Source organism: Erpetoichthys calabaricus, chromosome 10 (genome assembly GCF_900747795.2).
Source record: "Erpetoichthys calabaricus chromosome 10, fErpCal1.3, whole genome shotgun sequence".
NCBI lineage: Eukaryota > Metazoa > Chordata > Cladistia > Polypteriformes > Polypteridae > Erpetoichthys > Erpetoichthys calabaricus.
The window spans coordinates 47,842,828-48,131,185 of record NC_041403.2 but is presented as its reverse complement, the minus strand read 5'-3'; the positions used below and the strand labels follow the sequence as shown (position 1 = coordinate 48,131,185).

At 38.6% G+C, this 288,358-nt stretch overlaps 4 protein-coding genes across 6 annotated transcripts in view; 2 read left to right on the top strand and 2 right to left on the bottom strand.

Annotated features, from left to right (window-relative positions):
- si:ch211-267e7.3 (ADAMTS-like protein 2) overlaps window positions 1-21,771 on the top strand; it is a 59,708-nt gene extending 37,937 nt beyond the window's left edge. The window contains exons 10-18 of one of the 3 annotated variants that reach the window (XR_007936033.1): window positions 295-688; window positions 5,400-5,503; window positions 11,793-11,919; window positions 14,933-15,146; window positions 15,301-15,456; window positions 17,382-17,552; window positions 18,159-18,335; window positions 19,956-20,095; window positions 21,223-21,771. Coding sequence is in view for 2 of the 3 variants with exons in the window: in XM_028811140.2 (XP_028666973.2) it covers window positions 295-688; window positions 5,400-5,503; window positions 11,793-11,919; window positions 14,933-15,146; window positions 15,301-15,456; window positions 17,382-17,552; window positions 18,159-18,335; window positions 19,951-20,095; window positions 21,223-21,341 (1,607 nt within the window). In the remaining variant the exon portion in view is untranslated. Of the gene's footprint in view, window positions 1-294; window positions 689-5,399; window positions 5,504-11,792; window positions 11,920-14,932; window positions 15,147-15,300; window positions 15,457-17,381; window positions 17,622-18,158; window positions 18,336-19,950; window positions 20,096-21,222 lie in introns of those variants that run through there. The other 2 variants (XM_028811140.2, XM_028811142.2) reach the window with 2 other exon arrangements.
- A 10,397-nt stretch (window positions 21,772-32,168) lies between these two features.
- On the bottom strand, window positions 32,169-59,859 carry LOC114658980 (putative ferric-chelate reductase 1). The gene is made up of 14 exons (XM_028811139.2): window positions 59,738-59,859; window positions 57,718-57,815; window positions 53,351-53,525; window positions 51,858-52,067; window positions 49,561-49,659; window positions 49,329-49,470; window positions 45,401-45,514; window positions 44,968-45,083; window positions 40,385-40,471; window positions 37,569-37,660; window positions 36,704-36,762; window positions 34,211-34,354; window positions 34,103-34,125; window positions 32,169-33,151 (listed from the first exon to the last, which is right to left on the bottom strand). Exons 1-14 carry the CDS (start codon window positions 59,762-59,764, stop codon window positions 33,062-33,064), a joined length of 1,476 nt encoding a protein of 491 aa, XP_028666972.2. The 5' UTR covers window positions 59,765-59,859; the 3' UTR covers window positions 32,169-33,061.
- Window positions 59,860-134,289: 74,430 nt separating this feature from the next.
- LOC114658517 (putative ferric-chelate reductase 1) lies at window positions 134,290-185,477 on the top strand. Its single transcript, XM_051933204.1, has 5 exons — window positions 134,290-134,729; window positions 164,479-164,619; window positions 179,463-179,553; window positions 185,059-185,152; window positions 185,343-185,477. Exons 1-5 carry the CDS (start codon window positions 134,531-134,533, stop codon window positions 185,409-185,411), a joined length of 594 nt encoding a protein of 197 aa, XP_051789164.1. The 5' UTR covers window positions 134,290-134,530; the 3' UTR covers window positions 185,412-185,477.
- An 11,799-nt stretch (window positions 185,478-197,276) lies between these two features.
- On the bottom strand, window positions 197,277-257,557 carry LOC114658979 (putative ferric-chelate reductase 1). The gene is made up of 16 exons (XM_028811137.2): window positions 257,479-257,557; window positions 248,860-249,043; window positions 246,723-246,862; window positions 246,381-246,475; window positions 243,613-243,745; window positions 231,000-231,215; window positions 220,692-220,790; window positions 220,454-220,595; window positions 218,174-218,287; window positions 217,927-218,042; window positions 215,112-215,198; window positions 213,248-213,339; window positions 212,544-212,602; window positions 206,751-206,885; window positions 197,664-197,686; window positions 197,277-197,459 (listed from the first exon to the last, which is right to left on the bottom strand). The coding sequence occupies exons 2-16, from the start codon at window positions 249,041-249,043 to the stop codon at window positions 197,370-197,372; spliced, it is 1,725 nt and encodes a 574-aa protein (XP_028666970.1). The 5' UTR covers window positions 257,479-257,557; the 3' UTR covers window positions 197,277-197,369.
- Window positions 257,558-288,358: the final 30,801 nt, after the last annotated feature.

The window sequence follows — 288,358 nt, the reverse complement described above, 5'->3', positions numbered from 1 at the left end:
TCAACTAATAATATATTTACAAAGCGACTCTCAGACAGTTCATATTTTGAGATTGTGCAGTGGAATGTTTAGTCAAACTGGCACTGCAATGTAATTCACAATTTAATGAGCATTAAGTAAAAACACTAGTGAAAAAAATCAATCATTAATTCATTGCCAGATACATTAGCTAGCTGAATACAATAGGAGCTCAAACCTTATATACTGTATACATATTATATATTTTAATGTGAAGTGAAAAAAGCAGAACAAATATATCAGACATCAATGTTTTGTTTATACTTTTTGTTTCAGCATCAATGCCTGGCATGACAAATGCAAGTTTAGGTGATCAACACGAGACCAGACTATCTTTTAAGCATCTCTTTTTGGGTATCCTGTCTAAACCTGCTGGGATACACAGGTCTTGCAACAACAGGTCTTCTCATGATGCTGGTTGTTTCGAAAAAGCTAGTGCTGAGCCACATCCTATCCATCAAAACTCAAGTACTTTCCTTAAGAACAACTTGTCTCTGAAGATCTTTTCAGGAAGCCTCGATTCAGAGCTAAGAACAAGGCCTGAGGAAAGAGACCCATATGACTTGATATCTGAAATGGAGTACTCTGTGCTCAATTCCAGTACTTCTCATAATCTGCCCTTGCTCAATCTACACAGTTTTCAGCCAGTACAAGCTCCTGCCACAGAAAGGTATTGCAACCTGCTCCCTATTGTTTTATAAAATGTTGTATATTAGGCACTAAATAGTGATGGAGTGGAACAGAAACTGGGTATTTTTGTTTTTAAAACATTTCCAGTTTGTCTTTGACTATATTGTTTCTTCTATTGAACTACTGAAAAATGCATCTTCTCTTAAATCCTTGTGTCTGTTGCAGACTATAGTAAGGCAAAATTGCCATATTTTTTTTTTGCTTTCATTTGACGTACTGTTATCATTTTTTAAGTTTTCCAAGAACTAGATAGCTACTGGACCTTGCATCGTTAATCATGAGATATCTTAATGCAGATTCTAGGCACAAGAACATATTCTGTTCTTATACAAGAAAGACCATTATATAAATATTTATTCTCCCTACTCAGTATAATTTAATTGCAGCTCTCAATTTCTCAAATATGCTGTAGAGTTTTTCACATGAAAGTCTAGTAATGCCACAGAGAATTGTGGAGGAGAGAGAAATGTTTTTAGAAGGGTATAATTTTTCTGAAAAGTGTGCAGTGTGTGCATGTATGAGTGAGTAAAAAGAGAGAGAGATGAATTAGCATTTAAAGAGCAGAACTTACAACAACCACTTCTCATCTTAAATCAATTGGCCTTAATATTTGGTCACAATTGATCTCAGGAAGGATCCTGGCTTGGATCAGCTCAGCTCACGGAATTAGAGAAAGTAAGTGTAGTTGGTTTTGTCTGTGACCCAAATTAAGTGGAGTAAGGTGAAGCTGGTGGCATGAGTGTGCTGGCAAGGGACATGGCAGAAAAAAAGGTAAGTAGAGGTGCATGGAAAGAGCTGTGTAAGATCAGTCACTTTAGGCAGTAAGAGAGAGACACGGAATTTCACAAATGCATTAGGCTACCAGGTTCAGTAATATTAAAATGTCAGACAAATAATGCCATACAAATTCAAACAAAAAAATCTATAAACATTTTGCCATGTAGTACACCCACTAAAGGTCATATTAAAAAATATGTCAAATTCAATATCAAATACTCAACTCCAAAAACAAAAACACAAATAAAAATACATAAATTTCCAATTTTCTGTCCAGTGGGCAAACTGCTAAATCATATTGCAGATAAGCAGCCAGTGGGACTCATGATAATGATGACTATTCCAGAATACTATTCCAGATGTATAAGTCCATGTATGCTTTTAATCAATTCACAAAAAAAGAACCAAAGGGTCATGTAAATGCTGTACCCTTCAAACCTCAAAGCTGAACTGAAAGTTCAAGCTGCACATGTGCACGCATGAGCAAAGGTATGCCAAGAACAATGCGGAGTGAATGACCTGCTCAAGCAATCAAGAAATAGGCTAGTCACAAAGATAATTTTCATATACTCCCAAAAGACAAGTGGGGAAGTGCCCCACCATGCAAATGTGCAATTTTCCCTACTAATTTCTTTTCACTGCAACATACTATTTTTTTTGTTAATATTCTGTATATTCTGTAGAGTTTGGATATTTATCTAGCACATTTGAGGTTTCTACTTAAAATTGTATTTATTTTAGTTAAATATGCTACTTTTCTTCTGTGTACGGTATAGGGCACGTCCTGCACCCCAAACCCAGATCATAACTACAATAAAAAGACTCCAGTTCAAAAGATTCTATTTTTCCAGAAAATGTCTCCTAACACAGTGTTAATAAATCAGTTACACTCACAGTAAAAAAGAAGTAATCTTTCTTTGTGTTTCTCTGTCTTCTCCTACTCCTCTTCTACTAAAACATTACAATAATTTTGATGAGAACAAGCCAATCAGTAAAACAAGCTTGTCCATCTTATTCACCTAGAGAAACCCCAAAATAATATCAAGGCAAGATATGAAGGTGTTTAAAATCCTACTCTCCACACTCCACTTGGTTATTTATTCTATGTGTCTATGGCTTTGACGTGAAGAAAAAGCTTTGTTCTACACAACTCTCAATTCTGACTCAGCCACCTAAGGAGGAGAGGCCCATTTTATAATCAGACCTGGGGGTACCTCGAGCATGTCAGGGGTGTAGTGAGGAAGCACTTTCAAGTGAGACAGATCTATCAGATGACAAAGCAGCTTTCTCCCATTAACACCATCCCACATCTCCGAAAGAATTGCATGTTAAGCCTACATAGCCTATGCCGTCCTACAGGTGTTCAATCAGGACTTGACTTCTTGACTGGGGAAGGGTATCAGTGACTATCCTGACCAGGATGCCAGCACGTTTTATGGTGTCCGTTAAATTGGTATACATCATTTTAATAGTACTTATAAGCAGTTATTGAGTTCCTTATGTGCTTACAAATAAATTAATGCCAGGTAGTTTATTTAATTTCTACTAAAGTACCTGTGTGTGTGTGTGTGTGTGTGTGTGTGTGTGTGTGTGCATATATACACACACACACTGTGGAATTTATAGCAAAAAAACTTTGTGCCCTTCTTTTCACATCATGATTTTTGATTCAGTGTTTTGAACTACTCAGATAATATACAATAATCACATCTTCTGCAGCAGTGGTTCCCAAACTCAGTCCTGCAGACAACCTGTGGCTGCAGGTTTTTGTTCCAACCAGATTCATGATCAGTGTTAACAAATAATAATGGATCTCATTTAATTAGCTGTTTTTTTTCTCTTCTCTTATTCTGCATTCAGAAAAGCACAACATTGCGATTTTTACATTTATAAGACATTTAGAAGTCTGTTTTTTCTATAGCTTTAAATGCTTACTGCTCAAACAAGGTTCTTATGTTTAATTTTAGTTCTCCTGCTTGTTAAGATTCCCCACCCTTAATAGCTTATTTTAGTCTTAAACAGCTGCATTCACTGTTTTAATTGCTCCTTATTAGAAATAAGTTGCATATCACAAAGGTATCAGCAGTTCTCCATTTAACTTGTTTCCATTTACACCTGTGTATCCATCATGAACTGGTTTCAGAAATTATTTGAAAGGAAACAGAAGAGAAAAAATGAAGGACTGAAAATCGTTAATCCACTTCAGGTTACAAATCATTTGGATGATATCCCTGGAAAGGTAAACATATACGATATAAGAATGACCTGACATGGCAAAATTTACCCACAACCAGTTTTCATCGATGTCCACGTGTTTTTGTTGAAGGACTCTTTTTAAAGTAGCTGGCATCTGCTGTACTAATTCAATTTATATTTTTGAACTCATTAATCATGTCAGCACACAATCTGTTTGCTTGTATTGAACGTGCTCACTTCTTTGTCTTTCTCCACTTAAATAGTAAGAGAGTATATTCTTTAAACACATGAATGAATATACTGTTTTCCGAAGCCACTGTTTACTAAAGTCTAGTCACAATTTTAATTTGATGTAAAATGACAATCAACTGTCTTTATGCAAAAAATAAATGGTTATACGAATATAAGTTGTAGTAATGGGTAGCAAAGTAGTGTACAGTGATCCCTCGCTATATCGCGCTTCGCCTTTCGCGGCTTCACTCCATCGCGGATTTTATATGTAAGCATATTTAAATATATATCGCGGATTTTTCGCTGCTTCGCGGGTTTCTGCGGACAATAGGTCTTTTAATTTCTGGTACATGCTTCCTCAGTTGGTTTGCCCAGTTGATTTCATTGGCAGATGGCTGAGAAGCTATCCAGCTTACTTTCTCTCTTCCTCTCTCTCTCTCTCTCTTGCGCTGACGTAGGGGGGTGTGAGCAGGGGGGCTGTGTGCAGCTGCTTCCTGAAAGGACATGCTGCACGGAGCTTCGCATACTTAAAAGCTCAAAGGGCACGTATTGATTTTTTTTATCTGTCTCTCTATCTCTCTCTCTCTCTCTCTCTTCCTCTCTCTTCCTGCTCCTGACAGAGGGGGTGTGAGCTGCCGCCTTCAACAGCTTTGTACCGGCGGTGCTTCGCATACTTAAAAGCCAAAAAGCCCTATTGATTTTTTTTTTGACTGCTTGCTTTGCACTCCTTTGAAAAGGAAGATATGTTTGCATTCTTTTAATTGTGAGACAGAACTGTCATCTCTGTCTTGTCATGGAGCACAGTTTAAACTTTTGAAAAAGAGACAAATGTTTGTTTGCAGTGTTTGAATAACGTTCCTGACTCTCTACAACCTCCTGTGTTTCTGCGCAAATCTGTGACCCAAGCATGACATTCTAAAAATAACCATATAAACATATGGTTTCTACTTCGCGGATTTTCCTATTTCGCGGGTGGCTCTGGAACGCAACCCCCGCGATGGAGGAGGGATTACTGTAATGGTGACAGCTGCTGTCTCATAGCTCCAGACGTCTGGGTTCAAATTTGGATTCTGCCACTTCACGTATAGGATTTGTCTGCTCTACTCTTCTACTGTGTGGGTTTTTTTTCCTGGCATTCCAGTTTTACCCCCACTTTTTAAAGATTTGCATATTAGTGTAATCTGTGAATCTAAATTAACTTGATAAGAGTGAATATGGATATATGTGTGAATGTGCGTAGTGGGGTAGCAACCCATCCAGAATCAGTACTCGCCACATGCCTAGTGCCGATGGGAAAGGCACTAGCTTCATTTTTCATTGGACTAGAGAAACGTGTTAAAAAATGGATGAAGTTGTAGTAATATGTAAATAGCTTGACAGCAAGATACAGTACAAATACATGTGGTAGCTTTGCTAAATGCTAACATTTTGTTTTGTTTGCATCAATTCATCAGTTACCATCATCTCTCTTTTTTCTGTTCTTGCAGCAATGAGTTTGAAGTGGAATCCATTGACCATGACATCAGTCTGGCTGACATGTACAGATGGAAGGTATCTGCGTATGCACCCTGCAGTTCAACATGTACTACAGGTGCATCTAGATCCCACAATATACACCATGTTACACACAAATTTATATGTCCAGATTTTAATTAAAAAGGAAAGCTTGGGTTCAATGCTCAGTTTTTCAACCTGAAGAGCAAGCTGCTGAAGCTACCATTTATTTAGTCTTTGTTTTTTTGACACTGGAATACCATGGACTATTTACAACATATTATAAGTGATTCATAAAATAGTATTTTGTGCATTAATTGTGGTTGAAATTCAAGTGTCTTCAACTTAACTCCTATTTGAATTATTTTCTCCTATAATTTGTATGATAACCATGATTTTGCTTTTTCATTTTTGCTTCTACTTTACTGCCAGTTTGTCTAAATGAGATAGATTTTTTTTAAGTAGTACACTCAATCCTAGTCCTATTGAGTTTAGGTGATTCCTGCCTTGAAATGTTTGTTTAATTATGTTTTTCCTCATTCCTCAAAAAAATCTAACAGTTACGACATGTGTATTTTGGTGTTTCAACAAAATGAGCAGATATACTTTATATTTAGAAATGTTTTCAGTATTGTATTGTACTTTGTAACAGTACAAATAAAAATTTTGTATGAGTAGGAGCAACTAACTGTCATAATGTAATGCTACATATTTTCTGATAATTGCACATTTAAAATTCATTTATAAAAAAATAAAAAAATAAATAAAGCATTTTTACCTGTATGAGATAAAAATGCCAAAAGTCTAACCCATACACTGATAGCAACAGTAGAACAAAGAAAGTGGCACACTTAAGAGTTTTATCCATCCATCCATTTTCCAACCCGTGGCACAGTGGGTAGCGCTGCTGCCTCGCTGTTGGGAGACCTGGGGACCTGGGTTCGCTTCCCGGGCCCTCCCTGCGTGGAGTTTGCATGTTCTCCCCGTGTCTGCGTGGGTTTCCTCCGGGCGCTCCAGTTTCCTCCCACAGTCCAAAAACATGCAGGTTAGGTGGATTGGCGATTCTAAATTGGCTCTAGTGTGTGCTTGGTGTGTGGGTGTGTTTGTGTGTGTCCTGCGGTGGGTTGGCACCCTGCCCGGGATTGGTTCCTGCCTTGTGCCCTGTGTTGGCTGGGATTGGCTCCAGCAGACCCCCGTGACCCTGTGTTCGGATTCAGTGGGTTGGAAAATGGATGGATGGATGGATGTTTCTCTTTTATTTCCTTATTTACCCACTGCAGAGTTTTATTTTTTTCTCTTCTAATTCCAAACTTTGGAATGTACCTGTACTGCATTATATATAAAATGTTTTAAAACCAATTCTACTTTTCCTCTATTGTCTCTACTCTCAAAAGAATTTCCCAGTTCATCCCTTTTAGACTTTGTGGCATGTATATAAAATTTGCCCTAACAAAGGTAAACTTGACAGTTTTAGTCATTGCATCTGCACCCTTACAAAACACTAACAATTGTATTATATTATGATCACTTGACCCCAGCAGTTCAATCACCTCTACACTTTCTATCCTGGTTGTTAGAAAATACTAAATCTGTATAGGCATCCCCCGGTGTTGATTCTTTTAAATGCTGTGTTAAAAAACATGTGCTGAATATGCCCAAAAACTCCTGCTTTTGTACTCTACTATTTGCAATATTAAATGAGTAGCGATATCCAATATTAACTGAATCTGTGTGAAAAATTAATTGAACTCTTTCAGTTAATAAGTAGTTGAGCCACTTTTAGGTATAATGACTACAATCAATTACTTTCTATACTTCAATATCATTCTTTCACATCACTGTGGAGGAATCTTTAGCCAGCTCTCTTATGTAGAACTACTTTAATTCAGACATTTTTGATTAATTTAGATTATTTTTTTCAGACATTTTTGAGCATGAACAGCTTGTACCAGATCCTACCACAGCATATTTGTTAGATTTAGATCTGAATTTTACCAGGTCTCTCTAAAATAGGAGTGTCGAACTCTGGGCCTGGAGGGCTGCTGTGGCTGCAGGTTTTCATTCTAACCCTTTTCCTAATCAGTGACCAGTTTTCACTGCTAATTAACTTCTCTTCCCTTCATTTTAATAGCCCTGTTTTTAAAATATTCGCTGCTCTGAATTGATTTTTTTTCTTCATTGGGTGACAGTCAAACAGAAATGAGATATGAAACAATCCAACAGATGACCAGATAAATTGGGGCTTCAAACTCCAACCAATTTCTCTCCAACCAGTTTCTTAATGAGAAGCTGATTCTTGCTGTTAATTAAACCCATTATTTAATTCCATGGCTTGTTGCTGCTCTCATTCTGCCACAGCAGACATTTCCAAAACTGTTGATTTTCTGTTTTTTGTAAGAACACCGTTAAAATGTTTTGGTGGCCTGAGAGATCAACCTTATTGAGACCTTTACCTTTCTTTATTTTCAGATATTGTGTGATGGGGACAGGTGAGCTGGTCATGTGGCGGCTTGTTTTTTGTCTTACTATTATTTGGCTGCTAATTAAGGAAAAAGAAACAACAAAGGGGCCTGAATCAAGTTAATTAAAATTAAGGCAAAAGAAGTTAATTATCAGCAAAAACTGGTCACTAATGAAGAAGATGGTTAGAATGAAAACCTGCAGCCACTGCGGCTCTCCAGGGGCCTCATGCATAACGGCGTGCGTAGAACTCACACTATAACATGGCGTAAGCACAAAAGCGGGAATGTGCGTACGCACAGAAAAATCCAGATGCAGGAATCTGTACGTACGCAAATTTCCATGTTCTTCCGCTACATAAATTCCGATCAGCGTGAAAAGTAATGCACGTGCACACGCCTTCTGTCCCGCCCCAACTCCTCCCAGAATTACACCTCTTTGAATATGCAAATCAATATAAATAGCCCTTAAGCTCAGCCTTCTGTGAAAAGGCAATGGGAAAAGCACGGGGGAAAATGTAAGAATTTCAGCGAATACCAAATGGAGGCAAAGGAAAAATGTACTATTTGTTGGTTTGAACAGTGGTATAATCAACAAAATGAAGTTGATCAAGTGACAGAGTGTCGGAGAAACTCGAAAGCTCAAGTTCACAAAGTCGCACAGTGCCCGAAATAAAAAAGAAATCACATATCAAAGTCGCCGTGAAAAGGCAAGTCGTAGCCCACCGTCTGAGTGTCATATGAAAGCTTATTAGGGTACAGACAAAAAAAAATAGGCACACAGTGGGAAAAAAGCACGAAATGTCAACTTTAATCTCGAAATTTCCACTTTAATCACGTAGTTTATTTTGCCATTAAAGTAGAACATCATAAACTTCATCTTAAAATCGTTTCATTTACTAGTTTCTCAAATCCCATTGTAACTAAAGTAGCACATTAAATGCTTTGTTCTATATTTGATCTTCTATGTGCTCTGTGTGTGAATCACTACCTGCTTCTTAAACGGGCTTGCTTTTTCTCCGACAGGACACAGAATCCATTACATTCGTGATATTACAGATCTCTGAATAATTAAAATACTGAGATGTATGCGTGATATCTTTTTTATGATGATAGGAGTTAAAGCATGTTATTAAACATGGGAACACGGTGGCGCAGTGCTTGTTCAAGTCTCACGCAAGAGGTTTGCTGCGCCATGCGCGACCTTTGATGAAATAATTTATTGCAGCAGTACTGTCTCTTTCAAACGTATTAACCTCCAATTCCTGTCCTTACTTTTCTTTCTCCAAATACCCAATCACCACACAATCAGCTCTGTAATAGACGTGAAGCCATCTGTAAGCTTAGAACGGCGATTCTTCAAAACTTTTAAGGAACATTGAAATATCTTCGTAGTACATGTTTAATTATTCTATCCGTCTATCCTTCCAGTGTCGCGTCAGCACGAGCAAGAATACAACGCAATGCAGGAACAATCCATGAACTAGCTAGCGCTGCGGCACCGTGTCCACACATGTTTAATTATTAACAATACAGATTATTTAAATGAAGTTAGTTTTATCTGTATAATATAATCAACATATTTTGCTGCATTTCATCTTAAAAATGATATCATCATCATATGTAAATACGCGCTCTATACAGTGGCGCAGGTTGTGCAATATTATAACTGTATCCCAAGTTTACAGTGAGGTGATTGTACTTATAAGTCCAAACAGTTCTACAAGGAGCACTTGATGGACTGATTTAGTGCGTTTATAGTTCTTGGGATGAAACTTTTTCTAAACCGCGAAGTCCATACAGGAAATGTTTTGCCGTGGCTCAGGCAGCGTCTGCTTCATGCTGTATACCGATAATTCTCTTTCTGATCAGCTGCTGCTGTGATTCCCCACTCAGATACAGTGATATAAATACTCCGAGTGGTGCAGTGAGAGTAATATGAAAAAAGATGATCTGCTGTGGCAACCCTTAACGGGAGCAGCTGAAAGAGGAAGAAGATGCATTGTGAGTAACAACGCTAAAGCAGTTATGGTATTTGGAATACTATGGCTATTACCTGGACCATTATAGTGCTACAGGTTAATTACAATCAGATGCATTACACTAATAAACAATATGCAGTTAGTTTCAGTGTACTGTATTTATAAAGCTGCGTCAGGAATGTGGATCTAAGAAAGAAAGGTTGACCACACAGGAACAGTAGCACTGCTTTGATGCTGGGTGCCGCCAGTCTGCAAAACCGAGCGAAGAAATTGCGTATGCCAGGGCATGAGGTACTGTGGAAAAGTGCGTGGCTTTACGCCAAGTTTAGGTTTTATACATCGTGATTTGAGCGTGGAAACGTTCGTACGCAACATTTCTGTGCGTACGCACCGTTTATACATGAGGCCCCAGGACTGGAGATTGACAACCCTGCTCTAAAACATTAACTTTGCATGTTTTCGGCCCTTCTAATGTGAAGTTTCTTTTGTGTTTTGGGTCATTGTCTTGATGCATGACCCAAATACACTTCAATTTCGAGTCATAGACATATGATTAGAAATTGTCCTTAAGAACTTTGTGATACAAGGCAGAATTCATTCCTTTAATTATGGAATAAGTTTTATAAGTTTGAGACAGCAAAATATGCCCACATCACCACAATACCACCTCCTTGTTTGACTGTTGATATAACATATATACAGTGAAATACTGTAATTGTGTATGCTAAACAATATGGGACTCAGGTTGTCTAAAAATCCCACTTTTACCTCATTTTTTCTTACAACATTCCCCCAAAAGGCTTAATGAGAGATGAGCATTTATGTTCTTGGTTAGTAGTGGTTTCTTCTTTGTAATCTCCCGTGAAGTCAGTTTTGCCCAGTGTCTTGCAGTGTAGTAATGAAAACCGGACCTTTGCTGAGGATGAGTGAAATCTTCAGTTTTTTTGGATTTTTTTTTTTTGGATGATTTTACATTGAGACCTTGGAGTCTATTTTGATAGACTGAACACTCATAGGAAGATTTAATACAGGTCCAAGTGGTTGGAGAATATTGCTCTCATTGTAGTGTGCAGAACCTTAGAAATGGCTTTTTGGACCTTGCATACTGATCATGATCAACAAATATTTTCTGATCTCGTTGGGAATTTCCTTTATCATTAAATTTTTATTTTACTATTATACTGTATTGAGGATTACTTGTGTTCTGTGCTGTGTGTTGTATTTACCCCTTTTTTTGACACCCGCTGCACGCCCAGCCTACCTGGAAAGGGGTCTCTCTTGGACCTGCCTTTCCCAAGATTTCTTCCATTTTCCCTACTAGGGTTTCTTTTTGGGAATTTTTCCTTGTCTTAGAGAGTCAAGGCTTGGGGCTATTAAAAGGCAGGGCCTCTTGTGGCACTTCTTGTGTGATTTTGGGCGATACAAAAATAAATTGTTTTTTATGGTAAAAGTCAAAATATTTTAGGTGTATTTTGAGAAGTTGCAAAATCAAAACTAGTCATATTCAATCAACTGATTATCGCTTTAATTGAGTTGACTTAACTAGAGGCAATCCCTTTTTCACTCAACTGATTTGCTCTCTACTGTGATACCTTGGCATGCACAGCATCACCATGTGAATTCTGTACAGACAAGTAATGCATACCAAAGTTAGTTTTAGTGTTGGATAAGGTTAAAAAAAAAAAGAAGTTTTTTTGCTCAGGTCCCTTTATGTAACATTTCATTTTGGTCCATACAAAAAATTTCCAATTACAAAGGAAATCAGGAAGGGGGCAAATAATTTTTCACAACACTGTGTGTGTGTTCTATATATAGTATATTAGTGCATTAACATATATACACACAGTAGATGGTGTTTCAATTCATATATACATATTTACGCACAAATGCTACTGATAAGTATATATCTCAAATATATTGTTAAAACGCATCATTATTTTTACAGGAATTAGCAGCTCTTATGCCATGTGTATCCGCTATGATGGGGTGGAGGTGGATGAAACTTACTGTGATGCTGTGACACGCCCAGAACCAACACAAGAATTCTGCACAGGCAAAGAATGCCCACCAAGGTCTGTTTTGAACTGGTGTTCATTAAATAACTTTTAACTAAGGTTAACTACATCAGAGAATTATGTTAACATTTTGTATAATAAATGAGATGTGCATGCATATATATATATATATATATATATATATATATATATATATATATATATATAGTGTATAAAATCCATGAATATACATCAACAATAAACAATAGTTGTATAGTTTTGTATGCCTTATTAATTATACATTTTTAATAAATTATAAAATTAAAACTTATCATATTTTTGAAGATTTGTATTTGTATCAGTAATCTGACTACCATCATTCTCATTTTAGTATGCACAATAATAACCTCCATTGTGCACCCAAATGTATTATACTAGCTGTGTGTGGTCTTCAGGACAAAACACAACCACAAATTGAGCAGGACAGGCTGGAACCTGTCTCAGGCAAACGTATGGTAGCTTGCTGTGTGAACGTACAATGTGCATGTACCACAAAGCTCAGTTTGTCTGCTTGGGCTGAATGTGAAGTGAGGTGCATGCAAGTGCTGAAAAAATTTAAACTGCATACATGAGCCATCTAGTGGCTATGATTAAGCGTTAGTAGAGCGGACTGCTCTATACACAAACACACACACACACACACAGGTCTTTCGTTTATGTATGTTTAATGGGAACTGCAACTAGCTGGTAATTCTAAACAACAATTCCATACCTAACAATCTCCTAATTAAGCATTTTATTGGCATCATGAATGATTAACATTCAATAGAGCCTGATTTTAAGTACTATAAAACAATGAGCATCTTGTAAGATATCCTGAATATGAAGGTAAAGGAAGCCCACACCAGGATCCCCAGCAATAGACAATTTTGTCTCTCCTTCATTTAGTCTAAAAATAAACTTAAAATTTTAAACTTTCCAGTATTTTTAGCCCTTTTGGTTCAATTTATTTCAGTACTAGAGACCTGTGGTTGGTGATTATCCTCAGCCTTATGCTAGCCACTCAACCCAGTCAGATATTCACTCAGTAGTTACAGAATCAAGAACAGACAGTACCACTTGCTCCCAGGAAGAAAATAAATCCATAGAGCACAACAGAGCAATCATATAGTTTGCTACAGAGGTTGTAGACTATCCAGTGTTATTCTCAACATAAATTAAAAAATCACCTTCTCGGAAAAAGTGGTGCAGCACACCACAATGTCTTTCAAAGAATCAGACACTAGTGCTGAAAAACATTGAATCCTAAAGCAAAGTCATATGAGGGTGTTCTCGCATTCTGTTACAAAGTGGCTAGTGTGCCATGTATGCACGAGCATAAGTTGAAGTGTTAACAATGGTCATAAATAAATATTTTTCCACTACAAAAGTGCATATAAACTAAATGTTACCTTTAGTATTTAATCTGGATATGATTGTATTTCAGATTTAAACCAAAAATGCAGCCAAAGCATTTCTGCTCCCACACAATGTGGAAACTATTTTTGTTTATATTTCTTGAAAAAATGTTTATGTATGTATTTAACATAATACGTAACATTCTTAGCCCTGTTTAATCCAGTTCAGGGTTGTTAAATGTCACAGTCTATCCCAACATCACTGGGAATGAGGCAGGAAAACAGCCCTAGAAATTGCTCCAATCCAGCCCAGAGCCCACTCACATACAATACATTCATAATGGGTCAATTTAGAATTGCCAATTAACACACCTTCAGGATGAGTGAGATAAACCGATCATCTTGCTGTAAAATAAACACGATGTAATGAGTACGTTTCGAGACAGTATAGGTTGAAAACGGACTGATGTGATTACTTTCTAAACTGGCCATGTCTTGTAGACGGAATTCACTCCCTTGTTACAATACACTATTCCAGTATTATAAAATCTGCACATAACGGTATGTAATAATTATTTTCAATTAATATTTCCTGGCTGTGAGCCTCTAGAAATGAACAGACTAGAGTCAAATGCCTGCGTAGATGCTAGACCAAAAAAAAACTACTTTTTAACTCAACTGGGTGACAGGCTTTTTTGTTACCCTCAGTGTCATGGCACTAATAAAATGAAAACAAGAGACAGTGTTAATTTTGACAATTGCTAAGCCGGACTGAAACAAACTGAAATAAAACTAAATGTGGCCAAGAGGAGAGAGATTTCTTTGCTTCATTTAAGATGTGATGGTAATGTATGTTGCCTATCAAATTTAGTGATGAACAGATTTAATCTCTAAGGTACTTAAATTGCATTGAAACATGAATTGCAGGTGCACATTATATTGACTGGCATTTTTGATTTAAAGGGAGAAGGGAATACGCTTGTTTGAAAGCCTGCGAATAGGACATGTTCATATACTTTGTTTTTCTGATAAAGTTTCATTTACATGATAGTTAAGATATGACACTAACATCAAAGAGTAAGCAGGCATAGGTGTAAGCATACTGTTGCCTTCAACAGTGCCATTGATTCCCTATAGGAATTTAATAACCTAAAAATCCCAATATGTGCAGGAGTAATTTCTAAGAAGTTGGTTTAAAAGAAGATTAGCAACTGAAGTGTCTTCTCAATAGTAGTTTTATAACCATTACCTTATATTATGCCACTTTATAGAATACCTTTTTGGATCTAGTATACTCTGATTTCAAGTGCAAAATTTTTAAAGCTGCACCTCTATTTATGCTAAGAAATGCTATTTGACCTGCTTTAATTGCTAGTTTATAAATTGATATGAAGCCATATAAGCTTTTAGACAGTTGACTATAATGTTTCAGTGTGCAATGTAGTGAGAATTAATTTGACAACGGTGTAAAGTGAATTTTTGCTAATTTGTTTTCTGCATGATTTACTTGTATAATTGGAAACAGGAAACAAATTTAAGCTTGCTTTGATTAAGCACTTTTAGCTAACTATGTTCCAGCCAAGCTATTTAAAGTCTATAAATGGGATGCAAATAAAATGAATAAGGTCAGATAAATGTGGGTTACATATAGAGTAACAGGATGGAAAAGTACAGTGAAACTGTTGCTAATACAGATGGGAGACCAGCAGATGGAGTGAGTGTTCACGGACATGTGGAGAAGGCTATCAATTTAGAACTGTGCGATGCTGGAAGATGATGGCACCAGGATTTGACAGTTCGGTGTATGATGAGCTTTGTAGGAATGCAGAGTTACCAAGGCCCATCGAAAGGAAGATGTGCAGGAACAAGGGGTGTGGGCCACAGTGGGAAGTCTCAGAATGGTCAGAGGTAACTTCACATTGTCTCTTTTCTCCTTTTAGATCAATAAAGTAAACCATATGATTCAGATAAGTTTCTTTAACAATTATGTCAAGGACTAAAAATACATTTTGGGTGTGAAAATCTCCAACTGTGACTGTAGATACATTTTCCCTTTTTTTAGTGTTCTGCTCGTTGTGGGGGAAAGGGAGTGACCAGACGAGAAGTGCGCTGCTCCATGGAGGCTCATTTATGTGATCAGTCTTCTAAACCTGTGGGAGAGAAGGACTGTGATGGGCCACCTTGTGATAGACGATGGACGGTATCGGATTGGGGCCCGGTGCGTTGCCTTTTTTGTTTTTTGCAGCTTATTTTTTAAACTACTTTTTTCAAATTACATAGCAATTTCTCTTTTGGAAATTAATGAAAACTTTGTTCTTTCCCCTTATTAAATGTAATCTTTTTGATTTCAAAGCAGAAATGCCCCTATTCAAACTGTTTTTTTTTTTCATTTGTGTGTGTATACAAATATTATAGAATTTCTTGTCAACTGGAATTATCAATCTTGGCTCAACTTTTGTAGTTGATTACAAACAAATTCATAATTTGAAAAATATAAAATGTGTATGATAGGCTTCTCAGTGGCACAGAAAGTAAGATTGCCAGCACAGTATTTGGATATCAGCTTCTTTCTCCATTAGGGTATATTGTATGTGGAGTTTCCTTGATCTTACAATGTTTACATGGATTTCCTCTGGGAAGTTCACTTTTCTCTCCCAGACAAATCATACCTGTATGTAACTATAAACCATAACCTGGTGTGACCATTTATGTGAGTTTGTCAGGCATTGGACAAACATTTCCTTCTGCCTTGCATGCTGTGCTGTCAGGATAGGCATAAGCACCCTATACTGTCCTAAAGAGGTTCAGGGAGATAGGTAGTCTCTGATAGACTTCTTTCCTAAGCACCTTGAAAAACCAAAAATAATTTATATTATATAATCATAAGTAATGGTCTTTACAGTGTATTTAATGAAAACTGTAAAGACTTAGAGGCCTTTTTATTGATGGTGTAATAACACTTAAATACTTGAGCAGAAGAACAATGCATGTACTTGAATGCTCCGATTTGTAAGCATACACCTTCATATTCCTTAATTTCCAAATACTGCAGATCAGAATTTCCTTTTAGCAGCACTAATTTATATTTCCTCTTTTATTTTTTCATGGTATTTCCACACCTGCCCATAGTTGTAACACCCCTAGCATATCCATATTCTGCCTCTAGCTATACCTCCTGTGACACTCAATGACACCTTTAGGAGATAACGAACTTACCTATCTTGTCTTAGTCCAAAAACAACAGGAGTTCCTTAGCAGAGTCCTGCTCAGTTCCTTAACCTATCATGGGAAGGCGGCTCAGCTACCTTGTGGGGTGACATCATTTCAACAATTCTTACCTTTGGTCTTGTGCTTTTAGTCATTTCCTGAAACTTATGACTATAACTCTTTCTTTTTCACTGACTGGACTGGAAAATCATGGGCTTCTTTCTGTTGTACATTAAGTTTAATGTTTTTCAGCAGTAATCCATTACTTACTGTCTTAATCACCTCTGCCCTCTCCCATGAACAAAACCAAACCTTGCATATACAGTATTTACTGTTGGTCAGCTGATCCTATCTCATCTACAGAGTGCAAACCACTGTTTTACATAAATTTTCAAATTGCTAATTCTGAATGCAAATTTTGACAACGAGAATCCCAGTTTTGGCAATCTAGCACATGCTTTCAAGTAAAATAAGCATGTATTTCTAATCTAAAATATTTCACTCCGTGTGATTTGTTCACATGCCTTATCCATGCACTTTTTGATGTAGTGCAGATGTGAAGTAGGGGAGGGCACCCTCAATCTAGCATTCTGTTTCTAGGATCAAATGATTGAAGAAAGGTTAAATGCGACCCTATCTATTATCATCATTTAAACCTCCAGCATGTGCTAATACAAGAATAATATATTATAATATTCCAGGCTTTATGATGTGTTATGATTTCCAACAGATTTAAATAAAATGTAATAAAGATGTAAGAGGAAAAAAATCTTTATAGTTGATCAGAACAGAAAAATCATTCTTTTTACAGTTCACTTTATTTGTACTTTTACATGACTGAAAATGTTGATCAAATGTCTACATATAAATAGCATGATTGATTTTACTGTTTTGTTGTACAAAATAGTAAATTAACTTTCTGTACATTTTCTTTAGTGTTCAGGAATCTGTGGAGAAGGACAAATGACACGCTATGTAGCTTGCAAGAACAGCAATGGAAATATCATCTCTGATACTCAGTGTGATCCAGATCTCAAACCCCTGGCTGTATACCCCTGTGGTGATAAAAACTGCCCAGCCCACTGGGTGAAACAAGAGTGGGAGCAGGTTAAGTGTAATCTGGATTGTGGTCATATTTGTTGAGGAGATGATAGCAAACAATGGAATTGCTAGCAGGTGATTCTGTAATATCTTCCTTTTTGCAGGTCATTTTCAGGTAATGGTGAACAGATATATAGATGAAACTGTATCAGAGAAAAAAGGGCAAATATAACTATTAAATCTTTTAATTCTGGATTATCCTTCTTTAAACTTACTTTTATTGCACTAGAATGTCAGTTGATAAAAGCTGAAAATGTATTTACTAAGTATGACTTTCTCAAAGTACAGTACATAATATTTTAGATGCTTGTTACTCCTAAAATAAACATTTAATCTCTTTTTCTTCAGTGCTTAATTAATGAACACAAAGATTAGTGTTAGGATTGTATTTCACCATTTTGAATTTGTTAAACATTTGATTATAAAGCAGAGAGGCCTGTTTAGCTTATTACTGTAAGTAAGGGGTCAGCTTATATAAATAGTTGTCCTTACAGTGTTCAGTGCTCTGTTTGAACCTGTCAGGTACACATTATTTATTAGCTTTAGTTTTTTTTGTTGTCACTCTCTTCCTCTTCCGACATATGTTTTATATTATTCTTCTGTGTAATGCAGTGCAATGCCACTTGTGGTAGGGGTGTAAAGAGAAGGCTGGTCATCTGCGCTGGACTGGAGAATGGCGTCTACAAGGAGTTTCCAGATCAGAGTTGTAATTCAATATTGAAACCTGAAGAGGAAGCTGCCTGTTTTGAGAGACCATGCTCCAAATGGTTTACCACTTCCTGGTCCCAGGTAATTAATGGCTTTTGAACCACCTTCTGAAACTTACAAATTATTTCAAATCCAACCCTTTGCACTGACTAGCATATGTTACCACCACTAAAGTATAATTTCCACCAGAAATAGTTCACTTAAGTCAAACTCCTGTTTCATTAATTTGCATTTTTTTTCAAGAGAAACACTGACATGGCATTACAGATTAAAAAAAAATGGGTTTATCATTTTCTTCAAATGTTAACTAATCCATTATCAGGTCCAAAGACAAAGAAAACTACACTTAATAAGAACAAATATAAACAAGAAAATAAGTAGAATCCCTAATCAGATTACAACCTCTAAATAATAAATAAAATAAATAAAATAATAAAAATTGTTACTGGTATGAATAGATATGGCAAAGTAGGTGCATGTGAATGTGGCATGTAATGGAGTCTTGTCCTGTCCAGAATTGGTTCTTTCCGTGTCTGGTGAATTATAGGCAGTAAACCACATGCACATCATACATGCAAGATAACATAATGCAAATATGTGAAATTTATTTTCTAAGGATCATTTCTAGCCTAACACTGCAATGTACTTATCGTAACAAGCTTTGTGAAGGTTCAGAAAGAATGTCAATAAGGAAAAAAGGTTCAACCTAATAACCGAGTATAACAGGCTGATCCACTTCTCACCTTCACAATCTGTCCTAATGCACATAATTGTTAAAAGCTTTTGATCCATGTTAAAGAAAAATCCAGAACATACCTAACTTGTGACTCACTTGAAACTAGCCTCTGTTTTCTGAAACAAGGACAAACACAAAATCGGAAATATCAGATATTCACCAATATCATTTTAAGAAATAAACAAAAATCTAAATTTTTTATGGGTCTTGCAATGGACACTTGTCCTGTCAGTGGCTGTTCTCTGCCTTTTACTGAGTGCTGCCCACATAGGCTTATGGATGACTGATTTGAATCAAGTTGGTCTGAGAATGTTACGTGATTTTATGTTATTTTAAAATTAACTTACATCATTAAGTACTCCATGATTTTTCATAGACTTTAATTGAAAGCTTTTATGCTCATTTTGCATATAAATTTGGTTAATATTTTTAAGAAACCATTTTTAAACATATATTCTAATGTGTGACAGTGGCATAATAATAATAATAGCAATAATAATAATGATGATGATAGCAATAATAACCTAGTTTCATTTACTTACCTGTTGTTAAAACCTAGAAAGAAAAAAATGTTCGCTATTGTTGGGAAAAAAAGCTAATGAATTTCTATTACATTGGTCAATGTGAAACAAAAAATGTTTATTCATAGCATTTATTCAGGTTGGTAGGATTCTGTGTCAAACTTTTTATATTGAAGTGCATCCGATCTTAACCCTTGCCCCTCTGTTGGGGCATTATAACCTTAACAGCCATTTCTGTCTCAACAATTCCAAAAGTAAAAGAGAAGCTGAGCCAAAGTATGAATGCTGACCTCTTGATTTTGGTAGAATGCACATTTTCAAAAAACATTTATGATGTTTAGCACTGAAGCAAGAAAATGATGTGACTGAGAACAATTGCTTTGAACAAAAACACTGTTATATCTAGCAAATCAAAACTGTTTGTATCATTTAATCCAAGTGCAGCAAAACGTGTGGTACTGGAGTAAAAGTACGAGAAATAAAGTGCTACCAGGGTGAAGAAGTTGGTCATAGCTGTGACACATCAACCAAACCAGAGTCCCGACAGTCTTGTGAAATCCAACCTTGTCCAACAGAAATTCCAGGTATGTTATTTGATAGAACTTCAGAAAAACGAAACAAACTGTTAAATTATCCATGCAAAATGCTTATATTCTACTGACCTTACGGTAATACACTCTCATCATTTTAGTTGTGTAGTTTGTTTTTTGTGGGGAAGAAAGTATATAGGCTGTGTCAAAATGTTTTATATATAGAAAATATTTTTAGTTACGATCAATTAAGATTATTTTGTATAGTACCCTTTATTAAAGACTTGTGGAGCGCATTTATTCTGATTCAAATATACAGTGCAGTAACAGGGAAGTGGCGGTACAGTGTTTACATGCAATCATTTGCATATCTATTTACATAAACAACAATAGGATTTGCTAAATTTGGTTAAAATGTAAAACAAATCATGCTAAGACATGGATATTCCTTCATTCCTTGCCTTATGTTATGATCAGTATGTGACATTAATTTTTCCATATGTCAGTTATTCATGTTTTCTGTATTGTGCTGTTGTCTTTACATTGTGCATCTAGTGTAGGCACCAAAAGGAACAAAGCAACACACTGGGTTTAGCTGGCAAACCCACAAAACCTTTCATTGTCCTTTTTCTATAGTAATCCCATCCATCTCGTCCTGCTCTTTGTGCCACAAAAGACACCACCATATCTCAACATGAGTCCTTTGCTCCAGATTGTACCTCTCCTTGCTTGTCAGCCCTATCCTTTTTTTCTTTCCTTTTTTAAATTACTGTCACGCTCTCTGTTTTGCTCTGTCCGAATGTATGTGTCTCTTACAGTGGTAAGCTGCCTACTCAGGACTGAAGGGTGCATACCAGTCGGTATTTATCAACTAATGTGATATGTGGACACCAGACACATGGAAAGCCATGACCAGCTACCATATCACAAAAACATATATTTATATATGGATGAGCTTAATCCATTATTAATCTTATAACATTCTTTACTTAAATTTTAATCCAATTGCCTATTAGCATATCCATTACATGAGTTGTATTGCTTTTAAGTTTTAATACCACTCCTTATTACATTTTAACATACTTAATAGTATGTTAAACGGTGAAACCTTCAATTTTTAAATCCATGTTTTTCCATCAAGTTTCCTTTTAAAAAATAACAAGCTGTCTTTGTTTCTGTAGATGAGGCCTGCCAGGACAAGGCTTCTGCAAACTGTGCTCTGGTGCTGAAGGTGAAACTATGCACACATTGGTACTACAGGAAAGCCTGCTGCCAGTCGTGTAAAAACAAAAGTCCTTAAACCACAGTGTCAGAGAATGGAAACAGCATGGGCTGAAGGCTTGAAATTAAACATAAGGAACTTTCAGAATACCTGGACACTGAATGGACCCAGACATGTGAATCTGAGGTTGAACCACTGTGTGTTGCACAATTCATTTGTTACGCCACTAACAGAGGTCAACAAGTCTTATAGTTATTGCTGTGTGCTTCCAGGGGAGTACAAGAAGCCAACGGGAAAGCATCTGTTTGCTGAAATGTAAGGTTTGTATTAGCAGTGATTGTACAGATTATAATGCAACACTACTAAGTTTTGATAAATGTGCCAAATGTTTATTCAGATACTTTAAAAGGCTTCTCAATATATTTGCTTATCCCATGTGTACTAATTGTTTCCAATTATGTACTGTATGTGTTTGCCCTAGGTTCACACAGATATAAATGAAGGATGAATGAGCAAACAAGATTTGAAAACTATTTTGTACGTGTGTTAAAATGAGTTAGGTATTTGTTCTAATTAGTTTTGAAAATAATTGTAGTAGATTTCCCAGATTCGTTTGAAAACAAATTGCTGGTGTATTATAAATGAAATGTAGACTTATTACTATCTCATTTTATTGGGTGAGATCAATTCTCATGTTTAATAATAACATTGAACTGCTGTGAAATATATCTGACTCACACCCATATTAAGATTTTTTTATATATTAAAATAATTGCATTTTGTTTTCAAATAATTTATTGGGTTTCCAGTATTTTTACAAAGCTCCTGCCTTTAGACAGTGCTAACTTTGCATGTTGCAGGGTAATTTCTCTTTAACAGGAAGTGTTAGCTGCTATACCATCACCTGGCTCGCTCCGAGGAGGAACTTTTAATTGTAAAGATCACAGCGGGGGGAGCATCAGTGCCGAAAACGCTGAGTTACTGCTCCCACGCAAAAAGAGTTAGCAGTGTTACATTTGATTTATATATAAAAAAAAAAAAAATCCCAAGATTCAGAGAGAGATGTCTCTACGAGTCAACATTTTTTTTTTGTTTTTTGTTTAGCCAGTCAATAAATTGTGGAAGGCAAAGTTTATTAAATGTGCAGTTAAATCATTTTTGGTGCTATTTTTAATTTTACTATCACAAAAAAATAGAAACCCATATGTTTTCTTTAACAAATCAGCTTGAATATTATTATCCGTAAGTTTTTAGTGCACAGAATACTAAAAACATTCCCAAGTTCTATTTTAATAATAATATTTGCATACTGGTGTGATATTTCCACATTTATTACTGAAGGTGTGTTTACTTTTTTAAATACTGCAAATGACAGTACTCACCTTTTGAAGAAATAAATCCTATGACAAATCGCAAGAGTCTTCCTTTTGACAAAGCCTGTTGTATGCATTAAGTATGACTGTCTACAAGTATCCATGTGTTCTTTTATTCTGCTGCACTCTGGTAAATGAATTGTTGGACTGAATTATAAAGATTTTTTTGACTATTAACAATTTTTAATAAATATTTTCTAAAGAAATTTCTGCCTCTGTTTTTTAGTATCATGCAAGGGCATTCCTTTACCCTCGTTATTGATGTGACAAAAGTGGTGCAGCTTGCATAGCTGAGGACTCCAACACTTACAGTATTTTTGGGTAGGAAGGCAGTCACTTGGGTTAGCTCAGTTGAACCAGGACTTTTCTAGTTCCACAGAGGTTTATTTCCTTCAAGAATTCATTTAACTGGAATTTTTTTTCCTCTCCTCTGCTGTCAATTGGTTATATGTTTTGTTAGAATTTACAATAGCATTATATTGATAAAATTTTAGATATTAATATTGACCTCTATATTACCATTTATAAATAATGGCAGAATATACCTAAACGACTGGAGCGCAATGATTATATATATATATATATATATGGCATTCGTAGTCTGAATCACAATCTGATTGTATGGGTGGTTACCTACCAGGCAATGCTTGTGGTTGGTCAGCAAGTCGGCTAACATCTTCAACCATTCAATGATCTGCTTCTCACAACTGAAAGAGGGCACCGTGGCGGATGTTAGCCGACTTGCTGACCAACCACAAGCGTTACCTGGTAGGTAACCACCCATACAATCAGATTGTGATTCAGACTACAAATGCCATGAATGTAATTACCCCGATCTACATGCTGTCAAATGAACGAACCACACGCTGTGGCACAGCATTAGAGGCTTCGCCTCTAGCGCTGACATCCGAGGTTCGATTCCCCAAGAGGGGGGGGGGTGCAGTGAGTGTGTACGCCTGATGAGCCCAGAATTAGGTACTCTTTGCATTATTTGACAGAAACACTATTTCAACCATATTTATATATATGTTAATATAGTATATTAACCTGTGGAATGTACCTTTATTAATTAAACAATTAAGTTTTAGTTTAGAAATGAGCAACAGTGAACTGTTTGTGATCAGACTTAAAAATGACATCTCATTTGTTGATTAGAGTAACAGGGTAAAACCCTTCTCTGGGTAGTAATTGTACTGTATTTTTTTATAAAGTGTATAAAATAATGGTTGTTTAACTGACTGACTGCACTAAAAGAGCTGAGGTCTCATTTATAAAGCTGCGTTGATTCAAGTGTGAGCATATCCATCCATCCATCCATTATCCAAACCGCTATATCTTAACTACAGGGTCACGGGGGTTCTGCTGGAGCCAATGTGTGAGCATATGCTTATGCCAAAAAAGAGGAAAATGTGTATGCCAAAAAACATTTGATTTATAAAACCTGCTGTACACACATTTCCATGCAATTTTATGTAATAAATCACAATCATCTTGTAAATGTGCATATGTGAATGTGCTTCTAGCTCTACCAGGTTGCCACCATGAAACAACCATACATGGACTATGCTAATCAACTTGTACATATGCAGTCACAATGCTGCAGACTTTCATTGGTTAGTAAAGCTGCCTCCCACTGGATCGAAAACCGAGGTCCTGCCTCTCAGTGGTCATTAAAGATCCCTGGACATCTTTCAAAAAGACTAGGGTTTATCCCGATGTCCATCACGACCTCTTCCATTCTGGCCTCCTAATCATCCAGTTTCTAACTGGCTAAATATCTCTCACCTCTTCACTACCTAACAGCTCATGTGTGGTGAGCATTCTGGTGCCAAAATGGGTGCGGTCATATTATCCAGGTGATGCTCCACATTAGCATTGGTTGTAAAGCACTCTGAGTAGTGAGAAAAGTACAGTGTAGTGCACTGTAGTGCAGTTCAGCACAGTATAAAGAATTATTATTATATCACTAATCTTCTTCTTCCACAATCACTCAGTACCTTTTAATTCTGTGCACCAATGCTGATATTCATGGATTTCATGCCATAATTTATAAAGCAAAGCATAGGAAACTGACATCTTGTCATAGAAAAATTAGGTTTCAAATTTTTCACATTAATTTGGGTGGTCAAATTTTAGCTTTCTAAGTTATCAAGAAGACTTGTCAGCGAAACACAATTTAAGAAAATTATATATGTTTTAAAAATGTAAATCAAGCACAAGAAGAAATACTTCATGAATAAATCAAACTCCAACACTCCTGTACATAAGAAGTAGACGCCTGGCTAATTTCTTTTAAAGGGGTAAGCCATATACTGTTGTTTATTTCTGGTCACGCAGATGAAGGTGGAGGTGTATGCAGTGATACAAATTAACTTTTGCAGTCTCTGGACCAAAAATGATGATGATGATACTAATGATAAAGAACATGATGCTGGAGATCAACAAGAGAAGGAGAGTGAGGGCAGAGCCAAGAATCATATGGTGGAAGTTGAAAAAGGAAGACTGCAAGGTTGAGTGCAGGGAGGAGGTGAGGCAGGCACTGGGTGGCAGTGAAGAGTTACCAGACTGCTGGGAAACTACAGCAGAAGTAGTAAAAGTTCCTCTGGATAGAGGAAGGAGGAAAAAGGAAACCTGGTGGTGGAATGGGGAAGTACAGGGGAGTATACAGAGGAAGAGGTTAGTAAAGAGGAAGTGGGATAGTCAGAGAGATGAAGAAAGTAGACGAGTACAAGGAATTAAGGCGCAAGGTGAAGAGAGAGGTGGTGAAGGCTAATAAAAGTATGATGATCTGTATGCCCCTCCTCGAACCGCCACCTTACCGTGGTGGAGGGGTTTGCGTGTCCCAATGATCCTAGGAGCTCTGTTGTCCGGGGCTTTATGCCCTTGGTAGGGCCACCTAAGGCAAACTGGTCCTAGGTGAGGGATGAGACAAAGAGCGGTTATACAAACCTCCTATGACGAATAAAAAATTTGGACGCCGTTTTCCCTCGCCCGGACGCGGGTCACCGGGGCCCCCCTCTGGAGCCAGGCCTGGAGGTGGGGCTCGATGGCGAGCGCCTGGTGGCCGGGCTTGCACCCATGGGGCTCGGCCGGGCACAGCCCGAAGAGGCAATGTGGGTCCCCCTTACCATGGGCTCACCACCTATGGGAGGGGCCAAGGAGGTCGGGTGCAGTGTGAGTTGGGTGGTGGCCGAAGGCGGGGACCTTGGCGGTCCGATCCTCGGCTACAGAAGCTGGCTCTTGGGACGTGGAATGTCACCTCTCTGAAGGGGAAGGAGCCTGAGCTTGTGCGTGAGGTTGAGAGGTTCCGGCTAGATATAGTCAGGCTCACCTCGACGCACAGCTTGGACTCTGGAACCAATCTCCTTGAGAGGGGCTGGAGTCTCTACCACTCTGGAGTTGCCCCCAGTGAGAGGCGCCAAGCGGGTGTGGGTATACTTATTGCCCCCCGACTTGGAGCCTGTACATTGGGGTTTACCCCAGTAGACGAGAGGGTAGCCTCCCTCCGCCTTTGGGTGGGGGGACGGGTCCTAACTGTTGTTTGTGCGTATGCGCCGAACAGCAGTTCGGAGTACCCACCCTTTTTGGAGTCCCTGGAGGGGGTGCTAGAGGGCATACCATCTGGGGACTCCCTCGTACTGCTGGGAGACTTCAATGCTCACGTGGGCAATGACAGTGAGACCTGGAAGGGCGTGATTGGGAGGAATGGCCCCCCCGATCTGAACCCGAGTGGTGTTTTGTTATTGGACTTCTGTGCTCGTCACGGATTGTCCATAACGAACACCATGTTCAAGCATAGGGGTGTTCATATGTGCACTTGGCACCAGGACACCCTAGGCCTCAGTTCGATGATCGACTTTGTGGTCGTGTTGTCGGACTTGTGGCCACATGTCTTGGACACTCGGGTGAAGAGAGGGGCGGAGCTATCAACTGATCACCACCTGGTGGTGAGTTGGCTTCTATGCTGTGGGAGGATGCCGGTCAGGCCTGGTAGGCCCAAACGTGTTGTGAAGGTCTGCTGGGAACGTCTGGCAGAGCCCCCTGTCAGAAGTAGCTTCAACTCCCACCTCCGGCAGAACTTTGACCATGTCCCGAGGGAGGTGGGGGACATTGAGTCCGAATGGGCCATGTTCCGTGCCTCTATTGTTGAGTCGGCTGACCGGAGCTGTGGCCGTAAAGTGGTCGGTGCCTGTCGTGGCGGCAATCCCCGAACCCGTTGGTGGACACCGGCGGTGAGGGATGCCGTCAAGCTGAAGAAGGAGTCCTACGGGACCCTTTTGTCCTGTGAGACTCTGGAGGCAGCTAATAGGTACTGGCAGGCCAAGCGGAATGCAGCTTCGGTGGTTGCTGAGGCAAAAACTCGGGCATGGGAGGAGTTTGGGGAGGCCATGGAGAACGACTTTCGGACGGCTTCGAGGAGATTCTGGTCCAGCGTCTCAGGAGGGGGAAGCAGTGCAGTGTCAACACTGTATATGGTGGGGATGGTGCGCTGCTGACCTCGACTCGGGACGTTGTGGGTCGGTGGGGGGAGTACTTCGAAGACCTCCTCAATCCCAATAACATGCCTTCCAATGAGGAAGCAGAGCCTGGGGACACGGAGGTGGGCTCCCCCATCTCTGGGACTGAGGTCACCGAGGTGGTCCTTGGTGGCAGGGCCCCGGGGGTGGATGAGATATGCCCGAAGTTCCTCAAGGCTCTGGATGTTGTAGGGCTGTCTTGGTTGACACGTCTCTGCAACATTGCATGGACATCAGGGACAGTGCCTCTGGATTGGCAGACCAGGGTGGTGGTCCCCCTCTTTAAGAAGGGGGACCGGAGGGTGTGTTCCAACTACAGAGGGATCACACTCCTCAGCCTCCCTGGAAAAGTCTATTCAGGGGTTCTGGAGAGAAGGGTCCGTCGGATAGTCGAACCTCGGATTCAGGAGGAACAGTGTGGTTTTCGTCCTGGTCGCGGAACAGTGGACCAGCTCTACACCCTTAGCAGGGTCCTGGAGGGTGCATGGGAGTTTGCCCAACCAGTCTACATGTGTTTTGTGGACTTGGAAAAGGCGTTCGACTGTGTTCCTCGGGGAATCCTGTGGGGGGTGCTCCGGGAGTATGGAGTACCGGACCCCCTGATAAGGGCGGTTCGGTCCCTGTACAACCGGTGTCAGAGCTTGGTCCGCATTGCCGGCAGTAAGTCGAACCCGTTTCCAGTGAGAGTTGGACTCCGCCAGGGCTGCCCATTGTCACCGATTCTGTTCATAACTTTTATGGACAGAATTTCTAGGAGCAGCCAGGGTGTTGAGGGGGTCCAGTTTGGTGGACTCAGGATTGGGTCACTGCTTTTTGCAGATGATGTTGTCCTGTTTGCTTCATCAGGCCGTGATCTTCAGCTCTCTCTGGATCGGTTCACAGCTGAGTGTGAAGCGGCTGGGATGGGAATCAGCACCTCCAAATCCGAGACCATGGTCCTCAGCCGGAAAAGGGTGGAGTGCCCTCTTAGGGTTGGGAGCGAGATCCTGCCTCAAGTGGAGGAGTTCAAGTATCTTGGGGTCTTGTTCACGAGTGAGGGAAGAATGGAGCGTGAGATGGACAGGTGGATCGGTGCGGCGTCCGCAGTGATGTGGGCTCTGCATCGGTCTGTCATGGTGAAAAAGGAGCTGAGCCATAAGGCAAAGCTCTCAATTTACCGGTCGATCTATGTTCCTACCCTCACCTATGGTATGCTATGGGTAGTGACCGAAAGAACGAGATTGCAAATACAAGCGGCTGAAATGAGTTTCCTCCGCAGGGTGTCTGGGCTCTCCCTTAAAGATAGGGTGAGAAGCTCAGTCATCCGGGAGGGGCTCAGAGTAGAGCCGCAGCTCCTCCGCATCGAGAGGAGTCAGATGAGGTGGCTCGGGCATCTGACCAGGATGCCTCCTGGACGCCTCCCTGGTGAGGTGTTCCGGGCATGTCCAACCGGGAGGAGGCCCCGGGGAAGACCCAGGACACGCTGGAGGGACTATGTCTCCCGGCTGGCCTGGGAACGCCTCGGGATTCTCCCAGAAGAGCTAGAAGAAATGGCCGGGGAGAGGGAGGTCTGGGCATCTCTGCTCAAGCTGCTGCCCCCGCGATCCGACCTCGGATAAGCGGAAGAGGATGGATGGATGGATGGATGATCTGTATGAGAGGCTGGACACTAAGGGCTCATTTATACTTCATGCTCAGAATGCGTACGTACCCGCATCATGGTTGCCACGCATTCCCAGCGTTCATTTGACCTCTGACAAGGTCCTCAGAAATTAACGCTATGCGTGCGTGAGTTGCAGTACCAGCAAAAAGTCAGGGGGCGCAATATGATAAAAGTTGGAATGTGACTTCAGAGTCTCTGTTTACTATCTACATGTGACAGAAAGCCACTATGCGGATCCTACGGGATCGATGTGCGTGCTTCGATGTTTGATGAATGGTTCGATGTGGTGAAGCAAAATGCTGACATACAGATGCATTCGTGGTGCTTTTATATTCAAGCGTCGCATATTCCCGATCATAATGACACGATATATTTTAAAAGTCTCACATACCATCTTTTGAGCTGTCTTTTTTTTTTTTTTTTTTTTTTGCAACTTCACAACAGCCACATAATGTACAGCGCTGTATTTGAGCCACTGAGAAAAAAAAAATTAAGGACATGGTGAAAATGTGTATTTTGTGATTAAAGTGGGAATTTCGGCTTTAATCTCGAAATGTCCACTTTAACTTCGTAGTTTACTTTATCATTAAAGCAGACCGTCGTAAATGTCATCCTAGTTTTTAATCGCTGTGGCAAGCAGCAATAGATCACCACACAGAACACATTAAATGTATGATATTCCAACTCTCTGCAAATTTAGAATCTTTAGATTTATACTTGATATCACTTTCATGATGAAATGCATTAAAGTATGTATGTTACATTTTACAGATAAATCATTAATTTCATTTAAATAATGAATACTGTTAATAATTACACACATGGGGGTGACATGGTGGCGGAGCGGTAGCACGGCTGTCTTGCAGGGAGTCACATCGCTGGCATTCCCTGCCTGGAGTTTACATGTTTTCCTGCTGGGTTTCCACAATGTGCTCCGGTTTCCTTCCAAAAATATGCAGATTTGGTGCCGCTAAAATGACTCCAGTATATGTGAGTGCTTGTATTCACCTTGTAATGAGGTGATGCCCTGTCCAGGCATTGTTTCTGCCTCATGACCAATGCTTGCTGGAATGGACACTTCCCTGGATTGATGGATTTAATCATTTAACACCCTTTTCAGAGATATTGCGGTATGTGTCATCGGAATTTAATGGGTGTTCCAGGCAATTCACAACACAGAGAAGCCAAATCTGTTCTCGCTGTGATAATGTCTCGCACTGCCACTTGCTGGATTCCTCCAAATTTACATAAAGTATGCGCACAAGTATAAACAGTAAAACGCTTGCGTAGTAGGAGCGTCCACTGGAGCATGCGTTGCGCCATGTGAAGTATAAACCCGCCCTAAGGAGGGAGAAAAAGACCTGTACCGATTGACTGGACAGAGGGACCAATCTGGGAAAGATGTGCAGCAGGTTAGGGTGATAACGGATAAATATGGAAATGTACTCACAAGCGAGAAGAGTGTGTTGAGCAGATGGAAAAAGTACTTTGAGAGGCGATGAAGAGAATGTTGTATATGATTGTTCAATAATGCTTTTGTCGATTACTTTATGTTCAGGTATTGATTGCTATGGTCTGCGTCTTTTGGGACGTATGACATCCTGAGGGAAGGGTGTGGTTTAAAAAACACGCTGTATGGAGAGTTGGTTAAACAGGGTTCAAAATGAACAGCATTCAAAATGTTATTCTGAGTGTGTTGCTACTTCAACCTAAAGAACATTACAGAGAATGAGACAGAAGGTTGGATGATGTGGAGATAGTGAATCAGGAGTTACAATGGATTAGCAAGGCGAGAGTAAGGACGACTGTGAAAAGGATGAAGAATGGAAAGCCCACTGGTCCAGGTGACATACCTTTGGAAGCATGGAGGTGCTTAGGAGAGATGGCAGTGGAGTTTTTAACCAGATTGTTTAATGGAACCTTGGAAAGTGAGAGGATGCCCGAGGAGTGCAAAAGATGTGTACTGGTGATGATTTTTAGGAATAAAACGGATGTGCAAACCTGTAGTGACTACAGAGGGATAAAATTGATGAGCCACACCATGAAGTTATTGGAAAGAGTAGGCTAGGTTAAAAAGAGAGGTGATGATTAGCGAACAGCAGTATGGTTTCATGCCAGGAAACAGTACCACAGATGCAATGTTTGCTATGAGGGTATTGATGGAGAAGTATAGAGAAGGCCATAAGAAGTTGCATTGTGTCTTTGTGGACCTGGAGAAAGCATATGACAGGGTGCCTCGAGAGGACTTGTGATATTGTATGAGGAAGTCGGGAAAGTCAGAGAAGTATGTAAGAGAAGTACAGGATATGTACGAAGGAATTGTGACACTGGTGAGGTCTGCGGTAGGAATGACAGATGCATTCAAGGTGGAGGTGGGATTACATCAGGGATTGGCTCTGAGCCCTTTCCTATTTGCAATGGTGATGGACAGGTTGACAGACAAGATTAGACTGGAGACCCCGTGGACTATGATGTTTGCTGATGACTTTGTAATCTGTAGTGAGAGTAGGGAGCAGGTCGAGGAGACCCTGGAGATGTGGAGATATGCTTTAGAGAGGAGAGCAATGAAGCTTAGTAGGAACAAGACAGAATACATGTGTGTGAATGAGAGGGAAGTCAGAGGAGTGGTGAGGATGTAGGGAGTAGAATTGGTGAAGGTGGATGAGTTTAAATACCTGGGATGAACAGTACAGAGTAAAAGGGAGTGTGGAAGAGAGGTGAAGAAGAGAGTGCAGGCAGGGTGGAGAAGGGTGACAGGAGTGATTTGTGACAGACTGGTACCAGCAAGAGTGAAAGGGAAAGTCTACAAGATGGTAGGGAGACAAGCTATGTTATATGGGTTGGAGATGGTGGCACTCACCAAAAACCAGGAGACAGAGCTGCAGGTGGCAGAGTTAAACATGTTAATATTTGTATTAGGTGTGACGAAGATGGACAGTACAATAAGTACAATAGAAGGTCAGCTCATGTTGGACGGTTTAGAAGCAAAGTCAGAGGTGAGATTGCGTTGGTTTGGACATTTGCAAAGGAGAGATGCTGAACATATTGGAAAAAATATGCTAAGGATAGAGCTGCCAGGTCCATGCAGGTAGAGGGTGTAACAGAGCGTGATGCAGAGGACAGGAGGATATGGAGAAAGGTGATCTGCTGTGGCAACCCCTAACAGGACCAGCCAAAAGAAAAGTAAGAAGATTGGACCAAAAAAATTCAATGACTGCACTGTGGATGTTCTGGTCTAACAAACAGCAGTTCATTTACTTCTGTGTAAATATGAAATAGAAGAGAAACTACACATTTCTGCCAGTATTTCCCACATAATGTAAATAAATAAGAAACAAGCTTAAACTGCCAGATAATAGATTGCAGAACTAAATAAAGAACGTATCTCATTTACTTTATTTACAAAATAATTAGACACTTGGCAATATAATGGCTAAACCAATAACCTGCAGCCACCAAGCTTCTCCAGGAACAACACATGATCTGCACCATCATTTACACCAAATGACTTTTGCATTACATTTTCTGAATATAAAACATTACACTTTCTTAATAGTACTGTTGTTTCTTTGATATTTTCATTCATTCATTTTATACAATTTTTATTACAGTTCCAGTAGATGTAATTCAGTATCAGTTGCATAACATTTAAAAAAAAATTTACTATTGAGATTTCACATATAATTTCTTTTGGCCTATCAACTCATTTTATCCTTTATTCTGTAAAATATTCCATCCATCCATCCATCCATCCATTATCCAACCTGCTCTATCCTAACAACAGGGTCGCGGGGGTCTGCTGGAGCCAATCCCAGCCAACATAGGGCGTAAGGCAGGAAACAAACGCCGGGCAGCTTTCCACACCTTTTAGTTTTTATGGCATCCTATATAAACCACAAACAGGAGATCAATGCAACTTTGTGGCTATTAATGATAGTGTTTGACAATGCTACACATAAAATATTAAAGATCCTCCATCCACATGAAGCAGAGCAAGTCAGGGGCAGATCATGCTGATTAGCTATCATATACTGTACATATACACAGTAGACAGTATCAGAGCTAAGGTAAGTGAGCCTATTATGAATATTTACAGCATGTATATACAATATTAAACATTGTTATATATACTGTTTACATACTGTATATCGTTTTAAACACACACTTTAAAAATAAATCATTTCTATAGTCATATTGTTCAGTGAACAAGCAGTAAAAGAAAAACAGTTTCTTATTCAGGTTCCAGGCTCCACTGTGCAGTTCATCTTACGTTTGGCCAATTCCAGTCAAAAGAGCAATCATAAAGCACAAATTTCCAATAATGTAAATAATAAGTATTAGTGGCTCCAGTCGGTCCTAAAAGAGAAATTCATTCTAATTAGACAAATGCACTGTTAGAGCACAGCAATAGTAGTAGTAGTATTGTCATTTGAACAGAGTACAGTGAAATTACTTAGAAATCTGACCAACATGCAACATATTAGCACTCTCCAGTGACATGATAAACAAGAATGTATTAATATACAGTGATATTCTCCAGTAATAAATAAAATGTTAAAAATCAGTTATATTTTTTCAACTGTAATGTGTAAAACTGTCAAGAGTTTTTGGTTTTCATTGAATAATTCTGATTTAAAACTCTGTTAATAATAAAATACAATGGCAAATGGTAGCCCAGAGGTTGGTGCTGCTGTCTTACTGCTCCACGGTCCTGAATTTCAGTTCTGATCTGCTTGTTGGCTATGTGGAGTTCATATGTCCTCCTCATGTCTGTGTAGTCTTTTCTCTGGGTACTCTGGTTTTCCTCACACTTCCCAATTGTTAACTGGCAACTCTCACACAATCTTGTACAGATGAATGTGGTTGTGGGAGTAAGCGTACGCTCCCTTGGACTGGCACTATGTCTGGGGTTGATTCTTGCCTTGCATTTTACGCCTCCGGAATTGGATCTAGACTACTAAGACACTACAGTTGTCTGCTGGCATGTCATTAATATTAACTGCCATAAGAATGAAGAATGTTAACTTGCAAATAAAAGGTCCAGCCATCTATTTATGGAGTTTGCTTACTGCATTGAATCATTACTTAGAGCCAGAGCCAACCCTGGCAGCATTGGAACAATTTGGGGGTCCTCCCACTCAGATCCACATTTTTCTGAGATGTGGGAGCAAACATTTGTGAACAAGAACATGAAAAAAAAAAGAACAAAATAATGGTCTGATTAGGAATTGAAACCAGGACCCTGGCTAGGCAAGACAGCACCACTATTATACCAAACCAAAATGGTGATAAGAAAAAAATAATTACCTTGGAAACATTTTCATAAATGGCTGAAAGAAAAAGGAAAAATTTTAATTGATTTTTAAAATTGAAGCTGGACAACATTTCTTGTTCAATTAAAATGTTCATCTTTACCTTTTCTCTTTAGGAACTTTTTGACGTCTAAAATGATGATGATTAAACATTCCCATCCAAAAAATCCGCCCATGACTTTAACTGTCCACTGAGCAGAAGTGCTAGATGAACTGAGCAACTGCAGCCCAAGAAAAATGGTGGCCACTGTAATGGTAAAAAAACAAACAAATGTGAAGGTGTATTCTTTAATCTGCATAGAAAGTCTTAAAACAAGTGCTGTTAGAAAAATGTGAAATTAACATATACATAATTGCGTTATATTTTTATTGATGTTCACAGATTCTTTAAAGTGTAATAATAAATTAAGTAGCCTTGTATATACAACCAATAAAGACCCAATATAATTTAAATACTGTACATATACAATGTTTTGCATAATACATTGACAAAAGTACACAGGACAAATGCATGAAGGAACATGTAAACAGTGACAAATGTGCTCAGCAATGTTTAAACATTTAAAGTAATGGAAAACCCATTTTTCTTGATTTCATAGAAAATCAACTTACAAAATTCAGTTGTGATATATAGACCTGTGATTGTCATTTTAACATTGAAGGATATATATATATATATATATATATATATATATATATATATATATATATATATATATATATATAATTTATTTTATTATATTATATTAAAATAAAAAAAAACATTCCATACATGCTAGTCAAGTTTAACAAAACTGGTTTGAAACAAATCGACCTCCACCCATGAGAAAGAGAGCTAGGTCAGCAGAGTAGCACTGTAATAATTGTAAAAATATACAAATAAATAAATAAAGATAGATAGAATAGAAAAAGAGGGGAGAGAGTACACTTCAATTTAAATGCTTATTCTAAAATATTATTTATCGGATCCTGCCAGGTTTTGAAAAAGTTTTGTACAGATCCTCTAAGTGAGAATTTAGATTTTTTCCAATTTCAAATAGTATATAACATCAGTTATCCACTGACTTAAAAGAGGAGAGTTAGGATTCTTCCAGTTCAGCAAGATAAGTCTACGTAGCAATAGTGAAGTAAAGGCGATCACAATTTGTTTGTCCTCCACTTTAAGGCCGTCTGTGAGCCCACCAAACACAGCTGTTAGTGGATTAGGAAGGATTGTGACACCCAGGCTGTCTGATAGGCATTTAATTTGGTGCAGTCCCAAAACATGTGACCCAGTGAGGCTGGAACTTGATTGCAACATTTGCAGGTTGGATTTTGCCCGGGAAATACTTTGGACAATTTTAAATGAGAGAGATGTGTTTGATAGATAATTTTAAGTTGAATAATTGTATGCTTTGCGCATATGGAGCTACAGTGAATTCTGTGCATTGCTGCCTTCCACTCCTTTTCTGATCAATATTTCTTCCGGTTTAGAGTTAGGTGGGAGGTGAGGGAAATTTGGTTGGTTTTGTTTAACACAGTTTCTAATTTGAAGGTAGTGAAAGAAATGTGTTGCTGGAAAGTTAAAGTTGGAGTGTAATTGTTCGTAGGATGCAAAAACCTTGTCTATGTACAGATCTCTAAGTGATTTAATCCTGGATGTTTTCCAGACGTTAAAAACTGCATGCGTTTTAGAGGGTGGAAAAAGGTGGTTATCGTGCAGAATACTGCAGGATTTTATTTCTATTGCGGACGAAGCCTGTGTCTGCTCACCTCTTTGTGTCAATGTCCAGGTTTTTATAGCTTGCATATTCGCCGCCCAGTAATAAAATTAAAAGTTAGGTAGAGCCATGCCACCTTCTGTCTTAGGTCTTTGTAGGGTCGCCCTTTGGATACGTGGATGTTTTGAATTCCAAATAAATTAGGTTATGGTTGAATCTAATTTCTTAAAAAAATGATTTATTGATGCATATTGGAATGTTTTGAAATAGAAAAAGAAGCTTAGGAAACAACATTTAAAGTGAGAAATTAAACATATAATGCAAGCTCTAACACCATACCTAAACAGAAAGAAAATAAAACCGTTTAAACATTTCTGTTTTTTATATCACTACATTGTGTTCAGCCCCTTGAAAAAAAGTCTTAAAGCAGCTCTCATTCATACCTACTATGCTAATAACTATTAGAGTCAGCAATTTTACTGGACATATCTCAAGTTGGACACCTCTAGCTCTGGAGAGGAAGTACTTTGATGTTAAGCTAATAACATTTTAACATGCAGGATAACCATTTAGTCATTTTCCTAAGTGCCCAGAAAATTAAAATCCCACACCTTTTTCCAGTGCAACTATCTGATATGAAAAAAGCAACCAGCTAGCTGTGGCACTAGAAAGAGATTTTAGTATACAAAGATGAATCGTGAATACTTGACAGAAAAGGCAAGGTGATACCTTGAATGTGAGTGTTTTTTTCTGAATGCTTTTGTCCTGTGCACTTTAGTTGTGCCACCATTTTTCATAGGTAATTATTCTCTTCTTCCTATGGTTTTCAATGGTCGTTGCTCTATTTACATACTACAAAATACTGTACAGTAATAACAGGCATACTGATAACCCACCTGCAAGCACTTTCATTATCACAGCATTCACTGCATGCAGATAATTAAAGATGGGCCTCCTATCGGACAAATAAAAATTTAGTTAGGTATAACTTTAACTATACATTTAAGACACTAACAATACCAGGATTGCTATTATTTATGAATAAAACATTCCTATTTCCATTCCTAATGTCTTATCTGTACTACATGGCCTACAAAAGGCACTAGGTGAGGACACCTGCAAAGTTGAGAGAGAGATGGCGTGAGTAGAAGTTTGTTATTGCTCTCTGAGGACACTATGAGACACGTCACTCAGCAGTATCACTCTGACTAACAGAAGGTGAGGCTTGATTGGAAACACCTCCTGGTCCTTAGAGGAAGAAAATGTATGGGCCTGTGTTGTCTGTCCAGGAGAGCTGGAGGCAAGTCCTTTAGAATTATCAGAAGGCTGTGAGCAAGGACACCAGCAGTCAGGAAGGAGACCTCTAATCTGGTGTCCCAGAAAAAAATGATTTTAGAGCTTTGCTAGAAGTGATTCCAGGCCACCTCATAGTCAAAGGATAAATGAGTGCAGAGTCAGAAGGAGAATGGGTGAACACTCAGCTGGCTGGAGGAAGAGAGGGCAAGGTTTGGAGAGAATAAGAAAGAGAAGAAGACACAATATGTGAAAAAGAGAGTGTTAGGATATGGCAGTGCAGTGGCAGCTCAGCAGATGGTTGAATTGGTTCAATAGCTATTAAGGCAAGCCTAAAGAGTATGCATTTTCTATTTTGTTAGATTTTTTACTTTGTGTTTTCCCTCTGATCATCCCTTCCTTAAAGAGACTTAGTACTTTAAGGATAACATACACATGCAGTGTGTGATTGAGACAAGGTCCACTAACCTCTCATCGGTGGGAGCACAGCGGAAGATCGCTCCAAAAGGCTGGATCAAAGCAAGACCCATCACAATACACCCGAGCACTGGATGAGCACCCTATAAGTGAAAATGATGTATAACAGTAAAGTGAGAACCAGATATTTCAAATATGGAGAGTCACAAAGACAAAAATGAGACTGTGGCTCTGTCCTAAAAAACAGCCTTCTTGGTTTCCATATTTATTGTATGCTAATACATGGCTGACCAGAAAGTGGAATCAAGAAAAATTCAACCCATAGTTTCACACATTAAAAATTAGGCAACCTGTTTTGTCAAGTAAGAAAATATTTCTTGTTTTAGATATACAGTGGAACCTCAGGTCACGAACATCTCGGCCCATGTACAAATCGGGTTACGACCAAAAAGTCTGCCAGACTTTTGCATCTGTTCACGACCACACACTCAGGTGACGAACAAGCTAGTTTCCCTTCCAGTCTGTACGCGACGATGATTTCCGCACGTGTTCAGTCTCTCCCTGTGCATTACCTGTGCAGTGAGCGCAAGAGAGCGAGCGAGCGAGCGAGAGAGAGAGAGGGCTGGCCACGTAAGGCCGAGAAGGCAGATAAAGAATGCACCGGGCTTGTTTTTAAAGAGACTGATTCGAGCATTGTTTTAACCTCGTTGTATTTAATGAAGACTTTTTTCTAGTATCTATCTATCTATCTATCTATCTATTGGATTTTAGCCTCCACTTCACTTCTGTTTACAGCGATCGGTTCATATCATGCATTGTTGCAATGTTACTTTTCTCTGTTCAAGGTTTTCTCAGTGTTATTCAATGTTTTTACATTTAGTTTACTATTACGCTGTGCATTCTATTGTGAAATTAACTATTTTTGTGCTTAAAAATCTTAACAAAAATATATTTACATACAGTTCATAAGGTCTGGAACGGATTAATTGTATTTACATACAATCCTATAGGGGAAATTACTTCAGATCACGACCAAATCGGGTTACGACCAGAGTTTTGGAATGAATTACGGTCATGACCCAAGGTTCCACTGTGATCCCTCGCTATATCGCGCTTCACCTTTCGCGGCTTCACTCTATCGCGGATTTTATATGTAAGCATATTTAAATATATATCGCGGATTTTTTGCTGGTTCGCGGATTTCTGCGGACAATGGGTCTTTTAATTTCTGGTACATGCTTCCTCAGTTGGTTTGCCCAGTTGATTTCATACAAGGGACGCTATTGGCAGATGGCTGAGAAGCTACCCAACTTACTTTTCTTTCTCTCTCTCTTGCGCTGACTATCTGTGATCCTGATGTAGGGGGTGTGAGCAGGGGGGCTGTTCGCACACCTAGACGATACGGACGCTCGTCTAAAAATGCTGAAAGATTATCTTCACTTTGCTACCTTCTGTGTGCAGCTTTTAAGTATGCTGCATGGTGCTTCGCATACTTAAAAGCTCAAAGGGCACGTATTGATTTTTGACTTTGTTTCTCTCTGTCTCTCTCTCTGTCTCTCTCTCTCTCCCTGCTCCTGACGGAGGGGGTGTGAGCTGCCGCCTTCAACAGCTTTGTGCCGGCGGTGCTTCACATACTTAAAAACAAACAGCCCTATTGATTTGTTTGCTTTCCTCTCTGTTTCCTTTGAAGAGGAAGATATGTTTGCATTCTTTTAATTGTGAGACAGAACTGTCATCTCTGTCTTGTCATGGAGCACAGTTTAAACTTTTGAAAAAGAGACAAATGTTTGTTTGCAGTGTTTGAATAACGTTCCTGTCTCTCTACAACCTCCTGTGTTTCTGCACAAATCTGTGACCCAAGCATGACAATATAAAAATAACCATATAAACATATCGGTTTCTACTTCACGGATTTTCTTATTTTGCGGGTGGCTCTGGAATGCAACCCCCGCGATGGAGGAGGGATTAGTATCTATCTATCTATCTATCTATCTATCTATCTATCTATCTATCTATCTATCTACTGTACTGTATATATATTGGTTTATGAGAGTTTTGTGTTTTGAAAGGTTTATTTTCAAGCTTTGTTTTTTTTTTATAAGAAACTGAATTTTATTTATTTGTTAGAGAAAGATTTACATTTTTTGTTTCAATTTTAAGTGTGTCAAATTGGCATTTTAGAAAAATCCATTAGACTTATAAAGGGTTTGTAGGTGATGTGGCCAGGTTTCTACTGATCTCCTCCCTTACATGGATGACAAAGATTCATTACTAAATTACAGTACAGCGCAGGAGCTCCTTTATCCGAGATGCAGATTTGATCAGTGAACAAATGTAGTTAAATAGTCTTGATTTTTGACATTCTGGTTTTGAGTCTGGCTGTTTTGACTCTGGTGAAGTAATTAGATTTTGGTTAAAGACTCTTTGCAATTCTTGTCTGAATATGTTTATGGTCAAACTCCTCTGGCTTGAAAATCAATTCACAACCTTTAGAAAAGATGACTTTCTGTTTTTGATTTTATTTTCAGTTTTTGGGAAAGATTTTTGTTTTTAATTTAATTCCTGTAAGAAACCTCCACCTTCTGGCTAACCATTTCAAACATCACGGGGGTTGCTCTAAAACACTCTATGCCAAAAGAATACCTGGGCAGTCGATTTGAGAAAAAGAAAGACATTGAGTGTCCAAGCTGCAAAGCTGCTGGCCCACTTTGTGTTTTTGTAACTACCACAAATATTTCATTGCTTTGGAAGCAGTAAAATTCTATTTCATTGTGTATGTCTTAGAAGGATAACACGATAATTACATGCCATTTTTGCTTCTTATCAAGTGTAAGAATTCCTTTTTAGAAAACAAAAAGCATACTTACTCCACTCCAGGATTGAGCTGACACAAATGCAAGTATAAATGCAATAATTGTTGAAGATATAGTCATTATCATTAAGAAGATGTGAACCTGAAAGAGATAAGTTGTAGTTAGACTAAAGAATTAACTGATGCCAAAGTGCTTCAATAAGAAATACACTTCCAGTTTTGCTTCCTTTTAAATGGATAGTTCATTCATTAAACTTTCTTTCCGTACACTCAGGCAACCCATAATTTTCAGAGTGATGAAATCTATCACTTACATCGTCATGTGAAGTTTTGGCTGAGATGTCAGTCCATCACAGGTTGATGGACATAAATGTACACTAATTTAAAACCTCACCAATATTATAGTCACCTACTAGCCTTGTACTCACATTTTTGGGATGTAAGAGATAACTAGGTTACTCCTACAAAACCCAAATGAAATAACAGTGCAAGTATCCCGAGATCCTGGCTATATTGCTTACCATGACCTAGTCATTCTGGCTCCCTAATCATCCCCTGTCTCTAATTTGCCTTCTTTCACCTCTTCACCACCTAACAGCTAATGCAGGGGTGTCAAACTCCAGGCCTGGAAGGCCGCAGTGGCTGCAGGTTTTCATTCTGACCCTTTTCCTAATCAGTGACCCGCTTCCACTGCTAATTAACTCATTTTCCCTTCATTTTAATAGCCCTGTTTTTAAGGATTCAGTCCTCTGAATTGATTCGTTTCTTCATGAAATGACAGCCAAACAGAAATGAGACATGAAATGAGCCAACAGATGAGCAGCTAACCTGGGATTTCAAACTCCAACCAATTTCACTCCAACCAATCTCTTAATGAGAAGCTGATTCTTGCTGTTAATTAAGCCCATTATTTAATTCCGTGGCCTGTTGCTGCTCTCATTCTGCCACAGCAGACATTTCCAAAAATGTTGACTTTCTGTTCGTCAAAATGTTTTGGTGACCTGAGAGATCAGCCTTACCGAGACCTTCACTTTTCTTTACTTTCAGATATTGTGTGATGGGTACAGGTGAGCTGGTCATGTGGTGGCTCGTTTTGTGTCTCATTATCGTTTGGCTGCTAATTAAAAAAAGAGACAACTAAGGGGCCTGATTCAAGTTAATTAAAACTAAAGCAAAAGAAGTTAATTATCAGCAAAAACTGGTCACTAATGAAGAAGATGGTTAGAATGAAAACCTGCAGCCACTGCGGCCCTCCAGGCCTAGCGTTTGACACCCGTGAGATAATGTGTAGTGAGCGTATCGGCTCAAAATGACTGCCATCGCTTCATCTAGGTGGATTTTGCTCATTAGCTGTGGTTGAAATGGCTCCCTACTCACTATGTAAAGTGTCTGGAGTAGTAAAAAAAAGTGCTATATAAATGTAATCAAAAAATCAAAAAAAATTAAAACATCATTTGGTTGCAATTAGTTCAGAATGCAGCAACAAAAATCTTACCTAGAAAAAGATAATCTAAGCACGTCTCACCAGCCTTAACATCGTTAACTTGGTTACCCGTGTCTTTATATACCATTGGTAGTATTTTAATGTCTATTCTAAAGCTTTAAACCAGGCATGTCAAAGTCACTACTATTGGTGGGCCGCTTCGACTGCCATACGTGCGTCAGCGGGTTGCACTGTAACAAATACTATTATACTATTATACAAAGTTACTGTAGCTTTCTTTCCAATACTGAAAACTTAAAAAAAATGTAACACTTAAAGTTTAAAGAAAAGCAATTTATTTCCATACAATCTCCGTACAACAGCATACAATTAGAGTCTTAGCCTCTTAGCTAGGTCCTTATATTATTATATTATATTCATTATACTATATTAATTGCTTATCTATCTATCTATCTATCTATCTATCTATCTATCTATCTATCTATCTATCTATCTATCTATCTATCTATCTATCTATCTATCTATCTATCTATCTATCTATCTATCTATCTATCTAGGAGCCTTACAGTGTGAGATTTATTTCTTTTGTCCTGACACTTGGCATCTCTTGTTAGTAACCAGTTCATCAATATCAGGCTTGAAATCTTGTGCAGCTGCAACTTTTATGAGGGATGAAAGGTGCTCGACGGTAAGTCTTGAGTGATGTGGGGTTCTGGTAGCTTTCATTAAAAAACAATTGCTCACAAAGGTAAGTGCTTCCGAACATGGACAGTACTCTCGATGCCAACTTACGAATCTGCACATACGAGGGGGGCAGGTAAGCATACATGCCTGGCACACCAACTTCGTTGTATTTTGCCTTCAGAATAGAATCTGACTGCGCTTCAGTCAATTCCATTTGGATATTCTCAGGCGCATTCTCAACGTTGTAAGAGAACAGCGCAATGTCATGTTCGTCTGAACTGAAATCACGAAAATGCTCACTGAATTCATTGCTCAGTAATTCAAGTTGGAAAACAAATCCTCCAAAAATCTAATTTTACTTTACTAAGTTTACTTCAAAGTTTATATTGTAAAATAAGCCGATATGCAAAAAGCCCCCTGACTTACACAAATTTTACAAACTCAAAATCACAAAAATTTGTTAATATACAACTCACCAACTTCTCGCGTGTAGTCTGCACTAACTGTTAGTTACAATACTAGCATAAAATTACATAAAACTAGAGCAAAAAAAATGTGAAAATATGCAAGCTATTACTACTTGTGATGGTCAGTTCTGCCCAGTGGCCAGTCTCAACAGCCCAGCCAGTAGTGTAGCACAGGCGGCTCTAAGTTCGTGGCAGCACTGGGCAGAGAAAGAATCAGTGGCCCCTTCGCCCACCAATGTCAATATGGTGTCTTATGCACGGCGGATGGCCACGTCCGTTGCGAACACTGCATTGCCGCCTCGTGCTCATGACACGCTTCTATATACGCGTGTCCGTAACTTGAAAACCAAGTGGCAGCCCATGATATTCTCATTACTGCAGAACGTTATAATACTACATATAGCTTACTGCTCCAACTCTAGCGACATTAGTAAATACAGCGTACAAAGTAACAAGAAACGCAATGTTTTTCGGACATATTGCTGTCAGCTGTGTCGTTATTTTCTCTTTCTGTTTTATATTCAATATATATTGGCGTGGCGGACCCTGGGATTTGACGGCCCTGTGCAGGTGCACAGTTTGCACATGCCTAAGGCCACCCCTGCTGCAGCCTAGCACTTCAGTTGCAACGTCGCGGCTCATTAACTTTGGTCAAGGCTCGTGGCTATACTAGCAGATGACGTTTCCAGTACCATAATGCCAATGGAAAACATGCTTTTGTCAGAAGGCAGAAGTAAGAAAAGTCAATAAGTAATGCCGAAGAGGCAGAATGATTCAATCACAAACGACAGTAATCATTTTGTACAAATTTAATGCTAACTAGGATCTGTCATGCGGGCCGCACAGATTTCTGTTGCGGGTCGCGCCAGGGGGCCGCGTGTTTGACATGCCTGCTTTAAACAATCTTGCTTCTTCCTATATTTTGGAGTACCTGTCCCCCTAAATTCCAAGTTGTAACCTTAGATATTCTAGTAATTATCTGGTTATTATCCCAAGAGCTATGCATAAAGGAAGTGGTGAGGTGATATTTTGATGTTATGCACCAAAACCAGGAATAATTTATCAATAGAGATAACACTGTGGAACATTTTTAATATCTCCAAAAAAAAACCCTCTTTTGTCTTTTTCATAGCTACATTTTAGTTGAACCCCTATTAAACTGTACATGCACAGAATTATTATATCCTTCAATGAATTTCCAATTAATCTCTACTTTGCTTTCTTATACATATTTTCTGTGGCAGCATCTTGTACCACAAACACTATCTGATCAAAGTCCTGTGGATCCATCTGAGAAGGTTGAATGAAAGTGGAGATCTAACTTTCCATAAGACTCACTGTGTCAAATACTTTAATGAAGACTAAAATCAAATAGGAATGCCTAGAGTGAACTGGGTGGGTCTTTTAGCCTTGGGACCCCTACAGAATTAGTTTTTTCTCCAGTTTATCTGTCCTCCGTGGCCATCTGACCTTACCATTGGACTCATCTTAAGAGAAATGATTCTATGTATAAAGAGTCTACCTCTCTATTATTTATGTATCTATTTTATGTAAATGTGTATTGATTTATTTTTGTATGTTATTTACAGTATTCATTATTCTTATCTCATATTAATTTTTCTTTTTCTCTCTTTGACATCTTGTAAAGCACTTTGAGCTACATCCGGTATATGAAAACGTGCTATAAAAATGAATGTTGTTGCTGGTGGTGACTCTAAACTGGCTCTGATGTAAGTGTGCCTTGCGATGAAATGAAATAACTATGTCCAACTCAAAAAAACAGTTGCTTGGAATGGATGAACAAATTCAAACATACACACAACATCACTCATGGTACTCACAAGGCAACCTTGCATTAACTATCATTTTATGTATATCTACAAATCCAAGCAAAAATTAAAAACTGAAATCTGTTATCAATTAGAGAATGTTAACAGCCTTATCACAAAAAGTTGCTGACTTTTAGATGAGAGGGGTATTTGTTCATACTTGATCCTACATCAACAGCAAAACCCACTCAACACACAAAATTTTCCTGAATACCTGAAACCAGATGTCTTTTCCACCAATCTTTTTTCCTTTGCCAACATGTTTGAAGTATCTGGCGATTATCATTCCAATGCTTCCTGTTGTCATCCAAGCGATCAGCATAAGAGCACCTGTCAGGAAGAAATACTTCAAGTCAGTGTCTTAAGGTAAGAGTTTAATTGGTCCATTTAAGAACAGGAGAGGTATTGTCACCCCCAAAACACACTCAGCAAAACTAAGGCGGTTGTAGCCAGGTGGTGAGATTTGAAATATCATTTCCACAAGTTTAAAGATCACCTCTGTCAGGATCTTAGTAAATCTGTACTCCTGTGGTATAACTATAAAGCTGTTATTGCCCTGTGTGAGTAAACCTTTGTTAAATGGGGTTTAATATGCAATGTTTTCTTTAAAAAATGAATAAAAAAAAATTCCTTTAGTAAACATTTACCATGTGCTTTAATTAGAGGATCTTGAATCACACTTCCACTTGCCACCTGGAAACCAAGGAGATCAATTTTGCTGGGGCTAATAATGGGAATTGAGGGGTGAAATTGCATATTACCTGCCAAGTGAATTAAATGAAACAGAACAGAATGTTAGCAACAGATATGTACACATATAGCAAGGTTATTTAACAAATACAACCACACATACAACATTTTACCACTCAGAGCGTTATCAGGTGCAGGTTAAGAAGAAACACAAATTACTGGTCACCTGTAGTAAAACACTGCCTTACTGGATTTGCTTAAACGCCCCATCTAGTTACAACTAAGCATGTGCTCATCTGCTCAAGCAGAAGTTGGTCAGGAAGAGCTTCCACATCATGCTTCAACCTTATGGAGTATAAATATTAAGAAAGGTACTTCTGTATCTAGATTTTGATCTGTTAATCAGCTATTTTTTCCTTATGCTAAAATGTGCATGCATAAAAAAAAACACAAAAAATGCAGGATTCTCATTTCACTGTAAAAAAAAAAAAATCAAGCAAAATTAACAATTTATATTAAAATCAGCAGAACGCACTAGCCAAATTTTCATAAGCATGAACAATTACAAAAATGTGTACACTGCATTCAGATAGGTAGATAGAACTATTTGTCCCAGTTGGAAAATTTGGCTTTTTACAAAAGCTCTTTGAAGTAAACAAATAAATACACACTTTGTTATGAACAATTATCAGAATGAACGTAAACAACAACATTAAAAACACTTTCTGACTTTCTGAAATTGCTGTTTAGCCCAGTTGAGTTTCTTGACACACTTCTGCTGAATAATTCATTAGATGAATGTCCTAAGTGTCAGTATGTCAGAGAGAGGATGTGCAGCTTTGTTCATAATGGCACTCAGTTTTGTTTTAATTCTCTACCTCCAGTGTGTCCAAAGTGCATCCCATAACTGAGTTTTCTCTTTTAAACATACTAGGTTTTATTTACAAAAAAAAAAAAAACAATTTCATCATCATCATAAGCTTCATTGGCCTAACATTTTAAAAACTGGTTGTAATACAATCACAGTACAGAAAGCAAGTACAACATTGAGTAGCTGTATCTGCATCAGCATCTCTTAGGCCAGCAGTTCTCAAACTCAGTGCTGGGGTCCTCATGTGGCTGCAGGTTTCACAGTCAGTGAGGCATTTTATCTCTAACTGATCTCATTTCATTATGAGGTCTTTTTGGTTCTCTTTTTCTCTCACAGCAGGGTGATTTTTACATTTACAGTATAAGACATTTAGAAATATTTGAAATTCTGCTATAGCTATAAATACATAACTCTTTTTTGTTGTTTTCTGTGTACTTTGCGTCCTTTCTTGTATTTTAGTAATTAACAACAATAAGCAGTGCAGACACTCGGGCAAAGAACACTGAATGCTGAAAGGCTGAAGCTGACCTGCTAATGTGCTTATTATTAAATAACAGGTTAAATAATCAGAGTGCCTGGAAAGGCTGAATGAAAGTCATGATGATGAGGAAATCTTAAAAACCAAGAAGAAAAAAAAACCTCACTAAATTATCACCATGTAACATCCATGCTTGGTACTTTCTAATAATTTACAAAACTCCTTTCTACTTTAATCCACACTACCCCAGCACTTTAAACTGAAAAGGGAGATTCTTGAAAATGCTCTCTAGAGCTGCATACTTCTGAAAATGCTAGCCCGGTGTTATAATGTGAACGAGTGAAAATACAGACTTTTTAAAAGACAGCTGCTAATTGTGCTCTGATTTTTTTGTGCTTTTGGAGGAAAAGATTCTTTGGTCAGATGAGACAAAAATTGAACTCTTTGGGCAGAACTTCAAAAATTATGTTTGATGAAGAAGCATGGTTGTGACAGCATCACCTTATGGTAGTGCTTATCAGTGGCATGGAGAGAAAGACTGTTCAGAACTGAGGGAAGGATAAATGCAGCCAAATACAGAGAGGTCCTTGAAGAAAATCTGAATATACAGTATGTGACCCCAGATTGGGGGTGACGGTCCATCTTACAGTATGACAATGACCTGAACCACACAGCCAAGACAATGCAGGTGTGGCTACAGGACAAGTCTCTGAATGCCCTTCAGTGGCCAGTCAAAGCCCAGACTTAAACACCAGAGAAGATGTGTAGAAATACAGTATCTGAAGATGGCAGTTTAAAGGACACTCCCCATACAACATAACAGAAGTTGAGAGAATCTGCCAGGAAGAATGGGATAAACTGAACACTTATATGACAGAGGTTTTAGTTTTTGATTTTAATAAATTTGAATACCTTTCTGAAAAAAAAAGGCAAATGTTTTCATTAAATCTACAACACAATAAAGTGTGCAGAAAGTGAGGGGGTAACAGGAAATGCAGCATTATCAAAGCAAGTGTAAAAATTTTCAGAGAGGAAGCAAATATTAGTGACAATCATTTGTGCAACCTAAAGCTATTAAAACTTCTCAGAGGATTCCGGGTCATGTAGTGTGATGTGTAACATGTGGTTCTGCTTACACTCTACAATGTGAATTTCCCATTGGGATTAATAAAGTATCTATCTATCTATCTATCTATCTATCTATCTATCTATCTATCTATCTATCTATCTATCTATCTATCTATCTATCTATCTATCTATCTATCTATCTATCTATCTATCTATCTATCTATCTATCTATCTATCTATCTATCAATGCACTAGGAAGGCCTCCTCTGGAATACGGCTTGCAGTTTAGTTCTCCATAGATGAAAAAGTGCTAAAGAAAGTGCAAAGTAATGGTACTAGACTCATTATTTCAGGAAGTAAGAGTACAATATGTGAGGAATGACCAAAGGAATGGACTGATTCAGTTTAAATAAACGGAGGTTAAGAGGGGACATGATTAATGTGGTTCCCTTGTGTCGTGATGTTTCTCTTTTAGTTCTCTGGTCTTGCCTCTTAGGCTGGCCGGTGGCTCTAAATAGGACATGTATGAAAGAGCGTAAGTGCTTGCATGAGTGTATACTGTGATGGATTGTGTTCTGACTCAGCAGGAAAAACAGATAACTAATTTCTTGAGTGAACAGGGAAATGTGAGCAAAAGGTAAAAAACAAAAATAAAAATAAACCGAAGCAACAGAAGCACAGATGTGAGGCAAAATTCACAGTCAAACAACATGCAATAAGTCAAAAAAACAGGCAAGACGTGAAATAAGCACACGAGAAGTCAGAAATGTAAAAAAGGATTTTATCCACAATTGCAGGTTAAGGTCCTTGCTCAAGGGCCCAACGGAGTACAGTATCTTCTGGTATTTACAGGATTCAACCTTCGAATTGCCAGCGCAGATCCCTAGCCTCAGAACCACCAGTCCACCCTAATCTGATTAAGCAGGTTTGAAATTGTGAAGGGACTGCATAAAGCATGATGGCACAGTAATCAGTGCTGCTGACCTATGGATTAAGCATCTGTGATTAAATGCCATGTCCTGTTATTGTTGGTGTGGAGTCTACACGTCCTCCCCATGTCTGCATTGGTTTTCCTCCAACATCCCCAAAGATGTACATGTGAGATTAGTTGGCGATTCTAAATTGGCCAACAAGGGAGCTGGTTTACAGCTGAACTGTAGATACTGTGCATGGAGTAACTGACTAAGCAACATATTAGAAAATAACAGATTATGGACTACCTTAGGGACTCTGAAATCTCACGTCAACACTATGTTGAACCCAGCAGGTAAATGAGCAGAGGAGCAATTCTGGGAAAAAATGAATCATTTGAAATATTTCTGTAGAACCTGGAATCCAGAGACAATGAGACCGTCCACCGAGTGCACTTTCCCCAATATACTGTAAAAATCTCAATGTATTTATAAAAGAACCTACAATTCTTTTCAACCTAATAGTTACATACTTATTTGAGTATATAAAAAAGTACCATTTGAAGTAGGCCCATTCGCCAAAAATATGAAATAGGTGTTAGTTGATGATCTCTGCTGTGTTGATATGGCATTTTTTGTAATAAAAGAACACTTCATGACTCCTCCACTGTAGGATGCTGCGATAGTAGACACATTCACCTAAAAATTAAATACACTACATTTAAGACATGCCACACAGAAATTATTTGCATTATAAAATATGACATGGCTGGCAAGAAACACACTTACCGAACTTAGGGGTGACGATAGTGATTGTCCAATAGAATAAACATGCTGAACATTAACAGCTCCATTGTTAAGAGCACATGAGTATATATCATCACTTCCCTGAGAAGAAATAGGGGGATGTCAAATTCAATGTTATTCACATGCAATTAAACTTTTTGGTTCCACCAACAAGCTTTTGTATGGCACCACATATGCAACCTGTCATTATGCAGCATGCAGCCTAGTGGCGATGATGTCAGAATGCAAACCACACAGCTGCTGGATAATAACCAAAGCAGACTCTCTGTGTGACCCTGACCTGCCTCAGTTCCAACTGTAAAACAACATGTATATAGCAGCACTTTCATTATGATACATGGTTGGGGCAAAATGATAACACCTACGCTAAGCATTAATGCAATGTAACTGCTTACAGTTAACAAAAGCAGTGCCGTTCTTACTGGGTGCTCTTTTTGCAACATGAGTTCTGTAAATTGCTTTGACTACTTTAGAAAAAACAAGACATTGCAGCAAATGACCCTTTTTATGTTTTCATTCTTTATGTTGGAAAAAGAACATTTTATGTTTTATGTATGCACACCCACACCACTTGAAAACTGAATGTCGTGGACCAAAGGAGTGGAGGAGCAACCCAGAATATCCTTAATTCCTATCCTAGTTGGGATGAATGAGTAATGGAATGACTGGGAGGGACTGGATACGATTAACAATTATTCTGCCAACATGAGCGGTTAAATGATTCCTCTTGCTTGCTCCCAACATTGACTCTTACAGGGTTACCTGGGAATTGTAGTATGGAAGAGTGACACGGTTGGGTTCCTTGGTGCCTCCAGGAGGCACTGAAGGAGGAGAACCTTTCTGCTTCATGCAGAAGTGCTTTTAGCATGCAATACCATGGCACCTGAAGTACTCTCATGTCCCACAAAATGGAGCCACTCTGCCTCATCCACAAGGGTTGGAGTCAGGAGGTAGAGGACAACACTTGCAATGGTGGAGTGGAAGAAGATGGGAGAGTGGTGATTGGCTTAGTTGTAGGAATTCTTTAAATGGTCTTTTGCCTACTACTCAAGAGTGTTTTCTGTCTGGCCATTCTATCATTGAAGGAGTGCTGCTGAGATGGTCATCATTTTGACAGGTTTTCCCATTTCAGCAGAGGACTTTTGAAGCTCTGTTAAGCTGACCAATGGGTTCTTGGTTGCCTCCCTGGGAAAGACCCTTCTTGCCTAGTTACTCAGTTTGGCCGGACAGCCAAAACTAAGACGATCATGGTGATTCTTAACATTATTTCCATTTCACAATTATTGAGGCCACTATGCTCTTGGGAACACTCAAAGCTTTAGAGGTGGGTTTATACTCTTGCTCTGATCTATGCCTCACCACAGTTTTATTGCAGACGTCTATTGAGAGCTTCTTGCACTTCATGGCTTGCTTTTAGTCCTGATATGCAATGTGAATTGTGGGATTTTATAGAAAAGCACACACCTGTGTGTAAATGATATCCACTCAATTCACTTTGCCACAGGTGGACTTCAATTGAGTTCTTGATACATCTCAAAGATAATTAAAGCAAACAGGATGCACCAGACCACAATATGGAGGGCCACAGCAAGGGGTCTGAATATTACATAAATGAGAGATTTCAGTTTTTGATTTTTAATAAAATTTGAAAACCTTCCTGAAAACAAGTTTTCACTTTATTGAGTGTACCTGTATATGATGGGTACATTTTCCCAATAAAGTGTGCAGAAAATTTAGGGGTCTGAATTTGCTCCAAATGCAATGTGCACATGTATATGACGTCCCATCAGTTTTATTGTGAGCAGCAAATCCTGAGCATCAACCCAAAGGAGTTGTCTTTCAATTAGACATAGGCACTTGATTGTCAGCATTTTACCTGTAAGGAGAAAGGCTGAAGAGTGTGTGAGTGCTCCACGCCAGTGTTGTCACTGCTTTCTGTACATATTTTTGCAGGGGTTCAGTCTTTGCCATTCTTATTATTCTTTTCACCTTGAAATCTCTCCCAGCTTCCAGCTATCATGATACTAATCTCCACCTGGACTTTCTTTGGCTGATGAGCAACTTGTTACTCTTAAGTAAAAAGTAGATGCTGTCAGATTTTCTCTTTATTTTTTTTGTGGAAGCTTACCAAAAGTAGGGAAAAATGAAACCTTGAAAAGCAGCAAATAAATCTTTGCACATCAGATTATGCCTACCTAGCTACTTTGGCTCATTATAAACTGAAAACCTGTATTAAATGTGGATTAACACATAATCAGACACTTTAAGAATATTCTTACCATTTTTTGGTCATCTGAGAAGCCAACGGCCACATAGCCATTAGTCTGACCATAAATTTCAAACTGGATGCCATCCTGGGTTGCAGCAGATGACATGAAGTTACAGCTGGAGGAGGTACTAGGGTCACAGCTGGCTGGGCTGCTGAAACAGGTTTTTGTTACACCACATCCACTGCTAGAAATGTTGAAGGAATTTTTGGTAAAAGAACCCTAAAAAAAGGCACAACATACATAATAATTTTAAATTTATAATAATAATGTGGTTATATTTCATATTCACAATGATTTATTTGAAGAAAAACCATCTAGTATTTTTCACTGCATGTTACTTTAGGTTTTTACAGTGAATGGCAGCAGTCCCATCATACAACTATAATATAAAAACCATCCATCCACCACATTTAATCACATGTGAACCTGGATGGAGATGCAGCAATGAAACAGGGAGATTAGGGGTCATATTAATGGAGACACCAAGCCTGTATGTGGTCATCAACCAACCTCCTCACACATGTCATTGAGATGTGGGAGGAAACTTGAGAAAAACCCACACATACGCGGGGTGGAGTGGGAAAATGCAGATAGCACACAAACAGTGGTCGGACTCAGGGTTTAACCCAGGATGCTGGATCTATGAAGAAGCAGTGCTGGCCACTGCAACAACATGCCACTCCATCCCTAAATACATTCCTAAACATAAAATTAAAAGTGATTTGTTTTAGTACCCAACAGTACTCAAAATTGATGAGCACATTTTGTGCTTTTTGCTAATGTAGTTTTAATTTACAAATTCTTTAACTCTAAACATTTTTTTGTCCTTGAGAAAACAGTATAGCTAGACTCTATAAGCGGGCTGTACATAGACTGAAGGCCCCTCCATTTTGTATGCCCAGATGTTCTGGTCATGGTTACAAAGAAGCATGAAAAAAAACAGCTGTTTCATCTGCAGCTTCAGAGGCAGGTATATATCCCTGCCCATTCTGTGAAGTGGCTTGACCACTTGACCCAATTCCACATTTCTCTTCAAGAGCCCCTCTTCACTCCTGCATCTTTTAGCACACCAATGAGGAATGTATGACATGTCATGGCAGGGAAGGTAGTAGCAATAATAATAATAATAATAATAATAATAGTATCTTTTTAGGTAGTGATATTTATCCCGAGAGCCTCTAACATTGCAGTCAGCATCCTCTTTTTTGGCCACTCTTTCCAGGGTGTCCAAAGTCAGTAGTATTCTTTATCAGTTCCAGACATCAAAAAAGAAAAAGAAAAAAACAGTGGCTGAGCTAGGAATTGAACTCAGGAATCTGGAGTTATAAAGTAACTACACCATGCTGCTTCTATATGAAAGGTGTCCGGAGAAAAACCTTTTAAAATTAAATAGCTCTGTTTGTGAAAGTCTTTATATAAAAAAGACAACGAGGATAACTTAAAATATTCAAATATATAGTAAATGAACATGGAAGAAGCAATTACCACTCTTTCTTGCTCACCTGCTGGGTAGTAGTGGATGTAGTGGATGTGGTGGTAGTAGTGGATGTAGTGGATGTGGTGGTAACAGTTGGAGCAGCCGTGTTACTAGAAGGATTATTACTGACAACGTTGGCTTTCACTGTAGCGCTTTTCACATTTGTCCAAAAAGTTTTTTTTGAAGAAACTACAGTTGCCCTAAAGAAAGAAAAAATTAAATGTTAGTTCCGTTTTTCTTTGAATTGTTCATTATTTGAAGAAGGCACACCAGCATGGTGACCAACTTATTTTTAGAATGAGCTTCAACTGCATTCACTGTCAGAACTTGGAGTCATAAAGTGAAGACTAGGCAACTGAGAAAAAGCTGGATTAGAGGAATTCATTTTAGACCATCTAATATTAGACTTTGAGTATTGCTTAGTTCCTGTTTTTTTCATGGTGTTAAATCAAAGTCCTTCAACATAAATAAATATTATCAAAATAGCTTGGTCTTTCTGTGGTGTAACAGGGTTGGGAGGTTGCATGTGGCAGTCCTTGGCACTAAGAAATTTGCCAGGGAAGCCCAAAAATTTGGGAGTTTTTTTATTTATTATGTACCAGATGAATTATTGGGCAAAACTGAAGGAGAAAGACCACAGTAATAAACACATGTGAACAAACGCAAGAATCAAAAAAACAGGTCATCAAAACAATTGTTGTCCAGGCCAAAATGTTAAACAAAAATCAATGTCAAAATTGAGAGTGAAAAGAAGAAAAAAAAACATTTCTAGAAAGAATTTTGTAGCAATGTCATATAAGGATAAGTTGTCACTCTCAAACTTTTAACCAGTTGTATCAGAAAACATGACCTCAGAGACCATGTCTCTGGCAACTGGAAACAGAATCCTAATAATGGGCCCAAAAAACTAGCCACAGTCAATATGAAACCGAAATGTCTTTCAATACACCACAGAATGCTTTCCATAACTTAAAATTAGCAGTGAATCTCAAACCGACTTCAAACATGGATTCCTCATATTTTTGAGGTAGGCACTGAACCTCCATGGAAAACATGACCAAAAGTCCAAAGAAAATTTAATAACAAATATATTATTAGCAACAATGTTCAAAAGCACTTTATATTTAACAAAAATATTCAAACTAAAGTACTGAGGCAGATCTCTCTTTCAATGAAGATTGATACAGGCATCACACTTAGCACTTTGCTGCTGTAAAAATCATGTCAAAACCTATATATAATTGAACCCTCAAGAAGTTGGTAAAGGTAAAGAGGAAGAAGACTGCAGTTGTGTTTTGCTGTCTTTCATTTTTTGTCATTTTTATAAGTTTACCCACTCCCTTGTCTGATTTTGGTTTTGTATTTGTGTCTTTACACCTCTACAAGCTGCTCTAGTCATTTACAGCTCAGGTGTTGCATTTATTTCATGGGCAATTCCCAGAGGGTCTTATTTAAGACACTTGCTGTGTTAGTCACTCTTAGTAATAGTGTTCTTTGGCTCACTTTGTGCTCCCGGGTGCTAAGTTTGTGATTCTTTTTGGATCTTTCCCTGGAAATTAAACTGCTTTTGGTCTCTGAAACATAACATTTTATAGGGGGGGGGGACTTTGTAAGTCTCTTTAGATAAATAAAGTCAGCTAGCATAAAAGTAACTTTTACCTCATTCTGTCTTGGCTACACATGGATTGTAAAAAATGCTAGAGTTAAAGACAGGGGTCTCTCAACCTTTTTTTCCCCTGAGAGCTACTTAACAAAATGCAAAATGGCTGAGAGCTACTTATGTTTTCTAACATTTATTCTCATAGCTTATTTCAACCCAAACAAACTGAATATGCTTATTTTGCCTGAACATTTACAAAATGTTGATGTCCACAACTGACATTTTGCATTAAAACATCACATAAAATATTTAGTTTACCTGCAAGTGCATTTTGTATGTCTGTATGCATTTTCTAATGTATCTCACACTATTGAATTAAAACATGAATGCTGTCAAAACAAAACAATGCAACTACAAATACACAGATATTACTTATTCATTTGTCATTTTGTTACATGTCACAAGAGTATTCGCATGTCCAGTTGCATGTGTGATGTGTTTTTTAGTTAGTGAGATGACTGGCACTGCATGGAGTCAACAAGAGAGGTGTATGGTGGAGTGTAGCCACTTAGGTTCACTCTTATGGAGTCATTTATAATGTCATCTGTCAGTCTTGTTCTGAACTTTGATTTCATGACATTCATGTCAGAAAAGGCCAGACTCACAGAGGTATGGAGACCCAAACAAAGCAGACATTTTCAGAGCTGCTTGTGAAGATTCTTACAGTTATATGGCTCTACTAAGCTCCAGAAATGCTGAGAATGCTGTTGAGACTTTAACTGCACATTATTTTGAAGGTTTACTACTATAATAATATATAAATCCAATATCTGTCCGGTCTGTATGTCTGTCCGCTTTTCACAAGAGAACTACTTAATGGATTTTGATCAGGTTTTTTTTCTATAATTTGCTTGAGACATTCCGGTTGATTTTGCGACTTCTCTCATTTTGTTATGTATCATAGTTCGCTTGCGATAACCAATTTATTTGCGCGAATCCGAGAAAGACGTAGAGGGCTGAGGGGAGAGGCCTTCCTCACTCACTCAGTCGCCAGCTTCGGGCATTTTCCTTAACTCCGCTTAGCTAGTGAACGAGAGAACAATTGAACTCAACTTTGTTTGATATTTAAAAATAAAGTGTTACCTTAGGTCTTGATGAGTTTGAGTCCGGATATTCTCTAAAGTGTATGCCATATTGAAAAGATATATTGCAATTCAGATTGTGGATCTTGATATGATTTTTTGGAAAGATCACCCATCCCTAATTTGACTAGTCAAGTTTTCAGAGTTATGTAGGATTCATTAACCCTTTGGCGAGCTACTTGGAATGGGATTGCAAGCTACCTACCAGTAGCACGCGAGCGACATGTTGGAGACCCCTGGTTTATATGCTATGGCTTAATATTTCATACTGTTATTTAGCCAAGACAGTTGATCACCAGACTCCCTGACTTGGGATATAGTGCCACTTTGCAACTGGATTTTGAACCTCTTAATTGGCACACACCAACATATTTACAGTACATGACAGCATCATTTCCCCAACACAGGCACCCTACAGGTTTGTGTGCGGAGCCTACTGTTGAATGATACAAATAAAATAAAAGAGATTTGTCCTCTGACATAGTGCTGCCTGGATAACAATTTATTCCTTGATGCCAGTAAAACCAAGGATTTACTTGAGGACTTCAGGAATCACAGGGCAGATTACTCTCCCATGTAACTTGCAAAGGGTGCGTGAGGAGGGACATCAGCTTACATTTATTGGAGACATCACAATAACCTGAAGAGGACCACAACACATCTCAACCATGGTTAAAAAGGCTCACCAACGCATTTTCTTCCTTAGATGTCTGAGGAAAACTTGGCTGTCTCCATCTATACTGATCAACTTCTACAGGTGCACAGCGGACCCTGTCCTCACTGACTGTATTACAACTGCTCAGTTCAGGGTCACAAAGCACTGCAGATGGTAATACAGTCAGTCCAGAATATTGCTGGCACAGTCGATCATAGCACATAAATCAAATTTTATTTGTCACATACAATTAATTATGCACCACAATGCTTAGTTTCAGAAGCACAAGAAAATATAAAAATAAGAAATAACCTCCTCCCTAAACACACAAAAGAACTTCTGGTTTGGATAACACAAGAACTGCTCATGTCAATAACGCTCAGAGTGTTGTAATGAAGGAAATCATATCTGTTGCTGAGGTTATTAAACATTAATCAGGATGATGCAACTTATCTCCCTTGGCGAGTACTGTGGAAGAAATCAGCAATCAATATTTCGATGCCTGAATTACACATTTTTAGTTTTAATTATAATGGGGCTCACTTTTTTCCCATTATTCAATAACATAAATCTTTAGTCCCTCTACTACCTCTTACACTCCATCTCATTGTAATTCAATGAAACACCATCCAGCATTAAAATAGCACTGAAATACACACTGTGTACATATATAAATTGTATAAAACACACACCTGCCTTAGAAAGGCCAACTGAATCATTAAAGACCCCAGCCATCTTGAACAGTCCATTTTCTCCCTTCTTCACTGTGGCAAACAGCATATTACCATTTGCTCTCACACTAGTAGATTTGGAGACACTTTTAGTCCTCAAATCATAACACTCTTACTAACAAAAAAGGGCATACTGAATGGGCGATTCTAATGCTGTACTGTACACTCAAGAAAGAAAACCTACTACATATACATTCATTTTATTTACCATAAAACACTTTCACCCTTTACCATAAGAAAATGAACAGGAAAAAATAACCCAACCTGAATTCAATATCTCCCAAAGAGTTAGATGAAGATGAAACCCAGGTAAATGAAAGTGAACTCTTTGATGAAGAAGATGTATGAGTAACAGCAGAGTTCTGCAAAAAAAAAAGGATGAAATCAGTACCTATTAAAAATACCAGTGTAAATATCTTTATTTATATTAGTTTGCTAGTTCATTTGGAAATGTCAAATAAAAAGAGAAAATCAAGTCTCTCAAAGCAAGTAGAGAAAATAGCCAATAATCAATAATCACTGGGATTTGTTGCCTTATTGTTTTATGGGGAGTTCTTCCCATGTCCATGAGGGTTTTCCTTTACTATGCTTGTTTTGTTTGTTTATCTGTGTGTTGGATTAATTAGCAATTCTAACTTGAACCCTATGATTGTCTGGCATCCTGTCCATGGCTGATTCCTGCCTTGCACCCTTTATTACCTGGATAGGCAGCAGCATATAAATTGGATTAGGCTGTTTTGACATTGTTACCTTATTATAACAGTTTGTATTTTTATTATTTTACATATATTATAAATAAAAATACTTAACTTGTGAAATAAACAAGCTTATTATTTGATGTTAGATACAATATCAAACAAAAGAATACAATTTACTTATTTTAGTCCCTGATTCCAGGTGCCAGAACCTGACCTGGAAGAATCAGGAGCAAAGCATGAAGAGAGCGGTTAATTGTGTGGTTACAACCATGCACTCACATTTACACATTTAGAGATGTCAGTCAAGTTCACATGGCTTTCGAATGTATAAGCTAAACCAGACCACCCACATAAAAATGGGGAGAATGCACTTACTCCGCACAAATAGCACTAGGCTAGGTTTTCAACATGGTACAATGGAGAACAGAGGAGAAAGCACAGCCCACATTGGTAGCTGGTCCCTTTAGTTCTAAATTTACAGTGGCATGAGGCCTACAAACTGAAGGAGCCCCTGAGCTATTTAAAGGATGGGTTAGCTGAGTTATTTTCTTTATAGCTGAACTGCCTCCCTCTGTGCCTGTCACAGGTTGTTCCCTTTCCTAGACTCCTACTGATAACCTTGCACTGCCCAGGCCTCAAATGCCTCTATATTATAAATGTGATAGTAAGTGGATTTGATGTATAGAGAAATTATAGTTCTTGAAAAGCAGAATTTTGATTAAAATAATTAAAAATATTACAGTTAATCTATATACTGTCTACACTGTAAACTACTCATAAAATGACACTAGTCAGTAGGTAAATTCAGCTCTGAAGATGTGTTTCCAGATAATCTCCAAGTTGCTTTCTTCTTGTGTCCTGTCCATTAGTGGCCAGTTTTATTTATTTATTTTTGACTCAAAATGAGGACTGAAATGAAGTTCCCCTTCCCTTTTGAATAATGTTTAAAAGCTCACTAATCTCACTCAATCCAAGGGCAGGTGCTGTGCTTAGGGTTGAAGTCAACAAGCCACTTTTAAACTGCAATGTATTTGAAAAGCAGTTCAAAATTATGAGTATTACCACACAATGTTTTTGCCTGCCATAATAGTAGGCACTGGAAAAGCATCAAAAAAAAAAAAGATTGCACCGCACAAAGATTGCTGCAACACGAATTTTAGGAATTTTCCAAAAGATGAATAATCCAACATAATCAAGAGTCACAGTTTGAAATCACTGACAAAATAGGGAGTGCAAATGGGACACGGGCAAATCTAAAGATAAATCCTTAGCAAAAGTAAAGCAAGAACAAACAATTCTGCATGTTAAATATTTGCTTTATTCAACTACTTATGCATTTATGTTCTGGAAACCTTGGTTCTCAAAGCCACTTTAGGGGATTTGATTGCTGTATTTACAGTATGAGTATGGGACCTTTAAGTATAAAATGTTTACAACCATTTTACTTGGGGCCCACATGGATATTTTTAAAATGTCAAGTTAATGTCTGTGCCATGGCCAAAATGTATTGAATTCCATCCTCCACTCCCAACACCCTCTCCCTCTCACAAAGCAGTCTCTGCCAAGATAAATTAGTAGCAACTTACTGGCACCCCATTGCATCCCAGTCCCATATAAACACTGTTGCTTGGTATGTTAAAACTGCCCACTGCATTTCCACCTCCAACTTGCTGCGCCTTAACAAGAAACCCAGTATATGAGTTTCTGAAAGAGTCACTGAAAAAGAAAAACAAAATGTTAACCCATTAGATTACCCATATAAGAAAGCAGGTGCACAGCACTTTCTGGTTCATCCAAATCTTGTTTTTCTGCATGTGGCTGTGTGCAGAACTACACAGGAGACGACCCTCAAGAGAAGTCAGTTCATCAATGTCAGAACCTACAGAGAATGCAGTTTGTTGTGCTTTTGTGAAACGTTGGCTAACAACTAGCATCCCAGATGTAACGTGGAGCCCACCAGGTTTAGCACAGTTAGAGCGGACAGAGACACAAATACCTGCGGATAAGCGGAAAAGGAGGAGGATTCGCTCTCTATGTGAATACAAAGATGGTGCAACTCTGGGACATGTAAAGTGAAAATCTCCACTTGCTGCAGGGAATCGAAATGTTGTTGGCATAAGTTTGCGTCCCTATTACTTGCCCAGAGAGTTTGGACACGTCATTGTTGTTATTGTATACATCCCTCCTCGAGCGGACATGGAGATAGCAGGTGACATCATCCATTCTGATGTTACTAAACAGCAAACGCAGTACTCCGAGGTGCTTGTGCTAATCGCTGGAGACTTTAACCATGTGACGCTGGACAAAACATTACCTGCCTTCTCCCAGTATGTGGATTGTAACACCCGGGGAAATAGGACTATTGATCTACTGTATGCAAACGTTAAAGACGCATACACTGCCTGCGCTTGGGAAAGCAGATCATAACCTGGTTCTGCTTCTGCCTCACTACAAACCCAGACTGAGGGAGCTACCTACAACCACACGCTCATTCAGGAAGTGGTCCCCTGAGACAGTACAGGTTCTGTGAGACTGCTTTGTAACTACGGACTGAAATATCCTGCAGGGATCATATAGTGAGAACATTAAAGAGGTTGTTGACTGCACTACTGACTACATCAACTTCTGTATGGACATTGTAGTTCCAGTAAGAACAGTACGCTGCTATGCTAACAACAAGCCATGGATTACAAGTGACATCAAGGGCCTTTTGAACCAGAAGAAAATGGTTTTTAAAGGTGGTGATCAGCATGAGCTCTAGCGCGTGCAGAAGGAACTCCGAGTCCAGCTCAGGGTGGCGAAGGACCAGTACAGGAGAAAGCTGGAGCAGAAGTTGCAGAATAACAGCATGAAGGAAGTGTGGGATGGGATGAAGATCATCACTGGCTGCAGCTCGAAGTGCGGTGCCACCATCAAGAGAGACGTGGAGACAGCAAACCAGATGAACAACTTCTTTAACAGGTTTGACCACCCTAACCCACTCTCACTTCGGAGTACTGCACCCTCCACCCATCCTTCTGCTGATGCCAGCATAGGAGAGAGTTTCCCCCCACCCATAATTACAGCAGTCCAGGTAAGCAGAGAGCTGAGGAGACTTCGTGCCAGCAAAGCAGTGGGTCCAGATGGAGTATTGCCACGACTACTGAAGACCTGTGCATTGGAGCTGGGGAGTCCTCTACAGCACATCTTCAACCTGAGCCTGGAACAGGGAAGAGTCCTGAGGCTTTGGAAAACATCTTGCATCACCCCAGTCCCAAAGGTATCACATCCTAGTGTGCTGAATGACTTCTGGCTAGGGAATCCATTCCCGGACATTTTTCATTCCTGCATTCCCAGGAATGAAACTGCTGTAATTCCCGGGAAAGCGGGAACAGCCAACTCGCATATATATCGTGTAAAAGTGTAAAAATTGATCAAGAAATAACAGTGTTATAGTTGAAAATAATTAAGTGGCACGGTTTTTTGGCCCACGGTGTAGTGTGTTGCCGATTAATTCAGTCAACAACAGACCAGCAGCAGTCAGTATCCCGGCTGACTGAGTACAGTGGACTGGGAGGAGACTGCACTGTGCAGCTCACGAATGGCGGGACGGGGCAGAGTTCATTGACGTCTGTGCTGTTGACAGCTTTGAACAGCAGCTTGAAATTGCAATGCGTCAGTCTGTTGCATCCGCATTATCTGTGCTAAGAAACTTGCCATCACAGAATGATGACAAGAAACTGGATGCATCAGTAAACGCTGAAATGGCGGTGTTTCAGAGCAACGGCAAGCGCGGGCATTGTTTAGAACAAGTGTATCAGTATCTGATGACTGTGCCGCCTACTTCAGTGGATGCAGAGCGTGCTTTCTCAGTGGCTGGCATACTCTGTACGAAGGTGTGGTCTCGCTTGGACGACCGCACGCTCGACACGTTGTGCTTTCTACGCTCTTATTACCGCAACTAACTAGATACATGTACTTATATGACAGCATGAACTGCTTGTAGTTAAGGTTAGTCTTTTATTGGTGTCAACATATTGCAGTAGTTTTATTAAAAATAAGTGTCGCTCATTATAAAACTGTTCACATGTGAGATGCCCGTGCACTGTGTCATTCCCGGGAGCCCGGGCTTCCCGGGATTGACATGCAGGATTCCCAAATTCCCGGGAATGGATAAACTCATCCAGGAATGGATTCCCAACTTCCGGCCTGTCGCTCTGATGTCACATGTGATGAAGACCATGGAGCGGATGCTGCTTCACCACCTGAGGCCACAAGTCCGCCACGTCCTCAACCCTCTGCAGTTCACATACCAGGAGAAGGTGGGAGCGGAGGATGCCATCATCTACATGCTACACCGATCCCTCTCCCACTTGGACAGAGGCAGTGGTGCAGTAAGAATTATGTTTCTGGACTTCTCTAGGGCCTTCAACATCATCCAACCTCTGCTCCTTAGGGACATGCTGACAGAGATGGGAGTAGATTCATACCTGGTCATATGGATTGTGGACTATCTTACAGACAGACCTCAGTATGTGCATCTTGGGAACTGCAGGTCTGACATTGTGGTCAGCAACACAGGAGCGCCGCAGGGGACTGTACTTTCTCCGGTCCTGTTCAGCCTATATACATCGGACTTCCAATATAACTCGGAGTCCTGCCATGTGCAAAAGTTCGTTGACGACACTGCTATAGTGGGCTGCATCAGGAGTGGGCAGGAGGAGGAGTATAGGGACCTAATCAAGGACTTTGTTAAATAGTGCGACTCAAACACCTACACCTGAACACCAGCAAAACCAAGGAGCTGGTGGTGGATTTTAGGAGACACAGGCCCCTCATGGACCCTGTGATCATCAGAGGTGACTGTGTGCAGAGGGTGTAGACCTATAAATACCTGGGAGTGCAGCTGGATGATAAATTGGACTGGACTGCCAATACTGATGCTTTGTGCAAGAGAGGACAGAGCCGACTATACTTCCTTAGAAGGCTGGCATCCTTCAACATCTGCAATAAGATGCTGCAAATGTTCTACCAGACGGTTGTGGCGAGTGCCCTCTTCTACGCAGTGGTGTGCTGGGGAGGCAGCATAAAGAAGAAGGGCGCCTCACAGCTGGACAAACTGGTGAGGAAGGCAGGCTCTATTGTAGGCATGGAGCTGGACAGTTTGACATCTGTGGAAGAGCGATGGGCGCTCAGCAGGCTCCTGTCAATCATGGAGACTCCACTGCATCCACTAAACAGTGTCATCTCCAGACAGAGGAGCAGCTTCAGCGACAGACTGCTGTCAATGTCCTGCTCCACTGACAGACTGAGGAGATCGTCCCTCCCCCACACTATGCGACTCTTCAATTCAAATGTTAACATTATACAAAGTTATTGTCTGTTATACCTGCATTTTTTATCACTCTTTAATTTAATATTGTTTCCTTATCAGTATGCTGCTTCTGGAGTATGTGAATTTCCCCTTGGGAATAATAAAGTATCTATTTATCTATCTATCATTTTGTACTCTCACAGTAAGCCAATTGCAAATTAAAGTTGCAAATTAAACTACTTAGGGAAAACAAACATATACATGGGGAGAATGTAAGTCACTGGAGAGACAAGTAAGATCTCAGTGATGTAAAGCAGCAGTGCTAGCCACAGCAGGACCCTGCCCCGACAGCAACCCATGAGTTATTATTTCTGTTATTCAATTACCAGAAGGCCTTATCCAGAGGAAGAAAGAAATTGTATATTTTTCCTTTCTGTCAAGAATTAACAGATGCCATTCAAGTAAAATCAGTTCGTCTTTTAGCATTAACTGTAAATATAAAAAAATAATATTAAATGATTAAATGAAAGGCTTTTAGAATGGATAGGCTCCCAAAAATCACACTCTTAATAATATATCATTTGATACTAGCCAACTGCAGGATTACCAAGAGTGAATTATATAGAATTGTTTGTAAGCTAGATGTTCAGGGAGGGACATACATCATGTAAATTTATTCCATACAAATTAAAGCAGCAAATACCTCCTAACCACTTAGTACAGTCTGTTCTGGGCTCATACAGTGACAAGAACAAATACACACCATTCGGAATTACCTGATTTACTGAATCAACTGGTCATAAAATGTGATCTGATCTTCATCTAAGTCACAAAAATAGACCAACACAATGTGCTAACACTAATATCACACAAACAATTAATCTTTCATGTCTTTATTAAACATACCCATAAAAGAAATAACCGAATCCTTGCATTTAATAACTAGTCAAACCTCCCTTGGCAACAATAACTTCTTAACAAGCATTTCCAGTAGCTGTTGATCAGAATTCCGGACCATTCTTCCTTACAGAAGTGCTTCAGCTTAGCCATATTCTTAGGATATCTGGTGTAAATGGCTCAGGGTCACTGGGTCCTGTCTTGCTATATCACCCAGCGTCTGAGTTTCAGTCACCCTGATATTATCCTGTAGGATACCTGGATAAACTTAGGAATTCATTTAACCCTCAATGATGGTAAACTGTCCTGGCCCAAAAATCACCCCTAAATCAGGGCCAAAACAGACCCAAATCATGATGCTCCCTCCACCATATGTTGTCATTAGTATAATGTGTTCATGTTGGTATGTTTGGGTCTTTTTTATAGTTCAAAGTAGCTCTAAATCACACCTCCACTCTTGTTTCATTGATTGAACTCCAGGTTTGTGAACTCCTTTCTCCAATTAGCTTTTGTTGAAGTCAACAGCCTAGGGGTTCATATACTTTTTAAAAATTACAATGCGAATGTTTGAATGATTTATTCAATATGTACAAGAACAATACAACAATATGTATGATATTAGCTAAACCAGACTGTGTTTGTTCATTATTGTAATACAGTATATGAAAAATCAGACCAAATTTTAAGATAAATTTATACATAAATGCAGTTATACCCAAAGGGTCATATACTTTATCTTGCTACTGTAGGTGCACATTTGGGAAAATTTGGGAAAGACATCCTTGTGTTGTTAGGGCAGAAAATGAGTAAGACTGTGAAATGCAGGATGAAGTATTACGTTTTCTCTTCCCAAACTGAAGACCATATGCTGCACCAAAATAATTTTCTTTTAGATAGGCAAGGCTCTATAAAGCCTCCCATAAACCTTCATGTATAATAAATCCAGCAACATTCTTTTGGCTTAAGGGTGATATTTTTATATTTTATTAGTATTTTTACTTTCTTGTATACAAAGTATAGGGAAAGTATTGGAATCACCCAAAAATTCAATTTCGAGGTTTTGATGAATTGACGTTTCAGACCTCCCAGAGTCTGAAAATACCATTTTTGGAATTATGTCTGTATGTGTATGTACATGTGCATGTGTGTGGGTGTGTGCGTGGGTGTGTGCATGTAAACACAATAACTTGAGTATGTTTTCACTTAGGTCAACCAAATTCTGCATACAAGTATTAGGTACAAAACATGGATTTCTAACCAATTTTGAGCTATTTCCACTAACCGGAAGTGGTACATTTTTATTCATGCAGATGCAGTTTTCGATTTATTCAACTTTACTTTTATGCTAATTGTTCAATATATTATTCATTTGATTTGACTTGTTATTGATGGATTTTGATGTACATAATATAAAAATATAATCATTGTCTTGCGGTTTACTCCTCAAATATCCATCCCCATATCTGAGTATATGAGAAAGTCTAGGGGGAGCACTCCCGATTTTTATGGTTAGGATTCTGGCCCGTTTTCTATGGGTATATTTGAAGGTATCATATATTTATATTTTTTTTTTGTGCCAGAATCCCAATACCTTTATATGGTTGCTCTGGTGACATCACATCCTTCAATGGTAAATGAAACCACATTGCTAAATCGCAGAATATGCCGGTGCCCATAATAAAACAAAATGGCAGTATGAAATAATGACAAAAATGTATAACTCTGCTCAAGAGGCTAACATCAGAAGTAGAAATCCTAAAGTTCATTTTATCCATACAATATGCCGAAAAGTCACAAGATACTAATGAAAAAAAATGTTCAGGTCTAGGATTTGACACTTAAAAAAATACTCCACTCAAAAAATATGTCACTTGTCCTGTGTAGTTTGTAGTGATGTTTTTATGCAAAATGGGGAGAAAGAAGTTTGACATAACAGAAATCAAAAGTGACCAATGCTATACAACAACAAAAAATGTAAAAAAATGTCTATTGGGGTGGGGGGAGAGGACCCTCAAGTTACTTATGCCACATAATCCACATGTCAGAAAACTTAGACTCAGGAGAGTGACACTTTCACTTGAATACCCACCTATTCCTGTCATTCATTGGATAAGAGCACTGTCTTCAATTCAAAAGGTCACTCCCCTGAGTTTTTTCTGTGTGCACTAATCATTGAGAAAGTGTCTATGTAACAATATTTTAACAAAACCATTCATTTTGCATGTTTTGAGTAAGCAAGTGGATAACAGACATATGAACTATGCAACAAAAGCAACGTGACATTATTTTTCCATGGATGTTTCCTTTTGTACAGCACTGGTCACTACTGACGTCTGTTATGTCAAACTTCTCTCTCTCCATTCTGCATGAAAACATGAGATTACAATTTTGGGGAAAGTAACATATAAAAAATATATTTTGGTGGAGAATTCCTTTAACCTAGAGTTGCATTTTATTCTTCTTCAGTTGGAAACAACGCCTACCTGGTCTCATAACTCTGTCTTGGGTGCCAGGGCTACCTATACAGATAATCTAATTACATAAGCCCACTAAGTCTATTTGGTATATGTCCAAAGCAGATATGATGGACTGAACTACATCTAAAAGGATATTTAACGCTGATGATTTGTAATCCTGCTTTCTGATTAATAGCAATCCTGCTACTCCCGTTAATGTGCTTACTACTATTTTTAACATAAACAAGACATTGATAAACTAAGCATTTAAAGTAGCTTGTTACCTTGCTGGTTAGCTTACCTGTGATTTGATCTCCAGGGCTGTAGGCAGATTTACCTACTGTGAGAGAATAAGGTGGAGATGAAGACTGGGGGTTGGCATTATGTGAAGGGAGCATGCTGGAACATACTGATGAAGGTGCTCCACTGGAATATCCCAGGATGGTCACCACCAAGTTTTCAAAAATAAATAGAAAGACGAAAAAGCACTGTTTCTGCATCTAATGAGAGAAAAATATTGATGACACACACATACACAAAAGAAGCCAACTTTAAACAACATCAGAAAAGAAATTTAAACCTAAAGTGGTGAACCATAAATCACTAGGTCACTAATTTAGTCTTAATCACTAACTAAAGATCTTACCCTGAGCCATTTACCTGCCACTGCTACAAGTTGAGGAATAAATTAACTATAATGGTGTGATTCGAAAGTGGCTTTAGATCAAACTGATTGCTACAGGAGTAAAATGTAAGCAAACTCATTAGTTGGCACTAAAAATGTGCGTGTGGATTTAAAGTTGAAGTAAAGAGAGCTGTTTTTGGCTGTATTTTGTAGAAGTGGCTGGCTGCAGAGCTCTGCTGAGCAGGCAATTGAATTGCATGTTTATTTCACATAATTTACACAGCAAAAACACCAAGATGAGTCTGGTTGTAGTCTGCAGTATTACACAACACTGTCACTACCTAAGAGATAGTCTTACTACGCAACACACCTACTAGACAGTTGTCATTATTCATGAATAAGAACCATCCCACACCCCTAACTTTAACTTTATGAGAACTCAGCACAAGGTACACCTTACAATGGGCATGTTCAGAAAGGTGCAAATGACGGGGGTATCATGTAACATCACTCACACAATGCAAACGCTGATAAATGTCGTAGGGTATGTGCAATCTGATTGGCTCCTCAATGGAGTGAAACTCTAGAGGTCTCCAGCTACTCTGTTTTTGTGCTCCAACATGTCTGACTTGTGCTTACGCACTTTCTAGCTGGAAGACATGTGTGGGAGTAGTCTTGTGGGATATGGTGTGGTTACATAATCAATGTGTGCCTTTTTTTTTAATTTCAAAACTACATTCTAAATATATTTACATGCACCATTATATCAGGATGTACCAGAAGGTTGTTAAATAGAATTTATTTTTAATGTATTTTTTGTCACACATATGGACTCATTATTAGGGTGGAGCTCAGACTAAAATCCCCACACCCAACCACCTTACTGCTCCACCACTGGCCAGACTATTTGAAAAGTAACTTTAGGAATTAATGTAATTTGACAAAAGATTTAACAGCAGAAATTTAAGGCATTTTAAACATTCTGAACATGCAACTGCTTGTTAATATTCATCCCACAAAAGGCAATAAATCATCCCATGTCAATCATTTGACAGAGGTGAGATTTTTGTCTTCTGTTTCTTTATCACTATGAAAGTTTCACTACAGATCATAGATTGTGACATACTGTACCTGGGACTATTACATGCTCCCACTTTACCTCTTTACACAAATAAAGGATGTTTCAAATCTGAAATAAGGTAAATCAATTCATTTTCATTTTTACAAATATTTATTTTATATGCATCACATACTGTACGTCACACTGTCAGTACCTCAAAGTGAGTTAAAGGCAGGACTGAACCACCAACCATGAGATTTAACAAGGAGTGCTTAAATGCTTGGTCACGTGGTTTAGATGGCACACCTGGCAGGCATGTAAAAAAATAAAAGTAATGAGCACACATACACATCTTTCATGAGTGATTCAGCAGTAATTTAGATTGAGAAAAAAGAACCAGATCTTGGTGTTTAAAGCTAAAAAAAAGTGCCTCAGAGACACTAAACAATTAAAATGCAAAAATCCAGGCACAGGTGGAAAAGGCTGCTTTACATTTGCAACATGCTGAATTGCAAAAGAGGCTGGCAATTCCAAAAAAGTTCAGAAGGGCTGATAATCTTTCTATTGTTCCAAGACTGCTTTAAAGTGAGGCATAATAGCCAGCTTGACATCACATGTTAATTCAAGTGGCCATTTTCATTGCATTACGGTGACACACCCTGTCGCATTATGATGGTGCAATTATATGGCATCCCTGGAACTATGGAAAATTGTCAGAGAAAATAACAGCTTTAATGGCGATTTCTAGTCTATATCCTAAAATGTCTTGCTGAAGGTATTCACAGAGGTATGCTGGAACTAACCAGGTGGTGAAATTATAGGGATGGTCTAAATACTCCTTTGAAAAATTTACAATGTATAACCATGGAACCAGACTTTTCCCAGTTCTGCCTGGTTCATGGTGGAATTAGGCATGTTGCATAAACTCTAATTCATACTATTGTTTTACTATGGTGTTATACAGAGCAGTTCCATCTGTGGCTGGGTGTTTGACATCCGGACAAACAGAACCCAGTCAGTGAAGGCTGGCAAAGATATCTACTCCATATTGTTCATCTCCATTGGTGTTATGCCAGGCTGCTGCCTCAGCCCACTGCTGTACAGTCTATTCACCTATGACTATGTAGCAAAGAATGAGGGCAACAGCATCATCAGGTTCATGGACAACACCACTGTGATGGACCTCATCAGTGCCAATGACTAGGCCGCTTACAGAAGGGAGGGAAAAGACGTGAATGTATAATACCAGACCAATATCCTCTCCCTGAATATAACAATAAAGAAGACTGTTGTTGACTTCAGAAAGAACAAAGGCTCCACTCCACATCAACGCTCCCCCACCCAGACAGTTAGCAGCTTCGAGTTCCAGGATGTCCAGATCACCACCTGCCTTTCATGGTCAGTAAACACCACCTGCACAGTCAAAAAGGCTCAGCAAAGGCTCTTTTTACTAAGGAGTCTAAAGAGCTTAGGGGTGGGAACCAAAACACTAATGAACTTTTACCTCTGGTCTATTGAAGGTATCCTGACTAGATGCATCAAGGTGTGGTTTGGTAACCAGACTTGTCAGGACTCTAAACTTGATAACAGCCATCCAGCTCACCCCCAACCCATTTTCACTTCTCCTTTCTATGAAGTGCTAATGGAGCTTCACCACTTGCTCCACCCACTTCAGGGACAGCTTCTTCTCCAAGGCCACAAAAATCACTAAAGTCTCATCTGTAATTTCAAAACTAGTCTAATCTCAATATTTATAAATTGTCTTAATTTATTAATTTACAGATTGGAGGCACTTAACTGCTGCTCTGAATTATTTCATGTTCACATACAACTTAAGAGCCTGTCACAATATCAAATATAAGAGAGTAAGAGTATAAAAAGGTATGAGTAAGGAGGACATCTGAGTCCATGACAATGCAAGTAAATAAAAGAGCCAAGGGAAACAAAGACGACAGGAGGAGTCTCATTCACAGGGTGAAACTGGCAGAAAGATCAAAAGGATGGGAACTTGGGTAGACGGACAGGTCAAACTTCTAGTAGGCTAAGGCCCCAAAATGTGAGGTTGTAAGAAAACACTGTGCCTGTTTCCTTTATTGTCATTATTTGCTGTCAGCTGAATTGCTGCTGATGCTTTCATGACAGTCTCTACCCCTTGAGATCCTAAGCAGGTTTTTTTTTTTTTTTAAATGGAAGGATAATTAGATAAATGTGCTAGATTAGCCTGTCTTTTTATAATGAACAGGATTTGTTTTTGTTATATTTTGGTGCACTTCCTCCATAACACTTACCTACTTTAATTAAACTCTTTACAAACATGCTTTTTGTCAGTGCTCATTTAGCAGTTGCAGTCATTTGGTATTATATTCAGAAGCACTTAAGTATATTGCCAAAACTCCTTTTAAGACAAAAGGAAGTGTGTGATCTAGAACTGTGAACACATCCTATAGGACAGAAGGCAAAAAAGGGCATCCCAGTCAGAAAATATACACGATTGCTAGGACAGATAATTTACAGAAACCAATGCTACCTGAATTAACCAGGCTGTGATATTGAGCTGACCTCTTACCTCATTTGAAAATATCAACTAAAAACATTATAACCAGCTCAGCCGGAAAAGGCATTTTCTTTGGTGTGTTGCATTGGGAGCAGTGTGATCCATGATTTAATGCAAAACAAAAAAAAAAAAAAAAGAGCTAATCCTTATTAATTTTTGTGCAGGCCAAGTAATGAATCAACAGCCACATCACATTGTCTCCCAAAACACCAACTGGAAATCAATTTGAGCGCAAAACTTGGGGAAAGTGAGGAGACATAAGTGGAATCTCTAAAAATGCTCTTAGCATGCGAGTACAATATAACATTTAGAAAGGGTTGTTTCCCACCTATGGTCTTAGTTGTTATAAATTAAGTTCAGCAAAGTCCTGAAACTGAACTGAAAATCGCCATAGGGAAGCTCTTGCATAAAGGGGCTATTTTTTATCCCACATCCTCTAACATTTCTAAACCTACAGTTAACCTACTACCCTTAAACACCGTTGTTCTAAAATTACTATCTGAATATCTCACAACAAATCCTTGAGATATTTGAGCCTGCTTGCTATGCTAATGTTATTATGGAGACGACCTTAATTAGAGCTGTTCATGAGCAAGACCAAGTTTCAGCACTGGCAACGTCTCAATTCTCATATTTTATCTAAGTGCGCCTTCTGTCACATTTGATCATATCATTTGCTACAATTGAATGTGCATACCAGCCGTTTCATGCCAACCTGAGCTGCCCAAATTGTAAAATGTTAATATTGCCCATGGCGTGTACAAGGCTACTTTTGATTCTTTCCACATATTTTCACCACCGCCTTTGGAGCCAACTCTTGTAATGGAGAACCCCTGAAGCCAGACTGCAGCCTTGTTCTTGTTACTGGTGTTTAGGCAGAAGTGACCTTGAAGGTTTGCTTCTATCACTGCACTCCAGCTCAAAACTTAGCAGACAGTGTGGGTGCCGGGGGCACTCTAATCTCTTGGCATTGTGGCTTTGGGTCTGCCCCATAAACCCAATAGGTGGTTTAATGGGGAAACCTGAAGCTAAAGTCCCAAGAAGTTAGAGGATATAACTTGTGTGCAGGAGCGCTAGGAACAGGGAAAGAGGCCAGAGGTACAGAATGAAAAGAAAGGAGAGGGGTAAGGCTTTTGTGTATTGTTAATGACAAAGCAGCATGCATTGTGTCACACATTAATGGGAAGGCATGAATTACAAAGATCTTACAAAATATTACACCCTTTTCCAGCAGCATCTAATTAATTTGAAAGCTGAGCTACTTGTTTGTTAAGCATTGAACATCTTATGGCCTACACACATAAAACAGTGCTTGTGTGGATTTGTCCCATAATGTGCTCTTAGATCTTTAAGCACTGATCTGTGTACCTTGTTGATGGGAAACACAGAGTGTTGAGGAACCCCATATTTATAACAAGTAAATTAAAATGAGTTGAGATAAATTATGTATGGCTTACAACTTAAATATTAATTGTGGAAATTCTGAAAATCCATCCTGCCATCCATTTTATTAATTCCTCATATCCTGAGCAGTGTCACTGGAAAGGTGATACCATGTACCAGCAATCATCAGATAAAGGCAGGAATAATACATGGATTCATTTTTGAAAATTAATTCAACCCATTTTTAACTTTATCAGCTTATTCTATATTATTACTTGATTTTTTTTCTTTACTGTTTCATTGCAAAGAATTATGTCTCTGCAACAAATGTTTTTCAAAATAAATAGAAGTACAACATTTTATTATATTAACCTACCACTTCCACATATTTTATATATATTATATATATACAAACCAAATGCAAAGAGGAGACAAACAGATATAAGATAACATTCTGTGCACAAAAGGTTACAAAATAGCTTATTAAACCTGTGCTGCTCCAAATTTGACCAAAAGCAAGCATTTTATACATTCAAATTTCATGAAAAAAGCCATAAAGAGTATGCCCAACGCAGCAAAGGAAGAATACAGAAAAAGTCTTGCATGGGATCAAATATCTACAACAGGGCTTAGAAAGCCATTTCAGGCTGATCTAGTGGCAACACTCGCCCCAGCTAGGCAATGTAGTGTGAGTGGAAACCTAAAGAGAGAAGTGGAAAACATGAGAAAGAAGTCAGAAAACTCCTGCTTTACATGAGATGTTCAGGAAAGCAGTCTGGGATTGCAACTAGCTAGGTCTTCAGGCTGGTTTTACATCAGCTAAATCAGGAAACTCCACACAGATGTATCGCTAGCAGTGAATTTGGGGATAACAAATGCTACAGTTCAAGGCACGAATACCTCTAGATCCTCCATTAACAGAATTTCTTGGAAAGACGCAGTGGATGGCAGAGTAATGTGTTCAAGAACACAAATTCCTAGTTTAGATGTTACAGAAGCACTTTGGCTAGTTCCAATTTCAATTTTCAGATATGGGTGGCACAATGGTGTAGTATTAGTGCTGCTGTCTAGCAATAAGGAGCCCAAGGTCCATGCTCCAGATCCTCCCTGCGTGGAGTTTGTGTGTTCTTGTGTGTGCATGAGGTTCCTCTGGGTGCTCTGATTACCTTTCACATGACAAAGACAATGTGCATTCATCCCATCATGGACTGGCACCGTATCCACGGATTATTCCTGCCTTGTACCCTATGCTGGCTGGTGTAGGCTCAGGCTTTCCAATGACTCTGCTCAGTATGAAGCAGGTTTAGAAACTGGATGAATGGCTTTCAGATATAATAATTTCAAACTCATCAAATCCAATTCAGGGTCAAGGGAGCTTTGAGCCTACACTTGTGCCTACAAAACAAACACGCCCACATGGGACCAATTGAGAATCACCAGTTAACTTAACATGTCTATAGGGTGTTGTTGGAGAACTGGATGCAAAGAAAAATGTCCAAACTCCATTTAAATCTATGTCTGGGCTTGGGATTCAGACCAAGAATGCAGGATACATGAGACAGATACACTTTTGACTTTGCCACCATGCCTCTCTAAACTGATGTCTGTAATTCAGTTTAAAATCAGTGGAAATTAACTTTTGACACCTTTGGACTATTCAGGTAGACATATCTGTAATTACAATTATACTAATCATAATCTGATTATATATACACTGTATAATTATATTTAAACTACTTGGAATATAGGTGTCTTTGTAATTTTTGGCATTTAATGCAGACACTCCAATGTTAAATACACTATACCATTTTCAATTCTGGTTTACTGAAATCCGGGGGTTGGCGATTATCCGTTCAGCACTATCCGCAAGGCAGAATCTTGGATAGTGTCACAATGTAAGGCGGAGCCCACTTTCCCAGCCTAACACACAAACACCTTTAGGAAAATGGGAGGAAACTTGCTGTCCACAGAAGAAAATTTTGAAAACTCTGCACTGCCAACGCCCACGACTCAGCGCAGTGAAACCCTGAGCCGTAATGCCATAACAGGACTTATCACAGTGCTGTACCGTACTAAAACTGAACATACAGAATATCATAACATTGAATGTATAGTCGGAGGTAAGTATCTTGAACACAGGAACCTTTAATTGAATGCCGCACATACAAAAAACATACACGCTACCCCCTTCCTTTACGATAAAACTACTATCGTAAATATCACTACATGACATACAGTATACTCAAATCGTAATATCAAACAGCTTCAATTTGACTATCATCTAGTCCCAATATTGTTATTCACACCTCTATTTCAAAACCACAGAATCGATGGGACAATCCCTCACGTGGAATGTAACTACTACATTATTAGTCAAGTAAGGGCAGTGAATGGTTAAAGATGACTTGCCATAGAAACGTATCGAATCAGGGTTGAGTAAAAGTTTAGCAGCAGAAAGCTCAGCAATTCCACGTAAAACTGTCCTCTCGATATCACATTACTTTTCAATAGATTAGTCGCAGAATGCGAATGAAAATACGACAAACACATCTGCTTTTTCTCTGAAAAACAACGAAACGCATCGTCATCTCTGTTTTTGTTGTTCAGGACATGCGAATCACGTGATAAAGCCACTGAGACGCGCCAGGTGTCGCAGCCGCAGCGCTCCTTCTAAACGTAAAGCCACACCACTGCACTTTATAACAAGAATAAATGATGGGTAAGCAATAAAGCTACCTTCAAGATTTAAAAAGACTAAAAGGGTACTCTCGAAATCCGTAAGACTGAGCAGAAGAAATATTTGTACATCATAAGCAAGCAACGAAAAACAATGAAAGAGAAATAAAAAGGATTTTCATTTCAACATGTTTGAAATTATATCACGTGTAATGAGAATAAAATAGATTATAACAGTATAGCTCTACTCGGTATTACTGTTTTTGTCATAACAATATCTCGAGTGAAAGAGGACCGCTCACCTTTCTCATACGTCGTTCCAGAGCCACACCTGCTAATGTTCTGAGGCAGCCTTCCGCTACTCAACACTTCTCACTTATATCGGACACAGTGGGGTAGGATAGGGTGGAGCCTGTGCGGAGGTGAAGTCACCCGCAAAGCGACTGGATTCGAATTCGAATGAAACTTAAAGATTAAATATTAGAAAGAGTTATAGAGATGAATGACTCATTTAGACTCCAAAGCCCAATGAAACATCCTCTGTGTGATTTTGGGGTACTGTATATCAAAACAATACAAATACGTTAACAGTACAATACATTAATGAAAAAGATTGATTGTTATAGGATTAACGGGGTACCTTCTGTCAGGACACCGGTCTATTTCGCGACACACCTACTCGTTCGGTATAGAGCGACCAATCAGCCTCTTTAAGATCTCACAGAGAACCGTAGTAATTGATACAACTCCACATGGACGGACTTTGCATAAAAAAACTTGGACGCCGAAGAATAAAGCCTGCCGCACCACCGTGCCCACTATTTGCAATTGACAATTTTGAGTCGCGAATGCGCCTAACTTGTAAGTCTGGGCGATACCAAAGGAAGGACCCCGACAAAAAAAGCACACCAGTAAAGTGACAATGTGCGACCTGAACACGACAACAACCAGACTGGTATTCAAAAGCAGTGCCCTGAAGCAGCGAGGAAGATATAATTATACAATTACCAAAAATAACTCATCCAAACAAATACCTTTTCTTGTAAATTTTCTACTGTTAAATACTACTGACAATAAATAACTTATTTAACTCAATAATAAGAGAGTCAATAACATCATTCTAGACACAGTCCTCATGCAAGAATGTGGATGGACTTTGGAAAGAAATCCCCAACCCCGCCCGGATCTCTTTAAACTAGTCTCCAGGCTATGGTACGGTATTCCTGATGCCATCACCAAATAACTGAAAATAATAAGTTGTAATTAATATACAGTTCAAATAGTGAAGAAACTATCCTTGAAAACTTTACAGATGACTCAACTATCCATCCGTCCATCCATCCATCCATTTTCCAACCCGCTATTTCCTAACACTGAGTCACGGAGGTCTGCCGGAGCAGATCCCAGCCAACACTGGGTGCAAGTCAGGAACAAATCCCGGACAGGGTGCTAACCCACCGCAGGACACACCAAGCACACACACTATGGACAATTGAGGATCGCCATGCTAACCTGCTTGTCTTTGGACTGTGGGAGGAAACCGGAGCACCCGGAGGAAACCCACGCAGACACGGGGAGAACATGCAAATTCCACGCAGGGAGGACCCGGGAAGCGACCGGGGGGGAGGGAGGACCGGGTCTCCTTACTGCGAGGCAGCAGCGGTACCCACGGTCCCGCCACATGGCTCAACTAATAATTATTCAATAATAACTACAATAATAATTCTATAATAACCAATGATTTTACAAAATAAGAATAATGTTTAAATAGGTTTGTAGAAATGTTGTACGTTTAAAATCATTAAAATATATATTTCTCTTCTGGTTCATCCTGCTTCCACTCCAAAACCGGTCCCGCCCACACGCAGCCGACAGGCATTTCTTGATTCCTATTCGTCCTTTTCCATGTCATGCACTACACTGGCCTAATGAGCGCAATACATCCAACAAGTACTCGAAGTCCTGCCACAATGGTAAAGTAGCTTTACCACCTTTGCGGGAGCCACCTGTGTCTTTACAACAGTTTCTTGCACAGCAAACAGCAGAAGCTAAACATTATCGTGAACACATTCGAGAATACAACTCTTCTCTAGCGTTTGCTTCCATGGGTGCACAGATAACTCAACCTCCTGGCCACGGACCATACTGTTTTAAAATACACGGGCAAATTTATCACCAAATCTCTCCACTATACGCTAACACTTCTACCTCTCCAGATTATGGGCAGTTGTATGTTTTTGACACAGCGCAAGCTGGTTAAGTACGCTTACAAAATAAAGCAAACTCTGCATGCAGCGAAAATGTACTTCTCCAGCTAGATTCCATGCTCAGAACAATCAACCCCTTCGGTAAATCATATAAACACATGCATGAAATCGCTCAGTCCAATCAAACAGCATCTGTACGAACGGTTTTCAAGGAAAACCCTAGGCAGGATTTACGACGATACAATGCCCCGACATGTCACACATGTTGCAGCAATTTTCGTCGGAGAAGATGGCGAAACGCCTGCCGAAAGGGACATTTGCATCTATCCCATAGGCAACTCCTGTAAACAGATTTCCACGCTCAATATGAATTGCGATCCTATGGTTTACCCACTTTTATTCCCTTACGGAGACATTGGCTGAAACAAAGATTTATATGTTCCCAATAAATGAACCGCCAAGCGAATAAGCCTTACTCAATGCCAGTTTTACGCGTATAGATTAGCAATGAGGAATACATTTAGTATTTTGCGCTCCAGCGGCAAACTATTCCAACAGTACGTCGAAGATGCATATGTTAAAACAGAGGGCGCGCATCTCAACGATCTCAGATTACATCAACAAGATCTGCGCGTGGATCTATCAGACGCACTGCAAGCAAACGCTGAAAATAACGTACGTGTAGGCAAAATGATCATATTACCGTCCACATTTCCAGGAAGTCCAAGATACATGCAACAAAACTATCAGGGTGCCATGGCCATAGTACGTAAATTCGGAAAGCCTGATTTATTTATCACTTTTACATGTAATCCTACTTGGCCGGAAATTCTATATGCACACTGCGTCTTTCAAGAAGTATTTATTTCATCTTGATTACTGAATTCCTTTCTCACCGTTTTCCGTTCTTATTCTTACACCGCCGTATGCTACGGCGGGCGTCAGCTAGTAGACAATTAAAACATCAGAAAGATACAATGAGAAACATAGCAAATAAGTAAGTTTCAACAATATTACTGCATTGTCATTTTTTAAAGGAGTTATTTTAGTATGTGTTTTCTTGGAAGGACACAATGAGACCGCCACTCAAACAGTGGTTGGCCCAGGATTCGAGACTAGATCCCTGGAGAGGTTGAGACAGTTGTGCTAACCACTGTGCCACCACACTGCTCCATCTATTGATTGTCAGTTAATATTTTTCCACGTGAATGTAGAAACAGTACGACCTTTTAAGGGTGCATGTTAATGTATCCAGTTATATCGATCAGTCTATTTTATACAGCATCCATATCATAATATATAATACAAATACAAGTTAATGTGCTTAAAGAGTACATGTTTGTATTTTCAATACAGATAAAAATCCTGAAATAAGTCATTTTGATGATAATTTGACCAGTCTGAGTTCAACAAGACTGAAACCGAATTTTATGTATTTTATCAGAACAATTTAAATTCATATTCAGAAGTAAATTGGCAATTATCATTTCATTAGTAACAATTTCATAAAACATCTTATATCTATACATAGCACAACATTCAGGTGATTTTGAGTATCTAGTTAACTATGTAAAAAATTAAATATTATTTATTTCAAAGAAAAATAGCATATCTTTGTGTATTACATTTTTGTGAAAAATGTTTAAAAATAACGGTGATGACTTAATGAAATTTGATGTGTTAGAGGACACTAACATATAATTTTAAATAAAGTTTTACAACTTCACGTACTGTACATAAAAAATGAGCCCAAACAGGTTTATGGTGCCTGACATAGCACTCACAGTCACATGCTGAGGCGCCGCGACAGGACAGGTAAGGCAGATTGTCTGAGGCCCGGAACAGGGAGGAGGCTCCTGGGGGCGGCCATTTACATAGCTATTCATTGCAACAAGAAATTTACGGGAATTCCCCTTGAAGCACACCATCGAAGCACCATGGGGGCGCCCACTCTTCTTTAAGAGGGCGTCAATATTTCTTAATCTCACTCAATAATTAACATTTTAGCAACGTTAAATGTAATCCGAGCCTATTTCATACACTATGAAGAATATTTGCATATATGTAAACAAAAATTAGGTTGACCCGTTGGGTTAGATAATTAAGCAATTTCTGAATGGCCTTCAGTCTCTTCAGACCCCACTGGAGTCAATCCGCGGCTAAAATCAGCAGCACCAATTCAGGCACAGGGTGAATGGGTAACAGCTAGACTGGGGTCCTTGTAGTCAAGTAATCATAATAGTCCTTTGGCAGTTCGGACTAACACGGTTGCCTCTGATGAGACAAGCTGACATCTTTAAAGCTGTTTAAATTTCACTTGAGATTTGCGATGTGCCAGGTGAGGGTTGCTGCGCGAGCTCCAACTTCAATAGCGCGCAGTGTTCAAAGATCTTTGCACTTGGAGAACACGGCGGCTGCATTTGCTGTGAGGCTAAAGCCCACAAACGGCGATTCTGAGTTACAGTAATACCTTTAAAGCCAATTTTAAGGTGCGTTCGCATATGCCATAGCCATAGTCTGTCTGTTCGCATGAAATGTTACTCCCCGTTGACCAATATTTTTGAAATGTGCCACAAAGGCATTTGTCGAGACAGTTCAATTTTCCTTCAACTATCTCGGACAGATTGCGTTTCACGAGGTTTTAAAATGTCAAAGTTTCCCATTGAAAAACATTGGGACATTTGCTTCGTTTCTCATCTTAAAATGGAGAAATGCTCTGTGGTACTTCAACTAGGAATTCGTTTTTTTGTTTCAATTTAACCTTGAGAACGGTCGCTTGATCGTGTACTGTATATTTGGTGTATTTTTCCTGTTTTACTCGTGGGCCCAATGCAAGTGAGTCAAACTCCGGGCAGGGTGCGAGCGAGCAAAGACCCGACACAGCGGCGCCTTCTCTTGCTGCTTTAGATAAGTTAACTCATAAAATAATAAATCTCTGCAAATAAATGGAAGGTGAAAACAATTATGTATGCGTATACAAGACTGAATTGCTGGAACAATATTACCTGCAGATTATAATTGTAAGGAACTGACGTTATCAACCAGCAGCTAAATGGTGTTTGAATTATTTGATAATACGGGAAAGGCGCTGCTGCCGTAACTGATAAACAGAACACTGGTGTAGAAATGGCTGGGGCGGGTCAGGGACACCAGTGGATCTTTCAGTCACAGCTATCGCAGCAAACCACTGATCTTCTTGCCCACAATGTGACCCGTTATACAATAAATCAATTCCTTTCTAAACTCTTATTTACATAATTTTAACGAATTAATTGTGTGTTAATATTAATAACTAGATGGGGAACTTATTTAAGTTCTTTTTCCTTTCATGGGGTAATATTTTTACAAGTTGGTCATTTTGCATTAATAAATATTTTCATTCCTAATTATTGGATACTGTACCTGCTCCTGAAGGTTTTCTTCTGGTACAGATGAGACCACGCTCCGACTGATGTTTAAAGAGTATTTATTTGCTCTCTCTCTCTCTCTCTTTACCGCTCTCAAACACCGTGAAAAACTAAAATACAATAAAACTAGTAAATTAAACAATTAATGAATTACACAGGTGTCAGGATAACTAATTAAACATACCGTGTGCGCCTTCTGACCAGAAATTCAGGAGTCTTTATTACAGTCTCTCTGATACTTCACTTCTTCATATCTTATCTTATTAAAACTAAACAGCTCAGCGTCCATTAAGCGTGTCACTATGTGCATTTCCGCTCCACCTCCGACCTTATCATGAAACCACTGCGCCCTTCCGTTCAGACCAACTTTGCAAACTTATGTACAAATACAGTACATTGATTATAATATAAATAAAATTACAATTAGAAAGGCAATTATTATCAACAATAAGATTGTACCACGACTATATGATATACAATATAATTTACAAAATATATTTTACAAATTCAAACACTAAATTTACATATATATTATACACACATATATTTTGCGACAGCTACAGATACTATTCCAATGGGTCAACTTTCCAAAAAAAAAAAAAACCCACCACACAGACAGCCACCACATTCGGGCACTTCAATCGATGCATCACTTGAATTGCAATCTGCTGTGTATGAAATCTTCTAAGCCACCAGGAGCTTCTCTGTGCTCCGCTTTTTACTCCTGTGTGAAGTGCTGGTTTTTTTGTTGTTTTTTTTAATAGTGAGTCAGAACGTTAATGCCGACTAGGCCTACTACGCCACCTAATGATAACGTGTCGATAATGTGTTTTTATTTCTTCTTTACACCAGGCACTTTCAATTTCCATACAATGAATTATACAATCCCATCTGCAATCTTGGAAAAATATTAAAATATAAAAGACTGGCAGAAATGTCCAACAAAGTTTGAGGCCTAAGCTACAACCTACTGTTGTCCCCACTTCTTCAACACTGACACCAGGTCCACCAATTAATGAAGAGAAGATCTGATCTGCACTTCTGGACTATCTGTTGCCAACATTTACAGCACTGATTTGGGTCTCTCTGACCATAAAGCATTTTATTTTTCACTGTTTCACTGCCTTTCCCTCCTCTTACCTGTAAACGACAAATTTCTTACAAAAACCTTAAAAATATCTGTCCCTCTATCCTTTCTGGATCCATTTCTGATCTTTTACTGTTCTCACCTATTCCATCAACACTAGATAGTCTTGTTGACCACTATAACTCAGCCCTTCATTCAGCATTAGATAAAACAGCTCCTTTAAAACATAAGGAGGTTTCCTTTAAACGTTCAGCTCCTTGGTATAACTATAGAATTGCGATCTATGAAAGCAGCTGGCCGAAAGAATGTCACATAAGACTGGCCTCACCGTGCACATCCAGGCTTTCTCTGACCACCAAAGAGCTTACAGAGAGGCACTAAGTTCTGCCAAGAACACCCATTACGGCAGAATAATAGAAAGTGGCCACGATAACCTAAGGGTTTTGTTCTCTGTAGTTAATAAACTACTCGAACCCACATCTGGCCCAACTACCTCTTCTACTGAAGTCTGTGAGGAATTCCTCCACTTTTTCCATAACAAAATTAACGATCTAAATAATTCAACTAACATAAATACATCATCTGCTTATATCTCTCCCTGTTTTCCCACTCCATCCAGCTCCTTCTCTAAGTTCTCACCAGTCACATCTGCGTTTGTTAATAACCTGCTTTGTAAGATGAGGCCGACTACTTGTGTACTGGACCCCGTCCCCAGCACACTACTTAAATCCTGCCTTCATGCCATAATCCCAACTGTTACAACAATAATAAACTCATCCCTTGACACTGGCTCTGTGCCGCTCACTTTTAAAATTGCTTCTGTAACCCCAATGTTAAAAAAGTCTGGTCTTGATGCTGACAATCTTAACAATTTCCGGCCTATTTCCCACTTACCTTTCCTGTCAAAAGTTCTTGAGCGTGTTGTAGCTTCCCAACTCACCAATTACCTAACCTCTAATAATTTGATGGAACCCTTTCAGTCTGGTTTGAAGGCGCGGCACAGCTGTGAAACTGCTCTGCTACGGGTAACCAATGATTTGCTTATGGCAGCAGATTCTGGACAAACCAACATATTAATTCTATTAGACCTCAGTGCAGTATTTGACACTGTCAGACATGAAATCCTACTGTCTAGAATGGAGAACATGCTGGGTATCTCTGGCACTGCCCTCCAGTGGTTCAAGTCCTATCTGACTGATAGGCAAGAGTTTGTTAGTCTTGGCAACAGCAGATCCAGCTCAGCACCAGTCACACAAGGAGTTCCTCAGGGCTCTGTCCTCGGTCCTCTGCTTTTCTGTATTTATATGCTTCCCCTTGGCCATATTATACGTACCTATGGACGGGGTTATCATTTTTATGCAGATGATACTCAACTCTACTTCAATGTTAAAAGTGGAACTTCATCAGAGCTTTCTCAGCTCACAACCTGCCTCAGTGAAATTAAAACCTGGATGGAGCAGAACTCTTTAAAATTAAATTGCAATAAAACTGAACTCCTGCAAATTGGAACTAAAATGCAACTTAATAAATGAGCTCCTTCCCAGTCCATCTTGGCAGTGATCTCATCAGACCTGCCTCTACTGTAAAAAATCTTGGTGTCATTTTTGATTCCTCCCTCTCTTATTCTGCCCACATAAATCACATTAAGAAACTATCTTACTTTCACCTCCGTAACATATCACGTGTTCGCTCCTTCCTCTCCTTCTCTAATGCTGAGAAATTTGTCCATGCTTTTATCACATCCCGCATCAATTATTGTAATTCCCTACTGGCAGGTGCCCCTTCTAATCTTATATCACAGCTCCAGCTTATTCAAAACTCAGCTGCAAGAGTCCTTACTCGAACCAGCAGCAGCAAGCACATCACACCTATCCTGCTCCGTCTTCACTGGCTCCCTGTGTCTTACAGAATCGAATATAAAATCCTACTAATAACCTACAAAGCCTTAAATAACCTCGCACCAAACTACATCAGTGACCTTCTCCATCACTATATGCCTGCCCGCCCACTAAGGTCCTCTGATTCTGGCAATCTTGTTGTGCCCCTCACTAATCTACACTATATGGGTGACAGGGCCTTCAGCTGTATAGCGCCCAGACTCTGGAATGACCTACCGAAATTAATCAGGTCAGCTGACTCCATGAATTCTTTTAAAAAACAACTCAAAACTCATCTGTTCAGGAAGGCTTTTAGCTCTGCTTGACTTTATTACCCTTCTCTCAGTTTACTTCTCTGTCAAGATGCTCATGTAAACTGTGTGTGTGTGCTAGACCATCAATTATGTTGTCTGTTTTTTTTTTCAGAATTCACTGTCTTAATCTTCTTTATTTATGTATCTGGTTTGTACAATGCTATATACTGTATACGCTGCCGTTCTTTACTATATTCTGTAAGTGCCTTGAGCATGGGAAAGGCGCAATATAAATAAAATGTATTATTATTATTTATTATTATTATTAATTGGAAAGAGCCCACCATAGCAAAGGAACCCTCCATCACCATCCGTGGTCAGGTTCCTACTTCACAAGGCACTTAGCTTAAGGTAAAAACTGCCAGGCAGGTTTCTCTCCCATTGCCTTCCAGCTAGGTTGCACTTCAATCCTCTCCTCCACCTTTTGCCTTGGCGTAGCACAAAGACTTCAAGCCTCTTGGATTTCCAATACACCAGGGTCCAACCCTTTACTGTTCACCTTGCCAGCCAGAGTTCTTTTCTCAATTAAAAAAAAACTCCTCATTTAAGTCCCTAAGATTGTCTAGTTTTCAATTAAAAGATAAAAATCATAAGAATTAACATTATTGTAAAATGAAAGCTGTAAACAGTATTATAAAACAAAATCTCAAACACACCAGCGCCATGTTTCTGCTGTATGCATCCCACTCATACAGCCTTGTCTTCTTAATCTCTTCTTGTTCTCCTGCTCCACTGTTATTTATTGCCCTCACGTAACTTCATCCCAGAGAAATCAAAAATCAAACCATTCATTAACCAATTAAACAAAAATGCCACTTAAAGGAAAAAAACACATGCAATATAATAACACATTATGTATAAAAGAAAAACAAAATCTAATTTAAGACAAATAAAACAAACGTGAATATTCTTTTTACAAAGTGAATAATTCAAATAATAATTGATTAAACGTGGCTCATTCTCAATTTAAACTTTAAAGCTTTTTCAAACTGGTGACGCGTATTTAATGCAGTCTACTAAACACATGGAATTGCATTCTGTTATCACTATACTTTTAATATTCATTGTTCCATAACTGTTCAATCGACAAAAATGTAACAACTGAATCTTGGATGAACTAAATAAAAAATGTGAAATAATCTGAATTTCATATCAACTAACCTTAGATGCCGAACGCACCTGAATATTACACCTTTTTTAAATTTGTTATGTACACTTTATTTTCAAAATGAAATTTGTATTCATTTATATTATATTATATTATTACCACATGCATCATACATTCATTTGTATTTTATTTAAATTTTCATTTATTTAGATTTGTAAAATTTACTTTATTATATAATTTATGTATTTATTGCAGTATTTTATTGGATCTGTTTTTCACAAAAATAAAATAAAGGATTTGTAGTTATTAAATCCACCCAGTTGATCTTATCAATTTAGACTTTGCACTATCCAGATAGCAGACTATTGTGGACCAAATGTGGCTGACTTTAGGCACATAAGGTTCAGTTATGGTAATGGAAAATGTATTGTGGCCTAGAAATGGCCAAGATGTAACCAGCCACAATTAATGATTTTCATGGTATGGATTGTGGGCCAAAAATGGCCCAGATGCAATCAGTTGCATTTCAAGTATGGTTGGAATTACAGTTATGGGCCAGTTATGGCTCAGCTATAACCAGCTACATTTAGGAGTGTTCATGCCATTATAATGAACCAATTGTGGCCCATATGCAACCAAGGACATGTACAGTAATATATTTTTGGCAATTTCATTATGGGTAAAATGAGGCCCTGAATCAACAGTATGTAATGGTTGAATGCATTTAGATTCTGGGCCAAAAACTGCCCAGATTCAATTAACCACAAGTCCAGTATGCCTGGCATTTCAGTTTTGTCCAAATAAGGCCTACAGTAACTGTAACCAGAAATATTCAGGGTTTTCATGATATTTGAATTTTGTGCCTGTTGTGATTGAAATGAAATAAACCATAAAGTAAAGTAATTATGAGTGCTTTAATCATATAAAAATATTATCAGTCAGATCCTATAATCTATTGGTCAGTAAGCTTTATCAGTAAAGAAGTGGAAGCAATTATTAAGAAAAAAATTGAGAAACACTTGCCAGGAAGAAGTGCTTTAGTAAACAGTCAACATTAGGTTTCAACTTGGGGCATTGTGTTTCACTAATATGCTGGAAATCAATGAGGAAGTGACAAAAGTAGATGATCAAAGAGGTGGATATGATGTCATACACATTGATTTTCGGGAAGGTTTTTGATAAGGGTCCACATAAGACATGTGATCAAATTACAAGAAGCAGTAATTGGAGACACACTGTGAAGACAGGTGCAAAACTCTGCTCAAACACAGAAAAAACAAAGATGTATGCGGAAAGGACCTTTTTAAAAATTTGGTGATTTTAGAAGTAATGTCCCTCAGAGATAAGTACTGGTGTTACTTGTCTTTTTAGTGTACATAAATGATGTTGATAGGGATATAAATAGTAAGGTGGTGATGTTTGTAGATGATAGTAATCTAGATGGAATGGCAGATAATGAAGAATCAGCTGAGTCATTAAAGAGGGACCTGGACACAATATAGAGGTTTTGGTAGATTTGTGGCAAATTAAATTTAATACGAGTAAATAAAGGAAGTAAAAATGTTAAAGTTGAATACACAGTGGAAGATTTGAAACGTGAAAGTAAATTTAACGAGAAGACCCTAAGATTTATAGTAGACTCTTTACTTTCCACATAAAGACAGTGCAGGGAAGTGATTTAGAAGGATACACTATATAGTATGTTAGGTTACATAGCACATTGTGTAGAGTACAATTTAAGAGCAGCATAACACAGTGTGTAAAGTACAATTCAAGAGCGGTTACGATTAAGCTTATAACACATTGATAAGGACTCACCTGGAACACTGTGGGCAGTTTTGGTCTCCATATTACACAAAAAACATAGTGGTGCTCGAGAAGGTCCAGAGATAAGTAACTAGTGATTCAAATTAGCCATCTTTACAATAAACAAGTGAAATATCCATCCATCCATCCATCCATTATCCAACCTGCTATATCCCAACACAGGGTCACGGGGGTCTGCTGGAGCCAATCCCAGCCAACACAGGGCGCAAGGCAGGAAACAAACCCTGGGCTGGTGCCAGCTCACCGCAGCAAGTGAAATATACATTTCTCTAAATTTTACATTTTTACCATGTCATCTCACATTAAATTCTGTATACGCAATTTAAAAGAAGGAACTACAAAAATGTAAACAAGCAACATGGAGAACAAGCGATTAGTCATTGCCGTAGCCTGTGCTTTCCTGTGGTATGACAAATATGAACCATAAAACTGACAACTGTATGTGCTCTGAAGTTTGACGAGCATGTTCTACTGTTGCATAGTCACAAACACTTGCTTTTCTTGTTTTTTTTTTTTTGAGTCTCCATTGTTAATTTAGTTTTATGGGCATTGCAGGCATTGTAATTCTGGTTGAGTGCTCATTGGCTGTAAACTTTCAGCTCACTCCTACGTTTGACTCATTATGATAAAGTCAGCAGGAGAGTTGTAGCAGGGGGGTGTTACACTACATAAATGATGATAAAGGGGGCACACTGCAACTGTTTTCAGCTCTCTGGAATTTTTTTTTAGATTATACAAATGAAGTGTGGAGTCGTGGTGTAGTGGTAGCATTGCTTCCTTACAACAAGGAGACTGGGGTTCACATCCCAGTTGCTCCTTGAGTATAGGTTGCATGTTCTCACTGTGTCCTCTTGGGTGTGCTACAGGCTACTTCCACAGTCCAGGTTCGGTGAATTGGTGTTGCTAAATTGGCCCTAGTGACTGTTTGTGTGTAAGTGTGTTCACCTTATGATGGGCTGGTGTCCTACCCATGCGTTGTTCCTGCCTTGCACCCAATGATTTTAGGGATATACTCAAGCTTCCCTGTAATCCTACCCTGGATAAACAGGCTAAGAAAATGGTCTGGCTGAATAGATATACAAATAAGGACTACAACTGAAAAACATATAAAAAACCTTAATGTGACACTGGCCTAAAGGCTAAATTGTCCCAATATCTTATCCAGATACTTTTTAAAAGTTGAGGAAGGCTTTCGCATCCACAGTGTGAGACTTTAGTTCATTTCATATCCCTACAACCCTTTGTATTCTTAAGTCTGAATTTGTCTTCAGTCTTAAATGTGCAGGCCCTTAATTGTCATCAGCATCCTTGAGTATGTGATTCATTATTTAATTGAAAAAATTAGGATGGGTTAATTTTATCAGTGCCTGAGAGAATTTTTGAAAACCTATAACAGACCCAGGCCTAATGTAGCCTTCTCTGATTTCCTTAGTTTCCAAGAATATAGCAAGCCCTTGGCTGTCTTCCTCTGCACAGACACACGTAATACTCTGTCTTTTTTGCAGTCGGGTGTCCAGAAGTTTGCTTCAGTATGTTGTACTGTACAATATGAGCATAACATTCTTAATCTACATTCAATAGTTTTTACAATATAAAATTCTACAGTATATATATTATGCATTGCTTCTAAACATTAGATAGACAAGAGTGGAATGGTAGTGTAGAGGTAAGTGCTACTGCCTCATGAAACTACATCCTATTTTTGAATTTCCCACCCATTGCTTGTGTAGGGTTTGCATATTTTGACCATGTCTTTGTGAGTTTTTCTCCTGGAAAATTGGCTAGCTGTCTAAATTGGCCAAGTGTGAGTGTGAGGGTGTATATGTGAATGGGCCTTGTCTAGAGCTGGTTTCTGTCTTGTACCTGCTATGGCAAAGTTTGGCTTTCTGTGACCCTGAAGTGCATTAATCAGAGGTTAGAATGGGATGTGATGTTTTGTTATTATTTAGGCAATGATCATGTTACAAATGTAAACTCCTAGATTCTTTTCAGTGGTTGCTTCCTTTACATTGTAACTCATCTTGTATTTATAAATAATGTTTTTTGTATGCGTGTGGTATGTTGCAGCACACTACATAAACTAATTTTTTTCTAGAGTTTTCCTATTTTCAAGATTGTGAATTACTTTTTGCTACACACAATTGGAACAAACCCTGAACAGAACATTACTCAACACAATGATCACAGACACCTGCACCTAACAGGTTGAATTTTTACTGCATGAGGAAACCAGCTCACATCTGACACACCCTAGCAGAAAACTGAATCAGGATCCAAGTGTGGTGTGATAACAGCCCATCACATTTCTCTTTGGTTTCAGCACACAAAAATATTTCTATTTTAAATGAAGCCAGCAATATATGTGATATACTGTAAACAGAATAAATAATGTGAGTAAAATCAACCAAAATACAAACTGTAAACCTCAAAAATGCTCTGGTGTGTTGTTGTCATCAGATTCAGAGATCTGAAGTTTATATGTCATAAGAATAAGGATAGAAATGTAATTTCTTTTGGGATACTAAATGAGTCTCAAAACTATATATAGGATGAGTATCCTATGGAGTAGATTTCAAAAAACAATTGAATGGCAGATTTATATGGGATAGGCCAAGTGACATTCTGGGCATTTACTAGGCGGGATCTTCATGCTGACTCTGAATCTGATAGGAGAGAGGGATCAGGGCACACAAGTTTTTTGTAAGTCTTAGAAGTGTGGCACAGAAAGACCACTGAGGACAAAAATCCAGTTATCTATGTATTCTATAAGTACTAAATACTTCCTGTAATTAAGATATCTGGACACATTACATTAGTAATTCATTGTCTTTAGCTCATACGCAGTAAATCTATTAGAAGACCAGGAAGACCCTGACTGTAAGCTGAGTCATGCTGAATAAAAGGTTAATTGTTAGAAATGTGTTAAACACTTTGCACATTGGAACAATAAACTGATTTCCTTTATATGCATCCTGATCTTATTCACATGGAAGGCTGTATTTGTACAGTGTGAAAACAATAATTCAATATCTTCTTAGCACTGTTTCTACTTTATAATAATCATCATTTTTACTTTACTGTAAAATTACTCCTTTCATGTGCTTTAACATCAACAATGCTGTTCACATGATTACTTTCCCGAACAGTCAAGCAACTGCAAAATCTGCTTCTGGTAAGACACCACATTTCCCATACTCCCCTTTTTAAAATTAAGGCCTATTTGGTAATATAGTCATTAAGCCAGGAGGGAGGGCTTTCTAGCCTAAATGAAAATGGAACCTCAGAGGAAGCCTATGGTAGTGATTGAGAATCAGCCATTCCATTTCCAGCCACTGTTTGGGGCTTCCATGTCATCAGGCATATGTGCCCCACAATGAATCTGACTTGGAATTGTGACTTTTTTTTAGAATTTTGCATTTACATGTACTACTTAATTGGCTGAAATATTTATACAAGGCATCTTATGACTTTTGGTTTTCCAATTGGACCACATGCAGGTTAAGTGATTTGCTCACAGTCACACAGTGTCTGTAGTGGGAGTTGAACCCACAACCACAGAGCCCAAAGTCTTTACCACTACACCACAACATCTAGAACTATCTTGCAGAAGAAATGGAGCTGGTCCAAGCTGCTTAGAAATTTGCAAAGGATTTGACCAAAATGGTCTCATCTTACTAATATGGCAAAGATATTTCCTAGTTAATATATAAAGTTGAATACACAGGAAAGTTACAAACATTCAATAAATGCTGATGGAAGTCACGTATAAAGTGCTCTGAATTTAGCTTTTTTACTTAACTCTGTATTTTAGGGAGTCCACATACATTTTACTTACCAGTAATTGTAAAAAAAACTGTGCTTGCCTGACAACAGTTTTATCCCCCATTAACAAGAGAGTCTCTGAACTCTTCCTAACAATTGCTGTTTCTTTAGAGGCCAGCTGATAGATTTGGGGGTGAAGATACAGGCTGAAGGTGTAGAAACTGTCACTTCACAAGTTTTTTTTATTATTGTTTTAAATTAATTTAAATAAATTATTTAATTTTTTTATGTTCGGCAGTATACATTGAAAACATCTGTTCGGGAAAGCTTACTGGAAAGGTGTGGCTCATGCAAATATACTGTATCTATATAAAAAAAATCATATAGATGTTTTGTTTGTTTGTATATACAAAAACTGCTGAACTGATTTTCACAAAATTTTGCAAGTGCCTTGTCAAAGGTCCAATTTAAATTATAGGTTTTCATATTGTAGGAAAGGTGTTATAATGGGAGAGGGAACAACTCAAAAACCAGCATCAACATGGGGACTACAATTCCCATCAGGCAGCAAGAGTACTCTACAGCTGATGGAGAACATCATCATCTGCACCAATAAAGTTTTGTACCAGCAAAAAGAGTATAACATTTCATTGTCTCACTGGATTACAGCACTTTGTCTAGATTTCGTCTTTTTGTCTCATCATGGGTTGATTTTTGCCATTATGAATTTCTTAAAGAAAGTTTTCCTCATTTATTTATACCAGCACAGCCAGTTACTTTGGGTAGTTTTCTATAAAAACCAAAGTGGCAAAATGAATTGTGGGATAATAATATGACACAGAAATAATGAACCAGAAAATCAAGCTGAGGACATGACTGAAAAATATTTCCTCAGCAAAACATTTAGCTTAGGTCCTCCCTGTTTAAAAACATAACAGCTAAATTTCCTTATTTCCCAAATTTAGCTTCCATGTCATCATGTACAATACAATTTAGAATTTTGCCCATCAAACAAAAATTGGAGATTTATGAACATTTGTGTTTCTGTATTTGGTGCTAATGATGAGATTTTGTTTAACATTGTTATTTGTTGATTGTATTACATGACAAAGTAATATGCTTGATAGATCTTCATTATGGCTTTGTCCCTTATGATTAAATGTCATCTGACTAATCCCATACAAAGATTCAGTGGAATTCCAGTTGACATTTTATAATCTCTGGTTATAGTAGCTAACATTGTGAAAAACAATATTTTTCCATCATTTCCTCACGTTTGGGAAAACAGGTTCCTTGGCCACCCTCCAGTGCCACTGCCACCTCTCTGATCTTCCATGGCTCCTTCCATATAACTCCAATGATCTTTTTTCTGCTGTACCAATCCAAATCACCCTGTGGATCATTTTATTGTTTCCCCTTAGTTGTTTTGACTAGTGGAATCTTGATCTTTTAATCATGGATTGATGGACTGGTGAAGAGACTCCTTGCTGTCACAGGCCCCTGGGCATACACCCAGAACTCCCTGATGGTAGATTCACTCCTGGCTGGGATTTGCTTTATTAATTCATTTCCTAATTTAAAATACTTTGATCAAGTCCCCTCTTGATCTCTGTTTACTTAAACTGAAAAGGTTCAGTTTATTCTGTCTCTTCTTATAGCATGTACCTCTTACCCTCCAGAATTGGCCTAATCTCTCTCCTCTGGGATTTCCCTAGTACTGTTGTGTATTTTTTGTAAAATGGAGACCAAAACTATACACAGTTCTCCAGGTGGGGCCGCACAGGGGAGTTGTATAATTTAAGCGTACCGGCCTTTCTAACATCTTAACTTTCATGGTCGCTTTTATACACTGTCTGGTTGTAGATAGTGATGAGCCCATTATAAGTCCGAAGTTTTTTTCATAAGAACTACTTTTAAGTTTCAGACCTCCTATTGTGCATTTAAATAAAACATTTTTACTTCCTACTTTATGTCTACTTGCATTAAATTTCATCTGCCACAAATATGGTTAAGTCTGTATGCTACCCTAATTCCTCTCTAACAATTTAGTTGATTCTACATTATCTGCCCTCCCACCAAGTTTGGTATCATCTGCAAACTTAACCAGCTAGCTGATTACATTCTTGCCCAGATCACTTATCTATATTACTAAACGACAGTTTAATTTATGCATGGCGGACGCACCGAGGCGCATGCACACAGCGACTCGCCGCCCCAGAGTCAAACCCAGCGGCTTCCCAGAGTCAATAGGTGGCGCCAAAACAACACAACCTGTAAACTAAATTTGCTCTAATCCACTGTGCCAGCAGTCAGTGTGGCATATTTGGATCACATGACGGTAATTCAGTATTAAAAGTAAGTTCAATTATGATTCCTACCAGTAAACGACGTCTACCTAACGACACAGCCACAGAACAACAAAGACGAGACCGTATAGATAAAAACAATAAACGGAGGCTCCTACAACACGCTTCAGACACACCAGAAGCAAAGACGTCACGACTCCACAAACAGAAAGTGATTGCCATTCTTGGATTTGTGATTCTTTCGAGAATCGTGGGCTTGCTAGTGTGTATTAATAAGAGCAGCAGCCCCAGCACTGACCCCTGAGGGACACCACTTTTAACATCAAAAAACTCCCTACACCATAACCCTTTAATTTCTGTTTTTAAGACAATTTGTACCCCTCTACAGACCATGCCCTGAACTCCCACTTCTTTTAGTTTATATAACATGCTAACCATGTTGCATTAGATGGTTGTGTGGTTAAAGTAGTGTTCAAACTTTGTTGTGAAATAAAGGAAATATATAGCATAACACTTGAATTAGTAACTATTTTATGATGAATTCTGGTTACAGTTTTGCTTGTTTAGTCTCTATAATTTAGGGAACTCTGTTAAATTTAGGTGGACATTCACTGACCCCACAGTAAAACAATCTTGACGATGTCTGAGAATTCTTTTGTATGACCTCTAAAACGCACCCTTGCTTCTCGAATGACAGACTATCTATCTGAACCTTTGTTAAAAGTTCCTAATGGGCACAACATGTTGAGACTTATAAATAGAAACAAAGAAATATCCATTATGACAGGTGAACAATAACAGGCAGCAACAAGTGTCACACTGGCAATAATACATCAGAGCTCCAGGATTGAGTTTGATGAACCACTATCACTGCTACAGGGTCCTTAGATTCATGACTTCTCAAGGCAAATGTATAATGTAATTTTTATAAGAAAATAAAGGAATTCATTTGAAAAAAATCCCAGATTGTGCTGAATGGGGTAGTTTCTGCATGACTATGCTCTATCTGTGTTCAAATGGCCTTCCTTTAATAGCCCAAAGAGCCATCCTGCTCACAAAACGTTGGCTTAGAGAACAGATGAATGAATGGATTAGTTGAATTTCAGCAAAATAAAGAAGCTGCTTCCTGAAAGGAGAGTAGCTTGTATACAGTACATGTTAAAAAACAATGTACCCTTGTTGGTAAGGTGTGGGCTCTTTTTTTTTTTTTTTGTCAAAGACGTCATAAGAAGCAGTAGAATTTGCTTATTTTGTGTACTTTAACATACTTTACACAAGAATTTCACTGACGTCAGTAAGGCCACTCCTCCATGATTTTGCACATTCCTCAAAGGTGTTGGGACATGTCAGTTTCTCGCTTATTGCTTTCTATAACATAAACTTGTCCTGCTTGATTGTTGAAAGACAATGGAAGTCATCTTAGAAACCAATTATTAATAGTGACATATATTTAGAAACAAACTTTATGCCTTGAAGAAACTGACTCATGCACTGTGTCTTGTAATGTACTATAACAATTACACTATACACTCTAAATGGTTCCAAACACTAAGCTAAAATAATGAGGAAGAACTTAGACTTTACATTTAGCTATTGAGTGTAGCATGCTGGAATATTGTGTAGTAGTGCTGCCTCACAGCTTGAAAAAATGCAGTTTTATTTGTGGCCCGCTAGCTATCTGAGTGGGGTTTCTTCAGGTATTCAGCTTGTTACCCCAGATCTCAATGATGTTTGTTTTAGGTTAACAAATGTGTCCTGAGATGGATTAGCACCACATCTTAGTTAGTTCCTACATTGGACCTAATGCTGTGAGGAAAGGCTTTTTCCAGTCTCCTATTACTTTGAACCACATTAAAATGGTTAGATGATTTAAAACAGAAATGAGCAACTTCAGATCTCAATGATGTTTGTTTTAGGTTAACAAATGTGTCCTGAGATGGATTAGCACCACATCTTAGTTAGTTCCTACATTGGACCTAATGCTGTGAGGAAAGGCTTTTTCCAGTCTCCTATTACTTTGAACCACATTAAAATGGTTAGATGATGGAAAACAGAAATGAGCAACTTCATTCTGTGGTCATGTTTAACAAGAAAACAAATTAAAAGGGCATACTGTATATCCAAGATTGAAATAACCAAATTAAATATATCCCAGCATTTCTGTTAACGGCTCTCACAACATAACAAAATGTCATTGCCTAAAGAAAACTCTGGAGCTTCATAAAGTCTTAGAGTATGTGACCACTAGAAAATCAGGAGACACAAGAGTGATAAGGTAGTAAACTGAAGAGTTTGGGTGCTGTAAAAACTTAACAGTTACTAAATGCTTGAGGAGTCCTACCACACCAAGGGCCTCGTGTATAAACGGTGCATACACAAAGAAAATGTTGTGTACAGGAATGTCTTAACACATGGGCCTGCTGGGCAGTTGCACTGGGACCCCTCGAGCATAGGGGGCCACGTTTTTTCTGTTGCCTATTTATGTTTCTGTTTTGCTATCAAAACAGGGGACCCAGTGCTCTATTTTGCGCAGGGGTCCATGATGCTATTATAACAGCCCTGGTTGCGTATGTCTGTTTTCACACACACTTTGAGATGTATAAAAACTAAACTTGGCATAAAGCTACACACATTTTTAATGTAGCACCTCACCTTGTGTACAGTAGCAGTGCTACTGTTTCTGTGTTGTCTCCCTTTTTTCAGATTTGCACAATGATGTGGAATTTATCAAATACATCAAAATTATAATAATAATATACTAATAATAAATTACTTATATATTATTTGCAAATTTAAAACACTTGATTGTAATCATTCTCTTAACAATGTAATGGTGCACACAATGGCCAAACTATTCCAAATATCATAGCTGTTTCAGCTTTGTTACTGTCAGTGCACCAAACGCTTCAGATCTTCCATGCACGGATGCTGAGGCTCAGAAACAGTTTCATCCTAAGAGCAATAAACGCACTCGAACAGTCCATCAAGTGCTTCCTGTAGAGCTGTTTGTACTTATAATTACAATTACCTCACTGTATGCTACAGCCGTAATATTGCACAACTTGAGCCATTTTATGAACCATTTGCACTATCTACACTATATGTACCTGTAGTATATTGTACTTATGCTTTCACATTGCATATTTTTCTTTTTTTTTTTATTGTATTATTATTGTTGTTATTTTATCATTTTATAGAAAAATAAGTTTATGGAGGATTTGCATTTTGAATCTCATTGTACCATATAATTAAAATAAAGGAATTCAATTCAATTCAATTCAATAAAAGAGTGTGTATATTTGCAGATGGTGATGGCTGGCTTCTAAGTCGATTTAGATTTCTAAGATCTGTCCTCTTGGAGCTGTGTGCTGTTAGAATACTAGGATGTATACTTCATATTATTTTTATGATGAAATACATTAAAGTATGCATATTACATTTTACAGATAAATTGTTCACTTCATTTAAATAATGTATTCTGTTAATAATTAAACATGTGGGGGCACGGTAGCACAGCAGTAGCAATGAGCTGGCACCCGTCCTGGGATTGTTCCTCCCTCACGCTGTATGCTTGCTGGGACTGGTGCGACCTTGGATGGATAAATTCGATGGAATAATTAAACATGTATTACAAAGCATTTGCAATGTTCCTTAAAAGTTTTGAAGAATCGTCATTCTAATCTTACATCTGGTGTTACATTTACTACAGAGCATATATTGTGCCGATTTGTTATGTGGAGAAAGAAAATGGAAGGACAGGGATTGGGGATTGACAGACACAGTACTGCTGCAATAAATTATTTCATCCAGGGTTGTGCACATCCCAGCAAGCATCTTGCAGGAGGCAGGAACAATCCCTGGAGGGGGGACGCAAGAACAACCCTGGATGGGGTGCCAGGTCATAGTTATTGCTGCGCCACCGTGCCGACATGTTTAATACATGCTTTAATGCATTTCATCATGAAAATGATATCAAGTAAACATCTTAGCATTCTAGAATGTTCAGAGAGCTGTAATATCATGAATGTAATTCTGTACGGCGATCAATGCCTGCGCGCTCCTATCGGCATAAGAGAAAGCCCGTTTAAGAAGCATGTAGTGAGTCACACACATAGAACAGATAGAATACTAAGCATGTAACATGTTACTTTAGTTACAATGGGATTTGAGAAACTCTAGTAAATTAAACATCAAATTTAAGATGAAGTTTATGATGGTCTACTTTAATCACAAAATAAACTATGATATTAAAGTTGATATTTCCACCTTTTTCTCTTTACTGTGTCCCTATTATTTTTTCTTATCTCTGTGCCCTAATACACTTCCGTATGACACTCAGACAGTGGGCTACGACTTGCCTTTTCACGTCGACTTTGATATCTGACCACTTCTTTTTTTATTTCGGGCACTGTGCAAGTTTCTGAACTTGAACTTTTGAGTGTCATTCCATCAATTTCTTTTTGTTGCTCATACCACTGCCTAAGCCACTAAAAAAGTTTTTCACTGAGTAGGACTTCCACTTCACATTTGGTAAAATTCTTCTTTTTTCCTCATGCTTTTGCCATTGCCTTTTAACAAAACACCAAACTGATCAAGCTATTTATATTGATTTACGTATTTGAATGTGTGCAATTCTAGGAGGAGTTGGGGTGTGGCTGTAGGCGCGTGCACATGCATTAAATGTCACATTCAGTGGGGTTTATAAAGGTGAAGTGCGTGGGACTTGGTGTACGCACAGTTTTATGCATCTGGATTTTTTTTGAGTGTATGCACATTTCCGTTTTTATCCGTATGCCATGTTTTAGTGTGAATTTTACGCATGGTGATATACATGAGGCCCCAAGGGTTTGAGTTGGTAATATGATAATAGTGTCAAATACTGTACCTGTCCATCTTTCATTTACACTAATGAAATTCCCAGTTAGGCTGTATTCCATGACTAGAACTGTTTTTTATCTTGAAATGGACCTATCTATTAGGACCTTCATTTGTTTTTGACTGATCCCACTACATCAGAAATCACAGTCAACTGAAAACAGAACAGTTAGCAGCAAACATCGATTTCATCTAATTCTACTGGTGGGCGAACGTTAATATTTTACTTTAAAGGAAATGTCTCTTATCAGTTAGGCTGTATACTACCAATGAAACTGCAAAAATTCACACATGTTCTTGGTCTTACTCTCCCTTCAGTGTGTGTTTAAGGGATTTCAAACTAGTTAATGGGCAGGAAATGGAGAATACAACTACTTGAGAATTCACATCCTAGGACTAAGCTGTAGTCTCACTGAGTAAAGTTTGTATAAATTCAATTACTCTTTTCCATATATGTTAATAAAAGAAATTCAGAAAGTGAATAAACTGCTAAAAGTTTACCAAGAGATTATAATAGTAGAAAGGTTGCTATAATTCAAAAACTGTAGAGGCTCTAGAAAACAAGATAATCCAGAATTTTTTTGTTTATTTATTTATTGTGCCATTCAGTGTTACAACATCTCATACCATTAGGGTGTGTTTACATGTGCATGTGGGCACCTGATCTCATGGTGGCTGCCTTTTAAAAAAAGAGATGTGGTTCATTTAGTGTCTGCATTTTGTTTCCTCAAAGAAAAACATCCACTGGCACATGGAAGCTAGCTATGTGAAAAACTGAATTTATTTTTGAGTCTTTTTTTGTTGGTTTGACCACTAGCCTGCTTAAAGACTTAAAATTAATTTAACACCTTTCTTGAATGGCCCCTTGAAATACTCTTGCCCCGTTAAAATAAATAATTCTGCGATGCAATCGTTTGCATAAGCACAACACCAATCACTGCAGACAAGTGCTGCGCGAACAAAATGTTTTAGTACAAAATGCCAAATACTAAGGACAGAAAGCCATCTCTGGAAAGGACAAATGAGAAATTCCACACTGGTGTAAGGATCATTAATATTCATTGATTGATCCACGTGAATTACTTAACTTGGTATCTCTGCTATCATTCATGATAAACATTTAATAATTAAAATCTATTTATACTACTGTAAAGCACTTTGAGCTACATTATTTGCATGCAAATGTGCTATATAAATAAATATTGTTGTTGTTCAGGTTAGGTTCCTGCACTATGCAGCATTCTGATTATTTTTTCTGTCTCAACTCTTATACTGAAGCTATGAAGTCCACTAAGCCCACATAATGAGCTTATGTATACACATCTGAGCACCACACTAAGAACTGCACAAAAAAGCAATCAGGAGCAGGAGTGACTAAGTTAACTCAACTTTTTTAGAGTTGGCAAAGGAGAATGGATATTGAAATTTCTGAAGAAGCTTCCCAGTCAGGAGTAAGTGGAGACTCTTTACACTATTTAATAAAGAAGTGGTGTGAATGCTGTACTCTCCTTTCTAAATATTCAATCAAATGTGGGGAGCTGATAAAAATATCAGTGTTATTAGGTGACATGACAGGAACAAACTCTTTAACAAAATATTCATCCATTTTCTAACTCACATAATCACTTCAGAGTCATTGGTCACTAGTTTCTATCCCAGCAGGCGGAAGCCACTGCTAGACAAGACAACAGTCCAGTACGTGACATGTTCATACAGCTACAGTGGCTAGTGAAACTGACACATACGTTTTTGGGATGTTGGAATAAAAAGCTGGAGTACCTGGAAAAAACCTCACCCAGACATGGAAAGAACATTTACCTGTATAACATATTATTTAAAAAAGTCTAAGGAACGTATATAAACATACAAATGAATTGAATATATACCACCCATCTGTGCTGTCGTTTAGGGTCTAAACTATCCTAATTAATGGTTGTAATTCAATGTAAAGTAAGCTCTCAGAAAGTTGAGATAAAATAAGAAAAGTGTCCAGCTAAGCAAAGAAAAACAAACTTCTGTTCATGTAGAATACAAAAATCCCTGAGGTCTAACGTTCTTTGGGAAAAAATCAGTTTAACTGACCAAAAGCCATAATTATTGTCACTCTTCACAACACTTTGGTTGAATCCCAGTCAATTTTACTGAATCAGTCCGCAATCTAGGAGTTATCTTTGACTCTAGCATGTCAGTTAAAGCGCATATTACAAAGTTGTCCAAAACATGTTTCTTCCATCTTAAAAATGTTAGGAAATTAAGGCGCTTTTTAAATAAACAGGATTCTGAGAAATTAATTCATGCATTTATCTCTAGTAGGATTGACTAATTTAATATTTTTTGCTGCTGGAATATGTGAATTTCCCCCTGGGATTAATAAAGTATCTATCTATCTATCTATCTATCTATCTATCTATCTATCTATCTATCTATCTATCTATCTATCTATCTATCTATCTATCTATCTATCTATCTATCTATCTATCTATCTATCTATCTATCTATCTATCTATCTATCTATCTATCTATCTATCTATCTATCTATCTATCTACTGCAATGCGGTGTTCACTGGATGTTCAAACTGTTCTTTATACAGCCTCCAGTTAATCCAAAATGCGGCTGCAAGAATTATTACAAGAACAAGAAAATACGAACACATAACTCCAGTTCTTAAATCCTTACACTGGCTCCCGGTTAAGTTTAGGGCCAATTTCAAAATCCTTCTTTTAACATATAAAGCATTAAATGGTCGAGGTCCGGCTTACTTGTCTGAACTTATCATGACTTACAAACCTGAGCGCACATTAAGATCTCAAGATACCGGTCTGCTTATGATTCCAAGGATTAGTAGAATAACAGTGGGAGGTCGTGCTTTTAGTTACATGGCCCCAAAACTGTGGAATGGTCTGCCTGCTACTATAAGAGATGCTCCTTCGGTCTCAGCTTTTAAATCCCGGCTGAAGACTCAATACTTCAGTTTAGCATATCCTGACTAGAGCTGCTGATTAACTGTACAGACTGCATCTCTGTTGTTAGTCATTAGCACTTAAACATAAGTAACATGACAGTTATAATTGTATACTAACCCTCACTTATTCTGTTTTTCTTCTCGGTACTCAAATGTGGCACTTGGTGCCACGGCCCACCTGCCAAGTTGTTTTGCCTGCCTAAGCATAAGTCATCCCAGATGGAGGATCGCAGGAATCGTGGGAAAGAGAGGTCCTTTCATTGGATTGGCTGGCCCAGCACAGTTTCAGCCATGGAATGGCCAAATGGGGGAGGCAGCTTGAAGGATGAGGTCTCCAGGACTCTACACAAATCCAAATCTTATTATGGGATATATCATCTAATGTTAAATTCTACTCTGTACTTCTAAAATTTATATTTTTTTATTTCTTACTATATTGAGGAATTGTTCTGTTCTGTGTACTGCATTGTATTGTATAGACCCCCTTCTTTTGAAACTCACTGCACGCCCAACCTACCTGTAAAGGGGTCTCTCTTTGAACTGCCTTTCCCAAGGTTTCTTCCATTTTTTCCCTACAAGGTTTTTTTTGGGAGTTTTTCCTTGTCTTCTTAGAGAGTCAAGGCTGGGGGGCTGTCAAGAGGCAGGGCCTGTTAAAGCCCATTGCGGCACTTCCTGTGTGATTTTGGGCTATACAAAAATAAACTGTATTGTATTGTATTTGGTTGTATGTGATTTGCCTGATGGCCTGACACAGGATCTGAAGTCCATTTTCTCCTATCCAATTTGAGGTCCTGTTCCAAGGCCAGGAGTGGTATATTTCTCATGTGTTTAATTCAGTGCTGTAGGAATTTGTTGATTATTAATCAATAAGATGCTCGCCCAGAAGAACATCATAATAAAATGGGATTTAAAAAAGAAAATTTTGTTTGGTTAATTATCAGCTTTGACTTTAGCAATACCGGTACATAATCCAATAGTTCGGCAAGGCTCCTACTTTATTTACTTTACCTTTATCTGTTGTAGGTGGGGGTCTGACCTTTACGCTTACAGTACATCAAGGTAACTGAAGCACTCTCAATTTAAGAAACAAAATAATAATACAATTTATTGATAAACGGAAGGATTATGGAAGTATGATAAATGCATATATACTATATATTGACATAGAAGACTGGACACAGACACACTAGACAGACAAACATTTAACATATAGGCTGACTGTTTGCTGGTATTTAGAGTTCTACTTTATTTTGGGGCAGATAAATTGTTTACAATACCAATGAATGATTTCTGATGTTCTCTGAAGTTGTTTCTTTGTTGTTGTCCCTGGGCTCAAGAGAAAGGTTCTTCATGTGTTGGAGTGCACTCTTTCTCTTTGCTCTATGATATGTCAGAGCTGTGCTGCCACTTCCTGAGCTTACTTTCTGCCGTCTTTTGCCACTTCATAGAGAAAATGCATTTCTCATTTTGGCCCAAGAGTTTAGATGCTAAAATTCCCTTCTTGAAGTAATGGCTTCTTAGACTTGTCTGACTATTAACAGACAGCCTTGGCTTATCAGACTGGGCCTCAGCTTCAGGTTCATAAAGAGAAGAGGATTTCATCATTTCAGCTCCTCATGGAGAGGGTGGCTTATAATTGCTTAGGTTTCATAGACCAGGTTTCAGAAGGTCATTGTGTATGCAGTATTTCCCGATCCCTGAGAGAATCCCAGAGTGGGTTCCCTGATGAGAATGCATGTGGACAGGGAATATCCTAGAAAGCTTCTTTAAGATGGTGCAGAGAGTTTTAAGAGGAGTTTGAACCTTCTCCTGATTGGATTAGAGCCACTTCCAGGTTGAAAAATTAGTGTTTTCAAATATGCAATTCTTCTGTCCAGCTTAGTTGTCAACCCTTGAATTATAGGTCTTTGTCCTTGACTGAGTCCATTGCATGCCTTCTGGCTCAAAATGTCTGCAGTTGGGCCTCTGGAGAGATGTCAGTGCAACTCTGATTTACACCTTTATTATCAGACAAAGTCCAGGCAGATTCTGGTACAAGCTGGAGTTCAGTCAGTTAATTAGGAATGCAAGTGGTGGAAGGCACAGCTGTATGCCTGCATCCCTGTTAAATCTGCTTTCTTAACAGGCCTGGGATGCCATGAAAGACTAGCAGAATGGGTAATGCCCACTTTGTCTTACATATCCCCCCTGTTTGGAAGTTGAAATCCATTGACGCATGTCATGCTTCGAAACACAAATTGTCATTAGGCATTGCACCATTAGTGTCCACAAGGCAGATGTCAGATATCGAACACCTGTTATGCCAAGAACATTAAATCTAACTTTGTTGGTTTCTAAGCCAGTATACCACAATTGATGTAGTACATGACAGCGTTCAACCACTCATTGTGCACTGCTGGGTTCATGGATTTCCCTAACTATTCCCAGCCATTTCGTGCATTCATCTCTACATCAGTCACTTCAGTGGTGTCTGGTATTCAAGAATGAGTGTGTGGGAAAATGTAACAATTTATAGCTTCACTAGAGTCTTGATTTGTAGAGGCCTGAAGTCCCTAAGATCTCTACCTATAAAGTGACACTAGAAAGGTTCCACACCCAACAGACTAGCATTCAGCTTGTCTTCTCTATTACCCATTAACGAGAACTCCTTCTGTCCCTTTCTTTGGCATTAGGAATTTTACTTGGAGTGTTCTGTAATTGAGTGTTAACTCAGGGTACCTGGACCTTCAGTGTTTCATGCCTCAACAAAGGTGACCCAAGGAAAGGCTACGGTCTTTGAAAGCATCCAATACTTCATGGTGTCCTGCTAAGTCCTCACAGTGTGCTAGGTTTCTTATGGAACTTGGATCAGAATGGGCTGTCTGGCAGCACACTGGCATTAGCCCAATTATGTATGTCAAGTGCTTCCCGTGTCTTCTGCTGTGATGAGTTGCCTAGCAATTTAGTAACAATTTTCTCAGCTATAACTTCATGACCTCACATCCACTTCTCAGCTTGGCACTGTATCTTGTATAGTACGCATTCTTATGCACCATGTAGCCATTAGTTTGTTTCCTCTGCCTGGCCTGGGGATTGTGGAAAGAAGAGAATGTATGGCAGGTTCTTACAACTAATGTGTCTCCAACTCTTTGGCAGTAAATGGTGGCTTTTGATCAAACTTACTGTCTCAAGAAGGCCTCCCCTGCTCACATCTGGGTTCACTCACATTGCCCTTGTGGTTGTAGCTTTGTCCTTTGGGCAGGAGGGCACTCAGTCCACACATGAAATTACAGGTTACTGTAAAGAGATTTATTTCCTGTGGAAGGATTCACAACTACAAATGAATTATTAAATCTTTGTCATTACAGGTTTTTTTAGACCATTATCAGGGTCTAACTTCTTAATCTGCTTACATTGGCTTCACTGCCTGTGCTTCAGCTCATTAGCTTCTAGTCAATGTGATTACCTCTATATCCTGCATTTTGGTCCTGGGGTAGTGACTAGGATATCTAAATGATAGCTGTGGACTGGCCTCAGTGCCTGAAGGGACTCAACACTCCTAAAGACTATCTTCTTTGTGACACCTTCCCTATTTCACTTCACACCACAATAAATGCTAAAATTCGACCATTTTGCTTCAGGCCCTACATAGATGAATGGATTAACTTTGTTTCCTCATGCCTGGAGGACCAGTAGAACATATAGTTGAGTTTATAATGTTCTGGATCCTCAATCTTTATTCTGTTTAAGCATCAATGTGTGACCAACGTATGCATTTAAGGCTTTAGCCAAACTGGCAGTTTATGCCTCTTAGTTGCAGATGGGCAAAGAAACATTTGTTTATTTAGACCACTTGGAGAGATGTTTTTGACATTAAAGATCCGTTTCAAAACAGCTAAATTATATATCAAACAGCTAAAATATAACTCGGAGTCCTGCCACGTGCAAAAGTTTGCTGACGACACTGCTGTCGTGGGCTGCATCAGGAGTGGGCAGGAGGAGGAGTATAGAAACCTCATCAAGGACTTTGTTAAATGGTGCGACTTAAACCACCTACAACTGAACACCAGCAAAACCAAGGAACTGGTGGTGGATTTTAGGAGACCCAGGCCCCTCATGGACCCCATGATCATCAGAGGTGACTGTGTGCAGAGGGTGCAGACCTATAAATACCTGGGAGTGCAGCTGGACGATAAATTGGACTGGACTGCCAATACTGATTCTCTGTGCAAGAAAGGACAGAGCCGCCTGTAATTCCTTAGAAGACTGGCATTCTTCAACATCTGCAGTAAGATGCTGCAGATGTTCTATCAGATGGTGGTGGCGAGTGCCCTCTTCTACGCAGTGGTGTGCTGGGGAGGCAGCATTAAGAAGAAGGATGCCTCACGCCTGGACAAACTGGTGAGGAAGGCAGGCTCTATTGTTGGCATAGAGCTGGACGGTTTGACATCCGTAGCAGAGCAACGGGCACTCAGCAGGCTCCTATCAATTATGGAGAATCCACTACATCCACTAAACAGTGTCATCTCCAGACAGAGGAGCAGTTTCAGCGACAGACTGCTGTCACTGTCCTGCTCCACTGACAGACTGAGAAGATCATTCCTCCCCTAAACTATGCGACTCTTCAATTCCACCAGAGGGGGTAAACGTTGAACATTATTCAAGTTATTGTCTGTTTTTTACCTGCATTTTTTATTACTCTTTAATTTAATATTTTTTGCTGCTGGAGTATGTGAATTTCCCCCTGGGATTAATAAAGTATCTATCTATCTATCTATCTGTCTGTCTATCTATCTATCTATCTATCTATCTATCTATCTATCTATCTATCTATCTATCTATCTATCTATCTATCTATCTATCTATCTATCTATCTATCTAAATTAAATCCACTGTGATTCAGTGTTCTATAAAAATAATATGTGAAAACATTCAACATTTTTATAGAAACTGTGTATTATATTTTTATTTAATACCATACACAAACACTACAAAACAGTGAGGAGTGCATTAGTGAATTATTTAGCTAATAAAAATACACTAGTTTGTTAATTACCTCTTCAGGTTTTTTAAACATATTTCTTTAATTTGAAGTTTTCAATCATTATCTATGACAGAAAGTGTCACCACAAAGTGCTTTCTCAAACAATACAAGTACAAGATAACAACTTAGAGTATAATGCAAGGAAATTAATATAAAGAGCAATTTACAGCAGAACAACAATTACACATACAAAAGAATGTTAGTAGAAAATGAAGAAATTAATTGCAGGCTAAAAATTGAGGGTAGAAGGAGAAAGGGGCGGCAGAAGTTAAGATGCTTGGGCAGCATTTGTGAGTCCACGAATATGACCAAACAACAACTTAAAGAAGAAGTAGCTGACATAGCTACTAAAGTGTACTAAAGTCCATAAGATCACGAAGAGATGGACTTGACTAAATGATTGAAGAGAAAGACAGAGAGAAAGCATGAATTTAAGTTGTTGAGCAAGAGGAACAACTTCACACATGGTTGTGACAAAGTGATAATAATGACTGAGTGAGTTGTTTATTTGAAACGGATGCCTTGAGGGCTTCTAAAAGCTGATTGGATAACATTTTGAGACACCTTAGCCTTTAGCAATGCAAACAAGCTTGAAGGGCTGAATGGTCTTCTGTTGTTTGTAAAAAATATTATATTGTGAAACAGCACCTTTTGGAACTTACTTTTGGGAGGGAAGGGGAAGACAGTAACTTATTACTTTTGTATTTTTCCTGCTGTTCTAATTTGCTTAGATGTAATTGATTTAAACTGGTGGTAAATGTAAAATTCAAAAAATCTCACATTTTTCATCTAATTATAGAAAATGATTCATTGACTGCGGTGGACTGGCGCCCTGCCCGGGGTTTGTTTCCTGCCTTGTGCCCTGTGTTGGCGGGGATTGGCTCCAGCAGACCCCCGTGACCCTGTAGTTAGGATATAGCGGGTTGGATAATGGATGGATGGATGATTCATTGAAGGCAAAAACAAATCATTCTGATCAACAAAATCCATGTTTTTTTACCATTTTATTGAATTTATTAAAAGCAAGTAACATTCCATACAAGCAAGTCAAACTTGGCAAAACTAAATTCAAATCAACCCCCACCCATGAGAAAGAGAGCTAGGCCAAGAGCCTGAGTAAAACTTTAAGAGTAGGGGAAAAAAGGGAAGGAAATCCTTTTCCCAAATTTAAACGCTTGTTCTAAAATGTTATTATTAATTAGATCCTTCCATATTTTAAAAAAGTTTTGAACAGATCCTCTAAGTGAGACTTTTATTTTTTTCCACTGTCAAATAGTATATAACATCAGTTACCCACTGACATAGAACAGGAGTGTTAGGATTCTTGTACAAGTCTACGTGCCAATAGTGAAGTAAAGGCAATTACAGTTTGTTTGTCCTTCTCCACTTTAAGTCCATCTGGAGGTACTCCAAACACAGCTGTTAATGGGTTAGGAGGGATTGTGACACCCAGGCTGTCTGAAAGTCATTTAATGATTTTGGTCCAGAATGATGTTAATTTGGTGCATGCCCCCCAAAAAATCCATGTTTTAAGCAGAAACATTAAAAATCTCAAGAGAAAAAAGTGCTCTCACATCTCTCCTTCAAGAGTAACAGATTGTGTTTTTTAGCAGGAGAGCCACTTAAAAAGTAACGATTAGTCTTGGCTGGCTTGGTCATATTTTTCAGTCTACTGTATGTGAAATGCCCTGTGGTCTTCACCTGTTTTTGAGTATAGGAGCTGAAGGTCATTGGAAAAATAAGGGAGGCAGACACTAAAGGTGCAACATGAAAACCGTACATGTGTTGCGCAAAAGTCAACATTACTTAAAATTAGTCCAATAAGGTGCATTTGATGATAAATACTTAATTAAATAGGTGCACCTGTGAATAATAAAGTGTTTATTAGACACACAAAGTAATTCCTCAAACACACATTTATACATATTTTAAAGAAAAATGATACATCCACTTAAAGGCCTCTTAAAGACCTCAAGCTGGCATTTCAGAAAATCATTCTTTCTCTTCTTACCTATCCCTGGAAAAAAACTGGACTAACATTCTATTCAGTCAAAGAGTCGTCCTGTTGCAGCTCAAGTCTCTGTCCATGGCTTAGCCATGAGCCCACTTCCAGATTGTTTTGTCCCCTCTAACTTCCAGACTAAGTAAGTATCCAGTGTTTAGCCCAGGCTGAAAGACCACCTGACCACAGCCTAAAGCCTCTCTGCCTGACAAGGCTGAAGTTAATTATTTATTTACAGCTAATTACAGCTAATTATTTGCTGCTTATTTACGCCTAGCTGCCCATCTGTTTGTAGCAAACTACCTATTCACACAATTTATACAAACCAGTTACTTCTCAAGACATAATGTTCTACAAGTTATACTTTCATTTTCATCATTAAAATAGGCCTTGGCTGGGTACAAATGGGATACATCATGTTGGGCCACCATAATGTTTACAGTATTGAGACAATACAGATTACTTTGCTAAACTGTGTGTTGAGTTTTGCCTTCCCACCCCAGGTACATAAGACAAATTATCTGGCAAATGTAGCGCACTTCCATATCTAATGAATAGAATTAACTATGAAATTCAATGGACCCTTTAAATTGGTTAAATCATGTTGGATCCCCTTACTTTTCATGGTTTTGTGACAAGACAGATTTCTGTTCAAGCACCAAACCTGGAATGTATCTAATCTACTTCAGCTATGTTATTTGTACACCAGTAGCTGACCTCCTGCAGTTCACAGCATGTTCTTCTGCCCCAGCGTACCCTCCACAGGCACCCTTTACAAGCTAGTCACCTCCACTGCGGCGCTACACCCTAAAAACCTAGCTGCCACCATTAAAATGGAGAATTGAGTATCATGTCCCTAGAAGAAGAACTGATAATAAATTTAAAGCAAAAAAAAAAAGATTACTGGAGGTATGACAAGCTGAATTAACATTTACAGATATTTCAAAACGTGTTTTCTGATATATGGAGATGCATTTAAGATGTCTTAAATGAATTACAGATATCTGAAAATGAGAATATACTGTATATCTAGGTATTTAAAAATATCTAAAAGCATTAACCAGTAAGAATTTCTACATTAATGATCTTATCAGTGACTGAAAAATAGACATTTTTACATTGTGTGAAACATGGCTCAGTAGTGATGGTGTGGCAATGTTAATTGAAGCAGCACCTTCAAATTACAAATTTGTTCATTGTTGTAATTTGTGAAGGTAAAAAAGGCAGCAGTCAAGCAAGTATTTTCTCAAGCCAATTAAACTATAAAGCTACCAGTTTTGGCACTTTCGTGTCTTTCATGTATCTTGCTAGAGTTATTCAAGGAGTGTCACAGTCTCTTATATTGAACATTTCCAGGCCCCCAAAACATAATATGTCATTAACTGAAGAATTCTCAGACTTAGTATCTACAATAATAACTAAATATGATAGGTTTGTAATTGTGGGTGTTTTTCTGCAGTGGTGTTCTGCATAACTACCACCTGATCAAAGTCCTGTGAAGCCCACGATGTTTGAATATTTGAGTGAAAGTAGATAACCCAGAAAGCCATGAGACCCACCCACTGTGTCGAGCCCTCTAAGATGAAGATTTAAAAAATAATGAAGAATGACTTAAGAACGTGCTTGGTGTGTGGGTGTGTTTGTGTGTGTCCTGCGGTGGGTTGGCACCCTGCCTGGGATTGGTTCCTACCTTGTGCCCTGTGTTGGCTGGGATTGGCTCCAGCAGACCCCCGTGACCCTGTGTTCAGATTCAGCGGGTTAGAAAATGGATGGATGGATGGACTTAACAACATTTATGTTAGGCAGAATGCTAGCCAGTTTTTTTTTCCTGTGCACCCTGGCCAACTGACCATATCAACATCTCATCATTGGAGACTTTAAAAAATTATTCAATGTTTAAGGGCTCTGTTTCCATTACTATCAATCTTAAGTAAGTGTGGATTATTTACTTTTTGTATTTGGGTATTATTATTCTTATCTAATTTGTTTGTCTTTGAATATAACTACATTTTGATCCACATCATTTGTATGAAAATGTTGCAGCAGAAATTAATCTTGTTGATGTTGTAAAATACATTTTACATATCTTGAATGCAACTGATATCTTAAAATAAGTTCCTGTGCCTCTTAAGATAACTCACATATATTTCGAGATTCTTACAATAAGTCTGTCATCATTATATGACATTAAAAATGTAATACAAGACATCAAACTTATTTCCTGTAAAATTGCCAATGTTTTCAATGGGACTTCCTTTCTATTTTAAGATGTCTTGAAATGTAATCAAGATATCATAAAATACATTTAAGTTATCTTCTGTAAAAGTAAGCAGACTGAGACGACATTAAGTGTTGGGGAATCCATCCCCGTATAGTATCGTTTTAGGGTCAGTACAAACAGCCTAGCTGCGTACATATAAGCACAGACAACATTCTGGTGGCAAGATGGCATATTTGTAGAGGAAGGGATGGCAAAAGGGTGGCACGGTGGCACAGTGGGTAGCACTGCTGCCTCGCAGTTGGGTGATCTGGGGACCTGGGTTCGCTTCCCGGGTCCTCCCTGTGTGGAGTTTGCATGTTCTCCCCGTGTCTGCATGGGTTTCCTCCGGGCGCTCCGGTTTCCTCCCACAGTCCAAAGACATGCAGGTTAGGTGGATTGGCGATTCTAAATTGGCGCCAGTGTGTGGGTGTGTTTGTGTGTGTCCTGCGGTGGGTTGGCACCCTGCCTGGGATTGGTTCCTGCCTTGTGCCCTGTGTTGGCTGGGATTGGCTCCAGCAGACCCCCGTGACCCTGTGTTTGGATTCAGCGGGTTGGAAAATGGATGGATGGATGGATGGATGGGATGGCAAAAAGGATGTCGGGAACAACGGGGAGTCCTGGGAGAAGGGTGATGTCATCAGGGAGGGGCGACATGTGACTATGTGATGGAGGTAAAATCACAGTACCGGGCTCTTTTTCAGTTTGTTCTTCCTGTGAGAGAGCAGAGAGATAGCTTAGTACACAATGGCTTCTTCCCCTGTCTTGCAGGTTCATGCGACACATCTGGTCCTTTGGCTGCCCCCTACTCGCACGTGTGTGACATTTCATACTGACTTACATTTCAGAAATCTAAAATACATTTTTAGATATCTCAAATTAATTCCAGGACATCTTTAAATCGATCTCTTTTACATTTTAGATATCGTAAAATGAATTCATACATTTTCCCTGTCTACAATGCAATTCTAGGTACTTCAGATATGTTTCTAGATACTTCAATGTAGCATCCCATCCATTTAAAGATACTTAAAACTTGAGTCAAGGTATCTCAAAATAACTTCATTTTGAGACAACTAAGACATCTGATAAAAACAGACCAACTGAACTGTAATAACATGCATACTGTATATCCAATATAGTGCTATATCTGTATTATATCTGAATTAAATAATGTTCTTGTTTTATTAATGATATTTTTTCTGGTGCTCATGCTCTGCTATTTCAGTGTAATTTCTAAAAGACGCAGTTTTTTCGCCGAATCAGGTCAACAGAAGACGCTTTTACAAATCAACCTACTGAATTAAACTCCTAATGTTACCTTCCAGTGTCTCGGTTGGGCTCGAGCCTAAAAACCTGACATGGAAAACGTACTTTCTGCAAAAAAAGGCGTTGTATATGCTCAAGGATGCTGCAAAATTTAAAACAAAATGAAATAGCACCATTTGTAATTTCATTTTCCACACACATAAAAGCTGTTTGTTAAAACTGCAAAAGTAAAATGTAATCACCCTTTTGATAATATTCTCTTTTGTCTTTTAATTTTCTATACCAGTCCTCGTGTGCCCGTGTCATAATTAAAATGAAAAATGCCATCCCGACTTTAGATTTGATTTTTCTTCATAACAATCATAGTGACTGCGAAAATGAAAGTTCAATATTTCGTTCACATTTTCATTTCCATTGGGTTTGCAGTCCATATGTGACAAAATATAAGCAAAGACTCAAAACGGGTAAATCAATCGCTATGTCCCCGTTTGGATATTCATTTGCTGCGAGAGCGGCAATGACCCTACAAAAAAGTACTGGCGCCACCTGCTGCTCATTAAATGTTCATTTCGCACTTTACATTTTCAAGTTCTCAACATGCAAATATAGTTTAATTAGTGCGTTTCGGTGGGCGGGGCTAAGACTCAAACACGTCTTACACGTTTCTAGAAAGTACTGACATCTTCCAATAAGTTGGAAAGTGGTGTGCAAGAAACTTCATTTAAATGTCAAAACGATTAAATCATCACAGTCATATTTCTTGATGGAATCATCCGTTGTTTTGGTGATTTGATGGTTTAGTAAAACGAGCAGAACGTGGAACGTGTTTAAAGTTTTGTTATAAACATGCCTTTGCAATGAGGGAAACTTACAGACTTATGATTGAGGAGCTACAGACATTTAAAGAACAAGAATAAGATTCCAATCTTTTTGTGGAGCCTGAATTAATGTTATACTTGAAAAAGTGACCTAGGTTAATTTTATTGCACAGAATTAACTAACAGGCATGTTCATCACGATTAAGGTAACGTAGAAACATTTTAGATAAGATAATATGAAACAATGATATAAAAATCTTCTTCTTCCTCTTTCGGCTACTCCCGTTAGGGGTTGCCACAGCGGATCATATTGTCCGCATATTGATTTGGCAAAATTTTACACCAGATGCCCTTCTTGACGTTATCCTCCCCATTTATCCGGGCTTGTGACCTGCACGAAGAAACACACTGGTTTGTGCATCTCCTGTGGCTGGGTTAATGATATAAAAACAATACAATTCAAAAATATTTTTGCCCCTATTCAAACATATTTTGGAATGCTATGTTTAATACTTTCTGTAAGGGCTGGGAAATTGATCCCGGTTTGTTTCAATTATACTCTTTATGCTTATAAACATATGAAATTAAATGATAGATAAATACCGTTTACTACTTATTTCGTACTCATATGGTATACAGTATTAGTGAATCACTAGCGTATCAACTTATTTTGAAAAGTAATTAAATTAGAGTTAAAAAGTAAAAAAAGTCAAAAGGTAAGGATAAAAAAACCAAAACGACAGTATCACCTTATTTTAAAATGTTATAAAAATAAAGAATCCCGTCGTCGATAAGACTAAAACGCCGTACACTACAGGGGAATGGAATATAACTACTGCATAATTAGATCTGGATCAGCCTATATATGAGGAGGTGGTTAAAATTGTACACGGGTTCAATTTATAATATGTTACAAAAATAATAAAAACACAAACCGCACTGTTTCCATGTCAGTCTAAATAAGTATAAATGACGACGTAATAAAGGCTGATATTTTTTTTGTCATGTTAAATATTGTACGTAAATGGCACATTAATTACTTCACAAATACAATTATGCGTGAGTTTCGGATTTTGCGAGGCATATTTTCATTTCGGAGTTGAAATGATCGAAATCACGTGAGTTAAACACTCGAAGTGAGAAGTCGATTAATTGAAGTGGCTACAGCTACGAAGGACAAAGAATTGTGGGAAACAGAGGTTCAAAACATTATGGTTAATCATCAAGAAATCACACCTGGAACCTGTACGTGTCGTTAACCCTGCCGATTGACCCGCGCTAATTAAACTCTTTTTTGCCTGATGAAAACTGGAAATGAAAACTCAGTGAGCAGCGGGAGGCTGCCGTGCTTATATGCGTTTGCCATTTCATTTTTGCAGCTTCACTACAGGCTCAATATGAATATTCAAACAGATTTTGTGATTGATTTATCCATTTTAAGGTTTTGTTTAAAAGTTGTCACCTATGTACTGCAAACCCATGCAGATCTAAAGTGGGGGTTGCATTTTCATTTTCATTATGACACACTAAGACGGGTATGGAAAACGGAAAGACAAAAGGATGTTTTATTTTTATTTTTTACAGATTTCATAAATGACTCTTATGCATATGAAAATGAAATTACAAATTATGTTATTTCGTTTAATTTTTAATTTTTGCAGCATCCTTGTGTATAGACTTTGAAAATTAAATGGCAAAAGAGAGACTGCGTTTTCATTTGATAGTTTAAATTTGCATTTCCTTTTTGCAGAAAATACCTCCCATCATCATTGCCCTCTGGTTGTTTGTAAATGTTATTGCTCAATGTTATTTTTAAAACCAAATTGTGCATAAATCACATCACTGCATAGATTTTAAAAACATCAGCTTGAATTTAAGCAGATTCTCCATGTTGTTTAAGAAATACTGTACTGAATGTAAGGATTAATTCACACATGCATCAGATACCATATTTTTTACTCTGCCACTTCCACTATAATGGATGAGTCACATGAGTTTATCACAATAGCAGTGGGTTACAAGGCACACTCATACCTGCTCATAAAATCCTGAAGTCCTTGAGATGAGGGATGATCCTGAATACTTAAAGCCTGTACATTGGGAGAGTACACAGTCGTCAAAGTGACCAGAAGAGACTTTGAATCCAGCCATCTGAAGCAATGAGGCAACTGCACTAAAAACTAGTCTACTAAATAACTGCCTTTCTTTCCCCAAATACAATTTCTTTTGTCTGAATGCAGGAAGCCAGAAAGTGTCCTGATATCAATGGGTTAGAACAAACCATCAACAAGAGGCCAGTCGACCACCTACAGGCACAGTGGTGTAACCACTGGTTACAGCTTAATCTGAAAGGGCCTTATAATATTGAACAGGTACAAATAATGGTAAATATCAGTGATAAACATGCTGATTTTTTCAGCTATTGAGTAACAGCAGCCCTTTTCCAGGCATGAATTGAAACTTGAATGGCAATGGTAAATGATGTCCTTTTTCCAATTGCATTTACTAATCTTAATGAACATTCAGAGTGTGCTCAAAACAAAGAAATTATTCATAGCTAATAAAAATGGACTCTGTGGCATTACCTTCAGAAAACATTAACTGGATCATACACGTCCCAGTTTAGCCTAATTTGGCATGTATGAAAAGTGGAGAAAATGCAGGAAGAGGACTGTACTTCTTTGTTAAACCCTACACCAAAGTCACCAACAAGAAAAGCAACAAAAGTCAAATGCAAAATAAATCAACTGACAATACTTTCATCATATAGTTGTGGCCGTTCAATGGAATGCAATAGGATGCAATAAAATTGCGAAAAGTAGTATAAAGAAAACATATTAGAAAGTAACAATCACATAAGACAAATTGGATACAAGTGATTTCTAAGATGAATGCAAAATAAGTGACATGTGCCATAAAGGAAAACGATACTATTCTAAAGTAGAGCTTGTTCTTTTTGATCACAGCAGAGCGTTGCTGTTTCCTAAGGGACACAGCAGTGTTTTCAAAAGTGAGACAAACAAAAGTGGGATGACACCATGTAGAGGATAAGCCAGCCTCACTGTACTCTCTTTTAAAACACATGGACTCCACCTGTAAATTCATAATGAATGGACTTATGAACTTAAACACTATAGGCACAAAAGTTTGTGGACACCTGACCATCACACCTTCAATAACATCTTGGACACTCCATTCCAAAACAATGGGCATTAATATGGAGTTGTCCTCCCCTTTGTGACTGTAAGAGTCTCCACTCTTCTGGGAAGGCTTTCCACAAGACTTTGGTGCCTGTCTGTGGGAATTTGTGTCCAGTCTGCCAAAAGAACCTTTGTGAAGTCAGGTACTGATGTTGGACAAGAAGACCTGGCTTGCAATCTACATTCCTGTTCATCTAAAGTTTGTTCAATAGGTCTGCGGTCAAGGCTCTGTGCAGACCACTTCAGTTCCCTCATATCTGTATGGACCTGGCTTTGTGCAGAGAGGCACAGTCATATTGGAATAGAAAAGGGTCTTCATCAAATTGTTTTCACAAAGATGGAAGCACACAGTTGTCTAAAATGTCTATGTATGGTGCAGTATTAACAGCCCTTGACCATTACAACTGCTCCAACAAACTTTACAGTAGATACTATGCAATCTAGAAGGTAGCATTCTGCTAGCATCCATCAGACTGCCAATTGGTGAAGCATGGTTCATTACTCCAGTGAGCCAGTGTGTGCTTAACACCACTGCAGCTGATAAATGGTTTTGCACACAGTGATCTTAGGCTTGTGTGTAGTTTTTGGCCAATGAAACTCAATTCATGAAGCTCCTGACACTCAATTCTTGTGCTGATAGATAGATAGATAGATAGATAGATAGATAGATAGATAGATAGATAGATAGATAGATAGATAGATAGATAGATAGATAGATAGATAGATAGATAGATACTTTATTATTATTATTTACTTTATTATTATTATTATTTATTTATTATTTGGAGGCAGTTTGTAACTCTGTTGTGAGCGATATAGCAGATGATAAAACATTTTACCTACTATGTGGCAACTTCACTTTGTGAGTCTGAATGATCTACCACTTCATGGATGAGCTTTTGTTGCTCAAAGATGCTTCCAATTCACAAATAATAGCACTTACAGATGACTGGCACAGATTTGGCAGAACAAAATTTCACATGCTGACTAGTGGTAACAGTGGCATCCTATGACAGTGCCACATTTAAGGTCTCTGAGCTCCTCTGTATGACCCATCCTACTGGAATGTTTGTCAATGGAGATTGCATGGCTAAGTGTTTGGTTTTATGCACCTGTTAACAAAGCGTCTGGCTAAAATACATTAACTCAATAATTTGGTGGTCTGTCCATTTTCTTTTGGCCAAACAGTTTGTAATTTGTATTATTCCCACAATCCTTAAATGAAGGAAATGCAGTGCATTATAAACTAAAAATTTTCACATTCCTTTGGATTGGGTATTTATTTCTTGAATATAGAGGAAATAACTCACATATAATAAAGTACAAACATAATGAAATAAGGAACAAAATACAATAATTGTGTTAAAAACAGTAGTGATAATGGTCTCCCAGGTATCCCAGCAGGGCATACACCCTCCGCCCTAAGATCTGGAAACCTATCTGGAGCCTATCCCAGCTAGCACAGGGTGCAAGGTAGGAACAAACCCAGAACAGGGTGCCAGCATATCGCAAGGTAAACACACACACACCCACACCAAACACACAATAGGGCCAAATTAGCATCATACATTCACCTAACCTGCATGCCTTTGGACAGTGGAAGCAAACTGGAGCACCTGGAAGAAACCCATACAGAAAAGGGAGAGAACCTGGGTCACAAACCCTGGTCTCCTTACTGCAAGGCAGCAGCACTACGACTCGCCACCATGCTGCTCTCATAAACAATTGCAATACAAAAAATATTTCTGTGAGAGAAAAGCTAACTGTAACCTTAGAACACAACGTTTAAATCTAAAAACAATAGCAGGGGTCTACAATTCCAATCCTGCAGCACTACTGTGGCTTCAGGCTTTCATTTTAACCCTTTTCTTAATTAGTGACATGTTTTTGCTGCTAATTTACTTCTTCCCTTCATTTTAATTGACATGTTTTTTAAGATTCATTCTTCTGAATTGCTTCAATTTTTTCCTTAAATGGCACCCAAACAGAAATGAGATGTGATGTAGACCAACTGATGACTAGCTAAGTCAGAACATCAAACTCCAACCAATTTCGCCCCAACCTGTTTCTTAATTAGAAGCCAATTTGTGTTAATTAAACCCTTTATTTAATTCTATGCCTTGCTGGTGGTCTCATTCTGTCACAGTAGACATTTCCAAAACTGCTGATTTTAATTTTCTAAAAACACGTCAAAATAGTTTGTGTACCTGAGCAGATCAACATAATCGCTACCTTCATCTTTCCTTATTTTCAGATACTGTATGATGGACACAGGTTGCTGGTCATTTGTTTGCTCATTTTGTATCTCATTATTAAGGCAAAATATTTCATTAGCAGCAAAAACTGGCCACTAATTAAGAAAAGGGTTAGAATAAAAATATGCAAGACTGGAGTTGGAGACCACTGATCTTCAATATATTAACTTTTTAATGACTTGGGGGTCAGCAGTAACCCCTCTGCCACATTATCCCTCAGCACCTTGAACTGACTCAAGGCCAGGGTCTATATCAGCTGTTCATCAGAAGGTGAATACACACTAGGACCAATTTAGCATCAACTGTCTATCTACCTAACCTGTCTTTGGACTATTGGAAGAATTGGGAAAACCTGGAAGAAATTCCACTTACATATGGGGAGAACATGCCAGCTTCACACAAGGAATACCTGGAGTCAATTATTATCATTCAAAATAGTAATGCATTCAAAAAAATTAATACTTTAAAGAATACACATCAATTATGGCACACATTTCCATTCAATCAAACAGTTTTAACATATACAGAGAGCTTGTACATTATCATAAATATACAATTGTTGACAGAACAAAACTCAAAGATATCCACTATTTTTTTCTGGCTTTTATTGATCAAAAAAAAAAAAAAAACCACACACACACACACAATAACAACAACAAAAAACAAGTTGTCGTCAATGTAACTTATTGAGATTATTCTAAAGCTACCCAAAGGTATTGGTATAATTATTAATCAAATGGTAATTTATACAGCATTAGCACAAATAGGTGTAAAAATGGAAGGTCATTCCACTTTCTATCGATAATCTGAACAACAAAATGATAATACTGTATATACGAGGGGGGGCGGCACGGTGGCACAGTGGTAGCGCTGCTGCCTCGCAGTTGGGAGACCCGGGTTCGCTTCCCGGGCCCTCCCTGAGTGGAGTTTGCATGTTCTCCCTGTGTCTGCATGGGTTTCCTCCGGGTGCTCCAGTTTCCTCCCACAGTCCAAAGACATGCAGGTTAGGTGGATTGGTGATTCTAAATTGGCCCTAGTGTGTGCTTGGTGTGTGGGTGTGTTTGTGTGTGTCCTGCGGTGGGTTGGCACCCTGCCCGGGATTGGTCCCTACCTTGTGCCCTGTGTTGGCTGGGATTGGCTCCAGCAGACCCCCGTGACCCTGTGTTCGGATTCAGCGGGTTGGAAAATGGATGGATGGATATACAATGGGGACCCAAAAATACAGAGAATTTTTTTCTGGAGGCTGCAGGGGCATTAGTTCCAACGATTGCCACTAGGTACTGTACTAGACTGCCCTCTGCATCATTTGGCCAAGTGGCGTCCAGGAAGTGATCAAGCGATTGTGTGATGCAGTGCGGAGAAAACAACCCGAATTGTGGCGATCAGGCTTCTGCATCACAACAACGCTCGATGCCCACACAGCATTAAGTGTGAGGTGGTTTCTACCAAAAAACGGGATGACAATGGTTCCTTCCCTACTCCCTGGACCTTGTACCCTGTGATTTTTTTCTTAATTCCAAGAATGAAGAGGGGCCTTAAAGGAAAGTGTTTTCAGGATGTAGAGAAGGACAAGAAGCAAATGACTGAGGCATTCAAGGCTATCACTTTGCAAGAGTTTCAGAACAATTTTGAACAATGGAAAAAATGGTGGGACAAGTGTATTGCATCTCAGGGAGAGTATTTTGAGGGTGATTACATTTTGGAAATTTTCTGAGAAATACACAATTTTTTTTAATTTGTATATATATATATATATATATATATATATATATATATATATATATATATATATATATATATATATACATATATACACATACATATAAATGGAAGCTTCCTATCTTGTACGTATGTGAAGATAGAAAGTCCTAAAATTTATTATCATGCGCTTCAGAGCCTTCAGAATTTGTCCATTTATTTTACTTCCTGTACAGCCTTAACATTAGTAACTTTCCTGTATGGATGGCAAACAAAAAGATGCATATATGTGCAGCAAATTTTACAGTGTATCAAAAAATGCATCATAAATCAACTTCCACGACAATAAACAACCCACGGCATTCAGGAAAAAATCAAATTATAAAATTAAAAGTCTTTAGATAGATAGATAGATAGATAGATAGATAGATAGATAGATAGATAGATAGATAGATAGATAGATAGATAGATAGATAGATAGATAGATACTTTATTAATCCCAAGGGGAAATTCACATTCAAAGTTCTTTAACTTAGTTTCCAATTTTTTAAAGGGGTGGGGATCCCTTGAAATACAATGCAACAAAAGGGTGGATCTTTAGATAGATAGATAGATAGACAGATAGATAGATAGATAGATAGATAGATAGATAGATAGATAGATAGATAGATAGATAGATAGATAGATAGATAGATAGATAGATAGATACTTTATTAATCCCAATGGGAAATTCACATTCTTCAGCAGCAGCATACTGATACAATAAATAATATTAAATTAAAGAATGATAATAATACAGGTGAAAAAAACAGACAATAACTATGTATAATGTTAAATATTAACGTTTACTCCCCCTGGTGGAATTAAAGAGTCGCATAGTTTGGGGGAGGAACGATCTCCTCAATCTGTCTGTGGAGCAGGACAGTGACAGCAGTCTGTTGCTGAAGCTGCTCTTCTGTCTGGAGATGATACTGTTTAGTGGATGCAGTGGATTCTCCATAATTGATAGGAGCCTGCTGAGCGCCCTTCGCTCTGCCACAGATGTTAAACTGTCCAGCTCCATGCCAACAATAGAGCCTGCCTTCCTCACCAGTTTGTCCAGGCGTGAGGCGTCTTTCCTCTTAATGCTGCCTCCCCAGCACACCACTGCGTAGAAGAGGGCGCTCGCCACAACTGTTTGATAGAACATCTGCAGCATCTTATTGCAGATGTTGAAGGAAGCCAGCCTTCTAAGGAAGTATAACCGGCTTTGTCCTTTCTTGCACAGCGCATCAGTATTGGCAGTCCAGTCTAATTTATCATCCAGCTGCACTCCCAGATATTTATAGATCTGCACCATCTGCACACAGTCACCTTTGATGATCACTGGGTCTATGAGGGGTCTGGGCCTCCTAAAATCCACCACCAGCTCCTTGGTTTTGCTGGTGTTCAGGTGTAGGTGGTTTGAGTCGCACCATTTAACAAAGTCATTGATTAGGTCCCTATACTCCTCCTCCAGCCCATTCCTGATACAGCCCACGATAGCAGTGTCATCAGCGAACTTTTGCACATGGCAGGACTCTGAGTTGTATTGGAAGTCCGATGTATATAGGCTGAACAGGACCGGAGAAAGTACAGTCCCTTGTGGCGCTCCTGTGTTGCTGACCACAATGTCAGACGTGCAGTTCCCAAGACGCACATACTGAGGTCTGTCTTTAAGATAGTCCACGATCCATGCCACTAGGTATGAATCTAATCCCATCTCTGTCAGCTTGTCCCTAAGGAGCAGAGGTTGGATTGTGTTGAAGGCGCTAGAGAAGTCTAGAAACATAATTCTTACAGCACCACTGCCTCTGTCCAAGTGAGAGAGGGATCGGTGTAGCATATAGATGATGGCATCTTCCGCTCCCACCTTCTCCTGATATGCAAACTGCAGAGGGTCAAGGGCGTGTTGAACCTGTGGCCTAAGGTGGTGAAGCAGCAGCCTCTCCATGGTCTTCATCACATGTGATGTCAGAGCAACAGGCCGAAAGTCATTCAGCTCACTAGGACGTGATACCTTTGGGACTGGGGTGATACAAGATGTTTTCCAAAGCCTCGGGACTCTCCCCTGTTCCAGGCTCAGGTTGAAGATGCGCTGTAGAGGACCCCCCAGCTCCGATGCACAGACCTTCAGCACTCGTGGCGATACTCCATCTGGACCCGCTGCTTTGCTGGCACGAAGTCTCCTCAGCTCTCTGCTCACTTGCGCTGTTGTAATTATGGGTGGGGATGTCTTTCCTATGCTGGTATCAGCAGAAGGATGTGTGGAGGGTGCAGTACTCCGAGGTGAGAGTGAGAGTGGGTTAGGGTGGTCAAACCTGTTAAAAAAGTTGTTCATTTGGTTTGCTCTCTTCACGTCTCTCTCAATGGTAGTACCCCGCTTCGAGCTGCAGCCAGTGATGATCTTCATCCCATCCCACACTTCCTTCATGCTGTTATTCTGCAACTTCTGCTCCAGCTTTCTCCTGTACTGCTCCTTCCTTTATGAGAATCTTTAAGTGAAAACAACTTAATTCAACAGTGTTTACGTGAAGATGGGAATAACAGGTTTTGAGTATTGAAAAAGTATTAATTTTGAATAAGGTTAATTTAAAGCAGGTGAATAAAGACAAAAATCCTCAACACTGTAAGTTTTTGTTAAAAGAAAATAAATGAATGGTTTTGTTTCAAAATGATTTAATCGTGTTATGAGACATTTACAGAATTATGTTAATATAGTTTTTTATAATAATGTCATATAATATGATTATTTTAAGTTTTAAAAACTTAAATTAGATAAATAAAATGTATATCCTTATTTGTTTTTTTTTTGAGTGATTGATCCCCGTGTTATATCACTGCCACTGAAAATGCTTAATGTAAACTTTAATAAAGCTGAGAGAATGAAATTCTTGGGGTGCGAGGATATGATTTTTGAAAGTACAGTATGAAAGGTCACAACGTCTAGTCACTTGACTCATGGTGATAGTTAAGGAATTAATTGGTTTAATAATTAAGAAGCTTATTTAACATTATTTGAATAACATTTTTTAAACAACGTTATGAAATGAGCTCCATCATTAAACAGTACATTTTTCTAAATGACTCCACAAATACTTTAACATATCCTGGTTTTTATGTTTAACTCTTTCAACTGACACCGTGCTAGATGTCTACTGCTTGTCTCACCCTTTCCTTATTTTCTGCAGTTCATTTTTAACAGTCCTCGGTGCAGTAACAAACACGTGCTTCACACTACCAGTATGGACTTTTATTTAACTGCTTTAAAATAGTAAGATGAGTAGGAATTCTGCCTTGCTGAGGCACATTAAACTTAAAAGATTTAGATTCATATGCCGTAACGGCGTACATACGATTTACCACAGCAATATACATGTACAGTACTTCCACTTAATTTCCTCGCACCTGTTATTTTTATTTCGATATATGAGTACAGCGCCACGGTCCCTTCACAACCCCAGCTCTTCCATGCCAGTCCCTCCTCGCTTCCCCTTTCTTATACGTCTCTTTGCTGCCAGTTATTTGATTGTTTAATAGGTTACGTGAGAAAAGGTGCTGCAGAAACTAAATTTCTCTATGATATTTCAGCAAGTGACATATACCATTAATGTGCCTTTAATGACCTCTTGGGCACAGCCATCAGCACTGTGTCTGTTTGTGGAGAGAGTGTCGACCTTGTTAATAGGTTTACTTACCTTGGCAGTGACATTCATGTCTCTGGTGACTCTTTCTATGAAGTCAGTGGACGGATTGGGAGAGCATGGGGGGTCATGAGGTCGTTGGAAAGGGGGGTGTGGCGCTTCTGATATCTATGCAAAAGGACGAAGGTCCAAGTCTTTAGAGTCCTGGTGCTTCCTGTCTTGCTATATGGTTGTGAGACATGGACGCTATCCAGTGACCTGAGAAGAAGACTGAACTCCTTTGGTACTGTGTCTCCAGAAAATCCTTGGGTACCGTTGGTTTTACTTTGTGTCAAATGAGCGGTTGCTTATGGAGTCCCGAATGAGGCACATTACCTGCATTGTGAGGGAGCGACAGTTACGGCACTACGGCCATGTGGCACATTTCCCCGAGGGTGATCCAGCTCGTAAGATCCTCATTGCTGGGGACCCGAGTGGCTGGACCAGACCAAGGGGTCGCCCACGTAACACCTGGCTGCGGCAGATAAAGGGTTATTTCTGGAGGGTGGGACTGGACTGCGTGTCTGCCTGGGGGGTTGCCAACCGGGATCCCGAGCTGTTCGACATGTAATGGGTGCGGCAACGCACTGTACCAGTGCATGCTCCCCAACTTGACTTGAATTGACATATACCACTCGACACAGACTTTGCCTGGAATGAAGTCGGATAATTTTGCTACAAAATCTTGTGGAAGCCCATCACAGACATGCCCCGTTGCAACCCATAAGTTAAGAAATATTGGGCTAATGGAATCGGGAGGTTAGCAAGAATTAGTGGAAAATAAAAACCTAAATTCAACAACACGTCAGAAAATGCCTCAGACACAGCAGTGAAATGTTTTTTGGTAACCGCTCCCCTTTCTAAGAGATTTACCGGTTCAAATGTGTACATCTTTTTTTATTTGAGTCTTATATACTGCCTTATTAATTTATTCAAGCTTTGTAAAGTATAGCGCCACTTATTATAGTGCACTACTTTCATTTCTTCAAATGGGAGTCATGCTGTTTCAAGGCAGTATTATGCGCATGTGCCTTGTTTGTTTTTTTTAAGTTTGCGTATTTATGTTAGACCCCCTTGTTACTTCAGGTTTGCGCATAGCATCATCGAACCTTATTTCTTTTGGCGTTATAGTCAGTCACATCTTCGCATACTGTAATGTAGTTTGATCCCGTTAAGCGCTTTGCCGAAGCCGCTGGCCGAAACATCAACCTCGTTTAATGACATCCATCTTTTCCGATGTGTTTCCATACCTTGCGAGTTTCAACGCCGGGTGGGCTTTTTCTTGCTAGCCAAACGAAGATTCAGTCGGATAGCAACAGTCAAATACACAAACCTGGACAACCAGGAAGTGCATAACGCTGACCTCATATACCTTCCACCCAGTCATGTCATGCACCACCCACTTCCAGTTGACATAATCTAACAACAGCGTAGTAACGGTCAACAGAAAGGTCCCAAAAGATCAGTGCCCTTGTTAAAAACAGGATCACGCTGTGGAAGAACACATTACATGCTTAATGTTATTAGAAACGCGTTGAAACAAACAAACAAAAAATAATACTTAATCACTGGATTCATTGGCATCCAAAACTCGTAAAACTGTATTACAAAGGAATATCTGCAAAATGTTAAACACAAAAGCCAAATCATGACAAATATATTATGCATTCCACACTATTAAGTGTCTATTAGGTAATGACTCTCCTTTAAAGATAAAGAACAGAATTCTTTAGTTATCCAAACCACTAATCATTTCTGAGAAATACTCTGATTTAACAGTGAACTTTTAAAAATGTATATTCATGAATATTCTGAACCTGGCTTAAATTTGTAATGTTTATATTAAACAAGACCCAAAATATTTAACCAATTGAAGAATCGTTCAAGTATTATGAATAAAAAAATCATTCTATTCATTTCTATTGAATTAGCTGGATTCAAAGGAAGATATGAAATGTGGAAGACTACTATAAACCAAAACCAAATGTATCTCTTAAGTGTACTTACCCAGCATGTTCTATTCAACTGCCTGGCAGTGTAATAAAAAAATTTAAATTCTGAGTATAAAACAATGTATAGAGGAAAATGAGACTATAAATGTAAACAAATAAATTTAATAGACCCTGAAGCAATGAATGTTACACTGAAACTGAAACAGTTAAGTTCTTCACTAACCAAAACATCTCATATAGTTCAGTACTGTTTTTTTGTGAAAAGGCTGGATCATGAATTACTTTCAACCCAGTATGCATTGTGTTACTTTTTCTTCAAAGGCACTATATAAGCCTTCAATGTTCCTTTGTGATTGGTGGAGAAGAAATTTTCTTACACAAATACCTTTCCATATCAACCTTGTGTTACATGTTCACTCCAAAATAGTTACCCCTGGGAACCTCAACAGTAATAAGCTTCATGCATCGGGGGCTACAGCTTAGTCTTTCACACTCCCCTAGCCTTCACCCAGTTTTCCACTACTGTAAGGACTTCACACAAGTGCTCTCCTGTATTTCTGCAGGACCTGGATTAGGTGGAAAAACTTACCTTGGGCTCATACCCCTCTGTGATTGCTACTGTCAATGAACAGAAGGTTGTTTTAGTGAAAAAAATATTAAACTTTATTTAAGGTAATCTACATGTGTTTTTTGTAGAAACATCAGATATATTAAATACTAAGAGTTAATTAATGAAAACATAAAATATAAACAACTTAAATCAGTGTCCACACAGCAAGCTTTATATCAGGTAGTTTGCCTTCAGCACTTGCATAGCTCACAGCCTTTTATTCTTACGCCAGCTAAGATGCTCAAAGCCCTTGTGAAGCTACTGTGAATGGCAAGCTTCACTCCACTATGTCAGGGTTGTTTCCTGATAACATGATGTTCTCAGTCTTTTCTCCTTCAGCCAGCTGAGATTCTCTAGAGATGCTATTGCAGGTGGGAACACTGACAATGATGTCAAAGAAAATGCTTCCAAGCCTTATGTTTTATTTGTATTATTTTTGTACATTTTTATTTATTTTGTTTGAAGAAAGTAACATTGCTTACAATCAAGTCGAGCTTATACAACAAATGACTTCATAGTCAAACTAGAAAATAGGAAAAAAAAATCACAAAGTTTAAAAAGAAATCAGCATAAAAAAAAACTAACAAAACAGAATTCAACCCCCACCTGAGACAAAGAGAGGAGAGCCAAGAGCATGGGCAAAAATAATTAGGAAATAAAAAAAATGTCCTTTTCTTCTGATATGAGTGGTTATTCAAAAATTTTATTAATTAAATCTTCCCTTTCAATCACCCACTGACTTATAAAAGGTGATTTTTCCAGTTAAGTAAGATTTGTCTACATACTAGTGGTGTAGGCCATTACAATCAATTTGTTCTTCTCCACTTTAAGCCCATCTGGAAGTATACCAAACACAACTGTTAGTGTGTTGGGAGTGATTGTGACACCAGTCTGTCTGATAAGCATTTCAAGAGTTTTGTCCAAAAAAAAAGTTAATTAGATGCACTTCCAAAACATGTGGCACAGTGACGTGGGAGCTAGGATGCAATGCTCACAGGTTGGATCTTGCCCTGGATACATTTTGGCCAATTTTAAACAAGATGCATGTGATTGATAAAAGATTATTGAATGTTTTACACATATAGAGTGTGACAGATAGGGGGCGCTGTCGTCCCCTTGAACCCTCAGACCACACGTCAGACACCAGGTAAAAAGTCCATCCATCCATCCATCCATTTTCCAACCCGCTGAATCCGAACACAGGGTCACGGGGGTCAGCTGGAGCCAATCCCAGCCAACACAGGGCACAAGGCAGGGAACCAATCCCGGGCAGGGTGCCAACCCACCGCAGGGTAAAAAGTCCAAATATTTAAATTTATTATTATAGTAATGTGAGCAAAGCACCCTCCACTCCACAATACTCCAATAATAACAAATACACTAATCAATAAACAAATCCTCCACTCCCAGCAGCTCAGTCACCCTTCCTTCCAAATTGGCTCAACTTGCTAGGGTTTCCCAGAGTCCTTTATAGTCCTTGACCTGGAAGTGCTTCTTTCTCTCAGTCCACGTGATTTCATAACACTTCCGGATCAGGTGAAAACTCCTTCTTTTCTTCATCCTGGAAGTACTTCGTTAATTCCATTCCCGTGACTAGAAAGTACTTCTGGGCTATAATAAAAATCCTCGTGCCTTCCTGCAGCGTCCCCTGGAGGCCCCCATGGTATCCAGCAGGGCTGTGATGTAAAACTCCACTGTCCATGATGCCCTGCTGGAACTCAGGGCACCTCCATGTTGCAAGAAGAGCTCCACCTGGCGGCATGGGGGTATTGGCCAGGATGAACTGCCGGCCATATACCACAAGAGATAGAGTGTATTCTATTAATGGCTGCCTTCCACCACCATATTAATCGAAAGATCCTTTTCCCACTGTACCCAAGGAAGTTTGAAAGGAAGAGACTTTAAAATGTTTTTATATATTGTTGAGAAGCTGTCTGAATCTTCAAGACGTAGCAGTATTTCTTCTGGAATAGAAAAGAGTGGGAGGTATGGAAAATTGGGTAGGTTTCTTTTAGCAAAATTTCTGATTTAAAAGTAATGAAAATATTGTTTTGCTGGGAAGTTAAATTTGAAGTGTAATTGTTCATAAACTGCAAAAACATTACCTATATATGGTTCACTAAGTGTCTTAATCTTGAACATTTTCAAAAGAATAAATACTGTGTAGTTGTGAGAAGGTTGAAAAAGGTAATTATTGTGTAGAGGGGCAACAGATAAAAGCTCCTCTGCTTTGAAGTGCATCTTCCATATTCTGAGTGATTGGTGGATGGTTGGATTTTTGTTGGCAATAATTAGTATATACCGGGCACAAAGCAGGAAATATAAAGAAGTACAGCAAGCCCTCTCTTTTGCAGAGCACCCTGATGAGATACTCAATCACTTTTTCTATGCCTTCTTATAAAATTTTTTATGAGTATAAAGCTTGTACACTATATAGTCATGGTACTACATATGTATTTGCTTCTGTATTTGGATAACTCCCAATCAGCCCACTTTTGCGTTTGCATAACTGTTTAATATACAATATGAGTACTGACTCATGCTTAAAAGCACTTGCCCAGCCCAAACATGATAGACTCCTGTTAAATACACAATTCATATAAGATTAGTTGTTTCTTAGGAACTATGCATTCTTGTTTACATATTTTATTCCCTTAAAAGCTACATCTTGTCAAATTCATCCTGTATTCCTATATTAAGCCAATACAAATTTAAATACAGCGGGGCTTATTTATTTTCTTCATCTACCTTCAGAGAATGTCCCATGTAAAGGTCAGAGTTTTCCTAAATTTGCTCACATTGGCCTACTCTCCCCAAGTCTTCAAATTGTTTACTATAACATGTTTGAGGCTATCTTCACCAACCAGAACATCACAATCAACTATGGAGATCGTCCTGCTAACATTGAGCAATAAACCTGTGCTTTTAACTTAATGGATTTCTTTTACAATTATTTTTTTACCAAATGCCTGTCGTTATGATGGCACAGACTAACTTTCAATCTCAGTTTTTTAACTATTGAGGTTTTGAATATGGTCCATTCAGGTTCTATGTCCCTGAGGTTAGAATTGTACTCATCCTGAACAGATTAGTATGCTTGTCATTCTCAAGACGTTGTTTAGGTCTCCTGGATCTGCATGACTGATACTTCTAGCCATGTGAAACATTTCACCACCAATTGGTGATCATTTGGCAGCTCAGTACTACTGATTGTCTAGGTGTCCAAAACTTACTACTTCTGATTAGATGACACTACTTCAGTGCTGAATGTTGATTTGAAGTTATTGAAAGAATGATTCAGAATGCATCAACAAGGAAAAGAAAAGGTGAAGATTATTTCCATGAATAAATGAAAAGGAGGTAAGGGACACAATGTTTTTTGCTGTATAGCCTTAATTGGGTGCGTTAATGAAAAGGAAAAAGCAGTTTACATATGCTGGGAGGGAAAGGAGACATCAAAGCCAGGGTGGAGAAAAAGTCTAAAAGACAAGGGTGGATACAAAAAGCTGACAAAGGAGAAGACGAAGAAAGTGATTTAAAGATTAGCTGGTCAATAAGTCATGGAGAAAGAAGCAATCTAAGGCAACAACACTTTCATTTAAAGATGCAGATATTAGTCTTTGTTTTTGCCTTTCGTCCACAATACCCTAGTGTTTTTAACTCAAAGATTTTTGAAAATGCCCTCTAGACCCATATGTTTCTGAAAATGCCTGCTCAGCTTTGCAGTATGGATAATAATAATAATAATAATAATAATAATAATAATAATAATAATAATAATTACTTTTATATAGCACTTTTCCTTTGACAGAGGAGAATCACTTCAGTCACCACCAATGTGTAGCACTCACCTGGATGATGCAATTGCAGCCATTATTGCACAGGTATTCTCACCACACATTAGCTGTTAGGGGGTAAAAAGGAGAGGGAGATAGCCATTTACAGACAGGGGATGATTAGAGGGGCAGATTGGATGAGGCTGTGATGGGCATTTTAGCCAGGACATCAGAAAAAACCCTACACTTTTTTGAAAGATGCCTGGGGATCTTTAATGACCACAGAGAGCCAGGACCTCGTTTTTACATGTTATCCGACGGATGGCACCATATTTACAGCACATTGTCCCTGTTACTGCACTGGGGCATTGGGATCCACACATAGATCACAGGTTAAGTGTCTCCTGCTGGCCTCACCAACACCTCTTCCAGCAGCAACCCTAGCTTTTGCTAGACGGTCTCCCGCCCAAGTGCTGGCTGTGCCTGAACATGCTTAGCTTCAGGTGGATGACCTGTTCTGAAGCACAGGTGTTATGGCTGCTGATATGGATGGGTGAAAGCAAAGAATTTTGAAAATGCAGACTTTAATCACACTCTGATTGGCTAGTGCTTCTTTCATGGTCTTTCCCTGATTGGATCTTGCTCATTTCAATGTCTCAATCCCTGATTGCTTCACAGAATAAAACTATATTCCAACATATCAGATACAGAGGAGTTACTTTCCATGGCACTTGTTGTATTGCTCACCTGTATTCATCTAAATTGCATTTTGCACAGGTTGAATTCTACGCACATGTGCAAAGGTTTTGAGATAAAACCTGTGGCACTTCCTTCCTTCAGTTTCCACTAGTGTGTTCTTGTCCAGTGTAGGTGGATGGTTATGTTTTCAGTCTTTTTAGTGTGAGCGGAGATACTGTACAGTCATAATTTATGTGAAAATGCTACTGTGGACAGAGTTCATTTTTGTTTAAAAGCAACATTTTTAAATGAAAACATACTAGTGTGCACATAGACTACAGCTGAGAATTAGCTCTGCTTCTCCTGTTTTTCTTTGAAAAAAGTATTAAAATTCATATGGTAGAACTCAAACAGAGAGATCAATTTGGCTATAATGAAGGAATGTGAAATATTCTACAGTAGGCACTTTAACGGCTTTGACCTTAATGGCTCAAGTGTGCTGTCTGAAACGGTCAGGAAACTGTCTCTCTATTTCACCTGTGAACTTCAGATAGATGGAAACTTAGTACAAGAAATTCAGAAAAAGAATATTTTTTTGTAAAACTTAAAATCATAATGAGATATCCCCCTAAAGTCCTCTCTACAAACTTACACTATGTGGTACCAAACCATGATTTGATGAAAAGACTTTGGTGACTTGCTGATCCTTACAATTAATGTTGCTGGGATGTATGTGCATCACATTGTGTCAACAGGGCCACAAAATGGCAGCAACCATGGAAAACGAAATGGTGACATGGAAATAAACAAGATATAACTATAATGAAAAGTAACATAACTTAAATCAAAATGTATGATATAAACAATGGAAAACAGATTCATTGATAATCCAGATGTTTGAAAAATATACAGTATATGAATGGAGATTAGGAAGAATGTATTCACTGTGCAAAAAAATTAATATAGTGTGACAAATCATAACATAGCCATGGTTCAGACAGATTCCAGATGTTCTTTGCATTAGGTAATATTAATTAGTTAATTTTAAAACACTATCTGAAATAACTATTAAAATGGAAGTTTTAGTTTTGTTGATGTTTCAAGATGCTGTGACTTCAGCATACACTGTTACAGAGGAGCCTTTTAATTTCATTATGGGTTTAAAGTGATGCAGTACATAAATATTTTTGGATATTAATTTACTATCCAGGGCTTATTTTTAATTTGACTTCAATGTTTTATTATTCATATTCTTGTTTTTGCTCCTATTATCTAAACTAATAACTATATGGAAGAATGTGATTTTTTTATGTGATAAATTTAGAATGTTCCCTTTTACTTGCCAAACAAGTAGTACTAGACCATAAATTCCATGTAGAAACAATAAAATGTCTTCTGTGTTTACAGGTGCTAAATAAGCCTTTCCAGACATGTCTGAACTGACAATTGACTAAGCAGACAGTGTGGGTTAAATTAATCCACAAGATTACCAGGTCACTCCCCACAAATGGCTCACTGTGTGGTCTTCACGAGTCACTTAACTTGTCTGTGTGGCCGTGGTAAAAAAATAAGGGGATGACTGAACTATACTTTTAAATTGTAAGGTGCCTTTGTGATAGTGTTCACTATAGAAAGGCATTAGACTTATTGTAACTAAAATGTATGCAGGACATTAAGGTTCATATGGAGGCAACTACAGTACATGGGTCCCAGCAGTGTCATAATGGCTTCCCCTCAGTGCTTTAAGTAGTCCAGTACTTCTGCATTTTGCTGTTTGGAATACTGGGAGTATTTCCATGTGTGCTGACAGTGTCTGAAGTACTCACCAGTATGCAGTACTGGCACTTCTCACAACCTCTTGGTACTATAACACCACATGTGTTAACTGGCTCATATCTCCTGGCAATTGTAGCAAGGCATAATATTTATCTTTGGTTAGCTGAAGAAACTGAAATACCTTGAGTACTGCCTCTTCTGGTTTTCCACTTCAGCCACTGCTGCCCCTGAACTGCATTTACTAAAAGAAAGAAAGAATAATTAGTTGAGTTGTTCAGAAAGAACTGGATTGCATTAAATCAGAGAAATGGCAACAGAATGTAGAATAGTATACCATATGGTCATAAGAAATTCAGTCAACATATGTGTATGAATTATGGTATGTCCTTGTCATGAATTTTGTCACATTTAGCACACAACTGAGGCAGGTGATAACTAGTTTTCACTCAGATGATAGATTATAATACAGATTATGATTATGCACAAATTATAATAATGCATATGTTGTTATTGTGGTTCTTTTCTTGGTAGTTTCAAAATGCACACTTTTATTCTTACAACCTTTGTAATAAAAATAATAATAATGATGATGGTTTTGAATTTTAATTACAAATCTGTCATACATAGGCCCACATCTAAAAGTGCTTACAGAAAACAAAAGTTAAGAAAAGGAAACAGTGAAATTAATTGCATTAAACACAAACAATAAAGACGTGTAAAATGTTTTTGATGAGGCTGACTTCTGTAATGAAGCACTCAGAATGAAGAGTTTCTTCATTGTTAGGGGATACTGTGAGAGCTGATTTTTACTGATAAATATAATTTTCACTATTAGATGATATATTGATTATATTGAATGACTTCTGTTATTTATAATAACTTTTTTTTATCATCATTCCATTATGCTATGATATTTTTAAATGTACTATGCGAGTCTTTGTGTCACCTGACATTGGTTTTATTGCCCTGTTGCTTGAACTGCCTTATGCTAAGATAGATTTACTTGAATCAGTTGCTTAAAGCAAATGATAATTGCTTATTGTTGATTTTCACTATTTGGTTATATATTGATTATACTGAATGACTTCTGACCTTGTTAACTTTAACCTTTTGCCTTCATAGCTCTTAGGAAGCCTTTTAATTAAAGCCTGCTGATCTGTGACTCAGTAACGCTGCTACTTTAGCACAAGGACAAGTATTGTTAAGAAAACCAAGATAATCTTAGTGTAGAAGAATCTTGACAAAATGAAACTAATCACATCCTTCTGTATTTGACAAGTGTATTTAAGAAGTGTAACCAACATCTGTAAGTTAGTCATCTCCTTTCATGTACTAGCAACTCCACGTACATGTCAGTAAAGGTATTCTTCAGCATCCTGAACTGGCTTTGTGGATTTGACTTGGGCAATAGCCTTCTCATATTGTGGACAGGACCCTCAATCAAGCCAGAATCAGACCTCATAACATCCACTCGAAGAGGAACCCCATTAATGAAATCCATATCTCATCCGTTCTCCCATTTAATCATAACATTCTTATGATTAACAAAGAAAGCTTCAAACAAAGCTTCAAGCTTCAAAGCTTCAAAGAAAGCATCAAACAAAGCTTCCCAATTTTGCAGACTGATCCCTCCACAGGAGCCATTTTTTGATAACCATCCCTTGATTTCCTTTTGTTGACCACCTAACCTCCGCAAATTGCTCATTCACAGCTCACTTCACAGAGGAGAGCCACATTCCTCTCCAGGCACTTTGAGCTATAACAGGAGTCACTGTATCACATGCAAATATGTCACCAATAATACCCTTGTAACTGGTCCCTCTGGTAAATTTAATATTAAACAATGGGCCTATTGCTGGTTTAAAAATTGTGTTTACTGCAATTCTTGTAGAAAGTGTTCAACAAGCTACATTGGTGAAACAGGAAGAAGGCTAGCAGACCATTTTAGGGAGCACTTTTGGGCCTTTAAATTAAAGACCTTACAAAGCAAATTGCAGAACACATCACTTCCCTTGATCAAAGCCACACTGATCTCACTATTTGTGTTCTTTCACAGGGCTTCAAACACACTTTTCAAAGAAAATGGCTGTCTAACTTTTTAATCTCTTCATTCATCTTCTCATTTACTCTCACCTTTTCTCCTTTCACCTACCCTGGCTTTGTTCCTTCTTCCTCCTTCTATATATCCTGCCTGCTTTTTCCTTTTCAGTTGTACACCAGATGAAGGCTATGCAGGTAAAAAGTTGCATCTTTAACCAGAATGGAAATAACCTTTAACATTCTTTTCCTTTACGTGAATAATTTATAAAAAAAACAAAAAACAAAACAAAACACGAAAGACCTTATTAAAAACATATGTTTAGGACTTATTTTATAAGATGACAAAGCCTAAAAACATTTACATTCATGTGATGAAGGACAGTGCAACCAAAGTAATGATGCTCCATGGAATGCAGTTTGCTCCTGGGCGCATGAAGTCAACCACAGACTTTGGTCTATAGGTGGGCAACAAGATGTGGAGAACCTACAAAAAAATAAAGTTTCTTGTTAATGAAGGAAGCAGATGAATAAGAAATTGCTTACAATGAAAATTAGGGACTACATTGTTCCACAGTAGTAGGATTTGCAGACCCTGTTAGCTAAAGCTTTAAACATTTTTGGGCTAATTTTTCTTTTCCTCCTGTTAGATGAAGAAACAACTCTTCTGCACATGTTTGCTCATTCATGGCTTCCTCCCACTGTTTGTCACTGGATATCCAATTGGCTTTGTGGGAAACGCCTGTGGTAGCATGATGCCAATCCACAACGCTTCAGCCCAAAGCTTATCTGCCCCCTATGCTGTCACAGCGAGCCAAGCTAATTTCAACCAAGGCAATCAAATTACAGGTAAATAACAATGCCACCTTTAGAAAAAGTTTAATGTAAAGTCAGTTTTTTTATTTGTTTCATAAGAAAAACAAAGTACTGTATTAATGCATTTGTGTTAACCTTCTGCAATGTACACTGTTAACATTTGTTGCTAATTCAGATGTCCTTCTGAATTATTTATGTTTATACTAAAAAAAGGCATGAGAACTGGCTATTGTATTTTAAACTAAACTGTTCAAGAATTAAAAAGAAGATGCTAGTCTGTACATTAATACTATCTTTCAATCATAAAAGTAAAATATAATTTAATTTTTTAATATATTTTCCTAAAGAGGCAATATCTCAATAAAAGTCAATGACTCTCCCATATACATACTGTAACTGAAGATGTATATGCGAATAAGACCTGCTAAAAAGAAAAAACAGGGCAAGTGTCTCAGTTTTAAGATTTATAGATCTAAAAGGAAACTTCTCTGTGGTTCAAGTCCTAACTGTGTATCTGCTAACCTGACATTAGTACAGTGTCATGGTGGTGCATCCTATCTCACTGGACCTTGATTCTCACTGATAACTGAATATGTTTAAGGTCACTGAAGAGCTTAAGTTAGATGGTAGTATGGACTCTACCCATAGCATTTACAGTTTCTCAGGATTTAACCCAAGTTGCAATTTTTTTTTGTTTGTATCATCTTTACTATTTTGTCTGACTTGGAAGCTCCAGAGCTGCATTGAGAAAAACAAATTCCACTTGTCCTTTTCACAAAATCAGCACTTAATGAGATTTAATGTAAGATCTTCTTTGGAGCTTTGACAGATCTTTTAGTTGATTGCTCTAGTGGTTCATGGGTTGAGTATGAATAAGATTTGCCTATCCTGGCTGCGTTGGAGGAGCCAGCCCATCACAGAACCCCCTGTTGCACATACTGTTACAAAGGGCCAAAATGGACTGACCAACTAACCTAACATTTGGAGATGTGGAAGAAAAACACATGTAGACACGAGGAGAATGTGTAAACTCCACACAAACAATAACCAAATGAGGAAATTAAACTTGATCCTTGAGGAAGCATGTTACACATTGTGGTAGTATGAACATTCTATGAAAAATACCTGAAGCTAATTTGCTGTGCACTTTTTTAGTGGTGAAAATGACAAGCTTTAAAAAAGATCAAGGAACGCACAATCACTTACAGTACATATGTTTACCTGCGTAAGTGCTGTTGTAGCGCCATCTACTGGAATACCATAGATAAGCAGAGTGTACATAATGGGATGGATCTGCAACAGAGGCAGCAAGCAAAACTAAGCTTAGATAATTTTTGTGATTTTAGCAAATGACTCATCACTTTACATAATTAGAAGGTTTGGAAGATCACCTCTCAATTTGAGAAGATTAAAATTAGTACATTAGAAAAAATGAAAAGTTATTAGTGCACAGCCCTGCCACAGAAAAAGAGTGTTTTGTCTACAGGAGATTGTGCAATGTGTAAAGAAGTCAGTATGAAGTCATACTCATTCATAATACAGATTAACATTGTAATTTTACATTATTTCATAATAAAGAGATAAATTATCTCATAATTTGTTTGCTTTAATCTTTCAGGAAAATAAGTAACTTAGGAATGTCAAAATCACTACATTTTTAAATATTAACTACATCTTACCATCCTACTATATAAACACATAAACAATAGTATCAAAGTATTCAGATCTCTTCATATCCTACACACTTTATTGTAAGATTTAATTTTAAATGGATAAATGTGCCATTTTGCCTTTTACTCATCATCTACTGTATATGCAATAGCCCATAATGACAAAGGGAAAACCTAAAATCCAAAACTGAAATCTCTTATTCATATAAGTACTCGGACCCTTAATTGAGTACTTTGTAGGAACCTTTTTGGCAGCAATTACAGCCTCGAGTCTTCTTGGGGTAAGTCTCTACAAGCTTTGCACCCCTGAATTTTGTCAGCTTATTCTACTCTTCCTGGCAGATCCCCTCAAGCTCAATTATATTTAATGGGTAGCATTTGAAAACTGCCATCTTCAGGTCTCTTCATAGATGTTCTATGGGATTTAAGTCCAGGCTTTGGCTAGGCCACTTAAGGATAGACAGAGACTCCATCTTGTCTAATTCTATGAGATTCTTGATAAGTTTCAGTCGGGTTTCAGAACAAATCACAGTACAGAAATTGCACTCGTTAAAGTAGTAAATGACTTGCGGGTAAATGCAGACAGAGGCCATTTATCTGTTCTCATCCTCTTAGATCTGAGTGCCGCATTTGATACCATTGATCACAATATTCATAGAAATCGCCTTAGTCAATGGGTGGGCTTCTCTGGCAGTGTCTTAAATTGGTTTGAATCCTACCTGGCAGATAGAAAATTCTTTGTTAGTTGTGGTAATTATACTTCAAAGACTCATGGTATTCTATATGGTGTTCCACAAGGCTCTATCCTGGGTCTGCTGCTCTTTTTGATTTACATGTTTCCATTAGGTCAGATTATCTCAAGGCATAATGTGAGCTACCACAGCTATGCTGATGACACACAACTGTATTTATCAATAGCGCCTGATGACCCTGACTCTCTTGATTCACTGATACAATGTCTCACTTGTGTTACCGAATGGATGAGTAGTAATTTTCTCAAACTAAATAAAGAGAAAACAGAAATTTTAGTGATTGGCAATAATGGATATAATGAGGTTATTAGAAATAAACTTGATGCATTAGGATTAAAAGTCAAGACGGAGGTAAAGAATTTGCGGTAACTATTGACTCTGACCTGAATTTTAAATCACTTATTAATCAGATTACTAGGACAGCATTTTTTCACTTAAGAAATATAGCAAAAGTTAGACCTCTTATAACATTGAAAGATGCTGAAAAATTAGTTCACGCTTTTGTTTTCAGTCGGCTAGATTACTGTAACGCTCTCCTCTTAGGACTACCCAAAAAAGACATCAATCGATTGCAACCAGTGCAGAATGCAGCTGCCTGAATCTTAACTCGGAAACAAAAATCAGAGCACATCACCCCAGTTTTGATGTCACTACACTGGTTATGTGTCATTTAGAATTGACTTTAAAATACTGCTTATGGTTTACAAAGCCTTAAATAATCTCACTCCATCTTATCCATATTACTAACCGAGAATGCTAAACCGGATGGACGCAGGGACATCCGGCCATGGGCCGTAGCCGCAAAAAGACGTACTGCGCAGGCGCCCCAAGAAATGAGGCTCCGCGAGAGGCGGACGCGACCACAGAAAAAAGGAGTGAGCACAGAAAAAAGGAGTCAAAGAAATGAGGCGCCACTACCACAGAAAAAAGGAGTCAGCACAGAAAAAAGGAGTCAAACGCAGGCGCCGCACAGCGCCGCACGAAACCCATTGCACACAAAACTAGCACACAAAAAAAAAGAAGCCGCTCGCGCCCACCTGCAAGCCACCCCCCCCCCCCCCTACAGGCACCGGACGGGACACACAAAAAGAGGACGATTCAACAAGCCCCTGGCACACAAAAAAAAAGAACCCAAAACCACCCCACCCACCCTACAAGCAACGGACGGGACACACACAAAGAGGAGGATTTAACAAGCCCCTGGCACACAAAAAGAAAGAAGACGCTCGCGCACCACCAATAATCCCCCCCCCCCCCCCCCAACCCAACCCCCCCGGCTCAGACGCCGAAAAAGCACACGGCGCCGCACGAATCCCATTGCACACAAAACAGGACCCACACGAACATGAAGATTTAACAAGCTCCTAACGCAACAAAAAAAAGAAGCCGTGACCGCCACGCCAGGCCCATTAGAGACGAGACATGGCACACGAAACGTTCACAACAACGACGAATCAGACCCACAAACACACTAACATCAATAAGAAGTGACACCCAAAGCCCCATTTCTAAAGGAACCGTCCATATTAAACATACGTCATCTCAACACCTTCACACTAGGCAGCATAGGTGGATCTCCTTACAATAAAGCACTATTAACCGTTCAACTGCAGAAAAGGCTCCATATTAACAGTGAGTGCGATCCTCCTTATTACGTATCCATATTTCGCATGCTGAGGAACAAACAAGTCATGAATACACGCTCACGGGTACAAAACGATTTGGCTCGGATAACGGGACCAAACACACGAACCCGCATGAAACAACAAAATACACGGCGGCGCATCTGCATTACATCCTACAATAGTGCATTTGATTTTGCATCTACCGGAGTAAATATCATGTCACCAAAAGGCAATGACCCATACTGCTTTCGCTTATGTGGACAAATATTACATCGCATTGGAACAGTGCACCCTGAAACAAATCAAGAACGCAAATATGCACAAATCACGTCGGCACCTACAAAGCGATTCTGAAACCGCGGAAGAAAAAATGTCTTGGCTCCAAAAACACATGTCACTCCTTATTCCAAATACCGGTCCCAATCACAGAAACATCGGTATCCACTATGACAATTCACAGTAACAATGCACGTGACATCCGTCTTGCCACACTATTAATTATAGATGACTGTACAATGGCATCCAGTCACTTACTCAACATCATTGATAAACTTCTACAAACGTTGATGAATAAGAATATTCCCTTTGCGGGAAAGGTACTTTTATTAGGAGGAGATTTTAGACAGTGCTTAACTATTACTCCACTTACAATGCGCTCAGCTATTGTTCAGTCCACCTTAAAATACGCGGACAATTGGCATTGCGTTGATGAATAATAATATTCCCTTTGGAGTAAAGGTACTTTTATTAGGAGTAGATTTTAGACAGTGCTTACCTATTGCTCCACATACCATGCACTCAGCTATTATTCAGTCCACCTTAAAATACGCGACGACATCATATAAACAACACGAGACCGAACTACAATACATATACAGGCGCGAGACCTGATTGGAGATAATACGAAGAAACGAACAGTCCGCATATTAACAGTGAGTTCGATCCTACTTATTACTTATCCATATTCCTCACGATAAAGATCAAACAAGTCATCAATTCACGATCACGGATACAAAACTAGACGGCTCGAGTAACGGGAACACAAACACGAACCCGCATCAAACAAAAAAATTCACCTCGGCGCGCTTCTAAAACCGCGGAACAAAAAATGTTACGCGAACAATTGGCTTTGCTTTATAAAGATACACTTGGTACAAAACATGCGATTTCCAGATCCCGAATATAACAATTGGTTATTACAACTAGAACATTGTACACTCACCAATACAGATGGACTTCACCCAGATATTATTACAATTCCTCAACCCTTCATCTGCAACGACTTACTTACGGAGATATTTGGAACAGCGGTCTAATTAGACCAAATGCCCCTTTTAACACAACGCACTATATTATGTCCAAAAAATATTAATGTTGATCACATTAATAACCAGGTCATTTCATTACTTTCTGGAGAGGCACGGCTCTTTCTAAGCTCTGACAAAGTTGACTCTGATGACGACAATGAACATCTGAATTTCCCCTTAGAATATTTGAACACTATTAACCCAGCCGGATTACCACAACACAGTCTTAGCCTTAAAAACGGAACAATAATCATGCTATTAAGAAACCTTAACACTAAACAGGGTTTATGCAATGGCACACGTTTAGTCGTCAACACCATGACACACAATGTTATTCAAGCAACAGTTCTTACAGGATCACATTCTAACAATACTGTTCTCATTCCTAGAATTGACCTTATGAGTTCTGACCTAGAATTACCTTTTACATTGAAACGCCGACAGTTCCCCATTAAACCTGCATTTGCCATGACCATCAACAAATCACAAGGAAGACTCATTCAAAGACAGGACACCATCTTTACTACTAATGTTGTGTACAAAGAAATATTCCAATAAACCATTACTCTGTGCCAAACACTGTATTTTTGGCTTTCTATATGCATAATCCACACCTGCACACTATTCTATATCTAATTCATACATCTCACTCTTTGTCATGCCCCAACGCCAGGGGTTGGCGAGCGAAGCGAGCAGGGGGCGGAGCCCCCTAGTATTTCAGAATGTCTTACACCTTACACTCCAAATCATCTTCAAATGAGTGTCTGCTTAGAATTCCAAGAGCTAAACTTAAAAGAAGTGGAGAGGCGGCCTTCTGCTGTTATGCACCTAAAATCTGGAATAGCTTGCCAATAGGAATTTGCCAGGCTAATACAGTGGAGCACTTTAAAATACTCCAGAAAACACATTACTTTAACATGGCTTTCTCATAGCTTCATCTTAGTTTAATCCTGATGCTCTGCATATTCAATTAATTATCATTATTATTCATGGTGGCTCCAAAATCCATGCTAACCCCTACTTTCTCTTCTGTTCTTGTTCTGGTTTTTTGCAGTGGTGATCTGCGCCACCACCACCTAATCAAAGCACCATGATGTCCCTACATTGATGGATTAAAGGCCAGAAGTCCACATGACCATCATCATCAAATTCTTCCATGAGAACCCTGAATACAATGAGGACTGATTGAGGTCATTTATGTTAGGTAGAATGCCTAGAGGGGACTGGGTGGTCTCGTGGCCTGGAACCCCTGCAGATTTTATTTTTTTCTCCAGCCGTCCGGAGTTTTTTTTTGTTTTTTCTGTCCTCCCTGGCCATCAGACCTTCCTTTTATTCTGTGTTAATTAGTGTTCCCTAATTTTAATCATTTATTTTGTCTTTTTTCTCTTTCTTCACCATGTAAAGCACTTTGAGCCACATTGTTTGTATGAAAATGTGCCATATAAATAAATGTTGTTGTTGTTGATATTTTTTTTTTTGGAAAATTTAGCTCAGTCCAAAAAACAAATTATGCATCTATTTATAGTTTTTCATTCCGGTTTAAGCTACAAGGAAGTACATTCAGTTTGCTTTTAGCTTAGCTTCTATCAGATTACAGAGACTTCAGTTTTGATCAGATTCTGTTGTGGCACCAATTCTCCCTGATTCTGGTCAGACCTGTCTTAGGCCCTTCAGCATGAGAGTTTCTGGTTTTTCATCCTTCTTCACCTTTAAGTGATCCTAATTCAGAATTTGCCTCAAGCTGGTTAAAGTCAAACCCTCCTTTCTGTCTGAGGTGACAGACTGCTCAATGTTCAAGTAACCTTACATGTCAAATCTCTTATCCTTGGTCCTATTCTGTTTCTGCCTTATGTATTTATCACCTTTTTAGTGCTTGATGTCATCCTAGGGAGTGCCCTGACTAACGTATGCTGCTAATTTCCAGTTCTTTGTTTCTACCAGTTTGGTAACCTCTCATAGTTTTAAACAGGCCAGACCATTGTCCTTTCAAAGATAAAAATCAGGTGATCCATCTGTACTAATAAAAGGCAAAGCCCTCACTGACTCACTGACTCACTCATCACTAATTCTCCAACTTCCCGTGTAGGTAGAAGGCTGAAATTTGGCAGGCTCATTCCTTACAGCTTACTTACAAAAGTTAAGCAGGTTTCATTTCGAAATTCTATGCATAATGGTCATAACGGTCGACAACGTCCGCCATGTTAAACTTTCTTATTTATGGCCCCACCTTCACGAAATTTGGTAGGTGGCTTCCCTGCGCTAACCGAAACCAATGTACACACTTATTTCGGTGGTATGACGCCACTGTCGGCCGCCATATTGAACTTTCCAACGGTCTTTTTTACTTATGGGCCCATCTTCAAGAAATTTGGTACGCTAACTGAATCCTACTTACGTACATATATACGTGAATACCTTACAAAGCCTTCTTCAAAATGTTTGCCCCAATCTATGAAATCTCCACGAAAACGACATGTCATTGTTGAGGGAGAGAGCTATCCTGACACCAAGAAATGACATGACTACGACTATAAACCACATTTTACTTCAAGAACTACCTTCACAACCGAAAACATATCAGTCTGTGGATTCAGTTGTAGAAGTGGAAGACGCGGTGCACTATCCGGTAGACTTTCTCCACACTCTGAATCCTCCAGGCACTCCTGAGCATAATCTAAGTTTGAAGGTTGGGGCACCAATAATGTTACTGAGAAACTTACAGCCACCGAAACTTTGTAACGGCACGAGACTTCAGGTCACATGTCTGTAAAAGAACCTAATTGAGGCAACTATTTTTACTGGCGGTGGCTCAGGGGAGAGCGTTTTTATTCCTCGCAACCCTGTTATACCCTCTGATCTGATTCAAACGCCTCCAATTCCCAGTAAGGCTCTGCTTCGCAATGACAATTAATAAGTCTCAGGGACAGACCCTACAAAAGGTTGCCATTGATTTGTGGCAAGATTACTTTTCACATGGCCAACTATACCTTGCATGCTCAAGAGTAAGCTCAGCGCACAGCTTGGTCATATTACAACCGGAGGGCTGAACTGACAACGTGGTATAGAAAGAGATCCTTAACAAATAATTATTGGTATTTTTTTCCTCAGTTTAAAAAGGTTTACTTTTCTTCTTAATAAAAATTTTAAAGCAGTACTTCGCCGCGGCGAAGAGCGGGTATTTTGCTAGTTATAGAATAAAAGCAAAGGAGAGGCTATTTAAATGTAGAAAATTACAGCTTGTTCTTCAGTACTATGTAAGGGCTCTAAAAACTGGATGCATTAGGATTAAAAGTCAAATCGGAGGTAAAAAGCTTAGGGGTAACCGTTGATTGTAATCTGAATTTTAAATCGCATATTAATAAGATCACTAGGACAGCATTTTTTCACCTAAGGAACATAGCAAAAGTTAGACCTCTTATATCATCGAAAGATGCAGAGAAATTAGTTCATGCGTTTGTCTTTAGTCGGCTAGATTACTGTAATGCACTCCTCTCAGGACTACCCAAAAAAGACATCAATCGTTTGCAACTAGTGCAGAATGCAGCTGCTAGAATCCTTACCAGGAAAAGAAAATCCGAACACATTTCTCCAGTTTTGATGTCACTACACTGGTTACCTGTGTCATTCAGAATTGACTTTAAAATTCTGCTTATGGTTTATAAAGCTTTAAATAATCTCGCCCCGTCTTATATATCGGAATGTCTGACACCTTATATTCCAAATCGCAACCTCAGATCCTCAACTGAGTGTCTCCTTAGAATTCCAAGAGCAAAACTTAAAAGAAGTGGTGAGGCGGCCTTCTGCTGTTATGCACCTAAAATCTGGAATAGCCTGCCAGTAGGAATTCGCCAGGCTAATACAGTGGAGCACTTTAAAAAACTACTGAAAACACATTACTTTAACATGGCCTTCTCATAACTTCACTGTAATTTAATCCTGACACTCTGTATATTCAATTCATTATAATAACTATTCATTCAAAATTTGTACTAACCACTACTCTCTCTTCTGTTTCCTTTTCCGGTGTCCTATTGGTGGTGGCTTGTGCCACCACCATCTACCCAAAGCACCATGATGTTCCAACAATGATGGATGGATTAAAAGCCAGAAGTCTGTATAACCATCAGCATCAAGTGACTCCGTGAGAACCCTAACTACAAAGAGGACTATTTCATTTATGTTAGGTAGAATGCCCAAAGGGGACTGGGCGGTCTCGTGGCCTGGAACCCCTACAGATTTTATTTTTTTCTCCAGCCTTCTGGAGTTTTTTTTTGTTTTTTCTGTCCACCCTGGCCATCGGACCTTACTCCTTTTTATGTTAACTAAGGTTGTCTTATTTTAATTTCTTATTTGTCTTTTATTCTTCTTTTCTTCATTATGTAAAGCACTTTGAGCTACTTTTTGTATGAAAATGTGCTATATAAATAAATGTTGTTGTTGTTGTTGTAAAAATGGACAGGTTGGTGTCTCATCAGCATGTCTATGGTAAATCACACTATAGTGCACATATTATGTTTCACAAAACAAGTATCTCCTTGAATATTTACAATCTGGCCTCACTAGAACCTTAAATATTTCAACAAAGTTGCTCTTATAACAGTTTTTTTAAGTGCACTCTAAAACATGAATAATTCAAACTGAAAGATCATTTAATTCAGAGTGTTAATCCTATTCACCTGTTCTTCTTTTTTGAACTTAGGCACTCACTTCCTGAATGTTGAAGGACATGAGTGGAAATCTTTTGCCACTATTTTGTCTAGTGCCTGTACCTATAAAATAAAGGCACCAAAGTGGTTCTTCTGAGCAGTACCATATGGGGACCATTTTTGGATCCAAAACAACCATCTATTTCAGGGGTCGCCAACTCCAGTCCTGGAGGACCACTGTGGCTGCAGTTTTTCATTCTAACCCTTTTCTTAGTGACCTGTTTTTGCTGCTTATTAACTTCTTTTAAATTCATTTTAATTGACTTGCTCTTGAAGACTCAGACCCCTTAATTGTTTCTTTTTCCTTAATTAGCAGCCAAACAATAATAAGATACAAAATGAACCAAAACAGGACCAGCAAACTGTGGCCATCATACAATATCTGAGAATAAGGAAAGGTGAAGGTCTCAGGAATGTTGATCTGCTCAGGTCCACAAAACATTTGAACAGTGCTCTTAAAAAGGAGAAAACCAACAATTTCAGAAATGTCTGCTGTTGCACCATGAGAGCAGCAACAAGCCATGGAATTAAAGAACGGGTTTAATTAACGAGAATCAGTGCCTAACTAAGCAACTAGTTGGAGTGAAATTGGTTGGAGTTTGAGGCCCTGACTTAGTTGGTCTTCTGTTGGCTCACTCACTTCACGTTTCATTTCTGTTTGGGTGCCATTTAAGGAAAGAAATGAAGCAATTCAGAGGAACGGTGAAGAAATTCAGGGGAACAAATCTTTAAACAAGTCAACTAAAATTAATTCAAAAGAAGTTAAGTAGCAGCAAAAACAGGTCAGTAATTAAGAAAAGTGTTAGAATGAAAACCTACAGTCACCGTGGTCCTCCAGGACTGGAGTTGGCAATCCCTGATCTATATGAAGGCTCCAGAAAGAATCTTTATTTATTTAGATCCATAACAGGTTTCAAAAAATATCATGAATATATGATAATAGATACCAATGGGTTCATAATTTTAGATGGACTTAATAGCACAGGCTAAATTGAGGTTTTCTTGATCTGTTGTATCCTGCTAGGTAGCCTGCTATACATTAAAGATTTCTGTTTCACATATTAGAAAGCTTTTTAAAACCCAAAGAGCCACTTTCATATGCAAAGAACCCTTCCCAGAATGTAATAGTTCTTTATCAAAAAATGGTTCTACAAGGGACCACACAGCCGAATAAACTGCCATTGCAAAACCATTATTATTAAGAGTTAGCTGTGGACCATCAGGGGGTGTACCAGCCACCCTACCCAACACAGACAGACGTGAGACGCAAGTTCTATCCAGCACACACCTTTATTTTAAGTGGGGGAGCACTTTCCCTTTGCTCCCCACTACAGAGCACAGTACATAAGCACAAGCAATACCACAGTCCTTTCATCTCTCTCTCCGTCTGCCGCCTATACTCCTCTCCCAGCAAGCTTCGTCTTCCTCCTCCCGACTCTGGCTCCTCGAATGGAGTGAGGCGGCCCCTTTTATAGGGCAGTGCTCCAGGTGCTCTCAGATCCTTTTCCGGCAGAACTTCCAGGTGTGGTGGAGGTTCTGCAACCCAGGGCTCAGAAACTGTCCAGGAGCCCCCTGGTGGAGGCCACGGGCCCCAGCAGGGTTGAGCTTCTAAGCTCCAAACCTGTGGACCCGCTGTGAGCCAGGGGATTTTCCCTCTTGTTTTCTGGGGGAGGTATTGTCCTGAATATGCCTTCTCCCCCTGTCCTTCCATCAGAGGGGCGTCTCAGCTGGGCAAGGGCCACAGCCATCCGCCACATAGCCTAGTTCCTTTTTTCCAACTGTATTTCTCCTAAGGTTCCTGGATGCCATTGGCAACTTTTCATGACACACTTAGTTTCTGCTTCCATATGTGCTACAACAGAGAGGTGAAAGTATGGTCAGTGATTGGATTAACTCCATGTCATCACGCAGATGACAAAAATTGAATTCAATGTATTGTTGTTCATAAGAAAAAATTCAAAACTTTTTTTAACTATTTGAATCCATTTTTTTTGTGGAATCCTTGCTTTTTGTGTGAAATCTAGCCAAGTGTGCTAGACTAGGGAACAAAGTGCAATGGCTTATGGACATTTGGTCTGATGACAGTGTTTATTTGACATGATCTATAACAAGAAAGTCTGTGGTTGAATGTACAAGATGGTGGAAACAGGTGTTGCATGTGGTGAAGATGGTGACCAGAAACAATAATCAAAACAAAAGAATGAATAGGCGTAAGCAGAACAAGTACCATCCCGGTACTTTCCTCTGTATGATTGGAAATAATATAATATAATCAACGGATAAAGAATGTCCCCAACTTCCAATGGAAAAATGCCTAGAATTAGAATATCGACTCTATTCACATTCCAGGAATTAGCAGAAAAGTGTTTGTTTTCAATACTAATTAAAATAAGACCCTGGTAGTGATTTGATATTAAAGTGGTTAGAGGTGCAGCACCACAGCTGCAGTTGCATGGGCTCAGATTCCTGCCCAGTCTTTCTCGGTCTGGAGTCATGAAATTCTCCTTATCTGTGTGTGGGATTTTCTCATTAATGCTTCAGTGTTCATTCCACATTCCAAAGATAGGCAAGTTTTGTTACCAGGTACTTTTAAACTGGCACAGTAAGAGTGAATGTGGATGTGTGAGAGAGTTTTTTTCCTGCCGTGGACTGACGCTCCACCAAGGGATTGTTCTGGCTTTTTGCTTAAGGGCCCTTTTGATTTTTGTAATTACAAATAATCTATGTGGAAATCATTTTTAATCCTTCCATGGTCTGCACAATGGCCCTCATTTCTGTTCAAATAACAACAAGCTACATGAACATTGAGAGAATTTGTCATCAAAAAAGATCCTAATAAGACATTGCCCTTCATTAACTGTTTAATAAAACTTTTTACCTAGATTTTATCACTTCTAGTTTTGCATTCAAGGGAGTGGCTTTTAGTTTTTTGTGGGCTTTTTTTATCTATTTCATGATCTTTTTTTGAGTTGTGATGCCAAGATAATGTGAAAGGACATGTAAACTAAATATGTGACAAGGTGAGGAACTACAGCCGATGATCACACAAACACTCCTTGCTGCAGCCTGTAGAACTGTTCTGCCATCTGCTGTGAGGACAGTTGCTGAATTCAGCAGCATCAGCTATGCAAAAAACTAAGATTGGGATTGTGTTTCTGAACTCACTATCAGCTCTGAGGATGACTGAGACTGGGAGTGTGCATCACCGACATTAGTCCGCCCCAAACATCAAGCCCTGCCCCATTCAGTGGGCTGTAGTGAAGTGCATATGGAATGACTACTAGGTGTTACTGCCTGCAGTGTGCATTTGAAAATTATCCCAGATCCTTTCTTAAAGTGGGGAAGCATTTTGTATATTTGCATAGCACCACTGTTTTCTGGTTTAATACTGAAGTAATGTATTAGAGTAAAAGTGGCCACTTGCATTTGAAAATACAGGGAAGCAGAAGTGAAAGAAGATAGAAAATGTTATACTCAAGTAAAGCAGAAATATTCTCAAAATATACCCAAGTACAACAATGTACTTTATTGCTACAGAACATCGGAATTCCTTCTGGTGTTATTATCATTCCAAATGGGCATTTTCAACCATTTCGATTCATATTTTTCCTTTTGAAAATTCAGTGTTTGTGAATTCACATAACTTTTACTGATTAGCGAGGATGTAACTGAAAATTCTGAAAGTTTGGTGAGATTTTGGTTGAAATGGAAGATGTTTGAACTAGACCAAGTGCAACAGCAAATACTTAATAGTAAAATGTAGTATTATAAAATCTGTCTAGTTCATTATTTTATTAATTGATATTTCATTGTATACTATTAAAAACCTTGGTGTTAAGCCTGAGCATGATTTTGGCATGGAACGCTATGTAAATAGAGTTCCCCCCAACGCGTCAGGCTCAGGTGACCTGCACTTCACAACTAATACTCTTAGGACAGTATTCTGCTGCCATCTAATGGATAAAATAAAATTTGTATGCATTTTGCCACTGTAAGGTAACCTAGCAATATTCATGGTAGGGTGAAGCCTTCCATCAAAACACTGTAAAGCCAGTTTTAGAAAAAATTAAACTGAACAGTTAGTTAAATCGTCTGATAGATAGATAGATAGATAGATAGATAGATAGATAGATAGATAGATAGATAGATAGATAGATAGATAGATAGATAGATAGATAGATAGATAGATAGTGATTACAATGTGAATTGATTATCGAACATTCCATGTTGAAACTGATGCATATTGCACTGTACAACCGAACTGTCATGCCTGGAGAATTTGATCGCCTGAAGGTTCACTGTGGCGCAAGTAGGTATGTAGCTAAAAGGCAAAATGATTACAAAGAAGTAGAAGGACAAGAAAGACATTAGCCCCCTAAGCACTGTTCAGATAGCAGCAACTGTCATTTGTGTCAGGGGAAATGAAGAACTCAATAACCCTGCTCTTTGGTAGCCTACAATAACACAAGGGGTGTGTCCGTTGTGGAGTTCAGGCACTGAAATTCTACCCTTTCATGAGGAACAACAAAAAAAATTATAAGAAAAGTGCAGAATGAAACACACTACTACTGTCCCAGATGCAAAATCAGGTGGTTTGTTGATCACTGTCTCAAAATATATCTGTTTCATTGTGAAAAAGTGTCTACAAAAGGCACTTTAACCTCTGAAATTCTGTTTATATTGATAGACAAGTTAATACTGAAAATACCTAAACTGTTAGCTTTGATTCATACTTACATCCTGCAGATCTTACCTATTCAACATTCACTCAGCACAGATAAGCTCAAATACAAAGCAACAATACAGTATCTCAACACTGGTTGAGGCTGTAACCTCAATTTCGATACCTTACCAGGGGTTAGAAACCCTGTGATCTACATAAGGCATCCCTGCCTGGATTTGCTTACGTGTCAATCCATCTTCAAATGTCTTCCTCTGAAATGTTTGCACCTCAGAATACCCTAGGAAAGTCCAGGAACTGCTGCTGCTCCTGTCAAGGTTTTTGAAACCTAATGGCTACCTTGATTAGCCTAGGGCTAATCTCTACCCCTGACAGTACATAACCTAAATGGACACTGTTTGGTTCTTTAACAATCATTGGTCATTGCTAAATGTCCATAAACAACAGGACAACTTCAGAAAAGCTATATTTCAATCATTACTTATGTTTATTTGAAGGACAAACCAGGTGCAAAGGTTACATATGAAAACATATAACCTGAACGATTCAGCTCAGGGGCACACAGCAAGCTTTGGATCAGGTGGCTGGAGCTTTAGTTGTTGCAGTTTTTGTTTTCATAAACCAGGTGTAGTGCCTGGGAGTGGAGGTGCGGTCTGTAGATGCAAAGTCTGACCAAGTTGTCTTCTCTTCTTTTTGCCAGTTGTTTCTCTCTCTGTCTCTCTTCCACCTTTTTCTTTTAAAATTCTTTGAATTTATACTGTCATGCTGGCTTCCTTATGCAAAATAATGCATCAGTCAAAAAACTGGGACAACTAATATGTTCCCATGGCCTGGTTGATTATTAATTAAGTTATTTTTGAAACATGTCCATTTTAGAGTCCCAAGCCTTCATTTCACATATTCTTACAAGCATACACACATGGTTACTTTATCAAAACTTAAACATATACATTCTATTAAACAATGACACTCTTTAAAAATGTATACTTATTTTGCAAGAATTCCTGTCTATGTGTACTTTCTATACACCCCAGAATTTAACAACAACAACAACAACATTTATTTATATAGCACATTTTCATACAAAAAGTAGCTCAAAGTGCTTTACATAATGAAGAAAAGAAAAATAAAAGACAAAATAAGAAATTAAAATAAGGCAACATTAGTTGACATAGAAAAGGAGTAAGGTCCGATGGCCACAGTGGACAGAAAAAACAAAAAAAAAACCTCCAGAAAGCTGGAGAAAAAAAAAAAATCTGCAGGGATTCCAGGCCACAAGACCGTCCATTCCCCTCTGGGCATTCTACCTAACATAAATGAAATAGTCCTCTTTGTAGTTAGGGTTCTCACGGAGTCACTTGATGCTGATGGTCATACAGACTTCTGGCTTTTAATCCATCCATCATTTTTGGAACATCATGGTACTTAGAGTAGCGCCACCACCAAAAGGACACCGGAAAAGGAAACAGAAGAGAGAGTAGGGATTAGTACAGATTTTAGAGCCACCATGAATAGTTATTATAATGAATTGGATATACAGAGTATCAGGATTTAAATTACAGTGAAGTTATGAGAAGGCCATGTTAAAGTAATGTGTTTTCAGCAGTTTTTTAAAATGCTCCACTGTATTAGCCTGGCGAATTCCTATTGGCAGGCTATTCCAGATTTTAGGTGCATAACAGCAGAAGGCCGCCTCACCACTTCTTTTAAGTTTTGCTCTTGGAATTCTAAGCAGACACTCATTTGAGGATCTAAGGTTACGATTTGGAATATAAGGTGTCAGACATTCCGATATATAAGATGAAGCAAGATTATTTAAGGCTTTATAAACCATAAGCAAAATTTTAAAGTCAATCCTGAATGACACAGGTAACCAGTGTAGTGACATCAAAACTGGAGAGATGTGCTCGGATTTTCTTTTCCTGGTTAGGATTCTAGCAGCTGCATTCTGCACTAGTTGCAAACGATTTATGTCTTTTTTGGGTAGTCCTGAGAGGAGTGCGTTACAGTAATCTAGTCGACTGAATTCAAACGCGTGAACTAATTTCTCCGCATCTTTCAATGATATAAGAGGTCTAACTTTTGCTATGTTTCTTAAGTGAAAAAATGCTGTCCTAGTGATCTGATTAATATGCGATTTAAAATTTAGATTACAGTCAACAGTTACCCCTAAGCTTTTTACCTCCATTTTAACTTTTAATCCTAATGCTTTCACTTTATTTCTAATAGCCTCAGTGTATCCATTATTGCCAATTACTAAGATTTCAGTTTTCTCTTTATTTAACTTGAGAAAGTTACTATTCATCCATTCTGAAATACAAGTCAGACATTGTGTTAGTGAATCAAGAGATTCGGGGTCATCAGGCGCTATTCATAAATACAGCTGTGTGTCATCAGCATAGCTGTGGTAGCTCACGTTGTGCCCTGAGATAATCTGACCTAATGGAAGCATGTAGATTGAGAAGAGCAGCAGACCCAGGATAGAGCCTTGTGGAACACCATATAGGATATCATGTGTCTTTGAGTTGTAATTACCACAACTAACAAATACTTTTCTCCCTGCTAGGTAGGATTCAAACCAATTTAAGATACTGCCAGAGAGGCCCACCCACTGTCTAAGGTGATTCTTAAGAATATTATGATCAATGGTGTCAAATGCGGCACTCAGATCTAAGAGGATGAGAACAGATAAATGGCCTCTGTCTGCATTTACCCGCAAATCATTTACTACTTTAATGAGTGCAGTTTCTGTGCTGTGATTTGTTCTAAAACCTGACTGAAATTTATCAAGAATAGCATGTTTATTAAGGTACTCATTTAACTGCATAATGACTGCCTTCCCAAATTTGGAAATCTAACTCATGAAAATTAAAGATGTAATGAGGTCTTTTATACCTGCCTGCCATTTCAGTTACAGAACATTTCCCACATGAGCTCTGAGCCCACATGTTAAGAATTATTATCTAAATAATTCTAAAATAAAAACACACTGAAATTAAATACACAAATGAAATATTATGAGTCATATTTAACATGCTGCAAAAGCACAGTTTCCCAACAGCATTACAATATCACCTGAAGTACATGTTCTAAACACCCCGGAACAACCAGGACAGATACACACTCAAGTAATGATCAATAGGACTTGAAAGAACCATCTATTAGCTCATTCCTGACAGGGACCCAGACTAACTCCTGGTACACTACAAAATAATAATATGTTAAATTCCATCCATTTTCCAAACTGCTTTCTCCAGTTCAGGGTTGCAGGGGATAGAGTGACTGGAGCCCATCCCTTCTGCATCAAGTGTAAAGCAGGAAATGACAACAATGTTAAATTACACCAATCCATTGCAAGGCACACTAACACCTGCAGCAGATCAATGAGAGGTGAGAGGAAAGCTAGAAGGTCTCAAGAAAGGCCAGAGAGACATGAGAAGAGCAGGCAAACTCCATGCAGATTTAAACTGTCCTACTGGAGGTGTGAGGCAGCAGCACTAACTGTTGAGCAACTTAATAATATTACACTTTCAGATTTTCTCAAATTTTTATAAAAAAGATAATCAACTTTAACTTTATACAGTAGTTACAAAGATGCCATAGTACATTTTAAAATGTCATATGTCAAACTCTGTACAGTACATAAGCATTTGTTTTGCTATAATTTACTTTTATGGAACAAATTAAAACCATTAGTGTTAATGAAGGGGAAAACTATTTCAATTGCAAAAAAAAAGGAAAACTGCTTAAAGACACAACATTTCAGCTTCTGTTATACCTCATGGAGGTTGTACCTGAAAATGGCTGAAACATCACATCTCTAACCTTCTTATTTTTTTTTTATCAGTGTAGGATTCATTTTTAGTTAGTTTTTCTGTGTTCCAATTACATCGGATAACAGCCCCATTGGTGTACAGTTTTAATAATGTGAAGTGACTTCAACTCCATTAATTTTATATTTGTCTTAATTATGAGTTGATCTTAAAAAAGACAGCAGTCAGGTCAGTTAATTTTTTTATGATGATCTTCAATGCCTACAGTCTCAGAATGATGTAAAATGTCAGTCAGTCATCATCCAACCCGCTATATCCTAACACAGGGTCACGGGGGTCTGCTGGAGCCAATCCCAGCCAGCCCACCGCAGGGCACACACACACACCCACACACCAAGAACACACTAGGGACAATATAGGATTGCCAATGCACCTACCCTGCATGTCTTTGGACTGTGGGAGGAAACCCACACAGACACGGGGAGAACATGAAAACTCCACGCAGGGAGGACCGGGGAAGCAAACCCAGGTCTTCTTACTGCAAGGCAGCAACACTATCACTACGCCACCATGCCGCCCGATGTAAAATGTTTACAGCTAAAATACAAATCAACGGTTTTACAAGTCACATAATGCACACACAAAAAGATAGAGACTAGGATAAAAATACAGTAGAATAGAGCAATTTCCAAATGATTAACAAGCATTTTGATAGAATACTGTTATATCCATTAAAATGATCTTTGTCTTGTTCACAAAAGAGGAGAGGAAAACAAAAAAATCCAGTCAGCAGCATCCCTGAAGAAGATGAAATGCTAGGGAGTCCACAGTTACGTACTGACTGTCACACTGACATAATTCAGTATCACACAAAGTTCAAGAGGGCGAGACCAACTGGCCACACACATCGTCCTGGACAGTCTAGAGCTGAGGCCTGTGCTGGGTTGTCTAATACAAAAATTAAATCCTTTCATCCTTGGATCGTAAGGCTCCTAGTATCGTTGGTGTCTTGCTCATGAGAAGGACTAACAGCTTGATAGTGGAGCAGTGGCAGCAAGTGCCACAGCAGGATAGCAAGTAGAGAAACAGAAAAGTAACCATATACAAAGTGACCCAAGACATCTTGTCCTGTAATTGGCCACAAAATAAATGAGAGTTGGAACTGTGAAATTTACCTCTACTAAAAAAAAAAAACAAAGGTTTATAAGTCTAAAGTCACGTTTCAATACACCTAACATGATTCAGCACAAACGTGACATTTTGCATATTTTGTATTGAAACATAACCTACAATTGAACTGCATACTGCCTGGGTTGGAGATCATTAAAATGTCACTAGTATTTTGTAATCCACTCTTAGTTGATAAGTTTCCTGTTTCACACCAATGACTTCAAGAAAATATAATTATAAAGTAAACTGATCAGAAAGTAAAAAAACTGATGTTTCTTGCGCAGTTTAAATAAATAGTAAGCTTGTACAGTGTCTTGTGAAAGTATTCATCCCCCCTTGGTATTTGTCCTGTTTTGTCGCATTACAATCTGGAATTAAAATTGATTTTTATGGGGGTTAGCAGCATTTGCTTTACACAACATGCATACCACTTTGAAGGTACATAATATTTTTATTGTCACACAAACACTAATTAAGACAAAAAGAAAGAAATCATGAGTGTGCATAGGTTTTCACCCCCTCAAAATTAATACTTTGTAGAGCCACCTTTTGCTGCAATTACAGTTGCAAGTCCCTCGGAGCAGGAATGTCAAACTTCAGGCCTGGAGGGCCGCAGTGGCTGCAGGTTTTCATTCTGACCCTTTTCCTAATCAGTGACCAGTTTCCACTGCTAATTAACTCCTTTTCCCTTTATTTTAATAGCCCTGTTTTTAAGGATTCAGTCCTCTGAATTGATTCGTTTCTTCATGAAATGGCAGCTAAACAGAAATGAGACATGCAATGAGCCAACAGATGAGCAGCTAAACTGGGATTTCAAACTCCAACCAATTTCACTCCAACCAATCTATTAATGAGAAGCTGATTCTTGCTGTTAATTAAGCCCATTATTTAATTTTTGTGGCCTGTTGCTGCTCTCATTCTACCACAGCAGACATTTCCAAAACTGTTGATTTTCTGCTCGTCAAAATGTTTTGGTGACCTGAGAGATCAGCCTTACAGAGACCTTCACTTTTCTTTATTTTCAGATATTGTGTAACGGGCAGGTGAGCTGGTCATGTGGCGGCTCATTTTGTGTCTTATTGTTTGGCTGCTAATTAAAAAAAAAAAGACAACTAAGGGGCCTGAGTCAAGTTAATTAAAACTAAAGCAAAAGAAGTTAATTATCAGCAAAAACTGGTCACTAATGAAGAAGATGGTTAGAATGAAAACCCGCAGCCACTGCAGCCCTCCAGGATTGGAGTTAGACACCCATGCCTTGAAGAATGTCTCTATTAGTTTAACACATCTTGCCACTGGGATTTTCGTCCATTCCTCAAGGGAAAACTGTTGTAACTAATTCAAGTTTGATGGTTTAAGTTGGAGTGCAACAATCTTTAAGTCATGCTACACATTCTCAGTTGGATTGAGGTCTTGGCTTTGACTAAGCCATTCTAAGATATTTAAATGTTTCCCTTTTAACCACTCCAATGTAGCTTTAGCAGTATGTTTAGTGTCATTGTCCGGTGGAAGGCGAACCTTCATCCCAGTCTCAAATCTGTGGCAGACTTTCACAGGTTTTCCTCAAAAACTGCCCTGTACTTAGTGCCATCCATCTTTCCTTTAATCCTGACCAATTTTCCTGTCCCTGTCAATGGAAAACACCTCTACAGCATGATGCTACTGGTCTCTGGGTTATGAGAAGTGCTGTGTTTGCCCCACATAAGGTATTTACCGTGATGCTCAAAAAGTTCATTTGTAGCCTCACCTGACCAGAGAACCTTCTTACATGTTCTTGGAGGGTTCACCGTATGCTGTTGGTCAAACTTCAGACATGTTTTCATATTTTTTCTTTAAGCAATGGCTTTTTTTATGGCCCCACTTCCATAAATGTCTAATCTATGGAGTGTGCAGCTTAAAGTGGTACTATGGATAGATACTCCCATCTCCGCTGTGGATCTTTTCAGCTCCTTAAATGTTATCCTTGGTGTCTTTGTTGAATGCCCACCTTGTCAGTCTGTGGGTTTTGGTGGGTGGTCCAACCTTGATCTATACTTCTCCACAACTTTGTCTCTGACCTGTTTGAAATGCTACTTGGTCTTGATTTTGCTTGATCTGCACACAGATGGACCCCAATCAACAAATTATGTGACTTCTGAGGTTTTTCAGTTTTTACTTGTTTGAGGTATTTTAATTCTAGATTGTAATCTGACAAAACATGACATACACTAAGCAGAATGAATATTTTTGTAGGGCGCTGGAGATGACATCACCCTCTCATCTAACCAGTTGGTAATTTCCATCCTGTAGCCTAAGGTGAGGCAGACCGTGATTGACATGCCCTCATATTTTTGATGCCAAACTATAAGTAGCAGATTGACGTTACAAAAAACGTGCTTTCTCTTTTTTTGTACCTGAGAAGAAATACCTATGACTACATTAAGCAACTCTTTGCCGAAATGGAATTTAATTTAACATGATTATGTAATACAGGCAAAATATAAAAATGAAGTGGTGACAGCCTAGAGCTATGCTGATTAACAAGCTGGAGTTACGCAAATTAATATAGGGTGTCTAAGTGACTAGTGTAGTTACTGCACAGCTCCAGCACCTGCATTCAACTTGTAAAGTTGTGTGATTTGTTTGGTTATTCCATTTTAAATACTTATTTGTTATGGTTGATTGGTAACACTTAACTCAGCCTAAGTTTCAGTATGGCCTTCAAAAAATGGGCATGCTGTCCTTGACTGCATCCTGCTTTGCATCTAATGTTGCTGAATCAGGTTCTCACAACCTCATGGCAGTAAAAGTAGCTTCACAAATGTACTGATGCTTTCATTTTGTTTGCACAGGAATGCATTAATAGTCACATTGGATAAAGCCTTATATTTTAATGGACCCTTTCATTTTAGAAGGGTGACTCTTCATGCCTTCGAAGCCGCTTAATGATGCATTGGACCCCTCAAATATTTACAACCCTTGCTTGAACTGCACTAAGAAGTTAAAATTCAAAATGATTCTTGTTACATTATTCAGTTTTACATGTCCTACTACAACTACTATTAACTACACACTTGACTATCCCTATTCTGACCCCATTTATTCCATTACCAGGACTCATGGAGCCAATACTGGCAGCATGAACTACAAGACAGAAGGCAATCCTGAACACTGCATTAGTGCAGTACAGTATTCTATTACTCTCACCCAGATCAGGATAATTTAACCTAACATTTACATATTTGGGATATGGAGAAAGGTGAACTACTCAGAGAAAACCACAAAGGCAGTCATCTGGCTGTGAGGCAGAAGCACTAACCACTGAACCACCAACACTTAGTGTACACAATCAGCACATACATGCCTCATTTCAATGAATTCTTATATTTTTCAATATTATATTTTTTACTAATTAAAATTATTTTTCATAACAGTAAGAGTAAAAACAGGTAATATATAGACTGCTTAAACAACAGTTATATACAGTATATTATATATAAATACAATGTTAATACCTTTAAATATTTTGTTTTCCTATAATAAGAGATAATTTTACAGTAATAAACAATTAATTTTGTTTTTTTTAATTACTTTACATAATGTTAATAAGAATTGTTTATTAAAAACAAATAAAATCAACAAAAGTACTTCAGATGGGATTCAGGCCAGGATGCCACTAACTTGTTACCATACATGCTTTTCTGCTAACACAGTAAACTGGGACTAAGATTTTCTCTTTCTAACTGTTAGATTTTAAACTGTGGTTGTCTCGGATTCCTTCATAATTAAATTAACTTTTCAGTAATAGAACATTTCTGGACCCTTGGGCTATGAGACTGAAAGAACTAATGAAAACTGTTTTTTATTAAGTTGTCCACAAAGAATTAAGTATTTCATGTCAGTTAGTCAGTATGTCAATCTGGGACACTTGTAACTAACCGGGGGTGCTCCAGCTCCCCAAACACCCAACACAAGCAGGCACGGACTCAGGTGTAAAAGGCTAAATAGTCTTTATTCATGGAAAGCTGCTTTTTTATCAAGCATTTCACACCACAACCACAGTCATACACAATAAGCACAATTACTGTATCAGCACAATAAAGCACTCTTTTCTTCCTTCTTTCTCTACCAGTAAGCCCATGATTCTCGAAAGAATCGCAAATCCAAGAATGGCAATCACTTTCTGTTCCCAAACACATTTGTACGAAAGCGGTTTCTTTGTGTGGGCGCCTTCGTTCATTGTGTTTATCCATACGGGTTCGTTTAATGACATCCTTGCTTGTGATGTTTCTGAAGCGCGTTGTAGGCGCCTCCATGTATTGTTTTAATCCATGTGGTCTCGTCTTTGTTGTTCTGTGGCTGTGTCGTTAGGTAGAAGTCGTGTACTGTTAGGAATCATAATCCAGCTCGAACGTAAACATCAACTATGTATTGTTGAGTTAGCTTTCCTGTATTGATTAATGGATTAAACTCGTGTCTTACTGAGAGTCTGTAGGAAAAATATTCTTTCATTGATACACGTGATCTTTTCTGTGCTTGATTTTTTTTATACCTTGGCGGTCCGATCCTCGGCTACAGAAGCTGGCTCTTGGGACATGGAATTTCACCTCTCTGAAGGGGAAGGAGCCTGAGCTTGTGCGCGAGGTTGAGAAGTTCCAGCAAGATATAGTCGGGCTCACCTCGACACACAGCTTGGACTCTGGAACCAATCTCCTTGAGAGGGGCTGGACTCTGTACCACTCTGGAGTTGCCCGCGGTGAGAGGCGCCGAGCTGGTGTGGGCATACTTATTGCCCCCCGACTTGGAGCCTGTACATTGGGGTTTACCCCGGTGGACGAGAGGGTAGCCTCCCTCCGCCTTCGGGTGGGGGGACGGGTCCTAACTGTTGTTTGTGTGTATGCACCAAACAGCAGTTCAGAGTACCCACCCTTTTTGGAGTCCCTGGAGGGGGTGCTAGAGGGCATACCTTCTGGGGACTCCCTCGTACTGCTGGGAGACTTCAATGCTCACGTGGGCAATGACAGTGAGACCTTGAAGGGCGTGATTGGGAGAAATGGCCCCCCCGATCTGAACCAGAGTGGTGTTTTGTTATTGGACTTCTGTGCTCGTCACGGATTGTCCATAACAAACACCATGTTCAAGCATAGGGGTGTTCATATGTGCACTTGGCACCAGGACAGCCTAGGCCTCAGTTCGATGATCGACTTTGTGGTTGTGTCGTCGGACTTGCGGCCGCATGTCTTGGACACTCAGGTGAAGAGAGGGGCGGAGCTGTCAACTGATCACCACCTGGTGGTGAGTTGGCTCCGATGGTGGGGGAGGATGCCGGTCAGGCCTGGTAGGCCCAAACGTGTTGTGAGGGTCTGCTGGGAACGTCTGGCAGAGCCCCCGTCAGAAGTAGCTTCAACTCCCACCTCCGGCAGAACTTTGACCATGTCCCGAGGGAGGTGGGGGACATTGAGTCCGAATGGGCCATGTTCCGTGCCTCTATTGTTGAGGCGGCTGACCGGAGCTGTGGCCATAAGGTAGTCGGTGCCTGTCGTGGCGGCAGTCCCCAAACCCGTTGGTGGACACCGGCGGTGAGGGATGCCGTCAAGCTGAAGAAGGAGTCCTACCGGTCCCTTTTGTCCTGTGGGACTCTGGAGGCAGCTGATAGGTACCGGCAGGCCAAGCGGAATGTGGCTTCGGTGGTTGCTGAGGCAAAAACTCGGGCGTGGGAGGAGTTTGGGGAGGCCATGGAGAACAACTTTCGGACGGCTTCGAGGAGAGGGGGAAGCAGTGCAGTGTCAACACTGTGTACAGTGGGGATGGTGCGCTGCTGACCTCGACTCGGGACGTCGTGGGTTGGTGGGGGGAGTACTTCGAAGACCTCCTCAATCCCACTAACATGCCTTCCAATGAGGAAGCAGAGCCTGGGGACTTGGAGGTGGGTTCCCCCATCTCTGGGACTGAGGTCACCGAGGTGGTCAAAAAACTCCTTGGTGGCAGGGCCCCGGGGGTGGATGAGATACGCCTGGATTTCCTCAAGGCTCTGGATGTTGTAGGGCTGTCTTGGTTGACACGTCTCTGCAACATCGCATGGACATCAGGGACAGTGCCTCTGGATTGGCAGACCGGGGTGGTGGTCCAACTCTTTAAGAAGGGCACCGGAGGGTGTGTTCCAACTACAGAGGAATCACACTCCTCAGCCTCCCTGGAAAAGTCTATTCGGGGGTTTCGGAGAGGTGTGTCCGTTTGACTGTCGAACCTCGGATTCAGGAGGAACAGTGTGGTTTTCGTCCTGGTCGTGGAACAGTGGACCAGCTCTACACCCTTAGCAGGGTCCTGGAGGGTACATGGGAGTTTGCCCAACCAGTCTACATGTGTTTTGTGGACTTGGAAAAGGCGTTCGACCGTGTCCCTCGGGGAATCCTGTGGGGGGTACTCTGAGAGTATGGGGTACCGGACACCTTGATAAGAGCTGTTCGGTCCCTGTACGATCGGTGTCAGAGCTTGGTCCGCATTGCTGGCACAAAGTAGAACCCTTTTCCAGTGAGAGTTGGACTCCGCCAGGGCTGCTTTTTGTCACCGATTCTGTTCATAACTTTTATGGACAGAATTTCTAGGCGCAGCCAGGGTGTTGAGGGGGGCCTTCTTGGTGGACTCAGGATTGGGTCACTGCTTTTTGCAGATGATGTTGTCCTGTTTGCTTCATCAGGCCGTGATCTTCAGCTCTCTCTGGATCGGTTCACAGCTGAGTGTGAAGCGGCTGGGATGGGAATCAGCACCTCCAAATCCGAGACCATGGTCCTCAGCCGGAAAAGGGTGGAGTGCCCTCTCAGGGTTGGGAGCGAGATCCTGCCCCAAGTGGAGGAGTTCAAGTATCTCAGGGTCTTGTTCACGAGTGAGGGAAGAATGGAGTGTGAGTTCGACAGGCGGATCGGTGCGGAGTCTGCAGTGATGCGGGCTCTGCATCGGTCTGTCATGGTGAAAAAGGAGCTGAGCCGTAAGGCAAAGCTCTCAATTTACCAGTTGATCTATGTTCCTACCCTCACCTATGGTCATGAGCTATGGGTAGTGACCGAAAGAACGAGATCGCGAATACAAGCGGCTGAAATGAGTTTTCTCCGCAGGGTGTCTGGGCTCTCCTTTAAAGATAGGATGAGAAGCTCAGTCATCCGGGTGGGGCTCAGAGTAGAGCCGCTGCTCCTCCGCATCGAGAGGAGTCAGATGAGGTGGCTCGGGCATCTGATCAGGATGCCTCCTGGACGCCTCCCTGGTGAGGTGTTCTGGGCACGTCCAACCGGGAGGAGGCCCCGGGGAAGACCCAGGACACGCTGGAGGGACTATGTCTCCTGGCTGGCCTGGGAATGCCTCGGGATTCTCCCGGAAGAGCTAGAAGAAGGGGCCGGGGAGAGGGAGGTCTGGGCATCTCTGCTCAAGCTGCTGCCCCCCGCGACCCGACCTCGGATAAGCGGAAGAGGATGGATGAATGTTATTCAAAAGCTTCCGTAAATATTCAGGATATTCATCCAAAGGAGGCAGCTTAACCTGACCTTTTTGACAACAACGTGTAAACTCATCAGTTGTACTGGCAGTTTTTTCTTCAAGGAAGTTAAGTGAATGACAATGACTGCAAATGACACTCATTAATCCCAATGAATTTTCATGAACAGTAGACTCATTATAGAATGCGTTCTCAGCTACCTGACGGAATTGTTCAGTGTCTGTCCGTCGTTCCTGTCTTTGGCTTTTTCTTTGTTGGAATACTGAACGTCTTAAACCTTTTAAACGACTTTGTAGCCTTTCTGCAGTTTATTTTTGGATCCGTGCCTCTCTTGCATCTGGTGTTGCAGAAGCGCGTTGTAGGCGCCTTCGTTCATTGTTTTTATCCATACGGGCTCGGTTTTGTATTTGTAATCGTTGAGCTCTTTGTTTTTGGAGCCGTGACTCCTTTGCTTGTGCTGTTTCAGAGGCGCGTTGTAGGCGCCTTCATTCATTGCTTTTATCCATACGGGCTCGGTTTTGTATTTGTAATCGTTGAGCTCTTTGTTTTTGGAGCCATGACTCCTTTGCTTGTGCTGTTTCAGAGGCGCGTTGTAGGCGCCTTCGTTCATTGTTTTTATTCTTTCGGGCTCGTTTTTGTATTTCCGTTAGTTGAGCTGTTTCTTTTTGGAGCCGTGACTTCTTTGCTTCTGGTGTTTGTGAAGCGCGTTGTAGGAGCCTCCGTTGATTGTTTTTATCCATGCGGTCTCATTTTTATTTCTCTGTGGCTGTGTCGTTAGGTACAACTCTTACTTTTAATACTGAATTTCTGTTATGGCACAGTGGATTAGAGCAGGTTTAGTTCACAGGTTGTGTTGTTTGGGCGCCACCTACTGACTCTGGGAAGCCGCTGGGTTTGACTCTGAGGAGCAGTGCGCATGCGGTGCGTCCACCGTCCGTGCATAAATTTAAACTGTGGTTTAGTAATATAGATCACTGCCTCCTCCACTTATCCTCTCAAGCTTTGTCCACCTTCCACCCAACTCTGGTTGGTGTGAGGCAGGCAGCTCTGTTTATCTAGTCCCCGGGGGTGCTTCTGGTGATATGACATTGCAGCTCTGAAGCATTTCTGGGTGAGGTTGGAGCCCCATGGAATAGGGACTCCCAAATCCTGCAGCTCCCCCTGGTGGCTCCCATGGGGCCCAACATGACTTCCCCCCATGGACTACAATACCCAGCATGCCTTGTGGGCACCCATGTGGGGATCAGAGCCTGAGCTCGCTACCATCTAGCATCCTGGGGGAGACAAAGCTCTGTATAAGCTTTCTTTCCCTGTCCTTCCATCGCAAGGGCGTATATAAAGTGAGATTTCCGAGACTCTGACAACCCCCCAGATACGCAGTGCACTAAAACTCTGTTAATGCACGCAGGCCTTGGTCATCCGCTGCCAGCGCAACTGCAAGCTTCCAGGCTCACCATGTAACGTATATGTACATACATACATACACTCATACAAACACACACTGAACAAATTCTTAGTAAGTCTAAACCAATAATAGGTAAGGTCTATTTTTACTCTGAAGCCAGCTTCAATTCTTTGTGGCATGGATTCCACAAGATGCTGGAAACATTCTTTTGAGATGTTGGTCTATGTTGACATAATACAATTTCTGCACAATTGTCAGCTCAACATTTATTCTGTGAGTTTCTCATTCTACCACATTGTAAAGGTGTTCCATTGTATTAAAATCTGGAGACTGGAAAAGGCACCAAAAACACTAAATGCATTGTCATGTTCATTAAACCAATCGGAGATGTCTTTACCTTTGTAACATGGTGCATTATTATGCTGAAAGTTGCTGTTATAAAATAGGTAAATTATGGCCAAGAAAGGATTCACATGGTCAGCAACAATACTCAAAGAGGCTGTGGCATTCAAGTGGTGATTGATTATTATTAATTGACCCAAAGTGTGCCATTACACCAGCACCCACCTGGATTGTTGACACAAGGAATATTGGGTGTATGGATTCATGCTGTTTGTGCCAAATTCTGCCCCTGCTATTTCTGTGTGTCTGCAGAAATTGATATTCATTAGACAAGGCTACATTGTTCCAGTCTTCATCTGTCCAATTTTGGTGAGCCTGTGACCACTACACCCTCAGCTTTCTGTCCTTGGCTGATTAAAGTGGTTATTCCCAGAATAGACTGTCTTCCAGGCATCCCTGAACTGGACTAAGCGGGTTTCAGAATGCAATTTTATATATATGTATTTAAACCATCTAAATACCCCCTGTATTCATTCCTTCCTTGGGTCTAATACTGTAAGAATTTGCTACAACCCTCAGTGACCTTAAATTGGATGAAATGTGTCAGATGGCAGATGGACTAAAGTGCCCAATTAAGAGTCTTCATGATCACCAACTAACAACTGGGTTTCTTCCCTTTTTTATTCTTCTCATTTCCACATATATTTCCCCCTTTGAAAGAATTAGAAGTTCTCAAAATTTATTTTCTTTGAAAGTATTGATGGGTTCTTTCTTATGCAAGCTTCAAACTGACATTACTGAAAGTCTGTGCTATTGTGCCTGTAATATATTTTATTATGTTTCATTGTACTAAAAGTACTTTTGACTTTTTTCTAAATGTTTCCCGAAGTGACTCTTCAAGCAATATCTGGAATTTTTGAAGGATTCCTGCTTGAGGCCTGTCAAATTAATGGAAACACCATTGTTGGAACTTTCACCTTACAAAACTCAACAATCAGTCAGACTCTGCAATGCAGTGGAGCAGTAAGTTGTGTCTTTTATCCTATAGCCCTCAAAACCCAACTAGAATTTTATTTTATAACTTTACGCCCATGTGTACTCATCACAAAATGTCACACAGAGAAACTTTTGTGTACAAGGAACTCTGCCAAGAACAATACATTATGATTCATTGAATACAAAGGAAATTTAGAACCCAGTAATGGCATAAAGGAATTTAAAAGAGCAGTCCTGGGAACTCTTTTGCACATTTATAGCTTTCAACAACTGCCTGAAGCTGAAAGTATGTTTAACATTTCATTAAAAGTCATATTTAATTGCTTCTGTTGTTTTACTTGTTCTACTTTAAGTCTCTGCCATCTGTTAGAAAGCAAATCTGCGCACATTTTTGTGTTTTACAGTGAGGGTAGATTATTAAAAATCATTCTATTTACAGTCAGGAAGATTAAATAATATGCATGTCCTAAATGTTTTTCAAAGGAATGTTCATTTATAATAAAGAATGACACAATACAGAACACTAAATATGATTGAAACACAGAGTTTTTTTTACTTACTCTAGGCAGAGCCAAGGCTAGTCATAATTGCTTTCAAAACTCTGTGACCTCTATTACTGTTTCCTGCTGTTAAGGTGGATGTTGAAAAATGCTTTCAGGTGGTATATAAATATGCCAATGACAAATAAGAATGAACAAGTGACTTAAGGTGGAACTGGTTGGGAATCTATATATATAATTCACTTAGCCGATATGCAGGACATAGCCACGCCCGCCAACTCACAGAGAACTGCCCACCAACTCTAACACCATGGGATACGACGTCAACTCACAGAGCCACGCCCACCAACTCTAAGAGCATGGTATGAGAACGCCTGCCTGCCCGCCTGCCTGCCTGCCTGACTGACTGACTGACTGACTGACTGTTACCAGCATTCACCACAATGTACGGGAGTGTAAAACCATAGCAGCTGCAAACTCACAAACTGTCCTTATTCCCCAGGCCAAGTCCACCCTGTCTCTCAAGACAATCACACTGCCGGAAGACAACCATGGGATACGTGCTCATGTGCCCGGATGCAACAACTCACCAAACACTGCCTCAGTCGCTTTCGTCTCTGCTACAGTCCACATGCACCTCTGAGCTACGTTGACTTTTCATTATTCCTTTCGGTTATTGCAAACTGTTTTACACGCTGCATACAGTGATTCGCATCCGCGACAAACATGTTTCTTCTTAGAGAGAGAGCGACACACACAGGAGTGCGAGAGAGAGAGAGAGACACACACACACACACACACAAGAGAGACACACACACACAGGTGCGCAAGAGAGAGAGACACACACACACACACACACAAGCGTGGGAGAGAGACCCCCCCACACACACACAGGCGCGCGAGAGAGACCCACACACACAGAGGCGCGCAAAAGAGAGGGTTCTGGATGCATACGGCAGAGAAGGCAGTTAAAGAATGCACCGGGCTTGATTTTGTTTTCACTTCTGTTTACAGCGATCAGTTCGTAGCGTGCATTGTTGCAATGTTACTTTTCTTGGTGGTTTATTAAATTACGGATTTTTAAAATGTTTATTTTTTTCCCTGTGCTTAGAACTCATTAAAAAAGTGTTTTTACCGAGCGGTTGGTAGCACTATGGCTCAAACTCTTGCAGTGTTAAGTTTTCTCTGTTGTTCAAGGTTTTCTCAATGTTATTCAATGTTCTTACATTTAGTTTACTATTACGCTGTGCATTCTATGGTATGATCTTCTATCTATATATATAATTCACTAAGGCAGCCGACCATGACAGGCAAGACGCAAGACAGAGCCAGTTTTCGGTCACGGACAATTGTATGTTGCTCTCTCCAGAGTTCCATCTTTTCATTCATTCACAGTCGTATCCTCAAACCCACCCCATTTGGATAACTGTGTCTTTCAGGAAGTATTCACCCATCAATAAATAATTATGCGGCGTATGCTACGCCACGGGTTGGCTAGTAAGGAATATTACACTTGCAATAAAGAATAAGCCACTTACTATTTATCCACAATAGGGGAGACTCTATGGCACAAGTCCTGCCTGAGGATAAGTTCAGTTACACTATGGTCCTATTGTCGTGGCGAAAAATCGTCACCACAAGGCTTTTTACCTGAAATAAAGGCTATTAGGAGACTCGAGAAACAGAGTTATAGCTTTATTGCAATAAAATAAGCATAATAATAACAAAAATAACAAGGACTCAACCCAATACGGCCAAATTGAGCTGAGCCTCGAACAGTTCAAAATCCAAAACTTATATATCATTTTCTTATCACTTTGTCATTGCTCAATTAACTCATTCTGCACCTGGCTTTACTGTCCATTGTTTTCTCTAGGTTTCTGTTCTGCTTATTTTGATTGGTCTAAGGCTGGGCAGATGGCTTCCTCTTACCATCTTTGGGCTTTTCTTATGTCATTTCCTATCTTCTCCGACCTCGCTCAGATGAGCTCTTTTACTCATCTTCTCTGACTCCCCTCTACTCCTGTCCGGCCTCCCCTTGAGTTCCCATGGGAACCCTTATTATCTCCTTACTTTTCACCGCTGGCCCCCTCCTGGTATTTCTACTTTTCTATTTTGTTCTTATTTTCTCTAACTGGCCAAGGCCTTAATTCCATATATGGGTTTACTTTAAGCTTTCCAAACTTTTTTACAATGGTGGCCTGAAGCTTAAGCTTTAATTAAAATTGAACTATGGCACATACCTTTATTTTATCATCTGCTTGGCATGCTTGGTTTGCCTTAATTTCTATGCTAAAGTTAACTTCTAATATATTCTACTATATTTATTGCTAATGCCTGACTTTACTAATATTTCTTTCATATATTGTATCAGTGTGACCTTGCTTACAGCAAAAGCTTTTTGTTGCTTTTCTGCTGATTCATCAATCCAGCTGGTTTCTTTACGTGCCTTCCAGAGCCATCTTTTCTCTGTGGTATCATTTTTTTAGCTTCCTATCTTTGGACACAGGTGTTCTCAATCTTCTTTTCTTTATCTGTTCTTGTAAGCTGTAAGCTTAAAAAATAATGCAAAATGACTGATTTTTAGTTAACTATTTACTTGACCTATCTTATCTTCTTAACATTCTAATTTATGTTTAATCTAATGTTTTAGAAGCTTTTAATTACTTTTTATGGCTATTTATGTTAATTTGCTATTTTCATGTTAATATAAAACATTTTCCTTCTACACTATCAGTCAAAAAAACATTCCCATGATTCCAAACTATAAGGTCTTTACAAAAAAAAACACTTTTAGGATGTTTAGATTTGAGAAAGTAGTAAACCAAGAGATCATCTGCATCTTTCTCAATGCATGTTGTACCTTCTGCCCAGGAACACCAGCTTTGGCAAGAAAATTCTGAAATTGTTTCTAGAACCTTAAGGAGTGGGATGGTAACTATGATACACCTGTGATGGTAGGAAGTGCTAGTAAGCTCCAATAGACCATCTGTAAGCCCACAGTGAGAAAGAAATGGGTTAAGCAGTTGGAAATTCAGTGTGTAAGGTACCTGTGGAATGGCATACAGCATGTTGTCTGTAAATGAACAGGAAGGAGATATTCTGGAAAATGTGGATGGTCTACTGGGCACTGCCTGACTTTATACATGCTGTAGAATTCTTTGGTGCTTGACAATAACCGTTAACCACAAAAAGAAAAAAAAAACCCTCCAAAATTGCTTTGACCTGAAGCTTATTTCATAAAACACAGTTTAAAGTATACTATCTCATCCTCACGCAAAAAAATATTCTGAACAATCTTTATTTTCTTGATTTGGACATTAGCTTGTCTGGGTTTAGTTTCTTCTAGTTTCATGATCCAATAAATTTTGTGCTTCCAAGAAAATAGTCCAGTATGGGAAAATTAAACCCAGTTGTCATTTTTTAATTCAGAAAACTCAACTTGAAATACATATTGTATTTTTGTTATGAAGAAATGTACATAGAAGGTGTAAAAATATGAAAAGACATCCTTCAGCAGTATATCAAAAGTCAAAGTTAAAAAACCTAAATCCGACAGACACAGAAGGACTCCATCTTGCGAATCAACATATTGAGCTGACTGATGGCAGCAGGGCAGAGGTGAAGGGGTTAAAAAGTAGTTTGACTTGAAGAGCAACATATCAGTTCATAGCCGCTAGCTATTGAACTCATCTTGCAATTGTAAATGAGTGTAAAATGCCTACTGTAAAAAATAAATGGGGGAAATCCAGTTGCTTGTTGCAAGCCGTTTATAAAGGTCAGGCCACTTTACGTCACTATTAGCAAAGACACAAATAGCTCAAAATATTTCTTAGTTTGGTAAAACCCCGGATTAGGAAACTTGTTCCAATACAACTGGAACTCCCATTTTTCAAAAGAATTTAAGGCAGTACTTCATACACCTGAGAAAAAGACTGCTACCTTATCAAAATTAGTATTCAGTTTAGAGGCAAGGAAGCGGAAAGAGGCAAGAATAATTTTAAATCTCAAAAAACTAGTAACAGACTCCGAGTAGAGAGAGGAAAAGAAAAAATCTACACCAGTGTTGTGCATGAACTAGCTCAAAAGAACGCATTCATTGAACAAGCTCATTTTTCCAAGAACGGTGAACTTAACGTAATGTATTTGCAAGTGAAGAACTTGAACGTGAACTAGCTCAGTTTTAGGTGACATTCTGGATCTGGTTTAGGTTCACATTAAACATTTTGCCTTACCCAGTAATGCAGGGGTGGAGCCATAGCCGAATACTGTATTTGGATAAGTATTTTTACGAATACTTATTTCATACGAATTTTTTGCCATTTACTTGTATTTGGAAAATATAATGTAAAATCAAATTGGCACTGTCTGCGTCACCTGCTTGTGCCTAAGCTGGACCCCCGCTGACACAAGCATGTGGTGAAGCTCCGCTTTCGCTTTTAGGAAACCGTCGTACTTTGCGAGGCCACTTTATTTTTTCCCTGTTGGCAGAGGTGTGTAGAGTAGCCAGAAATTGTACTCAAGTAAGAGTAGCGTTACTTCAAAATAATATTACTCAGTAGAAGTAAAAAGTAGTCATCCAAAAATTACTCAAGTAAGAGCAAAAAAGTATTTGGTGAAAAGACTACTCAAGTACTGAGTAACTGTTTGAACATAATAAATGATTTATTTTTTTTTAGAAATGCTGTAATAAAACAGACAAAAATATAAAATAATGTGCAAATTCTGCTATTTCGAAATAAAAAAAATAAAAAATGAGTAAAAATAAATAACATCTTTACAAAATAAAGATGCACAAATAACACAAAGTTACATTTCTCAGTTTTTCACAACAAAGCTTTTGAAGCCAATACCTACAGTAGGTAACATGTATGTTTGAACAGTGCAAACTACTTACAGTGACAAGATATGCTGTACACTGACAATATAATACTGCATATTCACTTTGTGGTGTAGCGGGTCCACAGCTTCAAAAAAAAAAAAAAGAGGCCAATTTCAAATCCATAAAGCCGTGTCACTCTCCGTAGGCACAATTACACGACCGCAGGGAGATAATGAGGTAGTTGGAGCGAGTCACACCTGCACGTGCGGGTGCGATCGTTCTCAATTGCTTCATTGGCTTTCTGCGGCGTGTGATTAAGGCCCACAGAGATGGGAGTGTATATTTATGGGTTGGCACAAAAAATGAAGGGGGAATCAAAGAAAAGGAGAAAAGAAAAGAGTCTGTAGGGGACCGGCATCGTCACACACTTGCCCTCCAAATAGCACAGCTGACAGAAAATAACATTAGAACAAGGCAGCTTGTGCACGTACAAGAAGTCTCACTTCACCATGGCTGTCTGTGTTTGTGCATGTGTGGTTAAAACGTGTTTGTTCTTCACTCAGTGAAGTGATGGTTAAGCATCAGCAGGAGTTGGCTCTCAAGGTTCTTGCAGTGAAGCTGTGACCATTTAACAGTGAACAGAAGCCTCACATGAGTAAAAGTCTTTCAGAGGGTGCAGACGCAGGAAGTTTGTGTGTGGTCATGTGATTGCATGGCTACATCTGATTGGTGAAATGGAGTCGTGATTATTGTTGCTACGTCTGATTGGTGAAACAGTCATGCAGTAGATCCACTGGTGACTTCTCTCTGGCAAAAATATAGCGTATCTGATGTGTAAATGGAAAAAAGTAGCGAGTTGAGTGTTGCCCAATATAGCGGAGTAAGAGTAGCATTTCTTCTTCACAAATGTACTCAAGTAAAAGTAAAAAAGTATGGTGCAGTAAAACTACTCTTAGAAGTACAATTTTTTTTAAAAGTTACTCAAGTAAATGTAACAGAATAAATGTAACTCGTTACTACCCACCTCTGTCCGTTGGACATGTAATATGTGATGCAAATTTTGACCAGCAGTGTAATAGGTTAGTTCACCTACATGCTGGTTCCACAGTCACCATTTGTGTCACACGGTTGGAAATAGAACGGTAATTTATATGTATACTTGCATCTATTTAATTTCTTTTTTGATCGGGAGGATATTAGCATATATGGTTATATGTGTTTGTTGCTGGATATAACTCAATAAAGTGTATTTAAATAAAAAGTCTTCATAATTATTGTATTTTATTCAAGAACACTGTAATAGCCTAATATAAGGCATGCAAAATTGAAAAAAGTAAACTCATGGGCAGGGCCGGATTTATATGAAAAGAGGCCCTAGGCTATTCCACTTATGAGGCCCTTTCACCTTCCATTTTTAAGTTTGTAAATTACATGAGAGATAATAAAATTTTGCTAACAATTTGAATGTAGGCCCCTCTTGATCTTGAGGCCCTAGGCTGAAGCCTAGTTAGCCTATAGGAAAATCCGGCCCTGCTCATGGGTCATTTATTCTCACTCCTTAAAAAATGCAAAATGAACTGAACATGAACTAGTTCAAAATTGAAATGGTGAACTATGAACGTGAATGTATTCATTTTAATCTGTGTGAACTGAACTTTGAGCTAGTTTGCAGACTCCTGCCCTGGAGTCAAGAAAAGCCCCTCATAAATGACTTGAAGAGAATTCAGTTGTGGGCAGCTATAAAACAATTTAAGTTTAATGTCAATAAATGTAAAGTTTTACACATTAAGTATAAAAAAATTACCTACAAAAGTACACCTTATGAAAATGACTCGTGAATCCTAGTAAGTTCTTCATGGATGACTACACTTCTGTCAAAATCTGTATGTGTTCTTTACAGACTTGAAGATGCTGAATCCAAATGTGACAACAGAATTGCTTTATCACATCTAGTTTTTTGAGAAGTGAAGTCCGCACATATAATTGTCATATAAAATAAAAAGCTGAGGTCTGTCTGACTCCATATGTGAAATGTCCTAGTGGAATCTCTCCTCATGTTCAAACCATTCAGACAACAACTTCTTTTCTTCTGAAAAACAAAAAGACATCCTTCTAAATTTCTAAATTTAAATTCCTGCCTATTTTGAAGGAATAAGAAGAGAGAGAAAAAGATACTGATTTAGAGTAAAAAAAATGTTTTGCAAATTCTTGAGTTTGTGTCAATTTTTCCTCAACTAATGTTACTAATGAGGAAGACTGCCATTTTTCAGCTGAAAATATACTTCAGGCACAAAAAGTACTTATGACTGTGACACCCCGTGTAGATAGATAGATAGATAGATAGATAGATAGATAGATAGATAGATAGATAGATAGATAGATAGATAGATAGATAGATACTTTATTAATCCCAATGGGAAATTCACATTCTTCAGCAGCAGCAAACTGATACAATAAATAATATTAAATTAAAGAATGATAATAATACAGGTGAAAAAACAGACAATAACTATGTATAATGTTAAATATTAACATTTACCCCCCCCTGGTGGAATTAAAGAGTCGCATAGTTTGGGGGAGGAACGATCTCCTCAATCTGTCTGTGGAGCAGGACAGTGACAGCAGTCTGTCACTGAAGCTGCTCTTCTGTCTGGAGATGACATTATTTAGTGGATGCAGTGGATTCTCCATAATTGATAGGAGCCTGCTGAGCGCCCTTCGCTCTGCCACAGATGTTAAACTGTCCAGCTCCATGCCAACAATAGAGCCTGCCTTCCTCACCAGTTTGTCCAGGCGTGAGGCGTCTTTCCTCTTAATGCTGCCTCCCCAGCACACCACTGCGTAGAAGAGGGCGCTCGCCACAACTGTTTGATAGAACATCTGCAGCATCTTATTGCAGATGTTGAAGGAAGTCAGCCTTCTAAGGAAGTATAACCGGCTTTGTCCTTTCTTGCACAGCACATCAGTATTGGCAGTCCAGTCTAATTTATCATCCAGCTGCACTCCCAGATATTTATAGGTCTGCACCATCTGCACACAGTCACCTTTGATGATCACTGGGTCTATGAGGGGTCTGGGCCTCCTAAAATCCACCACCAGCTCCTTGGTTTTGCTGGTATTCAGGTGTAGGTGGTTTGAGTCGGACCATTTAACAAAGTCATTGATTAGGTCCCTATACTCCTTCTCCAGCCCATTCCTGATACAGCCCACGATAGCAGTGTCATCAGCGAACTTTTGCACATGGCAGGACTCCGAGTTGTATTGGAAGTCCGATGTATATAGGCTGAACAGGACCGGAGAAAGTACAGTCCCTTGTGGCGCTCCTGTGTTGCTGACCACAATGTCAGACGTGCAGTTCCCAAGACGCACATACTGAGGTCTGTCTTTAAGATAGTCCACGATCCATGCCACTAGGTATGAATCTAATCCTATCTCTGTCAGCTTGTCCCTAAGGAGCAGAGGTTGGATTGTGTTGAAGGCGCTAGAGAAGTCTAGAAACATAATTCTTACAGCACCACTGCCTCTGTCCAAGTGAGAGAGGGATCGATGTAGCATATAGATGATGGCATCTTCCGCTCCCACCTTCTCCTGATATGCAAACTGCAGAGGGTCAAGGGCGTGTTGAACCTGTGGCCTAAGGTGGTGAAGCAGCAGCCTCTCCATGGTCTTCATCACATGTGATGTCAGAGCAACAGGCCGAAAGTCATTCAGCTCACTAGGACGTGATACCTTTGGGACTGGGGTGATACAAGATGTTTTCCAAAGCCTCGGGACTCTCCCCTGTTCCAGGCTCAGGTTGAAGTTGCGCTGTAGAGGACCCCCCAGCTCCGATGCAAAGACCTTCAGCAGTCGTGGCGATACTCCATCTGGACCCGCTGCTTTGCTGGCACGAAGTCTCCTCAGCTCTCTGCTCACTTGCGCTGTTGTAATTATGGGTGGGGATGTCTTTCCTATGCTGGTATCAGCAGAAAAATGTGTGGAGGGTGCAGTACTCCGAGGTGAGAGTGAGAGTGAGTTAGGGTGGTCAAACCTGTTAAAAAAGTTGTTCATTTGGTTTGCTCTCTTCACGTCTCTCTCAATGGTGGCACCCCGCTTCGAGCTGCAGCCAGTGATGATCTTCATCCCATCCCACACTTCCTTCATGCTGTTATTCTGCAACTTCTGCTCCAGCTTTCTCCTGTACTGCTCCTTCGCCGCCCTGAGTTGGACTCGGAGTTCCTTCTGCACGCGCTTGAGCTCATGCTGATCACCGTCTTTAAAAGCCCTTTTCTTCTGATTCAAAAGGCCCTTGATGTCACTTGTAATCCATGGCTTGTTGTTAGCATAGCAGCGTACTGTTCTTACTGGAACTACAATGTCCATACAGAAGTTGATGTAGTCAGTAGTGCAGTCAACAACTTCCTCAATGTTCTCACTATGAGATCCCTGCAGGATATCCCAGTCTGTAGTTCCAAAACATTCTCTCAGAGTATTCTCAGCCTCCGGAGTCCACTTCCTGAATGATCGTGTGGTTACAGGTAGGACTCTAACTTTTGGTTTATAGTGAGGCTGAAGCAGAACCAGGTTATGATCTGCTTTCCCAAGCGCAGGCAGCGGGGTGGCGCTGTATGCGTCTTTAACGTTTGCATAAAGTAAATCAATAGTCTTATTTCCCCGGGTGTTACAGTGCACATACTGGGAGAAGGCAGGTAATGTTTTGTCCAGCGTCACATGGTTAAAGTCTCCAGCGATTAGCACAAGCGCCTCAGGGTGCTGCGTTTGTAACTTAGCAACAGCGGAATGGATGATGTCACTCGCTGATTCCTCGTCTGCCCGAGGAGGAATGTATACAATAATAACAATGACATGTCCAAACTCTCTGGGCAAATAGTAGGGACGTAAACTTACGGCCAACAGTTCGATATCCCTGCAGCAAGTGGAGATTTTGACGTTAACATGTCCAGAGTGACACCACTGTGTATTAACATAGAGAGCGAGTCCTCCTCCTTTGTGCTTCCCACAGGTACTTGCATCTCTGTCCGCTCTAACTGTGCTAAACCCGGGTAGCTCCACGTTGGCATCTGGGATGGTGTTATTTAGCCAGGTTTCGCAAAAACACAACAAACTGCATTCTCTGTAGGTCCTTACATTTTTCACCAGCGCAGCCAGTTCGTCGATCTTATTTGAGATTGAGTTTACATTCCCCAGAATCACAGAAGGCACCGAAGGCTTGAAACGCCACTTTCTCGTATAGTGGGAATTAGGAACACCAGCCTACACTCTAGGTGTCTAGTATGTGGGACTAAGCGTGACCAGGATGATAGTGTAAGACAGGGAGACAGGGACACAAAATGGGTTGGGTTTTTGAAAAATAAAGTGAGGTTTTATTTACAGGTGCATTTAACAAAAACCATGTCCTGCGGAATTTATATATTAATACACAGTCCAATACCGCAAAAGACACACAAAAACAGTAAGTAAATGAAGCTCAAAAATAGTGACTACAGTATATACAAAAAAAAAAAACTGCACCAATAACCATAACCCAAATAAATACCTCCACCAAAATTACTCCAGAGATATTTATACAAGAACAAATATTTACAAAAACAAGGCACAAGCCGTAATACTTGGTAAATTCAAAAACTATTCTACCGAGTACCTTTCTCCAAGAAGATCTAGTCAGAAAGGAACCAACCTCTAGGTGCCACGAGTCCCTTTTATATTCGGCGCCCTTGTGCCGACCAATTAAGCTGTCTTACGTCATCTCTCTACTACCACGCGATGACGAGAACACGTCTGCGAGAAGTGGCGTCTCCTGCCCTGCAAAAATACTATAATAGTTAAAGCAGGCGGAGTGCGCGCGCATAGCTGTGCCGGCTTTTGAGAAGCAAACTGCGCTTCTGCCTAAAGTTAACGAAAGCATTTAAAATTTCACGTCCTTCCCCCGAGCTACTGCCCAGACAACTATGGACATGGGGTCCCTTTTCTAAACCGCGGTAAACTAATACTACGACGCTTCACACTTTTTTAATCCTTTAGTGTTATGGGACCGTGGGAGGCACACGCAGGACTGGAGGACTGACAATGCCATCCCGGCCGGTTAATGGCAAGGCTGTCTCTCCATTCTACACGAGACCTACCGCGACACTCTCCAAAAGGCGCTAATAAGGCATTCTATAAAAAAGGAAAAAGGCAAGTTTCCTTTCTTTATACTTAAACTTTTTATTACCAACAAATGCCTCTCAACACTGCAGCAGACACTTGACCAATTTTATTTAACTACAGGTAATGCCAGTAAGGCACATTACCACAATGACATAAAACAAATACAACCTATTAAAAAATTATTTTAAAACGAGTGCAGCTGGATGATAAATCAGACTGGACTGCCAATACTGATGCTCTGTGTAAGAAAGGACAGAGCCGGTTATACTTCCTTAGAAGGCTGGCGTCCTTCAAGATGCTGCAGATGTTCTATCAGACGGTTGTGGCGAGCACCCTCTTCTACGCGGTGGTGTGCAGGGGAGGCAGCATTAAGAAGAAAGACGCCTCACGTCTGGATAAACTGGTGAGGAAGGCAGGCTCTATTGTTGGCATGGAGCTAGTCAGTTTGACATCTGTGGCAGAGCGACGGGCACTCAGCAGGCTCCTATCAATTATGGAAAATCCACTGCATCCACTAAACAGTGTCATCTCCAGACAGAAGAGCAGCTTCAGCGACAGCAAAGCGACAGACTGCTGTCACTGTCCTGCTCCACTGATAGACTGAGAAGATCGTTCCTCCCCCAAACTATGCTACTCTTCAATTCCACCTGGGGGGGGGGGGGGGGGGGGGGTAAACATTAACATTATACAAAGATATTGTCTGTTTTTTACCTGCATTATTATCAATCTTTAATTTAATAGTTTTTTGTATCAGTAAGGTGCTGCTGGAGTATGTGAATTTCCCCTTGGGATTAATAAAGTATCTATCTATCTAATTTTAAATCTCTTTTTAAAAATTGCATTTTTTTACTAAATCCGAGATCTTCCATAAATGGATTGTGGAAAAGAAATTCCAACTTCAGAAATCGAATCAGCACACCTTTAAATGGACACAAAGAGAAGACATAATAGTAGTGTCTAAAAAGATGTGGGTAACTAAATAAAGTGCATGCTAACTTCCATTATGCATGTCTTTAAACATGCTGTAAAGGACATGGCTTTTGAACAATAAAATGCAACACAAATATTACAGTTGTGATGGACAGACTCCGGTCGCCACCCCCAGGCCGCTAGGAGGAGCCCTCCGGACCACATGATGGTGCCCCGAGTTCCAGCAGGGCCTCATGGACTTTGTAGTTTCTATACACAGCCCTGCTGGATACCTTGGGGACCACCAGGAGTCGCTGTAGGGGGGCTAGTGGGCTCTTGTGTGCCCTATAACCCAGGAGTGTGTCAGTATCACGTGTCCGGAAGAAACGACGTACTCCCGGGGTGAAGAAGAGAACTGTTTACCCTGACCCGGAAGGAAAACGGACTTGAGGGTTTTGCCAGGAACCATTTCCGGGTCAGGGGATATAAAAGGACTGTGGGAAGCCCAGTACACTGAACTGAGCTGGGAGGTAGGAGGACGAAGTGTCTGGGCGAGGAGGATTGTAGTATTGAGAGATTTTGTGATTTATATGAGTGGAGTGGAGGGTGCTTGGTGCACAGTATAATAGAGAAATAAATAATAATTATACTTTTACCTCGTGTTCAGAGTGGTACCTGAGGGTGTTAGAAGTGGCTCCACGCCTCTACTGTTACACAGTGTATATATACAGTCTATATTATTTTTATCACTCGCTGTATACACACACACTTAAAGTAGATATTTGTGTTTAGAACAACTTATCCAGGCGGCACGGTGGCGCAGTGGGTAGCGCTGCTGCCTCGCAGTTGGGAGACCTGGGGACCCGGGTTCGCTTCCCGGGTCCTCCCTGCGTGGAGTTTGTATGTTCTCCCCGTGTCTGCGTGGGTTTCCTCCGGGCGCTCCGGTTTCCTCCCACAGTCCAAAGACATGCAGGTTAGGTGGATTGGCGATTCTAAATTGGCCCTAGTGTGTGCTTGGTGTGTGGGTGTGTTTGTGTGTGTCCTGCGGTGGGTTGGCACCCTGCCCAGGATTGGTTCCTGCCTTGTGCCCTGTGTTGGCTGGGATTGGCTCCGGCAGACCCCCGTGACCCTGTGTTCGGATTCAGCGGGTTGGAAAATGGATGGATGGATGGACAACTTATCCAGTAGTACAGCTAGCACTGGTAACTCTGGCACTCTCAAATGTCAGCTTGACACTATTTGAGACATGTTATGCAAACAGGAACTGACAAGTTACTTTTGACTCCATGGCATTTAATTAGCAAGGATATTCTTAATAGACATGGGCATATTGTACTCTACAGATTTCAGGACATTTAATTTAGCATTACACCTGTCATCTTAACCTGAAAGAATTTTGATGAGGCAGATACATGAAAAGGTGGCTAATTGTAAAACATTTCACTTACCTGGAGCTATAGTATGTGTAATTTAAAACTGAAGTGATGGATATAGTACACCTAGATGCCGTAATTGTGAATATAAATAAAAGATCCATTTATGGGGCAACTGAAATAAAGAGAGTAAAACCAAGTATCTGAATAGAGCAATATGAGGAGCAAAAGAAAATCCACCACAGTTAAGTAAAGGTGATACTCTTTTCGCATTGGTAAATACAATTGTACTGGAGCATTATTTCCTAGCACCCTACCCATGTAAACAGACACAATGAACTTCTTGTCATTCACAACAAACACACCATACAATAGCAAAGTCATACATGAATGGAAGTAAAAGCTAAAATCTATGACTACAATCTATGGATATACACAGGATTGCCTTTCCATACTGTATGTAACACTGAATTCAGAAATGGACCTTCCAAGTACACTATTACAAACCTGCCCTCACAAAAAGAGTCTAAAACCCAGGACAGAAAAATAGGGACAGATTTATACCAGGAAATGAACATAACAAAGTTAAAGAATTCCAATGTTTTCTGCCTTACTAGCGATAGAAATCAAACAAGTACAATGCCTCTAAACAGCATTCACCCCCTTGGAAGTTTTCATAGCTTATTGTTATACATCATGCATCACAGTGTCAGACCATAGAATCTTCTGTGGTAAAGCTACCCAAAAATGAAAAGGAAATTTGAAGAACTCTTCACTCTGTTTAAATATCCAGAATGCAACATGTATTTTGTTCTGTTTATAAAGAGAACTACCAACCGAGACTAAAATGCACTTTAGATAGCAGCAAATACTTTTGTTAGTATCTTTAAGCACTTAAGAATGAATTAATAATGATTTTGCATTTTTTAAACTTAAATATTAGGAAGACAAATAAATCATCCAAAAACACTGAATGATAAATGACCTGCCTCTGTAAAAAAAAGGTGTGTGTGTAGACAAGAACTGGAGGGAAACATATCTTTTGTCTTAAGAATTAATTTTTTGTAAAAGTGATATGTATTTTGTAATGTACAATAAGTACATACTTTTGTCTTTCCGAATTCAGCTATTAGTCACACATTTGATATTCTAAAGTCACAGGTCAAGGCTATATGGACAGCTCCAAATACACCCAATTTAGGAAACGTTGAGTTCAGGTATGAAGAATCATGGCTCATGTATTGAGGCAACCTATACATTTTCTAATGGAAAACACACTACTCTGTTTAAAGAAGACAAAACAAAATCTAATACATTTTTCGATCCATTACAGATACCACAACTAGATACACTCAGTGCAGAGGAATTGGATAAACCTCTGACACTCTCAGAATTACTAGATGCTATACTCACACTTCAGAGTAGGAAAGCAGCAGGCCCTGATAGCTACCCTGTCGAATTTTATAAAAATATTCAATTAAGTTAGCCCCCCCCTTTTATTAGTAACATTTATAGAAGCCAGAGACAATAAAATTTTACCACAAATTTTTTGCCAAGCATTAATTACCATCTTTCCTAAGACAAATAAGGACTTATTACAATGTGCATCATACAGACCAATCTCACTTCTGAATAATGATAGTAAGATACTTTCCAAAGTTCTAGCTAGAAGGTTTGCAAAAATGCTTACTTCAGTAATATAATGTGGTGATATGGGTCCACAGCTCTCCCAGCAAAGGCCAGTTTGTTTTTAAATAGATAATCACCGTGCTCGCGGCTTAGCGAGGGGGCGTGGTGGCTGTAGTGGGTCTCAGGGCGATCTGCGGTGTGGGCGTTTCTCACCTAAGTGCACAGGTGAGGGACTGCCCACAATCGTGATTGTTCCTGAGACTGCTAATGTGCTGCAGCTGCCATGTCCTCTCGGCATTTATAGAAGCGCGAGTCGGCTAGGAAGAGAGAAAGAAATGGATGAACAAGAAAGAAAAAAAGAAGGCAAGAGAAAGAACGAAGGTTGCAGGAAGCAATGGAGAAAGACAGAGAAAGACGGTGCAGAAGAGTGAGCGAGCGAGTGCAGGCAGGCTCACATTGCAGCTGAACAGGGTGCTTGGGTGTTTGGTCGACACCTGAGGAGCAGAAGTAGTGGTCGCTCCCGCTGAGTTTTTTTATGAAGGACGGGAGTGACCGGAAGGCGAAAAACTCTCAGCGGAAGGCAGCGGGAGTCGGGACTTGGGACGTGGATTCCCCAGCGTGTGAGCCCTGGTCGTTGGGGGATCCCAAGTCACTGTTTGGAGGAGCTTGCCAGAGCCAGGGATCGGTAAGGCAAAACTGAACAGCCAAAGTAGGCAGAGCAGGTCAGCTGCAGCTAGGGTGACTCCTCTGTTGCGGGACCTATTTGGGTGAAACAGGGGAGCCACCAGCAGTAGTAGAAGGATGCATCGGATTTTAAAAAGACAGCTTCCTGCACAACGTCTTAACCTCTGCCTTTAAAGGATTGTTTTTTCTATTTATTGATTTTAAGCTCCACATTTTTTAAGGATTATTTATTTGATGACTTTTGAATGCACTACTGCACTATTTATTTGAACACTTTGTTGTTGTTTTGATTTACTTTGAATAAAAGCACTTTTGCACATTTGAATCATCCCCTTGCTCTAATGTTGTTGCCTCACTGTTTAGCTCATCGGTGACATTACCGATGGTGTTGGGTTCAAGGGCTCCTTAACAGTGGATGGGAGCACGGAGCTGAACCCGCATCGTCACATATCACTGGACCAAACCGGATTTATTAAAGACAGACACTTAGCTTCCAATCATTGACACCTGTTTAATGTAATATTTTCACCCATAATGTCTAACACCTTGGAGATCTTATTATCTCTGGATGCAGAAAAAGCTTTCAATATGGTTGAATGTGACTACCTATTCACCACATTGCACAAATTTGAGTTTGGCCCAAACATATGTGCATGGATCAAACTACTGTATACTAGTGCAGAAGCTTAAGTTTTTATTAACAACATTATTTCAGATTACTTCAAACTAGAATGCGGTACTACACAAGGATGTCCCCTGTCACCACTGATATTTGCAATTGCCATTGAGCCATTGGCTGCTTACTTTCGAAATGCTTCAGAGATAAAGGGGATTATCAGAGTAGGACTTGAACAGAAAATATCACTATATGCAGATGATATGTACTATATATATCAGATCCACAAAATAATGTGCTCTGTGGTCCTAATAGCACTAACAGAATTTCAAAGATATCTCGTCTCAAAATTAATTTGAATAAAAGTGTGCTTTTGCGAGTGAACTCTCAAGCACACAACATTAGATTGGACATGTTCCCTTTTATCATCGCAGACCATTTTAAATATCTAGGGGTAAACATCACAAGTAAACACAAAGCCTTACTCTTATTCTTACTCAACATTTCAGAAAAGGAATGGAAGGCAGGCACGCACAGAGTTAATTCTAGCTCCATATTTGCAAAGCATACAATTATTCAACTTAAAATCTTTTATTGAGCACATTTATCTCATCTAAAATTGTACAAAATGTTTCCAGGGCAAGATCCATCCTGCGAACATTATAATCGAGCTCTAGCCTCACTGGGTCACGTTTTGGGCATGCACCAAATTAACATCATTCTGGGCCAAAATTTTTAAATGCCTATCAGACAGCCTTGGTGTCACAATCGCTCTTAATCCATTAACAGCTGTGTTTGGCGTACTCCCAGATGGGCTTATAGTGGAGAATGACAAACAAACTGTAATTGCCTTTACTTCACTATTGGCATGTAGACTTATCTTGCTGAACTGGAAGAATCTTTGCCCCCCTCTTTTATGTCAGTGGGAAACTGATGTTATATACTATTTGAATTTGGAAAAATCTAATTCTCACTTAAAGGATCTGTTCAAAACATTTTTAAAACCTGGCAAAATCTAATCAATAACATTTTAGAATAAGCTTTTATATTGGGGAAATGATTCTCCTCCTTTTTTTCTACTCTTAAAAGTTTTACTCTGTCTGTTGGCCTTCCTCTTTTTCTTTTGGGTGGAGGTTGAATTAAATTTAGTTTTGTTAACTTTGACTTATTTTTATGGAATGTTGCTTGCTTTTAATAAATTCAATAAAAAAATAGACTTGATCCGGGAAGACAGACATTTTTGATTAGTAATCAATGTGAGGTTTCAGTATGAGGGTATTACATTTAGTGTATCATATAATTATATATACAGTACTAGCTGAATAAGTGTTTTGCTTTAAAACCCATGATGAGACACTGGTGAGTATTACCTCTGTGACTTTGAGAATTTGGCCAAATAGGACAATCCACCCAAAGTATCACACTCACTGTGGTTATATCAAAATGTAAGTTTACTGTATACTCTGTATAAATTAAATTTGAAGTCAAAGATTTTTCTTCACAAAGATTGCATATATTAATTTTCTATATGAAATTGTATGCTAAAGTGAATCTTTATTTTATACATTTTGTCTGCTCTAGCACTTTACAATGGGGCTGAATGATATATGGGTCCACAGTTTAACAAATGCTTAAACTTAACCATTGTGGCAGACGGCCAGCAGCTCATCCTGGCCAGGACGCCCTTGAGATGAAAGGATGGGGAAGGCAGCTTTTCCAGGACACTGCTTCCCCCAAAACGCTAGATGGCAGCTCCCCTGGAGTGTAACAGTGCCCCGGATTCCCGCAGGGCATCCTGGGACTTGGAGTGTGGTTTCTCAGCCCTGTTGGGTGCTGTGGGTGCTGCTAGGAGGAGCTGTGTCAGGACTGGAGTAGCCATGCCTCATCCATAGCCCGGAAGTACTCCTAAGTCACGAGGACGGGAGCCCTGAAGTACTTCCGGGTTGAAGGAAAAAGCCAGTTCTCCATCTGACCCGGAAGTGCGAGCAAGTCATGTGGGCGGAAGGACAGAAGCACTTCCAGGTCAAGGACTATACTGTGGGAGACCCAGCAAGCGAGCTGGAGTTGAGAGGTAGTAGGACAGAGCTTGCTGGGAGGTGTGGAGGAGACATTAGGAATTAATATGACTTTACTGTTGTGCTTAGTGTGGCTGTGGTGCTTTGAATGCACTATTACAGAAGAAGAAAAAAGATTAAAAGTCTTCTTAGTGCTTTAAGCCTGTGTCCAGAACGTCTGTCTTTCGGGGAAAATGGTGGGCCATAGTGCCACAAGGCGTCCATTCTATTACACCATATACGTCCGTTTTTCAATGCAAGAATGCCTCTCTATTATAAAAGAAAATCTTGAGACAAGACAAGACAAGACTATTTCCATGAGATTTTTTCAAGTCCCGCTCTTCTCTCAACCATTTATGGTTAATGGCCCAAGCCCACGGTCCTCTCACTTCTCATTCTTGTGAATGCTTTTTTCAGACACAGTTCCTGCGCTCTCAGCTCTTATAATTTTTTATGTTTTCCTCACTTTAAGTTCCCAATAAAAGAAGACTTATTATGTCCAAATCTTAATGAAGAATTTCATCCTGAAGGGTTATCAACAGAAGAAATGAGTACACGGGCAATCCTAGCACAGAGAAACCATGAAGTCAAACGAATTATAGCAAAAATTATCGATCAGTTAAACAGCAAATTGGTTAAATGTGTATCAATAGACTATGCTTAAACAGTTGGTGGTGATTATGCAGAAGATGAAAACATCAACTTACAATATCCCATAGAATATCTACAACTGTTAACACCGTCCGGTCTTCCACTGGCCAAATTACTATTGTAAGAAGGATGTATTGTAATGTTATTGAGTAATGTATGTATGAATGATGGGCTATGCAATAGGACAAGATTAGTTGTATTCAAAATTGGTTGAACAATTCTGACATGTAAAATTTTAACAGGTGACAAGAAAGGTAATGTAGTACATCTTCTGCGGAAAACATTAGACACCAAAGGAGATCTTGATATGTCAATTTATTAAAACATTCACAGTTTCCTGTTAGAACAGCTTTTGCTATAATTAACAAATCACAGGGATAAATGTTCAAAAAAGTTGGTTTATTTATTAGAGAGAAAGAAACGATATTTACTCATGGGCAGTCATATGCTGCATTGTCACGATGTAACTCCAAACACCAGAATCAAAATTCAAAGTGATATTGACGATAAGTTAATTCCAAATATTATTTTTACTGAAGTTTTACAGTAAAGTATAAGTTTAAAAAGTAATTGCGTGTTAATTTCAAAGCCAAACAGAAAGAAAACGTATAACACAATGAATACCTCTAACGCAACATGAAACATAATTTTCTTTCAATTCATTATGTTTTACTATTTTTTACTATGGTTAATTACTCGCTGTAATGTAAAATAATTAGGTCTATTATGCATATGTAACAATTCCCTTGAAAATAACAATCTGTTTAAATTGCACATCTGCTTCCCCATACACAAGCAGCAGAGCCGCGAAGTGGCTAGCGCATAGCGCCTGCACGGGGCTTGGCGAGCGAAGCGAGCAAGGGGAAAGAGCCCCCTAGTTATTGGATATTAATGTGTCCCAAGATTGCACAAATACAGCAAAACAGTTTATCCCTGTCACTTTAGAAAAGAATAAAAAGTAAACAAACAATTTTTGCTGTTTAGCCATTTTAAAAGAAAATTGGCTCTGTAACTCACTGATTGTCGTTGATACGTATGTTAAAAACTGCACCCTATACGAGGTAAATATGATGTGTTTCTCTTTTCAGGGTCACTTTTGTTCAGAACTTCACTGTTTTTTGGGTGAATGTTAAAAGTTCTGTTTTGCCGAGTGTTTTTTCCAAGGCTTCAACAACGGTGCCAGTAAGTAACTGCAAATTACATAAATGCTTTAACTAATATGGCAGCCAACCAACTGTTTCAACTGTTGCAATGACAACATAATTATGGCTTACTTCTAATTTACTTCTTTTAAATAATGCCTGTACTGCCTTAGAACCCATTGGCTCAATTATTAAATGGAATGTACAAAACTCTTTTTTTTGCCTTTCAGAATACTGTGCTATTACTGTCAGTTCTCACAGCTGCCATCACCCAAGTATTTCATTTTGAATCACATTAAAAAGCAACACATGAATTCTATCAGACCAAGATGAAATAATGCAGTGTATGGTAATTCTGAATATACAGGTATCTATTGTAATAAAATTGATAAAAAAGGTGTAATATATCAAATACCCAAAAAAAACACTGCTTTTGCTAAACTGAGTCATGGAGTGGAGTTTTCATTAAAGCAGGTGCTCAGAGTGGTCATGTTTGACTACTAATCTCTATAACAGTCTTCTGGAAAAGTGGAAAGCAGCCTGTTACATAACAAACATTTCAGAAGTTTTACAGTCTTTTATTCACAGATTTGCTTTTTACTGTGGGTTTTCCAGCTTTTCAGGGCCCTATATAATCTTATCCCGACTGCTTATGTAAAGGCTTTTTGTTTTGTTTTTTTTCCACCCCTATTTACATTAAATACAACACCATTTATTGGCCTATGCCTTTCAAATATACTTCAGTCAGTTCAAGTGAGTTAAAGGCACATAAAAAAAGTCAACAACAAAAGCTTGTTAGAGAAGCAGCTTAAGCTGATGTTGCTTTACATGACTACTATGTAGTGAATTCGTCAGACTTACTGACATCACTCGCTGACCTTGTCACCAGGCTATTTCAATTTAAATAACTGAACATTGCTGGGCATAGTGACTGAGTGCTGACCTTTCAGCACGGTTGTGCTCGACTCTCTTTGTGACAGCCACTGCCTGATGGCTCTGGTATTGTACGAGAGGTTAAAAGGTACGACACGTTCTGCCGCAATTTCAGCCATTTTTTTTTCCCCATTCTATCATGGTATGTAAAAAGATGAGTTATCAGACAGAAAAGCTTCTCTTCTGCTTGTGAGGTCCAAAATATCTGCGCTCCTTATTCAACTTTGCTGCATTATATGAATTGTACTTCTAGATTAGCATTCACAGGCTGTCAGCTCTCAAGCACGTAAGTTCACCCCTACGACTAAAGACAATATCAAAGATTTTTCTGGAGCAAGTCATACTAGTTGGCATCAGTGACTTGGTATGTTACATTATGTGGCTGGCTTCATGGGAGCACACCACTGACTGCTTCTGACTCTCTAAGATTGTGTAAATGAAGGCAACAACTAAAAAAATCTGGAAACTGGCAGTGGACGCTGTCACTTCAGCATACAGTTCTCTAAGTTTGGAGTTGCTAAAGTGGCAATTTGTCCTTCACAAACAACTACATTTTAAAACAAGAATTTGCTCTTTGTAACATTAGGTGCAGTATTTATTCTGTTGTATTTGAGATGACACATCTATACAAGAACTGTAAGGAAAATAATGACTATGTAATTTGATAAGTATTTAAAGTTGCTACGTATACTTCACACAGTGTGATGAAACAAACACAGACACACAGAAGAGCACATACATAACAAAGATGGAAGGCTTGTAATGTTTTTGAATTATATATTGATCTACATCAGGGGTGGGCAAAGTCAATCCTGAAGGGCTGCAGTGGCTGCAAGTATCTGATCCAACCCAGTTGCTTAATTGGAAAACAATCCTTGCCAATAATTAAATTTCATGTCTTGTTTGTGCTTTAACTCTGCCATGTCAGGTCATTATCATATCTTAGATTTTTATTTCCTTTCTAAAGATATCATCCAACTGATCTGAAGTCTGAAGCAGATGAATAATTCTCAGTCCTTCACTTTTTTCTCTTCACTTTCCTTCCAAGTATTTAATTAAACTCAATAGAGCATGATAAATACACAAAGGTGTAAACGGAAACAAGCTAAATGGAGAAATGCGGTTTTCTTTTGTCATTTGCATCTGATTGCTTATAAGGAGCAATTAAAAACCAAGACTACAGCTGTTTAAGACTGAAATAAGCAATAAGGGTTCAAAATCTTAATAAGTGAGACAACGAAAATTGGATTGGAACAAGCACCTGCAGCCACTGTGGCCCTCCATGAATGACTTTGCCCACCCCTGATCTACATTGTCCTAGGTGAGGCCCCACATGTTTACCCAGAACAAATACCAAGGATGCAGAAAAAAAACACTTTACAAAAACGTACAGTTTGAAAACATTACTGCAAAACTAAACTAAATATTCAGAATATGTCTGAGGTTCTTGAAATGAGGACAATTTGCAGATAATCAGTGAAAAAACAAGTCAATGCTACAAGAAAACTAACATGCTTATTTATAGGTCACCATCTCTTATTTATTTTTTAAATATTGTACTCCAATCAAATTCTATTGCAGATGTCGCAGATTCAATTTTTTGAAATCCTTAATTAAAAGCCAAATCTAGCCACAAATGAAACATTATACTGGGGTTCTCAACCTGGAGTTTCAGTGTGGTACATGAATGTGCAGAAATTAAAAAAACAGAAATCCTGATACATTTCCAAGGCAAAAGGTTTTGATTATTAACAGTTTTATCTGTTTATGGAATTGGTTCAGAAAAAAAAACATATCAAGTTCATGCTTGTGTCTGAGAGTGAGACGATGTGACCAATCAGCTATCAATTGCAGCCGTTTTAACTTGCAGTGTTGCATATTTAACTGATGGAGGTGAAACAATGGCCAGATTAGTCGCCTTTTAATATAGAACCGTGCACATAGTACTGAGGCATCAATTCTCTGATGGAAATGAACATGGCTGAAGCTGTGTGTCCAATCACCCACCCATTTTATAACCAGGATATAAAATTCAGGATCCCTGGGAGCGGGTGCCAATCCTAGCAGCACAAGGCGCAAGGCAGGCATGGTTGGATGGAGCGCCACACTTGAATGTGTCCACCTACAACAGTGATGGCATCAGCTTCTCCATATGTTCATTCCAAGATAAAATGTATTAAGTGTCTCAAAACATCTAGATTTCAGAAGCATTATTATGGCTCAGCTCATAAATTTTTGAAGCACAATTTAATGTTAATGGAATCGCATAATCACAGAGGCACTAAGTTAGTGGGGCTACTAAAACAAAATTCCTAATTACTGAACTGAAATCTGCAAATACTACATTTGTGTTGTTTGTAGGGCTTTTGAAATCAAACTAATGTTTATTACAATAACCACTAAAATGTGCCAAATGGGGTGCAACCACAAACGACACATATCTGGATGTTACTGGAGTGAATTAATTAGTGTTGTCCAATTCAGTGGCACATTCTGGATTAGTACACAGGAATAAATAATAGAAAGCATGATCCATCATGTAAGGCAGCTTAAAAACTACAGAACAAAGGATCTTTTACAAGAATTCTAAAATAATAATTCACAAGTTTAATTTATTAATACATATCTTATTCACCAAGGTAGCCTTCAAGTTATGATATATCTACAAAAATGAGGGAAAGATTTTGAGAATTAAAGCATTAGCAGTTTAGGACATTTGAAATTTGTATTAATTTCACATGTCTATTAAATATTACTCTCTCTGAGCTAATGTCTTCTTCACACACTGATGCAGTCTCACAACAGCAGAAGTCATAAACCCGACAAAGTGACCGTCTAATAAACTTGATTTGAAAAGTGTCTGTAAAAGTATGAAAATATACTTAGTTTTTTTGGTATTCAATAATTCACATGGCAATGACATAATACTGTGATTTTTTAGTACAGCACATGTATTGGTTTTAAGCAGTGCTTATTTCTTATTTAATAGACAGAAACTGTAGGTGCATAAATTTAGTAGGAGCACTTGCTAAGTTAAATCAGATAGACGTTTTTGATCATATAATCTATAAAGCTCAATGTGGGGTGTATATGTAGATGTTATTTATACAATTCCACACCCTTGGTCCAATCAACAAAATTTTCCACACATATCCCCCTTTGTCAGAAACAGACTACTTTAGAACCCAAAATGTTGATCCTGGCGGTACCTGGGAGCAAAGGGGTTTTAAGAACAGTCCCTGTCCCTAGATTTTGAGCCTTGAAATTAATTGTAACTTGCCTTCGGGAATGTTCACTTTTAGAAATATAGTTTTTAGAAGTTAGATAGTTCTTAAAAACCCTACACCGAAACCCCTTAATGCCAAAAATATCCCCCTTCCTTGCCACACAAAAATTCAAACTATGATAAGTATGGGAATTTTAAGCATTCCAGCTTTAATTCCATATATAATATTCATTAATATATTAGGTCGACAGAAGAAAATTGGAAACACACACATACACAGAAACACTGTTTAAAATCTCTAATACCTTGTTAAAATGCCCAAAAATGAATAATTTGGGTCCAATACAAAAATATCACCTTTATTTTTACCTAACAAGAATTCAGTACTTGACAACTGAAGACCAATAAAAATGGTGGTACTTTGAAACATTTCAATTTCTAGGGATGCTGAGAACCTTTGAATTCCTTCATTTCATATTGCGGAATTCTTACATATCACACATAGTATCTAGCATTGTAAAGTTTGTTTTCCTGAAGTCATTGAAAAAAGTTTTCTGGCCTGGGGCAGATCAGTCGTTACTTTTTAGATCATCCCTTTTATTCTGTTATTGATTTCCGAAGATTTTACTGAGATGATGATGTTAATGATACAGATGGGAGAGAGTTAGCTGTGTGTTACCATATTTTTCCATCATTTTTTTAACTAATGCTACCTTAGAAAAAGCAGAAGCAATTCAAGTATATGAAGACACCAGTTTAAGAATAAAAGGGGACATGAGAGAGGAGAAATTACAATGTTCCATTAGCAACAATCATTGACCTCTCAATTTGAAATTAACTTAAACAAAAGCCTGCAGCTAACATGACCCTCCAGAAGCCAAGACCACTGCTAAAAATGACAAGTGAGTGTTTAATTCCTGGTTCAAGCCCGGTTACTGCCAGAAGGGATCCTACTCCATCAGGCCCTTGACCTGAAAATTTCTCCAGGGGCTCTGTACAACGGCTGACCCTGCACCCTGACCTCTAAAGATCATATAAAAAGACAATTTCTCCTTGGGGATTAATACAATATAACACATAAAAAAAGGCAGAAAGTGGCAAAACCACTCTCTTAATAGGGAATATTAGCAACTATGTGAGATGTGCAAAATGTATTTCCTATGTAACATGATTAAGGATTAAACCAATTTTGCTGTCTTTCAGCAACAGTTTGAATGTTCTTCAAAAAATGACTACAGACCAGTAGCACTTACTTCGCACATCATGAAGACCTTTGAGAGACTGGTCCTGGACTATATGCATATTCATTCAGTTTCTGAAAATGATTAAGACTACTCAAGGAAGATTAACCCTATCCTAACAATCAACCAAATACTGTAAAGGATTAACTCTTCACATGGACCTACATGACTGGCCCACTTTTACATATCTGCATTATCCCAAGAAATGGAAAGACCCATCATGCCCTTAAATATACTGTACCCGTTAAGGCACCAGTCTTCAAAATGTTACTGACGTTTCTTCATAAACCATTAATGGGCATTATTCTCTAAACAAATTACCCTATTAATATGAGTAGATAACATTCAGCTCACACTTTATCTTGCTTTCATTACTCTGTTTTTGTCATCTATAGCAGGGGTAGGCAACGTCGGTCCTGGAGTGCCACAGTATGTGCAGGTTTTTGTTCCAACCCAGTTCCTTAACGAGAACTCAATTATTGCTGATGAAGCACATATTGCTTAAGTGACATTTTAATGCTTCATTTTAGATTTCAATCTTAAACTGCTGCATTCAGTGTTTTAATTGCTCCTTATTAGCAATAAGATGTAAAACAGGGGTAGGCAATGTCGGTCCTGGTGAGCCGCAGTGGCTACAGGTTTTCATTCAACCCAATTGCTTAATTAGAAACCAATCATTGCCAATCTCAGACCTTATTTAATTTTATGGCTTGTTAGTCTGTGCAATGTAAGGCTTTTATATCGTAGATTTTTTTCCTTTCCAAGGATATCATCCAAATGATTTGAAGCCTAAAACAGATCATTTTCAGTCTGTCACATTTTTCTATTAAGTGTTTTATTAAATCAAACCGTGCATGATGAACACACACAGATGTAATTGGAAAAAAGCTAGCTGGAGAACTGCTGACTGCTTTGTCTTTTACATCTTATTGCTAATAAGGAGCAATTAAAACACTGAATGCAGCAGTTTAAAATTGAAATAAGCAATTAAGGTTGGAGAACCTTAACAAGCGAGACCACTAAAATGAAGCATTAAAATGTCACTTAAGCAATATGTGCTTCATCAGCAATAATTGAGTTCTCGTTAAGGAACTGGGTTGGAACAAAAACCTGCACATACTGTGGCACTCCAGGACCGACGTTGCCTACCCCTGATCTATAGCATCTCCCCTTGAACTTTTTAACACACAAATCCAAACAACAAGCTCTGAATTACTAAGAAGCCAAACGGTCTCTGAAGAAGAAAAAGTGAACATTCAAATCTGGTGACAAAGAGGCTCTGAAGGATGTATAGCATATACTAAAGAAAAAGCTGAGTGAAGGAAAGGATTCTTACAAAGCAAAAACAGAAAACAAACTCTCTTAGAATAACATGAAGGATGTCTGGAATGGACTGGGAATAATTACTGGACTTAAGTAATCCAGGGCTCAGGTGCTAGAAGGGAAAGTGGACAAAGCTAACACTCTGAAACAATTTTAATAGATTTTCCCTCCCGCTGCCACCTTCTTTTAATGACTAGTCTCCCCACACCATCCCAACTACATCAACAACTCCTACCACGTCAACTGGAATGGCCAGTGACAAGCCCATCTCTGACCATCAGTGTGGTGTATCCATAACTGAAGACCAAATAAGTAGACACATGTGGAAGCTACACACAAGAAAAGCTGTGGGACCAGATGGAGTCACTCCTTGAGTTCTTAAGGCCTATGCTGACCAACTTTGTGGTGTCCTCTGTCACCTGTTCAGTTTGTTCCTAAGGCTTCAGAAACTGCCACTGCTCTGGAAAACATCCTGCATTGTTCCTGTTCCAAAGAAGACAGGTTTCTCTTCACCTAATGAGTACAGACCAGTGACACTTATGTCTCATATCATGAAGACCTTTGAGAGACTGGTCATGGACTATACAAGTCCTCTTGTGGTAGACCACCTAGACCCACTGCAGTTTGCCTATCGGATAAAGATTGGAATGGAAGATGCAATAATATCTACTCCACAATGCTTATTTTCACCTGGACAAAGCTGGCAGCACTGTGAGGATTGTGTTTTTGGATTTCTCCTGTGCCTTCAATACCATCCAGCTATCCCTGTTAAGGGGTAAACTCGGAGATATGCAGGTGGATGAGCCTGTGGTGCTGTGGATAATGGACTATCTGTAAGGCAGACCACAGTTTGTGAGACTCAAGGACTCAGAGAGAACAGTCAGCATCTTAACATCAACAAGACCAAAGAACCTCTATGTCTGGTCGCTATTCAAGGAATGAATGTAGAGGTTGTCCACATCTACAAGTACTTGGAGGTCTACATTAATGAGAGGTTGGACTGGTTTCAGAACACAGAGCTATATCAGAAAGGGTACAAAAGACACTTTTTCCTTAGGGGACTATGTTCCTTTAATGTGGGAAGTGACATCCTTCACCTCTCCTACAAGTCTGTGATGGCCAGTGTGATTTTTTATGCTGTGGTGTGCTGGGCTGGTAACATCACTTCAAGAAAGGCCCACCAAATCAACAAGTTAATTGAGTGCTGTGTAGCAGTTAAGGCTTTTGTCCACCTCTTGAACCCTCAGGTACCACTCTGAACACGAGGTAAAAGTATAACTAATATTTTTATTATTATTATACAGTGCACCAAGCACCCTTTCCACCACACTATTCATAAATCAATAAACTATTCAATAAACCAATCCTCCTCGCCCAGACACTTTGCCACCCTACCTCCCAGCTCAGCTCAGTGTTCTGGGCTTCCCACAATCCTTTTATACACCCTGACCCGGAAATGGTTCCTGGCCAAACCCACAAGTCCGTTTTCCTTCCGGGTCAGGGCAAACAGTCCTTTTCTTCACCCTGGGAGCACGTCGTTTCTTCCGTACACGTGATGCTGATGCACTCCCGGGTTATAGGGCATACAAGAGCCCACTAGCCCCCCTACAGCGACTCCTGGTGGCCCCCAAGGTATCCAGCAGGGCTGTGTCACAACACTACAAAGTCCATGAGGCCCTGCTGGAACTCGGGGCACGAATATGCTGTCCGGAGGGCTCCTCCTAGCAGCCTGGGGGTGGAGACCGGAGTCCATAGCCGGTCGTCCATCACAGCTGTTATATCATAAAATTATTTCTCTTCAATTTGCATGAAAACATGACAATAAAAATTCTTCTCGGCAACCATTACAAGTTCATGAGGTATGTAACATAAAAACAATATATCACTTTTAGGTGGAGTATTCCTTATATTCCTTTAAATAAATAGATTTTTCACTGTGAACACTGCTGAATTATGAAAACAATTTAATTTGAATTGATGATTTCTTAATATTAGCAAAGTTGATGAGATAAAAATCGGAGAAAAGAATGAATCACATACTCAAATATACCTGTGGAAATTAAGAGGAAGTGCATTCAAGAGAGAGTCCAGTAAGCACTTTCTCACAGAAAATGTTTGTGGGACACCAGAACAAAGTACAGAATCATGATATTGAAGCAGAGACCTTGACATCTTTTAAATAATATCTTGGCATGGTAACAGGAAGCCTGATGGACTGAATGGAGTTATTTGTTTCAGCTGCCTGTGTTATAATATACAGTCAGGTCCATAACTATTTGGACAGTGACAATTATCATTATTGCGGTGCTGTACACCACTACATTGGATTCGAAACAAAGCAATCATTACATGATTGAAGTGTAAACCATCAGCTTTAATTCAAGAGGTTTGCCGAAAATATTGTACAATCCATTAAGGAATGACAGACATTTTTATACATGGTGCCCCTTTTTTCAGGGGCTCAAAAGTATTTGGACATTTGACTGACACGCTATTCTATAACCACTGAGTTAATGGATGTTTGAAATGTTTTCTTTTAGAAGAAACATCAGCATCCCTTCTCCAACATCTAGAATAGGACATTGATAATCAGATACAGATACATTGTGGCAGGCGGTCGGGGTCCATGCCCAGCCAGGACACCCCTGCACACTATATCCAGGGGCAGCAGCCTTAGACAGTGCAATACCTCCCCCTGGACACTAGATGGCCACCCCCCTAGGTTGGAGCAATGCCTCAGTTTCCCATAGGGCTCCAAGGGAATTGGAGTTGGGTGCGGCCCTTTTGGGTCCCGCAGGCACCGCCAGGGGGTGCTGTGTTTGGGACTCCTGAGCCTGTGTGGGCAGCCTATCCATCACACCCGGAACTCTGATCAAGCACCTGGAGCACTTTCAGGTGAACTATAAAAGGAGCCAGCGACCACCACTCAGCGGCCAGAGGAGGACAAGGTTGCTTGGGAGGAGTGGTGATGCCAGAGAGGTGTGCTTAGTGCTTGTGCTTATTTGGACTGTGGGGTTCACGGGGAAGATGTGCCCACAGGTGAAGAAAAAGTATTTTTGTGTGGTTTTACACGTGCCTCAGTTGAAGTCTGTGCCGGGTCGGGCGCAATATAGCGCCTTATATCACAATGGCATAGTCAGCAGGATTCCAGTGCATCTTTTTGGGCCAGGATCTGCATATTTTTGTGTGGTGACCCAGCACAGCAGAGCGCAGCATTGCGAGGCACGTGGCCGACAACAGTGTGGAGAGCGCACACCCGAGGCCACAGTGCAAGGCATGTGCCTGCACAAGCCACAGGAGGACCACCAACAGACCCCGAAAGACGCTGCACTGCAGAGACTGCCAGGAGATGGTGCTTTGTTGCCTGTCTCGTTTACCTTATCGGGACCACCCGGAGGTGGAGGACTATTTGAATCCCTCACCATGGTGGTCCCCGCAAGTATTCCTACTGCAGATTTTCTCTTCGTGTCCCCACAGGGGGGATTATCCTTGCCAATTGTGAACATTTTGGACATCATGACAGGGCTTGGGGTGTCTGGAAACCACCCCTTGGTGGTACTGGTACTGTAATGTTACAGCCAGCATTCCCACAACCCCCCCCCCCCCCCCCCCGGCTGCTGTTCACAGTTGTGTTTGTCTGTTTTGCTTATTTTTGTATTATTTGTATTGTTTCTTTGTGTTTTGTGGGTGGCTCCCCAAGGGGCAGGGCCACCTGCCAATCACCACCAGGAATGGCCCTCCAACCTATTTAAGGGAGGGTCTCCCCAGTTCCTAGTGGTTCTTGTGCCTTTAAGCCTTGCTTTGTGATTTCCTGGATTTTTGACCCTGTGCCCTGTTTTTCAACTACATCTTTAGTTTTCATAATGGTACTGTGATTATTGAATTTTTGATCCTCTGCTCCGTTTTATGAGCACGATTTTTGGATTCTGTATTGGAACTTTGTTCACTGTGGATTACTTTACCTATTCAGGCAGTTCCTTCCACTCTACAGAGTTTTATGTATTGCGGAACATTTTAAAAATAAACCTTTTATTTTTATAAAAAATTGTTTTTGGTCCTTTGGGTTGTTAGCTGGGGTTTTTGAGTGTTAAGTGGGCAGCTTTTGAAAGTGTTTTTGTACGTGTGCTTTCTGGACTTTCTAGGTTCACAACACATAAAATTAAGTGTCTTACTCTGTTCACTCTGGGAAGATGCAAACCCATCTGCATCATCACTGATGATGATCACTTCACCGATTCCCTATTTTCAATGTCATAGTCAAGTTAAGCACAAACTTAAGTAGATCTATTGGATTAACTTTGTTAGGATAAACTAATAATACAAACTACAGTCTAACATGGGGCTTATTGTTGTCATAGCTGCTGAGACGTTGATAACAAATCTGGTAATGATTTTCAAGAAAACTTAAGTTGGATGGTCTTCTATCATGCAGTGTGGATTAAAATATTGTGATCTTGGCTCCTTTAATAACAATAAAGCCAATTGACACTAATATCCCCAAATCACAAATTTCAGGAAGGCAATAAATATCTTTTACATTACTTTAACTTGGCATGATAGCCACAAATCTACAGTACATCTAGGTGTATTTAGATTTTCATTTTTTGGATTTTCAATTAAAAAAATTTTTTAAAATCGGTTGCCAGTTCAAAGAACATGCTATTTTAGTAATCAATTGTTTATTAGTATACGAGATGCCAGATTCCCATTAAACAATTAGACAACAGTCTAAAGGTTACAGAGAGACAAGGTGAAATGTTTCCTTAACCGTCTTCAAATTACCTCAAGTCAACAACAGCTGCCCACAAATTAATAGTTCTGCAAATGGAATAATTAATGGATTATGGCTATAAAAGGCTACAGCAAAAACAAATGAACTTGAATATTTATAAGGAACTTCACTCTCTCTGGGGACTTCTGTTACCACAACTAAGGTAGCAGAATTTCTTTTTTTTATTATTTTAACTTCAAACAGAAATAATGGAGAACTTCAAAGTATGGCCTTGTGGAGCACATAGAGACAAGCCTATTTCATAAGACTGCATGTCTAAAGAGAAACACTTTATACTTCAAGGAGCTATAGAAGATTTAAGTGGCTTAAATTCAGACACATCACAACCTCCATCATGACAGTTTTATTTTTGCACCCATTTTGGTTAAAATACAATGCTGCTAAAGTGGTTTTATTGTGTAGGATAAATAATTCATTTTAGATCTATACCTTAATCCATCTCAGAGTAAGTTAGATTTGTGTTACATCACTCAACTCAATTTTCATGTATTAAAAATACATCATAAAAAGAAATTAAGATTTATTTACAGTTCATAAAATCATCATAAAACAAGTAGACTTTTAAAAAATGATTAGGAAGCCATGAAGATAGATAGATAGATAGATAGATAGATAGATAGATAGATAGATAGATAGATAGATAGATATACTTTATTAATCCCAAGGGGAAATTCACAAATTCACAATGAAGATAATTGCACTAATATTAAATGAGTAAACATACATTATAATAAATCTTTCATTAAGTTTGCCCAATTCCAACCAGCAGAGCAATTAAAAACATCAAGTTCCCAGCAATATAAATGATCAGTATTACTGGCTCCACTAGCATCTATATACCATAAAAAAAAAAAAAAAAAAAAGAATATGGTTAGATTCACATGTTACAATAAAAGCAATGGAGCAAAACTAAACAAAGCTACTTTTCATATTCTAGTATACACATACAGTACAGTTAAGAAACATCTATGCTTAGGCACTTCAGATTTCAATATTTCAATACATTATTAAAAGTAGAAAATAGTAGTAGAATTACCTGTGATACATTTGCATAAATTTCTGCAAACCAAAAGAATAAAAAAGGCACAGTTATTACTTTAACCTTCCACATACAATGAGTTCAGGAATCTCTAAAATTAAGATTATTATTAAAAACAAAATAAAAAATGTTCAGAGTTTTAACAGTGTAGTAACATTAAAATTATATTTCACAAAAATAGAGCATAAAACACTGATGGAAAATTGGACCACTCATTTTGCCTGTTACAGTTCAGGCACAATTTATATGCCCAATGGGCTTTGCACAATATTTTAACGACAATCAAAATCTTTATTAACCAGAAATAAAAAAAACATTACTGATACATAAAAGTGACAACTATTTGAGTGAACAGCGAGCTGATGTTATTTTACGCAAATGTTACATTTATGGACATAGTAATCTATTGGTAAAATAGAAAAACTGAAAAGTATGTACATTGGTAATTGCAAAAACAGGAGACGGACAACAAACTGAATACTGTAGTGTCAGCCAAATCTCAAATTAAGGTGCACAAAATGACAATCTGTGACATTTTGAAATCAGACTCCTTGATTTTTCTTCTTAAGGGGTTCTAGGTGTTTGTCGTCTTTATTTAATCTTGGGAACAAATAAAGTATTATCTATCTATCATTGAACTGAATAAGAAATTTGGATAGATATGCAGTGCCATTATTGGTTAACAAAGATCTAGTCCTCATGTGTCTCATCATACTTTACATAAAAAAAGAATATTTGACTAGAGCAGCCAGCTCAGCCCAAACATGCTAAACTCTGCTCAGCTAACTCTTACAAACATAAGTTGAGATTTTAACAACCCCAAAATACCATCTACTACACTGCATAATAACTTTTTCCAAAGACCTATTCTCTTTGTGAATACTTACATAGCATTGATGTAAAATATAGTCCTAATCAATTTGACTATCTGTGCCCCTGTGTTCTTGTTTTTGTGGCAGTAGGCAACAGCCATACTAAAATGCCCTTCATAATTGTAAACCCAGATCATTTCTTAATCTTTGTTTGCTTAAACTTAAAAAGATTAAACTCCTTCAGTCTTTCTTCATAGCTTATACCCTGTAGACCTTGAACCTGTCTGATAGTTTGTCTCATGACTACTTCTGACATTGTCTTACTGGAAAATGGTTGCCAAAAATACACGTGATACTCCAGATAAGATCTCCCAAAGGTGTTGGACATTACAGCTTTTTAGCATAACCTGCCCTAATATGAACTGTACACAGAATGCTACTGAATCTCAGAATCCTGTTAGCCTTCTTAATTGTATTTTACACTGTCTGTTCGTAGACAGCAAAAAGTCTACACCTCGCTCACACAGTATCAATCCCATTCATTGTGTAATCAGATCAAACACTTTTACTCCCTGTGTGTAAAACTTTACAATAATTGATATGAAAATGTCCACTGCCACATATCTAACTTTGTATTCTGTTCATATCCACCTTTAACAATGCTAAGGATTCTAGTGCCTCTTCAAAGCCCTTCATTATCAAAATTAAAGCAGTCATACCTAGAAACTATCATAAAAGAGACTCTTCCTCAGCACTGATCCCAGAGGAAATCCATTTATATAATTAAATCAGAAAAAGTTCCACACACAAAAGCCTGTTCATTGGTTTTTAACTTTACACATATCCTCAATGTGCCCTCAATTACTACTTTTTACTCTACACTACAACTTCTCATGTGGTTCCTTATTCAAAGCACTTTAAAAAACCAAGATAAAAATGCATTAATGGTTTGTTCATACATGAAAAAAATATATAAAAAGCAAATGAGGAGCTTCCTTGGGCACACCTCAGCAAATCTTATCTTGATACAGTAATGTGATTTTGGCCATTATAATTACAACAGTACTTCTAACCTTCAAATCATTTAGTACTACAAAATTATTCCCTGAAGTTACTGTGAAATTTATGATAAACTTCAATGGGAAGTCAAGCAAAACAACACCTTTTATTGGGTAACTGAATAGATTACAACATGCAAGCTGTCGAGGAAGCTCAGGCCTGTTCTTCAGGCAGGTTGTAATCTGATGATGATTACATTACATAATCATTTTACAAGGGCGGCATGGTGGCGCAGTGGTAGTGCTGCTGCTTCGCAGTTAGGAGACCTGGGTTCGCTTCCTGGGTCCTCCCTGTGTGGAGTTTGCATTTTCTCCCCGTGTCCTCCAGGTACTCCGGTTTCCTCCTACAGTCCAAAGACATGCAGGTTAGGTGCATTGGTGATCCTAAATTGTCCCTAGCAAGGTTATTATAGTTAACGAAAACTAAAATCAAAACTGAAACTATTATTAAAAAAACATTTTCGTAAACTGAAATAAAATAATTAACAAACCCGAAATGAAAAACTAAAACTAAACGAAACTATTAAAGTAGCTGGAAAGACTAACTGAAATAAAATAATAATTTACTAAAATATTTTTAGTTTTCGTTTTTGAATGAATATTCTTGCCGTTAGTCTTTAACCCTTGTAAGTTTTAACTCTAAAACAGAAAGTTATCCACCACGAGCTGCCCGCATATATTCATCCAGTGAACGGCGGCTGGTGACGGAGAGTGGCTGTTCACACAGCATTTGCGGTGACAGAGCAAGCTGAGTGCGGGTGTGTAAAGCATGAGAAATAGAAAGTGATTTGCGTGCCGCCTTTATTTGTGCTTGTTGTATATCAAGATGTAATTCAAACGGCTGAAATCAGAATGTGCTGGTCAACAAAACGTTTACCATATGGACAGAAAAATTATGAGTGAGTAACATTATAGTTTATTTCTCAGGTGTCTGCTTTTTGTTAACAGCAATTCAGCTGCCACTTTGCACAGGAAAAATCGTTTTTACTTTCTCATATACGAAGTATAGTAATCATGAAAAAATTCGACCTCGATATTTTGATGAATCTTGACATTATAGACTAACCAGTGTCCAACAATACTGTTTTTTGGAATTGTGTGTGTACGCGCGCGCGCGTGTATGCGTGTGTCTGTCTGTGTGTATAAACACGATAACTCAAAAACGCAACTAGATAGATGAAATTCGGCATGTGGTTGTTACACCACAATTATAGATCTGTATTAACTTTTGGGCCAAATCCACCACCCGGAAGTGGTACTTCACCTGAACACAGACTCTGCAGCTGTATAAATAAAAAAAAATCGAGTATGATTTTTTCAACTTTACTTTTATAATAATTGTTTAATATATGATTAGATTTGTTGTTGATGGTTCCTTAATGTACATAATATAAAAATATAATCATTGTCTTGCAGTTTACATCTCAAATATCCATCCCCATATCTGAGTATACACAAAAGTCGAGGGGAGAGCACTCCCGGTTTTTGAAAATAAAACAGCACTGATCGAGAGACTGACTAGGTCATCATACAAGATCAGCATATTGTTGCTGACCAATCACTTTTGCTTTAAAAACATTGTTTAACAACGAAGCGATACAAACAAAGGTAAAGAGTCTGACAAGTGATGAAAAATTAAACATATTAATGGTTTTTGTATTTATTCCATATTTATTAAATTTATCTTTTTTAGTTCATATTCACAACTCAAAATACCTGATATTGTGAATGTAATCCATTAGCATAATTATATTTTAAAATATTTGTCTTCCTTTTTTCAATGTTTTTCTCTCTCAAAATAGATAGATAAATATCATATTCTTTTTGTTCTTAACATCAGCCTTATCATACATATTGCATACCAGGGATTTATCCTGCCTTCAATCCAAACCTGCTGCGGTAGGCTCCAGATTTCCTGCAATCCTACTCTGGATAAACAGGTTTAGATAATGTATATGTTGTTCTTAATCTCAGACGCTGTCTCTGTTGTTTTATGCCTGTCCGTACTCCTATTACCTGCTCTTACTCTGCTCATTATGGGTTTACTGTCCTTTATGGTGGTCTATTCAAGACTCACTGCACCTAACCTTGACACTACATGCTTGTTGTTCTTTGTTTCCCTTAATACAGCTAGGTGGGGTCTGCACACTCATTCAAGTCTAAGAGCCCTGTTCTTCCTAAGCCCCTGTGATTTTCATGAGAAAATATTTTAAAAATTATAAAATTGTGTAAAATTGTTCATATTCAGTATCTAGTTTTGATTATGCTTGTTTTTATCAGACAAAAACAAAACCAGATAGTAAACCAGGCAGTGTAGTAAGCTTCCACTAGCATTAAACTCATATCCAAATCTGTTAAGTGTACAGTTCTGTCTGATTATGACACAAAACTAACTCCGTAGGTGCTCTATGCCATAATTACTAAAACTAAAACTGAAACTAATATATATAAAAATAAAATAGAAATGTCTTTGTGAAATAAAAACTAAACTAAAACTAAAAATACACGACGAAGGAAAACTAAAACTAAACTGAATTTCCAAGTAAGGTCAGAAAAAATATAGAAATAAAAACTAATATAAAAAGGCAAAACTATAATAACCTTGGTCCCTAGTGTGTGCTTGGTGTATGGGTGTGTGTGTGTGTGTATGTGCCCTGCGGTGGGCTGGCGCCCTGCCCGGGGTTTGTTTCCTGCCTTGCGCTCTGTGTTGGCTGGGATTGGCTCCAGCAGACCCCCGTGATCATGTAGTTAGGATATAGCGGGTTGGATAATGGATGGATGGATCATTTTACAAAGATAATCAAGATTATACAATACAAGCATAGAAATGTTAAAATAACATAGAATATAAAACAATGTAGAACATGTATCATAACACTTTTTTTTTGTTTTAAAAGTGAACTGATGACTAAAGACTGTTAGATTTAAATACAAATAGGATAATGTTGAGCAAAAAGATGTGTTTTGAGGTTGGACTTAAGGATAAAGGAGTTCAGTCAGAGAGCTGCTGTAGAAGATTGTTCCAAAGTGTGGGGGCAGCTACACTGAAAGATCTTTCTCCCACATTAAACAGACATGAGAGAGAAATAGAAATAGACCAGAGCTTGAGGATCTGAGTACCTGTACAGGTTTGTAAGGACAGAAAATTTCAGAAATATTAGAAGGAACAAGGCCAATTAGATCTTTAAAAGTAATGACAAGTAGTTTACATTTTATACCAGGACGCCAGTGTAACTGAAATACTGTAAAACAGTTGTGATATATGCAGATTCCTTGTGTGAGTAAGTAATCTGGCAGCAAAATTTTGTATACAGTATATTGCAGTTTATTAAGAGATCTGGCAGCCAGACCTAAACAGTGAATTAAAGTGATCTATACAAGAAGTAATGAAAGCATGAACAAGGATTTTTGCATCACAAAAATATTTTTAAATAGCTCATTTACAATAAAGAAAGACTCTTCTAGAAGATGACTCTGCATCACTGACTCCTGTGTGTAGCAATCACTCTTAATCACTAAGAGTTTTGTGGATGGACAGGTTTCTTTACAAATGACTAAACAGGTGCACACATTATCTAGGATATAAACACAAATGCAATAAGCCTTTGATAAGCTAAAAATATATGCCATCTAAATCAAGGACAGACACTGCATGCAACCCACATGAAGTATGTGTTTAGTTTCTGTTAGTTTTATTTCGGACAGGCCGAGATTAATGCAGATGCATGATCCGCATACAATGAAAAAACAAGTGAATGCAGGGCGATGTGGACCAAAAAACAAACTTTGATGTGCATGTCAAATATTCAGCCTGCCATTATACAACTTTTGTACACAAGTTGTATTTTGTATATATTAAATATTTGGTCTACTGCACACCACTTTGGTGCAAATGTTTATTTGTAAAAATTTGCAACATAAATAAAAATGGCTTGCCTACAATAAAAGACTTTGAAACAGAAAACTCTAATCAGTCTGGGACATGTACTCGCATGTCATCAGGCTCATTAGTTCTAATTTAGGTAACTGGACTTTAATTATAATGAATATAAAAAATCATCATCAGGATAGTTAGCTTGAGGGGCTTGAGTGTGAGGGCCACACAGATACTGTATATAGAGGATTCACAAAGAATTCAGACCCCTTCATATTTTTCACATTTGGTTCAGCTGCAGCCATCTGCTAAAATCATTTAAATTTTACTATTCTCCCCCACATGAAGCAAATTAATACCCCCGAATGACAAAGCAAAAACAGAATTTTCAAAGATTTTGCAAATTGCTTAAAAATAAACTGAAATATCACATTGACACAAATATTTAGACTTTTTACTCAGTGCTTTGTTGAAGCACCTTTGGCAGTGACTATAGCCTGGAGTTTTCTTGAGTCTGTCAGGTTGGATTGAGACCATCAGTGGTTCAAGTCCAGGCTCCTGCAGTGCAACTCAAGGATATTCCCTTCTCATGACTGTAATTTTGGTTTCATCAGACCAGAAAATCTTTTTTCTTACAGTCTGAGAGTCCCTTAGGTGCCTGTCCAAATGGGCTTCCACATGTATTTTTACTGAAGAGAAGCTTTTCTCTAGCCAATCTATCAAAGCCCAGAGCAGTGGACTGTTTCAGTGACCATTGTTCTTATGGAGGTTTCTCCCATCTTCACCAAGGTTTTCTAGAGCAGCATTTCTCAACCACTGGGTTGTGACTCACTATTGGATCGCAGGCTACTGCAGGTGGGTTGTTTGTTGCTATTGTTTAGAATGGCAGTGGGTTGTGTTGGGTCACTGCTCTGATGATTGTGCTCTAGTCACAAATGAGAACCCCCTTGACCCCACTATGATGATATTGTGCTTGAGTCACTAAATTGGGACTTTGATGATTGTGCTCAATTCAACAAGTGGAAAATGCCCTGTCCCACAATCAGCCCCTCTCTCCTTTACGCTCTGACGATCATGCTCAATTCACCAAGGGACAAAAAAGCAGTCAGATGATGCAGCTTGACATTTATATGGGAAGAGTGGGTTGCAACACCAAAAAAGGTTGAGAAACATTACTCTAGAGCCCAATGGACACTGGGCTCTTGTTCACCTCTTTTACAAAGGCCTTTTTCCCATGAATTCTAGGAAGAGTCGTGGTTGTTCCAAACTTCTTCTATTTAAGAATTTAAGGCAACTGTGTTCTTGAGAACCTTCAACACTGCAGGAATTTTTTGTAACCTTCCCAAGATCTAGGCCTCAACACAGTCCTGTCTATAAACTCTGTGCGTAATTTCTTTGAACTTATGCTTCGAATTTTGCTCAGCTATAGGACCTTACATTGACAGCTGTGTGCCTTTCCTTAATCATGTGTAATCAATTGAATTGACCCCAGAGAGACTTCAAAAAAGGTGTAGAAACATTTCAATGATGATTAATAAAATGGCATACATCAACACCACATTTGAAGAGTCATAGCAATGGGTCTGAATATTTGTGTCAAGATGATATTTCAGTTTATCTTGCTTAATAAATTTGCAAACATTTCCAAAATCCTGCTTTTGCATAAATAAATGCACACATGAAATCTATAAACAATGCCATCTCAAATGTAATTAACAGGTTACATTTAATATATACTGGGTTCTCCTTAGTTTTGGAACAGGAAGGGATAAAATTATTTTTTTGTTGGAGAGTTGTTCAGCAAAATAAATGGTGAAAGCTTCTGGTGTAAAAATCACTGTTATAATTAAATCATAATGGAAGCTCTGTAAAGTTCCAGTTTTTAAAATATAGCGAAACACTTTAGATACCTTTTACTTATGCCAGGACTGATGAACTTGAAATACTTTATCCAAGCTTATCTAGGTAAATCACAAAAGTTTAAATCATCTCTATACTGCATTTAGACAAACACCACTGAAAATTTATTCTTCTAATGTATGTCTGCACAATAGTCTGGCAAGGACAGTGCAAATGTCTCCTGTGTATGAGCATCATTAAAGATGTGGGCTGTCTGGTAAAGCTGTTGGCTTTAATCTTCACACATTAAGTGAACTAGCTTTCAGCTCAATGGAAATTTACAGAGTCACACCTGTGGAAGCTACAGGATGGAGCTGTATGTTCAGATGATAATGGATTCAAGACCTTCATGAACATGTGGTTGGCTACTTTTGAAGTTTTACTGAATGGTGTTGGACTGCTGCACTAACTCCCAAGATCCCTTCAAATTTTAGGGTGCTATGCTTTGATCTTGAAGATGTATTTTGCCTATTAAACTGTGTGTTCTGGTGCTTTAAAGCCCAAGTCTGTTTTATGGTCTCTCACACTCGTGACCTAAATTTGGACCCTGAGGTGGTTCGTTGTGTGGTGGATACAGCAACGCACTTTATCAGTTCTTACTCCCAACTTCCTCATCCTCAGCTCAGTTGTAAATCAGCTTAATCCACGAGGACTTGCAGTGTGAGAAGAAATTAGAGTACCAAGAGGAGGACTGGAAAAAGGGAGAATGGGTAAACTCCAAAAAGATGGTGTTCAGGATCTGATTCAAACCATTCTTCTAGAGTGGTGATAATCTTTAGATGCTAATCTGAATTAACAGTGAAAGACTAAAAATGGAAGGAGAAACAATAAGTTGGAATTAATAATGCTAGCCATGATCATTGAGGCAACACAAGTCTTCTGCATTGTGAGCAGGTATAAGGCTTCTAATAGGTGATGAGATTTGCTTTATAATTCGAGAGAGAAGGAAGTAGGAGATTTCAATGCAATATGATAAACCACACAAAAAGTTTACACATGGCTGTACTCAATTTTGAATTATAAATTAAAAACTCATTATAATAACCAGTTTAACCTGAACTTAAAATTAAACATGCTTTTAGAGTATAAGTATTAATTGCTTAGGTAGATAGATGGAACTTGATTTGTCCCAAGGAGGAAATTTGGCTTTTTACAGAAACTCTTTAAATAGATAAATACATTAAAAATTATACACAAACACTATGGTCTGAACACACAGAATGACTAAAAAGCAGAATAATTCAAAAGAAAGAAAACTTCTGACTTGGCTGTTACAGTGAGGCATTATATAGATGTATTGCTGTTACTATACAGTAAAGGAGCCCCCAGTAGCATTTGACACTTCTAAAATTTACGTGCAGTAAATTAAAACAGCAACTAAATAGATAACTTTAAATAAATAAAATAAACCATGCTATTAATGAAAAATTACAGCTCTCACCTCTCCTCTGCATAAATGCTTTAACATCTAGGATAATAAATATGAGAAATTCCCATCCAACAAATCCTCCCATGACTTTACGCATCCACGTATTGGTACTGTCAAGCAACTCAAGGCCAAGAAATATTGCAGCCACTGTAATAAAAAGACAGCTCTTCACTGATAATACACACTCAGTTGTTGAGAACATTTGTACACTTATATACTGTTACTCATACACATCATATGCAGCACTGTGAAAAAGTATTTGCCTCCTTCCGGACTTCCACTTTTGATGCAAATTTGACACAAGGTTATTCAGGTCTGGGCGGCACGGTGGCGCAGTGGGTAGTGCTGCTGCCTCGCAGTTGGGAGATCTGGGGACCTGGGTTTGATTCCCGGGTCCTCCCTGCGTGGAGTTTGCATGTTCTCCCCGTGTCTGCGTGGGTTTCCTCTGGGCACTCCGGTTTCCTCCCACATTCCAAAGACATGCAGGTTAGGTGGATTGGCGATTCTAAATTGGCCTTGGTGTGTGGGTGTGTTTGTGTGTGTCCTGCGGTGGGTTGGCACCCTGCCCGGGATTGGTCCCTGCCTTGTGCCCTGTGTTGGCTGGGATTGGCTCCAGCAGACCCCCGTGACCCTGTGTTCGGATTCAGCGGGTTGGCAAATGGATGGATTATTCAGGTCTTCAACTATACTGTAGTAAAAGAAACATTAATTTAAAGAATCATCATTTATTGCGAATAATTGCAGACAGACAGGTACTTCAAAGAGGCACTATACTGTATGGCACTCACTGGTGTCTCCCACTTATAGCTAGTGTCACTCAGGCACATGAGGAACATAGCACCTCTATGTGAAGGTGGACAACCCAATCTTTATTAAACATTTATGGTAGAAGTACACTCTAAAAAAATAAAAGGTATAAGGTTCTTCAGAGCAATGCCATAAGGGAACCATTTTTGGTTGCCAAAAGACCCATCCACAAGGTTACAGAAAAAGACTATTAATTCAGATCCATAACGGGCTCCATACAGTAAATAATCATGAATAGATAACAGATGTGATAGACCAATGGGTCATGATTTTAAAAGGACTCTTATTGCAAACAACAACACAGACTTAGTCTAGGTTTTCTTAATCTGTTAATCTAGGGAAAGAAGGGCAAGGGAGTTTAGGACAGGCCAGGTTTAGAACTGTACATGGTGGAACTTACAAAAGTGCAAAAATAAAAATGCATAGTAATATAAATTCTATCACCAACATTTAAATGTAAAAGTAAAAGGAGTAACACATTAAAAATAGCTTGCCTTAATGTTAGAAGTATCAAAAATATAACGAGAGTTGGAGCTGTATGTAACAGAGCATAAGTATGATACCATAGCAGTAATGGAAAAAACAATGATGGGGAGGAGTATGACAGAGGGATACACATTTTTAGGAAGGATAGACAGAACAGAAAAGGGGGTGGGGTTGATTTTATGTCAAACGGAATTCAAACGCATGTCCTCTTCAGTTGGACAATGAGCCCCATCTTAGTGAGGACATGTGGCTTCGCTTGGAAAGCATTAGGAAAAGAGATCTTATTTTAGAAGTGTGTTACAGACTGCCCAATGCAGACAACAATTTCAACACACATCATTTTAGTAATACTAAAAAGGCAAGTTTACAGGGGGATACTATAGTCATGGCGGACTTTAACTATCCATACATTAATTGGGATAACCTTGCAAACAGTGTAGTATAAGAGCAGGAGTTTTTAGAAGTAATCAGTGACTGCATTAAGTCTGTATGTTAAAGCACCAATGCAGGGTGAAGCCTGTCTAGATTTTGTTTTTTGTAATAATCAGGTTAGAATTGAGGGTGTAGATTGAACCACTAGGATCAAGTGACCATAGCATAATACAGTTCAGTGTTTTGTAAGAGTGAGGATGCAAAGACCAAAACTGTTAAGTTTAACTTTGGTAGGGCAAATTTTGAGCAAATGCGTCAACGTCTAAGCAGGATAGGCTTTTGAGTGTGGAGACAGATGAGGAGCAGTGGAACATGTTTAAAAAGATTTTCATATAATGCAGGACAGGTACATACCTAAATTTGGAATAGGAAATGAAAAAAAAAAACAACACCTCAGCAGCATGTTAATGAAGAGTTAAAAAAAGAAGCTGCAAAAGGCATATAAGACTTATAACTCCAAGGTGAATCGTAGGGCATGCGAGAACATGAGAGCCACCATTAAGGAAGATATTAGGGAGGCTAAAAGAGGAATATAGCAGATTAGGCGAAAGACCACCCAAAGAGATGCTTTCAGTATTTTAGTAGTAAAAGAACAGTGAAGGAGGAGGTGAAGTGCATCAGGAATAGTAAAGGAGAATTAAAAAATACAGAGAGTGAAACAGCGGATGCTTGGGCAGATGAAGTTTAATGTTAGTAAATGTAAAGTTCACATATGAAGTAAAAATGTTAGGTTTGAATACACAATGGAAGTTCTGAAAATCGAGGGTATACCTTATGAGCAAAATTTAGAAGTCGTCATACTGGTCTCTACACTATTAACTTCAGTGTTCAGAAGTCATTAAAAAGGCAAACAGAATGTTAGGTTATATAGCACGGTGCGTGGAGTGCAAGTCCAAGCAGGTTCTGCTCAAGTTTTATAATGTGCTGGCGAGGCCTCATCTGGAGTACAGTGTGCAGTTTTGGTCTTCAGGCTACAAAAAGACATAGAAGTGCTAGAAATGGTAGAGAGAAGAGTGACTAGGCTCATTCCAGGGCTACCGGGGATGAACTATGAACAGAGATTAAAAGAGCCGAGCCTTTTCAGTTTAAGCAAAAGAAGATTAAGAGGGGACATGATTGAAGTGCTTAAAGTTATTAACAGAATTTTACAGTGGATCGAGACTTATTTTAAAATGAGTTCATCAAGAACACGTTGACAAAGTTGGAAACTTAAGGGTAAATTCTGTACAAACATTAGGAAGTTTTTCCTTTACACAGAGAACCAGACACACTTAGCAATAAGCTACCAAGAAGCGTGGTAACAGTAAAACTTTACAGGCTTTCAAAGTCAGAATTGATGATTTTTTGAAGAATTAAGTGGATAGGATTAGCAAACTTTGTTGGGCTGACTGGCCTGTTCTCGTCTAGATTATTCTAATGTCCTGCTAGGTAGCTTACTAATTATTAAAGATTATTTTTTTCATGCAAACATTTTTCAAAGCACTAAGAACCAACTTTATATGCAAAGAACACTTCCCAGAATGAGAATAATTGCTTAACAAAGCACCATTTATGAGGAATCACACAACTCTGTAAAGACGCATTATGTTTAAGAGTGTAGATCAGATTATTATTACAACCACTATTGCCATATCAATCACATTTGCTACTTATATTGAACACAGAAAGATGTAAAATGTTCTGTTTAAAGTCTGCAGCATTAAGGAGCATGATGGGTGTCTAGCCACCCAGCACTACAATATTTTAATATTAGAACACCAATTGGTACTATGCAAAAACATAGTTTTTCCATAGTTAAATCAGCTCAGTCTTTAAAAAATACACACACATTCAAAAGCAAGTCAACATTATAATGGCTGAAAAAAAAAAAAAAAAATGAAATTAAACTTTTGAATGAGTCTAGTCAAAGGGCAGACCCATCTCCAATTCAAATGCTATATAGGGACCTCCCAGTATTTCTGCATTAAAGCAGCTCTGTAAGGATCAGGTCAGGTCAGGCTGGGGAGCATGCATTGGTACAGCGCTGCACCCACCAAATGACAAAGAGCTCGGGATCCTGGTTGGCAACTCCCCAGGCAGACACAAGGTCTAGTCCCAGCCCCCAGAAATGACCATGCTATCTGCTGTATCCAGGTGCTATGTGGGCGTCTCCTTTGCCAGGTCCAGCCACTTGGGTCCTCAAAAGTGAAGATCCTGTTAGCTGGATTGCCCTCGGGCCCTTGAGCCCCATGGCCATAGTGCTGTAACTAATGCTCTCTCACATTGCAGGGAATGTGCTTCATTTGGGACTCCGTGACAACTGCTTGTTCAACACAAAGTCAAACCAGTGGTACCCAAGGATTCTCCGAAGAGACACAGTACCAAAGGAGTCCAGTCTTCGTCTCTGTATAGCATCCATGTCTGGCGACCATATAGCAAACAAGGAAGCACCAGGAATCTAAAAACTTGAACCTTCGTCTTTTTTCAAAGATATTGGGAGTGCCTTAAACCCCTTTCCAGCGACCTCATGACCCCCATGTCCCTGTTCTGCAAGGATGAGATGCTATAGTTCCTCCACTGCAATGTTAAAGACTGATTATTTACAACCAAACATTTTCTAAATTGTAGGATTAAAAAAAATGTTGTAGCCAGTCACCTTTAAGGGGGGCAATTACTTTTTCCACACAGTACTAGGTAGATTTAGACATCTTTGTTCATTCTATAAACACGAGTACTATGTGCTCACTTAGGTTCTTTATAATGTTATATTTTGGTTGGGGACATGAAAACATTAGGCGTCAATAAATTACAAAAGAGGAAATCTGGAAAGATGCATGGTATACAGTTCTTTGAAACAGTATGCATTGCTGCATTTCTACTGCTTATTATTTCTAACATGAAAGTTCAGCTCCACATTAATAATAATTATTATGATAATAATGCTAAAAATGAATTTAATTTATAAGCTCCTTTAATGAGACTCATGGACTCTTCACATAAATTAGTTAAAACAAAATCATAAAAAAATAAGATTTAAAATGACAAAACACATACAGCACATAAAAGCTTGTTTAAAAAGATCTTAAAAGTCATTACATTGGTTTCAAAAGCACCAACTGAAGAAGTCTGTCTACTATAAACAGTCAGAGAGTTCCATAATCTGGGGCTGCAGAACTAAAAGCATGGTCGCCCAGTGAGTTACATTTAGTGTGCTAGACAAAAAAAAAAAAAATTCAACATTGGCTGACCTTAAATCATGACCTAGTGTACAGTACTGTAACATGTTTGAAATCCATATATTACCATTGCCATGAACAACCTTGTATGTTAAGAAAAGAAACTTGTGAGAGATTTACGATTTAACAGTTACACAGTGCAAGGAAACACATGACAGTTAAGTTTCCAAGGTTTAGCAGGTTTTAAAAATCTGACTGAAGAATTATTTATATATTGCAATCTATTTAGCACTTTGCCTGAAGCACCAAATAGCAGAACATTACAATGATCAAGCCAAGAGGTGACAAAAGCACTAATAACTGTTACTTGAGCCACATGATCATGACTTATTTCCTGCCAATAAACACAAATTACAGCCTGCCAGTTAGATAAGACTGAAATCATTCCAAATTTATAGCCATAAGAGCCGAGTATGACAGCAGATGTTAAATGAGCATAAAATGGCACATCATGTCAAAGGCTGCTGAAATATCTAGAAGAATTAGAAAAAAAAGTTAACATGATTAGTACAATACCTGATACATGTTAGTAATATCTACTGTGTAATTACATAAATTAGGCATACCAAGCCTTGACTAAGGCAGAAAAAAAAGCTCACTGACGAAGACAGTGTTGACTTGAGACAAATGCACCCATTTTGAAAAGTGACTAATAGCACTGCCAAAAATAAACTGATCTATACTTCTACATTGGTTTGTTAGCAATTTAAAGAACTCAACAAAGAACAACGACAACTATGATGATTCATGACATTTGTACTTTAAGATTAATATTGCTGCTGAAGCCTCTGAAAGTCCGCTGATTTGTCAATGAGGTACCATCTATTTCATTGTGTGTATATATATAAAAAAAAAAAATACATACCTGCAAGCACTTTGATTACAAGAGCATTACATGCATGCAAGATATTGAAGATGAATCTCCTAATGTAAAATAATCAGATTTGATAAGAAAACTTTAGAATGTTTTGACAGTAATAAATTGAAGACAACATATTCCAATAAAAGAATACTGTATATGAAACACAGGTTTTAAAGTCAAGAGGTTCTGCATTTTCACATAATAAACCCTGAAGAATTTAATGGAATTTAAATAAAAGAAAATAGTGATAAAGGTATCACGCAGCCAATTAAAAAAGTAAACCATTTTAAAAAGCAAAATTATGACAACTATATTAAATGCTATTGATTGATGGCAGAACACACACAATCTTCAGCTTCAATCAATTGCCAGAAATCCATTAGAGCAGCACTGGCCTTAAGTCAGCCATTAACAAGACACCAGTCCCTTGAATGTCTCAGTCACACACAGAGCCAGTCTTGAATTGGTCAGTCAGCATAACCAGCACATTTTGGGGCTATGAGAGGAACACTCATGCACACCTAGAGGTGTCTTTGCAGATTTCACACAGATTTCACTGGATCTATAAGACAGCAGTACACAGTGTACAAAAAAAAAAACAAACACCAAAGCTCATCTCCATGAGAAGGGCCTTCATTAAAAATTGTTACAAAAAAGCTTAGTAACCATTGCAAAGTATGGTATCTTATGATACAGGTTAAACTAACCTGTTGTTGTCAGGGGCACAGCGAAATATTGCTCCAAGTGGCTGGATTAAAGCAAGACCCATCACAATACATCCAAGAACTGGATGTGCCCCCTGAAAGTAAAAATGACCAAACATGATAAGTTCACGGTTGATATTATTAGGTTACAACTGTGCTTTATGTGAACGAGTCAATGTCCACTACCAGAGAGAGCAATTCAAAATAGTTGAATTAAAAAAATTCAAAGTTCAACAGGATACGACATTACTTTGAAGTAGAAACTGAGAAGCTAAACTTAAGATATGCAGTTTATTTGAAGCACATTTGGAATGCTGTGCACAGCATAGAAAAAAGAAGAAACAGCAGTCAAACTAGATCTGCAACTTCATATTGTTTTGTGCAAAATAGATGGAGATAAATGTCAGCTTAATTAAAAATTCAAGTAGTTTCACATTATATAAATTGTCTTTGTTTTGCAACTTTCAGAAATTCTACCCCTCTGCCAAACCTTTGTCAGATGCAAATTTCACAGGTTACTTACTATTTCAATTCAATGTTCAATATGAACAGAAAAGAAACAGAACACGTATTCATTTGAGACCTCACCCAGTGGGAGAATCCAAATACCATCTTCCCTTCTCCTCTTATTTGCAATCTTCATCTCATGCCCATTAACTATCAAACAACCCAATACTCTGAATTACCACTGATGGGAACAGTTTCTAGTTTTAAGTTTCATCTTTAACGAGGAGCCAGTTTATAATTCGATGCAATTTAGAACATTGTTTTCTTATAATTAGTTTTCCAGTTTATTGCTAACAGTTTAGACTATTTTAAATAGGACAGAGACAAGGCTTTTTGGTCTACAGTATTTGTGCGGTTATTCATTCCGTCTTTATCTGGAGGACTGTAGTTACATTTGCTACTTTCCATTAATCAGATACTTCTAAAGTGACTGATGGAATGTTCAAAAGCTTGTACAATTAACATATTTCTCTTTTGGGACTACTGGTAAACTGGATCAGGTCCCATTAGTTTAGTCTTAAAAAGTCATAGCACTTGAAGAACATGGCTCATTTCCTAATCCTTTATTACGTTTAGGGGTAATCAAATTCTGACATTTCCAAAACACATCTTACATTTTCACTTTTTTATGAACATGCTTCCAGCAGCCACAGGTAGAAGCTGTTGGATGCATTCATAAAGATAAATTTCCTGAGGCAAATGCTTGGGGGATCATGTTATTCCTTCTCCTTGTTGAAATAATCTGTCTCAGAATTTCAAAAATTGCTAGATTTATATTGATGAACTGAACATAGAGTGCTAAACTCAGCAGCACAATCTCAGGAAGCATAGGCCCCATTCTTGTTTTCGAATTGACATTGGCTATTTATGATGTATAATCTTTTTTTAAGCAGATTTTTTATGACATTGGAGTGTTTTGCAAAAGTAGAAATCCATAAGCAGACTCACATATGTAAAGCAGGCATTTTAGGAAACTAGGTTTCTACCTTAATCAGGTTATTCATTGTTCAATAGGTGTTTGTATTCCACAATATCAAGCACAAAGATTTTCATGGAGGTGTCTGTATTGTTTTTCTGAATGTTTTACTGGATTGTGGTCAACTTGAATGTGAAGTCATTCCCAGCTCTGACATCCGAGGTAAATGGAAAGTCTGTTGAACTCTCCATGCAGCCACCATGATCCACTCCAAGAAAAGTGGATTGAACAAGAAGCAACTTCCACAATCCCCCCCATAGACAAGTGATGCAATATACTTAATTTTATCAAATATAAAATGTACCATTGTGTGAATTAAGTATCAGCAACAAAATAATCATAAATATCATGACTTGTCCAAAAAAATGAAATAGGCCTACTCACACCACTCCAGTCTCCAGATGATACAAATGCCAGCACAAAGGCAGTGATTGTTGCAGCTACAGTAAGCAGCATCAGAAAAACATGTGCCTAAAGTAAAAAGGAATAGGATCAGTGCAGCTGCTTAATCAGACTCAGAAATAATGTCAAAACAAAATGGTAGCAGAGGTATTTCATACATTTAAATAGTCTTGTTTCTTGCTCAAGAATACCTAATGGTGGTGTTGGTGCCATGGGTTCAAATTCCATGCCCACTTGTTATGATGAGTAGTTTGAAAATTCTCTTTGTGTGTGCTTTACTGACTACATGTCAAAGTATAGAAGTGTGCATGACATACTTTTGACTGATCCTGTTGTTGTAAACTTCTACCCCTTCCAAACATAACTTGAATTTAGCAAGTCTAAACAAGTTACATTATGGTATATTTTGCTGAGGTTCAAGATTATGTATATGCAGCAAGCGATACTCTCTGCTTTTACTAGCATGTCTTTTTGAGGATTTTTTTAGATAGGTATAGATATACCCTCATAAAAGTATTGATAATTAATTTTTTCATCTTCATGAATGACACAAACAGAAATATGCCAAATGCTGCCATATTCCAAGAACTTGTTACAAGCAGGAGGTTTAAAATCGCAGATTATAAACTCTCCACTTAATTTTAAATCAGGAATGGAATTTTGTAATCTACTGTGATGCTCAAGTTGCCCAAAGCTGGTATACTCCTCTTGAACCCAGGACATTGATAGACATAAACCAAGAATAGACTGGGCAATGAGGACTGAAAAAAGCAAGGGTAGGTGTTCAGTACTTTTATCACATCAAACAGTCCAAGTAAATAGTGTCAAAAGTGTGGTGCAATCTTCAAATTAATGAATAACTAATAAAAGAAAAACAAGCTACTCAACTGTGGAAAATGCTCTCCAGCATGTGTGGTCAAACCTTTACTGGCTCATGCCTGACCGCCATCCCTCCATGTCCATTCGCAGCCCATGGGTCCTGATCACGTCACCCAACACCCTAGGCATCCATGGGACCTCTCTGAGCAGTTGATCACCCACCCCTGTTACTGTTTGTAGTTCAGCAGGAGTGATTCAACCTTCAGAACACCACTACCCTGCATGGACATCTTCCCTGACTGCGATGCCTCCTTTGTCCACTGTGCCTTGATCCTGACTTTTCTTTTCCCCCATTCTTTGCTTTTCCTCTAGGTTCCTTTTACCCCTTTGTGAGCACAGGTGTCTAACAACCCACAGAACGTCAATGGAGAACAGCTGAGGTAATTGTGCTTGCAGGTAATCAGCTATCCTCTCTGATTTAGCACCCTGTGGCTGCATGGTTTTGAAACAAAGTACCTCACACCCTCAAAGCTGGGCCAAGCCACCCTGTTATTAATATAACTACACATTACCACCGAACCCATGATGAGCCTCCCAGTAACCTGTTAACCCAACTTCTTAGTAAATTGGCACACACACACACCACACAGGAGTGCAAGGTGATGTAAGGGAGGAGAAAAAAAAAGAGGAAAGGTGGGTAAGAGAAACTGCCTCATGGAGCATCCCCACCCAGCTCTTTAATAACTGAACAGCATGAAAGCAGTTGTGGATAGTAGAGCCAGAAGACCTGTTGATCCAGGGTGCAGAAAGTTCAAGAAGGATCAGATTGTAAAATGAACACTTCCAGATTGCAGGAGACTCAACGGCAGGAGATTTCCAACAAATGGCTAAAAACAATTTAGCTGCAATGGTTATAGTCATTAAAAGCCTCCATAGGGAGAGAGAAAGGGAAAATGAATGAGAAGAAATGTCTAGGAGGAGAAGAACTTGAGGGGACAAAGGAATGGGGAAAGAAACCTAGAGAGGGATTCAGCCACTTAGAGTCAGAGAGCCTCAGCTAAAAAACTTTCCCAGAACATGTGCAAAAAAGTGACAGGGACTTTAAGAGGACAAAGGTGACCTAGGGGATCTAATTCTAGTCTCAATTAGATAATGTTTCCAAGCAGTAGGGCACCATCTATAAACAAATTTAATTTGTGTGGGCTGGTGGTTAAGATATTTTAGAGCAGTTTTTTGATATTTATAAAGATGGGTTGCCAGCACAGGACAGAGGATGGGGAAGAGTCTTTTAGCCAATTACACACTGGTTTGGACTTACAAAAAAGGGATGAAGCAAATGAGTACTGGGGTTCATTGCAGGAGAGGAAGAAAGGGGAACTCCACGTCATAAGCACAGACCTCAGCTACAAATAGAAAAGGCAGTAAGAGGAAAGGATACCTACATCGAAGACAAAGGAATGCTAGCAGCTCTGACTCATTAAATACATCTTCCAGACTGACACTAAGAAGAGGAGGAAATTGGATGGCCTCTGATATTTAGGGCAGGATTACAAAATAAAGAAGCGAGGAAGTGCCATCTTGGTCAAGGACCCATCAATTTTTCTACATTTCTCTAACTTCTGAAGGACATAAAAATATAATATAAATAATAATAATATTTAATAATATATTATATAATCTAAAAATGGGCCAACAATAGAAGAAAGGGACTTTATTTTATTAGAAAGGCTTCTATGCAATTTAGAAAGTAGTATACAGTTATCCAAAATACTGTAAAGAAAAATTAAATATCTAACTGGAAAATAAGATCACACTTAAAATACTGTAGGTTTAACTAATTTTAGAATTGTTTCTGCATTTAACATTTAGTTTTCATTTTGGTATCTTTTTGTTATGACCAAGACTGTCACTCTATTATGCATTCAGCTCTTTTACTTAAAAGAATAAAAAAAATATGAAATGCAAACATCACAAAAACCTGAAACCAGAGGTCTTTTCCAAGTATCCTTTTTCCCTTAACAACATGCTTGCAAAACCTGGCAATTAATATTCCAATACTTCCTGTTGTCATCCAAGAAATTAGCATAAGTGCACCTGTTGAGTAAAATAGAATAAACTTTAGGATTTAATCAACTGGCACAAAAATGAATGAAGAAATGTTTTTTTTCCCCCAAACGTAAGTGGTTTTCAAATGAAACTACACTATAAGAGACACAAGCACTTACCGTGTGTTTTAATAATAGGAGGATTACTTTCACTGCCACTTAATGACTGGGTGCTAAGGAGATCAATTTTGTTAGGACTAATAAATGGTGTTTGGGGATGTTGCTGTATTACACCTAACAGAAGACAAAAAAAGCTCAATAGTATTAGAAAAAACCCCTAAAACAGTTTAAAAACTTAAAGAAGCCATAAATGGAGAGAAAACTGCATCCTTCTCCAGCTCAAATAATAATTTTTTTATATAGTACCGTTCTACTTTCTAAAGCACTTTTAGGACTCTCATCATTTTCTTTTAAAAACTATTTCAGCAACATTTAAAATAAGATACCTCTCCACTAAAACATTCCTAGATAAAACAATCGTATTTCAAAAAATAAACAAGTGCAGTATCATTCATTCATTCATGATCTAACCCACATCATTGTTGTGGGAAGCCAGTGCTTAAACATAATTAAAGAATGCACTTGTCAGGTATGAAGCTCAGCACTCAATTGTGTGCAAAATGCACACTATTTACTAGTAGAATACAGCTTTTCAGGGGTACCTGTGTTCATTGTCTAAGGGTGACAGTAACGCAAAATCATACATGCCAGGTCCAATTCACCACAAAATTGAGCATGCACAGAATTAGTTTTAAATGAACTCTGCTTTCAGAGTCTACATTCCTTTGTCCCAGCAGGCTACCACTACTGTCATTTATGAGCTACACGTCACCAGAGAAAGTAAACGTAAACAAAGACCAATTTGATTTCTTTCTCATGGCAAAGGGTATTGTCTTGGATTAAGTGCTAACAAATCAATGTTTTTTGGTGTGAGGATTTTAGTTTTTCCCCATTGGCATAATAAAAAATGTTAGTGTCATTGGCTTTCATAAATTGACCTTGCATGAGTCTATGTCCCCAACAACAGATTAATATCTAACCCAGAGCTGGTTCTTGTGCGAGGCTGCCAGTATAGATTCAAACTCTCTGTGACCTTGTGTCCAGAAACTGTATGGTTTCATTGGTCTCTTTCAACCACCTATTCCACCTACTGTTGACTTTTTAAATACCCCCTGCAAGGCCTCAGTGTTAATTAATCATGACATGCAATGTAGTCATCCATCCTTTTTATATATTACCAGTAACGGCGTACTACACGATAACGTGCAGTTGAATACACATCACTTATAGTTTTCATACTCTCTCTGCACATTTAGCATTCGTTTGCTCAGAGGTTGATGCGCTTACTGCTTCGTCAGCAGCTCGTGTTTTCTCCACTCCAGCAGCCCACTTCTTCTCTTCTTCCATAGGCATCTTTTCACATTAAAACTGATTAAGTCAGTGTTTGTGTTGCAATTACTTAGTACGTTTTTCTTAATTTTTCATTTAAGCTGGCACTTAAGTGTTCAATCTGCCTCAAGAATGATTTAATATAGGGTGGTCCAGATATAACTATGCAATTATTGCTTTGCATTAAAAGTTGCATAGTTAGTTAGATATGGACCACCCTATATATGAAGAGGTAGAGGAAGTGACGACGAAGTTGGTAGGGATGAGAACAGTGCCCGTACGCATGAGCTACACAGCCACCCTGCTGCATGCTGCCGAGAGTTGATTCTACAATAAAATAAAAATAATTAAAAGAGTAATAAAAATCATCACCCTGAAAGCAGACAGAGGTCACATAGTATATGTGTACCAAATTTCAGGTCAATAGGTCAAACGGTTTGCAAGCTACAGATGATTTAAAATCCTGGACAGACAAGCGGACAGCCACGGTAGTGTATTACATAAGGAGATTCATCAGTGACATTGAGTTAGGATTACTCCTTCAGAAACAATTTGGAAAGCACAGGTCAGAAACAACAGGTAGTGACTACTGTCCTAGCAGCAGGATAACCTGCAATATCCTGTAAATATTTACATCTCAGCCGCAATGCAAGTAAGGTGTACTCCAGGGGAGCATCATCAAAGTTCTCTGCTGCTAAAAATAATTGGACACACCTGCTTCAACAATATACCTGGCATAAAATAAAACTCACTATCTTGACACAAACCGTTGAGTAGATTGCTATCAGCCAGAAATTAGCCAGGTAGAGTTATAGTGCAGCAGACATAGCAATGGCCATCAACACATCATTCATTGTAAAAATAACAGAATAAAAAGAACACCATAACTGCCAAGTTCAAATGACATAAGATGGATAGGATTTTAAGTTAGCTGAAACGTAGGTCCAAGAATAAAAATGCATTGTTTAAATTACATATTTAGTGGCTTTTAGCCATTAAAAAAAGACATACCATTTGAAGAAGGACCAAATGCCAAAAAAATGTAATAGTAGCTGTTTGCAACTCTCTGCTGGGTTGATATGACATTTTTTGAAATGAATGAACACTGGATTACTCCCCCACTGTACGAAGTTGTGATGTTGCTCACATTCCCCTAGGATGAGATTTCAACCAAATTTTTAGGAAATTTCAGTTCAATCTCTTTTATATGCACACACACAACATTAAAAAAACATATCAAGCTAAGTACCAGAAGCAAAGGTGTCAGCTGTGTTTCTCCAATGGAGTATGCATGCTGAATCCCAACAACTTCACTATTAAGAACACAAGCATAAATGTCATCGTTTCCCTATAGTGAGGGAGAAGAGAAAAAATACAATGAAAATGCACCTTAAAACAAAACTATAACAGAAGAAAAGCAAATCTTTATAGAGAAAGTTGAAAATCTTTACATGAGTAAAACCTTCAGCAAAAAGGTCAGTAGGACCATTTGACAAACTTCTCTGACATACATGAAGAAAATAATGGAGACAACAGTATCCATTTCAATATCCTCTAAACATTTCAATACTTGCAGAAATGCTAAATGGCTATCAATGTGATTACAATTTAATGCCAGAAAACTATGTATCAGAAAAAAATGTAAAGCCTAGGTTTTCCTGTTTCTGTACTGTGAAAGGTTGGCCAGTAGGCAAGTGGATGTCAAAGATGCCAACACGATATAAAATGATAAGGAAAGATTAACAGGAAACATACAAGTTAAAACAAATTTGGCAATATCAGAACTCCAGTTTGGTAATACAGGGGTCACTAAAGGTTGAAAATTCTTGTCAGTGTGGATTTTTTTTATTTCTCTTGAAGGTTTTTGTGCAATAAGCTGAATAAGGCAGGCTGGTAAAAAGCAGAAAAACCTCTATTCCAATATCTGGGTAGCTTTCTGTTTAATAAAACTAAATATTATCTGTCTCCATGTTAATGAATAGAGGCATTCAATAAACAACAAAAATCTAGAAGACCTCTAAAAATATCTAAGTGGGACTGGTGTTTTGGTTTGTGCAAGAAGGAAGATTGGAAGGTGCCTGCTTTGTAGATAAAAAGGGGCCCAAAAACCACAATGTTTGCTGTGGGGAGTAAGTTTTATAACGATGAAGGCAATCCTGAAAATTATTTTAAGAGGTTTCTGTGATGGGACTCTAAAAAGAAAATTAAAAAATAATTTAAAGCTTGATAGAAAGTAACATTTAGGGGAAAACTTAGACCAAAGACCACTATTGGCAAGAATAGTGGTCCGAGTCTTAAGACATTGGCATAGACAAGTTACGGAGCCACTCCATTGCCAGGGCAAATAATTGTGAATATAAATTACTTTTGTTGGAAATTTTAAGTTCTCTCTATTTAACCCTCATTGGTGCCAGTTTTGAAAATACACTCAAATTCTATTATAGTAGATAGTGTGGCTCATTGTGCACATATACAAAGGATGTTTGTACCAGGTTACTTTAGCTGGAGATTGTAATTCAGCCTTGTGTTATTGAGTGGGAGGTAAATACTTAAAATTCTCTATGATGCACTAATTTACTGTCCAAGTTAGCCTCTTCCTTGGATACAGTGCTACCTCGAGCAGACCCTGCTCACACCACACTGCAAGAGACTAAACGGGTTCAGTAAATAAATGTATGGATAAGCAAAGTAAATAAAAATGGGCTCCCAGCTTTGGGATGAAGCCTTTAAATTTCCACTTTAATTTCCCAATTACTCATACAATATGCTGTAAATGGCTGCCACACTGGCTTTTTATTGCTTGGAGCAGAACAGGCAATACGTCACACAGCATCTGGATTGAAACACCTAAAGCGTTTTCAAAATAGTTGGGTTGTATTGAAGGTTGAACTATTTCCTATGTTTACTGCCCTTGGTAAAGCAATGGATGCATGTTTAATTTAGAATAAACTCTCACATGCAAAGTTCTATACCATAGATACTCAAATTATAGTTTCATTCAACATAATTTCCCTTTAAATTAATCAAATACTGTTAACACAATGAATTTCTAAATGTTTTGACAACATTGGAAGGGTTATTAAAGAAGGTTTAAAAAGGTATTCAGACCCCTTCACGTTTCACCTTTTTTTTTTAGTTTTGTAGATTTAATTTTAAATTAAGTTTGGATTTTTTACCCATCAAACTACACCTATTAACTCATAACACCAATGCTTCAGAAAGGTTTACATATATATTTACTAAAAATCCAAAACAAAACCTCTCAATCATAAAAGCATTCAGACTTCTTCCTCCGGCTGCTCCTGTTAGGGGTCGCCACAGCGGATCATCATCTTCCAGATCTTTCTGTCCTCTGTATCTTGTTCTGTTACACCCATCACCTGCATGTCCTCTCTCACCACATCCATAAACCTCCTTCCAAACACATTCTTCCATCTTAACAGAGGACTTTTGAGACTCTATTAGAGTGACCTCTGGTTTCTTGGTCACCATCCTGACCATGGATCTTCTTGCCTGGTCACTCAGTTTGGCTGGTAGTTCCAGACCTTTCACATTTCACAATTATTGAGGTCATTGTGCTCCTGGGAACACTTGAAACTTTAGAAATTGTTTTAGACATCTGCCCTGATCTATGTATCACCATAATTTTAATTGCAGAGGACTACTGAGTTCCTTGGACTTCATTGCTTGACTTTTGCCTGGACATGCAGAGTGAATTGTTGGACTTTATATACACGTGTGTGCTTTTCTAAATGATGATGTCCAATCAATTCAATTTGCCACAGGTGGACTAATCACATTCTAGAAACTTCAAGTATAATTAAAGTAAACCAGACGCACCGGACCACAATTTGGAGTGCCACAGCAAAGATTCTGAATACTTATGTAAACAGTAGTTCATGTTAGGGAGAGTATTATTAAAGTTTATTGATTTATTTAAAAAAGGAGGAGCAAATAGTGAGGGGAGGTGTAGAAGTGAAATGGTTGTTGTAGTTTAGCGTATGTTCACCACTGTGTCATTAAATTAATTGGTAAATAGTCCACAAACTGACTGTGTGTGATTTCTACCTATTAAGGACTCCTCTGCTATGCTACAGCGGTCACTCGAGCCCAGAAGAACTGATGCTGGATTCTGGTAAGGTGAAAATAGCAGACTCCATTCACCCACTCTTACAGCACTGCATCCAGAACATACAGCTTTTACACTGGTGGCTGTGGCAGTTGGTTAAGTTTGCGGACATTAATTTGCATTTTTATAGATAGCGTGGATATTACCGCTATTGCTTGTGGACACTTTAGTAACTATTGCTGTCAGTTTTACAACTTAAGCTACTTGCTGCACATTTTCCCGAAACATGGCAGACGTGAAGCAACAATTTGCTGTTATCCCTCAACAAACAGCTAGCACCAATATTGTGAATATGCAACTGCCATTTAGAGTTGAATTGCCTCCACTTTTCAGTGGCAAAAGCAGTGAGCCATTTACTTTATAAATACAACAATTTGAAGTAGCTCTGAATGTTTCAGCAGCTCTGTTTGAAAAGACTAAACTTCCCCCTACAAAGTCTCAGTGGCGTGGCATTTTCTGCTGGCACAGCCTTGCCCCCAATGTAAAGGCTGACAACGCACTGGCTAAAGCAAGTCCAAGTACCATTTTTGGCCACATTTCAAGTGTACTTGAATGCTCATCCTTGCAAACACGATGAACCAGTAAACATTTATGCAGCAGACTTGACTAACAGTCACTGAAGCTCTCCCTCAATACACTGCTGATGCTCAACGCTATGAAATTTTCAGATGATTTATTTCGGAATTAACTAAAAAACCAAGGGCACAGTGCAGTGACACTGGATGCTGCATGGAAAGTAGCTAGGCAATGTGAACATCCTCAGTTAGCTCTCAGCATAGCTGCTCCTTCAAATGTCATGCAGGTGACGGTCACACAAAACAAAGCAGAGAGCCCTGCTGCTGATCCTGTAAGTTGCTGCTATTGCTGACCTGACTTGCAACAGTCTAATAAACACTATACTGATAGAGACTGGCCAAACTTGCATAGCAATTTTCTGACGTTAAACAAGAAGTAATAAGGACCATGTCTCATGCCTGTGGAATGACAGAACTTACCTGCTGCGCTGGTCACCACTCAAAACAACGGAAAGGCCATCAGTGCCACTGCCAGCACTGGTACAATCCTACCCAGAACACATCTGCAGGACAAGGTTGCTCTCTCTATAATGACAGCTCTACACCATATTTCCATGCTTCATCACCTCATGGTCATACCTACTTTGATGACTACTAGGTTCCTCAAAATGACGATTCCTGCTATCTGCAACATCTAAGCCACTCCCCAGATTCCCAGCACCCGTTCCCAAACGGATCACTGTGAGGACTATTCTCTCTCCACGTACTGCTATAATAATTCATCTGTCCGCTCTCCTTCAGGTAAGCTCAAAGTATATGTTGCAACACATTCCTCTAATTCTGATGACATTGATAGACCACATAGAGCTTCTTTCCCATCCCCAGATCCCCTCCACAGACAAAGCAGACACTTCTTACTCATGTCGCACTTCCTGAGACATCCTTCAAACAGCTATCATGCAATCCCACAAGGTGAATACATTTTTCCACACCAGACAACACACAACCTTCCTCTAACTGTATTCAGGGAAACCAATTAGAAGCTGGTATTATGGACCAAATGTCATCTTCTTCTGACTTAAGTTCACCCACATACTATTTAGCGGACAATGGCTCAGGTCTCTCAGTGATCACAGATGACGGCCTCAGGTCTATTCCATTGGTACCTGTGTAACTGGGCACTATTTGGATATTTTAGAATCTGTACATATTGGAAATATTTTTTTCATGTGGTGCGCTCTCCCACTAACCCAGCATCACACGACCTTGTACATGCCACATGCTCATTTGTCTATGTACTGTACAACACCACAGTTACTCATCTCCTCAACATCTTGTCCCTGTACAGTGTGCTGCCATCACTGTTTCACATGCGACCGTCCCAGCTTTGTCAGAAATGACAATTGCAGTCTGTTATGAGAAGCAGCTTAGTTTCATCCCATGTCAATAATTTTGTTGGCATTATAGAGCCACAGCACTCCCCCAAAACGTCATTAGCTGTTGCAAGAACATTAAAATCATTAAACAATGGCAGAGGCTTTGTCAAATTTGTTAACCCATCCACAGATCCTCTTTCCCTGATTCAAACAGTGCATCCATAAAGCACAGATGGAGATAAGCAAAGCCATATTTAATCTTTGCAACTGAGAAGTATTGTGATAACACAAATTTGAGAAATCACTTACCCAGAAACATCGTCTCAGTTGACATCCAAACGAGTAGAACCTAAACAATCTACACTGGTAATAGCATTTAACTCCAAGCTTAATTTGTTTCATGCCTAAAAATTGTACTGTATTTTTTTTTCTCCAGCCGTCTGGAGTTTTTTCTGTCCTCCCTGGCCATCGGACCTTACTTTTATTCTGTGTTAAATAGTGTTCCCTAATTCCATTTTCTTATTTTTTTCACTTTCTTCATCACGTAAAACACTTTGAGCTACATCATTTGTATGAAAATGTGTTATAAAAATAAATAATGTTGTTGTTACACTGTTGTTGACAACAAGGGCTTTCAACAGATGAGACAGGTTTTGGAACTGCTGTATACTATACCAATGGGAAAGCAAATGAGTAAATTCTACGTAGGCTTTATGAAGATTTTAAGCAAACATCTCTCAGGTCAGGTGAGAGAATAGCCCTAACTTACACAGCTGGACATCCAGGGCAGCAGATTCCTAAGCGACAATCGCATGTCATTACATTCAAAATGACTGGACACCTGCGGCAGATGTGTTGCAGGATGTAAAACTGCCAGTCACATTGGCAGCAACCTCACTGCCTGTATTAATATGCAGAGCTGCTGGGATGCATGCCATTGTTCCAAAAACCTTTGTAGCATCTCCATTGTGACATTTCTCGGCATCAGTCTACATTAGTCACAGGTTTGTACAGTGGGAAGTGCAATAAACATTGCTTCTCTTTCAGCATGTGGCTACAATAGCTGAACTGCTAAGCACCTCACCTGGCCGAGCAAGCAGGCAATTGTTGGAATTTTCAGAGGAGCCAGTGATACCAAAGTGAGAGTGTGTGCAAAGCAGCTGACGTAAAGTGGATCTATAATCTGTAGCACATAGATCACATCATGTTGTCAGTCATGGTGGCTGTTTGTCTTTTATGTTCCACTCATTTAGCGCCGCTGTCAACATGTCTCAGCACCAGATCCTCATTTTAAAATGATTCCTTTTTTATCTGAGAAGGATGGATGAGGACATATTTGAGACTGATTAGTGCAATAGTTGCAGGTGAGCAACTGTATGTGTCACTTGTAGAATTACAGAAAGAAACGAATCTTCCTCCTGTATCTTTAATTTCGACTAATTCAAGAATAGTTTAAAATGTCCAGTAGGGGAATAAATTTGGCTAAAAGGCTACTTAACCTATTTAACAAGCACTATTTAATTATTTTTTAATAATATTTGGTAGGTATTTTATAAAGTAGATACCACTGCACTGTATTAAAACAAGGAGCCCCCCCCCCCCCCAATTAAATAATATGTGTGGACTCTGATGTGCAAATAGATATTCAAAATTCACCAAAATTTAGGAAACATGAGTGCAGTGATGTGAAAAACAAATTATATTTTGCTCGACATTTTGCAAATACTTGTTAACTGTTCATTACTAATCAAGTATTGATTTTTAAATGTCATCCATGCTTATGCATATGATATGAAGACACTAAAGTGTTATTGAATTTTGTCACATTATATTAATGTTCTCAATGTATGGTTAAGTAATCTCTAAAAAAGTCAGCACTTCAAATACATCAGTGCATGTTAATTAAATAAAGATAAAATTAATATAAAATCGAATTGGGACATTGTGAATTGAAATTGAAATCGGTACACCAGTGCTGGATATCACTCCTAATATTGATGACATTTTCATCTATAGTGAGGATTTCCCCTAACACCTTCAGCATTTATGCGAGATTTTCCAACATTTCCATGAATGTGATCTCAAGCTCAAACTCAATAAGTACTATCTGGCATGCTCCTCTGTCACATTTTTAGGCCACCACATTTCCAGTGAGGGCATTCGGTCAAATTCTGCAAACACAGGCAAGGTTGCATTGTGGCCTGTCCCACAATCAGCCACTTAGGCAGAAAGGCCTAGAAAAGCTCTGACCTATTACAGACAATTCATTAAACAATATGCCCAAACTGCTGAGCCTTTGCACTGCCTTACTCACAAAGGTGTGTCATTCACCTAGACAGCTTAAGCAGACAAAGCCTTTCATACATGAAAGCAAGTTTTAATATCCCCACCAATTATGTCATTTCCCAACCGTTCAGTTCCTTTTTTTTTTTCTTCTAAACACTGATGCCTCTCTCCCTGCTATTGGGGCCGTCTTTGCACAACACATTAATGGTAAAGAGCATATAATTGCATATTCTAGTCATTTGCGTTCAGTTTCAGAAAGTGGTTAACATCTGACCATGAGCTCTTTGCTGTGTTATTTGTTGCATCTGTCACTTCCTCCATTGTTTAGCTTTCCATCCTTTCACTATCATCACAGACCATAAATCCCTGGTTGGTCTTAAAAAGCTTCCTTTGGACCAAGACCCCACATGAAGAAGGGCCTGACGGTCTGTTAAGTTAGACTTCTATGACTGGCATGTTATCCATCATGATGGAGCTAAGAATCTTAATGATGTCTCCTCTCGGCCCCCAACTGACCCTTCCCAGGTTGCTGTGCCACCATTACCTGTCACTTCAGCAACTCTGACTATAACAGCTTCAACCCAGACAAATATTGCCTCAGTATTCAAGCAGCTCCAGCTCACTGCTTCTTAAAATTATGCATTACGACCAGTTTCGACCCCTAGTCTTGTGCACATTCAAGGAGATTAGAATATTGCTGAGTAGCAACAGAAGGACCATGATCTCACTTGGCTGGAGAAGGGCCACCGACCATCTCTTTGGAGGCTTCATGATGCATCCCCTTATCTAAGGAAACTATGGTTACAGTTTGGTCATCTTAGAATAGATAATGGACTGTTGTATCGGCACCTGTGCCAACCCTCACACAGAACGGTTACATTATTCTTCCTACTTCATATGTTCATGGATACCCAGAATCTGGTTATTAAGGATTGGCCAAGACAATGGACAGAGCAACACTGTCCTCTTACTGTCCCTACATGTCTTTGGCACCCATGTAGCATACAGTATGCAACCTCATTTAAAAATAAAGCACAATAACAGCAGCTTATTGTCCTACAATCACTGTGTTAAGTACACACCTTATAAAACTGGAGATCTAGTACTGATGTAGTAATGGAGAGCAAGTCCTGTACCCAGCACATCATCAAAACAAATTAAGCCCACATTGGCTTGGCCCTTATAAGATTCTTTGCTCACTACAATCATCTGAAAATAACCCTCCCATCAACTTTAAACTCCATGACCTATCAAACTAAACCAAACCAAAAGTAATCCATTACAATTGACTGAAGGCATACGTTACAAAATCTCAATATATGGTTTCTCTTTATCACACAGACTCTCTTTCACCTCCACTGTTAAACAACTTATCAGGTCTTATTCCAAGTCCTATGCCACTAAATGTATCTTCACTTCCTACACAGCTTCAATCACAGCCATGATTGGCTGATCCTACTGTTGTAAGCCAGAGCTATACTCCCTCCACAGCAGAAAAAATCCCACTGCCAAGTTCCTCCAAAAATGAAGTAAGTTTAGGTAACCCAGGATCATCATCTTCTCATTAGTTATTTGCCTCCACAACAATGGAACATACCCATCAGATTTAAGGACTGTGTGTTATACTACGTTGTACTGATTGTTAGTATTGTATTGACTATTGCTCTCTTACTTTATGCTAAGAATGTGCACTGCTTTATGTTGAACTATTACTTGCTGATTTTTTTGACTTTATTACAACTCCATCCCCTCTCATTTAATATGGAAATCCTTCTTTAGCTCAATGTTTAAATACTGTTTAAGTGAATTCTAATAATTGGATCACATTATCATTGAATTTGTTATTTCTGAAAATATTATAGAAATGAGGACATTTCTTTTTGGGTAAGGAAGTATTGTAAGCAGTAGTCCATGTTACACAGAGTATTAGTACATCTTGATTTATTTAAAAAGGAAGAGCAACTAGTGAGGGGATGTGTAGAAGGAAAGTGATTGGTGCAGCTCAGCATTGTACGCTCACTGTTTACAAACTGTACGATTTCTACATAACAAGAACTCCTCTGTCACTTTACCAAGATCACTCAAGAGCCAAGTAGAATTGATGCCATGTTCTGGTAAGGTGAAAACAGTGGACTCCATTCACCTGCTCTTACAGCACCACATTCAGAACATATAGCTTTTACACTTACGTAAATGTAAGATTTCAGTTTTTGATTTTTAATAAAATTTGCAAACCTTTCTGAAAACGTTTAAGGTTTGCCAATACGAGTTACTGAATGTAGAATTATGAGCAAAAATGTAAAATTGATCCATTTAAAATTAAACATAAAAAAGTGCAGAAAGTGAAAGAATCTGAACACTTTCCGAATACACTATATAGCCTATTGTCTGTTTATAACATGTGTCATGAATACACAGTCACCTGGGTGTCACTTGGCACCTATGTAGTGTGCCTATTAGCTTGATCAAGAGAGTCACACTTTCATAAAATTCAGTGTGCAGCTAAACATCGGCTGAAGAAGCAAGTTACAGTATGAGTTGGAGAACTAATATGAAAGCAGTTTACAAAATAGGTTCTCAGAGTGGAGCCTAAAGGGGTCCTCCAAAGGCAACTGTCAGCAAACAGTCTTCTAAGTGGGTTTTAAATTCCATGTATACAGCAGAGCATGTATAAAAAGAAATTCTGTGAAAGCACCAAGCAAATCACAATATCAAGAAAGACTGTTAATACCTTATTTATCCAAGTCACAAGACTATGTGGAAGTGGCACAGAAGTACACAGACAGCATGAGAAGTGCTATGGACCTCTAAAGAATTTAACAAGTAGTAGTTTTTAAAGAGCCCTTGAGAGCTCTTCATCCGTTTAATAAATAAAAGAGAGTGGCTTCAGACAGCAGTAGTGACTGCTGGTATTGGATGGTTAAATGGATGTACATCAACATATTGTCTTGTATCTAAACACTGAGGGATGAAAGCTTCCTGGAAAAATTAATACAGAATTCATTTTTTGGTGGTGGTTTTGGAGGAAGATGTAAACACAATGTGGGATTGTTAGTTAAAAAAAATTGGTTAGAGGTCCTCACAGGCAATGCTGAAGCACTCACTTGGAGGTCTGTTAGATAATATCCACCTAATTTATGGAATCTGACCAATAAGGAGCCCAATTTTCACAGTTCTATCAGATGCAAGTCTGAAACCAATCCTAGATAAGGCTCCAGTTAGATATATGCACTCTTCTAATATTCAGTTACCATTATCTGGTCATCCGAGAATCCAATAGCTACGTAACCATTAGAGCTGCCAGAAATTTCAAACTGAAAACCATCCGTTCCATTCTGAAGTGCAGTAGAAGACATAAAATAACAGCTGGAATCTGTACTCGGATCACATCCGTCAGGATTAGTAAAGCAGAACTTCACTGTGCCACAACCATCACTAGATAAGAAGGCAGCACGACTGCTAAAACCCTGTCAATGGAAAGAGATAAAACAAAAAATTACTTTAAGAATATACTTCACTTAGCAGTTCAAACAAACTGAATTACCTAGCATTACTAGAATGTTACAAGCAATAATGACCTAGGACACATGGCTTTAGAAAATGTATATTTTCTAGTTGTCAATACATTCCAAAAGACTGCACAATGCACAAATGTTAAATATAAATGACAGCATTTTAAGCCCTTTAACATGACTATTCATAATGTGTGTTGTAACTTTCTGATGAGTTATGCATATGCATTATGCAATGCTCCATCCTATAGTCATAGAAATTGTCAAAGAATATTAGACTTCCCATAAAACAAAGAATATCTATTAATATTTATTTTATATAAGACCACATTGATTTTTTTATTTATTCAATATTCTTTTTACATAATTTGGTTTTATTTTCTTGCAACTATTTAACACCTTGTAAAGCATTTTGACCTACATCCTGTGAATGAAAATGTGCTATAGAAATAAAGGTTTCCAAATCATGTAACAATATAAAAAGGACTGCAAAGTCTCTGTTTTCGCAGCCAATCAGTATGGAGCACAATAGAATAAGAGGAGCAATGCATGAAATTAAAAGATATCTGCTGCCTCCAGTGTTTGGCAAGCCGGTGACTGTGTCAAAGAAGTGTCACACTACGTAACTGGCACAGATGTAACACAGGTGTGATGACAGCTATGAAGCAGGACTGCCAACAACTCGCTGTGATTTTAAGATTTAAATTGAGGCTGTGAATGAAAGTCATTTTAATCTTCACTTACCTGCATTGGAAAACCTTGCTAATGTATCAGGTAGACATTTGAGACCAACTCTGTACCAGAGGTTTCACATAAATTTCTGTGTGAATCTCAAGGCATACCAAGCAAAACATCTAATTTTCTGAAACTGTGATGGTCAAGGTGTTAGCAAGCCAAGCAGGTCTGTCCAAACTACCTTGTCCCCAGCTACATATTCCAGCTCTTCCGGAGGAATTCTCAGGCATTTCCAAGCCAACTGAGATATAATCTCTTCAGCACATCCTATGTGTACTGCAGGGTCTCTGCCCTGCAGGATAGGTTCAGAGGAGCTATAGGGGAAGCTGCCAGGCTGCATCCTTACGACATGCTCAAACCACCTCAATTGGCTCCTTTTGGTCCAAAGGAGCACCAACTCCAGTCAGAGGCTCTCTCGAATCAATGATATTCTTGCCCTATCGTGGTGTGTTAGCCCAGCCACCCTTTTGAAGAAGCCTTATTTCTGCTACTTGTACTTGTGATCTCATTTTTTTAGTCAAGGATGTGGATTGTCAGGCAGGCAGAGAATTTCGTTTTTAGAAACTGCTCCCACATCACTATCGCGGACCAGTACAGCACCAATTGAACAGTTGCCACTGCTCCAATCCACTTGATCTTACATTATCCATCACTTATGACCAAGATGCAGAGATGTTTGAACTTCTCCAATATGGAAGTAGTTCCCTCCGCTCTCACCTGGAGAGAGCAACTCACAGAACAAATAACAAGAAGAAAGCTAGACTTAACTTATCTGCAGATTACAAGGAAGAAGAACATGTGTTCTTATGTGACCTTTAAGAAATGGCTCCTACTCAAAATAAAGTGAAATACCATAACAGTTATTACTTACAATTACTTCATGCATCTGGAAATAAGCTTTTAAGATGACAGCACACCAAATATCAGACTACAAACTTTGGTTAACTTTGATAATGGATAAAGAACTACTAAATAACTGTGAATTTCCCCTTGGGATTAATAAAGTATCTATCTAAATAAGTAATTTATGAATAATTAAGATATTATACTATGAATCCTTACATAACCAATGCCCTAAAACAGTTTCTTTAATAGAACTGAAATTTCAATAATTACTCCGAAAACAAAAAGACTGGCTCATGCACGAACTGCATTTGCTTGCATGTAGTCCGAGTGTTCTTTTGCACCTCAAAGTCATTCTTATATTGATCTAGCAAAGTGAGCAGATGGAGAGATGAATCAGGAGACAAAATTATAGTCTAAGAATGAAAAGAAGGTCGAAAGCAAGAAATCATCTAATATGCATCTAAGCCAATTTGCTAAACTAGTTCAAAAACAAACAGGTTATGTAGAAAGCACAAGCACAGTAAAGGGCCAGAGAAGTGTCCATAACCTTGGACAAAAGGCCTGGCATGTGATGCCAGCCTAAATAGCATTTCGTTTATGATATCTATTTGGAATAGATACCATTGTCTAAAATGGCAGCTCCCATAGAAATAAAATGATTTCAAGGTTCAAGGTTTTTTTTTTGTTTAACCACATTTGGCTTCCCAGTTGTTTCCAATAACAGAAAGAAAGGAACAAAAACTAAGAAATAGAGACAAGACAGGTTGAAAACTTACACAGATATTCTAAAAACAGTTTACATCTTTTGAGAAAAAAAAAAAAAAAGATTTTTTGTTAAAATCTAATTCTATCAGTTCGATAATATATTTAACTTAAAATGGATACATGATACATAAGGAAAAAAACTCTGGAAAATTATGTTTAATTGTTATCTCTGATATTCCTTATTAAAAAGACTATGGCACGGAGTAGAAATTAATTTCTGGTGCAGTGTGTGGATTTCAAAGCAACTATGAAGGTGAAAGTGATGACAGACTGAATCACACTGTGATAAAAGGAAAACGTGAGGTCCTTCTTCAATTTATCAAGTCTGAGTTTATGGGAAAAAAAAAGTGCCAACTGCATTTAGAGAATGACTTTTGCATTTGTATTCTAGTTAAAATTATCTAGTGTAGTTCGTAAATACTTATACTCAGTCACTATTTCTACCTCCGCCCCCCAAAACAATGATGGGTGAACATCAGATTTCTATCTTTTAAAGTCCAATATAATTTCTTTGGTCTGTTTGACATTAAGAGTAAGACAGTTCCTATTGCACCAGCTCACCAAACAGTCTACTTGATTTAAATAATGGCTTTTATTCTTTCCAGATATGCATCCTATCAGCATGGTATCATCACCATACTTGATAACAGAATAGTGGTCATTGTTCTGTTTCAGGTCACTTGTGTACAGAGTAAAAATAAATAAATAAATAAATAAAGGGCATGTTCATTTTTTTTATTAGTATCGGAAGCAAGATGATGTTGAACACTAAAGAATAATCCAGAAATAGTGCTCCTACGTATGAGCCAGGACTATCAAGAAAAGTGCAGATTTGACGCAAGGTAACCAGCAGAGTATCTTCTGCCACAGGTCTACAGTCATTCGGACTTCTTGGCCTGAAGACCTTAGGAACTGGGGTAATGACTGTTTCCATAGCTGAGGTACTGTATAATATAAAAGGTCAGGGACTAGTTAAAAAAGCAAATGAAAAACTGGAGAGAGTAGCTTAAAGCAGGACTTTAGAAGCCAACCTGATGTACCATTTGGCTTCACTGCTCTGTTGGTTTTTACCTGCTGTAAACCTTTCTTCACTTCAGTTAAACTGACCTCCATCCCAGAAACATTACTGGTATTTTACAAAGCATCTCCTTTACTTCTGCATTGATTTCAAATCTTACAAAAGCAGTCGTTAAATTCATTAGTTAAAAAACATTTTGGTTCTTGTCTATTGGAAAGTTCACACCTTGCTTTGGATTATCATCATTAAACCATGTCTTGATTTTTGATCCATATATCTTTTTATTTGGTTTAACTATTGTGTTAATCCTATGCTGTAAAACTCACTTTTCTTCTACCTTATTTTCCATGTGAGCATGTTGTTTATCCAATACTGTAGTAGTGCTTTAATTTCTTTAGTGATCCATGGTTTACTGTTTAGGTAAACCTTGACAGTTCTTACATTAATGATCATAGTCTCCCAGAATTTCTTTCATTCACCGACAGGGTAAATGGCCTCAGTCAGTGTTTATGAGGATGTCAGCACATCCTAGTTAGTACAAGAGCAGCACTCGTGCAGTACTTCTAAAAATGTCATTGCACCAGTTCTGTGTTTTCCATATGGCTGTTTTTTCTTGTATTAACTTCTGGGCCAAATCCATCACCCAGAAGTGGTATTTTACCTGAACACATACTCGATATTTTTTATTTTTTATTTATTTTTTTAATACACCTGCAGAGTCCGATTTATACAACTTTACTTTTATAATAATTGTTCAATATATTAATTTGATTTGTTGTTGATGGTTCCTTAATGTACATAATATAAAAATATAATAATTGTCTTATGGTTTACTCCTCATATTACAAAAAGTACAAAAAGTAGTGAAATGTGAATTTCCCCTTGGGATTAATAAAATATCTATCTATCAAATATCCATCCCCATATCAAGAAATCTGAGGGGAGAGCACTCTTGGTTTTTGAAAATAAAACGGCACTGATTGAGAGACTGACTAGGTCATCATACAAGATCAGCATGTTGTTGCTGACCAATCACTTTTGCTTTAAAAACATCATTTAATAATGAGGCGATACAAACAAAAGGTAGAGAGTCTGACAAGTGATGAAAAACTAAACATACTAATGGGTTTTTGTATTTGTTCCATATTTATTAATTTATCTTTTTTAGTTCATATTCACAACTCAAAACACCTGATATTGTGAAAGTAATCCATTAGCAGAATTATATTTAAAAATATTTGTCTCCCTTATTTCAATGTTTTTCCCTCTGTCTCAAAATAGATAGTTCAAATATCATATTCTTTTTGTTCTTAACATCAGCCTTATCATACATATTGCATACCAGGGATTTTTCCTGCCTTGCATCCAAACCTGCTGTGGTAGGCTCCAGATTTCCTGCAATCCTACTCTGGATAAACAGGTTTAGATAATGTATATGTTGTACTTAATCTCAGATGCGGTCTGTTGTTTTATGCCTGTCCGTACTCCTATTACCTGCTCTTGCTCTGCTCATTATGGGTTTACTGTCCTTTATGTTGGTCTTTTGAAGACTCACTGTTCCTAACCTTGACACTACATGCTTGTTCTTTGTTTCCCTCAATACAGCTAGGTGGGGTCTGCACAATCATTTAAGTCTAACAGCCCTCTTCTTCTTTAGCCCCTGTGATTTTCATGAGAAAATATTTTTAAAAATTATAAATGTGTAAAATTGTTCATATTCAGTGTCTAGTTTTGATTATACTTGTTTTTATCAGACAAAAACAAAACCAGATAGTAAACCAGGCAGTGTAGTAAAGTTCCACTAACAATAAACTCATATCCAAATCTATTAAGTGTACAGTTATGTCTGATTGTGACATAAAACTAAATCCATAGGTGCTCCATGCCATAATTACTAAAACTAAAACTGAAACTAATATATATAAAAATAAACCAAATGTCTTTGTGAAATAAAAACTAAACTAAAACTAAAAATATACGATGAAGGAAAAGTAAAACTAAACTGAATTTCCAAGTAAGGTCAGAAAAAATATTGAAATAAAAACTAATATAAAAAGGCAAAACTATAATAACCTTGGTTGTGTGTACGTATACTGTTGAATTCCCAAGGAGGTAACTGTCAAAAATAAAAAACTTTAGTCGATGTTTTAAAGCATTTTTGTAAAAAGTGGTGACAGTATAGTAATCACAAACAAAAAGAAACCATGTAACAATTCAAAAAACAGGCATGGAGAGATGCACTGAGAGGTCTGCTACAGTGTAGTGACTATTGTACATTAGTGTTTCATGTGACTTCCAAAACAATGCTAAAATAAAGTATGGGGAAACTGAACAGACTATGTTTAGACAAATTCCTAAACTAAAATAAAAAAAAAAAAAAAATCGAAGTGTAAAGGAAAATGTATGTAGCTCAAAAAAAACAAAGCAAACAACAGATAACATGACAGCCCGCTTCTAAACTTGGTGTTTCAGTTGAGGCAGTCAGTCAGTCATTTTCCAACCCGCTATATCCTAATACAGGGTCACGGGGGGGGGGTCTGCTGGAGCCAATCCCAGCCAACACAAGGCGCAAGACAGGAACAAATCCCTGGGCAGGGCGCCAGCCCACCGCAGGGCACACACACACACACACACACACACACAAAGCACAGACTAGGGACAATTTAGGATCACCAATGCACCTAACCTGCACGTCTTTGGACTGTGGGAGGAAACCAGAGCACCCAGAGGAAACTCACGCAGACACGGGGGGGAACATGCAAACTCCACCCAGGGAGGGCCCGGGAAGCGAACCCAGGTCTCCTAACTGCGAGGCAGCAGCGCTACCCACTGCTCAGTTGAGGCAGTTCAAAGCAATTTCATGGGCAGCTGGGAGTTGCAAGGCTCTCATTTTACTTGTAATTTAAATGTACAGTCCAATATTTTGTCAGATGATAATGATGATGTCAGAGGATGTCACAATAGTCTGATGCCAATTAATGCTAATCATTAGAGAAAGACAGAGATACTATTTTAGAAGCCAGCTAGCATATAGAAAAATTCTGTTACAGCCCCAGCAGGATTTTCTATGTCAAGAATGCCACTGAAAATAAAGAACCAGCTCAAGATTCCCTCCAATGTAAAGACAGAGGCAAACAACCAGATCATGCTACACTCCCACACACACGCACACACGCACACACACACTGGTGCTTCAAGGGAGTTGGAAATAGCCTATGAAGGAATTTTAATTGGGGCTTTGAAAGTTATTATTTGTAGTGTAATGCTGTCCAACTGGAAGTTTTCATTCAGACTATCAGGTCATTCGATGTGGTCTACCAGTTGAGCAGCACAAAGCAGGGTCAGGTACAGAACCTACACCTCACTTTGCAAGACAGCAAACAAATATTTCAGATACGAAAACCACAAACTGCTGACAAAGTGAGACAGGAAAAGCAGAAGCGTTACAGCATTGCATGTGGGCAGATAGAAGCATTCACACGTAGTATGCATCTTTCTACATTTTTCCTTGTAGCTATGTAATACAGATAATTTGTGTCACACCTGTAAAAATCATTAAAAACGTATGCCCCCTCATCACATAATGGAAAAGCACAGCACATTTTTAAAAATGAGTGACAAGCTGCACATTTTGCACATGAAGACACACCATCAGGCACATTTGTGCTTTTTTTTTCTTTTCCCAGAAAAGAGACAATAGCATCCTCAAACATTTCTGCAGATGAAGCTGGCCACACGCCCACACCATAACTGCAAATTAAAGGCATGCCAAGACACAAAATTATACATGGAAAATGCACCTGCATTACCTCAAGTCTATACATATGCATAGGAGTGAAATGCCGTTTAAGGGACGAGAGGACAACTAAGCAGATGACTGGATTCAAGACAAAACAACATGGTTGTGAAGAGGAGATCCACAACAGAGACAGAGAATTTGCTGCAAGGTAGAGTCTGAGATACTGTTCTTCCGTTTTGATTTGATGACGCCAATGTGATGCAATTACTTCTCACTAATGTACAGTATGTACTGGCAAACATTGAAGCTATACTTGTCCAAAATCTGCAATTAACCTGAAAGAAATTGATCCACCTGCAATATACAGTACATAGTTTCACATGTGTATTTTGCTACAATACACATCAAAAAGTGTCATTAGAAGTTTGACTCCATTCCCTTAAACACTGGAAATCTGGCCCCAGATTTTAATAAGGTGTTCCTTTGGGGGGGGAAACAATTGAAACGTGACCAGCTGAGTGAGATTAGTCAGGAATGCATAGACAAATAGAAAGACCTTCAGGTAGGGTAGGGTCATATTTAATTTCTGTTAAGTGCAAATTTGTTTATTTTCTTAAAGTGTAAAATGTTTGCAGATGCTTTCCTTTAATTAGCCACCTGACATGTATGTACAAGTAAATCCTCAACCGCAGCATTCAGTTTAAGGAAAGTTTTACATATTGTGCGAATCCGTGACCTTAGTAGCCGTGTCCAGAATATTGTCAACTTTAGTGATTAACCACAAAAATTCTCTTAATGGAACATTATGTGATCAAGATCTTACTATTTTATCAGTTTCTACAAGTTCTGGATTCTGCATCTATGACTTTTGATCCATTTTCACAATATATGTGTATTTACCAGATCCACTATATTTTATCACTTTTGTTTTAACATCATTAAATAGATTTTCTCCTTTTGTGGCCCCATGAAGGTACCAATTCCAGCAGCCCTTCTAAAGTATTAGAATCCCAAATTCCAAGGTCAAGTAAAAGAATTATCTGGCTAGTATCAGTTACAGCAGTACTGTCATCCGGTGCAGTCTATAGTTCTTTCTCTTTATTTACTAGATTATAAATCTGTTTTTAACATTCTTTCTGCAATTTATGAAGATGTCCTCAGAGTAGATGAACTGTGAATATGTGCCCCAAACGAATTGGCATTTGTCCAGGAGAAATGTGCACATGTGGAAATGTGTGGAACATCTAAACACCATGTCTTGCAAAATTTCAATTTTAATCTGTTTTATGCATAGATATGAACAGTTGTCTCAAATTACCTAATGTCCAAATATCCTGCTGTAAAAGTACACTTCATATTCTATCTTTCCCTACACTAGGCCCAAAATAATTTTCTCCATGCGTCTCCATGACTTCAGACAGCACAAATCCATAGCAAACATGCGCATTACTAAAAATGATACCCCAGGAAAAAAAGAGACAGATCCTTGAGGGAAAATGTATTTAGAGAAAGATTTTTAAGCCACCTTAGACTATAAACAGAAGAGACATCTTAGGAGAGAACAACCAAGAGATGGACTCAAAATGAACTGGCAAAGCAGAGGAAAATAAGATCCCATATTTTCAATGAAATGACTAGAATCTAAGATAAAGGCATGAAGCAAGAGTGCAAGATTAAAGAAACTGGAATGACAGAAGCGGAGGAATAACAAACAGGTCACCAGGGACGCCAGTCTGTGCATGCTGCCAAGGAGTACAAGCATGGGGTCAGTCAACAATGTTAAAAACAGGAGTAAGAGTATACCACTTCACAAGACATGAAAAGAAAAAAAGAAAAAAAAAGTCCAAGTGCCTTCTTGAGATCAGTTAAGGGGGCAGGTCCATCCAAGTGACAGAGAGGGAGGAGAGCAATGCTTCACCCACAGTCAGGCATGGAAGGGCCAAGTAATTAAGAAATTTCACAACAGGGGAGTTAGTTCACAAAATTAATTTGAAATGATAACTGTTTATTAACAATCTTGGGAATCAGTAAATGTAAAGCATGGTTATAACAAGAATAAGGGCAAAAATGGTTACATTTCAACAGCCATCAATGCAAGTACTGTACATTGCAAGGTTTGGCAGTCAGTAGACAACAACCCCTAGTGCTGGTCCTCTGAAGCAATAGTGTTAATCACTGTTCTAACATTACAAATTTGTATTTTATACTAATACACTATGGGGCATGTTTCCCCATGAGAGATCTTAGTTTTTTTTAGCTGTAGTGTGACATTTAAACATCTTGATCAAGTGAGAATGGTAGTGAAGTTCTGAATAAATCCTTTGACCACTTTCCAAATTATGCTATACTCAACTAATACTTGGGGGAAATGTCAATTATGATGCCTATTTTACATCAGTAGTATTTTGAAACCTCCATATTGGACAGACATTCATGTGGCTCGGCTCATATTTCAAGTATGATGCAAATCTAATGATATGGCATGTAATGCACCATATGAAGCTTTGCAAATTTTTTCTTTTGGGAGCCATGTAAAAAAATCTAAGCCAGCAGACCTTTAAAGAAAAGCATATAGTGGATTAATTTACTTCTTAAATTTAAAATGTGTTGATCACATTCTCACTCAGCTTCTCTTTACTCATGTGACCTGTGAAATTTTAGTCTATGTAGCTACAAGCTTTATATAAATGTAACTGGTATTCACCACACGCTGTACTGCGGCACTCTGGCTTCAAATCCGGTTAACCTCCGAAACTTCAACGTTGTGACTTATGATTTGCCATGTCATACAAACGTATTTATCTGTTAATGTTCATTATTAACAGGATGAAATATTAGGACAGAAAACTAACAGTACTCAGGCTTTGGTGATACAATTTCTACTCTCACACAAACACTGGGAGAGGCTCTCATTGATGACATAAGATAACACAGTAAACTGATTAGGGAAATACAACATAATGAATATTATTAGGATTCGGTGAAGCTCCAAATAACTGAAATTAGTATTTTAGACACCTGTTACATAAGCTTATATGCAGCTTATTAAATATGTCCTCCAATAGTTTTATTTGCATAACTTTATTGATCCAGAAATTGTTTTTCGAAATCATTTAATAAGTTGAATACTAAAGCTTTACTTTGCTGCACTAAATATTGTTTGTCAATCAACAACAGACAATGTTAATGCCAATGCTACTGTATGTAATAAACAGTAGAAATCAGATTTTTAACAGCAGTTTCTTAATGCCACCAAAATACACAAGTTCAATTTGCACTTACTGTGCACGAAGAGTAGTGATGAATGAAACTGTTTGGCAAAATTCTGCCAAAACTTTTCCATGGGATTTTACAATTGCAAAACACAAGACTTACCAAAATGATTTTAACAGTGGAGAAACACCCCGAGTGATCTCTAGCCGTGCCCTCTTCCCATGCTCTACACCACAATAAAACTTCCCATGGTTGTGCTCATTTGGAAAGCTTGAAGATGAGATTAAAATATATCTAAAACTACATGAATTTTGCTATTCAGAAAGCACTACGTTAATTTTTTTTTTTTTTTTTGGCTCATCACAAGTGAAAAGAAACTGCAAACACCAAATTCTCCAAATTCTGATCTTGGTTATATACTTTTCTGACACAAGGCAGTACTTCAAAACTTGAGGAACAAAACCACATTTTCAAATACACCAAGCTCAGATTATACCATGGTTTCTAAAACTCACTCTTTTACTTACAACATAGATAAACTTTTTTATTTTTAATTTGAAAAAAGTGCTTTCCTGTTCTAAACAGCCATATATTAATTTGATTCATTCTGTTTAAATATGCAATCATAAGTATGCAGTAAAAAGGACATTGATAAAAAATGCATTATAAAATAGATTTTGGGACTAAAAACTTGCTGTGTTCAACTGACAGTCTTGCTTATGCCGAGAAATTGCATGCATTAAACAGCCTCCATTTGTCACATATACGCAACTATGAAAGTAGACTTTTTTTTTTTGTATGAAGCGAAATAGAAAAGCTCAAACATGAAGAATGTTTAGAATAGACTGAGCAATCCAGGACTCATGTGCTAGAAGGGAACGTGGAAAAGGCTAACTCCCTGAAACAATTTAATAGATTTCGTCTTCTTCCAATGTCCAGGTCCCCAAACCATTTTTTTCTAAATCAATAACTCGTACTAATTCAACTTTTATGTACAGAATGACTTCACCGCAGACTATCAGTATTGGCTATCAATAATTGATGACCAATTGAGCGGACAGCTGAGGAGGCTATGCACAGGAAAAGCTGTGGGGCCAAACAGAGTTAGTTCAAGTTATAAATGTTGGTCCATGCTGACCAACTTTATGGTGTCCTCCGTCACTCACTCAGTCTGTCATTATGGCTACAAAAAGTGCCACTGTTGCGGAAAACATCCTACATTGTTTCAGGTCCAAAGAATTCTGGTGCCTCTTTACCTAATGATTACAGATGAGTGGTACATATGCCCCACATCACGAAGACCTCTGTGAGGCTAGCCCTGGACTATAGGAGACCACCTGGACCCACTGCCGTTTACCTATCAGCCAAACACTGGAGTGGAAGATGCAATTATCTGCTACACAAGGCTTATTTCCACCTGGGAAAAGCCAACAGCACTGTGAGGATCATGTTTTTGATTTCTCCAATGCCTTTAATACCATCGAGTTGTGATTTAAGAGGTAAGCTCAGAGATATGCAGGAGGATGTGCCTATGGCATCCTGAATATTGGACTCTCTGTCTGGCAGACTGTAGTTGGAGAGACTCAAGAACGGTGTCTGATATGGATGTGAACAACACTGGAGCACCCCTTGGAACAGCACAGTCTCCCCTGCTCTGGGGACAAATAACATGCTATTTATCATTAAGCAAAAAAGAAAAAAAAAAAAATGGACAAATCATTAAAATCATCCAAGAGAAATAAAAATAAGCCTGATTAAATTTCAATGAAAAACTTAATTTTGTCAGTTAACATGAAGTCTAGCAATTTTGAAATTTTATTGTCCAAGTTACCGTCTTTATTTCAAAGATTGAGACAAAAGTGCTAGACATTTTGTGCATGGGGCATTTATACAGTATGTCCCCTAATTAACAGCAACTCAATGTTTTATATTGTCTGAGAAATAAAATGTTTGTATCAATGACACAGTTATACCATACCTACATGTACATGTGCTGTAAAAATAAGATTCTAGCACAGAGAAAGGTGAAAACCTACCTCAAAGTTTATTTGATCGCTTAAAGATGAGAAGCTGGCTGAGTTAGGAGAAGAGTTATCACGAGCAACTTGATGTACAAGAGCAGAGGTAACATTCTCCCAAAATGTTGTTTTATTTTCAACTAATGTTGCCCTAAACAACAAGCAAAAACACAAACACTCAATAATCACATCTTTGTATCACTTTATTATTTGGAATCAGAAAAACAGTAATCTTAAGTCAAACATGAGCACAAACCAAACTAAGAGACAGGTACTTACCTATTTGTTTTTATCAAAAGAAACATTAAAAAAATGTTTACTAATAGGAAAAACACAAAAACAAAACATTTTTCCACTTAAATATACCTCTTGAAAGCAAAAAAACACACACACACACACACACAGGGGTTCAATCTGGAATCACCAATAGAGTTACATTTTTTGGAATGTTGAGGAAAGTCTACACAGACATGGTAGAACACAGAAATTACAGATGAGGCAGCATGGAATTCAAACTTATTCTTAAAAATCACTTCATATTAAAATAAACTTGACAAAAGAATACAGTATGTACTGTTAATGTGGATTATTAAAAAAAAATTAACTTGCTATCAGTAAGTAGCTTCTACTCTAAAGTTACTAAACAGATCCCTACAGAATGTAAAAGACTGCTGTTGCATCTAAATGCCCAGCTCAGCAAGTTAACTCTTCAGAATACTTCCAAGTCCTTAAACACTCCTACCACACAAAGCACACCCTATTAGAAAAAAAACATTTGAAAAACCTAGTGCTCCTTGTGTTCAATTTTAAATTAAAATGTTGGAATTGCAGAAACACAATTTAAGAAATTGTAATGATTAATGAAATTTTGCAGTCAAACAGAAAAATCATCCATGTAAAAAAGCAGCACCATTCTTCAAACCTGAGCAGCTAAGGGAAACATTAGCCGATTTCCGATAATTATAAATAAACTGAGTAGTAAAAATACAGATATTATTAAAATAAAATGATTTAGCAAAGTTTTACAGTACTGTATGCGTTTCACTTTGAACGCTTGAAAGTGTGTTCAAGGAATGGTTCACTCAAAATAGACATTAATAGAACTATGGAAGAGAAAGAGAGACCTAAACCTTTAAAGGTAGAGGTTTTTTACTTTCTCATTACTTTACACTTGAAGGTTGAGAAATTTAGTCAGTGGTTCATAGTTGTAAGCTGTGAAAAAGAATGACAAAATCTCTATGTACCACCACCAAAGCCAGGTCAATGAATTTACACAAGTTAATAAAATTAATGCAAATCAAATATGTTTCCAATGGATCTAATTAGCACTGCTTCTGTTCAGTGGAGTATTTGAAGAAGAAATTAAGTTTAAGAGAAACTTAAGAGAAATTAAGGGCTGTGTGGTTAAACGTTCACAGCATAGCACTGAATAGTCCAGTGAAGTAGGTGAACTAATGCAGTATTTAGTGTACGGCTCACATCAGGCTTTAATCACTTTTTCATTGAGGTCAACAGATTACACAACTATAAAAAAACAAAAACAATTATGCCTCAAATCTCTTGGACCAAAACTTGATTTCAAGTTGGAATGCAGTCTGTAGGACTTTTATTTTTATTTTTGTATTCAGGAACGCTTACTGTAGTCCTTAGATGCACACTTAGGTGGAATGAATACTCTAAACTGGTCATGTTTACTCTAAACATGGTTTAGCACCATGTCAAACATTGGTTCCTGCTTTGTACCTCATTGTTTTTTATTCTAGCTTCAGCTTTCTCCAACTACATCGAAGGGAGCAAAAGAGCCCAAACAGATTAATTTAAATACATTAATCAGTTAAACTAAGGAAAGAATGGAGAAAAAAGAAAAAAAAACACAGCTAAGTCTACACAAGTCACCTAAGCTTTTTCAAAATTCACCTGCCCATTTTCAAATTCTTTTAACCAATGCCTCCAATAGCACAGAGCTTACAATGACTAAGTTTTGACCACACCAGTCATGGACTTGGGATCATGTTCTTCACAGGCCATATTCACACACTCCAGGCAAGCTTACATCTGCCTTAGCATATATTTAGTTGGAGTAACACTAACAACATTTAAAAAATTACTTAACTCAATTCAAGACTGTCAGTACCTTCAGAACTATTTGGTCATGGTATTACTGTAAATGCTTTGATTGTATTTGCAAACTTCTGACAAGCACAGGAGTTTATCTGGACTCTAATCAAAATGGCTGCACTTAACATAAACCTATACCTTCTTAACAATTTTAACTTGTCTACAAACTATACATTAGTACAGAGCTCTCTGGCAACTGAAAGCAGCTTGTTGATTGTGGGATGGACTCAATGCCAAGAGGATACCAACAGGGTTCATAATCTGAACATGCAATGTTTAGGGCTGATACCTCACTCTGCCAGAGTCCCGAATTTCAATCCTTGAATGGACACTATCTATATAGAATTGAATAGAGGGTTAAATAGATGATTATTTGACAAACTGCAGTATTTTGACTGTTTTTTCAATGGGCAGAATAAAAGTTTTGGCATTTTAATCAAAACCTACATACTTTCAATATGAATAAGCATTTTCAAATTTCAAAATGAAAGATGAAATGGCCAAAGAAAATGTTTGCCCATAGACATTTCTCTAAGAAAGTGAGTAAACTTTTGAGTGAACTTTTACAATAAGTATATTAATATTTACCAAATGTAACTCAATTTTATCATTGTGATAAGAAAATAATGCACATTTAGTTGGAGGGAAGGAAAAAAAAAAAATACAACCTAAATTCAATGTTTCCTAAAGGGCTAGTTGGTGAAATCCATGCAATCTGAACCTGAGTTTTATCCAGTTTATCAGTATGACTGACAGCTGAATTCTGCAGGACAAAAGAAGAAGATTAATGGATGTTAGTTAATCGATTAAATCAGGGCAAAAATGCCCATCATGGCATTAAATAACAATCCTTTCTATAAAATATGATGCACACTGAGACCTTATGAATTGTAAGGCAGCAGAAAATCATTAACAGGGTGATTAGTCTTCTGCAAGCCATACTAAATATGTACTTGTTGTACCTTCTTTCTACAAGATTTTGGGCAGCACTGAAGTAAGCAGCAACTTACAGGCACTCCATTGCATTGTAATCCTTGAAACTGATCACCACTATTTGGCTCTGCAAAGGACCCAACAGCATTTCTAATTCCATCCTGCCAAGCCTCCAACAAGAAACCTTTAAATGGATGTGTAAGCCCTCTAATAGTCACTAAAAGGAGGGGAAAAAAAACAAAATAAAAACACACACAATCATACTATTGCAAATCGTGCACTTTTAAGTATTCGGTCTGTCCATAAATCATAATAGAGTGTTAACATAAACCAAATTAAAACATTACTCCAAATTTTTGTTAATAACTAATTTTGAAACATTCTCCCTGGACCTCTGCACTGTTTTTATTGCTCTTTTTTATTTGCCTGCTATAGCTCAGGTAACTCTTTACACAATTTTAGAAAAAGTGATTGCTCATTTAGAAATCCTTGCTAAAAATGTTAATGAATTTTCTGCTTAGAATATGTCTAAAATATTAAGGCTGTATTTAAGTCTAAACATTCTTGATTGTAATAGAAATTTGTCATTTTTCACCTTCTTATTAGTCTCCATAGAGGATTAATAATCACAGACCTCAAAAGAGTCCAAAATGATACCCCACATGATTAGGTTTAAAATTTGTCATTTTTAACCTTTTTTGGGATGGGCTCTCCCAAAAGGCCAAGAACACTGGTAAAGAATGAAAAATCAAAAAAAAAAAATCATATTTCTGGTCAGCAACTTCAAAATAGCATTAAGTGACAGATAATGGAGACCCATTTTTTCCAAAGTTTTGTGAAAAGGGGTAACCTTGACCCCTTGTACCACATTAGGGGACTGAAGGACAACTTCAAATCCTTCTGATCATTTTTGCTAAGGACACCTGTTGATTCACTCTTTGTTAAAAGGTTGTAAAACTGGCCTAGAAATGAGGAGTTCTCGGGTCTAGATGGCCAAAAATGAGAAAGGAACCCCCAAAAGCTCAACACCTGGCATAACAAGACATCAAAACTGTCCAACTGTATATCATATGTTGAGATATTCTTGTACTGGTGAGCCAGGAGGCACTGGATTAAAAAACTGAAGTGATTTCAAAGCATTCATAACTTACAGTATCCTTAACACAATTTATGGTTGGCTGAAAGAAAAGTTATAAAACTGTTCAGAATAGGTTTAATTAAAGCTTACACACGACAGTCTTACCATGGCTGTGTCACGCAAATTATTTCTACAATATAGTATCTTAAGTGTTACTTGTGTTGAATATTTTCGCTTTCATTAAAATCAGGATGATTTCTGAGGATGCAAGTTCATGTTAAAATGTCAGTTTGATCCGGGACAGCAACACTAGGCTAAGATGTCTGTGAAAGCTTTGCTTAGATACAGTTAACTATATCAGCAATAACTCTGAACTACATTTTTTGTCACACAAAGATGTCTGAATATCATTATTACCAAAACAATAGATCTGCATTGCATAATCTTTGCAATGTTTATTGTAAGAGTCCATGTTGGACATACTGACACATCAATTAAATTTCTGGATATAATAGATTTATTAATTCAAAGATCAAGCAATTGTTATTTTAATGACACTTGCCCACAATTGCAGCAAACATAAAAGGACAAAGTAATTCTCCAGGTGCATAAATACCAACATCATTAAAGCAGAACACACATGGGTGGGGTTTGAATTGAATTTAGTTTTGTTAAGTTTGACTTGATTGTATGGAATGTTACATGCTTTTAATAAATTCAGCGAAAGATTAAAAAGCAGAAAACATATTACAGTGCTGTTATGGTGTACAGTAGTGGTAAGATGCAGCGACCTGTACTGTGGAGGCTGGAATTCAAACCCAGCACATTATGCAAAGTGTTTAGGCAGGTAGTGTGGTGTAGTAGTTAAGGCTTTGGAGTTCAGACCCTGGGGTTGTGGGTTCAAATCCTGCTGCTGGCACTGTGCGACCATGTGCAAGTTGCTTCACCTGCCTCTGTCCCTGTTATAAAATTGTAAGAATTGTATCTTAAATGTTGTAAACTCCTTGGGTAAAAGCATTGGTTATATAATAACAACAGGATTGGCTCCAGCAGACCCCCGTGACCCTGTGTTCGGATTCAGCGGGTTGGAAAATGGATGGATGGATGGATATAACAACAACAATATTGCAACTTACCTTTAATTTCATCCCCTGGGCTATATGAGGATTTGTCAGTTGTAATCTCATAAGGAGGTGGTGAGATCTGAGCCACACTGTCATGTAAAGGCAACATAGTGTTACATGCATCGAGAAGTAGTCCACTTGAATATGCAGTGACACCATGAACCAGCAAGAACACAAGAAAGCACTGCTTCTGCATCTGGAGAATAAATGTAAAACATCCAATAAGAGTCATCTATGGAATTAATGGAAGGAATGTATATAAAAGTCTTCAGAATTAAAGTTGCTATACTGTTCAGATTTGCATAGTTAGACGACATGGTAGTGCAGACCAAGGTAAAGGTGTGTTCTCACGGGAAAGTCCTGATTTTATGGAGTCAAATATTCCCTTAGGTCACTGACCTTCCTTTGTCTTTAGTTGCTTTGGTCATTTTATTGCAATATTACTAGTATATTAAAAAAGTAAACTGTCTTCATTTTTATTTACCAATTGTTTGTGCTCATCAGCAATAGACTATATTGGCTTCAGCAATTAGTGGCATCAGTTTGTTGGGTTTACCGATTTTTTGGCAAACTTAAACACTTGTCAAAAAAAAAAACAAAAAAAAAAAACAAGTGAATTACTGAAAAGTGAACAGAGTGCTCCATAAGCAACCCAACATATGGGTTTTCTAAACATATTTGAAAAATAAACCAATTTAATGACAATGAAGAAATGGCTTAATGAGGCAAGCTTATCAAAAGACTACCTGAGAAAACAGCTAAGCAAGAGCCAGGCACATATGGAGCAACTGCAAATCAAAAGTACACCACCCACAGAAAACCAGTGCTGCAAGAGGCATTAACAGTGCCTAAACCAGGGAAGCCAATATGTACTTTGTAGGCTACAGCCTTAAAGCCAGTGCTAGCTGATGATTATGTTTTGACCTGACCTGACCTGAACTTTGTCCCTCAGGTCAGTTGCCAGAGGGCAGATTTAGATATTACACAATAAGACGGTGGTCTGCATCTAACATACTGGATGTGGTCCCCCTGGGGGGGTATCCTTCAATAAGGGCGCGCACAAAAAGGCGAGCTTCAAAAAGGCGACCTCAATTGAGCGAATGTTTTAATATTCTTGCTTTCGCCTTTTTATACGTTCAATCATTGTCTTTATCTAATACATTTTCTGTAATAAGTTTGTTGCGTTTGCCTTTATTCGTCGCGCCCAACTGAGGTCGCCCTTTTGAAGCTCGCCTTTTTGTGCGCGCCCTTATTGAATAGAACCATCTCTGCCCCTCCAAAACATTAAATATGGCACTATTAAATGTTAGAGTTTTAACTAACAAGATATTTTATATCAATGATCTTATTAGTGATAAAAAAAATAGACTGTATTGCACTAAGTGAAACGTGGCTTAGCTCAGATGGTGCAGCTGTTTTAATCGAATCTGCTCCTCCGGATTACAGTTTTACTCGTGCAGATCGCCAAGGAAAGAGAGGTGGTGGACTAGCAAACATTTACTCTAGCAGGTTAAAATGTAAAGATGTCAGTTTTGGTAAATTCAAGTCCTTTGAGTATCTCGCCGTTGTTATTCATGGAGATTCTCACATTTTAGTATTATCCGTGTATAGACCTCCAAAATTCAACACGTCTTTCTTTGAGGAATTCTCTGACTTAATGTCAATTTTAATTACGAACTATGACACAGTCTTAATAGTCGGCGACTTTAATTTTCATATAGATAATCAGTGTGACCAAAAAGTAAAATAATTTATGAACCTCCTGGACTCTTTTGATTTGAGACAGCTCGTTAATTAGCCTACACATAAAGCAGGTCATACGTTAGATTAAGTGATTACTAAAGGACTGAAAGTTGATATAAAGCAGGTCATTGATATTGGTCTATCAGACCATTTTCTTCTACTTTTTAATATAGAAATAATGATAGAAAACACTCATGAGAAGCATATTGTTAAAAAACGTTTCTTTGACTCATCAGCAGCTTTAAAACTTACAAACATTCTAAGCAATCAGTCCGTTTATAGTGCCAACTATAATAGCGGGGATAATGTAAATAGTAAGGTGGAAAGATTTAATACTAAGGTGAGAGCTGCTGTTGACATAGTTGCACCTGAAAAGACAGTTAAAAAATTTTCTAGCATTGTTATACCATGGAAGACCCAAAGAGTGTCTTACTTAAAGAGAACATACCGCAGAGCTGAGCGTAAATGGAGGAAGACTAAACTAACTATCCACTATGAAATATTAAAAGTTAAAATAACAGAATACAATAACATAGTCTGTCTTGAGAGGCACTGCTATTTCTCTAAGATTATAAATAACAATGCTAGTAATCCCAGAGTCTTATTTTCGATGATTGATTGTCTGTTAAACCCAGGTAACTCAAAGGAATGCCTCCTAAGTACTTCCAGTAAAACCTGTGAGGCTATCGCTGTGTTTTTCAATCAAAAAATTCATGATATTAGAAATAACATAGTATATCTCCCCAACACTAAGGATCCTCCTAAACTCCAGTATTCGGTTATAAACAAACTAAACACTTTCACTAGGATAGATTTACCTGATTTACATAAAATAATTTCTCAAATGAAACCCTCCACCTGTGCTCTTGACCCAATACCAACAAATTTTTTTCAAAGAAGTATCGGGCGTGCTAATTGATAATGTTCTTGACATAGTAAATTCGTCATTAGATACGGGGATCTTCCCAGACTGTCTTAAGACTGCTGTAGTTAAACCCCTACTTAAGAAAAATAATCTTGACTCCTCTGCTCTTGAAAATTATAGACCCATCTCTAACCTGCCTTTCTTAAGTAAAATTCTAGAGAAGGCAGTCATTATGCAGTTAAATGAGCACCTTAATAAGCATGCTATTCTTGATAAATTTCAGTCAGGTTTTAGAACAAATCACAGCACAGAAACTGCACTTGTTAAAGTAGTAAATGATTTGCGGGTAAATGCAGACAGAGGCCATTTATCTGTTCTCATCCTCTTAGATCTGAGTGCCGCATTTGACACCATTGATCATAATATTCTTAGAAATCGCCTTAGTCAATGGGTGGGCCTCTCTTGCAGCGTCTTAAATTGGTTTGAATCCTACCTGGCAGGTAGAAAATTCTTTGTTAGTTGTGGTAATTACAACTCAAAGACACATGATATCCTATATGGCAGTGGTCCCCAACCTTTTTGACAGCAAGGACCACTTCATTAGATGCAAATTTTTCCACGGACCGGTCGGCGGTGGTTGGGTGGTGGTGAAGGGGGGGGGGGGGGGGCAGTTTTATACACAATTTACATAACATTTCTATTATTATTAAGCAGTTCGCATACGTTTGCAACCCGAGATTTTTCTTCTTTTTTTGCATATAACAAAGACATATGCTTTGCGTTTGCCATTCCAACAGATTGCACATCACAAACATTAACACTGTTATCGTTTTTTCGTGTCTGCCATTTCTATAGGAGGGTGACAATGAGTTAAATTCCAATGGATGTTTTTCAAATGTTGACAAGCAATAAGCAAAAGGTATCACTGAAAACCACAGAAAACAAAAACACGAAAAAAAAAAACAAAAAAAAAAACAGTACGAGGAAAGTTCGAAGAAAGATTTTTTTTTTTTTTACAATGTTTCTGTTTGGGGATTGTTGTGTAAATGTGTACAACTGAGCTGCGACCACAGATCTAACTGCTCTGTGGATGATTCATTCAAGCATTTCAAGGTCACTTCGTTGTAATGAAAGCATCTGCTGAATGTACTTCGTAGTAATGAGATTTCTATAGTTTCGTGTCATATGGGGAAACTGTCAGGACCATAAAAATACTTTGTTGTAATACTCGCTCACCTCGGTCTCTCTCCTCTCTCTGCACCGCTGCAAAGCCCCGCCCGCCAAGCGTTCTGAAAAGTCTGAGTGAGTCTCCGTTGCCGGCAGTTCTCTCGCGGCTCGGCTGTCAGACGGCTGCGGCCCGGTAGTGGGTCGCGGACCGGTGGTTGGGGACCCCTGCTATATGGTGTTCCACAAGGCTCTATCCTGGGTCCGCTGCTCTTCTCAATCTACATGGTTCCATTAGGTCAGATTATCTCAGGGCACAACGTGAGCTACCACAGCTATGCTGATGACACACAGCTGTATTTATCAGTTGCACCTGATGACCCCGAATCTCTTGAGTCACTAACACAATGTCTAACTTGTATCTCAGAATGGATGAATAGTAACTTTCTCAAATTAAATAAAGAGAAAACCGAAATCTTAGTGATTGGCAATAATGGATACAATGAGGCTATTAGAAATAAACTGGATGCATTAGGATTAAAAGTCAAAACGGAGGTAAAAAGCTTAGGGGTAACCATTGACTGTAATCTAAATTTTAAATCGCATATTAATCAGATCACTAGGACAGCATTTTTTCACTCAAGAAACATAGCAAAAGTTAGACCTCTTATATCATTGAAAGATGTGGAGAAATTAGTTCACGTGTTTGTTTTCAGTCAACTAGATTACTGTAACGCACTCCTCTCAGGACTACCCAAAAAAGACATAAATCGTTTGCAACTAGTGCAGCATGCAGCTGCTAGAATCCTAACCAGGAAAAGAACATCTGAGCACATTTCTCCAGTTTTGATGTCACTACACTGGTTACCTGTGTCATTCAGAATTGACTTTAAAATTCTGCTTATGGTTTATAAAGCCTTAAATAATCTCGCCCCGGCTTATATATCGGAATGTCTGAGACCTTATATTCCAAATTGCAACCTCAGATCCTCAAGTGAGTGTCTCCTTAGAATTCCAAGAGCAAAACTTAAAAGAAGTGGTGAGGCGGCCTTCTGCTGTTATGCACCTAAAATCTGGAATAGCCTGCCAGTAGGAATTCGCCAGGCTAATACAGTGGAGCACTTTAAAAAAACTACTGAAAACACATTATTTTAACATGGCCTTCTCATAACTTCACTGTAATTTAAACCCTGATACTCTGTATATCCAATACATTATAATAACTATTCATTCAAAATCTGTACTAACCCCTACTCTCTCTTCTGTTTCCTTTTCCGGTGTCCTTTTGGTGGTGGCATGTGCCACCACCATCTACCCAAAGCACCATGATGTTACAACAATGATGGATGGATTAAAAGCCAGAAGTCTGTATGACCATCACCATCAAGTGACTCCATGAGAACCCTAACTACAAAGAGGACTATTTCATTTATGTTAGGTAGAATGCCCAGAGGGCACTGGGCGGTCTCGTGGCCTGGAACCCCTACAGATTTTATTTTTTTCTTCAGCCTTCTGGAGTTTTTTTTGTTTTTTTCTGTCCACCCTGGCCATCGGACCTTACTCCTTTTCTATGTTAACTAATGTTGTCTTATTTTAATTTCTTATTTTGTCTTTTATTTTTATTTTCTTCATTATGTAAAGCACTATGAGCTACTTTTTGTATGAAAATGTGCTATATAAATAAATGTTGTTGTTGTTTAGTGATTTTCCTAATTTAAAAAAAAAAAACAACTAACTTCACCAGGCTCTAGGAGAGCTTGTGAGCTGTCCTAACTCCTTAGCAGCTGCCTGAAGATGGGGTTCAGGCAGAGACTGGCATACACATTCAAGGAAAGGCAAAACATTTTTAAAATTGTTGGACAACAATGAAATTGTAACTGGTATCAAAATATATAGATTTAACAAAGATGAAATAATATTTGCAATAAATCTTGTACATCTTTTAGTCACTCCATCTACGTGAAGGAGCCATGAACCATCAGCCAAATGAAAGCAGTAGCAACATTACATTTTTTGGCTACATGAAAAATGCAGCTTTGCAAATAGTGATGATTGCAATGTTGTCACAACTATTTGTTGAATTTTGCACCAAACTTTGAATCCCCTTACAACCTGGAAGGTAACATTCCGACTTAAGTGTTTCCCCACCACTCCACATGAGGTAATGTTAAACCAAGCTGTATTCATGCAAATCACATATATTCCAGGAGTTTGTGTGATTGACAACAAACACAAAGAGGATTGCCCCAAGCAGGGATGCACACACAAATGACTCGCAAGAGACAATACAGTATCAACACGCAGGTGGTCATGGGTGCAAACTGTACCGTAGCCAGCATATTACCCCAAAGATAGGCGAGCTGGATGGGAGACTGAATCAGGTTTGCTGAAGTGTGCATTCTAGAAACACCTAAAATATTTGCATTACACTTTATAAGCCTGTGAATGTTCAAGAAGGCAGGTGGAAACTTCTGGGGCATGAATAAACAAAAGGGTCCTGGGTCATAACAGCAGGAAGGCAATTCTTCTGAAAATATAGCTGTGGATCAATCATTTTTAAGTATACGTGTGCATTATTGGGCTTTACTCTCATTTGGTGTGTATCTTTGTCTTTCCATATTGATTGTCATTACAGCATTATTCTTAATGTTGGAAAGTGACAACAATTAGGCGCAGCTTAGCACAATATCCTACTTTATTATGTTTTCCCATATCCTAGTACTTTGAATATTATCATCATGGTGAAGCCTTAGTATCAGAAAACTACAAAACAACATCATGAATGAACTTGTACTCCTCACACGCTTCACAACTTCTCATGTCCTAGTCTGGGGTAGGGAAAAAATTTTAGCCTATTAAGAATTTTAGTGCAGTTCCTAAGAGTAGTTCCAAGACCCATCATAAATAGGGGAACTGGATTGTTCAATGGGTAGGGACACAGCAGAGAAAGAGAGCAGCTTTCTAACAACAGAGTTGCTACTGCTGACAAGCTTGTCCCCCATTAACAATTTTCTGAAAGAGTTGAGAAAAATAATTGAGCAGACAAAGGGTTATAGTGAGATTAGGTTCTTAATATTGTGGTGAGAACAAAGAAGCACAGACATACTTGCCAGCCAGACTTCAGTGTGTAACCTAACCATACTGGGGCTAGCAGGAACAGCTGACCACGAAATAGCCCATCCTGTTATAACTGACCCAGTACTGTTGGTAGGTTATTTTGCACCCTAGGCCAAACTTTAGTGTGCCAACTGTTTGGGAGCTAACCCGTGCGGCTGGGTTTTACTCCCTTATGATCTGTGCCCTTGTTCAATGCCCATTTCATCTTAATGGTGGCACCAGCACTGACTGTCCCACGTAACCAATAAAGAGCTGTATAAATGTACAGGTTATTTCAGGTAATATGTTTTTTAGGTTAAGGCACTACTTTATAACCAAGGCTGTCTTTTAAGTCCATCTTGACACTCTAGTCAACCATGAGCAAGACACACTCTAACAGTTTGAGCATAAGAAAGTCATATGTTTATGATGTGCAACAGTATGCTTAGTGTTTTACATTTGTAAAATTAAAAACTAAAACAGGGCACTAAAACTGTAATGCAGTTTCTGTTGGGTAGTGCTATTTATGGTTGCAGGTGTGGCAGGATTACATGAAATGCTATTGTGTGCACAGTCATTTTCTGTGACCATCTCTGTTTTGGGTTTGGCTGTGCCTCTGCTTAGATGTAAGGAACGGCTTGATATGTTTTACATAAGGGCTTCACAAAAGCAAAAGCATTAACTATTCACTTACAAATTCTACATTAATGTCAAACGCAAGCAACCTTATTAGAGATAATGGATTGTTTAAAATATTTGCTTGCGGAAAGGACATTATAAATACCACTTTACCAGCAGCACTAGGATGGAAAAAGGTTCGAGTTTCCCACTGATTTTGAAGTGGAAGCCCATTGGGAAACAAGCAAGAGAGAGGGTGTAAATAACAAATGAAGATGGAAGAGAACTGCAGAACTCAGGGAAGACTAAACTTCTCATTTGCACGTCAGAATTTCGTCCTATCCATTAGTGGACTTTTAACAGTTATAGCGCACCACACCTAACTGATATATAGCTCGAATTTAAATCAAAGAGGCGGACAATTTTATACAAACTTGAAAAACTAGACTTGCGTACGCGTGTTAAAACAAGCGGATAATTAAACATTAAAAACTGCCTAGAAGCAGCTTACCCAGCCCAACGCTGCTGAACCACCGAAAACAGCAGGCAAATCAGAAGTGGAAGACGGAACTTATTAGGCGTCTCATTCAAAATAATTTATTCACATTATAATTATACAAGGTTTGGCAAAATGCATTCACAGACACAAGGCTTGTTAGAGTCGCGGCGGGAGGACACTCAAGAGCATCAGAGTCGCTCCATAAAAATGACAGTCTGATTGATATTATTTGATATTTTAAGGGCACAAGATTGGTGGCACATACTTGATTCCGAACATTTCAAATCCCAGTCTGTTGCGCTAACACTCACTCTTATATTAAAGCCAATATAAGAAGGAATCGAACCCATGCCCAAGAGCGCTGCGGAGAGCACCACAATTGAACCCATAGACCCCAAAAGAGAACAAAATTTAAATCTGATTGCATCAGCCGATATGACATTTAAACAGAGCTCTTATTAAGCTGCCGTAATGTAGCATGAAGTTTTTCTTTGGAATGTGAAGCCACGCGCTTGATCAAATTTAGCGTGGGAAAGGCGCTATATAAATAAAATATTAAAATTGATGTAGATAATGGATATACGTAACAGCTTTAAAAGTACACTGCGTCTTTAATTTAAATCAAACTCTGAAGAAGAGGAATTACCGTCTCCGCTGATCTTCAGTCGACCGCTTGCAACAGCCTGGCGAAGAAAGCAGTGCAACTCCGCCAGACGTCATTTCACACCTGAAGGTTCAAGTGACTTTGTGATTAGGGGGCGTGGTCACGCCCCCGGCCTTCCACAGTCCATAGAAGGAGAAGGAGACGAGCACCTGTATAGATTTTCCAATTCGAAAAAGAAAAGGAGCAGAAAACGTTTTCCGACACGGAACAATGGCACAACAGAATCAGTTATGGACTCACAGAATAAAAAGCTCGGTATATTTAAAGAAACTTTAGATCCATTAAACAAAACTAATGATGTACGATTATATATAGCGAATAGAAGTGTTCTGTGTTTCTCGTCATTACTGACGTATCCCTATTGTTAAGCATTTTTTTTTTACCTCTTGTATTATTTCTTTTTAATATTTGCCATATTATTTCATCCATATTAACTTTTTTAACTTATTTATGAGATGTTATGTACCTTATCTGCAATGTAAGTGCACAATATGAAAGGTATTTATTTATCGTCGCCATTAACGTTTGTTAAATATCTTATTTAACTTGGTTTTTCTCTTGTTAAGTTAGCTATTTATAAAAGCACGATAGCGATTTCTGCCAAATTGGTATTACATATTATTTTTGTCTTGATTTCCACAGCCACATTTCTCCATAAAGGCAGAGAATATAAAACTAACTTTGATTATATTAAATATCAAAATGAATCCAAGTGCCCTCTTTGTAAAAAGCAAAGAGACTACAGCATCCTGCTGCCTCGTCTTCTGAGCCATGAAGCCCACATTGTAAAGTATGCAGGTAATTATGCCAGTAGTGTATAGGTGTGTGTTTTATTAAAAAATAACACTAGTATAAATTTACTTGCAAACAATACTGACGTTTAGATTTCTGAATTAGAACTTTTTAAATACAGATTAAAAAGAAGAGCTAGTCCTGCATTTTCCGTTGTTTGGCAGGTTTTAATATTTACAGATGCAACACAGGGCCATTTCCATTGTTGTTTTTGTTTAAAATTAATCGTCAACAGTTTACTGTATGTCAGTTTTTAATATTTTTCTTTGATTATTTTTTTACTCCTTGTATTAGGACCTTCCAAGTCAGATGAACAGCCATGACTGTGGAATTTTCATGTTGATGGTATGACCATTTCATATTATAACTACATTTTTGTGTATGTCCCTATTTAATGTTGTGTCCAGGTTTGAAAATGACCATTTTGTGGATTCTCTGTATTTCGTCCTCGAGGGCCCCCTTCAATTTTAATGAGGTGTGTCTCAGCTTTAGTACTCTCTTCTTTCATTGTAGCATTTGTGGAGTGAGGATTATATCTGATTGTTAGTACACATTTTTGTCATCTTCTACAATTTGTGTTGGATATTTGTGTTATGTTTATTTTATTATATTTGTATTTTTTTAATTTTAGCATTCTCTCCCTAGTGGTTTTGATGTTCCAAAAACACCTACCTTTCAAAATCCAGATATTTTAAATGTATGTTTATAATGGTTTGCATAAATATTTTTGTAACATTAAACTCCTTTTAACAACTTGACTCTGCTCAGTCCTCTTTTTAGAATGACATGCTGGCTTTGAGAAAGTGCTGGTGTAGAATGTTGCTTGAGAACTCCAGCCCCAAGGAGTAAATGAAATTTAAATTTCCTTTAATAACTTTCATTTGGTTCTGCGGTAATGGGGCTATTATACTTAGCCATGTTGTAAATCAAAGACAAATAGTCAAAAAGTTTACCATTATAAACTTAGTGCTTCTTTTTGAAATCACTGAAGTAACTGCTCACATTGGACTGAACTAGCAAACACCCTTCTAAATGAAGGCCAAGAACCAAACAAAAAATTAGGAGATAGAGAAATAATGGACAGCCAGGACAGAGTCATTTTTGTGCGTATTCTTTTGGTTCTTTTTTAACATTTCTTTAGGTAAATATTACTTTTCCTGTTTTCAGATTTAGACTCTATTGAGCCATTAATGAAATGACAGAAGACGAGTAAAGACTTGCACTACATCTGAAGTGAAAAAATGTCTTGCTATTTTATTCCATAGCACTGCATTCATGCTGGTTTCAGATCTTTTCTTTTAGAAAAAGAAACGTCAAGCTCCTTTGTCCAACATCCAGCACAGGGCACTGATGAGAAGGTACAGACACATCATTTTATAAACTTCCATAAGAAGATGAAGATGTATAGTGAATAAAACGTATGAAAGGACTTGTAATGCTTGTCTCAGATGCATACCATTAATCGTTAAGCAGTTGGAGTCAAAGCCCAAAAGACTAAAAGCATATTTTATGTCTTCTGCAGAAATACAACTCTTAAAGGCCTTAAAACATTTGAAATACATTTTGTACTGTGTTAATAATAGTGTATTGTAAGAAACATTGAAGACTTGTAGAATCTGTGATCGAAAGCAGTAATGTTAATAATGTATAACAAATTAAATATACTGTACATTATTTTTTTTTGCTTGCCTTTTTCACATTCCTTGCAAATGTGGAGGAAAGACTATAAGCTTTATGCTGACCATTTAAAGAATTTTCTTTTTCTTTTTTTTTTTTTTCATAAAACGTATTACAACAACATGGAATCCTTCAGCATTTTACCGAGGCAGAGAAGTGGTGTGCTGAAAATCAATCTGTGTTAAGGGGGTGAGTCTCACTCCCTTCATTACTGTCAATGGACAAAGACGACATTGAGGAGGGCCTTCAGAAATTTGATTTGCTATCTGAATTTCCAGAAGAAGAGGAGAGGCAACATGTCCTTAGACCCTTTTTCATTCTTTTTTTTTCACATATGGAAGACATGCATCTGTTTTTAGATAACGTGAGAGGAAAAAGTAAAATGACTGTGTTTTGTGAGAAAATGTAACATAAACGTACATGTCCCTCATTGTTCAGTTACAACCTACAATTCTTGTTCTATATTTTATATATTGTTTAGCTTTTATGTAAGAAATGTTGCCTCGGATCTGCACTTCTTAGTGTTATGTATTAAAACAATGTTTAATAAGGGATGGCAAGTCAATTTGTATTTAGAAAGCACATTCACAACAGCCAGAACTGAACCAAAGTGCTGTACAAGAAAGGGTAAAAGAAGCAGTTCAAATATACAGTATGTACACGTAACAAAACTGCAAGCATAACCAACCACTACATAAAAGATAAACTCTCACCCATACATACATATTTATAATCAAGAATGTACATGAGCCAACATATACAAACAATTTCAACCTCTTGCAGGGTCAAATAGTAGCAACAAGAAATAAGATTTTAATGATGACTTAAAAATGGCCTGGGTTGGTGCAGACCTAATATAATAAGGTGAGCCTTTCCAGAAGAAAGGAGCAGCCACTGCAAATGCCTGATTCCTCCTTTGCTTCAGCCTCGACCTCGACATTTGAAAACAAGAAATAGAATTTTAAAATCAATTCTGACACAGACCAGAAGCCAATGAAGCAAGGTCAGTATTGGTGAAATATGGCCACGCTTACGAGAGCCATTCAATAAGCGAACAGTAAAGTTGTAGAATAGTTTTAGGTGTCATAACAAGACCTGATCAACACCTACCTACAAAGAACTGCAGCAGTAAAAATGAGATGTTATAAAAGCTTGGATGGCCTTTTCAGGATCATTGAAAGAAAGAAAAGCCTTTACCGTAAAGTCTCAGATGGAAAAAGCTTCATTTAACCTCACAATTTATCTGTTTGTCAAGTTTGAATGAGCTGTCAAAGATCACACCTAGGTTCCTAACTGAAACTTTATGATACGTATATGCCAAGGGGTCCAAGAGCAACATCAGAGACACTAAAACCTTCTGGACCTTTGGACACCACAATCACAGTTTTATTATCATTTAGTTTAAGAAAATTCATTGCCATTCAGGTTTTAATATCATTCAAGCACGCACGGAGGGTCTGTATTGTCTTGCTTTGATTTTAGTGGCAAACAGTTTTGAATGTCATCAGCATAGCAGTGAAAGGAGAAGCCATACTTGTTAACAATGGACCCTAAAAGTAACATGCATATCAAAAAGAGAACTGCTTCAACGATGGAACCCCACAAGTAAGAGGAGCTACAGAGGATGAGAACTCACCCAAATGAATAGAAAAAGCTCCTAATGTTTAGATAAGATTTAAACCATTTAAGGGCATTGCCTTGGATGCTTAAATACTGTTCAAGGTGGGATATAAGAATTGTAAGATCCATAGTATCAAAACCTGAGGTAAGATCTAGCAGTACAAGAATGGCAGAATCTCTAGCATTTGTATTTGGGAAGAGGTAAACCTTTAACAAGGATGTTTCACTACTGTAAAAAGTTTACTACTTTCATCCAGAAATGTTTGAGTTAGGACAACTTCTTCTAAGACTTTGGATAAAAAAGGTAGTTTAGAAATTGGCCTGAAATTTGACATATTAGAGGTTCCTTATTTTGTTTTTTAACAAGTTTCTGCACCACAGTATGTTTCAAGGCAGCAGGAACACAGCCAGAAATCAAGCTAGCATTTACTAAGGTAACAATATTTGGTCTGACAGAATCAAAAAAACCCTTAACTAGTTGAGAGGGGACACTTTCCATGGGGCAGTTTGTAGGATTTTGGTGTTGCACCAAATCAAACAACAGAGATGATGATACAGGCTCAAAGTGATCAAAGACAGCTGAACACACTATGGGACGAGGTGAATCCTTAGCAGGCAGTGAGACCGATGACCTAATAATTGTAATTTTATTTACAAAAAAATGTTATCTCTGTTTGGAGTCTAAGCTGGGGTATGCGAGAAAGTACGGATTCCTAATACAAGAAATTGTATATGGCAAATAAAGGATTTGAAATCACTAAAAAATTGATTTGTAATTATTGCATCTACCCAAACAAAACATTTTTAAAGTTTAAAATCTGAATCAATGTGTTAGTTCAGTTCCAAAATGAATGAAAGATGGTATATGGTCGTAAGGCACAGAGGGTGCAACTTTCAATAATGCAATTTTTCACATATCTTTAGAAAAACACACGATAATATCTTTAAGCAATTTAAAAGATTTGCCTCACTTTTTTGGATAAGTACATTATCCCAGGGAGAACAATTATGCATTAAAATTAAAAACCAGGAAACGTTTGAAAGTTTAATAACTTTACTTGAAATTTATCAACATTATAACAGCAGCGTAGAACAAAATTAAGAAAATGCAATTCAAGACAGAGAATGGAAATGAAGGTCCCCATGTACTGTAGTAAACTGGATCATTTAAAAAATTCTTCAATACAAACAATTTTAAAAGTTTCTTTTACTGAGAACTCGAAAGTTTAGACCTTCATTTTCATGCCTGTTGATCATCATTTATTTTGTAACATAATAAATTAATGTCGTTAAAAGAATTTTCCCTTTTATTGAACGAGGTTCCAGAAATAATGTAAAAATAATTTCAAATATTTTGAATGATAAGAATTCACTATAATCGCAGTTAGAGTAACCACATTCATATTTAGTATGGTGTTTCCTTAATCTAAAAATATGTTATGCCCTCTGTCTTTTAACTATCGAATCCTGATCATCATAAATTATAAAACTGTTTTTTGTTTCTAAAAAAAATACAACAGTAATACCATAAGGAGAAACTCGGATTCTTTCCTCGTGATTGGAGGAAGGCATATTCATATCTTTTAGGGTTACAGGGTTAATTAACGTTACTAGTTTTTCAACGAAAGCTATGTGGCAGAGGACGGATGCGAATGCTGGGGGCGTGGCCTGGAAGACTGGGGGCGTGGAAGGCAGAGGAGTGGAAGGCCGGGGCCTCAAGGCGGGGGCGTGAAAGGCCAAGTCTACGACATGCTGCCAGATACTATTGTGTGGCTCATCGAAGCTCCCAGCAGGTGCGGCAAACAATTTACTCCATGTGATGTGACTCCCATTATAGTCATACAAAAAACGACAAAAAAAATCTGAAAAAATATCGGATATACTTAAACGTGGCAAATTGCCTCACTTATGAAAATCTTCTGCTGACTTTCCTCGCTCATTGTGAGTCATATTATGTAGCAGTTCTAAACTGACTTGGTATGAGTTGGTGTGAATGTCCAGTGAGGCCACTATTGGTTCTGCCTTTAAGTGGGCTAGAAAAACTAATGAATGGACAAATGAAGTATACCATTTTGAAATGTCTACTGGCCAATTCTGTAAAGGAAATGCCTTTGACTTTAGTATATTTCGGTTCAATTGTTCTGTAAACTTCTGAGATTCAGTACTATTCTGAAGGGAAAAGATATTTACCACACCTCTGTTCTGTTCAGTGGATAAATATGCATAGAATTCTGCTTCTTTAGAACATTTAACTTTTAAAAGTAACTGTTAATGAACCTGGCATAGTCATTAGATGTCACTGCATATTTAAAACATTGTTAGTTTGATACCATGTTTTTATTTTTTGTTAGAAGTACACAACATCTTTAAGTGGTTTTAGAGGTTGAGGTTGAGAGGTTTAGAGGGTTAGAATGGTTTAAGATTTAAATACTGTGTCAAGAAGATGTTAATTTATATCAATTCATCTGACTAATATTTGTCATGGAATGTAAATGGGGAAAAAATTAAAACTTAATACAAGCCATCCTCTTACCATAATATGGGCATATTTGGAGGACCAACTTTATACCCAAAAACAAAAAAAAACACACTCACACACACAGTTGAAAAATAGGAAAAAAATGCAAAGTTCCCACAAGTAATCATTTACTGTACTAATCAAATTCAATATCGAACAGAATGGTAAAAAAAAAGGGTTAAGGGATTAATAAATTATATCTAATCTAATTTAATCTAAAACTAATATATTCATAATGAATACACGTGCAGTTAAAGGATGGAAAGCTGTTAAAAGCCTTTGATCATTGCATAAATTTTGCCAGAAGGACACAATCTTTGCTAAAATTAATCTTGAGTTTGAAAAAGCCTTCAAATGGATTATATACGAATGCATATGGAGAGGGTTAATAAAATTAGTTCCTACTGGTAACAACAACAACAACATTTATTTATATAGCACATTTTCATACAAAAAGTAGCTCAAAGTGCTTTACATAATGAAGAAAAGAAAAATAAAAGACAAAATAAGAAATGAAAATAAGACAACATTAGTTAACATAGAAAGGAGTAAGGTCCGATGGCCAGGGTGGACAGAAAAAACAAAAAAAAAACTCCAGAAGGCTGGAGAAAAAAATTAAATCTGTAGGGGTTCCAGGCCACGAGACCGCCCAGTCCCCTCTGGGCATTCTACCTAACATAAATGAAATAGTCCTCTTTGTAGTTAGGGTTCTCACGGAGTCACTTGATGCTGATGGTCATACAGACTTCTGGCTTTTAATCCATCCATCATTGCTGGAACATCATGGTGCTTTGGGTAGATGGCGGTGGCGCAAAAGGAAAAGGAAACAGAAGAGAGAGTAGGGGTTAGTACAGATTTTGAATGAACAGTTATTATAATGAATTGGATATACAGAGTATCAGGATTAAATTACAGTGAAGTTATGAGAAGGCCATGTTAAAATAATGTGTTTTCAGTAGTTTTTTAAAGTGCTCCACTGTATTAGCCTGGCGAATTCCTACTGGCAGGCTATTCCAGATTTTAGGTGCATAACAGCAGAAGGCCGCCTCACCACTTCTTTTAAGTTTTGCTCTTGGAATTCTAAGGAGACACTCAGTTGAGGATCTGAGGTTACAATTTGGAATATAAGGTGTCAGACATTCCGATATATAAGACGGGGCGAGATTATTTAAGGCTTTATAAACCATAAGCAGAATTTTAAAGTCTGAATGACACAGGTAACCAGTGTAGTGACATCAAAACTGGAGAAATGTGTTCGGATTTTCTTTTCCTGGTAAGGATTCTAGCAGCTGCATTCTGCACTAATTGCAAACGATTGATGTCTTTTTTGGGTAGTCCTGAGAGGAGTGCGTTACAGTAATCTAGCCGACTGAAAACAAATGCATGAACTAATTTCTCTGCATCTCATGATGATATAAGAGGTCTAACTTTTGCTATGTTTCTTAGGTGAAAAAATGCTGTCCTAGTGATCTGATTAATATGCAATTTAAAATTCAGATTACAATCAACGGTTACCCCTAAGCTTTTTACCTCCGTTTTGACTTTTAATCGTAATGCATCCAGTTTATTTCTAATAGCCTCATTATATCCATTATTGCCAATCACTAAGATTCCGGTTTTCTCTTTATTTAATTTGAGAAAGTTACTATTCATCCATTCTGAGATACAAGTTAGACATTGCGTTAGTGAATCAAGAGATTCGGGGTCATCAGGTGCTATTGATAAATACAGCTGTATGTCATCAGCATAGCTGTGGTAGCTCACGTTATGTCCCGAGATAATCTGACCTAATGGAAGCAAGTAGATTGAGAAGAGCAGCGGACCCAGGATAGAGCCTTGTGGAACACCATATAGGATATCATGTATCTTTGAATTATAATTACCACAACTAACAAAGAATTTTCTCCCTGCCAGTCATTTGATGGCTAAAATCTTAAGGTAGAAAACAAAGCCATTCAAAATTTCTGCTCTCTTATTTTCGTAGTAAAAAAAAGTAATAAAAAGAAAATAAAAATGCAAAGAGTACCGCTCGATTTATTCTCGTTCTGGTAAATTAAAGTCAGATTGGGAAATTCATTTTTTCTTTCAATTGCCTTTCTATATTCTCTAGTGCTCCAAGGAACACACTTCCCTCTTTTTCCTGTCAGTACTTATTAAAAAAAGAGTAGGGTGTACTGAGAAATAATAATAAATACCAATGCAATAATCTGTAGTGGGCGGCACGGTGGTGCAGTGGTAGCGCTGCTGCCTCGCAGTTAGGAGACCCGGGTTCGCTTCCCGGGTCCACCCTGCGTGGAGTTTGCATGTTCTCCCCGTGTCTGCGTGGGTTTCCTCCGGGCGCTCCGGTTTCCTCCCACAGTCCAAAGACATGCGGGTTAGGTGGATTGGCAATCCTAAATTGGCCCTAGTGTGTGCTTGGTGTGTGGGTGTGTTTGTGTGTGTCCTGCGGTGGGTTGGCACCCTGCCCGGGATTGGTTCCCTGCCTTGTGCCCTGTGTTGGCTGGGATTGGCTCCAGCAGACCCCCGTGACCCTGTGTTCGGATTCAGCGGGTTGGAAAATGGATGGATGGATAATCTGTAACATCCCATTCACAGAAACCAGCTGGGGTGATCATATCCAAGTCTCTACAAAGAGCTCACCCCGGTTTATTCTACTTTTGTCTTTCAACCACAAATATGCAAATATTGTTTGGTTAATGCTTTTGCTATCTCTCTATTAGTGTCAGTGACTGTGCTACCCCACAAAGTACCACGTACATTTAATCACCACACATAATGCAGGGTGTAACCTTACGTAGCCACTAGAGTGTGCTAAGGCACCAACTCTGGAAAAGGCTTACGCCACCCCTAGCTTATTGAAGGAAGAGGACCTCCTAAAAATCATACTCTCTCAACACAGGTGTTAATCAATTATATAATTTTAATACAGGTGCTTACATTACTGGGCTCATTAAAACAATCAAAAACAATAACCATAATCTTTAAAAAAAAATCTAGGGGTCTGAGCATCCACGGTTGTTAGAATACTTGAGTACTTCAATCCAGACGCCATATAGCAATCACAGGCTAAGTGATTAATTACCATAGTGAAGAATTATGCAAGCTGCCATTCCTCTTGAAGTGACACATTTTTGATTTTTGAAGCACTAATTTTAGAATTAGAAGAAAGTATTTTTTAGACACAAAACACAGTTTAAATTCACATAAATCTACATTACTATTGCAGCATGTGACATTGAATGCGTACATTTTTTCTCTCCAAAATTTGTGACAACTTCAACTAAATGACCACCACAACTAGCTGATCATGAAGATATTTCATTCAAATTAAAAGCCAAGATGACTGACGTTCACAAAAGCCTTTTCAATGGAGTCCATGTGAAATGATCTCAGACCGAGATTTGGATCAAGATCTTTGATTTACTTCAAAAACTATAACCACAGTAAAAATATCAGATTGGCACAGAACAAAAAAGTAAGGAACATGAAAAATGGGGATGGAAAGTGTACTTACTAGCCAGAATGTTTGAGATTGAATTACTATTTCATTTTAAATGGAATCAAGCTGGACAAAGGTTCTCTTATAAAAGATGCTGCTAAAATTAATTTTTAAATGAGAAAAGAATAATATGACTGGAAAAATGTAAAAAAATTGTATTTATCAACGAAAGAACTAGAACTTTCAGGATCCAGATAAACAAAAATACGGTGATTTAGAAATTGACTTAAAAACACACATCAGACATTCGAGAGAGTTAGGCTCCCTCCTGAATGGTAGTGTTGTCAAATGGTCAGTCCTTGCTGGGTAGTTAAAGGGTTGTCTTATTTTAATTTCTTATTTTGTCTTTTATTTTTCTTCTCTTCATTATGTAAAGCACTTTGAGCTGTGTTTTGTATGAAAATGTGCTATATAAATAAATGTTGTTGTTGTTGTTGGCACACAGGATCATTGAATTGTTGTGTGTATGTTGCCATAAGATATAATACTCAATTCAGCCTCTGAAAAACCCTCTGTTTCTGGCAAGGTCCAAACCAATAACAAATTGCTTGATTGGTCCACTGATTGCACCCATACAAGAAGAAAGAGCAACCTATTCCATAATTTATTTACTTTCAAAATAAAAAAAAATTCTAGTCTGGATGCAATTGACTGAAAAATCTTCTGTGATCGACAGGTCATCAACCTTTTGGCCTCCCCTGGAATACACTAAAATGTCTTTGCATGCTGTAGCATTAAAACATTCCTTCACTGGAGCTAAGGGGCCGAACCCAAACCTAAGAAAACAGCCCAGTCCATTATCCCTTCTCCTCAAAACTTTACAGCAGGCACCATGCATTCAGGAAGGCAGTGTTCTCTTGGCACCTGCCAAACCCAGATTCGTCCATCAGGCTGTCATATAGTGAAGTGTGATTAACCACTCCAGAGGCCACATTTCCACTGTCCCAGACTCCAATAGTAACATACTTTATACAAACATTTCTCAGCCTTTCTGGTTTCGCAACTCACTTTCTCCCATGTAAGTGTTTCACAAGCCAACAACCAATGGGGGTTGGGGTTGGTGAATCAAACATGATCACCAGAGTGGCATTGGTGGTGCCCCTTGTTAAACTGACGTGAACATCAAAGCAAAAAGGGAGGTGGGGGATTCACTTACCCTGGTACATTTTACTTGTGACCCACCACAACCCTCTAACATTATAAGTAATAACATCTTGTAAACCCAGTGGTTGAGAAACACAGCTTTACACCACTCCATCAGACACTTGGTGATTTTAGGCTTATGTACTGCTGCTCAGCCATGGAAAACCATTTCGTGAGGGTCCCAACGCACAGTTCTTGTGCTGATCTTACTTCTAGGGGCAGTTTGGAACTCTGTTGTGAGTGAAGCAATTGAGGACAGGCAATTTTTATGCGTTAATTGCTTCAGCACTCAGAGGCCCTTCTCTATGAGCTTGCATGATGTACTTCTTCGTGAATGAGTTGTGGCTTGTTGACATTTCCACTTTACATTACTAACACTGACAGCTGAGCAGAGTAGACATAGAAAAGCAGAAATTTAGAAATTTCATGCACTGACTTGTGGCAAAGTTGACATCCTATGACAGTGCTACATTTAAAGTCAATGGGCTCTTCAGTATGCCAATGTTTATCAATGGTGATTGCATGGTTATGTGCTTGATTTTAGGTATCTGGTAACAATGGGTGGAACTGAAACACCTAAACTCAATAACTGGAAGAAGTGTCCATATACTTTTAGCCATATAATTTATCTTAGGCCATTTACAGAGTATTTTGTGCAATTGACCTGTCATATTTCCAGATATAAAAGCAGTCCAATACCTCCCATTAGCCAATTTCCCATTGCTGAGGGCCATACTCAATCCATTTCTTTTAGTAATCTCCTCATGTGAGCTTCCTTGCCACTATTATACCTCCTTGATCATGGTACAGGTGATCTGAACTGTTATCCAGTTTTTCATCCTACCCCTGTAGACGCTAATTTAGTATCAAGAACAAAATGTTAACAAGAGTCTGTAGCATGAGTAATGTGGAAAAAAATGTGAATACAATGTTTCCTATTACCACTTCATGTAAATGCAAAGTTGCATAAGAGACAGGAAGGCGGTATACGCTGAAAACCATTCTTACTCTTGGGAAGTAAACCAACAAAATTCAAGCCAACTCTCTCAAATGGTACATCCAAAATCGGTGAAAAGGGAGCACTAGAGGGTAGGGATGCACCGATCCCGATACCAGTATCTGGTATCGGCCTCGATACCACATTTTCTAAAGTACTCGTACTCGTTAAAAGTCCCCCGATACCGGGGACCGATACCACGGTCTGAGAAATGTCTATGTTTGAGCGGCGTGTAAGGGGTTAATCACAGGCGCCGAGTGCCCGCCCCCAGGCCCCGGCTGCAGCTCAGAGCGGGGAGAAGGCGAGGCGAGACATGTCAGCCGTGTCGTAGGGTTGCCACCCGCCCTTTAAAATACGGAATCGTCCCGTATTTGAGAATGAAATTGCGCGTCCCGTTTTGAATCAATACGGGCCGGGTTTTGTCCCGTATTTTTTTTATCATTTTTTTTAAAGCAGCGTCTCATGCAAATCATCCCACACGCATTTTATGAAGATGCCTCCTTTCCTACTTTTGATTGGGTAATACGGGATATGGCCCCCGCTGCAGTATGCGTCCCTTATTTTTTTGTATTAAAAGTGGTAACCCTAGCCGTGTGGAACTATTTCAAAGTGAATGAAGACGACAAAACAAAGCCGGACTGCAAATTGTGCTCAGCAAAATTGTCCAGAGGAGGCTCAAAAGGTAGCGCATTTAACACAAGTAATTTAATCAAGCACCTAAAATCCCAACACGACAACGAGTACAAAGAGTTTACCCACGCTTCTAAACCAACACAACCCACGCTGCAGCAAACTCTTGCAAGACGAGAGAAAATGTCCAGAGACAATCCACGTGCTGTGAAAATAACACAAGCAATTATCGAGTACATTGCATTGAGTGACCAGCCACTCTCGGAGGTAGAAAATGTGGGATTCCTGCGTCTCCTCCATGTTCTGGAGCCCAGATATGATGTCCCAAGCCGCCGCTACATGACTGACACGGAGCTGCCTAAACTACACGACTCCGTGAAAAAACATATCCACAGCCTACTGCAAGCCTCCTCTGCGTTTAGTTTCACCACGGATATTTGAACAAGCAGTGTTAGCCCCGTGTCACTAATTAGCCTAACCTCCCAGTGGATAGACGAGAGTTTCACGCCGCAACGAGCCATATTACATGCGTAACAATTCCGCGGCTCGCACACCAGCTAGGCTATAGCGCATGTGTTTGAGGAAATGCTCCAGACATGGGGTATACCTAATCATGTTTTTATTAAGTACTCGGTATCAGCGAGTACTGAAATGCAAGTACTCGTACTCATACTCGTTTTCCAAAAAAGTGGTATCGGTGCATCCCTACTAGAGGGTCTATGAGTGGAGACAACCTGACAGTCAGGGCAAGACTTACCAGTTTGCTCCACATCTCTGCCCATATTCAACCGGTAAAACCGTTTTCAGACACAATCCCTTGTCTTCTCCAATCCTATTGGAATTTTCCCAATACAGGAAGTCATTCTTAAGTAAAAACTGTGGAGTTTTGAAACTATGAGCCTTCTGCTCTTTTTAGTAGCAATCACTTGTGACACATGCTTGTTTAAATACAAAATCTAAGCTGCAATGTTTCCACAGAGCCTGAACCAGCAGCTCCAGCCGAGCAGGCTGAAGGCGCAAGCACCTGTTGCGAAGAACCTGGCAGCTGTTTCAAAAAGTCAGGTGAATAACCCTTTTCCCCATCCACACTGGACAAACTGGGTTCAATTTCCATGCCAGCTTCCCAACCGACCCTGTCAATGACAAGATGCTCCCTTTCTACTAAAGAAGAAGGTGCTTTGCAGGCAGCCAAGATCCGCAGGAACAGGGTATTCCTCTTCCCAACTAAGAGAGGCCAGGTTGAGGAATCCAATACCACAGTCCAAACTCTAAAGATCCTCTCCTTATAATTCAGAGGAAGTAGTACAGTTTTATATTCTTTAACATCCCCATGAACACAACGAATGTTCACTTGTCCCATGTAAGTGCAGGGAACCTGCTGGAGCAAGTCGTGTCAGACTACGCAGAGGACACTACCAGAGTCCAGCAGGGAAGGGATCTCGTTCTCAGCCAAGCTAATACAGACCCTAAAGTTATCTTCTTTCAAGGATTTAGAGGGGACCTGAAAGCAACACACCTTGACCAAGCTGACCTCCATGAACTGAGCTGGTGAGAGTCAACACTCCCTAGTCAGATGTCCAGACTTGCCACAGTAAAAGCATCTGCATTTGGTTCCAGCTGCAGAATTTCCTCAATGGCATCTTTTGCCTGGGACACCAGCCTGAGGTTCCCCTCCAGTGATGTCAGCAACTCCAGGAGCCTGGGCTTGAACTTGAGAGACTAGAGAGGTTGTCATCCAGTGGCGTGTGGAGGGGGCAGTCCGCCCCGGGCGGCACATTTTTGGGGCTGGCATTATTGGCCAAAAGGCTCAGTACAATTTGTGTGTAAGCAGCAGGGTTCGGAAAAATATCACTCATGAATGAAAAATGTAAAAGTCTGTAATTTTTATCCACAAATGCTTCAAAAATAAATTGCAGACTGTCCTACTGTAATGGCATCAGACAGCAGTTGAAATTTATGAGGCAATAACAAAAACATAAACATTATACCAATAATAATTTCTAGGAAGATAAACAACTAATTTACAATTTATAATTTCGTTTCGTTATCAATCTGAATGCATTCTTGCTCTGCGCAGAAAACATCCCTACCTATCACTTGTACACTGGGTCTAGGTTTTTGCAACATGATTATATTAAACTAATAATTAGAACACAGCTTATCAGTGCGTCTATACTATATTCTTGTCTAGTTGATGCTTATAAATAATTATATGTGAAAAATTATTGCTGTTTCTCTATACAGTATATGAATAAATCTATGCAAAATGTATCTTAATTTTTGTCTATATGTCATTTTAATTTTCTATTTAAATAGGTTACCATATTCAGATATGTTGGAGGGACGGAAAATTGAAGCACCCCTTCGCCCCGAGCGACACGAACTCTAGCTACGCCACTTTTGTCATCACTGTATGTTGCTCCAAGTTAAGGAAAGGACCAGCTGGAGGCTGGGGCTGAGGAAAGTAGCTCCCACAATTGGCTGTGGGATGGGAATGGGATGATTGGATGGGAGCGGGCACCAGACTAAGGTAACCCCTCTGTCTCCAAGTGGTTTGGGCCCCTTTTAATCTCCCAGTCAAATCCAACAGTGAGTCAACATCACTCTGGGGCATTTTATCACAGAGGTCATCACATATCCCAGACAAGACTGCGTCAATAGCAAGCTTTTCTATAATGTGCTAGAATGAGTGTTCACGGAACCAGCTTTGGATAAGGTTCAGTAAGTCCTGCACCTACCTCCAGATAGGACAATTGCGATCGATCTGCCACAGTTGGAACTTATGCCCCTTGGCCAGGGAGCTCATAGCAGTACAAAGAAGAACATGCTACTTCAGGAAATCATAATCATCAATTGTCTCAAGTGGGGTGTTTCACATAATCTGCAGAGCATCCCTGGTCAAAAAAGGGGCCATGATAGCAGAGTGTGCTTGTTTCCCATTGAAATTCTGTCTAAGAGGGAGTTTCCAAAGAGCAGTTGAGCTAGTTTTACATTGGCTTGCTGTTTAGCAGAGTGTCAGCACGCAGTTATCAGAGTGTCAGTGTGTAGCTGCTGGTGGTTGCCTGGAGGAATGTGCAGCAGACCACCTACTGAGCTGTCTTCTCACAGCTGCCAATGTCAGAGACAGTGAATAGACGGTGACAGCTGTCACTATGTATGTTGCAAACTCTTGTTTATCTAATGGGTAATCTAGGCACCTGATGACAAGGCATCATCATAAGGAATAGAGGGACAGTCAGAGGAAGGGTCAAAGGGAAGGACTGTGGTCTACTAGCTAGCTTGCACCACTTCATTAATCCACTGGCCAAATAAAGAGGCAGTGCACTGAAAAAAGAATACCTGGGTCCTTCTGGACGCTGACCCAGTTAGGTATTGTTGGATGGTGGGAACAACAATCTTTGGAACCTTTTTGCTTCTAAAATGGGGTGGCTCTGGCAGCCAAAACTAAACAGCCACAGGAGGCAGAACAAAAATCAATTAACAGGTGCCACACTATCCTCTGGGCAGTCAGGAGCATTCATTCTGTCCACAAATAATGTAAATTCCTTTGGGATCCACTGGGACATCTGGCAAGAGGGATGCCACTGTAGAATTTGATGAAAGGAAACTCAGGAGAGAGCTTAGTGATTTTGGTCCAAAAGTAAGAGTTAAGAAAGGGGGAGGAGTAGTCAGAATGGGAAGAACAATTACTGAAAAACTGCATTATCCGAAGAAGAGCACGGAGATGAGTAATGCATTACCAAGTAGTTAGTGGCAGAGTAAACCCTAGTAAAACATGGGTGCAGGCCTGGGTTAGATTACTGTAACGCACTCCTCTCAGAACTACCCCAAAAAGACATAAATCGTTTGCAACTAGTGCAGAATGCAGCTGCTAGAATCCTAACCAGGAAAAGAAAATCCGAACACATTTCTACAGTTTTGATGTCACTACACTGGTTACCTGTGTCATTCAGGATTGACTTTAAAATTCTGCTTATGGTTTATAAAGCCTTAAATAATCTCACCCCATTTTATATATTGGAATGTCTGACACCTTATATTCCAAATCGTAACCTCAGATCCTCAAATGAGTGTCTCCTTAGAATTCCAAGAGCAAAACTTAAAAGAAGTGGTGAGGCGGTCTTCTGCTGTTATGCAACTAAAATCTGGAATAGCCTGCCAATAGGAATTCGCCAGGCTAATACAGTGGAGCACTTCAAAAAACTGCTGAAAACACATTATTTTAACATGGCCTTCTCATAACTTAACTGTAATTATCCAATTCATTATAATAACTATTCATGGTGGCTCTAAAATCTGTACTAACCCCTACTCTCTCTTCTGTTTCCTTTTCTGGTGTCCTTTTGGTGGTGGCTTGCACCACCACCATCTACTCAAAGCACCGTGATGTTCCAACAATGATGGATGGATTAAAAGCCAGAAGTCTGTATGACCATCAGCATCAAGTGACTCCGTGAGAACCCTAACTACAAAGAGGACTATTTCATTTATGTTAGGTAGAATGCCCAGAGGGGACTGGGTGGTCTCGTGGCCTGGAACCCCTGCAGATTTTATTTTTTTCTCCAGCCGTCTGGAGTTTTTTTTTTTTTTTTTCTGTCCACCCTGGCCATCGGACCTTACTCCTTTTCTATGTAAACTAATGTTGTCTTATTTTAATTTCTTATTTTGTCTTTTATTTTTCTTTTCTTCATTATGTAAAGCACTTTGAGCTACTTTTTGTATGAAAATGTGCTATATAAATAAATGTTGTTGTTGGGTTGGAGAAGGAGTAGGAGAAAACAAAATGAGTTGTGTCAAGTTAGGTAATGTTGTTTTTGGAAGGTGGAGGGAGAAAGATATTAGAAATGTAATGACGGGAAAGGCTGGATAGGGCCAGGCAGAAAAACTAAAGAAAATACATACTAACATTAGCTGACCTGAGGGTGCAGTTGGGAGAAGGGACGGACAACAGTAAAACAAGACACAATGCATTGGGACATAGAGGAGTAATACCAAAGAAGACAGAGCACCTTTGGATCATAACATATAAAAAGGTTATAGACCTGCCTCTTTGTATTAAGAAAGGAAAGGAGATAGAAAGGAACAGAGAAAAGGGATGGGAATCCATGTAGATCCAGCAGAAAGTTATTTCAGACCTTGAAGTCCCAATGTTGGATCAAAGTTAAATAAGAGTTTATGCTATGCACACCATGTTTTTGTTCATTTTCCGAATAACGATATACTATGCAATTGCTCCGTCCTGGGTATGACGTTAATCTGCATCGAGCCCTGCATGTAGGCCCTCCAACCTGCAGGGAAAAACCTGGGGGTTGGTGGCAGAATTGGCACTCCAGCCAACATAAAAAACTTCACACTGGTTCCATTTCATGTGAACTAGTGTGGTGCTGAGGTGTCACCCGTTGCATGGTTGCACTTGGGTCCTAATCTGGGATCCTGAGTTGATTTGTCATGTGGTGGGTGCGGCAATGCACTGTATCAGTGCGTGGTCCTAACTTCTCTCTCTCTCTCTCTCTCTCTCTATGCACAATGCACAGGGAAAAGATAAACAGGAACCAAACCATTGCTAAGCATCTGGAAAAGCAGTGGTTGAGTTGTCTGGCATTGGAAAGCCCTCAAACAGACACTGTTCTGGAAGCTTTACTAACTAACACTGGGAATGTGAACCAATGAAGAACATCCCTGAAGATTAAGAGCAGTGATAGTTGTCAATACAACCCAGGGACTAGCTCCAGATTAGAGAGAGGGTGTTCCTTCCCTTGAGGTCTTTAGATTTACAAAATGGCCAGACACATATGTATGGCCAGGGTTCTATGGAGGGGTTAGAAGGTCTTTTATCTGCAAGTAGGTAGAACTCAAGGTCTGTGTTAAAACAATGCAATAAGTTCTCTATACAGTATCTTCAATCGGTAATGAATATTTATTTCTTCACAGTCTTCACTGGGGCATTGGGCATTCCACAAGAACTGCATGTAGAGGCAGGCTAATAGCTTTGTTTGGGCTACCTCTAAGAGACATCATAGGTGGAGCCTTAACATTTTAAACTAATCTCTAAACACAATTTTAACAGCCTGTAATTTATGATTCCATTCATTGCATCAGCATTATGACAGGGTGTGGCTTCAGTCCATTTAGAAAACAACTAAAAGACAGGTATAACATACTCAACCTATACTTTTTGACAATTACAAAAAGTACACCTGAATATGTACAAAACATCCCCGTAGTTGAAGAAGTACATCAGGCAAACTCACAGAGAAGGGCTACTGAGTGCTGAATAGCTGTGTTTTTGGATGTTGGTTAAAATGTATTTATTTGTCTATATTCTGCCTTTACAGTACTATTTACCTTTCTATTTTGGAAACCTTTACTGTAGAATTGCTGATCCCACTTACTGTGCAACATGTCTGTTTAAAGGGAAACTGCTTCTTTATCCTGCATGTTCATTATCTATGTAAAGGACCATCAAAATACTTATTTAGATTAGATTATGCTTTATTTTTCCCCAAGGGGAAAATTTTACAGAATTAAAAAAAAAAACAAAAACAAAAAACTACAAAAACACATTAGATTCTGGTGTTGAACGCATGACATTCCTCTGAAATTTTAGAATACTAAAATTTGTACTTGAATAGATTTCATGATAAAGTGCAGTAATACTTCATTGAACTTAAAATCCTTGGAGAATACTCTATACATCTTCATTATCCTAGCCTTTTAGAAGCTAGTTACAACTCCTATAAATTTTAACTTCATGACAAGTACAAGTGATTTATCCCTCCATCCTTCTACCCATCTTCTAAACCTGCTTACTCCGAGTACTGTCACAGGGAAGTTAAATTGCATTCCAGCATTGGCATAATGAAGGAACAATTCCCGGACTAGGTCCAGCCCATCACAAGGTACACTCAGACACATCAAGGGCTAATTTACCATCACCGATTCACCTAAAATGTATGCTTTTGAAATCCTTAAGTATTTTTCACGGTTGCTGTGGCAAAGTCTCCAAGGAATATTCACAATGCCGGCCAATGAGACAATGTACCAGAGGGTAAGAAACAGTAGTTTGCTGGTGGATGGGTGCTGGTCATAGGGGTATCCCCTTCGTACATTATTGTTAACACCTGTAAATGGCACCAAAGAACAATGCAACCCAGCAAACCTGCAGTGTAGTGAAACGCAATATACATTATAGATGCTGTAGAAGTGAAGTGTGCTTTTGAATAGGTATAAGTTAGTAAGAAAGTGGATGTATTATTATTATTAAGTACTAAGTACTTTTCTACCTTAATTGGGGTACGTTTCCAGTAAATGATAAATCTTTGTGAATAGCGAACAAGTTATTGAACAACATAGGTAAAGAACAAGTGAGTTTAATGACTGTTTCCCAAAGTCCTTTGTTATTTAACATTTAACGAATAGATTTATAGTACTTCTTTGTTATACTCCTCACCAGCATCCACATCAGGAAAGCAGATTGTTGATAACAGGAATATCGATCCAGTTAAAAATGTTAAATGTTAAAAATGTAACAGAAAAATCATGTAATAGACAAAAGGCACAAAATAAAGAAATTAAAATTTTGATGAATTGGTAAAATTAATTTAACCTTTTAGTCAAAAATTTATAAAAGAACTGAAATCATAACATGTTTCCTTGGTAAAAGAGAAATGATGATTTGGAAAGAAAAGCAACACTTCACAACAGAGGAGTTAGATAGCCAAAAATTAGGAAATGTTGTTTTCCAAAGCTTGCGAAGCCCCCGAACACATTTCCATGTGCCAGAATCACATCTTCCATATGCCTAAAGCGTACAGAGGAGTGCTTGTGCTTTAATATGCAGTGGTATAGCTCCCCTCACCCACACTTTGAGGATTTAACACTAGAGTTAGCAAGTATTCTTGAAAAGGATTCCCACGGTTTCCCAGTAACAGGCCACTAGCAAATGCACCATTCTTTGCCATCTGGCACACTCCAGAGATGGAACAGATACAGTGCATCCAGAAAGTATTCACAGCGCATCACTTTTTCCACATTTTGTTATGTTACAGCCTTATTCCAAAATGGATTAAATTCATTTTTTTTCTCAGAATTATACACACAACACCCCATAATGACAACATGAAAAAAGTTTACTTGAGGTTTTTGCAAATTTATTAAAAATAAAAAAACTGAGAAATCACATGTACATAAGTATTCACAGCCTTTGCTCAATACTTTGTCGATGCACCTTTGGCAGCAATTACAGCCTCAAGTCTTGTTGAATATGATGCCACAAGCTTGGCACACCTATCCTTGGCCAGTTTTGCCCATTCCTCTTTGCAGCACCTCTCAAGCTCCATCAGGTTGGATGGGAAGCGTCGGTGCACAGCCATTTTAAGATCTCTGCAGAGATGTTCAGTCGGATTCAAGTCTGGACTCTGGCTGGGCCACTCAAGGACATTCAGAGAGTTGTCCTGAAGCCACTCCTTTGATATCTTGGCTGTGCGCTTAGGGTCGTTGTCCTGCTGAAAGATGAACCGTCGCCCCAGTCTGAGGTCAAGAGCGCTCTGGAGCAGGTTTTCATCCAGGATGTCTCTGTACATTGCTGCAGTCATCTTTCCCTTTATCCTCACTAGTCTCCCAGTTCCTGCTGCTGAAAAACATCCCCACAGCATGATGCTGCCACCACCATGCTTCACTGTAGGGATGGTATTGGCCTGGTGATGAGCGGTGCCAGGTTTCCTCTAAACGTGACGCCTGGCATTCACACCAAAGAGTTCAATCTTTGTCTCATCAGACCAGAGAATTTTCTTTCTCATGGTCTGAGAGTCCTTCAGGTGCCTTTTGGCAAACTCCAGGTGGGCTGCCATGTGCCTTTTACTAAGGAGTGGCTTCCGTCTGGCCACTCTACCATACAGGCCGGATTGGTGGATTTCTGCAGAGATGGTTGTCCTTCTGGAAGGTTCTCCTCTCTCCACAGAGGACCTCTGGAGCTCTGTCAGAGTGACCATCGGGTTCTTGGTGGTTTCAAACTTCTTCCACTTACGGATGATGGAGGCCACTGTGCTCATTGGGACCTTCAAAGCAGCAGAAATTTTTCTGTAACCTTCCCCATATATGTGCCTTGAGACAATTCCTTTGACTTCATGCTTGGTTTGTGCTCTGACATGAACTGTCAACTGTGGGACCTTATATAGACAGGTGTGTGCCTTTCCAAATCATGTCCAGTCAACTGAATTTACCACAGGTGGACCCCAATTAAGCTGCAGAAACATCTCAAGGATGATCAGGGGAAACAGGATGCACCTGAGCTCAATTTCGAGCTTCACGGCAAAGGCTGTGAATACTTATGTACATGTGCTTTCTCAGTTTTTTTATTTTTAATAAATTTGTAAAAACCTCAAGTAAACTTTCTTCACGTTGTCATTATGGGGTGTTGTGTGTAGAATTCTGAGGAAAAAAATTAATTTAATCCATTTTGGAATAAGGCTGTAACATAACAAAATGTGGAAAAAGTGATGCGCTGTGAATACTTTCCGGATGCACTGTATAATCATCGTGTATACACCCAGGCCGTGTGGCCACATGTCTGTAAAAAGTTCTTGACTGTCGATTGCCCATCACCTGGGGTCTCATGTATAAATGGTGTATATGCACAAAAATGTTACATATGCCCGTTTCCATACTCACACTGAGATGTATAAAAACTAAACTTGGCGTAAAGCCACACACATTTTCACGGCAGCCTCAGACCATGTATATGCACATTTCTGCTCAGTTTTGTAAATGGCCAGCACCCAGTGTCAAAGCTACTGTTTCTGTCTGGCACCCTTTCTTTTTTAGATTCACATCCATGATGTGTGCTTTATCAAATACACAAAAATTTGTAGCATATAGTTTACAAATTTAATTCCCTTGCTTGTAATCATTCTGTAACAATATAATGATGCTCAGAATGGCCACATTATTCCAACTATCATGGCTGCTTTAGCATTGTTAGAAGACACCGTAAATGGAAGAATTAGAAGAGCGCATGTATTTACAGATCATACTGATTTCCTGTCCCATGATAATGACTGGCTTCTAAGTCAATTTAGATTTGCAAGAGCTAAACAGATTAAGTTTGTTTATCCATCCATTTTCCAACCCGCTGAATCTGATCACAGGGTCACGGGGGTCTGCTGGAGCCAATCCCAGCCAACACTGGGAACAAGGCAGGAACCAATCCTGGGCAGGGTGCCAACCCACCGCAGGACACACACACACCCACACCCACACACCAAGCACACACTAGGGCCAATCCACCTAACCTGCATGGCTTTGGACTGTGGGAGGAAACCGGAGCGCCCGGAGGAAACCCACGCAGACACGGGGAGAACATGAGAACTCCACGCTGGGAGGACCCGGGAAGCGAACCTGGGTCTCCTAACTGTGAGGCAGCAGCGCTACCACTGCGCCACCGTGCCGCCCAAAAATATGTTTATATATTCTAAAAATAAGAAATTTAATATTTTAGCTTTCACCATGTTTTTAAAACTCATACCCAGATATTATTATTATTATTACAAACAAGTTCTTGTTCTAAGTAACTTAGATTTTAAAAGCATTAGAAATGCACAGTCTGCACTCATTTAAAGGAATGTCTGTTTCTTCAGACTTCTTAATGTCTGTTATTCTTTTTTTTTTTTTTTTTTTTTGGAAATACTCAGATGGATATCTACAGAAGCATATTCCATCCTGCAATAATAAAATATGTTGTTTTGAAAAGATATTGCCTGGTGCGGAGAGTATTATCATGCACACGTATGCTCAGGTTGGACATAGCATGCAATCAAGTGACAAGAACTGAACAAAAGTTATAGGTATGCACTAAATCCTTTATGGATTGAGTTGTATATTTAATCTGCCCAGTTTAATGTAACAGGAACACCTGGAGCCTCATGTATAACGCCTTGTGTAGAATTCACACTATAACATGGCGTATGGATAAAAACGGAAATGTGCTTATGCACAAAAAGATCCTGATGCATAAATCTGTGCATACGCCAACTTCCACGTTCTCTAACTACATAATTCCCGGTCAGTGTGAAATGTAACACACGTGCATGCGTCTTCTGTCCCACCCCAACTCCTCCCAGAATTACACCTCTTTGAATATGCAAATCAATAGAAATAGCCCTTAAGCTCAGCCTTCTCTGAAAGACAATGGTAAATGCACGGGGGAAAATTGAAGAATTTCAGCGAATACCAAGTGGAGGCAAGGAAAAACATACTATTTGTTGGTTTAAACAGTGATATAATCAACAAAAGGAAGTTGATCGAGTGACATAGTGTGTCAGAGAAACTCGAAAGCTCAAGTTCACAAAGTCGCACAGTGCCCGAAATAAAAAAGAAGTTGTCACATATCAAAGTCACCGTGAAAAGGCGAGTTGTAGCCCACCGTCTGAGTGTCATATAAAAGCTTATTAGGGTACAGAGAAAAAAAAAGGCACACAGTGGGAAAAAAGCACGAAATTTCAACTTTAATCTTGAAATTTCCACTTTAATCATGTAGTTTATTTTGTCATTAAAGTAGAACATCATAAACTTCATCTTAAAATCGTTTAATTTACTAGTTTCTCAAATCCCATTGTAACTAAAGTAGCACATTAAATGCTTTGTTTAGTATTTGATCTTCAATGTGCTCTGTGTGTGTGAATCACTACGTGCTTCCGGGCTTTCTCTTCCTCCAATAATGCACAGAATCCATTACATTCGTAATATTACAGCTCTCTGAATAATTAAAATACTGAGATGTATACGTGATATCATTTTCATGATGATAGGAGTTAAAGCATGTTATTAAACATGGGAACATGGTGGCGCAGTGATTGTTCATGTCTCACGCAAGATGCTTGCTGCGCCATGCGCGACCTTCGATGAAATACTTTATTGCAGCAGTACTGTCTCTTTCAAATGTACCTAACCCCCAATTCCTGTCCTTACTTTTCTTTCTCCAAATACCCAATCACCACACAATCAGCTCTGTAATAGATGTTAAGCCATCTGTAAGCTTAGAACACTGAATCTTCAAAACTTTTAAGGAACATTGAAATATCTTCGTAGTACTTGTTTAATTATTCTATCCATCTATCCTTCCAGTGTCACGTCAGCACCAGCAAGAATACAGCGTGAGGAAGGAACAGTCCCTGAACTAGCTAGTGCTGCGGCACCGTGTCCTCACATGTTTAATTATTAACAATATAGATTATTTAAATGATGTTAACATTTTATCTGTATAATATAATAAACATATTTTGTTGCATTTCTTCTTAAAAATGATATCGTCATCATATGTAAATACGCACTTTATAAAGTGGCTCAGGTTGTGCATCGCAAGTCTACAGTGAGGTAATTGTACTAAAAAGTACAAATAGTTCTACAAGGAGCACTTGATGAACTGATTGAATGCATTTATAGTTCTTGGGGTGAAACTGTTTTCTGAACCGCGAGGTCCATACAGGAAAGGCTTTGAAGCGTTTGCCAAGTGAGAGCAGTTCAAATAGGCAACATGGCTGAGACAGTGTGTACTTGATGCTGTATACCAATAATTCTCTGCTGTAGATCTGTGATTCCCCACTCAGATATATAAATACAAAACAAAGCGGAGAACTTGCGTACACCAGGATTGGAGCTACCGTGAAAATGTGAGTGGCTTTACACCAAGTTTAGGTTTTATACATCGTGATTTGAGCGTGGAAACATTTGTATGTAACATTTTTGTGTGTATGCACCGTTTATACATTAGGCCCCTGGTCTTTGCAGGGCTCAATCTCACAATCAATCAGAAAAGAGTGTGCTGCGCACAATCCAGTAATAGAAATATATAAACAAAGTATCTTTTTTTAATCCAGATTTTTACAGTAAATAATATGAAACAGTGTGATATGGTGGGGCAGCAGCTAGTGTTCATACCTTCAATCTTCAGGAGTTAATACGTGAAGGACTAAATGTTTTTTGTTAATTGAGAAGTATTACTGACACATTTTCAGTATTCAGTGCTAAACAGGTAATTATCTGTAATTAAGCACACTACTTACTACTAATACAGAATAATCTAGAAATTCACAGAGACAATATTGCAGACCCCATGCAGACCATGCGGCATCATAAGGCAGGAATCTTAGCTGTGCACTATCCCTCTGGCTTTATGTTAAAACTATGCATTAAACCTCAAAACTTGTTTCAAAATAAATACACTTATAACTTTTTTTGAGTTCTTGTCACTTAATTGCAGACTACATGCATACTTAGCCTCACCCTCAATAGCTGTCACTAGATGGGTAAGGCATGCAAGTACACAACGACACTGAAAGCAGCAGGAAATATCATTGTGAAATAAGATGGTATTATTAAAAATTGCTTCAACTACTTTAACACACTCATTTTTATCCAGCAGTTGTTGAACTCTGATGTTTTACCAGATTGCTGAATTTCTCATCCTAGTAACTTGGCTAAGGAACCCAGATCTCATTATCATAATTGAGAATGGGTATGTAGACTGAGCTGTAAATTTAAAGCTTCACCTGAGGAATTAACTCCCACTTCACTAGCTCTCTAAAATGGACAAAAAAAAAAAAACTACTGCCACTTTCTATTCTTTTCCAGAAGATTGACTATCACCTCAGATTTGGAGGCTCAGATTCAAATTTTGCACTCTCAGCCGTGATCCATTTCCATTTGTGCAGGAGATCACAGTCTTATGAAGCCCATACGAGAAATCTCTCACTCCAAAACTCCATCTTATTCTCTGCTCAACAACATGCAGAATGGTTGGCTGTGAACCCTATTTCTTTTAAAGACCTAATCCCAGTGGTGAGACACAGCATCCATCTGTACATTAAGTGGTTTACATGTGATGAATGCAAGCATTCGTGTAATATCCTAGCACTACTGTGTCTCTGTTAGAAAATTTTGTATTCATTTTTAACAACTAAAGTAGTCTGTATCGTACAGAAGTGTTGCCTCAAGCTATGGCCACATTTTCATGGCAACAGCCATACCGCCGTTAATCTTCCATTAATTTGCAGTTATTATGTTCAACATTCTTTGACTGTTACAAATTAACCTTTTTCCATATCAGTATAATTACATTCTAAGAATATTGAATTTGGACTTTAAACAGTTTCATATTACAACTGCCCCAGACCCATTAGTCTCTGATGTAGTTTTTTATGCCTTATCTTCTTTAGATTCAGGAAGGATGCTTCAAGGACCATTGAAAGATACAAGCCCATCTATCGTGCCAATGCCATACTGCTAGAAAGCATAATAGTTTTTTCAACATTTTTTAAAAATGCCCTAGGCCTTAGTGGAAACAGTCTATATAATCATACTGTGAAAATGAGATACAAAACTCTTTTACTCATCAATATAAACCCAAGCAAAAGTTAACCAGGGTAAAAAGATTAACCTAACACAATATGGCACTATGTATTTAACAGTGTTTGAAATGTCACTAGTGCTCGCTTTCATTTTATAGTTTAGAGAGAATACAGTTTGTTTTTTATGTGACTTAAGTTTTCTAAGTCTGTCAACTATGACACAGCATCATTTATTTTTCCAATGCCCGTATTAGTAAGTCCCACAGCACAATCTGTCACACACTGATATTTCCGTAAATAAAACCCAAACACCAGGGGCCTCATTTATTAAGTGACTACACACACATCTCCACAAACATCCATCATTTCCTAAACTCAAGGTTACATTTTCACATTTAACTTCATGAATGTAACCACACTATATAGCCCAATTCCATGCATTCTGTTCAGTTTATCGTTCTTCTTGACTCTTGCCATTTTCCCTTAAAGGATATTTTGACACAACTGGTAGACATCTGTATGTCATATTAAGATAAGATTAAAGGATTTGAAGGAAAAAAAAACATTTCATATACTGTACATCATTAATGAAAACAGACCAGTGCTTCCACCGCACCAGCCTTATGAACTTGGATTGCCTTAAACAGGCATTTGCAGTTCATATTTGTTATACAGAGAGGCAGTACTGTATTCAAATGTAAACTTGCATACAGCTCATGGTAATAAAAATGTTTTCTAGCTTTGTTTGAGGAACAAATCTGTAATTAGGTGTAAATGATGAAACTTGCTATATAAAATAAATACTAAATATAACAACTTTTCCCAAGTTATTTTCACATGTGGCTCTTCATCATCCCACAGTCCCACTTGTGAGGCTGCAGTCGAGTCATAATCATAGTGCCAGGAGACCTGTCACACTCAATCTGTTATAGAATTCTTTAGAGCTTCTACTTACTCAACACCTGTAGAGAGCCTCCTTAGACATTTTATAGTCAAACTGGATTCAGGCATTATGAACAATGGTGAGCACCTTCCAGAGGGTTTTGAACCTAGTGAAGAAGAAGCAATAAGGCATTCTGTGTATCTGCATTGATCATTGAGACTAGTAAACACATCATACTGCATAGAAGAAGAGCATAGAATTACCTACCACAGCTTAACAGATTTTCCTAAACTTGACTTACACTAAGCACCCCCAATGTTAACAATATGGAGTCTGTGAGACCTGGCATATCTATCAATACATTTTGCCATTTGTAACAACACCAGTTCTTTACTACCCTTGTATTACCACTGATCCTTTCCACCGATCTCTCTGCTCATCTGCCTTCTGCACATTAAAAAATGATTCGGACATTCACATTATGGAGCAAAAATATTGTGACAGATTTACTTGCACTTTCACTCACTATAAACATTATTGACCACAGAACACTTCAACTGGAACTTGACTTAATTCTGTGGTTTTATAGTTTATATGGTTTTTCACTTCTGAAAACAAGGCACAGTAGTAAGTAACATTGCTGCCTTAACAAAGGAAGGGAATACGCAGGGAATTCAATTAGAGAATATAATGTATTCACAATAGGGGATAATGATTTTGTTTTTGTTTTCTCCCGATAATATTTTGCGTGTCCTTCTAGCCCACCTATGCAAGATGTGTTTATTCTGGAGTTAACCTTTGTATGTGAGTATTTGGTTCCAATTTATTTCTCCATTTTCAATGTCTTAATTTTCAGTTTGTTTTATTGTCTATATTTGGATAATTACAGAAGCTTTTTATTGCATTCTTTTTCTAAACAATTGATTTTGTGAATACAATATATTCTTTAACTGAATTCCATTCTTATCCCCTTCTTTTGTTTCTGCTTTTTAACATAAACTGGTTTTTCCTGTAGACAATTTTTATTGTGGTTTTCCTTGTGCTTTTCCTCCGGGTGCTTCAGTTTTGTCCCACAGTCCAAAGATGTCCAAGTTAGGTGGACCGGCGATGTTAAATTGACCCTCAATGTGTGTGTTTTCAACCTGTTATGGGCTGGTGCCCTGACTGGGGACAGGTGTTCCTGTCTTGGACTTGATACTTGCTGGGATAGGCTCCAGTGAGTGGACCTGCTCTAGCTAAGTGGGTTTAAAATAAGGATGGATGGAAACAAGACATGTGTGTTTACAGCTACTACAAGAAGCACCTCAGAGTCAAACACCCATTACATCACTAGTTATTTGTTGTCCTAAATTTCCAGGGTCATTCTCTTTTTCTCTCCCTCTCTTTCCCACATTTAATGCACAAGTACATTGTGTATCTTATGGGGAAATGTTTTAATGGTACATTAGAGAAGGAACTGGAGGTTGCATGTCATTAAACCATCTTCTGTGCATAGAAAATAAGAATTCATCCCAGAAGAAGACCCCTACTCCATCCTGGCTCTTTTCCTGGCTCCTGTCTCCTTTCCTTCAGGACTATCAGGACATAAGAACAACTTTCATCTGACCAGGTGCAAAAGAGAATGCAGAAGTCATTAGGAAAGAATGTTGTTTATTCTCAATCTCAAGCATCCTTCTTTTCTAACCAAACTGTGCCTAATTAAAAGGGTCACTCCCTGGTAGACCAAAACTTCTTTTGATACTAATTCTCAAGGATTTGCATTATTCATGGAACTCAAACTGTCTTTCTTAGCGATATGACAGGCACAATGATATCCATGATATATGAAGGCTTCTCTGGGTGTTAATAAAGGTAAGCAACCATTTTGTGAGCCAGTCTGATGGCTATGATACTGAGTCTTTTGTCTTAGACTGTGATGGAATGCTTCATGTATGGTCCAGTGACATACTTGACATTGCCAGGTTCCCAGCCCTTGGTCTGGTTTACTCAGCCTTGAAAGCATGGGTATCTGCAATAAACTATAAAGCATCCCATGTGCCTAATTTGTTATAGTTGTTATTTTTACCTTCCACTCCAAATACCCTAAGATTTTCCTGTGGGTTCAGTAACCTCGAAAAATTTCCATGAAAACCATCTTCAGGTTTTATTGTTAATTTTTTTTTTATTTCCTTTTTAAATGGATGCTAAATGGTTCTTTATTGTTCAGTGAACATAGATGGCATAATTGGTTTCTTTCTGGTTTTTTTTGATGACTTGAAGTGATTGCCAATTACAGATCTGCACAACATCATGGAGAGGACTGAATCTCCACAGGCTTCCGTTTATGAGAAACAAAGTAGTGCTGAATGAAGGGTCAGGTGGACAGGACAATGAGCCCCGAAATTCAGTTATTTATGACGAGAACACATTAAAATGACTAATTGCACCTTTCTGATCAGTTACACTATACCTCACTTTCTCAATCAGCTTCTTTCAGCTAAAAATGGCTCACAGCAGCACACCAATCATCTCTGTATAGTTTCACAGCCCAGTGCTTTAGCGTGTACACAATTTGACCTTCTCTGTGTTATTTTTTTATTCTTGAGAGCAATTTTAATTTACTTTGCGAATTTTTTCTTGTATACACCTGTATATAAAGAAAATATTTATGTGTCCACCTATCTGTCACTCCATTATTTTATAATCACCTTTTCCTGTCATTGCAATTAATTGTCTATGCAGATGTTTCACTTAATGTATTGCTAACCTTGACGAACTGGTG

What these genes read in the sequence shown, in the direction of transcription:
- LOC114658980 (XM_028811139.2), bottom strand. Translation starts at nt 59,764, where the DNA reads ATGGGACTGGGATGCAATGGGGTGCCA. An exon ending in TGGGATGCAATGGGGTGCCA is followed by an intron (nt 57,816 to 59,737) that starts GTAAGTTGCTAC and finishes TTTTTTTTGCAG; the next exon opens with AACTCTGCTGTTACTCATAC. An exon ending in CATCCACTACTACCCAGCAG is followed by an intron (nt 52,068 to 53,350) that starts GTGAGCAAGAAA and finishes GCCTTTTTTTAG; the next exon opens with GGTTCTTTTACCAAAAATTC.
- LOC114658517 (XM_051933204.1), top strand. Translation starts at nt 134,531, where the DNA reads ATGAAGAAACAACTCTTCTGCACATGTTTGCTCATTCATGGCTTCCTC. An exon ending in ATGCAGTGGAGCAGTAAGTT is followed by an intron (nt 164,620 to 179,462) that starts GTGTCTTTTATC and finishes TTCCGAATTCAG; the next exon opens with CTATTAGTCACACATTTGAT. An exon ending in TTAGGAAACGTTGAGTTCAG is followed by an intron (nt 179,554 to 185,058) that starts GTATGAAGAATC and finishes TTCTCTTTTCAG; the next exon opens with GGTCACTTTTGTTCAGAACT.
- LOC114658979 (XM_028811137.2), bottom strand. Translation starts at nt 249,043, where the DNA reads ATGCAGAAGCAGTGCTTTCTTGTGTTCTTGCTGGTTCATGGTGTCACT. An exon ending in TCTCGGATGACCAGATAATG is followed by an intron (nt 220,791 to 230,999) that starts GTAACTGAATAT and finishes CCCTCACTATAG; the next exon opens with GGAAACGATGACATTTATGC. An exon ending in AGCTGACACCTTTGCTTCTG is followed by an intron (nt 220,596 to 220,691) that starts GTACTTAGCTTG and finishes ATCTCATCCTAG; the next exon opens with GGGAATGTGAGCAACATCAC.